The sequence below is a fragment of the Engystomops pustulosus genome, chromosome 1, assembly GCF_040894005.1.
Source record: "Engystomops pustulosus chromosome 1, aEngPut4.maternal, whole genome shotgun sequence".
Classification (NCBI taxonomy): Eukaryota; Metazoa; Chordata; class Amphibia; order Anura; family Leptodactylidae; genus Engystomops; species Engystomops pustulosus.
Genome location: NC_092411.1, coordinates 52836329 through 53124686, shown reverse-complemented (window position 1 = coordinate 53124686; position 288358 = coordinate 52836329). Strand labels below are relative to the sequence as shown.

Below are 288358 nucleotides of genomic sequence, written 5' to 3'. Positions count from 1 at the left end.
AGACTGTGCCTAATTGAAATCCAACCCCGGGCCCTAATAAATTTTCCCACTTCGGTCTTTGCGATGGATATGTGCGTCACTAAGCGCAAAACACAGTGGTCGCAAGTCTCACTCCAAATTGCTCACAATTTGCTAGTAGATGCACTGCAGCAACTACAGCCACCAGCATATCAACCAGAAATCAAATATATATAACGCTACTGTAGGCGTAAGTAAGCCGTTTGGATTCTCCTATGGCTATTTTCTAGCCAAGTATTAAAGCACACTACTATGCCAGATGAGATGACGCTGAGTTATGAAAAAAATAAACGTAAAATAAAAAAGGAAATGGCAGACTGTGCCTAATTGAAATCCAACCCCGGGCCCTAATAAATTTTCCCACTTCGGTCTTTGCGATGGATATGTGCGTCACTAAGCGCAAAACACAGTGGTCGCAAGTCTCACTCCAAATTGCTCACAATTTGCTAGTAGATGCACTGCAGCAACTACAGCCACCAGCATATCAACCAGAAATCAAATATATATAACGCTACTGTAGGCGTAAGTAAGCCGTTTGGATTCTCCTATGGCTATTTTCTAGCCAAGTATTAAAGCACACTACTATGCCAGATGAGATGACGCTGAGTTATGAAAAAAATAAACGTAAAATAAAAAAGGAAATGGCAGACTGTGCCTAATTGAAATCCAACCCCGGGCCCTAATAAATTTTCCCACTTCGGTCTTTGCGATGGATATGTGCGTCACTAAGCGCAAAACACAGTGGTCGCAAGTCTCACTCCAAATTGCTCACAATTTGCTAGTAGATGCACTGCAGCAACTACAGCCACCAGCAGATCAACCAGAAATCAAATATATATAACGCTACTGTAGGCGTAAGTAAGCCGTTTGGATTCTCCTATGGCTATTTTCTAGCCAAGTATTAAAGCACACTACTATGCCAGATGAGATGACGCTGAGTTATGAAAAAAATAAACGTAAAATAAAAAAGGAAATGGCAGACTGTGCCTAATTGAAATACAACCCCGGGCCCTAATAAATTTTCCCACTTCGGTCTTTGCGATGGATATGTGCGTCACTAAGCGCAAAACACAGTGGTCGCAAGTCTCACTCCAAATTGCTCACAATTTGCTAGTAGATGCACTGCAGCAACTACAGCCACCAGCAGATCAACCAGAAATCAAATATATATAACGCTACTGTAGGCGTAAGTAAGCCGTTTGGATTCTCCTATGGCTATTTTCTAGCCAAGTATTAAAGCACACTACTATGCCAGATGAGATGACGCTGAGTTATGAAAAAAATAAACGTAAAATAAAAAAGGAAATGGCAGACTGTGCCTAATTGAAATACAACCCCGGGCCCTAATAAATTTTCCCACTTCGGTCTTTGCGATGGATATGTGCGTCACTAAGCGCAAAACACAGTGGTCGCAAGTCTCACTCCAAATTGCTCACAATTTGCTAGTAGAAGCACTGCAGCAACTACAGCCACCAGCAGATCAACCAGAAATCAAATATATATAACGCTACTGTAGGCGTAAGTAAGCCGTTTGGATTCTCCTATGGCTATTTTCTAGCCAAGTATTAAAGCACACTACTATGCAAGATGAGATGACACTGAGTTATTAAAAAAATAAACGTAAAATAAAAAGAAACTGGCAGACTGTGCCTAATTGAAATCAAACCCCTAATAAATTTTCCCACTTTGGTGTTTGAGGTGGATATGTGTGTCACTAAGAGCTAAACACAACGGTAGCAAGTCCCCCTGCAAATTCCTCACAATATGGTACTAGCTGCACTACTAGTGCCAGCAAGCCCAGCCACAAGCAAATAAAAAAAAAAAGTATAACGTTATTGTAGCCCTAAGAAGGGCTGTTGGGTTGTTGTAGAATCACCTGATCTGGCCAGCCAACCACTGCTATCGACGTGTAAGGGTACCACGTCATGCTGGGTGGAGTGCAGAGTCTCCTGGCTTGTGATTGGCTCTGTTTCTGGCCGCCAAAAAGCAAAACGGTGGGAGCTGCCATTTTCTCGAGCGGGCGAAATAGTCGTCCGAGCAACGAGCAGTTACGAGTACGCTAATGCTCGATCGAGCATCAAGCTCGGACGAGTATGTTCGCTCATCTCTAGTCTCCACCCACCTACAAATTGGCCTTCATTGGCAAAGAACTCTTACTTCCAACCCTAGCACTTAAGCTATACTACTGTGCCAGATACACTTACCACTATTATATTTGTTTATATATAGATAGGTTACAGTGCAGATTAATATACTTTGAAGCAACAAATATGTGTACCACATATGTCCCATGTGCATACAGAATTTATACATACCCAGGAATAATTTAGAATAGGAATGAAATTCAAGCAAGATTTACTAGATGGTAGCATTTTAATTTAGTTTTATGTTATCTCCCTATTAGGTCTTTTTTAAAATTACTTATGTAATGTTTCGATATGTGTCCTGTTAGTCAATGTTGCTTTACCATTTGTAATACATGTAAGATTTTTCATTCTATGTAATATCCTCAGAAGAATCATGACTTATGTTATTATATATACAGTATATTAGTCATTGGCTCTAAATTTATGAAATAATTAATTTTCAATTATAGCATGGAATGCCTCTGGGGCATTTATGTGCTATGGGCATGTGTGGGCTGCCATCTTGGGATGGATCATTGCCACCCGTGACGTCATCAGGGGGTAACAATCTGTTTCTATGACAGCCATGAATCTCCCAGGCTTGCCATTCAGCACAATATGTAACCTTGTGCAGTTGCACATGGTTATAGATCAGTAGTTAAATCCCCATATGTTAATATAGATAAAAATACAGTAAAAAAATAAATAAAAAAAATAAAACATTTAAAAAAACCTAAAAGCTCAAATCACCCCCTTTTCTTAAAATTGATATAAAAAAATAAAATTATAAACATGTTAGGTATCCTCATGTCCCAAAATATTTGATCTATCAAAATCTAAAAACAGCTAATGACAGCCAAACCAGTATATATATTCCAGAAGGAATAGATTCCCAACTGTATACAATATAAGAACTGAATGTCAGGAATGGAACCGCGGTCACAATGGGAAATCTCAATCTCAGACACAGTGTTCTCGGAGGCACAAGGCACGAAGATCCGGCAAGGTGTGCAGGAAGAGGCAGTCTTATATGCGCTTTATGAAAATGGCCAGCGCCAAATAACGGCCCTCTGGCCTTTTAAATCTAGAGAAGCCGGTGTGCGCATTCCCTAGGAGTCGGGAACGCGCGCACGGTGGAGGAAGACGAGACAGGAGCCGGGAAGGTAAGGCGCGCAGGTGACGTGCCAGCAGGGGCAGAGGGGCACGGGACCACCCGTGACAGGAAGTAGCTGCACTCCAGTCTGTAATAGAAAAAATATATTCACCCAATTTATTCAATCAATGATAAAGACGCATGTAGAGTCAAAACATCGCTGCTATGCCATTGGGTGAATAAAGGAATATATTCTATTATATACTGGAGTGTTGCTACCACCTCTATGTATTTATTCCCAATTGTAGACAGTACTACAGCACTGATACTGGTAGAAAAAAGATTTATTGTTTTCCTTGTCCCATCTTGGAAAACATAATTTCCTAGACTCCCCTAGTGGAGCCAGTAGCTATAAGTCTCCATATGCTTGTAAGGCAGCCTTCATTGGCAAAGTCTCCCTAAGAAGAAGCCTTACTTCCCCACCCTAGCAAAAACCCTCCCACTCAGCTAAAGCAGTTCCCTACACTGTACTGAAGAGACACAATGATGTTGAAACAGTGCTGTTTACAGTAAAGCCTGGCTAACTTGCCAAGAGGTCTGTTCTCTAATTTAGGTTTTAGAAGTAACAATTCTGTAACGCATGTTCTGTAACAATTATGGGGACCAGTCAATAAAAATGACATAATCATTGGGGGTAATGAGGTGAGCAATCAATGTTATTAAGGAAATGGTTGGACTAGAATGCAATGGCAGATTACAAAATCTGGGGTTATGTAGTCTAGAAAAAAGACGGCAAACTCATTACTATTGAATTCATCATTGAAATAGATAAAGATTTATTTATAACAGTGGCCAAGACAAGGGGGCATCCTCTATGCCCAGAGGAAAGGCGGTTCTACCATTACCACATCATTGCAACTTTCAAATTCTCTGCAACAGGATTTTGTAATGGCTGATAATTTGAACATGTTCAAAAAGGGCCCTTGATGGCTTTCTTGGGAAAAAAAATTCTCATGTTATTGGAAATATAAAAATTTGTTAATATGATGTTGATTCAGGGAGTTATTCTGACTGCCATATTTGGCATATTTATCCCTAATTTGCGCCAGTCGGCATCAACCTCAAAGGGTTTTTTCTTGCCATCCTCTGGACACTGTATGATTTATTGGATTAAGATGCTTTGTTCATGGTATATAAAGCAGAGTATTGCATAAACCATAGGGGATGTGGTTTGAGCATGGCTGAGTGAGACTGTTTGAGTTGGCAGCATCATTTAACCGGCTTACCCTACTGTAATTGGACATCGGAGTGTTCCTTTCTGTCGACCCTTATTGGAAGGGTTGGGAAAGTGAAACTTGCTTTGACAAGAGCCTACACAAATGGGTTATCCTGTAGGTTCCAGACCCTGGAAAGCCTAAGATTGGCGTTCTAGAGTAAGGTCCCTGCAGAGACTCTGCAACTACCTCGCAAAGATTTGCTATGTTTGGGTAAGAACGGGAGTGGTCAGAAGTGAGGCACCATGCAGGAAAAAAGCTGTTTCTATGAATAGTACTCTCAAAATATTTTTCTATGACAAATGCCATAAGACAGGAGTACTCACTGTCACCCATTTGTATTCTCACTCTTTAGCCATTGCTATGAACACTTAGGATTTATCTGGATATGAAAGGTGTAAATAGTAGGTAAGGTTGGGAAAAGACACAGGTCCATCAAGTGCAACCTATAAGAATAAACAAATGTTTTTTCCACCCATAACATGGAATATTTTTGGTATCAAGAACGGCATCCAGACACCTCTTCAACATCTACAAAGTATCATCCATAACAACCTCCTGGAGCAGAGAGTTCCTTTTTACAGTCTCATAGCTTTTACAGTAAACAATCCCTGTCTATGGTAAATCCAACTCTCTTCTAGGCAAAGAGGTTGCCATTTTGTCTTTGCCACAGGCCTAAGTATAAAAGGATCTTTGGAGAGATCCCTGTACTGCCCAATCAAATATTTGTACTTTATAATAAAGTCTCCTCTTAGCTGTCTTTTTCAAGGCTGAATAACCCCAAGATTTGTAGTCATTATATTCTAGTCCCCCTATTCCCTTAACCCCTTAACAACGTGTGACAAAATATTACATCACACGTCGTCTGGCAATGTTTGGAGAGGGCTCATGGGCTGAGCCCAACCTATACTAGGAGGGTAACATCCGCAATAGGTGCTAGCACTGATCGTGGGTGTTTACATTAAGATTGCAGCTTTGCCGGCAATTTGCACATGGTAATGAATGATTAGGAAAATCCTCATATACTGCCATACTGTAGTATGGCAGTATATTGTAGGTTCAATCAGACAACCTTGGGTTAAAGTACCCTAGGGAGTCGGAGAAAATAGTAAAAAAAAAACCTATTTTTTAAAAAGTAAAAAATTCTAATCATCCCCTTTCCCTAGAAGTGATATAAATAAACAGTAAAAACCATAATAATCAGTAAAAATGTCCGATCTATCAAAATATAATAATGATTATTCCTGCCATTTTACACTGCAACAAAAAATAACGGCCAAAGTCCAAAATGCTACTTTTGTGCCATTTTGCAAAATGTAAAAAATAATATATAAATAATAAAAAGTGATCAAAAGTCTGTACAATCCTTAAAATTGAAGCATTGAAAATGTCATCTCATTTTGCAAAAAAATTACACCTTACACAGCTCTGTACACCGAAGTATGAAAAAATTAAAATGAAGAATTTTTTTTCGTACAGGAGGTTTTAATTTTTGTAAATCTATAAAAACATAATAAAACCTATTTACATTTTTTTCACAAATTTCACTGCATTTGGATTTTTTTTCCCACTTCCCAGTACATGATATGGAATATTAAATCAATATGTCACTATGGAGTGCAATATGTTACGCATAAACCTAGCCCTTACACAGCTCTTTACATGGTTTTTGAAAGTGGGGAGTGAAAAATGAAAATGCAAAATCAAAAAAAGGGCCTGGTCGTTAAGGTGTTAATAATCTTGGTTTCTCTCCTCTGCATCGGTTCCAGTTCTACTATGTGCTTTTTATACACTGATGTCCTTGGCATTAAATATTAACCTACCTGCTCCCCTAATATGTAGTTTGAGGGACACCTTCCCTCTCCAGTGGTCTATTCACTACTTGGTCACTTGTCTAACTTCTTTACCATTGCATCTCTACTTATCGCTAATTATCTTAACGATTACCGCTTCCACAAGCAATTAGAGAAAATATATCTTCTTGGTCTAGAACAGTGGTGGCGAACCTATGGCACGTGTGCCAAAGGTGCCACTCAGAGCCCTTTTTGTGGGCACACAGGCCATTACCAGAGAGGACTCCAGGTATCTTCCAGCAGTCCCAGATATCCCATGATTTGCTGTGCACAGAGCTATTTTAAAGTGACAGCTCTACCTGGGACTACTGGAGGAGTGGGAAGGTGTGGACAGATCTGGATTATCATTGTAGCTCCTGCCCTGACAATTCTTCCTGTTTATGGGACCCTAGAGGGAAGCTACAATGATCATCCAAATTTCTTCTATTTTCTGCTTTATTGGTGTCCTCAGAGTGCAGATATGAAAGTGAGCTGTGACAGAACAGGGAGTATAAATCATGAATTCTGTGCTGGCACTAAGCGATAAATAAGTGGGTCTTGGTTGTAGTTTGAGCACCCGGTCTCTAAAAGGTTCACCATCGCTGGTCTAGAATCATGCACACTTACTTTGGTGATGTGCTATTATCAAGATGAACCTACCTTCTAGAATTCTTTATATCTTCCAAACCATACTATTACAAGCGGGCAAGTCTTTTTTTTACTGTTAATTCATTGTTTAGATAATTTGGAAGTAAAAACCTAATTGGGTATATTACATAGTCATAAAAATAGCGGGGGCCTCCATCTCAGATATTTATTTTTACCCTATCACAACCTATTTGTAGAAAGTGCTAGTCATAGATACTCCGAAGTTTAATTGAATGGGGTATGGATGTCCCTTGCTGAGCTGGAAGGACAACAGGACCCTTGTCCTTTGGGTTTTTGCTGTTTTTGACAGTTATAACTTTTTTTAACTCATTCCCACATCCTTGACATTAAAGTCTCTCACTGCATTTGAAAAAATGTGTATAGGACAAGGTCATATCACTCACCCTATCCACTATATGAACACTATTACTTTCACCGTCTGACCAAAAAGTCCTTGGTTTGTGGAAATATGGAAATCAGAGCTTCACCTTCACCAAGCTTGGAATATCTTACATTCAATTCACACTTTATCTATATCTATCCATACGCAATAAACAGGTTATAAGGTATTATCAAGGTGGTACCTTGTAATGTTTCCAGAGATACCATCTACCTGTTGGAGATGCCGCTTAAATGATGGTACCTTTTGATTCAAACATGATTCCAACTGGAGAGTGGTATGTTACTGCAACTTTAATAAATGTCACTAATCTTTATAATCCAGCATTTTTGTTACTTCAAATATCTTCTATTCGATTAAAGAAGTACAGATCCTTCCTTCTTATTAAATTGACAAGGACAGCTTGTGTTCCATTATTTTGGAAGAAGCAGAATCCCCCATCGCTCAAAGAGTGGGTTTTTCTATACCATAGACAAATTAAATTGCCCCATACTTGGTATCCCTGGAAACAATTCCAACAATTCGGGGACATTATGTTGACATTTTGCACATTGATTGTAACCCCCTTGGGAATTTTTTTTTCCTCCGTACCCTCCTTTCGGGCTGAGCCTTCTCCATTCAAGGAAAATGACTGCTGGCATCATCATCTTTCTTTCTTTCATTCCATGAACAAATGTGTCCTGAATAGGTGGTGTGAGACACTGAAGGGGTTAACTGTGGATGGGCGGTATGTTTCCCCTAGGTTTTGCTATTATGCAAGGCCTTAGTGCTGAGGTTGGGTGTCCAGCACCTTGGACACAGGTGATGGGAGCAGCCCAATCAGTCTTTTTTTTAAACCGCTCAGCAGGGCTGGAAGTGTTGTCTCTCTCTGGAAGGAGGCTGTAGAGCACACAGCCCTGACCTTTGTGCCTGGAGCAGCCAAGTGATTTTGTATAGTGGTGAGTTAGTGAACACCTGTATAGTTAGCACCCTGACGGGTAGGATTTTTGTTTATTTAATGCCTGAGTGTAAAGGCTGTTTTATTTTGCTGCTACAATAAACGGAGGCGAGACCTGTTTTGGACTGTACCTTGGTGTCACTGTCTTGAACTGCATCACAGCACCCCGCTACCACGGTCTCTACTGGGCCAAATCTCCCACATATGGTGCTTCGGATTGCGGGCAGTTCAAAAAAGACATACACCTGAAAGGCTCGCTACATCCTGCAACATTGCATGGCCTGGGTGAAAGCAGCAGGCAAATTGCAGGATAAAGCCAAGATGGAGGACTTTATTAAATACCTGCAAGAGGAGGCCAGAGCTAATCGGCAGCAGCAGCAGGAAGAGTCCCAGGCTAATCGACAGCTGCAGCAAGCCATGCTCCAGCAACAGCAGGCAGAGTCCCGAGCCATGCTACAGCAACAGCAGGAAGAGTCCCGAGCCATGTTCCAGCTGATGATGGAAAAGTTTTCTGGCGTTATGGCAGCACCGCAAGCGACGACTACTGAGGGGTCCCATACTGGTTTGCAAGGGTACCCGGTTGTCCAGCATTCCGCACGGGCTGCAGTGCAGAAGGCTTTACAAAAGATGACGGCGACCGACGACGTGGAGGCGTATCTCACTGTGTTCGAGCGAGTAGCTGAGCGAGAGGAGTTACCAGCTGAGCAGTGGGCAGATGTCCTGGCGCCGTTCCTGACAGGCGAATCGCAGAAGGCCTACTACGACCTGAGTGAAACGGAGGCCCGTGAGTACCCCCAGCTAAAGGCGGAGATTCTGGCTCGTCTTGGGGTCACCGTTCAAGTTCGTTCCAGCCGGGTCCACCAGTGGGCATACTCTGAAAAACTACCCCCGCGCTCCCAAATGCATGACCTGATCCATCTTGTCCGGAAGTGGCTACAACCCGATGACTGCACCCCAGCACAGATGGTCGAGAGAGTGGTTCTTGACAAGTTCACCCGTTCTCTGCCCTCTCAGCTCCAGCGGTGGGTTGGACAGGCCGGTCCCACAAATGCTGAGGAACTTGTGTCCCTAGTAGAGAGATATCGGGCTACGGAGGATCTTCTACTTATCCCTCCCACACAAAGCAGTGCCAGTGACAAGGCCATTAAACCATCTGGTAGGACTGCTACTGCAGAAAAAGGGAAACAGGTCAGGTTGGGAGGGGGTACACTGGGGGGCTTGGATACACAGAAACCCAGTGAGGCTCGTGACAGAGGTCATAGCCGTATCCAGTGCTGGCGATGCCATGAAATGGGCCATATTGCTGCCAACTGTCCCCTGTCAGTGGAGCCAATGGACTGCAACCAGACCCGGCGAATGTCACTGTTTGCCCGGCCGGTTCTGGCTGCCAAGTCAGTCACGGATGCAGAACCCCAAGTGTGTATGGTCACAATCGGTGGTCACACGGTGGAAGCCTTGCTAGACTCAGGGAGTCTGGTTACCCTGGTGCGGGGAACTTTGGTTGATCCTGGACTGTACAGTGGGCGTAAAGTTGGAGTGTTGTGTATACATGGGGACACTCGCGAATATCCCACTGCTGTCATCAACCTACATACACCTTGTGGTACTATTACCCATGAAGTGGGGGTGGTGGGGACCCTGTTTCATGAGGCTATTATCGGCAGAGACTTACCGGTGTTTTGGGAGCTCTGGAGACGAAGACCCACCTCAGGTGCTGTTGCAGATAATGGACGTCAGGTATGTCCGGCCTTGGCCCCTGAACCCTTTGAGGCCGATGTACCCACGCCAGCAGTAGGGGTGACCCCATGTGATGAATTCGCTCCCCTAGAGGTCCTAGCTGGTGAGGTCGAGGGCCACAAGGAGGTGGCCGACATGCCGGACCTTGAGTTTTCCCGTGAGAATTTTGGGGCTGCACAGCTACAGGACCCTACCTTGTTTAAAGCACGGGAGAATGTTAAGGTGATAAATGGGGTACTCCAAATACCAGGGGCTGACAAAATATACCCCCGAATGGTGATTGTTGGGGAGCTGTTATACAGGGTCGACCAGATACGGGGTGAGGAGGTTGAGCAACTTGTAGTACCCCAATCTCACCGTAGGCTGGTGCTAGAGTTGGCACACAAACATGTGCTGGGAGGGCACTTAGGTGCTGAGAAGACCCGGGAGAGGATCCTGCAGAGATTTTTCTGGCCCGGGGTGTGGGAGGAGATAAACCGGTATTGTAGCTCCTGCCCTGAGTGTCAACTTACTGCCCCGGTGTCCCACTTCAGGAGTCCTTTGGTCCCGCTACCAATCATAGAGGTGCCATTTGAATGGATTGCAATGGATCTGGTTGGCCCCATAGTCAAATCCTCAAGGGGGCACTAATACATCCTGGTTATCCTGGACTACGCTACGCGGTATCCCGAGGCGATTCCATTAAGGAACACCTCCTCCAAAAATATTGCTAGGGAGCTGTTCCAGGTAGTCTCACGCACAGGCCTCCCCAAGGAAATCTTGACTGAGCAGGGTACCCCATTCATGTCTAGGGTAATGAAGGAGATGTGTAAGTTACTGCAGGTTAAACAGCTCCGCACCTCTGTGTATCATCCTCAGACAGATGGCCTAGTCGAGAGGTTTAACAAGACCTTGAAGGGGATGCTAAAGAGGGTGGTCAGCAAGGATGGGAAGGACTGGGATTGTTTGTTGCCCTATTTGATGTTTGCCATACGTGAAGTTCCCCAGTCCTCCACGGGTTTCTCACCCTTTGAGCTGTTATATGGCCGTTCCCCACGTGGGCTTTTGGATATAGCCAAGGAGACCTGGGAACAGGAGAGGACCCCCCACCGTAGTGTGATAGAACACGTCTCCCTTATGCAGGACCGCATAGCGGCGGTAATGCCCCTTGTAAAGGAGCACATGACAAGGGCACAAGAGGCCCAGTCTAGGGTCTACAATAGGTCAGCCAGACTCAGGACCTTTAACCCAGGCGACAGAGTGCTAGTTCTGGTGCCCACCGTTGAGAGCAAGTTCTTGGCAAAACGGCAAGGACCATATGAGGTCATGGAGAAAGTGGGGGAGGTTAACTACAAGGTATCTCAGCCGGGGAGGAGGAAACCCGAACAGATATACCACGTGAACCTCCTAAAGCCATGGAGGGAAAGGGAGTCCCTGATGGCCGTGGGAGTAGAAAAAGCGTCTGTCCCCAAGAAGGGGACACCGGAGGTAGGTGTACCCGATGCCAAGGTGCCTGAAGTACAGATCTCGGAGTCCCTCTCCAGGGCCCAGATTCAGGAAGCGAAGGAGTTTGTGCTCCGAAATGTGGATGTGTTCTCTAAGTTACCGGGACGTACTTCAGTCATCAAGCATGATATCATAACCGAACCCCACATCCGGGTACACCAAAAACCCTACCGGGTCCCCGAAGCACGCCGGCTTGCCATATCCAAAGAAGTCAGGCAGATGTTAGACCTGGGGGTTATCGAGGAGTCTAAAAGTGACTGGTCGAGTCCTATTGTGTTGATTCCCAAACCTGATGGTTCCCTACGGTTCTGCAATGATTTTAGGAAGTTGAACGAGGTGTCCAAATTTGATTCTTATCCCATGCCCAGGGTTGACGAGTTGATAGAACGACTTGGACAGGCTAGGTTCTTCTCCACCCTTGACCTGACGAAAGGGTATTGGCAGGTACCCCTTACTGACAGGGCCAAAGAGAAGACCGCTTTTGTTACCCCTGACGGGCTTTTTCAGTACGTGGTACTCCCCTTTGGGCTACATGGGGCTCCCGCCACATTCCAGAGGTTAATGGATCTCGTGCTAAAACCTCACCGGAGATATGCCTCGGCCTATCTGGATGACATCATAGTTTATAGTAACGATTGGGAGAGTCACCTGGCCAAGGTGCAAGCAGTGGTAGACTCCCTGAGGGCAGCAGGGTTGACAGCGAACCCCCAAAAATGTGCTCTGGGTCTGGAAGAGGCCTGTTACCTGGGGTACGGTATTGGGCGAGGTGTCATCAAACCCCAAGTAAATAAAGTGGAGGCGATCCAGCAGTGGCCACGACCTATGAGCAAGAAGCAAGTGAGGGCTTTCCTAGGCATAGTGGGCTATTATCGCCGATTTATCCCCGATTTTGCTACCATAGCGGCACCCCTGACTGACCTGACCAAGGGTAGCAGGGCGGTGATGGTAAAGTGGAGTGAAGAGGCTGAGGGGGCGTTTCAGCGACTTAAGACGGTTTTGTGCGAGGGACCGGTACTGGTCACCCCTGACTTCACCAAGACCTTTATTGTGCAGACTGACGCTTCTGACGTGGGCTTAGGGGCTGTCCTGTCCCAAGTAGTGGACGGTGAGGAACATCCCGTGACATTCCTGAGCCGCAAGCTCACACCCCCTGAGAAGAACTATAGTATAGTTGAGAGGGAGTGCTTGGCGATAAAATGGGCTCTGGAATCCCTGAGATACTACTTGATAGGGCGACAGTTTACACTGGTGACCGATCACTCTCCCCTCACCTGGATGAGTCAGGCCAAAGAGAGGAACGCCAGGGTCACAAGGTGGTTCCTAATGTTGCAGAATTTCAAATTCACAGTAGAACATCGAGCAGGAAAGCTGCATGGGAATGCCGATGCCCTGTCTCGTACCCACTGTCTGATGGCCAAAAGTGTTCGCCCCCACAGGGTCAAACAGAGGGGGAGGGTATGTGAGACACTGAAGGGGTTAACTGTGGATGGGCGGTATGTTTCCCCTAGGTTTTGCTATTATGCAAGGCCTTAGTGCTGAGGTTGGGTGTCCAGCACCTTGGACACAGGTGATGGGAGCAGCCCAATCAGTCTTTTTTTTAAACCGCTCAGCAGGGCTGGAAGTGTTGTCTCTCTCTGGAAGGAGGCTGTAGAGCACGAAAGCCCTGACCTCTGTGCCTGGAGCAGCCAAGTGATTTTGTATAGTGGTGAGTTAGTGAACACCTGTATAGTTAGCACCCTGACGGGTAGGATTTTTGTTTATTTAATGCCTGAATGTAAAGGCTGTTTTATTTTGCTGCTACAATAAACGCAGGCGAGACCTGTTTTGGACTGTACCTTGGTGTCACTGTCTTGAACTGCATCACAGCACCCCGCTACCACGGTCTCTACTGGGCCAAATCTCCCACAGTGGTCAACCTAGCATGACCTCATTGTGGGGTGGAAATCTGTTTCTATGAAGCTTCTTTGGGTGAGCACGAGGCAGGAGCTAATAAAGATGCACTTTATTGGCAATATACTGTAATACATTTGTATTAAAGTATTTTGTATGAGTGATCCACAGCTCAAGTACCCAAATGGACCGAAAAAAAATTGGAATAAACAATAAAAAGTTACAGAAAAAAAAAAACAAAAATGTGAAAATCTAATTAATAAACAAGCAGGGTATCCCCACATCCCAAAATGGCTATCTATTAAAATATAAAAATGTATCCTATTTGGTGAATACTACAAAAGATAAAATGCCCAAATTACCAAGACGCTGTTTTTTTGCACTTGCAAAAATTTGAATAAAAGAATTAGCAAAAGTTCATACAATTCCCAAAATAAAAAAAAATAAAAAGGTCTAGAAAAATAACAAACCATCTAGCAATTTGGCATTTCCCTGATTATATTGAAGCAAAAATAGGATGTGTGATTTATGTTTTTTTTTTTTTTGAAGATGTGTAGTTTAAAATTAATATTGCAGATACTTTACTGGTAGTTGACATATTTTGAAAAGTAAACTGGTTTTTAAAGTTATGATTATGCATCAATTTTTTTATTTTTATTATGTGGGAAGTGAAAGGAAATGGCTAATTTCTTGCCCCACGGGCATTTTTCTAAAAACAACAGAGGATTGTTTAACCAGACTTCCTCTCCTTTAGTAATGCACCTGAAGGAGCAAGAAATAACAGTGAAAAGAGGGTTTCAGGATGATGACAAGTGAACATCCTAAATTAATCATATGGCTGAGATAGTATTTTATCACATATGGTAGGAGTGCGATACAAATCATGATTTCTCTTATGGAATGGCTGGGAGTTACTGCATGCCTCACACCTGTCCTGTGATAATGAATGCTTAAAGGGGCTCAAAGTAAAGCTCGGCAATGTCTGTCAGCTCCTAGAGATGTATGGAGCAGAACGGTCATGTACGGCCGTCTGCTCCTTTACTCTCTGAGAGCAACGAGTGGTCCCACTGAGGTAACTTTGATCTGTGGGTATCTCATCACTCAGACCCCCACCAGTCAGCATGTTAGGCCCTATCCTGTGGACAGCGCCTAACTTTGATTCAAGGAAAAACATGTGTTGCCACTGCTGCTTTAGCTTGGGGGGAGGGGAGAGGGGGTAGTATCCAAGGGCAGCTATCTTGTTTCTAATAACATAGCACAGCGGAGCACATATTGGAGCACGGGTGTACCCACAATGCGCAACATGGATCGCGGGGTCACCCGTGACGAAGGACGGACAGGCCGGGGCCGCGCCACAGGGAGGAACACGGGTGCACCCATGATCCGATACATGGATCGAGGGGTCACCCATGACAGTACCCCCCCACCTTTAGGGCCCCTCTTCTCCTCTTCTTCAGCCCGCTCTTCTTCTTTCTCCGCCTCCTCCAATCTTTCTTGGTGATGAGACACCTGAGGAGGAGCAGACTGGACAAACCATGTGGCGCTCGGACCTGGTATGGAACAAGCCAAGGGCATCTTGAGGATGTCTTGAACGTCTTTTGGCCGCAGGCTGGGGCGACTTTTGGGAAGCCGCAGGCTGGAGCAAATCTTGGAAAGCTGCAGGCTGGAGCAACTCTTGGGAAGCCGCAGGCTGTAGCGACTCTTGGGGAGTCGCAGGCTGAAGCGACTCTTGGGAAGCCGCAGGCTGGAGTGACTCTTGGGAAGCTGCAGGCTGAAGCGACTCTTGGGGAGCCGCAGGCTGGAGCGACTCTTGGGAAGCCGCAGGCTGGAGCAACTCTTGGGAAGCCGCAGGCTGGAGCAACTCTTGGGTAGCTGCAGGCTGGAGTGACTCTTGGGGAGCTGCTGGAGCAGCACTGGGAAGATGCGAAGGCTGGGGCGCCGCTGGAGCAGCACTGGGTAGCTGCAGAGGCTGGGGCGCCACTGAAGCAGCACTGGGAAGCTATGGAGGTACTGGAGTGGCTTGTGGGAAAGCGGGAGCAGCTCTGGCAAGCTGCAGAGACACTGGAGCAGCTTGTGGGAAAGCCAGAGCAGCTCTGGGAAGCTGCTAAGACACTGAAGCGGTTTGAGGGAAAGTCGGAGCAATTCTGGGAAGCTGCGGAGACACTGGAGTGGCTTGTGGGAAAGCTGGAGCAGCTCTGGCAAGCTGCGGAGGCTGGGGTGCTGCTGGAGCAGCATTGGGAGGCTGAGGAGGCTGTGGCGTTGCTGGAGCAGCACTTGGAGGCTGCGGAGTCTGGGGCGCCGCTGGAGCAGCACTGGGAGGCTGCGGAGGCTGGGGCGCTGCTGGAGCAGCACTTGGAGCCTGCGGAGGCTGGGGCGCTGCTGGAACAGCACTAGGAAGCTGTGGAGGCTCAGACAGCTCTTAACACACTGGAAACTGGAGCGGCTCTTGGCACACCGGAGACTGGAGCGGCTCTTGGCACACCGGAGACTGGAGTGGCTCTTGGCACACCGGAGACTGGAGCTGCTTTTGGCACACCGGAGCGGCCTCTGGGAAGAGGAGTAGAGATTCTGGAGCAGCCTCAAGGAAGGCGGGTGGAGACTCTGGAGTGGCCACTGGGAGAGCCAGTGGAGCCTCTGGAGCGGCCTCTGGGAGAGCCGGTGGAGCCTCTGGAGCGGCCTCTGGGAGGGCCGGTGGAACCTCTGGGAAGGCCGGTGGAGACTCTGGAGCGGCCTCTGGGAAGGCCGGTGGAGACTCTGGAGCAGCCTCTGGGAAGGCCGGAGGAGACTCTGGAGCAGCCTCTGGGAAGGCCGGAGGAGACTCTGGAGAAGGCCTCTGGGAATGCCAGAGGAGACTCTGGAGCGGCCTCTGGGAAGGCCGGTGGAGACTCTGGAGTGGCCTCTGGGAAGGCCGGAGGAGCTCTGGGAGGCTGCGGAGACACTAGGGACACCGTGGAAAGCAGGACATGCGGGGAAGCCGGACTTGAGGTGGGTCAAACCTGGACCAGATTTTTGCATGGAACGTGGTATGAGTAGCCATGTCCAGATCACCACTATCCCACAAAGGGGTAGCCCAGGTCAGGGTTCCAGAGAGCAAAGAGAAAACAAATGCCAAGTTAGTGGGTTCGGTGGTGAACTGGGAGGACATCAGTTTGATGTCTAGCGAGCACTGGGCAACAAAGCTCCTGAAAAAATTGGGGTTGCCATCAAATGTATTAGGCATCAAAAATTGGGTCCAGAGTCTACTGCCGAAAAACAGGAGGAGGAGTCGCAGGAGGACAATCATCCTTTGAAGGGTAGCAGTGAGTTTGTCCAGGAGTTTTTTTTGGGCAGCAATCTCTTGAGACTGCTGGGCAATACGGCTGGGAAGGTCATCCAGTAGCTGGAGTGGTCTTTGGCACAGTCCAGGGCTTTAGAAGGATACAAGACCTTGGTGGAGTCCATGGCCGGATCTTACTGTCACGCACTGGGGCGCGGGAAGAGTCTCTGAGGCTAAAGTATGTGGACTACCTGGACCACCGCGGGGAATGATGGTACTAGCCGCAACCCAGGAGCAGAGTCTAAGTGGAGCCAGCCAGAGCCAGCCGCAAAGCGGCTCTATGGGTGCGACTGGGCCCGCGGTGGTAGAAAAGGTAGGGACCTTGGAAGGACGGCTGGCAGGACCTTGGAAGGACGGCTGGCAGGACCTCTGAAGGATAGTTGGCAGGACCTCAGGAAGGTCGGCTGGCAGGACCTCAGGAAGGACGTCTGGCAGGACCTCAGGAAGGACGGCTGGTGGAACCTCATGAAGGACGGCTAGCAGGACCTCAGGAAGACCACTGGGATACCGGACAGCTACAGGATGACAGGAACGCCACAGGATTACAGGACCACTACAGGATTATAGGACTGCCACGGGATTACAGTACCGCCCTAGGATTACAGGACCGCCACAGGATTATAGGACCGCCACACGGGAACACCACGGGAACATCACAGGAACACGGGGACACCACAGGAATCAAGGAGGCATCTGAAAACGACGCTTCTTGAAGAGTCGGCTCACACGAGCCCTAGCAATGGGAGCGTGCGGCCTAGCCAGGAAGCAGACCCACGGCCTGGAGGGGACCACAGCGGAGCCATCAGGAGCCGGGAGAGGTGAGTATGAATCCAGAGTGGGGCAGCAGCGGGCACACAGCGGAGCAAATATCGGAGCATGGGTGTACCCACGATCCGCAACATGGATCGCGGGGGCACCCATGACGAAGGACCGGGCCGGAGCAGCACCACAGGGAGAAACATGGATGCACCCGTGATCTGATACATGGAATGCGGGATCACCTGTAACAACAGGTATTTAGCAGGGCACAAAACCAAATTATCAACACAGAACGGAAACCTAGCAGTGATTCCGCATCTGTAGGCGGTTCCTACAGATCGAATCTCACAAGAAAATTTCTTAAAAGGTTCCATTTTTTATTGAAAATTAATATTTAAAAAGAACAAACAATTTACAACATTTGTGAATATCTACAAGTTATTAGTTTGGATCGTTCCTGAAAGTCCAAAAAAGTCCATCACTACAGTACCAAATTTCTTTTAAATAATTACATGAGGCACATACTTATATGTATAATGCAATAACTGCCAATATTGTAAAAAGTGCAAAAGTGCCAGCATAAATTATTGCTAAACCCAAGTCACGAAGTGCCAATGCATGAAGTAAAAAGATCTTTATATATCAATGGGTATGATAGAAGTGCAAAGTTACAGCAATTATACGTCAAAGAATGATCAGATATAGGTTCACTTACCCATGGTATATATGGTATGTAGAGTGGAAAACCCCGACGCGCGTTTTGCACTTTATACAATATTGGCAGTTATTGCATTATACATATAAGTATGTGCCTCATGTAATTATTTAAAAGAAATTTGGTGCTGCAGTGATGGACTTTTTTGGACCTTCAGGAACGATCCAAACTAATAACTTGTAGATATTCACAAATGTTGTAAATTGTTTGTTTTTTTTAAATATTAATTTTCAATAAAAAATGGAACTTTTTAAGAAATTTTCTTGTGAGATTCGATCTGTAGGAACCGCCTTTCACTCTTGTGTCTTTTTGGATTGAGGTATTTAGCAGGGGTCTGTGTCACATGCGATCGCTTTCTGTTGCAGCTATGCTGGCTTCCATGCGACGCAAATTAGGGTGCGTGCGGTCGGACGATCTGACAGGTTCGGACTGAGCGTGGGATTTAACTTTCAAATCGTGTCGCAAGACAATGCACTTGCATGCACCAGGAAGAAAATGGTGAACTGTCGGACCTGAGCGGGGAAGCGACAAATGCAGGATATCGGGCGCGCAATCTTAAGTAATCGCGTCAGAGTACAAGTTCGTCAGACAATTCACTTTCTGTGAACTCCGTGGACGGGTAAGTAAATGTGCCCCATTGAGTATTACCGTTTTTTTGGAACCTAACTCCTTGATTTTAATTCTGTACTACTGCCTTGAATAGAAGTAATATAATAAAGGCATTTTGTTGTGAATACATGTTGTGAATACATTATATAAACTCACTGGCCACTTTATTAGGTACACCTGTCTAACTGCTCGTTAACACTTAATTTCTAATCAGCCAATCACATGGCGGCAACTCAGTGCATTTAGGCATGTAGACATGGTCAAGACAATCTCCTGCAGTTCAAGCCGAGCATCAGTATGGGGAAGAAGGGTGATTTGAGTGCCTTTGAACGTGGCTTGGTTGTTGGTGCCAGAAGGGCTGGTCTGAGTATTTCAGAAACTGCTCATCTACTGGGATTTTCACGCACAACCATTTCTAGGGTTTACAGAAAATTGTCCGAAAAAGAAAAAACATCCAGTGAGCGGCAGTTCTGTGGGCGGTAATGCCTTGTTGATGCCAGAGGTCAGAGGAGAATGGGCAGACTAGTTCGAGCTGATAGAAAGGCAACAGTGACTCAAATCGCCACCCGTTACAACCAAGGTAGACAGAAGAGCATCTCTGAATGCACAGTACGTCGAACTTTGAGACAGATGGGCTACAGCAGCAGAAGACCAAACCGGGTGCCACTCCTTTCAGCTAAGAACAGGAAACAGGAAACTACAATTTGCGCAAGCTCATCGAAATTGGACAGTAGAAGATTGGAAAAACGTTGCCTGGTCTGATGAGTCTCGATTTCTGCTGCGACATTCGGATGGTAGAGTCAGAATTTGGCGTCAACAACATGAAAGCATGGATCCATCCTGCCTTGTATCAACGGTTCAGGCTGGTGATGGTGGTGTCATGGTGTGGGGAATATTTTCTTGGCACTCTTTGGGCCCCTTGGTACCAATTGAGCATCGTTGCAACGCCACAGCCTACCTGAGTATTGTTGCTGACCATGTCCATCCCTTTATGACCACAATGTACCCACCATCTGATGGCTACTTTCAGCAGGATAATGCGCCATGTCATAAAGCTGGAATCATCTCAGACTGGTTTCTTGAACATGACAATGAGTTCACTGTACTCAAATGGCCTCCACAGTCACCAGATCTCAATCCAATAGAGCATCTTTGGGATGTGGTGGAACGGGAGATTCGCATCATGGATGTGCAGCCGACAAATCTGCGGCAACTGTGTGATGCCATCGTGTCAATATGGACCAAAATCTCTGAGAAATGCTTCCAGCACCTTGTTGAATCTATGCCGCGAAGAATTGAGGCAGTTCTGAAGGCAAAAGGGGGTCCAACCCGTTACTAGCATGGTGTACCTAATAAAGTGGCCGGTGAGTGTATATAACTCCTTTGTATGTGAATACTCTTACATGTTTGTATTATCTTTTGTTTGTCTCCGTGTTTTGCACTTGGTTACAGGGAGGGATCGTTGACCAGTTGTGCTGGCAATCAATCAAATCAAAATCTTTCAAAATATAAAAATGGTTAATAATTTAATAAGAAGTGAATATTAGGTCAAACTGTTTACATTTTTTAAAAATGTATTAAATGTAATAAAACCTACATAATTGTGGTATCCCTGTGATCGTACTGACCCAAAGAATAAAGGGGACATTTGGAGCGCACAGTGAAAACTGTAAACACTGAACCCACAAGAAAATGGAGCAAATGCAGGGGTTTTTTTTCGCCATTTCCCAGTACACAGCATGGAATATCAACTACAATCACTACAAATTACAACTTGTCACTCAGAAAACAAGCCCTCGCACAGCATCTAAAATAAAGTTTTAGATCTTTGAAGGTGGGAAGTGAAAAATGGAAACACCCAAAAAAAAATGACCAAGTCGTTAAAGGGTTATTGGAGGTTTCGGAGGCTTCTTCAGAGTGTTAAATATGATGCAACAAACCATTGAGGATTTTCTTGAGATGGTTTTTGTGTGCTGTGCAGTAACAGGAAGGAGACAATGATAAATATCTGGAGTGGAGGGCTGTATAGCTGAGGAAAGGGTGAGTGTGTGCTGACTCATTGAAGAGCGGTCTGTCAAGGGAGTGATGGATATGTCTATGTTATCATTCCCTTATGTCATAGTTGCGCAGTTATATGCATATTATCATGATCATTAACTCTCTCCTGTCCCTGTCTCTCTGCAAATGCTACCTATAAATGTAATATTGTGTCCATCATCTAGTTTCTTCACTGGATATAATAATTCATACAGTAGACATAAATACAGTACACACTGTACTGACACACAGACATACTCACAGGGCTTATTTACTAATGGTCACGGATCAGACTTTTGTCGGACTGTTTGCCGTTTTCGGGATTTGCGTAGCTTTGACAGGTATTTAACAGGTGTCTGCGCTGGGATTGGATTGTATCGCGGCTGCGCTGGCTTTCACGCCACAGAAATGGGAGGCAGGCTGTCGGACGATCCAACTGATTCGCACTGAGTGCGGGATCTAAGATTCAAATTGTGTCGCAAGACAATGCACTTACATACACAAGGAAGATGGTGAACTCCACATGGCTGCTATGGGTCCCGTGAGTCCAAGGGACCCACGGGCCACATAATTGTCATCTGTATAAACTGTTATAGCATTAAAGATTGGGCACAAGCCAGGAAGTTCTTGCATTATATTTCTGTAAATATGCTTGGACTCCCATCCTGTGCATTCTGTGCAGTCCATGGGATGGGGCCAACATACAGGCCCATTTTCAATGGTGTGCAGATCTTTTACAAGGTTGATTAATACAAAAGAAATCTGGCAAGTGTATACTATTATGGAAAAATGTGCTATTATCAACTTCTGATTTGAATTGCTTTATATAATCTTTTTTTTTTTTTTAATTTGTGGCAGCTTTTGTCTATGATATATAGTTATTAACATGGTGTTCATATTTTTTAACATGCACAGATATCGTTTGCTTTAAAGACAATTTTTTTTATTTCTAAACACATATGTCTAGCAAAAGAGGCAGCGAATTGGCAGTGTATTTGCGTTCTGAACACAATTTGGCATACTTCTGCAAATGTTGCTTAAAGAGGACCTGTCACCCTGAAATACGGCACCAGGAGCTGCTTACTTCAGTAAGCAGCTCCTAGTGCTAAAACAAACGCAGCAGTGTTAGAATGATAGCGTTAACAAGCACTGCTGCACTGTACATTACAAACACTTACAATACGCAACGCGTATTCATGAGGGGGCGGTCCAGGGAAGAGGAAGCTCCCTTTCCATAGGCGGTGGTAACTGCCGTGCGTCCGCTCCAACCCCTCCCCCTCATGAATACGCCGGACCACTTTGAGAGCTTTATCGGTGGTTTCCGATAATGCTAACAGTGTAACACTGTTGCGTTTGTTTTAGTAAGTTTGTTTTAACTTTAGTAAGCAGCTCCTAGTGCCATTTTTCTGGGTGACAGGTCCTATTTAAAGGACATCTACCACCACATTTAGTGCAGGGGTTAATTGGGAGTGCTCCTGGAACTTTCTGGCACATCTGCTGCCCCAAAATATCCACTTTATAACTTTATGGAAATGAGCCGGCCCCTCATTGATATTCCCCTCAAGAAGGCCAGCCACAAGCGCTGCAGACAGCCGGTGATGTCACCTGGCCAGAAGGCTGCTCACGTGCAAGCGGGAGGTTAGTAGACAGGCAGGTGACTTCACCCGCTGTCTGCAGCGCTTGTGGCTGGCCTTCCTGAGAGGAATATCAATGATGGGGCGTGAATAGATCTCCCGATGGAGCCAGGAAGCGCTCGGCTAACGGAGGTGTGAGCACCTCTGGCTCATTTCCATAAAGTTATAAAGTGGATATTTTGAAGTTGAAATGTGGTGTCAGAATAGGCCATATAGTATAATACATTGACTGTAGACTGCATTAATGTTATGTAAGCTAGATAGTGGAGTTACCAGATATATGACTTGTAGTCACAGCAACTAGTGTACATATAGGAGTACTCTTGTTTATATGACCTTAATGAAAATGTATCCACAATGCTATTACGGCTTTTGAATTATAACACAAGATAAAAATGTATTGTACTAATCCTGGTATTTAATAATATGAAGAAAATACACAACACAATTAGACACTAGTGTTTTTAATACTTTTATTTCACAGAGGCTTATACATTTCTTAATACAAGTGACAGTATTCAAAGTTAAGTTTTATTGACAGTCCGGTTATGGGTTATACCCCATTAGCCTTTGGCAATTTCTGTAAATATTAAAGGAGATCTACCATCAAAATTAAAGCATGATAAACAAGCACTTACTCATGGATCCAGGCAGTGTGCCTGTGGTAATCTGCTTATATGTGTTATCCATGGCCTCCTTCCTTCTAAAATCTACTTTTAAAATTATGCTAATGACCCTGCAGAGCTTTCCTAACTCCTCTATGATCTGGCTTTACAGAATGTTACAGTCTCACCCTCCCCCCTGCTTCCTCAGCACTTGTGTAGTGAGCACTTCCTGATGTATTCTCAGTGCTGAGGGAGCAGGGGGGGAGGGCAGTGTAACAACCTGTAAAGTCAGATCACAAAAAGGGATAGGGTAGTTCCTTGGGATCATTAGTATAATTTTAAATGGTAGAATAATGTAAGATTACAATTTTGATGGTAGATTGTCTTTAACATGCATAACTTTGCTTTAATGTACAAAAGTTATGTATTCATAAATATTATCATAAAGCAATAAGCAAATGAGTATGCTAAATTATAATGTCTAAATTAAATGTAATTATATAATTAAATAAAAGAATGACATACGTTGGCAAACGTTAATACTAACTAAACATAGTCTAAAAATGTATAAAGTATATATATATAATATTTATACTTGTTGATTTATGTAAAAATGGATGACAACAATATTTACTTTTTGTTTTTGTCTTTTTATAGACTCAATGTTATGGTTCCTGGTGAGAAGCAAAAGTTCCAAAATTAATTAAATACAGTGGGACTTATGTACTATGGGTCGCGGATCTCACTTTTGTCGGACTTTGCACCATTTTTGGGTTTTTCATGGGTTTGACAGGTATTTAACAGGATTGTGGCGCACGCGATAGGATTTTGGCGCAGCTGCGCTGGCTTTCATGCAACAGAAATTGGGACAATCTGACGGATTCCGACTGAGCGCTGGATTTAACTTTCAAATTGTGTGGCAAGAACAAGCACTTACATGCACCAGGAAAAATAAGGTGAACTCTGTCGGACCTGAGTGGGGAAGCGACACATGCAGGATATTGGGCGTAAGATGTTAGTGAATTGCGGCAGAGTACATGATCATTGGACAATGCACTTTCGGTGAACTCCTCCGGATGGATAAGTAAATTACAGGAGGGCTGTGTATGGGGACATTACTATGGAACATTACAGGGGGGCTGTGTGGGGGACATTACTGGGGGACTGTGTGCGGGACATTACTGGAGGAATTTGTGGGGGACATTACTGGAGAATTGTGTGGGGGACATTACTGGAGAATTGTGTGGGTCATTACTGGGGGACAATACTGGCGGGGATGTGTGGGAGACATTACTGGGGGAATGTGTGGTGGACATTATTGGGGGCGGTGTGGGAGACATTACTGGGGGGCTGTGTGTGGGACATTACAGGGGGGCAGTGTGTGGGGGACATTGTTGGGGGACTGTGTGGGGGACATTACTGGAGAACTGTGTGGGACATTACTGGGGAACAATACTGGCGGGGATGTGTGGGTGACATTACTGGGGCTATGTGGGGGACATTACTAGGGCACTATGTTGGGGACATTACTGGGGGACTGTGTGGGGGGCATTACTGGGGGATTGTCTGGGGGACATTGCTGTTGGGATTTGTGGGGGACATTGCTGGGGGCTGTGTGAGGACATTACTTGGGTAGCTGTGGGGCATGTTCACACGTGGAAGTAGGAGGGACCTCGGTTTGATCTCACATGAGTTCCCAGTGAAATGCATGTGATCGATAATGAGCACCTGATGTCTTGTATTTGTTTAGATGCAAACGTGTGAGTGCAGCCTTATAGTATTTTTGAAGTGTTAGTGGCAGCAGCAGGATAACACTGTCAGGGTGCGGTCACACGTTGCAGTTACAACTGCATCACAATTAGATTTGAGGTGGTTTAAGGTGCAGTTTTGTTAATTTAACAAGTGAAAGACATGAACTGAAGGGGTGAATTAGAGTTTGAAGGGGAAACCTGTTCCACAAATGTTGTTTACAAAACTGCAACTAAAACCACCTCAAAACTAATTACAATGCTTATTCTTTTTTCCCATAAGAACTGGACTTTGCTCCTTACTCCCCTGCTATCTACTTAGCCATTTAAAGCTGCCTCTTTTGTTCGACTTCTACACCACCTACAAGAGGTCCTGCGTGACCTAACTATTACTTTATGTATTAATGTGCGGTATATGCTTATACCAATCTGGTAATACTATGTACTATTTCTTGAGCATAATTGTTTGTAACTCCTCTTTTGGAAAAATAAAAACGTAAGTTGGAAAAAAAAAAACTAATTACAATGCATTTGTAACTGCAACATGTGAGCGCACCTTCAGAGAACCAAGATTTCGGTACAATGAAGGACACAAGGGGGCAGATTTATCAAGCTGTCTGAAAGTCAGAATATTTCCAGTTGCCCATGGCAACCAATCACAGCTCAGCTTTCATTTTACCAGTGCTCATGAATATTTTAAAGCTGAGCTGTGATTGGTTGCCATGGGCAACTAGAAATATTCTGACTTTCAGACAGCTTGATAAATCTGCCCCAAGATGTCTGTGTGGTGCACTCCACAGGGAGGTAACGTGGCTTAAGAGGAGACGTGGGGATGCCTAATAGTGAAGTGGACACATCACCTACAGTCACTGTAATAAGTAGAGATTTCTCCAGTGGTTTCTGTAGATGTATAGACCCTCAGTAACGTTGTTATTGGCACAACCACTGGGGCAGCATAGAAAATAATTAATGGTGGGGGAAAGCATAAAAAATAATAAATAGTGGAGGGCAAGCATAGGAAAAAATTAATGGTGGGGGAAAGCATAGAAAATAATAAATAGTGGAGGGCCAACATAGGAAATAATTAATGGTGGGGTGCAGTATAGGAAATAATTAATGGTGGGGGGCAGTATAGGAAATAATTAATGGTGGAGTGGCAGCATATGTAATAATTATTGCTGGAAGAAAGCATAGAACATAATTAATGGTGGAGGGGCAGCATAGGAAATAATTAATGGTGGGGGCAGTATAGGAAATAATTAATGGTGGGGGGCAGCATAGGAAATAATTAATGGTGGAGTGGCAGCATATGAAATAATTATTGCTGGAAGAAAGCATAGAACATAATTAATGGTGGAGGGGCAGCATAGGAAATAATTAATGGTGGGGGAAGCATATAACATAATTAATGGTGGAGGGGCAGCATAGGAAATAATTAATGGTGGGAGGCAGCATATGAAATAATTAATGGTGGGGGCAGCATATTCAATGATTAATAGTGGAGGGGCAACATATGAAATAATCAATGGTGGGGGACGGCATATGAAATAATTAATTATGAGGGCCAGTCTAGTAATTAATGGGGAGGGGCAGAATATTCAATAATTAATGGAGGGGCCCCAGTATATTTAATAATTAATTGACCCAATTAATTAATTCATTGGGCATATATATATATAAAATAGTTCACAGGGGGGTGCAGTATATTAAATAATTAATTAAGGGGGGGACAAGTGTATTATGGATGCAGTCACATGTACCGATATTTATTTTTAAACTTTAATCCGGCCCTCCAACGGTCTGATAGGGGCAGTGACAGCCCCAATGTAAAAAGTTTGGGGACCCCTGGGCTACATAGTACCAGTAAACATCTAAACAACCCCTGTGGTATAATCCCTAAAACCTCCCTACACCATGGGTATCGCCAGCTGTCTGGCTTCCTCAGGGATCCTGTCAGACAGACATGCTGATCCAAAATTTTATTTGGTAAAGGCTTACAGATCCAGAACTAAGTTTCAGGACTGTAAGCTAATGATTTGGAGGAATGAAAATCAGACATGAATACAAGGATGGTAAATGCAAATACTCGGAAGCACTTGTGAAACATGGAAGTCTGAATGATTAAAGGGAAATTCCCTCAGATAACATTTATAGTCTAGCCATTGTTTGTGTTATCACTACTGCAAGGATGTCCTACAGAATATCAGGCTGGAGGCCCAGGTTACCACTAGTAGGACTGTGATGAGGAGTCAGTACAAAACAGATTTGTAATGCAGATTCATTTGACTCTATCAAAACAGCCGGGCACCCTGTTTGTGTTACTTTGCGGTTGTGGAAGCTCCTGTGTCGCTGGATGACGGAGCCGTCTGCATTCTAGACTAGTGTCCATACAAACTCATTCAATATCAAATATACAGTTATTAGATTATATATATATATATAATCCACAAAAATACTCCTTTAATACATTGTTTAGAAACACTGCCAGGTAGCATAGCAACCCCTAATGCAGATTTTATCATTTTAATGATTTTACGCTTTAGTCATCTGAGTTTTCTGTGGTAGTCAAATCAATGTTCTGTTTCTTTAGTTGTGTTATCATAGACCCACGCACTACTTTTTATAACATTTTTACTTACTCTTAGAAAATACAAAGCATTGTTATGGGATTCTACTAAGTTGCTATGTCATTCATCTATTGCAATAACCATGGGAATGTGTATAAACAACAGGCTTAGAGTTACTGTAGTTTACCTGACTTTTATGTATGGTAGATTTACTATATAAACAGTATGTAACATGTAAATCTGGTGCTGGAGTTGCCTCACTTTGCACTTCTTGTTCTGTTAATTTGTGGTGTGGGTAAACTACGGATTGCGGTGGCTTTGTATTATCCTCCTTATATTGTCCTAATTCAGGGGTCCCCAAACTTTTTACATAGAAGGCTGTTCACTATCCCTCTCAGACTGTTGGAGGGCCGGACTAAAGTTTAAAAATAAATAGCGTATCCGTAATACACTGGGCCCCCCCTCAATTAATTATTTAATATACTTGTGAACTATTTTATATATTTTATAATTATTAAATATACTGGAAACCCCTCTCCATTAATTATTGAATATGCTGCCCTCCCCCCATTAATTACTAGACTGCCCCTCATAATCAATTATTTCCTATGCTGCCCCACCATTAATTATTTCCTATGCTGCCCCCCACCATTTTTTCCTATGCTGCCCACCCCACCATTAATTATTTTCTATGTTGCTCCCATTATTAATTATTTCCTATGCTGCCCCTCCCCTCATGAATTATTTCCTATGCTGCCCCTTCACCATTAATTATTTCATATGCTGCCCCCCACCATTTATTATTTCCTATGCTGCCCCTCATAATTAATTATTTCCTATGCTGCCCCCCCACCATTTTTTCCTATGCTGCCCCCACCATTAATTATTTAATATGCTGCCCCTCCCCTCATTAATTATTTCCTATGTTGGCCCTCCACTATTAATTATTTCCTATGCTGCCACCCACCATTAATTATTTCCTATGCTGCCCCCTACCATTTATGATTTCCTATGCTGACCCCCACCATTTATGATTCCCTATGCTGCCCCTCATAATTAATTATTTTCTATGCTGCCCCTCATAATTAATTATTTTCTATGCTGCCCCCACCATTAATTATTTCTTATGCTGCCCCCATAATTAATTATGCCATATATTGGGCCCCATCATTATTTCCTATAATGCCCCAAAATTAATTATTTCATATATTGGGCCCCCAGCCACCACAATATTTTTACTGCGTTTAAAAAAAACCTTTGTACTCACCTCAGTCTCCCGTGCGTGATTACGTCATCACACAGCTGCGGAGCCTAGTTCATGGGCACATCGTTTCTGCCCACATCGACCACTATACAGTGACGAACACGAGCTTCCTGTCCGGACGGAGGCCCCTGCTGGCTGTCGTAGGCCGTGGGGGCCCGGTTCTGGCGTGCCAAGCAATAGGGTCCGGATGCGGGGCGCGGGCAATAGTTTGGGGAAACAATATGTGGCCGGTTCTTTCCTTCTTCCTCTACATACAATCCTGCTCCAACTATTCTCATGTGTCTCTCCTGGGAATACAATGCATGACTACTTCTTTTTCAGGTTTAAATGATTTTCCCATCTGTCTTCCAGACTTTCATTTACTGGACACAGCACATGCCACAACAAACATACCACAAAATGTGATTAGTGCAGCATCGCTAAATGTTAAATTTTTGTTACTTAGCGCTTACATCTTCGGAGCATCGAACGCTTAGTGGCAAGAACCCTCTGAGTAAACATTGATGGCAACTGCATCTGTGTTCTGAAGTCACAGTGTATACTTTTCATTAGGTTATATTTAGCATTTAAGTTAGGGATACTGACAAGGTATATTATAATTAGGATATAGTCAGTATATATATATATTAGGAATACTAACAGCATGTACTGTACTTTACTCCCTTTTACTTAGGACCACCTGAGCAGCCAATAATTGAGAACAGAGGTTCCTATTAAAGCCAAAAACAGTTTTTCTTAATTTTTCATAAATTTTTTTGATGTGCTCATCCTTCCCATGACCATTTGCCCATTGGATGGGTGATTGTTTTTAAATATCATAGCAACCCATGTTATTTAAATGGCTTTGATCATTGTACCCATGAGGTCATCCGGGAGGGGGGAGGTGATTGGGTGTTATGACAGACAGGAGTCTCTCAGAGTCATTTAGCCTGATCTGTAATGGAAGATGGTTACAAATCAGCAGTAAAATCCCCAAGGACTCTATAAAGCCCATAAAAATGTGCCCAACAGCTTCATTTTGTCAATTTTCACCATTTTTTCTAGCTTCCCAGTACAAGACATGGGATGTCAAATAGTGACATTAGGAAGTAAAGTTTGTCCCATGATAACAAGCCCTCATACACCTATGTAAACAGGAAAATAAAGATGTTTGGGGTTTTAAAAGGAGGGGAGCAAAAAACTAAAGTGCAAAATGGAAAAAGGACATTGATGGCAAGGAGTTAAAATGACACCAGAACTATGTTGGTTCACAATATATAACCGTTTGAAGTGGGCCATTGTCAGTATTGTTTATGTCAGTGAAGGCACTGTTACTATTAGCGACTGGGGGCCCTGTTTAAATGGGCTGCTTGGAAATGTTACCATGTTCTACTTGGGCAATGTTACTCTTAGTAACTGAGGGCCCTGTTAGTATGGGCTACTGCGGATGTTACAGCTAATGCTACGGGGTTATTGGGGGCTCTGTTGCTATGTTCTATTGGTTGATTTTATGCTTGATAATGCCTTGATTGAATTGGCGAAACGTCGCACTATTAGGGTGGAATAAATTTCTTCATCTGATCCATACGGAGTGCTGCTTCATCACTTGATTATTATCCGATTTTGGGGTCTGTGTCAGACCTCTTAAGAAGATCTGCACCTGAGTTTTTCTTATACGCGGTGCTGCTCCATATCTACTTTTTTGGATTTACTATTGGGGGAACTGTCACAATGGGCTACTAGGGGCCCTTTTACGAAGTTTTACTGCGGCAGGCACTACTATGTTTTATTGGGGTCACTATTACGATTAGCGACAGGGGAAGCTGCTACTATGTGCTACTGGGATCTCCGTTCCCATTAGTGACTTTGGGATCTGTTAATATGGGCTACTGCGGCCTCGGAGTTACTATGTATACTGGGGCAAAGCTATTATGTTCTACTGAGGGCACTGTTAATATTAATGACTGGGGGCTCTATTAGAATGGGCACTGTTAAATGTTTTACTTGGGGCAATTTTACTTTTCATGATTTATGATTTTTAATGAGAATCTCCTTTTCACATGGTAAAGAATCTCACTGTCTGCTTAATATGGCTTAGCTATTTATCTAATCTGGGACTTGGCATGTACACATTTCACTGGAGGATCGTATCTCCACTGGTGGTACCTTTGTTTAGTTGCAGTGTTGAATCTCTAGAACTGGTCATAGAGTTGGTCTACCATGGTTGTAAACATTTGGAAAAAGTTTGGTGTCATACAGAGAAAGGAGAAAAAATTGTTAAAAAAATGAATTATGCACTGATGGGACAGTGCCAAGTGATAGTATTATTGATTGAAAAGATAGAATACATCTCCAACCCCAAATGAGATATCCATTCCAATTCCATTGGCTGGAGGGGTGTGTGGATGTTCTTGGCATCGCTCTTCAATTACCATGCAGCAAGGAGGACCTTCAAGCACCAAAAGCCAACTAGGCAGAGGACATAACAGGAAGTTCTGAGTCCTGTTCCTTCTAGTCTGATTAACCCCCTGGGTTTAGGCACCTAAACAAATTTACCAGGTAAACTTTTTCTATAAGTGGCCAACCCCTTTAATACATATCCAATTGTACCTAACAGTGTAGGATGTCAGAAGCCTGCCATAACCATAAGCAACAATAATTTCTATACTTTGGATAAAGTTAGCAATTCTCAACTCCTTAACTTTGACAACCAAAATGAGAGTAAAACAAAGTAATACAGGAGAGGAGGAAAATAGGAACTGTGACGTAGTTAAAAACCTATTTGACTATGTTGGGGCACATTTACTAGGGGTCCGAACATCGCATTTTCGTCGGGTTTCCTGACTTTTTACTGTTTTGCCCTGAATTGCCCCTGGTTTTTGGCGCACGCAATCGGATTGTGGCACATCAGTGACGGCATGTATGCAACACAAATCGGGGGGGCGTGGACGGCGGACAACCCGACTGATTCAGACAAACCGCAGAATTTAAAAACGAAATTGTGTCGAAAGATCAGCACTCACATGCACCGGGAAGAAGAAGGTGAACTCCGGCGGGGGAAGCAACACATGCAGGAAATTGGATGCAGGATCTTAGTGAATCGCGGCAGACCCGAATCCTCGTCGGACAACGCACCTCGGGGATCGCGACGGGACGGGTAAGTAAATGTGCCCCATTGTGTTATTCTATAAGATAAATATTGCATTTCAGCTTTCTTTTCACTTTAGTATTAATTAAATATAAATTGTGAGGCTGATTAAAACACATATAACAAGTACAATTTAGTGTCATCTGTTATTATTTTGTGTCATCTGTTATTATTGGCCATGTTAAAACATTAAAACTTTAAAAGCAATTTGTTTCTGATAATCTGAAATGTCAACCCATTTCTCCTGACTGTATTTAATGATTAAATATTTCAATATCTGGCAGGGAAACAAAACCTTTGTTTATTTGAATAGGGAAAGAAGAGCTTCCCTCTCAGGGATGTATTTCCCTATCTGGTGGGAGGTATTACACATAGGGTTTCCTCAGATGTTCATTCATCTGTTATGACTCACTAGTCTTGATCCCTGGGTTTCCCTATGACTTACACTAATACTATAATACATTGCAAATTCCTTAGGATCCGTGCACAGTAACCTTCCATTATGCTTTTCCATTATGGAGCATTTTTTCCTTTTAATAAAGTAAGAATGATAAAAGGCACCATGCTGGCAAGGCTATGGGAGCTGATAGTGCCAACCTATCCTCATAGGTTTATGCTTTCCCCAAATGACAGTCGTAGATGACCTGATGGAAGTTGAGGCACTGTCTGACATGCATTTAACCAATGTCTCCACTTTGTGTGCATTAATGGAGCCTACAAGTATACGCTGCACACCCTGGCACCTGACTCAACACGTCCTCTCCCGACACCTTTAGCTCTATCACCACCGCCAGCAGCAACACAAAGCCATGTCCCTGTCTCTCAATTCCTGCTTTCTTCATTTTGAAAGACCTGCAGTTATTTACATTAAACTTAAGAAGTGACAAATGGAGTTATGATGCAAATAGAACTAACACTGATACTGTAGCGGCATATGGTATGCAGATATTAAGGGTATTAACATTTTTACTACAAAGCTACTACTTTTTCCTACTAGAATGTATATACGACACAAACAGTACAACCATTAGTACTGGAAGTAGTGCTGAATGATCCTTGTATTGCTAACACTGCAATTTAAGTTAGTACCATGGGATGCAAGTTTTTCTAACACTGGAACCCTCAGCTAGTATTGTGGGATGCAAGTAATACTGGCAATGAACTATAGCAGACAATGAGCATCAAGATCCAGTTCTTCACACTGCCCTGAAAAGGACAATTTATTATCTTTTGTCCATCAGAGCCTTTTCTCCGCATCTGCCCTGAAAAGGGAAATTGTTATAATATTACAGCTCTAATCTTTACCTCACTGTTCTTGCAGTAGCAAGCTATTCTTAGTTTTCCAGTGGCTGCGATGCCACCCGGAAATGTTGCCCTGCCTTTTATACAGCGAGGTTACATGACCTGCTGGGCCAACCGCAGCCAGGCTCTGAATGCTTCGGTTGTTAAGCGCCTGAAAGCTGCTTGATTAGACAGACAGCAATCAATCAGCCAGAGTGATTTTTGACATTTGCCTTTGGGTCCTTAGGTGCTAAACTTGCCAAATACTGTTTGGATACAAATTTGTCAGTTCAAGCAAATTTTTCACTACTTGTAGATTTAATAGTACAATATATTATTATTTTAATAAATGTAGCAAAATGGCTGTTGGATTTATCCCAGCAATAAAACTTCAGTCCTCCTAGGTGCTACACTTGGTAGTAATTGGCTAATCTAAATTTGGTTATACTTTCACATCTGCGCAGTAGCACATAGGCATAAAATAACACATCACATGAAATATACAGGTCTACTTTATATTGTGGTAGACAAAGAAAGTTTAAGTGCTTGTCCTCGAAGACATGCTGTCTCTCTACGGTCAATACTAACTTCTTAAATAACTTAACAGGAAAATAAAATCAAATCCATAACTCCAGCACAAAACATTTGCTCTGCCTGCAGACTGGTCTCCACTATGCTGCCTCCAAATGCAGAATATGTCACAGTTTTGTTTTGTAGCTCAAATTATGTGTAAATGATTGTTACATTAATGCCCTGAGTTTGATAGAAGATTACACTTAATTGCTGAGTGTTACCTTCTATTTTGTGGAAAGCCATTTATAGTAACGTGACAGGTAACCAAAATAATCCGATCCTTATCAGTAAACTCGTCCCAATCTTGTCGAGCAGTAGTAGAGCAGTAGTAGTACAAATGAGATGTCAGTTTCTTATGTTTACATACAAATCACTCATAATATTGCCATTTTGATCATTTTTCTAAAAGACATATGTTATGTGTGTTCTTTATATGCATATCATTAATATACATATATACATCAATCAGGTAATGAAACACTGACATAAGCTGGGATCACATGTAGCAAACATTCCAGAGCAATCCGATTGTTTTCTGCCTTGACTTTTAACCATGATTTTCCTATGATGGTACATGGATCCTGCAATTAGCTGAAAGCAGTAACTCACAGCATGTGTTGCTAATGTAACTAACTGCAGTTTTCCTCAATCCATTTAAACAAAAAAATATGACTTAACACATGACATCATGCGCCACATTACAGGCATTTTACTTCATCAGCATTGGGCTTGCAGAACTCCATTTACGTGCTGTAGAATTCTGATGAACAGATTTTTAGTCATAAGAATTAAGGCTTCTCTTAAGATAAGGTCATATGACTTGATCATCAGTATCAAAAATAATGCAAAATAATGCAAGAAAATTATACATTATATTTAAAGAGGACCTGTCACCCTTATAAACGGCACTAGGAGCTGCTTACTAATCAGCTCCTAGTGCTTAAACACATCGGAAACCTGCAATAACGCTAACAAACACTGCTGCGCTGTACACTAGAAACGCCTGTGCAGACAATAGGCCCCTAATCCCGCCCCCTAAAGCATATGCTTTGAGAGCGGTCTGGCATTTCTAATGTACAGCACAGCAGTGTTAGATAGCGTTAACAGAGGTTTCCGATAACACTAGCAGTGTAACACAGCTGGGACTCTTGTAGCACTAGGAGCTGCTTATTTAGTGCAGTTTTTGAGGGCGACCGGTCCTCTTTAACAAAACATTCTCATGTAGAAAAAACAAGTGTGCGGAGAATTGCAGGCTTGTTGTGGATGGTGAAATCTGAAGCAAGCCTCATATATCCCATTATTGCTGTAGATTTGTCTGCTGACTTAGACTACGTGTTGCAGATTACGTGCATATTTGTTGCAGAAAGTCCGTAGAAAAATACAGTAGTATTAAAAGAAATTTACCATTTGTCTTTATGCATTGTGAACTAAACATACCTTGAGAATGCTGTAGCTACACTGATGCAGAAACATATGTGTGGTTTTGCTCAAAAAACAATTATAAAATTCAAGCTGGGTGCAGGCTGGCTGCCGTATATAAACACATTACTTCCACATACACGGAAGCTGCCTGAACTGTCCAGACAGGACTAATCAACCTGAGCTGGATGATTCGTACGCAGCAGCTGGGGGGACGGTGCAGCAATTGATTACTTCTGCCTGTCAGGGACAACACAGTGATGACATATTCTCTGCTCAAGCTGGGTAGGATAAGGCTGGGGCATTGCATAATTAGGGTGAGGTGAGCTCCAGGGCATCCACAGGAATGTCAGGGCCTCATTATCATAATTTTATTATTTTTAGCAAAACTACTCAGTTCAGGGATTAAATAAGATATGTTTCTGCATCAATGTCGCTACAATATTCTCAAGGTATGTTTGGTTCATAATGCATAAAAGCATATGGTAGATTTCCTTTAAAGTGAATGTGATTTAGAAAAAGTAATGTAGACAATACATTTTTTTCCCACAGGAATTGTTGCCCAATGCAAAAAATAAAATAATGATCATGTAACTTTTCTTGTTTTTACAAGTAATTTTTTTAATTAAAGTCAATGGGCAGAAGGTAAAGCTAGTTGTACATTGGCGAGCTTGTTCCTGATTGAGAAACAACTTTGTGTAACTTTATATTTTTGCTTCTACTTTGGATCCTCTTCTGGCATTAAAGGGGATGGAAAGGGGATGCCCAAAAATTTAAAGGGGTTGGACACTTTACCTCATGCTTTTTTGTAATGTGTAAGTGTGGAGGCAGAATATTAAGTAATTTACCAATGTACATGTATTGAAAATTAGAGCATTGCTGTATCGATATGTAAATTGTGCCTCATGTCTTTTACATATTGGTAAATTACCTAATATCCTGCCCCCCACACATACACACATTACAAAAAACATGAGGTAAAATAGCCAACACCTTTAATGTTTTGCCTTGTTCCTCTGTCTGAAGAGTAGGGGCACTGAAGAGAAGGAAGGGCCTCCCCCTACAAACCCACTTTACTTAACCAATTAGGTGCATAATATAGTATTTGTAGGCCTATGTAAAATATAAGATATGCACAAATATAAATGTAGGCATTTATAACTACGGTAATTATCTTACTTTTTATGTATGCCAGGTTACCTCTTGCATAATTACTTCCAGGTCAATAGCCCACATTATCTTCATAGCTCAGAGATTGCATAAATGCCAAAAATGCCTCATGTCATGAGAGAGATTGAATTATTACACCCATGTAAAGGTATGTGTGGTATGTGTGAAATTATACTTAGTGAGTTGCCACAGTGACTAAGAGATAAGATCTAAGGGTTTCTCAACAAACCATGACTCCAGTGTTTTCATTCTACAGTTTGTACAGTATCGCTATGAAATGCAATGACAGCATTAAAACAATGTTTGAAATGTCTTACAGCTGTGGTATAGTTTGTGAAACTTTAGTCAAATTTTCTTTGGTAAAATGTAGTCTTCCCTTGTATTAAGCAGACGGAGGGATTCCAGTGAGGCCAATTATTCTCCAAGTCCACTAAAGCTTCTTGTAAGCAGCTCGTAAAGGGCTCATTGATTTAAAACTGTCCCATTTTCATCAACCTGATAACCTTGTGAATGCAAGATAGCAGCCAGGCCCCACTGGGCTTTCCTCCAATAAGACTTTCCTTTGTCCCACATTTACAGGGCGTAACATCTTGCAAAATACAAAACAATGCAAAAATCAAATCAAAATCTAAAAATATGTGTTTTCAAAAATCTGTCCAATAATATCAAACTCAGGGTGAGGGCAACTTAAAAATCATTGACTTGAGCTAGGCCTTTTTCAATTTTAGTGACAGTTGGTGCACAAATACGTTAAAAAAGGGGGATATTTTGATAAATACACATCAGATCCAAAATCTGAAAATAGACTTATGCAATATTTTTCTCAAAGCTATCCAATGTTAACAAATTCAAGCATTTAATGTAAAGCATTAGATATTTTAAAACAAGACAAGAAAAATCCCTATATTCAGAGGGGAGGAGACTTAAAGGGGTATTCCCATTACAGAAATGTAATGTTATTGTTTGTATGAAACAAGTTTATACAATTCTCCAATATACTTTCCATATACTTTCTGTATCAATTCCTTGCAGTTTTCTAGATCCCTGTATATACAGAAAGTATATTGGAACATTGTATAACTTTTTATCATACAAACAATAACATTAATTTGCTGTAACGGGAATACCCTCTTTAAGTTAATCAAGCTCTCAGATGTGTGAGAGGCAACCAGCCCTTGAAGAGAACAGAAAACTACTAGCCCACGTTGTTGTTCCTGGGTTACGCTGAATGTAGTTTCTACATAAAAAATTAGATTCCCCCATCTCACCTCCTGGTGTGAACATACAGGTAAAGTATCATTGGATAGATTTTTAAGAAATATTTGTAACACATTATTTTGTTTTATCGATTCGATGTATATTTTGCAAGATATTCTACCGTCCACCCTGTATGACATTTTCACATTTTTTAAATTATTTTTTACCCATTTTTATTTCTAGCGAATACAGTGCCATTTGTCATTGACTTGAATCGTGGTTTGAACAGATGTAATTTTTCCTGGGGAATCTGCAACATAAAATGGGAGTTCCCATTTTAGATTTTAAAATTGCACCCCGTCCTACCCCAACAGTGTGGGAGTAGGAAGCCGAGTTTGGTATCATTGTATACATTTTTTTAAAATATTTAACACATACATTTTTATTTTTTGATTCGATGTGTATTCCGCAAGATATTCTATTATCCCAACCTTTCTGTTACACCATGTAAGTGCTCTTACCAATTTCCTGCTGCAAACGATGGACCATGGCTCCCGTGTGTCATTGGCAGGTGAGGACCGCAAACTTAGTAAGAATAAGGACCTCTTGCAGCTAATACACGTGGGAGTACGACACTGGGAGCCCATAGAAAAGCATTTGTCTGTGTACTATTCATTGAATTAACAGAGACCAAATGGACAAGTTCTTCATTTGCATATTTGTAGCTTACTCATTTTTGTCCAAAGCAACCTGATTGAACTCATTACTACTCAAAAAATCATGTACTTTAGAGCAAAGAGGACAGTAGTGGTTAATATTTGTGGGGTTCCTGCTATTGTGACTGGAAGTGGCTGGTACTTAAAGCATATACTGGCTATGGAGGTTGGCGAGGTAAGGTAGTATATGGGTTATGCTTTGTAGGTTTTATTTTAGTTTTTTTTTTCAAAAACACTAAACAAAAGGGTTAGGAAAATGATCTAGTTAGGCAACAAAAAAGTCACATTACAGTGCTAAATTATCCCTAGGCTATCTGGCTACTAGATAACTAGTGTTCACCACCCTTGAACACAGGGCCATTGCTTTTATGCAGTTGTTTGATCTTGGGTATCCTCTAAAAAAAATGTATGTAAAAAAAAGTTTAACCCGAAGAAAGGCAAATTATGTTTTTTTTCAGTTTATGTTATATAGTTTGGTTGCATCAGCTAAGAGTGATGTGTGAGAGACACAGGACCTGAAGGAATGGACCATATTACATAGCTACTAAGCTATGCGATTCTTTTACATTTATTATTTTATTGAGTTGTAAACCATTTATGACATAAAAGGCACAACCAATGTTTAAGTTTCATTCAAGAAAATTTGTAAATTTGGATTGTTTTGTATGTTTTTACAATGTGTCCTTGGATAGCACATTCATTGTATAATGACTATTCATATTTGACACAGATGACAGATGATATTCCTAGTTCGGAGGCAGAACCAGATGATATTTGACAAAAAAGCTCTTAGTAGAGTTGTGCGCCTATTTAAGAGCGGAACCACAAACAGTGAGCAATTCTCAACCTGTCACACATATTCTGACCCATATGTTATCACACCAGTAGCACATTTTTCTGTTTCCTCTTTCGCCTATCTGTACACTTCTATCGGACTTTGCATGATAAATGTGGCGCACGGTCTGACTAAGCACCCAACCCCCCCCCCCCCCCCTTCAGTGCGGAAATTTGTGTCGGGTGAGAAATAGCACAGACACTTCTTAAATACATGTGCAAGCAATATGCACCTAAAAGAATGTGCAAAGTCCAACAGAAAACTGGCACAAGGCTTTAGTAAAACTGGCCCAATGGGGCACATTTACTTACCCGGCCCATTCGCGATCCAGCGGCGCATTCTCTGCACAGGATTCGGGTCCGGCCGGGATTTGTGAAGGTAGTTCCTCCGCCGTCCACCAGGTGGCGCTGCTGCGCTGAAAATCATCTCAACGCGCCGGAATGCACCACCTCGGACCAGGTGAAGGTAAGCGCTTCCCGAGCGACACTTTTTCGGTATTTAAATGCGGCGGTTTTTCCGAATACGTCGGGTTTTCGTTCGGCCACGCCCCCCCGATTTCCGTCGCGCGCATAGTGGCTACCTACTTGCTCTCAGCCAGTTTTTGAGACCTCGTTGAATGGTAAGCATTCTAGATCTGTTCACATGCTGCAGTACTCCATGACGTCTGCTGTTTCTGTGGTGCAATGCTGGAGCAAAGAGCCGTGGGGGTTTAGTCTGCCAGTTGCTGGTGAACAGCATGTGGACGACATATGATGCAGTACCCAAAAGCGTAAGGAACCCTCTAAATGAGGTCACCATCACGTGATTAGAGGACTTTTGCAATTTGATGAAAATGTAACTATGAACTTGTATTATATAATGTGACCTAGCTGCAATAGATCGTTGTATAATGTGTGAATGTGCGATCCAGTTTTTACTCTCTCCAACTGTTGCTATATTCTATTGAAGATCCTACTGACGTTGTTCCTAACATTTTGTATCTTACCTCATTGCAAAGCAATTTACCGGTATTATACGTATTGCACAAATTGCAGCTGAATCTTTTTCCAGTTGTAATTTTTTTTAGATTTTTACGCTGTCACTTTAGGCTCATAACAAAGAAGACCTATATTTCCATTTAGTACATTCTTTTGGTACTTCCTTGAGGGCGGAATTTATAATTTCTCAATTTAGCAACAAAGACAAAAATCTAAAAATAGCAGCCTGTGACCATGACATTATAAGTTATAATCCTAGGAATGTTTATGTGCACAATTCAAAAATGTAGAATGTCTCCTCATTCTGGTATTTCTACATATATAAACCAACATTTCCTAGAAGGAGCTTCCCAGTGTACTTGTTTTTCATGCTGCCAGGATCTTATGTGTACAAGTTTATAGGGCACATTTACTTACCCGTCCACTGAGTTCACCGAAAGTGCATTGTCCGACCATAATGCACTGTGCCGCGATTCACTAAGATTGTGCGCCCATTATACTGCATGTGTTGCTTCCCCGCTCAGGTCCGACGGAGTTCACAATCTTTTTAGTGGTGCATGTAAGTGCTTGGGCTTGCAACACAATTTTAAAGTTATATCCCGCGCTTAGTCAGAATCACTCGGATCATCTGCCGATTTTATGGCACTGATTAAAAATTAACATAGTATGTTGTTTCTTTAAATTTTCATTAAGACGCAACTGTAAAGTTTAAATACTTTTGCCTAGCTCTGCACTAAGCCGAAATAACCAATTCTCTAATTTACACTCATTAGCTATCTGCAACCATTGTTAACTAACAGGCTGGAAATTTCCATTCAGTAGGGTAATAGTAGACAAGCGGTCAACGCCGGCCACATCGTGTACTATTACTAGAACTGGCAGGGGCCTCCTATGGGGCCGTTCTATCAAAATATAATAACAGTTTTTCTCTGCATTTAAGCCCGTAAGGGAAAATAGCACCCAAAGTCGAAAATGGCACTTTTTTGCCATTTTGGAAAATATAAAAAATTCAATTAAAAGTGATCAAAAGGTTGTACAGTCCTAAAATGGTAGCATTGAAAATTTGTGGCGCACAGTGAAAGCCGTAAATTCCAATCCCACAAGAAAATGCAAAAAGTGCGTTTTTTCATCAAATACACTGCATTTTGACTTTATCTTCCCGCTTCCCGGTACACAACATGGAAGAATAAATGCCATCACTATGAAGTGCAATTTGTTACGCCGAAAACAAGTGGTCACAGAGCTCTTTACGTGTAAAAGAAAGTTAGAGATTTTTGTTTTACACACCTCACAGGTTTTTAGTGCCGTGAATTTTCTGTTTCATGCATAACATTATGTCTGATGAAGAGAACTAGTATTCTCGAAGCTCACCATCAAATATACTCAGTTAGCCTCAAGAAAGTATTGCCTTATTTCTTTGCTCTTCTTCTATTAATGGGAAGGCAGAGTAGATAACATAATTCATTTGGAGGGGGTGGGGGCTGTTAAGTTACAATTAATTTGCTGGGGACATTCTATATAGCTGAATAATATTTAGTGGATACAAACCGTATTTTCCGGACTATAAGGCGCACATAAAAGCCTTGGATTTCCTTAGAAATCCAAAGTGCGCCTTATAGTCCGGTGCGCCCTATATATGGCGCAGGGCAGCGGACCCTACTTACATAGGTCCCTGCTACCGGAGACAGCAGATCTCCAGTGGGAACTGCAGACCACGCGGCACGAACAACTTCTGCCGCGTCGGTCTGCAGTTCCCGCTGGAGATCTGCTGTCTCCGGTAGCGGGGACCTATGTAAGTAGGGTCCGCTGCCATCCTCCACCTCCCCCTCACCTTCCCCGCTCACCTTCGGCGTCGCGTCTCGTCCCATCGGGTCTCCGCTCCGCCCCCGGACCTCCGCCACGCCCCCGACCCTGCGCCTTATAGTCCGATGCGCCTTATATATGGAATTATTACATATATAAGGCGCATCGGACTAATGCGCCTTATATTCCGGTGCGCCTAATGGCCCGGAAAATACGGTAAATAGTAAACCAGAGTATTTCCTCCGTATAGTCACTGGCCACAATGTATAATAATCAGATCCTATCATGCATAATGGTAGAAAGATGACCCCATTGCTGCAAGTTGTTTTATTCTTCTCTAAAGAGGCCTGCAGTATTGTTAGTTGTTCCTGCCATAAATATGTTTAAGGCAAGAGTCTACCTTTCTTGCACATAGTCACAGGGCATTATTTACCACTTTCAGGGGATGCAAACTCTCTAACAGTGATTCTAAATTATAGTTATGTTTAGAGATGAGCGAACATACTCGTCCGAGCTTGCTGCTCGTTCGACCATTAGTATATTCGCAACTGCTTGGTGCTCGGACGAGTATTTCACCCGCTCAAGAAAATGGCATCTTACGGCGTTTAGATTTTTTGCGGCCAGAAACAGAGCCAATCACAAGCCAGGAGACTCTGCACTACACCCAGCATCACGTGGTACACTTACATGTCGATAGCAGTGGTTGGCTGGCCTGATCAGGTGACCCTGGAATATACTAGCCCCTGCCCGCACTGCTCGGATCATTCTCTGTCTGGATGCCGCTAGGGAGAGAGCTGCTGTTGCTCGGAGAAAGCGTTCTATTAGAATAGTGTTAGGCAGGAGTGATTCTACAAGAACCCAACATCCCTTCTTAGGGCTACAAAAGCGTTATATTTTATTTTTTTTTATTTGCTTGTGGTTGGGCTTGCTGGCACTAGTAGTGCAGCTAGTACCATATTGTGACGAATTTGTAGGGAGACTTGCGAACGTTCTATTTAGCTCTTAGTGACACACATATCCATCTCAAACACCTAAGTGGGACAATTTATTAGGGGTTTGATTGAATAAGCCACAGTCTGTCGATTTTTTTTTTTTTTTTTTCAAAACTGAAAGTCACAGGCACAGCACAAAATCCTGTTGTGTGCTGTCAGTGTAGGTTAGAAACTAGCCATAGCAATCATCATCTTCTGTGGTTGCTGTGTGATTTCTTCTGCACGTTTTGTTCTATAAAAAAATAAAAATAAAAAAAAAACCACACAAAAAAATTACAGTTTATATTTCTGTTTTGTCTATATAATAGACTTTAATTTTGAAAATGTTGAACCCGAGGGCTAGGGGTAGAGGACGAGGGCGTAGGCATCCAACTACTGCAGGGGTCAGAGGTCGTGGTCCTGGGCGGGGTGAGACACCACCTGCTGATGAGGGAGCAGGGGAACACCGCAGAGCTACACTCCCTAGCTTCATGTCTCAAGTTACTGGGACTCGTGGTAGAGCACTGTTGAGGCCAGAACAGTGCGAACAGGTGATGTCGTGGATTGCGGACAATGCTTCTAGTCATTTGTCCACCAGTCAGTCTTCCATGCAGTCCATCCATGCCCAGGTTTTCCACCGGTCCCAGTCTGTGGGTCATGATGACCTTCTTGACGTAGTGGAAGAAGTGTGTAAAGAGGTGTCGGGCGATGAGGAGACACGGTTGTCAGACAGTGGTGAAGTTGTTGTCAGGGCAGGAAGTCCGAGGGGGGAGCAGACTAAGGGATCGGAGGATGATGAGGTGACAGACCCAAGCTGGGTTGATAGGCTGGGTGAACACAGTGCTTCTGAGACGGAGGTGAGTCCTATAACAGAACAGGTTGGAGGCAGTGGTGGGGCCAGATGGAGAGGCAGGGCCAGAGCTGGTGCATCAGCGCCAAATGTTTCACGTAGTGAAGCTTCCGTGGCGAAGGCTAGATTTTCTGAAGTCTGGAGATTCTTTAAAGAAACACCGGATGACCGACGGACTGTGGTGTGCAACCTGTGCCACACCAGGATCAGCAGGGGTTCCACCACTACTAGCTTAACCACCACCAGTATGCGCAGGCATATGAATGCTAAACACCCCACTCAATGGAGCACAAACACCTCCCAGGCGAAAAGCACACCTTCGCCTCCACGATCCTCCACAGCGTCTACCAATGTCTCCATGCGCAGCGTCCAGCTCTCTATATCCCAGACGCTGGAGCACAAGAGGAAATACAGTGCAACCCACCCACACGCCCAAGCCCTCAACGTCCACATCTCCAAATTACTCAGCCTTACTATGCTGCCCTATAGGCTGTTAGAGACCGAGGCCTTCCGCAACCTCATGGCGGCGGCCGCCCCTTGGTATTCGGTCCCCATCCGCCACTACTTTTCCCGATGTGCCGTCCCAGCCCTGCACCAGCACGTGTCAGACAACATCACCCGTGCCCTGACCAATGCCGTTTATGACAAGGTCTACGTGGACGAGTGCTGCCGGGCAGGGCCACTATATATCGCTGACGGCACATTGGGTTAACTTGGTGGAGGCTGGGACCGAGTCTGACCCTGGGGCTGCTCATTTACTGCCGACGCCGAGGATTGCGGGGCCTACCTCGGTCCATGTCTCTTAGGCCTACTATGCCTCCTCCTCCTCCCTCCCCTCCTCCACATGCTCCTCCAAATTACCATCCCTGGGCATGGCGCCATCAGTCGGTAGCTCTAGGCACAGCAGCAGTGCCGTCGCTAAGTGACAGCAGGAGGTGCTCTGTCTGATTTGCTCACGAAGCTGCACATTTCAGTAAGTCCAGCACAGATGCTGCCACTCTCAGGGCAGCGCAGCGTTGCCTCCAACTGCCTGCTCACCGACTGTTGTGCGACGTGCCCACGAGGTGGAATTCAACATTAACCATGTTATCCAGGGTTTACCAGCAGCACAGAGCGATTGTAGACTGCCAGATGTCAACTTCCACCAGAACTGGTAGTCAGGTCAGTCAGCTTCCTCAAGAGTAACTGAGGAGTCAACACAGATGGTCAGTGGCGTTGCCGCCATCATCAGCCTCACCATCCCGCTGCTTGACCTGTTGAAAAACTCTCTGGTCAGCATGAAGTCGTAAGCTTTGCACTCGTCACAAGAGACAGGGGAAGAAGATTCCCTTGTTGATAGCCAACACACCCTCAGGTCTGTTTCTCAGCACGTATCGGAGGAGGAGGATGAGGAGGAAGAGGAGGAGAATGTTGACGAGTCCTTCACTGTTCAGCGTGTATGGGCAGAAGAAGAGGAGTTGGAGGAGGAAATGAAGAGTCAGGCCAGTGAGGGAAGTGAATTCTTGCGCGTTGGGACTCTGGCGCATATGGCAGATTTCATGCTAGGCTGCCTATCCCGTGACCCTCGCGTTCCAAGAATTTATTCCAGCACCGATTACTGGGTATTCACTCTCCGGGACCCACGATACAAGCAGAATCTTTCCACTCTCGTCCCTGTAGAGGAAAGTGGTGTGAGAATGCATGAATACCAGCAGGCCCTGGTGCACAAGCTGAAACAGTATTTCCCTTCTGACTAGCGGCAGAGGGCGTACTTCTGCGGGACAAGTAGCGAGGCAGAGTAGGCGAGCAGGCAGCTTGTCCAGCACTGGCAGGGGTACGCTTTACAAGGCCTTTGCCAGTTTTATGTCACCCCAGCAAGACACTGTTACCTGTCCCCAGTCTCATCAGAGTAGGGCTGATCTTTACAGAAAGATGGTGAGGGAGTACGTAGCTGACCATACCATCGTCCTAAATGATCACACAGCTCCCTACAACTATGGAGTTACGCCTACGCCTTGGAGATTCTTGCCTGCCCTGCCGCTAGCGTGTTGTCAGCGCGGGTTTTCAGTGCAGCTGGTGGCATCATCACCGATAAGCGTACACGCCTGTCGACTGATAGCGCTGACAGGCTGACGCTTATCAAAATGAATAAAGCCTGGATTTCTCAGGATTTCCATTCTCCACCAGGTAAAAACAGCTCAATCTGAATAATGTATGCACTCCTCCTCCTCATTTTCCTCCTTCTCCTCCTCTTTGTACACTAAAGCAGAGGAAACTGGCTATTTTTTGCCAGGGCCAACTGGCTCTAGCTATAGTACTCTATGTATTTACTTTTTCTGGAGGGGTTGTTTTCATGGCTTCCACATCAAACTTGTTAACTTTGTCGCCACCCTGCTGTGTTATCCACAAAATATACCTTTTATCATTTAAAAGGTATAATCTTTTATCATCCCCTCCCCCGCCATAACCAGGCCAATTACTTATAATAACAGTACTACACTTGATCTTATACAAAAGGTTCTTAGAAGTGCTGTTTTGTAGCCCCCGCCTGCTATGAAAATGATAGTTTTTTCAAAGTAAACGCTTCTGGCCCCCATTCCCATTTTGGGTGGGGAGGAGCCGAGAGACAGGGGCTTGGACAGGTGAAAGCTCGCCTGGCAGCGGACCACCAGCTCCATCCCAAGATCCAACTAACATAGTTTTAACTGCAGCACCTTTAATCTACTACTACCTTACTGCTTCCATACATCGTCCACTTATCCAACGAGCTGTGTCAGGCAGAATTTTCAGGTGTTTCACCAGATTCATAATGGAACTCGGCCCATCTGTCGTCGCCATGCTGGAGACCTGAAGTTGCAATCATAGCAGTGCAATATGGATGCCATTTCCGAAAAAAAAAAAAATAGAACCGCTATGCTATTCCATTATTCCTAGATGAAATATTCAAACGACCCCGCCTGCTTTGAAAATTATAATTTTTTCAAAGTAAAACCTTCTGGCCCCCAGGCCCATTTTGGGTGGGGAAGAGCTGAGAAACAGGGGCTTGGACAGGCAAAAGCTCGCCTGGCAGTGGACCGCCAGCTCCATCCCAAGATTAGGCAGCCTCAGAGGCATCCATGCAGGCTGCCCCTGCTGTTTCCTGTCCATTTCGCCTCCACGATCCTTCACAGCGTCCGCCAATGTCTCCATGCGCAACGTTCAACTGTCTATAACCCAGACGCTGGAGCGCAAGAGGAAATACAGCACATCATCCCCTTATCAAACGAGCTGTGTCAGGCAGAATTTTCAGGTGTTTCACCAGATACATAATGGAACTCGGCCCATCTGTTGCCGCCATGCTGGAGACCTGAAGTTTCAATCATAGCAGCGCAATATGAATGCCCCATACTGTCGCTCTTAATCATGGAAGTCGTCTCCATGGCTGCCTCCACATGTCGTCCCCTTAGCAAACGAGCCGTGTCAGGCTCATTTTTCGGGTGTTTCACCAGATAAGTTATGGAACTTGGTCACTATGTCGCCACCATGCTGTGTTATCGACTAAATATACCGTCAACCTTTTGTTCACATAGGAAATCATTTAAGCGATTCTTGCTCACCTCCTTTGGTTTCTCTCTGCCGCCTTAACCAGGCAAAATACTGATACTTACAGTGCTACACGTTATCCTCGCCAAATGGAATTTTTTTAATTGGTTTGAAGCCTGAGTCCATTTAGGGTATGTCGCCATGCCACTCTCTAGCCTGCCGCTGCTGCCGCTGCCTCTGCATGCCGTCTTCTATAGTGTCAGGGTCAATTATTGGATGTTTTAGATGCTATCTAGCCTCATTCGGTCACTCTGTCATGGCCATGCTGTTGCCCATAATTTTGGCATAATGATGCGATTAAGCAGCCTCAGAGGCATCCATGCATGCTGCCCCTGTCTCCATTTCCGTGGTGTTTGGCCAAGCTTCCCTGTGCAGAGCCTTGGTCCTCTTGAAAAATGCTTGAGTCTCCCATTGACTTCAATGGGGTTCGTTATTCGAAACGAGCACTCGAGCATCGGAAAAAGTTTGACTCGAGTAACGAGCACTCGAGCATTTTAGTGCTCGCTCATCTCTAGTCCTGTTGTCTACTAGTGAGGCACATGGGGGTCTCTGGATCCCCCCAGGCACCACAGTATGGCTATGAGCGTTGTGTCTTTCAGAATCCATCTACATTACTCTTATTTATTGTTTATATTATCATGTCTTGCTTACAGTAGGAATGTAAGTGTGGTGTGCAGTGCCTGCAATCTTCTGGTTTATGGTGCACAAAACAAATAAGACTTACAGTTTATTACAGATCAGAGTTAGTCCCTGAAATGCTTCTTTTACACATTTGCTGTCCTTGACTTTTGTTGTCCAGATGATAACATGAATAAAAGTATTTCTGGTGTAATAAAGTACACTTTTCATGTCCCGGCCTTATCCTCATTCAGACTTCAGGAGGAGATAGGGACTGATTCCAACATTTCATATAAATGTCTGCCAGCCTGCCTAGAAGAATTTACTACATGAAACTATAATACCATGATGCAATGTATTATAGGTACTAAGAGTAGTAGAAAGGGTGGCTTTTATTGACTGACATCCTGTAATATTGCATAACTAAGGATTTCCAGCTAATAGAAGCTTTCATCTAACAGAACCACATGACATTCAGTTGCTAGTTTATAGCATAAAATTCTGTATGTTTTTATTTTACATAACCCCTATGGGACTCAGCCTATTTTGGCCTTTAGGACGCGGCCCCATTTTTCAAATCTGCCACGTGTCACTATAAGTGGTTATGGAACTAAATAAGATATCTAGGGGATTTTGAGATTGTTTTCTCGTGACACATTGTCCTTCAAATTAGTTTAAAAATTTGGATGATGTGGATCTTTTGTGTTCAGTTATGAAAAAAATCAAAATTTGGCAAAAATTTGGAAAAATTCTTTATTTTCAACGTTCTAAATTCTCTACTTTTGATGCAGATAGTCATAGAACCCAAATAAATTCATAACTTACTTTTCCCAAGTGTCTGCTTTATGTTGGAATGGTTTTTTAAGATTCCACATATTTTACTAGAATGTTATGAGGGTCAGAATTTAGGTGCCATTTTTCAAATTTTTTTGTAAAATCGCCAATACCTGTATTTAGATGGACCTGCTCAACTTCTAATTGACTGTGAGAGGCCTAAATAATAGCGAGACTCGTAACTAACGCCATTATGGAAACTACACCCCTCAACGTATGAAAAACGCCTTTTAAGAAGTTTGTTAACCCTTTAGGTATTTTATAGGGGTTAAAACAAAATGGAGGTGCAGTCTACAAATTGTAATGTTTTTTCACAATACACTCATTTTGGGTGGAAAAATTAAACATTTGCAATGGAATAAATGAAAAAAAGGCTCCACAAAGTTTGATACCCAATTTCTCCTGAGTACAGGCAGTCCCCTACTTAAGGACACCCGACTTACAGACAACCCATAGTTACAGACAGACCCCTCTGACCTCTGGTGAAGCTTTCTGAATGTTTTACTATAGTCCCAGGCTGCAATAATAAGCTGTAAGGTGTCTGTAATGCATATTTATTGATAATCCTTGGTCCCATTACAGCAAAACATGTTTAAACTCCAATTGTCACTGGGGCCAACATTTTTTTGTCTGGATCTACAATTATAAAATATACAGTTTCGACTTACATACAAATTCAACTTAAGAACAAACCTCCGGACCCTATCTTGTACGTAACCCGGGGACTGTCTGTACACAGATACCCCATATGTAGTGGTATCCTGCTGTATGGGCGCAGGGCCAGGAATAGAATGAAAGGAGCAGATTTACTATGTCACATTGTCTGGTACATAATTTTGGGGCTTCTATAGCTAATTGGTGAGATTTTATTAACCATACCATAAAAATAGTATATTATTTGTATTCTGCCACGATGACGAAAATACCTCATTTATATAGATTTCTTATTTTTTTCCCATTTTTACTGAATAAAAAGTAAAACAAAAATGTTGTTAATTTTAGCATCACAGTCTTTCATATGCATAAATTTTTTATTTTTCGTCTCACAAATCTGTTTAAGGGCTTATTTTTTGCGAGAAGGATTGTTCTTTTTAGTGTTCTTAGTTTAGAGTGGATAACATTTTTTAAATCCCTTTTTTTTTTATAAAAGCATTTTTTATAGGGTATTAATTAAAAATGATCTTTTTATGGGGTTCACTTTGTGGATCTTATTACGATTCTGTTTTATTATGCAGATTGTTACGGACGCAGGGATACCAAATATGTTGGGGTTTTGTGTATTTTATTCAATTGTACTGAATAAAAACTAATTTGGAGAAAATTCATTTTAGCATCACCATCTTTTCATATGCATAACTTTCTATTTTTCGGCTGACAAATCTGGTCAGGGGCTTCTTTTTTGCGAGAAGAGTTGTTCTTTTTAGTTAGCTTATTTTAGAGTGCGGAACATTTTGTTATCACTTTTTAGAGCATTTTTTTAAAGGTATTAATTAAAATGTTTTTTGCATTTTGTTTTCTCCGGCGTTTACCGCCTGGGTCCCGTAACAATTCCGTTTTATTATACAGATTGTTACGGAAGCAACAATACCAAATATGTGGCTTTTTTGTGTTTTTGTGGGGTTTTTTTATACTTTATTAAGTGTTTTTATGGGAAAGTGACATTTTTGGGGCTTATATTTTTATGTATTTTTTTATTTATTATAATGTGTGAACTTTAGTGTTTTTACATTTTTTTACTTTTCCATACTTGGACTTGATCGCAGTTTCAAGTTCAATACACTGCTCTACAATACTAATTTATTGTACAGCAGTGTAAACTGTCTGAGCATGCAGACACATGCGCAGTTTACAGTCAGACCCGGAAGGGGTCTCACTGTTCAGAAGATCGGGCAGCCCCGGGGCACTCGGCAGTCCTCGGTGCTGCCCAGAAGTGGATCGGATCACCGGTAAGCGGCACGGGGGATCCGATCCATAGCAGGAACACCCTTACACGCCACGGTCGTGCTTAACCACGGCGTGTAAGAGGTTAACACCCGCGATCGGAGTCGGCTCCGATCGTGGATGTAAGCGCGCAGTGTCAGCTGTGAGCCAGTGCCAGAAGCAGAAGGTTATAGCACATCCCTGTGCACTAAGCATCTAGCCGCAGAGAAGTACTATAACGTCCTGGTGCGCCTAGGGGGTTAAAGGGGTATTCCAGGCATAATTCATATACAAATGGGTCCTTAGAATTTAAGCTAATATGTAAATGTAGTTATTATTAAAAGTTTGTTCCCCTTAGCAGAAAATGCGGCTACATACACTGTAATGAAGAATTAAAATGGTACTGTCCCTTTTTAATCAGCCCATTGAATTACTCCATGCGGAGCAGACACAGATCAGAAGATGAGAATAAATACAGAAATGTCCACAGCACCAATTCTTAATATACCCTCATACTATTGCACAAAAACAAAAATATTATTCCAAAATTTTCATTTTGCTGGATATCCAATACAAAATTATAACAACAATAGTAAAAAGTAGGAAATAAAAATATATTCTTAAATGATATACTCAATAAAAAATCCAATATTACACATATTGAGAACAGAAATACTTGTAAAGTTCAATGTATACGAATAAATCTACAATCCTCTTAGAATAGAGTGTTGTCTTAACATGTACCATGATATAAAGTGCTTAGAAGGAGTAGTTGTAGCGTACATACAGTACTGGTCATAACCATTTTTACTTTTTTAAGGTAGTATTCAACAGGTAATGACTTTAGTATTGTGCACAATATAGATGTAACCAGTGGTATATATATCCTTCAGTTAGTGCTAGCTCACATACACCACCCTTAGTAAGTAGTAAGGTATTGCTGTGTTCCCTAAATGTCTCAGGACAAAATGGTATGTTAGAGTGATCACACGTATATTCAATCTGATTTGGAGTTTTACTCACATATCTGCTCTCCATTCTGGTTTTTCAGCGTTATGTAAATCCCACTGTCCATGCGTTAGGCCATTAAGCACTTACTGTGTAATACGGAACTCCGTTGTTCACTGTAATGTTATGCCTTTCTATGGCATCGTGGTCCAAGTTGTTCTCCATTTACAGAAGGAGTGGTACCATCAATCCAGGCATCCTGATGGGGACACTTTAGAGTGGGAGAAAATGGAGTACTGTCCACATCTGTTTTCTGCAAATAAAGGTTAGTTCTGCAATGGGCTTGTTGCTAGAGGCGTTTTGGAGGTTCTCCCTTCTTTCTCAATAGCTGAAATCTAATGCCCATTTTTCTCTTTCTGTGTCATTTCCTGGAGAAAAGTAAATATCAGATTTTTTGGGAGATTGGGAGAAAACCCGTACTGGATTCATAGTTGTTCATATTTCTCAAATATGTCATATCTTTTTATTTTTGTATTTTTTTTTTATCGGTCTTCCTTTATTTATATGTGCCTAAATGGAAAAAGAAGATCAATTTCCCTACAAGAGGTTAAATATTGATAAATATTGATAATATTACCAATATGGAATGGTGGAGACTAGTTATGGTCCAAGATAGGCACATTAAACATGTATAAATAGGCAGCCCCCGGGTTACATACAAGATAGGGTCTGTAGGTTCGTTCTCAAGTTAAATTTGTATGTAAATCGGAACTGTATATTTTATAATTGTAGCTCCAGCCAAACTTTTTTTGGTCTCTCTGACAACTGCATTTTTAAAATGTTCGATTGTCATAATACACACCAGTTATACTGATGGTAGTATGATACATGCAGCAATATTACTTTTGTGTATTTAATTGTATAATTTAATTGTTTAATTCCATAATTCCCATGTCTTGTAATTTAATATTGTATATTCTATTCTATATGCATAACTTTATTTAGAGAAGTTAGAAAAATGGAGCGGCACTGTGAACCGGCGAATTAAAATCCAAATGTGGGTGCAAGCTTGCTGTGGTCCGACACTGGGATCCCAAAACTTCAATTCAAGACAGGGAAGCAGCTCTCCGTGAAGAACAAGTGTTTTACTTTACAAGTTGGAAATTTTTAAGTTTTCAAGAAAACAGTAGTACAAGGCGGGTTTATAATCCCCCTCACAAATGTTGCCACTAGACATTCGATTCCCCCTCCCCCCTTACTTAATTCCGAGTTCATCAGCCCCCAAATTAGTGCAAAGTTCATCCCCCCTTAAATAAAGCAGACTACAGCAGCAGCCCCTTCCCCCCTTATTATTTATAGCAGAGGTTAAGCAACAACCCCACTCCATTACTTACACAGGTTCTCTAACCATAGCAATTATCCACAGAATAGGCCCCAACGCATACACCGACTGTTGCTCTCTCTATCCTATGGATAGGGCCTAACTTTCTATGGCTGCAGTGCCCATTTAATGCTGAAGCAGGGTTTGACTGCAGATCCCTCTCCCCCAATAACATTAAGGGCAGAGTTCAACAGCCCCCTGCCTCCCCCTTGTATATTCAATGCAGTGTTCTGCAGCAGGCCTCCATTATCTTAACTAATAAATACAAAGTTTAGGAGGGCCTGTCAAACTAAATAAACTCTTTACTTACCTCCTTACCTCCCATCTCTCCCGTCTCCAGCCCCTGGCGGCTTCTTCCTAATGCAGTCAGAGACACATCAGAGCGCTATACCTGCACATGGTATATGATGCAGGGGTTGCGTACCATGACACCTGCGTCCTATACAATGTAGGTTGCAGCCATGCAGGTGACGTGGTATGCGCCCCCTGCATCATACAGTGTGTGCAGGCAGAGAAATGCACTGCCTGTAAACACTGCATAACACACTCCCATAATCAATTACAGGGATGTCAGACACAGCTACAATTGATTATCTGTTCCTCCTTATGGATTCAATTTGCCGCCGGGCAGATACGGCCCTTGCCAGCCCTGGGGCCCAGTCAGGGTTGCACACGCTGCAACCACAATCATTACACCCCTGCTTTTCTTCATTTTAGCGGACTGTTTCATTTAAGATTAGTATAACAGACCTTGGTTTACAAAAAATAAGTCACAGGATGTTATAATTACTTTTCTTTATTAAACTGTCGTGGTCACTGTAAATATTTCCAACAACTGAGGTAATCGGACCAATAAATGAACTAGAAAGGAATAAAACTTTCTTTGAACGGTTAATATTTTGTAAAAAATTGTGATATATCACTCCTTTACCTTACAGACGTGTATCTGTGTCTCTCTCAGCAGGAATCTCTTTGTGAAGGAAATTATCTACCTTATTTCTACAGGAATGTTGGCTAAAATCTTTGTATCTTGCTCCTCATTGTGAATAAGTTATCTTTTATTCAGTTTTGTCTGGTTTTTACCTCAAGAATTTCCTGTTCCTATTTTCATACAAGTCCCTCGGCTCCACATCGCTGACTCTTTTGCTCATCGTCTTGTTCCGATGATGTCACTAAGCCCCGCCCCTTTCACCCCTGTAGCCCTGCATTTATAACAGTAATGGGAGAATAATCTAATGGCACCTAATTACATCCTGCATTTTTATTTTTAGATGCATACCTGTATATAATATATACACATATTAACTGAATATATACAAACAAACAAAGAAATCCAAGCATAGGAAAATGCAGCAACCACAACAAACTACTTGCGGGAAGTAGCTCATGATGTTGTGACATATTTCACATTTTACTACGTTTCTGTAACCTTTACGTATTGTAAAAATAATCTGTAATTGTTATTAGTGATACTTGATACTGCTAAAGGTATTTTTCCTTGGTACATCAAATTCCTTGAGAATGAGAAAGTTAGAACCCATCCCAGCACATATTCTGAAGCCATTGGGCAGGGTCCAGAGCAGGGCTTTCACGGCACAACACCTCCACGCAGGCACAGTCTTTTCAGGGTTAACACTTCAGGTGCCCGAGCAGCGCTCACACAGCAGGGAGATCAGTGTGACACAATTAACATACAGTTGAATCACGGTGGGGGCCTCAACCCAATGTGGCAGAAGGTTTAGGCAACACATTTCATGGTTCAGCCAGTATAAGATCCAGGGATCAAAATCCAACTCTTGGGGTTTCTCCGCACTAAATGGCACCCATTATCTTTGTGATGCCAAAAACTAGATGTAGCGCCCCGTCCCCATAGGCCAAGGGTACTGACAGGGGACCAGGGGCTACCACTGTGCTCACTGAAAGGGGGAAGGAAAGGCCTTGTAGGGAAATGTATGTGACGCCAGTCGGGATAATATTCACTGACTTTGGCCCTGGGAGATAGGTGTTGTGGGTCAGCGAGATGTTATAAAGCCTTCCCGACTAGGGCTGGCTCCCAGGTGGTGAATGGAGGAGGTTTATATCACTTGCCTTGTGGTAATGGGGGCACTCAAATAGAAAAATTGCACACTTGCATTTGAACTTGAACTTTATGAATGCTGGCCACCTTGGTGAGATATCCTCCTTAATATGATTCTCAATTGCTTCTCATTGTGCTTCTCAGCTGCACTGCACTTTACTTCTCATAAGCACAACCTCTGCTTGCTGTGCTGAATTCACTCTGCTTCCTCTTTGCTCAGCTCCTCTGAGCCCCCAGGCTCTACTGTCTGTCTCCTCTAGGGTATGCGGCTTTTACTGCAGACTACTTCTGTCTAAACCTTTCTTTATTAAACATATAACAATTAAAGGTATATACTGTAGGACAGCGGCTGGAAAGGTAATAGATGGCGTATATATTCCTTTCAGGTTACTTCTTTACCTGTGGTAAAGGGTTAATGCACTGACCAGAAACTGCACAGCCCTAATTACCAAGTGCAGGTGGGAGAAGGGGTTTTATCCCAGAGCTGCATACTGGGCTGGAGCTCTGTGTGAGAGACATTGCTCTGGAAGGCTAGCCAGCCGTGTGTCACTAGCCGCTGTGAGTACGCTGCTTTGCTAGAGAGGGACCTGCTGATGTACAAGTAGTGCTCAGACGAGCCTTTGTTTTATTTTACTTGCCTGTAAAGCTGCATTGTTTTGGCTGCCAATAAAAGCCGCAAGGAAATCGCATTTCTGCCGTCAAGCTTGTCTGTGTCTCTGGACTTTGTCACATTAAAACTGAGTCCGCTACATCTTGGTGGAGGATGCGGGCAGTTTCTTAAAGAGACAGTACTCTCAAAGGGATGGTTGCAACAGACAAAGGCCTGACTAAACATGGAGGAGCTTATAAAGCAGCTGGTGCAGTCCAACATCAACCTCCAACAAGCAAACGCTCTGCAGCGACAAGTGCATAAGGAAGCGGTAAAGATGCACCAGACATCGGTGAGAGAGCAACAGCAGCTGAACCAGTCCCTCCAGCAGCAGTTACAAGTCTTGGCTGAGAGACAAGTGACAGCTCCAGCATTGCAGTTTATGCCACGCCATTTGGTGCAAAAGACGCTAAGAAAGATGACTCCGGAAGATGACATTGAGGCGTATCTGGGTACCTTTGAAAGGATTGCCGAGAGAGAGAGTCTACCCCAGGACCAGTGGGCGGATGTGTTGGCCCCATTTTTGTCAGGAGAACCCCAAAAAGCCTACTTTGACCTGTGAGTGCAGGATGCAAAAGTTTATGCAAAGCTGAAAGGGGAAATCCTGGCTAGGCTAGGGGTTACCTTGGCTGTCCGAGCCCAGCGTGTCTACAACTGGGAATATGATCCTGACAAGCCTGTACGGTCTCAGATGTATGACCTCTACAATCTCACCAACAAGTGGTTGCAGCTGGAAGCCCTCTCCACAGACCAGATTGTGGACCGTGTGGTCTCTGATCGCTTCATCCGCGCCCTACCAGTGAGGATGCAGCGCGGCCTTGGATATACGAATCCTAAAAGCATTGATGATTTGGTTTCTGCAGTTGAGAGGTTCACTGCTACAGAAGAGTACCTGCAGGATGTGCGTAACCCTGGGAACAAAAGAAAACCATGCAGTGGTAAGACTGTTCCTATTGTTAAAGGAATGAGACTGTCTGTTAAAGAGGGTGGTGACCCCTCAGAGGGCCAAGCCAAAAGACTATCAAATCCCCGAAGGGACATGGTGCCTGGTGCTCTGGCACAGATAGTTTGCTTGCGTTGCGGTGGTTTAGGACATGTTGCTGCAAGTTGTCCAGAACTAACTGAACCCATGGACTGCGATTTGGGCAGGCGCAGGTCTTATTTTGCAAGGCCCTCATATGCTGCCCAGAAAGACATTGTAAGTGAGCAGCAAGTGTGCCCAGTCAAGATTGGAGGGCATCATGTGATGGCCCTGCTGGACTCGGGAAGTCTAGTGACTTTGTTGCATGCCAGCCTGGTCGACCCTGACCAAGTCCAGACCCGCTGGATGGGGGTGGTGTGTATACATGGTGATTCAAAAGACTATCCCACAGCCTTGGTGAAACTGGAGACTCCATGTGGGTCAGTGAGGCATGAAGTGGGCGTGGTTAAAGACTTGATGCACCAAGTCATACTGGGGTGTGATTCTCCTCTGTTTTGGAACCTGTGGGAAAATAAGCAAGCTAAGGTGTGTAGGTCAAATCAAAATGTGAAAAATCTATGTAAACTTTCAAACACGGTGACAGAAGCACCAAGGGAAATGGAGAACTTTCCTTTAGAGGTCCTCGCTGGAGACTCAGAAGAAACTTCGCCTGAGACTGAGTTCTCTGCCGTACAAATTGCAAAGGGAAACTTTGGTACAGAACAGTTGAGGGACCCCAACCTAGCTAATGCCTGGAAGAATGTAAAGGTGATCAATGGAGTTTCCCAAGAACCAGGTAGAGAGTTGATGTATACACATTTTATGGTAAATAATGATTTGCTGTATAGAGTTAAGAAAACCGACTCTGAGGTTGTGGAGCAACTTGTGGTACCACAGTCACACATACGCTTGGTATTGGAGCTGGGCCATTCACATGTACTGGGTGGGCACCTGGGGGCAGAAAAGACCAGGGAACGTATGGAGAGGAGGTTCTTTTGGCCCGGTATCTATAAGGCAATAGAGGACTTCTGCCAGTCTTGCCCAGAGTGTCAAATACACACCCCTAGACCACACTTCCGTAGTCCGCTGATCCCACTACCCATAATTGAAATACCCTTTGAGCGCATAGCTATGGATTTGGTTGGACCCCTTCCTAAGTCTGCCAGGGGGCAGCAGCATATTTTGGTCGTACTTGACTATGCCACACGTTATCCCGAGGCCATCCCTCTCAGAAACACCTCTTCAAAAGCAATAGCAAGGGAACTATTCCAAATGTTCACTCGAACGGGGATCCCTAAAGAGATACTAACTGACCAAGGGACACAGTTTATGTCAAAGGTCACCAAAGAGCTGTGTCATCTCCTAAACATTGCCCAATTACGTACATCTGTATATCACCCACAGACGGACGGTCTGGTTGAAAGGTTTAATAGAACCTTAAAGGGGATGCTCCGTAAGGTAATTGACAAAGATGGAAAAAACTGGGACCGCCTCTTGCCCTACTTGATGTTCTCTATAAGGGAGGTGCCACAGGCATCCACAGGGTTTTCCCCTTTGAATTGTTATACGGTAGACACCCCAGGGGGCTATTGGATATACCCAAGGATACCTGGGAACAGGAACGCACACCACACCGTAGCCTTATTGAACATGTGAGTGAAATGCAGGAAAGGATGGCCGCCATAATGCCCATTGTGAAAGAGCACATGTTACAGGCTAAGGAAGCTCAAGCTAGGGTGTACAATAGGTCTGCAAAAGTCAGGTCCTTTCAACCCGGTGACCGTGTGTTAGTGCTTGTGCCGACAGTTGAAAGCAAATTTTGGCAAGGCCCCTATGAGATTCGGGAAAAACTAAGTGAGGTAAACTATAGGGTGTATCAACCAGGGAAAAGAAAGCCACTCCAAATTTACCATGTGAACTTGCTTAAGCCTTGGAAAGACAGAGAGGTGCTGACTGCTGGAAGTTGGCCTAGAGATTCACCTAGTCATGAACTACCAGCAGTCCGCATATCAGAATCCTTGTCTGCAGTACAGGTACAGGAGGTCAAGGAGTTCCTACAGAGAAATAGAGAGACTTTTTCTGACCCGCCAGGGCGGACCAATGTCATACAGCACGACATAGTGACAGAGCCAGGCCAAAAGGTACGGTTGAGACCTTATAGGGTACCAGAGGCTCAAAGACAGACTATTTCAGAGGAAGTGGGAAAAATGTTGTCTCTGGGGGTTATAGAGAAGTCTAACAGTGGTTGGTCAAGCCCCATAGTTCTGATTCCCAAACCTGATGGCAGTCTTAGGTTCTGCAATGACTTTAGAAAGTTAAATGAAGTTTCAAAATTAAGACACCTACCCTATGCCACGAGTAGACGAATTGATTGAAAGATTAGGCCCGGCAAGATACATTACTACTTTGGATCTGACCAAAGGCTATTGGCAAGTACCACTTACTGAAGCGGTGAAGGAGAAAACAGCATTTTCCACGCCTGATGGTCATTTCCAATATGTAGTTCTCCCGTTTGGCCTGCATGGTGCGCCGGCTACATTTCAAAGATTGATGGACCTTATTTTACAGCCGCACAAGGAGTATGCGTCTGCATATTTGGACGATGTGGTTATTTTTAGCCCAGACTGGGAGTCGCATTTAAAAAAGATCCAAAGGGTGTTAAACTCAATTCGAGAGGCGGGCTTGACAGCCAACCCCAAAAAATGTGCCATAGCCCTGGAGGAAGCCAGATATTTGGGATATACCATTGGGCGAGGTGTCATTAAGCCCCAAATGGATAAGGTTGAGGCTATAAGAAATTGGTCTAAACCTGTTTCAAAAAAGCAGGTAAAGGCTTTTTTAGGACTAGCCGGGTATTATAGAAGGTTTGTGCCAAACTTTGCCACAATTGCAGCACCCCTCACAGACCTTACCAAAGGGTCAAAATCTGCTATGGTCAAGTGGGATGAGAAGGCAGACAAAGCGTTCCAACAGTTAAAGGAGGTGTTGTGCAAAAGGCCAGTGTTGATAGCCCCAAATTTCAGAGAAGAATTTGTGGTCCAGGCAGATGCCTCTAATGTCGGCTTGGGAGCTGTCCTCTCACAGATAGTCAATGGAGAAGAACATCCTGTTGTTTATCTGAGTAGGAAATTGTCTTCTGCAGAAAAGAATTATGCCATCATTGAGAGGGAATGTCTTGCACTTAAGTGGGCCATTGAGTCCCTAAGAGTCCCTAGGGAGACAGTTCAGGTTGGTGACGGATCATTCTCCCTTAAAATGGATGGCTCAGAATAAAGGGAAAAATGCCAGGGTAACCAGATGGTTTTAGCCTTGCAGGACTATAAGTTCTATGTGGAACACCGCCCAGGGTCTAAGCAAGGTAATGCTGATGCGTTGTCCCGTGTCCACTCTCTAGGGGCACAAAGTGCTCCTCCCCACAGGTCTGAGCAGAGGGGGAGGGTATGTAGGACAGCGGCTGGAAAGGTAATAGATGGCGTATATATTCCTTTCAGGTTACTTCCTTACCTGTGGTAAATGGTTAATGCACTGACCAGAAACTGCACAGCCCTAATTACCAAGTGCAGCTGGGAGAAGGGGTTTTATCCCAGAGCTGCATACTGGGCTGGAGCTCTGTGTGAGAGACATTGCTCTGGAAGGCTTGCCAGCCATGTGTCACTAGCCGCTGTGAGTACCCTGTTTTTCTAGAGAGGGACCTGCTGATGTACAGGTAGCGCTCAGACGAGCCCGTTTTTGTTTCCCCGCTTTGTTTTATTTTACTTGCCTGTAAAGCTGCATTTTTTTGGCTGCCAATAAAAGCCGCAAGGAAACCGCATTTCTGCCATCAAGCCTGTCTGTGTCTCTGGACTTTGTCACATTAAAACTGAGTCTGCTACAATACACAGTACATTGCCATTGCTGTAGGACCCGACATTTTACACAAAGTATAAATATCAAGATCACTGCTGACTTTGACCAGGATCGGTCTCTTCTTTATAAAAAGACCAATAAATAGCATTTTATTGTGTCGACTATCTCCCCCACTAAACTCAACAATAAATTAATTCTTCAATAGATCCTGATAGGAATGTATAAATCATTGAAGCTTCAAAGACTCAACTTGAACATCTGTCACCTGGACTTTGTCGTAGTTCTGCAGGACCATGATTATTGAGAACAATAAGGCCGCATTCACATGTTCAGTTTTTGAAGCCATATGCAGTTGTGGTCCTCCTCTTTCTCACTCCAATCCTTATAATAGGCTCAAATAGGTTTTCTCGTCAGACCAAAGTTCATAACAAGTTTATTGTTGTGAAAATTATTGTTTAAATAGCTAATTGTCAGTACCTGTCCAGCAACCGCACAACCAGGCTTGGCGCAAGCTGTCAGACTAGGTAAGTGGTGGCGAACTCACTCTGCAACATAATTGTGGCTAAGGCCCTGTCTACAGCAGATAAACTGCCCTGACAAGGGCGAACCCACTATCAGGAACCTAAATGATGGTCCTTCAGTGACCCTACAAGATGACAGGGAAGACTTACATTGTCTGGCAGTTGCCGGATGGGGAAGCCCACGGGTAACAGGAATACTGAGATAGACCAGTGTTCACACTGGTACACAGAAATGTAACAAGTCTGAGACAGGGAGAGTGGGATAGCACCGGGAGAGACACAACACTGAGGAACAAACAACAGAAACAGACAGACAAGCAGAGTCAGACGGAACGGGGTCAAAACCAAGATGGCTGCAAAGGTACAGAATCGTAAAGCAAAAAGAATGGTCAGTAGGCAAAGCAGAACTCAAAACACAGAATAGCAAACAGCAAACACTAGATACAGAGACTGAATAAGCAGCACCATATGAAGGGCTGGGCAGAATATAAGGCAGTAATGGACTCTACCTCCAGCACTGACTGACTCAGCCGTCCATCACTCAAACCGCAGCAGCAGACAAAACGAGTTCAAAGACACACCCAGCTTTCTCAAAGATCAGAAAGGGAGCTGTCAACCACAGACCGCTCTGGGTGTGGTTTTCCAGCAAGATACCTGAAACCAAATCCCACCAGAACAATTTGTGAGTTCACAAGAAGAAGGAAGCTATTGATTGATTTATTATTCTTAATGGGATTAGGTGTCTGTTTACATTTTTTTATCGATTATGTCCTGTGCTGCTATTTATGTGTGGTTTGGGTGTCTGTGCATGGGCCCATGCGTGCATGTGCTGGGTGTGAATGGGGATGCGTGTCTTATTGCAGTACATATATATTATCCATATGTTGATATGAAATCATGCATACATGTAACTCTCATGCTGGGTTCTAAACCAACAACCTTTAACCGGGCCGAGCCCTCTCCATAGCCGGTAAGTCTCTGCTGCATATTGCAGCAAAGGCTTACTGGTAACACCCACGATTGGTGCCGGCACCGATTGCGGGTGTTTTCTTGCTAATCGTCGCCGGCAAAGCTGCTGGCGGCTTCAAACAGATGGCGCCGCCATCTTTCCGAGGATCGGCGCTCCCCGTGTCGGCATCGGGGAGCGGCGATCCATCGCCATGGTAGCTTCGGGTCTCACGAAGACCCGAAGCTACTTCGGGTTAACCCATTCATTACAATGTGCTATCAGCACATTGTAATGTATGAGGAGTAAAATCCCCATATACTGCCATACTGTAGTATGGCAGTATATGGTAGGATCGATCAGACAACCTAGGGTTAAAGTACCCTAGGGAGTCTGAAAAATTGTAAAAATAAAAAAAAAGTTAAAAAAAAAAAATTATAATAAAAAAACCTAAAAATTCAAATCACCCCCCTTTCCCTAGAACTGATATAAATATAAATAAACAGTAAAAATCATAAACACATTAGGTATCGCCGCGTCCGAAAATGCCAGATCTATCAAAATATGATAACGGTTTTTCACTGCGTTTAACCCCGTTACGGAAAATAGCGTCCAAAGTCTAAACTGGCACTTTTTTGCCATTTAAAAAAAAATTTAAAATTCTATAAAAAGTGATCAAAAGGTCGTACAGTCCTAAAATAATATAACTGAAAACATCATCAAAAGTCGCAAAAGATGACACCACCCTCAACTCCATACAACAAAGTATGAAAAAGTTATAAGCACAAGAAGACTGCAAAATAAAAAAAAAATTTTTGTACATGAGGTTTTAATTTTTGTAAATGTATGAAAACATTATAAAACCTATACAAATTTGGTATCCCTGTAATCGTATTGAACCAAAGATTAAATTAAATGCGTCATTTGTGGCGTGAAGGGAAAGCCGTAATATCCAAGCCCACAAGAATACGACACAAATGCGTTTTTTCACCATTTTCACTGCATTTGGAATTTTTTGCCCGCTTCCCAGTACATGGCATGGAATATTCAATGCGATCACTATGAAGTGCAATTTGTTATGCAAAAAACAAGCCATCACATAGCTTTTTACGTGTAAAAATAAAAAAGGTATAGATTTTTGAAGGTGGGGAGTGAAAAATGGAAATGAAAAAACGGGAAAGGGCCCGGTCCTTAACCGGTTAATCCATTTTTTCTATCTTTAGCCATGCTGCTGCACTTTATTCATGCACTATATCTTATAGTTTTAATTTTTTTTACCCTCATACGTTTTTCACTATAGTTGCAGACGTTTTTCTCAGCTACTCCAACTTTATTTAAATTCCGCATTTTCATGAGTTAAGGAGACTTATCTAGTTCTCCTTATACTTGTTTTATTCCTAGGCACTTACACTGTCCAAATCGGCAGCTTGGCAGAAATACAGGAGTCTGTATCTCCTTTGGCTCCTCTGCCCGGCCGCATAATACATGTGCGCATGTGCGGTCACTGATACCCACGGCACCGGATGTGACATCATTAGGTCACGTGAGCCCTCCCATGGCATGTTCCGGCATGGGGTCGCCATGACACCCGGGCCGCACACCGGCAGCGCAGGACACATTCATTACACCAGGTATTTATACACAGACACCGCATCATTTGGGCACCCCTGAGGAAGCCACGATTTGCGGCGATACGCGTGGGGAATTGCCTGGGCTCCCTCCGCACCTCCACAATACATTTGGTAACATTCTGTCTTTAGCTCTGCATGTAGTTATCTGGGTCATTTGTTTTATTTGGGTACTTAGTGTGGCACACACACTCCCTATTGTTTGTTTGTTTGTACCGTGAGGACTGACAAATTCTTTATTTGCCCTGGTGGCGTTTTGTGGAGTTAGTGCATACTTGGTCCTTTTTTCTTAGACCCCTACACTGTGTAGTTCATCCTTGTTGCAGCTAGAGTACAATGTGTGGTATTGACTTTGTAATTGTTTCTGTGGTGTGTTCTGGGGGGCCCTGCAGCAGGTTGTTTGTCACTATCATATGACATTACCTGCTATGTCTGGTCACGAAGGCAGTTGATCTGCTTTTTCGTGTTTTAATTGTTTTTATACATTTTTGTCCATTTGAGTTTCCTGTTTTGTATAAATTTCAATAAAGTATTGTTAATAATTATGGCTACTTGACATGTGTCTTTCTTGCTTTTTTCATGTACTTTTCATGTGTGTAGCACCAAAAATTCTTTGATTTTCCTTTAAGGATTAGATTCCGTTTTCTTGTACCAATTTGTGAGTTCTGACACTAATATTTTTAATACTGTATATTTAAAATAAATGTATCAAGATCGCAAGAGCATCTGAAAGTGGATTTTTTTCCTATTTTTTCGACTCTATTCATTTCAAGCTATCACGTACCTTACAGTAGGGCTGTTGTCATGAACTGGCATGAACTGCCATATCTGTTTCTTTGTGCCGGTCACTAACAGGTTATCTTATGGAACAGATATATCCGCCCTATCTATTGAATTCTCTGTTGCAATATGTATGCTTGTGACTTCCGTTTGCAAATGTTTCTAATATGATATTTTATGACAAATAAGAAAATACACAGAAGTGATGTATTTGTATAGAGAGATTGATCTGAGTAGGAGTTGTAGTTCTATTGTAGTTTTATTGCCACGCCAAGGATATGCCTTCTCTCATGATTAAATAGTTCATGGATTGTAAGCTCCTGTGAGCAGGACCCTCACTCCTATTGTTTCACATGACAATGTTATAACTCTGTAATGTCTTATTTTACCCCCTGATCTGCAAAGCCCTGCAGAATATTATGGTGCTATTTATGAAGATTTATTATAATTACTAGGTGGATCATTTAGACTACAGTTATTTCTACTTTTTTTTTCAAAATGTTATATTGGGATTCTGCTAACATAAAGTAAATTTTATGGTCTGAAATTTAGTGCTGTTAGAAGTTCTTCTGATGCATAGCTAATATTTCCCTTCAAATAATGAAGTGATCTTCACATAGCCACTACTAGAGGGCGCTAGGGAGCTAATTGAATACAGTCTTTATACTCAATCTATTATACACTGTACATTTCAGGTGCTAGCAGAAGAAAGTACATGCTCGGCACCAATGTGCAGTGCACAGAGGTTCAGTGCACACACAGGTTCAGAAGCACACCCTAAGTCATCAGGAGTGGGTGGATGTTGCAACCTAGAGCAGTTTTTCCTACTTTATAGCCTACTACTTTTAGATTACATATAAACTATTCAACCTTTCAGAGCTTGAGTCACAACAGTGAGTATCTGTTCATTTGTATTCATGTATTTCACAAATGTCATTATAGTATTTCTTATGAAGTATTGGCATTTTTATAGCTTGTGTCATTTTGTTTGCATTCTTAATATTTTCTTTTAATATTTATACAACTATAATGATATTATTATGGCATTGTCAGGGATTTCTATTTTGACTGTTTGCACATTTGGTTTCTCTTGCATATTGCACATGTAGCATTACTAGTTTTACCATTTATCTTTTTGTTTATAATTTAATTTTGGTCAGTAATTAACTGTTTTGTAAAGATATACAATAGTGACATACTCAATGTGTGGTTTTATTCATTACTTTTTCAATCAAATTATTAGAGTGAAAGTTTGATATTCAACCTTTTTAGATATAATATTTGTGTACTCTTTTTACATTTATTTATGAACAGCATATCACGTGTATAATTTAAAGCCAATGGGCATTTTTCTCCCTTCTCTGGCATGGCTTTTTAAATTGTTTGACAGGTTTCTGATGATGTGTGTAACGGGTGCTCTTGCGACCCATCTCCCGAGTCGCAAGAAAGCTCCCTAACGATTATCCTGTGTTCCTGTATCTCCTGCGGTCCTTTGTCTCCAGCGTTCCTGTGTGTTCCTGTGTATCCTGCTCCCGTGTTCCTGCTCCTGAGTTCCCGTGTCCTGCGTTCCTGTGGGCCTGTGTTTCTGTTCCCATCTGCCTGGACCTCCTGTTGCTGACCCCGTAATGGACTTGATGTTGCATCTCTGCTGCCTGCCCTGACCTTGTGCCTGGACCTGACCACAAGACTGTCTCCCTCTAAGGTACCTCGACCTCGGCTGCCACCGCGGGCTAGTCGCACCTGTGGAACGACCTAGTGGTACCCTGCCGCCTCAAGTCCAACCCACTTTGCGGCGGGCTCTGGTGAAGACCAGGTGTCTAGAATGGTTATTCTAGAATAACTAGCATGGTTATTTTTTTGGTCAGCTTACCAACAAAGATTAAAGGGGTTGACCACTTAAATTCATGTTTTTGTAATGTGTGTGGGGTAGTGGATCCATTGGACCAAAGCAGACAATGACGTAAGCCGACACCTGCGACCGGAGTCTAAGTGGCACCCGGTCTTCACCAGAGCCCGATACAAAGCAGGGTGTGGTACCACCAGGCCGTTCCACTGGTGCAACTTTGTCTGTGGTGGCAGCCAAGATGAGGTACAGGAACGGAAGGCAGGTTCGTGGTCGAGCAGAAGGTCAAGGCTGGCAGCGGAGGAGCGTAAATGGGAACAGGTCCGGAGTCACAACGGGAAGTCAATACACAAGCACAGGGCAACAATTAAGGTTTTCTCCAAGGCATATAGCACAAAGATCCAGCAGGGTGTGCAGGGAGAGGCAGGCTTAAATGGTAAATGGCCGCGTCAATTAACGGCGCGCTGGCCCTTTAAATCTTCCGAAGGTGGCGCGTGCCCTAGGAGTTGGGGATGCGAACGCACGGCCGAGGAAGCGGAGACAGGAGCCGGAACTGGTAAGGAACGTGGATGCCGTGCTAGCGGGGGAAAAGAGATACGGGTGAGCCCGTGACCCATGATATGAGTAAAGTGAAGCCTCCTGTGCCATGAAAGAGGTGTAGAATATATGTATATTGGTAAATTACCTAATATCCTGCGTCCAAACGTACACACACGTTACAAAAAAAATGTGAAAAGCAACACAAAAAAGTTATTTTTTTAGGTGTTTTTTGTGCAAGAGTATTAAAACTCGGAATGATTGATTTGGGAAAAATTGTACTAGTGTATATTTAAAGACCAGTGAAACAATGCAAGATTTTTTCTAATACACCCCACCCTTAAATGTGCTACAAAAATCTCCTCCATAAAACTGGATACACTGTGGTTTTTAAGAGGGGAATAAAAAAAAATGTTAAACAAACTGTGTCCTTGGTGACTAAACAAAAAAGATTTTGGAGAGGAAAGCTCCATAGCATTGTATGCTGCAGCAAAAATCTGCTACAAAATTTTTAGCATGTTGCAGATTTAATGATTTATCACATCTTATGTGTTGTAGAATTTTGCAGGAGATCTAAGATTTTGCAGATTATTGTTGTGTGAAGGCTGCTTTCTCAGCTTATTTTTAACAAAACCACTCCTATATACCTGAACTACACCCAGATTAGTGATAACATGAAAACCAATATTTGAAGGATGATTGTTATGTTTTTTTTTAAAAAAGATGTGATTGAAGCCTCTATTTAATCTGTGCCTACATGTTTATCAATGATTTCTTATTTCTTAGGAAGGTGCTGACTACAGATACATAAACCAATAGTAAATGATCCGTGCATAATCCGATTGTAAATAATTATGCAATGTCTCACAGGTCACTTTCGATACACAAAATTACATCATATACATATTTCTCACCAGGAACACTCTGCTTGTGTAACTGCCTGATGATGCAGTCTAACTTACCAATTGTTCCACATTTTACCATGCAACTATTGATATTTGGGTGCCAACATGATTTAGATCAGTGATTCATTCCTGGAGAATGTACAGGCGATTGAGATGATTGATACTGTATTTACCTTCTACCAAACTGGAATATAAATTCATTTCTATGCCAAGATAGAGGAATTCTGAGGAATATTTTTTATATATCATCCATGAGTAAGGGCGGCTTGTACGCCCGAAACGCGTAGGCCATTTGTCAGCATATTCACTCTTTGTCAATCAGGATGCTTCGCGATGGCTCATTTATATCCTCCATGTGATTTTAAGAAGTTTTGGAATTAAAGTTTCATGTTTTTATCCACACCTGGTGCGGCATGCGATTCTTCTCTGCAAATCTCTGACTTAATCCTCGTGGTCCAAGAGCAGCACCCTGCACAGCGGATGGACAGAAGACGGTGAGCTGAAAATTTAATCTTCAGATGGAGCTGCTCAACTTTTAAGTAACTGTGAGAGACCTAAATAGTAGCTAGACTCTTACATTACCCCATAATGGAAACTACACCCCTCAACATATAAAAAAAGCACTTTTGTTAACCCTTTAGATGTTTTAGAGGGGTTAAAACAAAATGCGGTCTACAAAGTATAATATTTGTTGACAATGAATTAATTTTGGGTGGAAAGATTCACAATGGATTAAATGAAAAGAAGTCTCCACAATGTTTGATACCCAATTTTTCCCGCGCATACCAATACCCCATACGTGGTGGTATCCTGCTGTATGGGCGCACAAACGGGCATAGAATGAGAGGAGACGCCATCCAGAGCAGATTTACATTGTCAAATTGTATATAATTTTTTTTATTTATTTTTTTTTATAAATATGGACATATAGGGGCTTGTTTGATTTTATCCACATGAGATGAACTTTTCTGGTCTATAATTTTGGGGCATCCATAGCTAACTGGTGAGATTTTATTAACTCTTTATTGCTGGAGGAAATGAACATCATCAATTTTTTGTTAATTTTATCGGCTGACAAATCTGGTTAAGGGCTTATTTTTTGCGAGAATTGTTCCTTTTAGTGGTCTTATTTTGGAGCACTTAACCCCTTAACGATTTGGCCCTTTTTATTTTTTTCACTTCCATTTTTCACTCACCACCTTCAAAAATCTATAACTTTTTTATTTTTCCACATAAAGAGCTCTGTGATGGCTTATTTTTTGCATAACAAATTGAACTTCATATTGCCGGTATTCAATGTACTGGGAAGCGGGAAAAAAATTCCAAATGCAGTGAAAATGATGAAAAAAAGCATTTGCAACATTTTCTTGTGGGCTTGGATTTTACAGCTTTCACTGTGCGCCACAGATGACATGTCTACTTTATTTTTTGGACCGGTGTAATCATGGGGATAACAAAATTGTATAGGTTTTATAATGTTTTCATACATTTACAAAAATTAAAACCTCCTGTCCAAAATATTTTTAAAAAAGTTTTGCCATCTTCTGGCGCCAATAACTTTTTCATACTTTGGTGTATGGAGCTGTGGGTGGTGTCATTTTTTGTGACTTTTGATGGCGTTTTCATTGCTATAATATTTGGGACTGCAATCTTTTGATCACTTTTTATAGATTTTTAAAATCTATTGGCAAAAAAGTGGCATTTTCGACTTTGGGCGCTATTTTCTGCCATGGGGTAAAACGCAGTGAAAAACATTATTATATTTTGATAGATCAGGCATTTTCGGACACAGCGATACCTAATGTGGTTAAGATTTTTACTGTTTATTAATATTTATCTCAGTTCTAGGGAAAGGGGGTGATTAGAATTTTTGTTTTTTTTATTATAATTTTTTTGTAAAACTTTTTTTTATTCTTACTTTTACTATTTTTCAGACTACCTAGGGTACATTAACCCTAGGTTGTTTGATCGATCCTATCATATACTGCCATACTACAGTATATGGGGATTTGCCTCCTGTTTCATTACAATGTGCTGATAGCACATTGTGTTAAATGTGTTAAAACGAAGTAGCCTCGGGTCTTCGGAAGACCCAAATCTGTCATGGCGATGGATTTAAAAAAAAAAACAGTTATTAATTAAAAATTATCTTTTTTTTTTTTAGTTGTCCACTTTAGTTCGCTGGGCGGGTCAAGTAATGAATCCGTTTTATTATGCAGATTGTCACAGCTTTACAAAATATGAGGGTCTTGTGTATTTTATTCAATTTTGCTGAATAAAAACTAATTTGGAGAAAATCTTGTTCATTAGCATCTTTTCAAAAGCAGAACAGTTTTATTTTTTCTGCTGACGAACGTGGTTAAGGGGTTAATTTTTCCAAAAAGAGCTGTTCTTTTTAGTGGTCTTATTTTAGAGTGCATAACTTTTTTTTAATCACTTTTAAGAGCTTTTTTTTTAAAGGTATTACCTTATATACTCGAGTATAAGCCTAGTTTTTCAGCACAAAAAAATGTGCTGAAAAACCCAAACTCGGCTTATACTAGAGTCAAAAAAATAAATAAATCAAAGCTCGCCTTTCTGGCGGCACCCATAGATCTTCTGTGCGATCCATCCGGTATTGTTGTGCTGCACGACGGGGAAGGGGGGGGCTATATACACTGGGGCAGGGGCTGGCAAGCTATATACACTGGGGCAGGGGCTGGCTATATACACTGGGGCAGGGGCTGGCTGGCTACATACTGGAGAGGCTGTGACCAATGCATTTCCCACCCTCGGCTTATACTCCAGTCAATAGGTTTTCCCAGTTTTGTGGTAAAATTAGGGGCCTCGGCTTATACTCGGGTCGGCTAATACTCGAGTATATAGGGTAATTAAAAATTATCTTTTTTTTCGGAACATTGTTTGCTTTTTCCCCCCAGCATTTACCTTGTGGGTCCAGTAACATTTCTGTTTTATTATGCAGATTGTTACGGAGTTGCAATAGCAAATATGTGTTTTTTTTGTGTATTTGTGGTTTTTATACTTTATAAGTGTTTGTATGGGAAAGTGAATTTTAAGGGCTTTTATTTATTTTGTTTAAATTTAACTTTTTTTTACTTATGCAAACTTGAACTTGAGTCAAGTCCAATACACTGCTCTACAAAACTAATTCCTTGTAGAGCAGTGTAAACTGTCTGGCATGCAGATGCATGTGCAGACAGTTTACAGTCAGACCCAGAAGTGGTCTGACTGCCGGAGACATCGGGCAGCCCCAGGGCACTCGGCGGACCTCAGGGCTGCCCAGAAGAAGATCAGATTCCCCTGTTAGCAGCACGGGAAGACCCTTACACGGCGCGGTCATGTAGGGCGGAGTTTGTGTGTAGGGATGAGTTCCTTCCATTTGCTTAGTGTCCGTAAGGGGGAACTCTCTTTGAAAGAAGGTGTGTATCGAGACCAATCCTCTCGGGCCTTGTATTTTATGAATGCCTATAAGTGGGTACTTGGATATGGGAAGATCTTCATTAGGAAATTGTATTGATAGTACATGTGCACTTGTAGGTACAAGTAACACCAGCGTCTGTCTAGGGCAGTGATGGTCAACTTTTTATGTTGAATCAAGTTTATTGAACAATGAAAGTTACAAGTCCAAAAACACAAACTTGCAATAAGGAACATACATACATATATCCATATCATATATTTCTTGTTCAGCAAAGCCCTGTGGGAGTATAGAGGCCTCCAAGGTGATGAGGAGGTCAGACTCAGAGGTAAAACCATTAAAGATATACGTGTCACCCCCTTTCCTCTTCCCCACGAGGCCTGGTGTCTCTTGACATACATATTAGGGCATAGTATGAAACCATATGTCTGCTGGGAATAAAGTGCCAGTAAATGGCCCAAGAAAGACAAACTCCAGGAACACAAGACAAAAACACATAACATTAGATAGACAACATTCAGGGAAGAACACAGTGGAAGGAGGGTTCTAGTGGATGTTACCCCTTGTATCATGAAAAGGGATGAGTGAGGAAATGGTCAGATATTTTCAACCTCTATAATAGAGTTATAAGTGCCCCTTGAAAAGAAAGCCGAAGGAGCCCATCATGTGGCCTGGGCTTCGAAAAGAGCTTTGAAATACTCGGAGTCCCTAAAGTTCATCCATGGGGACCACACACGCAGAAACCTTTCATGAGCCTCCGGGGTTACAATAGCCAGTTCCTCCATGCGGAAGAGGTGAGACATTTCGTTGGCCCATTCGGCCATAGACGGGCAAGTGGGGGAGCGCCAGTGGCGCGGGATTACCGCCCTGGCCGCGATTAAGCAAAAGCGCAAAATATCTCTTTTTTGGGCCCCGATCTGGCCGGGGAGGATTGAGAGGAGAGCCACATCTGGGCTAGCAGTCACCTGTTTGCCTGAAATTCTGCGATATGTTTCGAACACCTGGTTCCAAAAGGGCTTGAGAGCCTCGCAACTCCACCACACATGCAGCATGTCTCCCTTGTTAGTTCCACAGCGCCAGCAAGAGTCCGAGACCGTAGGGAAGGCTAGATGTAACACTGTCGGCACCCGGTACCATCTTGACATAATCTTATATCCCTTCTCCTGGGCTGAGCAGGCAGAGGACATCTTGTGTGTGAAAAGGAAGGATTTGTCCCAGTCTTCCTGCGTCAGAGGGGCCCCTAACTCTCTTTCCCAGCTTTTTACAAATGGAAGTCCTGATGTCTCAGAGTCACCCATCAGAATAGAATAGATTTGAGAGATGGCATGTGGAGGGGCAGAATCTAGTCGGAATAACCCTTCAAATGCTGTAAGGGAACCGGCAAATGCTGCTACGTCCCCTGCCCTGACTATGAAGGATCTCAGTTGTGAATACTCAAACCACGAACTACCAGTGCGTCCCTGACGTTGATTAAAATCCCCATACAAAGGTAGAGGGGATCCCTGTAGAATATCATACATCCGTGGGTCTTCCAGAACCCCCCAGCCCAGAAAAGACAACCTGGCCATTCCCGGCGGGAAGCACGGATTGCGAAATATCGGGGTGAGTGGACTGAGTTCCCGGGATAGGGACTTCTTAGCAATCAGGGATCTCCATAAGCGTAAGGCGTCCCTGAGGAGTATCGCTTGGGGCGCAGGTGCAGGAAAAGTCCCCGATGGAACCCACGGCAACAGTTTGAGAAGTGATGAGGCGTACGTCTGTTCCAGCGCGACCCACTGTTTGGAAACCGAATTATATGTCCAGTCAAGCAATCTAAGAAGTATAGACGCCTGATGATACAATCTAAGATCGGGGAGGCCCGCCCCCCCCATCAATTTTGGTCTGATTAGGGTCTTCCAAGCTATCCTAGGTTGCTTGGAACCCCAGACGAACCGCAGCATAGCGGATCGCAAGGTGCGGAAAAAGCCCGTAGGGGGCAGGATCGGCACACCCTGAAATATGTACAAAAAGCGAGGAAGCACGTCCATTTTCAAGACGTTGATTCTACCGAACCACGAGAGACGCTTACGATCATACGTTTGCAAGTCTTTTAACGTACGCTCCAAAAGGGGTGTATAATTAAGAGCGTATAATTTTGATAGATCAGTCGGGATTGTGACCCCCAAGTATCTGAGAGAAGCCTGCTGCCACTGAAAGGGAAAGTTTTCCTTGATGTGATCCACCTCCGAGGATGGTAGGGATATATTGAGGGCTTCAGATTTAGAGAAATTGATTTTAAAGCCGCTGACCGCACTATATTTCTCAAATTCTTGGATAAGTGACGGGAAAGAAATCCTAGGCTGGGAAACATATAAAAGTAGATCGTCTGCGTATAAAGCAGCTTTACAGTGCCTGAAGCCCATTGAGATCCCATGAATATTGGGATTTTTCTGTATGGCATTAGCCAAGTGTTCCATCACTATTACATATAGTAAGGGTGAGAGCGGACACCCCTGTCTGGTGCCATTCTTGATAGGGAAGGGCGAGGAGAGATTCCCGTTAATCCTCACCCGGGCAGTGGGACCGGAATACAAAGCCATGATCCTTCCCAAAAACCTGGGTCCCAATCCAATCTGTCTAAGAGCTGCCTCCATGAAACCCCAGTGGACCCGATCGAAGGCCTTCTCCGCATCTATAGAAAGTAGGCAGGAGGGGATGGGCCTAGCCTGTGCGTGAGACATCAAGAGAATGGTTTTATTTAAGTTGTCTCGGGCCTCACGGCCAGGAATAAAACCGACCTGATCAGTGTGCACCACTGTTGAGACATGGGGAGCCAGCCTCTCTGCCAGTATCTTAGAGAACAATTTTATATCAATGTTGATGAGAGAGATGGGCCTATAACTGGCCGGCATTGATGGGTCCTTACCCTGTTTGGGTAGTACACTAATGTGAGCCTCCAGGCTGTCTGGAGGGAAACCAGATGTTGGGGATATAGTACCGTATACCTTTGCTAATATTGGGGACAGAAGTTCTCTGAACTGTTTAAAGAAGACCGGGGTAAATCCATCAGGTCCAGGGCTTTTGCCCGCTGGTGTGTCCTTGATCACAGCAGAAACCTCTGTTGCATCAATTTCCCATTCCAGAGATTCAATGACCTCTGTGGGTAGGGCTGGCAGGCCTGTCTCCGACACGTAGGGGTCAATTTGAGTATCTCGGGAAGGTAGCAAAGCCGGCTCCTCCGTGCCCCTGATATCATACAGAGAGGTATAAAAGGATGAAAAGCCGTTGCATATCTCATCTGGATAGAATACATCCGTGCCCTTAGGGCCTTTGATTTTTGGAATGTAGGAAGATTGAGCGCGGGGATGCAACAGCCGGGATAATGGTTTGCCGCATTTATCCGCATGGTCATACAGGTAACTCTGAAACCGCGACCTATGTTGTAGGTATTTTTGGTCCAGCAGAGACCTCAGGGATTCTCTGGCCCCAGACAACTCGGCTAAGTCCGCTGCCGTTAAAGAAGATTTGTGACGCAGTTCCAGAGTCTGAATCTGTGCAGTTAGGGCCACAATTCAGGCACTGTTCGCAGACTTAATGCGAGTGCCATGGCGGACAAAGATATCCCGCAACCTCCCCTTAAGTTGCTCCCATTGTAGCGGAGAATGTGTCGGCTCATCCTACCCCGGACTGCCTGTGATAGAGGCTATACATTCTCTAATTTCCGCCGTGCAGATAGAGTCCCTGAGCAAGTTATCGTTCAGTTTCCACCTCCAAGGGCGGTGACAGTGGCGCTGGGGAGATAGAGTCAAAAAGACTGGAGCATGGTCGGAGAAAAGAATATTCCCGATTGATGCCGTGGGTTCCCACTTAAGGGCATTGTGGCTTAAGAGAAAGAAGTCTATCCTGCTATAAGATCCGTGCGCCGGGGAAAAATAGGAAAAGTCCCGGTCCTGGGGATGTAGGATCTGCCAGATGTCAACCAGTTGCAGAGAATGTAGGTCCCTCCGAAGACCACGAATTTGATTAAGCGGGATACTACTCTGTCCCCCAGAAGTATCGGCTGATGGGTCTAAGGGGAAGTTGAAGTCGCCCCCCACTATTAAATATCCCTCCATAAAGTCACTGAGCGTACCCAGAAATGCCCTGCAGGCAGGAATCGGGCTGTTGTTAGGGAGGTACCAGGTCGCGAGAGTGAACACCTGCCCGAAGGCCCTTACCTTGGCGAAGACATACCTGCCTTCCTCGTCCACCCTGGTCGCTAAGACCTCCAATGGCAATGATTTGTGGAAGGCAATCGACACACCCTTTGATTTGGACTCGGGATTGGCGCTGTGGATCCAGCGGGAATAATAACGGTCTTGAATGCTCGGGACATTGGAGGATTTAAAATGCGTCTCCTGCAAGAAAAGAATATTAATCCTCCGTTTGTGCATATCATACAGGATTTGACTCCTCTTCTGTGGGACGTTCAACCCTCTAACATTAAGGGACGCAAGTCGTAGGGCATCCATGATGATTATGCAGCCCCTCTGGCGTCTCACTGCCTGGTGGGGGATAGGCGAATAAGATCAGTCCCTCCAAGTACAACACTGAGGGAGTCAGGTAGACGGCAAGAGAGGGATGGACAATACACAAGGACAAAGGTTAACTGGACAATACTAAAACAGCCACAAACAAGTAGAAAACTAACAATCCACAAACACACACAAAAAAGTGGGGAGTCAACAGTTACAATACCGTAGGCAGACCAGCTGGCCACGGATTCCCCGGTGGATAGTGTACTAACTGCGGAAGGCTCCCCCACCCCCCACCCAGCAACCGCCTATTACACAATAAATCTGAAACTTAACGATATATCAAATCCAGCATTTAAGAGAAGAATGGGAGAAAAGGGAAAAAAAAGGGGAAAGGAAAAAAGGGGGAAAAAGGGGGAAAAAGAGGAAAAAGAGGAAAAAAGAGGGGAAGAATGTAACACAGCCAAGATAAACAATGGAGAACCAGGAACTGCAGCCACAGGGCTCCGCCTAATCTGCCAGTAGGGACGTGAACTGATGTCCGCAATATCTATCTCTGGGCTGATCCCTTCAGGGGTCTCTTTGGCATCTCAAGCAAAGTCCCATGGCTGCATCCGGGTGATTATAACTTATTCCGGTGGCCGAGGCCCTGGATCACGGCCCGCTCGAGCTCCTCTCCGGCCCAGGCCTTGCCGAGCTCGGCGTCTAGGAGGCCTCCCAGGCGGGGGGGCATTCCCATGTGGTGGCTGAGTCGGGAGACCTGGCCACTCCAGGATGTCAGGAACTGGAATATTCAGTGCTGCCGCCACCGGGGGGACCTCTCCCGGGTGTCTGATAATGAATCTGTGCTCGGCATGCCGAATCTGGAGACGAAACGGGAATCCCCAAGAGTAGAGAATATTTCGCTGTCTTAACTCCTCTAGGAAGGGCTTCAGAGCCCTACGTTTTAGCAAAGTCAATCTCGATAAGTCAGGCAAAAGCTGTATACGGGATTCTTGAAACATGATATCCCCTGCCGATCTTGCCTTGGACATTATCTCCTCCTTCAGTTGATAACGGTGCACCCTACATATAACATCTCTCGGCTGTTCAGATGGAGCGGGTTTGGGTTGTAGTGAGCGGTGGGCCCTGTCCAGTTCCACTGGTGTATCAGCCGGTACTTCCAACACAGAGTTGAACAGCTGACGGAGGGTGTTATGGAGCGATGGGGTCTCGATCGATTCAGGTAGGCCCCGGACTCTGATATTATTGCGCCTCCCCTGTTCTCGGCATCATCTAATTGGTCAGCTAAGAGTTGAATCTGGAAGGAGTGAGAAGCGAGCGATGCGGCTTGTGCCCCCAGACGAGCACTAAGATCATTCTGGATAACTTCAGTGGATGTTACACGTGTCTCGAGCTGCTGAACTTCTTCCCTTACTGCGTGTAATTCAGCGGTGTAAGACTGTTCCAACCTAGCTATATAGCTTTCCATATCATCCCTAGTGGGAATGGTGCGAAGGTGGGAGCTCAGGGCCCGTAATTCAGCCAAAGCGCCAAATTCCTGCGACAGCATGACTCGTTGAGACTCAGAAGCTCCTTCTTGTGAAAAGGCTATATTAGATGCAGTACAGCCAGTAGGAGTGTTGGCATAATATGACCTGTCTGGAGAGAGGCGTAGAGCAGACGGCATGGGGGAAGGGCTCGGTGTATGAGCCACAGGGGTTGACGGCCATTCTTCCCCTGTATTCGGCCACAAAGTTGGTGAGTGGAGTGCAGTTGGCATCCTTTCTCCTTCTCTCTCTTGCTGCATCTCCACCTCCTCAGCCCATGAGGAACTGATGTTGCAAGGGTCGTGGTGGTGGGGGGTGAGGGGAACCACATGTGGTGACATAGTGGGGTCAGGGACCTCCAGTTGAGCCCCCGCTTGCCCTGTGGCCTGTCTGGGGGGGCTTATAGTTGCCCCAGGCCTGAGTAACTGATGCTGGGGATCCCCAGACTGTGGACCCCTAGGTGAGTCATGGGAGGCTATGTGCACCTGGGCCTGCACTTGCATAATGTGTACTGCTCTACCGGTACCTTGTGGGGTTTGACCGTCCTCCATCTTGGCCGCATGGTGCTGGGTTAGCTCGCCTGAGCCGGCGGGCCTCTCCTCTGCCACGCTTCTCACAGCCGCCCGCTGCTGTTGAGGGGTGACCGGTCTGACCGCCCTTCCATCACTGCCGGCAGCCGGTGTCTGCGAGAGCTCGCTCAGAGTCATCCCGCGGCCGCACGCCATCTTGGCCACGTGGTCCGAGGGAGCCTGTTCGCTTCCTCCGAGCTCCGGCTCTCCAGCTCCGGGAGGCTTCAACGGCGGATCCGCCGCGGGGAAGGAGCAGATCCCTCCACCTGACTCAGGAGTTTCTCGTGGCTCCGGCCGCCCGATGACATTATGGGCCGCCGCGGGTCGGAGGGCGGCAGCCGCTGCCATATCGGTGAGATACCGGCTGATTACGCGGGCTGAGGCACGACTGGCAGGTATCGCAGGGGTTCTTGTGCCCCCCTTTCTTTTGGCTCCCATCTGGAAGGGGTCTGGGACTGGATTTGAGGGGGATTCGCGGTGCTTTGGTGGGGTTCAGGCGGGAGAGAAACTAATGCGTGTCCATCTCCGTCCGCAGCCAAGCCAACTTTTTAAAGTCCAAGTGCCCAAACTACAACCAAAACCCACTTATTTATTGCAAAGTGCCAACCTACTGGTCCCTGCTTTGTTACAACTTTTACAGCTTCAACCCAGGGTCCCCTGAAAAGGAAGAAATGTGGGGTCTGGAACCAAAGCTCAAATGATCATCTGGCTCTGTCCACACCTTCTTGCTCCTCCTAAAGTCCCAGGCAACAAAGGAAGTGTCACTTTAAAAAAAAGCACTGAATGCAGCATTTCCTTGACTGCCTGGGAATGCAGGATGAAGCCTTGTATCCTGTTGGTGAACTCTGTACTCGGGTGCCCACTGAGGGGACTCTGAGTGCTACCTCTGGCACCAGTGCATGCAGATTTCCAACCATTTACTCTCCATTTGGCGGCAGTACCATAGCCATTGCCATAGGGGCATATCAGCCATAGTGTCATTGAAGTATGTAGTTTGTTTAACTGCTTTCCAGACCTGTAAGTGCCACTCTATGCAACAGTAGTGTAGGGCACAGGAGGTGGGGGGGAGCCCTCTAGACCACAAGGTTTGGAGTTGCAGGTAATAGCATAAGTGGTGCTCCGAGATGGGGGGGGGGGGCTCCCTGTCCAGCACCCATTGGAATATATATACCGTATTGCAGTGGTCCTGCTAAGTAATACAAGTAAAAGTTTGGGAGAGTCATACCAGCTTGTGTTTTTGGGTCGTTAGGCTGATTTTGGATCTGGAGTTCTGCCATAGAAATCTCCCTGTGCTGGAATGCAGTTTTTAAAAGAATTTTTTAGGGACCAGAACCGCCGAGTATTATCATTTTGACTTAGATTAATGTGACCCGCAACAGAGTGTGAGGAATCTCCAGGCCTTAAATTTACTTCTGACAAATGTTAATATTGGTTCAGTAATTTGTTGCAGTGATTGCCGAGAGGAACAAAATCATATCATCCGCATTAGCCGTACTCCTGGTTTCTAAGAAGTGTAATTATTGAGTAAGCATGTAATAAATGCAGCAGCTCAGTCACAAGGCGAAGGGCAGGGTGGTGAGCATCCAGTACAGGTCTAAACTGCCTCTCTCTAGGGACAGCCTGGTTTCAACCATGGTTTTACACTGCAATTTCGTTGGGGACTAGGTATGGGAAGAGTTCAACATTTGTATTGAAAAGGTTATACCCTGAAACCAGAGGAAGAATTAACACGTTGTGGATCCACAGCACAAAGTAATTTTTTTGGCTGCAGGATTACCACAATATATAGATGTAATTTATGGAAACTCCATCCACTATGCAGGTAGTGGAAAACTCAAACATTTTTAAACCATAATATGGGGGAGAGGGAGTGCTGGTTGGGGAGACAGCAACAGCCTGTGAAGCTGCAGCACGAAGGGGCTCTGGTAACACCGCCAGAGCCCTTCAGACTCATTAGCATAATTGATTTTAGAAGGAAAGAAGCCATGAATAACACATATAAGATTATTACAGTCACGGCCCCTTTCACACTTGGTTTTTCACATACATGTTCTGTGCATGGTTTTGACGTGCAGAACTTGCATTGCACTGTGACCCATTGTAAATCAAAGGTTTTTTTCAGACTTCTTTTCATGCACTTTTTTTTAACATGTGTTGAGATTTTAGTACGCTCTACTTTTGCAAATCACGCACATGAAAAACGCACCATACAAGTCTATGGAGATGCATCAAAAACGCATTGCACTCTGAGACACATGCAATTCCAATGCAAGTGCAATGCGTTTTTCACTGATTGATTGCCATAGAAAAGATAGAGCTCAGTCCTGAGTCCTTTCACACGCGTTTGCTGCAGTTGGAAAAACCAAAATAATGTGGGTAAAAAAAGGGATACTGAACAAACTCTGACTGAAAACTGATTTAACTCTAATGCAAAATGTCAGTTTTTCACTGACCAAACCCTGATCGCACCCTGATCAAACTCTGACGTGATCTGCAACGTAAGTGTGGGAGGGGCCTAAGTGCCTCCAGTTTATCATGCTTAATTTTGATGGTAGATTTCCTTTAAACAGCTCTGAAAAGGGAGGAGTACGGCCTTTAGCTCAGTTGCTTCCCACTAGGTACAAAGATGTGTGTGATGGATACAGTCATCAGATCATCACAAATATTTTAAACTGCTGATACTTTGCGGTGAGCAAGAAAAGAAAAATGAGCATGATTATATATAAGTTACATGTTGCATTCCTTCTACAAGATAAAAACAGAAACATGGCTTATGGTCCAAAGGAACCGAAAATAGTGCCATGACGACAAACATAGTTATGCCAGGAGAGTGCATCCGGAGGCAGGCAGGTGGATTATCCATTCTAATGGAACACGGATGTAAATCTAGATGTAGTGACAGAAAGGACCATACAGATGGCAGACTGGTGTTGCATCAGATTTTGAGGTAACTTGCACGTAACTTCAGCCTTCTTCTCTTTCAGTGGTGCGCTGCCATCCAACATGTGTCAGTGGTGCTTCTGTTGCTGAAACGGTAGCGTGACCCACCCCCATATTAATAAGTAAAAGCTGCGTTCACCTTTACATCCCCTTGAAAACTATAGAAGGCTAATTATGGCTGGAAAGTGGGGTGTAGCATTTGAGGCAGAAGACCATCTCCATTTCAATATCCGAGCGTTTCAATATTTATTTGCATGACATAGGCCTGGAAAATGACAAGCTAAAACAATCAATTTTTGTTGAGATAAAGGTTCTGGCAGTAACAACATTACATAATATGACATGAATCAGCAAGATGATTCCCTTCTGCTATGTGACCGTACACAACATTACAAGTATCAGGCTATAAATTATTATTTTTTTTTTTTTCAGTTTGAACCAAAATCTTGTAAATCCCAGTTACCTTAGAATGACATTACATGGGACCCCTCAGACACAGTCACAACTTTAATGCTTCACTTTAAGAAACAAAACGTACATGTAAACCATCTCCAAAGATCCAACCACAAAAATTTTGAGGATTGCAAAATCACTGATGACTTTTTCACTGTGCCACATCCATCCTGCAGATTTGTTATTAGTCATGGGCACACGCTATGGAGTCCAAGGCTAAACCACCCACAGGATTAAAAGTGCTTCTCTGTTAAAAACCAATTATATGTACAGAGGGACACTGTAAAGGGGTTGTCCAATGCTTTAAAAAAACTAGCAGGCATGCTGGGGAGGCAAGTATGAAAGAAAAAAAAAAAAAGCTGTACTCGCCTCCTCCGTCCGTTTGTTTACAAGGGCACAGAAGTTCCGCTGAGTTCGGCCCACCTATCCCTATTCCCAGCGCTGTATCCTGCAATGAGATATGGGGACGGGTTGGACCTGAAGCCAAACTCAGCGGAGCTTCCGTGCCCCTGTAGACAAACATGGAGATGGACCAGCGAGACAGCGGTGCGGGACCCCGGGAGCGACTTACCTCAAACTTACCTTCCCAGCCCACTTGCTATTTTTTTTTTAAAGAGTCGGACAACCTATTTTAAATAGTACATTTTTCACTTACAGCTTCCCACCACTACCAGTCCCTGCTTCATTGAATACCTCGAGTGTCTCCAGAGTAGGAGAGACCGATAAGCCAATTACTCAATGGAATGAGGAGTACCTTGATTGGCTGTGCTCTCCTCTCCTACTGCTTCCTGTTATATACGGACACGCCCAGGAAGCTGAAGAGGACAGGGAGTCAATAGTGGGGAGCAGAGAGTAATAATTTATGCCTTCACTAGTCCATGTAGCTTGCTTACAAATGTAGAGAAATCTATAAATATATTTTCTTTTAGAACGCAAATCTTTCATCAAGAAGGTAATTTTTACATGATGACAGGTTCCAATCACCTCTGGCATGTTAAATTCAAAATGCCTTTGTAGTGCATATGAACCATTCCACTGCTTTTTAATAGTTTCTCTAACATGGTCTTCTCCTCAATGCCTCATCCCTTTCTCATCACAGATTGTTTACCCCCTTCCTGAGTCTCTCCCCTGCTCCCTCCTCCTCAAACAATTCTCATTTGAACTTCTCCCCATTTGTAGTCGATGTTATAGCAGTGGAATTATTCAGTTGCACAACAAAGGCATTCTTATCATCATGTAAAATGACCTTTCTGATGACAGGTTCCCTTTAACTATAAAACCCCTTCATGACTTCCATACACCATGCAGTATCGAGGGACAAGTGCCAGGTATAAGATGGCGGTGAATAGCAAAGCAAATTTAATGTTCATCAGAGGCTATATTCCTCTTCTAACACCAGTTTACATCACTTAAAATGTGCATAAGCGGCAAATATACTGTATAGGTCAGATTCACCTCACAGATATTTTATCAGTTATTATGAGCCCAAACCAGGTACAGAGACCATGTGTTCCATGGTTTTGGCTTACAGTAACTCATTTATGAATGAACAGAATGTTGGAGGTGTGAATGGACCTCTATTTTGTCTTGCACTGATCCAGGGTTACAGCCTGTAGTAAAGCCCACAACTTCATTCACACTTCTGCTGGTTGTTTTGGGACAAGTTTAAACCATGAAGGGCTGTCACAACTTTAGGAAGTTCGCACAGGGTATAACTTTCTAATCAGCCGGGACCCCCACCAATCATGAGAATAGGATCCCCGGCAATTAGGTGAATGGGGATGCCATTCTCAATAATGGGTGGAGCCGCAGGCCAAGCATGCGCCATGCCGTTCCACTCAATTCTATGAGAGCAGCTGTTGATTTCTGAGCACAGCGCTCAGCCATCTCTGTCCAATCTCATAGAACTGAATGGAGTATTGGACAGAGATAGCCGAGCGCAGGGCATGTGCTTAGCATGGGACAACTCCTTTAAAACTGTAAACAGAGTGTATGGACTGCTTTCTATCACCTATGCATCAGTCATCTAAATTGTATGAAAGTGTGAAGTGTCCAGGGTTGCAGAAAGCCAAATGTGCAGACACTAGCGGGGGACCCAGGGGCCTTGTCCTTCAGAATAATGACTGCAGTCCTGGGCTATGATATAGGTGTAACTGTTACTTTCTTCTAATGTTTCTCAACTTTCCATGTAGATTAAATGAACATATAAACTGTTAGGTTGAATTATGAGCGTTTCAGCTCTTCAGGCACTAAAGTCACAACCTGTAGATAAACCTGCCCACACATAGAAGTACTGAAAGAAGATCAGCACTGCGCACAACATCAAAACTATCAACAGCATATGGAAGTTTTCCAGATGAACAGGTAGATCTGGCACAATGGCCTCTGTCTTCGGATGTCATCACTATAAGGTGTAACTTGGAAATGAAACATACTAATATGCCAAAATAAGTGAATCATGCCGATTGTGCTGTATTTGGCAAAAGAGATGAATAAATGAATTTTGTAATTTGCAGAACAGTAGCATGAAGAGTATATTGTACCACCACAGCTCCAAAGCCCTTGTAGAAGCCCAGAATGCCCTCCTCTCGCTTTATCGTATTGATGCAGTCTCTCATTCCCTCATACTGAGTGTTGATGGGCAACACTTCATACCCAAGGTCTGTGTTATCTATTATGGTGCGTGTCCCTTGAATGTGAAGGCGGTGCATGACTGTCTCAAGAGGGTAGAGAAGGACGTCGGCACATAGGCTTGCTGCAAAATTAGCTATGAGTTCTGGGAAATAATCTTCCAAAATGCTTTGGGCCGTATTGGCTCCTTCACCTGGAATTTGGGTTGGATTTTTCTTCTTCTTGATGAAGAATAAAACACACTTCTGAACTACAGAGCTGACTATGTAATGCAGCACACCATGGAGAACAGTGGGAAATGTCAGAACCAGAAGCGGCAACAGACGTTTGCTGTGAGGCACTCCGAGTCCCATAACTCGCCCAACTCCTTCCTTCAGACAATCCAAAATTCCAGGATTGTCACGGATGATCTCACTCTGTAGGACATGTAGAAGAAAGTTGCTTTAGTACTTCGTACATTTATTTGACACATGCATGCAGTCGGCTATAATGTGTCCAACCAAAAATATTGTATAATAAAGATTTAATAAATTACAGCCACCTCCGTTATTAGCACCTGGTATAGTGTCTTCCTGCTTTAGTTAAAATATTAGTTAAAAGTTCTGCATCAAATATTCTATGTCGCACCGCACCCAAGGCATGCTCACACAGTGTTAAAATGGATGGGAACACATACAGTGCAGTCTCCCTAGTTTGCGCGTGGCATTTTAAGATCTTTACACTCTAATAAAACACATTATAGGTATACCATAAAATACCATAATAGGTATATGGTCTGGTCTCGACTGTACTGAACTTCTGTGTCTGCCTACACCAGGGCCGCATCTGCCATTTGGCGAGATAAAAATCTTGCTTCAGGCAGCAGAATGCAGAACCCTGGGGGGGGGGGGGGCCTCAAAATGTCCTACTCTAATCTGGACAATTCAGCCGTCCGAATCGCCCAGCAGGTAAATCAATCACACCGTTCTCTTTAAGACACAGGTGCAATTCCTAATCGGAGCGACACAGCGCTTATGGGGCCATCTTTGTCTCTCCGTATGATGTGGGGACACAGGGGGCGGCTGATGAGGTCACGCAGCCTGTGTCTCTGCATGGAGCGCAGCCGACAGAAGAGCCGGGGAAACAGAAGTCGCAAGGTGTTGGGAGCAAATGGACTGCATATAAGTAGGAGGCTACATTCATATGATGTGCGCCCGCCGTACTGTAGCACACGTTGGCCCCGGGGAGAAGAGGAGGAGCGCTGCATAGTGATATATGATACACAGCGCTGTATTCTGGGGAAGGATAGGACAAGTCCTATCTTTTACCAGATACAGAACGGTGCGGTGCCGCCGTATGCCCATTTCCGTCTATGGGGAATCTATATACGTCCCATATACGGCCGTGTGAATGTAGCCAAAGTTTTATTATTTTTGCTGGCTAAATATTGAGGAAACTGGGAAAATCTATATATAAATATGGGGGTTGGATGCTGTTTATACTGGGGAGCATCTGTATAAAAACAAACTTGATGGGGAAATATATATGGATTGGAATCTATATTTGAGGGCAAGATAGTAATTATACTGGGGAAAGAGGCTACATAGGAGGGTGTATATTGTCAAACCTTGGGGAGATCTTAATATGGGGCAAGATAGTAATTAAACTGGGGGGGGGGGACTATATGGGAGGCTGCATATAATTAAAATGAGGGGGTGGGCTATATATTGGTGCCAGATAGTAATTTAACTAGGCTAGTGGACTATATGGGAGACGTTATAATTAAACTAGTGAGTTCTATATTCAGGAGCTGGATTTTAATTAAATTAGTGGGCGGCTGCATATGGGGTACAATATATAACTAAACTGGGATGGCCGTACATGTGGGGACGGATTTATTTTATTTAAGCTGGAGGAGATCTGTATTTAGGAGCTGTATATAATTTAATTGGGATGGGGGGGGGGTGTATATTTAGGCCTTTAAATAAAAGGGGAACTGCATATATTCATTGGTCAGGGTAGCACTGTATATAAAATCATTAGGGGCTATATGTAACAATAACAAGGTGGGATATATTAGTTTGAAACACATTAGGGGATGATATATATTGTTATTAGGGTGCTATTTCCAGTAGGATATATATAATGATGAAGGAATGTTTTATAGGGACTTTGGTTGGAATATGCTGCATGGAGCTGAAGATATCTGTCCGTGAATTCAGCACTGATATGTTATGGATGGAAGAACCCAAAATAAAGTCCTTTACATATGGAAGAGATTGTCATATATAAGATACTAGATGCAGTCGATGACTCTCAGAATCTGTAGTCAGTCACAGAACCTGCCTGTTAGAATGTTAACAATTGTATGTAAAGTTTTCAGCATTTACTATGTGGATGTGGACACCTTTAAAAGATTTGTATCCGTTTCCCTGCCAAATATAGTATGGGAACAGAGGTAGGCTACTAAAGGAGGAAGAGGGGGGGGGCAGCATTTTAAATTTTCGCTCTAAGCAGCAAATGTGCTAGAATCGGCCCTGGCTCACACCATAGGAGATGTTCAACCAATGATTAACTGAGGTGGGTCACCATTACAACCAGTGATTGGGTGAGAAGGGACTGGGAGTATTAGTAACCAATTATTATTTTAGTGGAGAATTCATTATTGTTCAATACTACAGGGTTTTTATAAAAGAGATTTTACATTTATAGTTGTGTGTGGAGATCACTTACCTGTACAGTTTCAATCAAGCTTGCTGAATAGAAGGGAGTAGCAATTGCATAGACCAAGCTGTAAAATACAAGCATCAGGTATTTTAAAGAAATGGCTACTTTAAATGCAGAAGATAGCAAATAGAAACCTGCTCAAAAACCTGCAAAGACTTACCCTTTCAGTAGAATATGCTCCCCTATTTGTTTGGGACTCCACTTATGAGTAAGTTCCCTGAAACAATAAATGAGGTTTTCAGAAACGTTTGCATAATCAAAAAACTTGCATAAACTGAACAGCTGCCATTTCCAACTACAGAGGAATCGGTGGAGTCACATGGGGCGGTTACAATGCAATGAAACAGTCGTGGAGACGGATTTGCCTAATTACATTGCATTTATGTTAACACAATGTAAATGCATTGTGTTAACCCCTTCACACACCTAGATGTATCTGTGCGGGTACTTAACGCACCATGTTGTACAGTTACACCATGGTGCAGGGCACAAAGGGTTCCGATCGTTTCTATGGCTGCCTTCAGTAGATTCAGTGCTCCTGTAAGCCTATGCACAATGCTTGGCTGACTGTGTAATATGCACAAGGGCTAATCCTCACGTCTGCGCACTTTTTTGTTAACTTTTATTAAACTCGTATGCAAATTTACTTATGCGGCTACTGGGGCGTGGAGTAGCCGCATCTGAGGTTACACGAGGCGGCTACTCCACTCCCCGGTAGCCTCTTTTCCCCTCCTACTCACCATCTTCGCCCTCGTCCGGCGATCCTGCCGTCTGCGCATGCGCAGAAGAGCAGGCCCGCCCCTGCGCGGTCACTGCTCCGAAACAGGCGCGGGCGTGCTATTCTGCGCATGCGCAGATGGCAGGATTGCCGGACGAGGGTGTGCAGCTACGCGGAGCTGCGCGCCGAAGATGGTGAGTAGGAGGGGAAAAGAGGCTACCGGGGCGTGGAGTAGCTGCCACGTGTAATCTCAGATGCGGCTACTCCACGCCCCAGTAGCCGCATAAGCAAATTTGCATACAAGTTTAATAAAAGTTAACAAAAAAGTGCGAGGATGTGAGGATTAGCCCTTAAAAGGGATATCCTCACGTCCCATTGATCCACCTACCACCCTATCTACCTTTATAGGTAGATTTGTGGTGGTAGGTTCCCTTTAAGTATGCTGAGCATATGTTACACCTTACCGAAGTTCTTCTTCATACAATATAATTCAGGAGAGTGTTTTTCATTATACCAGCTGGTAAAATATTGCTAGAAACATAGAGCAAATAAGTTATGCTGTACCTGGGCAGAGGCGTGAATTCACTGATGATACCTTCTGCTCCAAGTGTGATACCCTGAACAATAAAAGTGCTTCCCATTCCTTTCCAAAGTGCCCTTGGACCCTGTGAATAAACAAACAAAAAAAATGTTTTTTAAACTGAATGGGCCCCAAATCTGGCAATCTCCTTCCAATCCCATATAAGGGCTAAAGATCTGGACTCCTTTATAGCAAATCCTGAGGTAATTTCCTCTACATTACAGCAATCTGAAGTGTAAAACACCAGGACTCGCCTACATGTGAATTGAAAACATATTAAATACATAAGGAAGTGATCGAGATTACCAGGATATGCTGCTGGTTTTGAGGCCACAATCCTGATCAAGTTAGTGCTATTACCAAAAATACAGCATTTCCTGCCATAAATCTTCTGACTATTCTGATTCTTCTCATGAATATCTTTTCTTGTCTGCACACTACAAAGCTCTGTCTCCTGCCCCTCCCCTCTGCATTACAAGACCAGCTCAGACAAAGGCACTTCCATCCAGCAAGTAGCGTGCAGGGACTTACTCTGCAAGCCACAGACTGATAAGGTCTTGAGAGCAGGGCTGACAGTGTGCGTGTTATAGGCAAGTTAGCAGAGCTGAGAGTGTCATTGTGTTTTATATCTCATGGATCTCATCATCTCTTATCTCTGATCTGTCTCATCTCTTTTTCTATTTGTCAGATACTAGTAGAATGTTGGGAATCATGAAGTGTCTGCTTAGAGAGTCCCCACCCACACCCTGGAATATTACACTGACCATCACTGAGTGATAGGAGCTAAAAGAGCAATAATACTGTGTAAAATTGTAATGTTAAGGGGTTTTTGTAATGTAAAGGGTTTTTTTTGTATAAGTGTTTGTGTATAAGCTTTCTGTCCTGTATCTACTGACAGCTGAAAGGTAAAGGAACCTTATAAAAGTCACTAATGACTTAACTCTTTACAGACAGTCCATGGATAGTCTAATCACCTCAGAGGAGTTAATCTTATCTGCCTTAGGTGTAGAAACCTCAGAAGGCTTTCAGATACACTGCTCACTGCTGGAAAAAGAGCAGCAAAAAAAGCACAGAGAATCACTTTGACTTCATTTTTTATTATAATCACCTGCAATATTCATCTCTTAAAAATAAAAAAGCTCTAAAGGTTTAGTTACTCTAAGTTTTACACATGCACACAACAAAAAACCCTTTAAGAATGACTTTCCAAATGAAGGAAATAGTATCGGCTTCATAAATGTATTTGCTGTCTGAGAGACTGTAAAGTCATAACCTCACTTAAGTTTCATAAATAAATAGTAATTTGTTGGTTATCAGAAATATTTTATTAAAAAAATACACATAAAATGGATGACTAAGTTTGGGACAGGACCTAAAATAACCAAAGCAGAATCCTATATACAGCTCTGCACAGTCAGACTATGGAGACAAGCTGGAACACAAGATGAGGATAAGATAAGTACAGCACGCTATTCAAGAGTTCATGAACTACAGACATAACAACTGAAAAACAGAATTATCGGAAAAGATCATCTAAACCTAAGCCAATTACTGGAAGAAGAGGCAAAGAAGCTGCTACACTTACCTGTGTCTTGGTAAAACTATACATAATGTTCACAATGCTAAATGGTGATAAGTGGTAGTTTCTTGCATGGTAGTTCACCTGAGAGGAAACATAGAACACAAACATCACCATAAAAATACTACACTGATAATAATGCAATTCAACAAAAAATATGTCCTGACCATACCACATTATTATACACACATCGATGGACAAAATTGTTGGTACCCTTCCTTTCCAGAAAATTAAATTAAAATATATCGAAGAATAGTACAGGCAGTCCTCGAGTTATGCAAGATAGGTTCCATAGGTTTGTTCCTAAGTTGAATTTGTATGTAAGTCGAAACTGTATATTTTATAATTGTAGATCCAGACAAATTTTTTTTTGCCCCAGTGACAAATTGGAGTTTCAAAATTTTTTGCTGTAATGGGACCAAGGATTATCCATAAAGCTTCATTACAGCTGATTATTGCAGTCTGGGACTATAGTAAAGCATCTAGAGAGCTTCACCAGAGGTGGGGTCCGTCTTTAACTAGGGTCGTCTGTAAGTCGGGTGTCCTTAAGTAGTGGATCGACTGTAATAACATAAATCATTGCTTCTAAATTTTGAACCCCTAGGGACATGTTATACTCAGTTTATACCTGTGTTTGGACCTCCGTTATTGTCTTTAGCCACTAAAAACGATAAAAACGGAAATCTAACTGATCCGTTTAAGTGTGCATTAATTTCAATGGACTTTTTATAGCGGTTATTGTTCATTTGTACCACTTTTCTTAGTGCTTCTGTTATTTGAGCAGAGCTGCAGTGCTATTTATTCGGTCTCAAGTAAGGGTTTATAAAACTTAACCTTTAATATTGATAGTTAAGAAAATTTACTGAAAGGCCTCAAATTCATAAAAGCACAGAGCACTGTAGTAGAAAAAAAGATATGTTATATTGTACCTTGCTGTGTGACTAGGCACTCGTCCACTGGGAGTGGACCTTTTCAAATACAGGCGGTCCCCTACTTAAGGACACCCGACTTACAGACAACCCATAGTTACAGACGGACCCCTCTGCCCACTGTGACCTCTGGTGAAGCTCTCTGGATGCTTTACTATAGTCCCAGACTGCAATGATCAGCTGTAAGGTGTCTGTAATGAAGCTTTATTGATAATTCTTGGTCCAATTACACCAAAAATTTTGAAACTCCAATTGTCACTGGGGCAAAAGAAAAAAAATTGTCTAGAACTTCCATTATAAAATATACAGTTTCGACTTACATACAAATTCAACTTAAGAACAAACCTCCAGACCCTATCTTGTATGTAACCCGGGGACTGCCTGTATATGAATAACTCCCCTCACTCGAGATTGGCTGTAGAGGAGCAGGGGGCATTGCTAAGAAAGTGATGGGTGTTTTCATATATTTGAAAAGGACACGTGGAGTAGCTGTTTCCCAAGGGTGGGGGGGAAACTGCTCCTTTCCAGCCACTCCCGGTGGACGAGTGCCCAGTAACACAGCAAGGTACAATATAACATATCTTTTTTTCTCTAAAACCTATTTTTTATACAAAAACACTTTGACAGTGTATATACTATGCTCTGTGGTGACTGGGAGAGTGCTAAAAATGGGTCTCCTGATGACAGGTTCCCTTTAAATTGATAGACAGCAGATCAATGATAAAGGAAAGCTGGCCCTGGTAGTGCCCTATATTTCCAGCTGGCTCCTAGTAGTAGCTCCGATACGATATATGATATGATACAGCGGTAATTTATTGATCTCCTGGGGGGAAATTCTTTTGTACATAATGTCCTGGAAATTGTTACACACAGTAAGAGATAGGCATAACGTTACAGTTACATACATACACTACATGTTGCTAGTTCCTTGGTTGCATTCCAACAGTTACAGGACATACTGAAACACAGCACAATACAGGTTAACACAAGCACATTACACTACATAAGGGAATACAGCAGGAATAACAGAAATACACCAGTCACAATAACAAATAGACACTGGGCAGACCGACATGACATGTATCCTGCCATCATATGCCTGGCTCCTGGGTATCCCAAATAACACCCTACAGTGTATCACAATGCATTTTTGGGACGGACAACCACCTCCTACATCAGGGGTTATAGTAGGTATCACATGGTCTGCCGCACAGACAGTGGTTCTAGAACCTCAAGATGCCGGACACAGAGATGCCCCAAACAATTAATAAGCAGCAGTATATCCCCATGAAGGAGGTGGTCGCTGTCAATCTCAGAAACGCATCTGAACACACTTTAGGGTGTTATTAGGGCTACCCAGGATTCAGAGTTATATCTGGGACTGCCCTTGACAGGACAGGAGTTATTGGAGCTACTACAAGGAGCCAACTGAGAATATAGGGCATTACCAGAATAAGTTTTCCTTATCATTGATCCACTGCTTATTAATCAATGACTCCACTCGCTTCCACTTCTCAACATCAGAGCGAGTGAGACCCAACTATTTCTATACCTTTTTGCAAGGTAGGATCTACCAGAGTGCTCGCTGCATTTTGGAATTTGTGGCCTTTCACTAAATTTTTTTACATTTAAGATGATCCTTGTCAAGGAAATAATAATCTTGAATGGGTAAGATTTGTTTAACTATAGGGCAGTTACTAACTTTGTCGAAATATATGACGATTGGCATCTTTTGAAATGTCCAGGCAGTATTTTATGACATCAGAGTTTTTACAGCGTGATAAACCTGAAGATTGTAATGTTCAGTCCCCAAAGTACATGTGGTTACCTCCCCCCCATGCATCAGGACTGAGAAACAAAGGACTGTTTGAATATTCCTGGACTCTCCCCCTCATTAACACTTTGTCCAAACCTGAATGACCCTGTGAACTAATCAATGGGAGGTTCTAAAACCTGAACTAAAGAGAGATCTTATAAAACAATATAAAATACAGTAAATAGTGTTCACTCTATGGGGTCTGCTTGACAAGCTGAGTGTTCCATATTTCTCCCTCCAGGGAATCGGGATTTACTTTAATTTGTAAGTTTCAGTGATTTTTCTCCCTTTTTACACACTGATCACCTTTTTGTAATTAAAGCATTTACTTTAATTTTGGTCCATGTATGCTCTGCAAACTCATAGACTTGTAAAGTGTGATTAGCTGTGTGACTGCTAGAGAGCTGAGTGTGCATGTCTAGTGGTGTGACAAGGTGACTGCCTGAGAAGCAAGAGTGGATGTAGAGTAGGATACTTATTGGTCCTAGTATAAATGCAATAAGTGGTGGAAGCGGATTAATAATTGGGGTGCTGGAACTGTAGGCGGTGTGATTTATGCTCCATTTGTGTCCTGAGTAAAAGGCGAGCGCAAGTTTGAGTAGGCGAAATTAACCCGTACAGTTGCACCCCACGTCACGTGACGAGGCAGCGGCGTCCTCGCCCTGACAACCCTAAAGATAAAAGTCTAAGGTGGTCAGATCGGGAGACCTTGGTGGCCATTCAACTGGCCCACAATAACCAATCCACTTTCCAGGGAGCTGATCATGTGTTGCCATCAGTGTGTCAGGAGTGGGAGAAGAGGGTGGCATTGACAATCCACCACAATGGGCAGCACTTTGAACACATTTTATAAGTGGTAATAAACTTGCAAATATCTCATGTTTATTTGTGAATTCTCAATAAGTCTCATGTGTTACTTGACCCTCTTCCCATTTAAAAAAAAAAAAAGTTGGATCCAAAATGGCCACCATGGTCAACACCCATCATGGTCAACACCCATCATGGTCAACACCCATCTTGAAACAAGTCAATATTGCCAACCATTCCCAATTTATTTTGTTGCATCCATATATATGGCCCACCCTGTAGCGACAAGAGTGTTGCCCTGAACGCATGGCTCAGTCCAGGGTCATCCTACAAACATGCCAGAATGGCAAGATCATAGTATTGGGGGATTGTTAAAGGGACGTCCATGAGCCCTGATCTAAAGCCTATTGAAAAGACGTGGAAGGCACCTATTACACCTAAGAAAGCAGGGCTATTAACTCGTCTGGGATGGCCTGCTGACTTTAGATGTCAGTGGGCGCAGGTGTCAGTAGCTGCGGGAGCAGGACCCGGTCTCCGGGTGTCAGAGACACTAGGGAGAAGGGTGATGCGGTTTGTTACCACTTCTCCCTTCTCTGCTCCACACCGCATCACGCTCGAGACTATACATATTATATATAAAAACGACCAAAACAAAATAGGGAATTCATAATAATGTTAATTTTGAGTAAATTTGAAAATTTTACTAAAGTACTATAATAGTCCAAAAAAAGCCTTTTTCCCCACTTTTAACCCAAAATAAAAATGAAAAAAAGTTTAAACTTTTATTACCTTTTAACTAGCTCTATGTGTCCCGAAAAAAAACACAGCAAAAACTTTTAAAGTTACTAGATCCTTTTCAGGCCGCATCACTAAGGGGTTAGAGCAGGGGTCCCCAAACTTTTTACCTAGGGGGCCGTTCACTGTCCCCCTCAAACCGTTGGAGGGCCGGACTAAAGTTTAAAAATAAATAGCGGTCCATGTGACCGCATCCGCAATACACTGGTGCCCCCTCAATTAATTATTTAACATACTGCACCACCTTGTGAACTATTTTATATATTGCCCCAATTAATTAATTAATTGGGCCAATTATTAAATATACTGGGACCCCTCTCCATTAATTATTGAATATGCCTCCCCCCATTAATTACTAGACTGCCCCTCATAATTAATTATTTCCTATACCCCCACCATTAATTAGTTCCTATGCTGCCCCTCCCCCATTAATTAGTTCCTATGCTGCCCCCACCATTAATTATTTCCTAAGCTGCCCCCACCATTAATTATTTCCTATGCTTCCCCTCATAATTATTTCCTATGTCGGCCCCAACATTAATTATTTCCTATACTGCCCCTCATAATTAATTATTCCCTATACTGCCCCTCATAATTAATTATTTCCTATGCTGCACCTCATAATTAATTATTACCTAAGCTGCCCCTCATAATTAATTATTCCCTAAGCTGCCCCTCATAATTAATTATTTCCTATACTGCCCCTCATAATTAATTATTTCCTATGCTGCCCCTCATAATTCATTAATTTCCTATGCTGCCCCTCATAATTAATTAATTCCTATTCTACCCCTCATAATTAATTATTTCCTATACTGCCCCTCATAATTAATTATTTCCTATGCTGCCCCTCATAATTAATTATTTCCTGTGCTGCCCCTCATAATTAATTATTTCCTATACTGCCCCTCATAATTAATTATTTCCTATTCTACCCCTCATAATTAATTATTTCCTATACTGCCCCTCATAATTAATTATTTCCTAAGCTGCCCCTCATAACTAACTATTGGCCCCCAGTCGCCACAATCTTTTTTGATAAAAAATAAAAACTGTCCTCTACTTACCTAAGTCTTCTATCTTGTTGCCGCGTCCAGGCAGGAAGGGGTGCGCGGCCGCGTGATGACGTCATCACGCGGCCGCGCAGCCTAGTTCATGGAGCGATGTGCGCCGGGGTTGTCTTCCGGCCACATCGCTCCAGTAATAGTGCTCGAGCGGCCGTTTCCGGCCGCATCGAGCACTATACAGTGACGGGCAGGAGCTTCCTGTCCGGACGGACGGAGGCTCCTGCCCGACTGTCGAAGGGCGTGGGGGACCCGCGCCTGTGCGCCAAGCGTCGGGGCCGGATCAAAACGGTCCGCGGGCCGCATGTGGCCCGCGGGCCGTAGTTTGGGGACCCCTGGGTTAGAGAATGTATATAAATAACTTGAGAGATAAAATCTTATGGGGGGCTACAGAAATGGGGCTCAAACACTCTGCCACGGTCATTCTGTGAATCACTAACTGTGCAGTTTTCAGTTTCATGGATCAACCCCAGTGAAGAGGACGTTACACAGAGGATCATAGGGTTATAGAATACAAGGAGTTCCTACTATCCGGTAAAACAGCGGCATAAATCTAATGATGCAATTTTCAGGATTTATCATAACGATGCTATAACTGTTTGTCCTGGGTGATTCACACACTATAAATTCTTCCTGGTAAATTCTTCTTAAATCCAGATGATACCAAAACAGAGGATTATCAATGTCTAGAGAGAGTGACATTTAAGATCCCACTTTCATAAGTGCTGAATCACTGACAAGCAGCGACCCAAAAACTAAATTTGGACTGATAAACCACGGTCTGTTTTCGCAGTCACAATGAAAAACCGGAACCTAAAATTTTTGCACTTGTGCCGACAGTTAAAGTGTATTTGTAGAAGGTTTCACACTTTATTTTAAGAGGACTTCTCAACAGAAATTTCCTGCAAGGTCTCTGTAGTAACATGTGTCATCTTATCTGCAGACAACTGAATCAGCGAGTCGCTGGAATTCCTTTGAACCATTTCTGGCAGGTGAACGATAAATCTTTAAGTATCAGATTGTTTACTTTGGGTGAGACAGTCATAACAAATTTGGCAAGGTAAAAGTACAATTACCATAACTTTATATTATTGGGCCGCTTACACACTAGCGGGTATGATGCTTCCAACTTGCAGCGTCTGCTGACTGGAACGTCCGCCTCGAACACTGACAAGCAGAACTGGTGTTCCAGCCACACACGCTACAGATTTGAAGCATCACACCCGCTATTGTATAAGGGGCATTCTAGCCATCTTACCCACAACTACAGCACAGTACATAGCGACAACATTAAGACCACAAACTACAAATGTAGCAATGCCCCTCCAAAGAAAAGGTCTATTCTTTGCCCCCTACAGTGTAAATAATTAGGAAACAGATAGTGATGCGTCCTACAAATTTCCACGCTGTCTCTTCAATGTGGCCTCTAAGTCAGCGATGGTGAATATTTTAGAGGCCACTTTATCTTAGCGTGTCAACATGACAATATAAGCAGTAATAGATTTTTTTCTCCTGCTTGGCCACAGCTTTCATTGCTATCCGTGTCTGGAGGTCACCAATATCATTAAAAGAAGGTGGGAAAGTTGTAGCTTCTCCCCAGAGCCCCTTGATCTGGAAGAATCACGGGTCCTTGACCAGAAGCTGAAATGCAGCTCAAATGATGATCCAGCCTTGTCCGCACCTCTGCGCTCATCCTGCAGCCCCTATCGACTGAGGATATGTTGCTTTAAAAAAAAATTGTTTTTTAAAAAAAAAGAGCTAAGCATGTTACGTCCTAAGCTGTGTGGAACTGCAGGAGACCAGCCAATGTCTTTGCAGGGGTGACGGTCTGGGAGCCCACAAAGAGGGCTCAGAGTGCTGTCATAACTTACAGCAGTGGTGGGGAACTTATTTAAGGTTAAAAAAAAGGTTTTTACCTGACATTGCCGCCGCAGGACAATACAGGGGTGAGCCAAAACATTTTCTGTAAAGAGACTTGAAAGAAGAAATATATTTGTTATATAATAAACTAACACAGGAAATATGCACATCCCTTTAACGCCGATGCCCTTTTCCGTATGTGTTTTCCTTTTTTTTTGTCCCCTTCTTTATAAATCTTTACAGAGCTTTATAAGAGCTTGATTTCTGTGTAACCAATTGCATTTCCTATTGGTGGTATGTACGGTAATTATCATGCTGTGTACTAGGAAGAAGGGAAAACATTTCAAATGCAGGGAAATTTACAAAAATTGCACCATATTCTTGGAGGCTCCGTTTTTACGGCTCTCACTGTGTGCTCCAAATGATACCTTTATTTTTATAGTCGGTGCAATCATGGTGATGCTAAATTTATATAGGTTTAAAAAAAAAAACCTTTTGTACAAAAAAAATTAAGTAGTAACTTTAGTAGTCCTTATTAAGCAGTCCTAATTTTTATTATTTTTAAATCATCTAAATTTAGTATACTCATGATCGCACCAAACTGAAGAATACATTCGGAGTGTACAGTGAAAGCTGTACATAAGTCCATAAGTAAATGGAGCAAATGATTTTTTTTTTACAACTTCATTGCATTTGGAATTTGTTACCAGCTTCACTGGTCACTAGGAAGTACAATGTTATGCAGAAAACCCTCATAAAACCCCTTAAAAAAAGTGAAAGATTTTTTAAGACAGAGTGAAAAATGGAAAAGCAAAATACCAAAATGGCCTGGTAATTAAAGGGTTACTCTACCGCTAAAATAAGGAGTAGATTTTGTAATAGGAGACTGGGAGAAGGATCAGACTGTGTGAAAAGTGGGAAGGGCAGATAAGAGACAATTTCTATTGTGATAATGTACATTAGAGTACAGAATGTTTTTGTATAGTTAGTAATTTATTGTAATTAGCTGAATAGTATTTTTTTTCCAATTCAATTACTTTGGATCTGCTCATGTCCTGGAGTTATTGGACGTTAATACACTTGTATTACAATACTATAGAAAGAATTTTAGGACTCGGCGCCGGATCTAAAATGCTGATGGTCATTCGTTATCTTGCTGGTGAGCCTATGATTGACTGTTTGCGTAGCAGTTGGGGGGTCGAATGACCCTTTAATAAGGGTCACCTAAGAACATCAGCAAACACACATTTCTGAAAGTCTTAGTGGGCTTCACTGAGTGGTGTCTCATTTACTGACTGGAAACTTATGGGCACAGTGTCAGCCAGATCCACTTTGTAAAGTGTGCCTACCTTCTCCAAGTGAAGAATTTAGTTTAGGTAGGTTATTTATTTCAAAGTAATTCTGGGTATCTATATAGATAGATTTTTTTTGTATTATTACATGGGTGGGCAGTAGGGGGCTCACGGGCTGAGCCTTGTCCTTACAGCCTAAGTTTTTATTCCATATTACAGAAAACACCTGTGGCTAACAACTGCCATTGGTGACAGCTGCAATCTTCAGCTGTATAGACAAGAATCAAGCCATGAGCCATCTCCATACACTATTTGCCGACCCGCCTGAGTTATGGTGGTTTGTGGCAAAGGGTTAAGATTGACCACCAATCTTAAAAGGGGTTTTCCAAGAATCATAAAAAAAATAAAATAAGGTAATGCCGTGTTCACATGCACTTTTGAATTGCACTTTGAGACCCATGGCACCTCAGGGAACTTCCATAGACTGTAGCAGGTGCCACGACATTAGCTTAATCAGGTTGCACAGACCACCGTTCCAGGCAAGTATTAGCATGCCAGCTCCAAACAGCCGGGAGCAAGGTGGGCAGGGCGCCAACTCAGTGTGCCCACCTGTACGCACCTGTTGAGGGTCAAGAGAACATGCCGATGGTAGCAGCCAGAATTTATCCAGGTGGAGCATGGGGGAATGGGCTACAGGCACTGCTTCATGCCCCACCAGCTCTAATTGCAACATCCATAGTGAAAATAAAAGGTTATTGTTCCCTTGGCTCGTATGGGCTAATATACAATAAAAAGTAACGTGGGACATACTGTTAGTACAGGTGGATGAATTTAAAAAAAACACCCACTTGCGTTGATGCACCTTGGCTATGCATTGAACTACCTCATTCAGCATTTAGCTCATTTCTGATAAACTACTAACATTACACAATATAAATGGAAATAAAGCCATATTGAGTCCCAGTAGACATACCTCGCAAATCCGATGCCAAACCCAGCAAAACGATTGAGTTGTTCTGAAAAAAAAAAGAAAAAAGAAAGAAAAAGAAGGAGAGATAATGAGAAATACACTTTTTAATGAAGGTTAAAAAGGACAATACTTGTACGATACAAGTCCCATCTGTGAATAGAGCAGGTGACGTCAGGGACCAGACGGGACTTGTGTCCTAAGGGGGTGTGTATAAATTATAAGACAAGACGCTTTCATAAAATAGCTGGAGCTCCCCAGACTAATTACCATAATTATTATAACTCTACATTGTGGCGTATAGACTTATAAACGAGTCCTGATGAGCTTCTTATCATCAGGAGCCCTTTTTCTGGCTCCCACGTGTCCCCATAGAGAATAGTATGCACATTGCCAAAGTGTTTTATAATTTCCAATAAAAAGAAAAGTTAGATGAAAGTTTCTTTCTCTCTGCAGAGCAGTGTCTCATGTCCCATGGGAGTGGCCAGTGAGTAGTCCCCACCCCCAAACCTCGGGAAATCGCTCCGTCATGCATCTATTTCAAATTGGAGGGATATGGGCGGTTTTTCAAATTTGAAATAGATGCATGTTGGAGCGGTTTCCCATAGGTGGGGATGGGGGGGAGGGAGGGGGGAACCACTTCTCACTGGCCACTCCCATGGAGGAAAGGTAAACTTTAATATAACTTTTCTTTTTATCGGAAAAACAATGTTTTATTATAAAAACACTTTGACAATGAGCACACTATTCTCTATGGTGACATGGGGAAGCCAGAAAAAGGGCTCCTGATGACAGGTTCCCTTTAAGGTGAACTATGGAATGGCTGCAGAAATTACACACAGGTGCTAAACTCCACAAGTGAAAGCTACATGGTTGTCCAATCTGCTGGAATAATATTACTTATTATAATTTATGCACGCCTCCTGAGTGATGTCACCGGACTCTTCAGCAGGGAGAGGAGGCAAGTATGGCTGCTGGAGGAGCGCAAAATTATTAACAGAGTGCTTTGTGGCTTGATGGCTCCTACCTCTTGATGTATCCGGCTGCACAGTGTTTATTTCTACGCCAGGTCCTACCTGGCATAGAAATATCTTCAGCAGGTGAACTTTCACTTGTAAAAGTGTGCTTGCTGCAGCGAGTGTGCAAACATGGAGCAGAAATGAGCCACTCCCTCGCCAACAGCACCCACGCTCATGCCCCCTTGGCGTCGAGATGAAGTAAAGGGAGAAATAATCGCAATTGCTGGCGGTCTGCTACATTACTAATGTATTAAGCTGCAGATTTAACCTTAGAGAGCAAGTGATAAAGGGATTCATCTATATTTATGGTTGTACAGAGCCCCCAGCATTGTGCGCTCTTCCCACCAAAATCAGGTATAAATAGTAATAGGAAGAAAATACATATACAGGCGGTCCCCTACTTAAGAACACTCGACTTACATACAACCCCTAGTTACAAACGTACCACTGGATGTAACTGCTGTAACAGTTATCACATGTGTCTGTAATGAAGCTTAATTGTTAATCCTGGTTCTTATGACAACCCAACATTTTTAAAATCCAATTGTCACAGAGACCAAAAAAGTTCTGTCTGGAGCTACAATGATAAAATATACAGTTCCGACTTACATACAAATTCAACTTAAGACCCGGGGACTGCCTGTATATATAATACTGGCTTTGGAGAAATAAAAAAAAACATCAAGAAAATAGGTGAATGTGACTGAATGTGTGAATTCTAAAAAAGACCATTGTATTCCAAGATGCTTGCACTAGAAAATTCCACACAATGGATTTCTAGAGTAAAAGGAATGGGTGCCCCCACCCCAAATATCTATGGAAATGACTCAGAGACCCTTTGTCTTAACTTGGCATTTGTCTGCATCCACTATCGATCACTAACATCTTTATAGAAGCCCATCATATAGTTGGCAGTAAGTCCTTCCCTAGATGCCATAAAAGACAAGGCAGGAAACTACCCGAATGAATGACTCAGCCTGGAGAGCGAGCACTAGGAGGTCCCCGTGAGTCACCCGCGCTTCCTCACAACCAGGAGCACCTGCACATTTCTTTTTGGAAGAGTAGAAAAGGTTAAATTCAAGTTTGGAGGAGAATAAAGGATATGTGCCCACTATTTAACCCGTTCGGGGGCATTTAACTGCAGGTTTATAAATCTTTACAGCCAAGTTTTGCTACAGGATATACAAAAGGTCTTAAAAGACAATAAGTAACATTTTATTACGCCTGACACTCTCACTTGTAAATAAACGGATCGTTCTCCGCTGTGTGACCAGATCGGCAAGTTTATATGCCTGAACTCTGACCACGGAAGCAAAACCCTTGCTTCCTCTTACACAGTCAATTTAACCCCTTAACGATTTGACCCTTTTTTGGGGTTTCCATTTTTCACTCCGCACATTCAAAAAACCATAACCATTTTATTTTTCCATGTGGTGTAAAAGGAGAAATAATCGCAATTGCTGGTGGTTCGCAAACAACTGCTATTATTTCAGGTTTTCTACACCAGTTTTTTGGCCTAGAATCCCTGATAAATCTCACTACTTTAATGCACTAAGATGCAGATTTACTGCTCTGCAAATCTACATGTAATACATTACCTGTAGTGATAGGCTCACCACCACTTCTCTAAGGCTATGGCACGGGTGTCAGAGGTGGGCACTCAGACCATCGCCCCAGGACAGAGTTCACCAAATAGGACAAAATCTTCCTGCAGTCCAAGGCAACTTAAGCAACACTTCATTGGCTGTTTCGAGCTGCAGGAAAAGTGAGAAGGTGTTGACAGAACTGCATTATCTTTGAAGCTCATCCAGCTGGACCCACCATTCTTTTTCTACAAAGAGACCCTGGAGAGAAGCTGCAACGAGAGTCTGATTTGCCCCCCTTCTTTCACCAGAATTGGTGGCCTCAGGTGGCCAATATGATTAAAAAATGTGAAAGAACATGTAGCAATAAGTTACTGTTTAAAATGCCATGTTAGCACTTCACAGTACATAAGTGGATATTGGTTGTAGTTTGGGCACTCTGTCTCCAAAAGGTTCGCCATCACTGCCTTAGAGGGTAAGTGTTTAAAGGGATTCATCTATATTTATGGTTGTGCAAAGCCCCCAGCATTGTGCACTCTTCCCACCGAAGCAGTTTTTGGAGCCAAAATCAGTCATAAATAGTAACACGAAGAAAATACATCTATAATCCTGGATTTGGAGTAAAAAAAAAAAAAAAGAGAATCCAAAAGAAAATCTGAATGTGTGAAATCTAAAGAAGACCATTGTATTCCAAAATGGCTGCACATCCACAATCAAAATACCACCCCATGGATTTCCAGAGTAAAGGGAATGGGTGCCCCCACCCCAAATATCCATAGAAATGACTCAGGGACCCTTTGTTGTATTTGAACTTGGCATTTGTCTGCATCCAATATCGATCACTAACATCTTTATAGAAGCCCATCATATAGTTGGCAGTAAGTGTTTCCCTAGATGCCATAAAAGACAAGGCAGGGAAACTACCCGAATGAATGACTCAGCCTGGAGAGCGAGCACTAGGAGCTCCCTGTGAGTCACCCGCGATTCTTCACAACCAGGAGCACCTGCACATTTGCTTGAGGATATAGAAAAGGCTGTAAAAGACAATAAGTAACATTTTATTATGCCGGACACTCTCACTTCTAAATAAACGGATTGTTCTCCCCGTGTGACCAGATCGGCAAGTTTATACGCCTGAACTCTGACAAGAGTGACAATACACCTTATCACTACAAAGACTATGGCCCACATTGACTAAGGGCCTTGCTCACGTTTTCTGTTGGACTTTGCACTTTCTTTTAGGTGCAAACTCCTTGCACAGGTATTTAAGAAGTCCCTGCTTCACATTTGTGGCGCATGCAACCGTTTTGTGGCGTGGCTGCAATATTCTTCACGTGACACACATTTTTGCAATGAAAATCCTGAATATGGCGCCCCCTGCACACTACACAGGCAAACTGCACATAATACAGACTGCGCGGTTCTTAGTAAATGTGCCCCATGGTGTTCTCACTGCGCCGGGTGTAATAGACCCCTATGGGGCTGTAATCTGGACACTATTTGTGCAGTCACATCACAGCCCCAATACGGTTGTGTGTGGGGCCTTAGGGCAGAGCCATACAACTGAAAACTTTTTATTTTTCTTCTTCTTTTTTTTTTTAATGGATGGCAGCACACAGCTAAACTTAAAGCAATAACTTTTCATGGATCAATCCCTGCTGACTTATCTTAAACGAATGTGCAACTGATTCATTAAAGGACATCTACCGCCAGATCAAGGATTGTAAACCAAGCACACATACATGTAGGTGTGTGCCCCCTCTGTCAGGATCAGCTCTTCTTTAAGCTTCTTATGTCCTTGTTTTTATGGAAAAAAAAAAAGGCTTTAAATTATGCAGAAGAGCCTGTGGAGCTTCAGGCTCATTTGCATAGTTTTTTTGTAAAAACAAAAGACATAAGGAGCTAAATGAGGAGCGGATCCTGCCAGAGGGGGGCCCATACCAGTATGCACTTAGTTTACAATCCTTCACCCTGATGGTAGATATCCTTTAAAGAGAAAAGCATGTTCTAATCAGAACAGTTTTTCATGGATCACTTATACACCACAGTGCATAAGGATTTGTGTAAAAATGATGCTAGGCTGCAAAGCTTACGTGCAGGTAGCTTGAGGCAGCTCCTTTCTTTAATCATTTGCATTATTATATAATTGTGTGTTATAACTTACTTTCTTGCACCCTTACATAATCCTCTGTGTAGTCCAAAGGATTGGGCTTTGGTTTGGATGCATTTAAAAAAACAAACACATAACTTGTCTGTGCTGCAGAATGCTCAGCTCTCAGCCCCCACCTTTGTGCTCCTGTACAGCTCCTGAGGAGTTTTTAGCACACACACAAGTCACATGTTTTTGAAATGCATGTAAACCAAAGCCAACCCCAGAGACTCAGTAGATGATTCTGTGAGGGTGCAAGTAAGTAAGTTATAACATACAATTATAATATTGTAATGCAAATGCTTAGAAAATGCAGAAAGGAATATTTACACTGCAGCTTTAATGGGCACTTGCAACCTGTCTTTAGTGCAAATGAGGTCCCTGGTGACAGGTTCCCTTTAACACAAAGTGGAGGATATAGCTCGACCTTAGAAATGCAATACTGCAGCAAAAAATAAACATTGTGCATATTCTAAATCCACAAGGGAAATACAAGGCATTCTGGTATCCTGGATCTCCAACAAATGTGAAATTTTATTTAACATGCTCTGGCTCCAGTCACCCCCAGAGCCCTTCAGGCTCATTAGCATCATTTTAAAAGTTGATTTTAGAAAAGAGGAGGCAGTGGATAACAAATAAGATGATTATCACTGGATCAATGAGTAGGTGGCTTATCATGGTTAAATTTGATGGTAGATTTTCTTTAAAGGAGCATAATTGATATAGCTGTGGAAACCTCAAAAGGTTTTTTTTAAAGGTTTTAGCTTAAAAACATTGGGGGTCATTTACTAAGGGCCCGATTCGCGGTATCCTGACGTGTTACCTGAATATTTCCGATTTGCGCCGATTTTTCCTGAATTGCCCCGGGTTTTTGTCGCACGCGATCGGATTGTGGCGCATTGGTGCCGGCATGCACGCAACGGAGATTGTGGCCGAACGAAAACCCGACCAATTCAGAAAAACCAACGCATTTAAAAAAAAAAAAAAAAAAAGTGTCACTCGGCACGCACTTACCTTCAATCAGCCTGGCTCGGTGTACTCCAGTGCGTTCCGATGCTCTTCAGCGCAGCAGCGACATCTGGTGTATGTCGAATGAACTGCCTAATGAATCCCGTCCGGACCCGAATCCACCGCAGAGAACGCACCGCACAACACGATCTGATTATATGGGGACAGACTATGGGAACGGTCATTCTTCACAGCAATGGGATCTGGAAATACTCTTCCATATAAGTGTGAGACCACCAATCTGATAATGATCAACTATCCTAAGGGTGCTGACAGACGATAACATTTTGATACAGAACCAAAGTGCATGAGGGTCGTGGCCTGCACCTGTGCGTTTTGGTTCCGTATCAAAACGGAATCAAAACGCTATCATCTGACAGCAGCCTATGGATAAATAATTACTCAGAAAATACCCCCCGAATAACAATCAACTTAGGTCGCAGCAGTTTTTTGTTCACTTTTCGCTCTCCACCTCGCTCTCAAAGATCCATAACTTTTTAATTTTTCCGTGTACAGAGCTGGTGAGGGCTTAGTTTTTGCCTAACAAATTTTTCTTCTCAGTAACGTTATTTATTATTCTATGCCGTGTACTGGGAAGCTGGAAAAAAAATTCCAATTATTCTTTGGTTGGGTACGGTCACGGTGATACCAAATTTAGACAGGTTTTATTGTGTTTTAATACATCTTTTATTATTTTTTTTTAACTTTAGAATTTTTTTAGAATTTTTATAACCTCTTGGGTAGATGGTCTTATTGTTCCTACCATATAGTGCAATACTAACAGGTTCATACTCCGCACCTCAGCACCGTATATATATATATATGGCACAGAGCGTGCAGAGGTTAAACCTTACCACCTCCGTCTTGACCGCACTCAGGAGTGAGCAGTGTGTAAACGTCAATGGACCTGCGTTCAGATCTCTATTCTCTTCTATCACCAAAATGATAATAAAGAAATTCTAACACATCCATTAAAATGTCCCTTAATTCAAAGAACTTTTAATTTCTTCTATGGTTATTCTTTTGCAACAACTCCATTATTTGTGATGGAAAAAAAAAAAAAAAGCGCTGCAGCTTCTGTCCAATTTTTTGCTCAAATATTGAAAGCCTTATGGAAGTGGTGCAAAAGGAGACTAACAGAAGCCATTAAAAGTGGAGCCATTTTGTGGGAACTCCCCTTTTCCTTCAAATCCACACCCTTTTATTAAGCTGTTCCCCTTTGTTATACTAGTCAAAAAAAAGTGTCTAAAAAAACTTGATAAATGGTGTGTAGGCAATTTAAATTTTAGTGTGCAAATTAGGATACATCCACATAAAATTTTCTGCATTAACAAAGCGTAAAGGAAAGGAAAGTTCCCATAGCCCCGCAGACTAATTTGCATAATTTTTAAAACCTTTAAAATCAAAAAACAGGGCATAAGAAGCTAAAAGAGCAGATCCTGTCAGAGGGGGCACACGCCAGTACTGTATCTATATGTGCTTGGTTTACAATCCTTCATCCTGGTGGTAAATGTCCTTTAACATGTATTCTTGATAGAAAGATCCCAATTTGCACCACAAAATGATGGCATGGCCTCGAGTAAGCCAACTTACAGTAGGTGTGAAGTGAGACTAAATACTATACCAGATTTATCATCCAGCATCAGGAACTGTGATAAATCTGGTGCAGTGTCACGCGCTTTGGTGCAAGGCACAGCAGCCTGGAAAATTTCTAATCGCTTATGGCAGAAAACTGTCCCTTATTACAGCAGAGATGTGCAGGAGATTCTGGCACATGGGCATCCAGCCTTGTGCCAATGTTATTAAGAAGCTTAAGCTGCAACCACAGTGGTTTTGCTGCCAACGTTTTTTACTCCTTGCCAGCCAGACATGTCATAAGGCAAAAAGGGTGAGGATTTCTATCAATATCTCGTTAAGAGGAATGGGGATTTATTATTTATACTTGGTCATGACATGGGAAGTAAGGGGAGCTCACAGACAAACAATCTGTTGATGGTATGAGGTAATAGCCCTGGAGAGCAGTCTAACCATACCTTTGTGTGTGATGGTAGAAGCTGGGCAGTGAAAAATGCATTTGTATTCCACAGTTGCAGCTGGACTTGGAGCACTGGTGGAGTTTCCTCACACTGCTGTGCTCTTTGATCTCTGCATTAACTTCTCCACAGTCCCTCATATCTGCTGCGTATTTATCCAGAAGCCTTATACTGCTCTTCCTCAGAGATGTGTGCACACCAGTGCAGCAGAGCGCTCCACATACAGCTACAATCCTGGAATAGAAATGCATTTTTCACAGTCCTTCACAAAAGTATGGTTTACAAAGATCTCCGTGACCACTGTCTGCACCTGTGTATGGTCAAAACTGCTGGTAAACATCCTTTAACTAAAAATCCTGAGATAAAAATTTACCTAGAACTCTAAGGTCTCACGCACTTGTAACAGATGCTCGCTCAGGACAGCACCCAGGCAGGACAGAAGTTATAGGGCGGCATGGTGGCCTTGCAGCGCTGGGGTCCTGGGTTCAAGTTCCAAGGTCAACATCTGCAAAGAGTTTGTATGTTCTTTCTGTTTGCAAGGGTTTCCTCCTGGTCCTCCAGTTTCCTCTCACACTCCAAAACATACTGGTAGGTTGATTAGATTATGAGCCCCATTGGGGACTGGGACCGATATGGCAAGCTCTGTGCAGCGCTGCGGAATCTGTGTGTGCTATATAAATACAGGAAGTCCCCAGGTTACATACAAGATAGGGTCTGTAGGTTTGTTCTTAAGTTGAATTTGTATGTAAGTCGGAATTGTATATTTTATCATTGTAGCTCCAGCCAGAACTTTTTTGGTCTCTGTGACAATTGGATTTTAAAAATGTTGGGTTGTCATAAGAACCAGGATTAACAGTAAAGCTTCATTACAGACTCCTGTGATAACTGTTACAGCTGATCATTGTAACCTAGGACTAAAGCACAATAAATTACCAATATCCAGAGGTCCGTTTGTAACTAGGGGTTGTATGTAAGTCGAGTGTTCTGAAGTAGGGGGACCGCCTGTAAAGGAATTTCTATCTCCATAGAAAGAATAGCACCCGGCACCCTAATAAGGGAAAATATGGGACATGTCCTATATTTTTCCAACCACCGTCACCGCACAGTTACCGGGTGTCATAGGTATCTAAGGGGACCGCGATCTGATCACTGGTGATTCAATAACGTGGATCGGCACATTGCCAGGGACAGGACTCCGTACATCATAGTAATAGTCCCTGCAGAGGACTCCATGGGGCAAATTTATCAAGCTGTCTGAAAGTCAGAATATTTCTAGTTGCCCATGGCAACCAATCACAGCTCAGATTTTATTTTACCAGTGCTTATGAATATTTTAAAGGGGAGCTGTGATTGGTTGCCATGGGCAACTAGAAATGTTCTACCATGGGGAGAGAAAAAGAACTGGACCGCACATCCACACATCATACAATGATCTACTGCCGCTAGGCTACATTATATAAACAACTGCAGGTTCTAAGTTACATTTTGATCAAATTGTAAAAGCCCACCAACCACTTCAAGGTGACCTCTTTTTGGTGGGTCCCTACGCTATTATGTCTGGCATCACATGGCGTCCACCACCGCTGCAGCACAGCACCGGCAGGGACCAAGACCTAGTTGCCCCCCAGCACCCGTACTGGCAGGCCTAGCCCCCATGGCTCTGGGCTCCCACCAGCACCGCACCACAGAAGCGGCGGACGCCATGCAATACCATGTGAACAGGAAAAAAGGCTCACCATGTGTGAACAGGTGTTGAATACTCACTGTTCCATGTGGTCTCAGACACTAGCTAGTCTCCTAGCTGTTCACATGGTGCAGTATTGCATGGCGTCCGCCGCTTCTGTGGTGCGGTGCTGGTGGGAGCCCGGAGCCACGGGGGCTAGGCCTGCCAGTATGGGTGCTGGGGGGCAACTGGGTCTTGCTCCCTGCCGGTGCTGTGCTGCAGCGGTTGTGGACGCCATGTGATGCCGGACATAATAGCGTAGGGACCCACCATAAAGAGGTCACCGTGAAGTGGTTGGTGGGCTTATACAATTAGATAAAAATGTAACTAAGAACCTCGAGTTCGTTATATAATTAGCCTAGCGGCATTAGATCATTGTATGATGTGTGGATGTGCGGTCCAGTTCTTTTTCTCTCCCCATGTTGAACTAGAAATATTCTGACTTTCAGACAGCTTGATAAATCTGCCCCCCTGTGTCATATATATATATGTCCTCAGCACATGGTCAGTAAGTTATACCAGCCAGCGCAAGGGCCGTGATTCACATTGCTGATGTTGTGCGGTTCCTGTTGCTCCTCCTATAAATTTATGAATAATCTGACAACAGGGAGGGGCCAGTCACCTAGTCTCTGCATCAGCCCTGTGACAATGACAAGACCCATGTGTATATTACAACAAGGAGGAGATGCAGACAGACATTCATGGGGAATTTCCTATAATATATACTGATTCGCACATTGTGGGGTCAGTGTGACCGCCCCCTAGTGGTGTGTTGTGTATACAGTGATGGCAGCGCCTCTCACCCCCACCGCTGGCGGCGCTGCTCTCCTCCCCCAGGCCGGGGGGCGCCTGGTTCCCATCTCCTCCGTACTGCGGGGTCTTCTCCCCCCAGTGCAGGTTGCGGCTCCCCGGGATGTCGGGCGGGGTGGTCACCCAGTGTTGTGACAGATCCCCGGAAGAGCTGAATGACCTTGCGGGGAAGCTGTGCTGATAGGGCGGGGGAGCCTCCTCACCACGGGCCCAGGCGGACCCCCTATATCCCAGGCCATCAAAGCCCTCGGGCCGGCGGGGCTGCATGATCCCTCTAGTGCTACACAGGCGGCCCCGGGCACTGCGTGACGTCACTCAGCTCCGTGCAGGAAGAAGACGGCCGGGGTACACAGTGACGTCACGAGCAGCGAGGCATGGCGGGACTTGTAGTCCTCCCCTCCGCCAATAGGCTCTGCCGCCTGGAGGATGACTGCGGCGCTGTGACAGCCAGGGCGCGGCAGAGCCACACGTGGGGGTGTGTACCGCACCCCGGCCTGTCATTGGGAGGGAGGGAAAGGGGCGGGGTTGTTGCTAAACAGGAAGTAACTCTGCGCGTCCTTGGCAACCAAGGAAACGAAACCGAGCGGTGATGGTCTCCTCAGTATCTGGTTGCATCATGTTCCATGTAAGTGAGAGGCGAAATACTCATCTTCTCCGTCATCAGATGGAGAGCTGTCATCACTGGTGACGTCATATGTCAGGTGTGTGGTGACATTTCACAGCATGTAATACGTATCTGGTCATACAACACCCACCTGCTTCATCTCTGCTGTGCATTTCATTATAAACATTTCTATCAGGATTTATGCACAGCAATAATGTATATAAAGAACCCCTCCTAACTAACTTGTGTACCTCTCTAATTAATTTACATATACAGCCTAATTTGCATATTACAATCCTCATCCAGGATCGAACAGCAAACTGGGCGTTTGCCTATGGCCCCCTGGAGGTGGACTGTGGCAGAGGATGTATTGCTCCTTTAATACCCCTTGGTGTATGCCACGTGTGATTGCACCCTGAGACTTCCCAGCTTTCCCAGATCTTCACCAATGGGTCACATTTACTAAAGACCCTGCCCCAGTTTTCTGTCAGACTATGCATATTCTTTTGTTTGCAAATTGCTTGCACATGTATTTAAGAAGTGTGTGCGCCAAATTTGTATTGCGCAGGTCTCATTTGTGGCACAGCTGCACTATTCCCCATACAACACAAATTTCTGTAATGAAAGGGGCATTCCAGTGCACAGTCGGACCGTGTGCTACATTTATCATGCAAAGTCTGACAGAAGTGTGTCACACACCCTATGTTATAGATACACCAAAAAAAAGTTGGTGCACTCTGTAGGGGCAGTGCACGGAGTGGCAGATTAATGAGGAACGGGCACCAGAAATCCTGAATCTGGAGCCCTCTGCACACTACACAGGCAGTTCTTTGTAAATGTGGCCCAATATGTGGGAAATGACACATTGGGACACATTTACTAAAAACAGTGCAAACTGCAGTTTGCCTGTGTAGTGTGCAGAGGGCGCCAGATTAATGGATTGTGGTCCAGTTCTTTATAAATTTGGTGCTCCCTGCACTGCTGAAAAAGATTGGACCAACTTTTTACATGGGGCGTGCAACACATTCCTCTCGGGCTTTGCATGATAAATGTGGCGCAAGGTCCGCCCATTTCAGTGAAGAAATTTGTGTCGGGTGTAGAATAGTGCAGCCGTGACACATAGGGGGCGCTGACACTTCTTAAATACATGTGCAAGCAGTTTTCACCTAAAAGAATGTGCAAAGTCTAAACTGGATCAAGGTCCATAGGTGGCCCATTATGGGCTCCTAAGAGTTCTGGGCCCAGTTATAGCACATCGACCTGTGTAATCCGGGCATTTGCTCCCAATAGCAATACGGGATGATATAAACTATATAACTTCCTACATTGCAGGCTTGTGGGTAGATCATAGATCTGCAGCAAGATAAAATTTATTGTTCATAAAACTAAGTGCGTGCGGTAACATAATGATGTACAATAGGGTTGTGCGATAGTATTGCATAAATGAGAAAGTGTGAAAGGTATAGAGAGTGAAATTAAAATTAGATTACATCATTTCATCAAGAAAATCTGGCTTGATGATGCCACCCATGACCCAGGAGCAATGCTGCAGGATGGCTCAGATGCCAGGAGGACTGAAAGTAACAACGAGATACCAATGCAGACAATTCTCATCAATGGGCTGGGGGACTTGAGTGGGCTGACAAACTGGGCAAAATGAAAAAGATAAAATTGCTACATCTATATACTGTATCATTTCCGCAAAAACAAGGTTTCAACATCATAGAAATCTGTGTTTCTGTAGAGAAAGGCATCTTGCTCTAGAGTAGCACATAATAATTGTGTTGTTTCTCAAAAATGCTGATATCTTCTGAAAAATAAAGCAAATGCTAGTGGAATCCTCCTTGTACTTAGCATATACACACAGTAATATTACCTAATCGGACTTTGACATACAGGATAACTCCCTCCAGGTGGCGCTAGAGAGTCACATCTCATTACTTTGCAGAGTTTTGCTTCATAGAAAGTTCAGTGTTATAGTTGAGCGCCATCTTGTGGTCATTATTTAGAAAACTAGAAGAGCTGGATATAGTCTGGATTTTTCCGATATTATCTTGTTATGGCTACTTGATACTGTCTGGGTAAATGCCTAGACATATTTTTGTTTGATGCAACCTCATCTGTCTATGTACAGTCTGATAAATCTCAAGCATTGTAGTATCACGTGGATACTTAACATTGCCTTTCTTTATCACAAAGTTATTAATCAGCTTCCCCTGAAGTAGATGGACACTTCCTAGCCGGGACATCTGCTAAACTAAGACGAGACCAGCTTCCCTCACTTCCCATAAGGCTGAGCTCTCCTCTCTAGCACTAGCAGTCCTAGCACACAGCTTATTACACACACATATAGACCTATGCACTGTTACACTAATAGACCTATAAAATAGTACAGCCTTATGTCTGCTATCCAATACAATACAAAAGTATTGGTCCTCTGGGGGGAAATTGTTTTGTGCAAGTGTCCTGGCAATTGTTACACAATAAGAGAGAGGCTTAACATTACAGTTGCATACACACACTACGAGAGGCGGGTTCTTATATGTTGCTAGTTCCTTGGTTGCAGTTTCAAGGTTATTTAGCCAACAGGACAAACATCAAAACATCAAAACTCAGCTGCTGCAGAACATCATAATACACAACTCAGCTGCTGCAGAACATCATAACCAGGGCCACTGAACGACTGCCCTTTAAGCCCTTTACGCTCTGTGTTGTACATGTACAGTGCAGAGGTGCAAAGGTTGTATGAAGAAGGCTCACAGAGTGATATCACAGCAGGGTGAGCCCTCTTCATACAGAGGTGGGGTTGGCTGCATATTCCAATGCTGTCGGTGGAGCCATCATCAGCATTTAATAGACAGTGGTGCATGGGCGCCGATAAAAAAAAGGTTTAAAAGTTTTTTAAAAGTTTAGAAAATAATTAAACATAAAAACCCTAAAAATTAAAATCATCTCCCTTTCCCTAGAACTGATATATAATGCAATAAACAGTAAAAATCACAAACATGTTCGGTATCACCGCGTCTCAAAATGCCCAATATATCAAAATATGAAAACATTAAAACCTCATTACGGAAAATAGCTGAAACACTCCTTTTACACCACTTTACATCCCATAAAAAATGTAATAATAAGTGATTTAAATGTCGCACAGTCCTCAAGATGGTTTCACAATTAAATGACATCTCACACAGCTGTGTATACCGAAGTATGAAAAAGTTATTAGCGTTAGAAGATGGCAAAACTAATTGTTTTTTTCATACACATTTGTTTGATTTTTGAAAATGTATTAAAACACAATAAAACCTATGAAAATTTACATGTATCATTTGGAGCCCACAGTGAAGGTCTTAAAAACTGAGCCCACAAGACAGAGACACATGCACTTTTTTGCCAATTTCACCTGATTTGCAATTTTTTTCCAGTTTTCCAGTACATGGCATGGAAAAAGAAATAATGTCCCTGAGAAGTAACATTTGTTACGCAGAAAATAAGCCCTCAAACAGCTCAGTGCATGGAAAAATGAAAAAGTTATGGAACAGAACAACGCTGCGTGAAATACATGTAGGGCATTACTGAAACCTAACCTTAAATATATAAATAACACAGTTATATACTTCTGTAATAAATAATGTGCTTAAAATACTTTATGCAAATATATAATCTACTCAATACAAATAGAGGATAAAACATATACATATCACATATACAGACATAGGGGCTCATTTACTCGGGTTTCCCAACGATTTCCGCGTTGCGCTGCATTTGGGAGGGCAGGCCATCGGAATATCCGACCGATTCGGACAACGCGCGGGATTTAACATCGCAAATTGTATCGCAAGACATGCACTCACATACACCAGGAAGAAGAAGGTGAACCTCGGCGGACCTCAGCGGGGAAGATGCAGGATCTAGGGCGCACGATGTTGGTGAATCGCGTCGGACTTCATCTTCGATGGACTGTCCGGATTGGGGATCGCGACAGGACCAGGTAAGTAAATGTGCCCCATAGTGTACAGGCAGACAAGTACATGCAGACAGATGTTATAGATGTAATGTGACCCTGTCATTCCCCCTTTCTATGGGGGAATCATTTCTCCTTCTCACATACATTTGGAGTTGATTAATATTTTTAGTCTATAAGCCAGCATCCATCCACACATGCAGGCAGACATGTACAGGTAGACACAAAGTCAGGCAGCCACACACACATGCATGCAGGTAGACACAAATACATGCAGACAGCAACAGATACATGAAGGCAGCCACACATGAATGCAGGCAGCAACAGATACATATTGGCAGACGGACACACATGAATGCAAGCAGACACAGATACAGGCAGGCAGACACAGAAAAGTGTAGGCAGACACACATGCATACAGGTAGACGTAGATATATGCAGACGGGCACACATACAGGCAGACACACATGCATACAAGCAGACAGAGCAGGCAGACACACATGCAAGAGGACACACATACATGCAGACGCACATATAGGCAGAAACACAATACACTTATTATATGGATTGAATACACATCCATACATGCCATCACAAACCTTGTGGTTTCTGCAGCCTTAAACTGAAGCTTCAAGTGAAGAGGTGATTCAGGGAGGTGTTAACTTATAACATGCTGCATCACAAAGGGGCAGAGGCTAAGGGCACTTTGCCTGTACTAGCTGTGGATGCCTCTTTCCCTCCTTTGTCTGTGTTAAAGGGGTATTCCCACAAAGACGAGTTTCTTATATGTACTCAGGATAACAAAATCTCTAATTCACTGTTATTAACTAAAATGCAGCATTTCACAGATATAAGTCCAACCTGTGTCCACCAGTCCTGGTGTACACAATTTCAGTTGCCCTAAGACAGGGTCCAGTGAGTTCTGACTTAGGGTCGGGCTGCCATCTTGGATTTCTGTGTGAGTTTGTGCAGCTGAGAGTCCTGTCTCTCTCTGCTCCCTGCACTGTAGCCCCATCCCCCCCAGCTGCCCGGAATGGAGCTCACAGACACTAATCACTTCCTGCTAACAAACAACACATTGTCAGCTCTAGAGGGGTAATAATGTATCTGCTTAGAGAGTCCCCACTCACACCCTGGAATCTTACACTGACCATCATTAATAAGAGCTAAAACGGCAATAAAACTGAGTAAAATTGTAAAGTAAGGGGTTAAAATGATCTTTAATGTGTAAACATTACTAGGGGATCGAAATTTGAGAATTTTCTTTTGGGGGAAAACCCCTTTAAGAAGAGTGGCCCTGCATTGGGAATGAGGAAATGATTACGGTACGAAATACACCAATCACAATAATAAATAGACACAGTGTAGACAGACATGCATAGAGGTGATTACAGTAGGGGTGTCGCTGTGGCAGTACGGCCATTGTGGTGAAGCAGTGTTGTGCTGTTGCTGTTGGTTTGGCAGAATAGACACTGCCCATAGCTCCCCTTTTGCCTAGTACTAGTGCTTAAAGGGGTATTCCCACAAAGACAAGTTTCTTTTATGTACTCAGGATAACAAAATAACACATTCTCTAATTCACTGTTATTAACCAAAATTCAGCATTTCACAGATACAATTCCAACTCGTCTCTATCAGTCCTGCTGTACATAATTTCAGTTGCCCCTATAACTTCTGATTTAAGGCCGGGTGCCTGCCATTTTCCATTGCTGTGTGGAGTAGTAATGGGTCGCTCACGAACAGGCCGGCTCTAAAAGCCAGCTCTTGTTCGTGAACGATGTGAGCCGGCTCACTTAACCCCGCCCATAACTGTCTCACCACGCCCCCTCTAACCTGCCCCCTTTAACCCGCCTCCTTTAACTGGCCTGCGGCCCCCTATTATATATTTAATAGGGAACCGTTCAGGAGCCTAATGAGCTAGTTTACTAAGACGAGCCGGAATTCCCATCTCTAGTTTGGAGCTGAGATTTCTATCTCTTTCTGCTCTGTACCTGTAGCCACGCCCCCTGCAGTCCTAGCACAGAGCTCACACTGATCACTTCCTGCCAGCACAGGAGGAGGAGAGACCAGATACAAACTACAAGGAGATATGTGCCTGCATCCCCCTTCCCCTGGATAACCTATCTGTGAGAACAGAAATATAGCAGTGCTGACAGTGTAAAAGTCTGTAAGCCTCTGTCTGTCATGCCTAAGTGTAAAAGACATCTCATAATCTCTCATCTGTCTCATCTTTCCTTTTGTGTGTCAGTGTGTTAGTACAATGTCAGAAGCCAGATGAAAGTGTATATACACCTGTACCCTGATAATGTAACCACATTGTCACCCCACATAACTAGATGGATGATAATATGTCTGCTTAGAGAGGCCCCGTCCACACCCTGGAATATTACACTGACCAGTCTAAGGAGTGATAGGAGCTAAAACGGCAATAAAACTTAAAATTATCATTTTTGTGTAAACATCACTAGGAGATTGAGATTTGAGAATTTTCTTTCATGGGAAAACCCCTTTAAAGGGAACCTGTCACCACATTTTTTTTCCCTCAGATCCCCATATAATGAACTTTATAATTTTACCTGGTTTCCAGGAACTGTACCCCATGCATATACTGTATATCTGATCAATGAAATCACAGCAGCCTCCAGGGACTTCCACTCCTCTCCAAACCTCCATGTGATTTCATTGATTAGCTATATATACATAGGGTTAAAGCACTATAGAATTTGGTAGCGCTATTTAAATAAAAATGATTACTATTATTATTACAGTTTGTTAATATTAAGGGGGTAATGGACCTGTGATGATGTCAGCCCGATGAGACCACACCCCCCTCTACTCGCTATACACATCCGTGGATATTATTAAGTTGATTATTTGGGAATCTGAGGTCAACCATTTTTAGCTTAAAGTGTCAGTTAGCTACTAGGGTCCTATGGGAACCTGCCACTAGCTGTATTTGTGAAAAATGTGTTGACAGGTTCCCTTGAAGCTGACTGGTGCTGGCTACCACTGGACCCTTGGTGCAGCATTCCTCCTGACTTGCGGTAAGCTCCTTCTGATGATCTGCTTGGTAGTGAAGGGGGGGGGGGGGTGATAGGGTGAGAATGCCAAATTGGTGCCTACCAATGGTGCCATCTTGACAGTGCATTTCCCGTGTGACACTGAAAATCTACATTTGGAGTAGGTAGGTGAAGAAGGACAGAGGTAATGGTGTGACTTTGCTCTTCCAGTGGATTTTTATCCACTGGAAGTAAACATAGAAGGTTCACATTACAGCATGGAAATATATTTGAAAAAATTATGATTGCTTTCTTAATAAAAGTTATCATTAAATAATATCAGTCAAATAAACCAAGGACAATTCAATATAAATCCAGGTACTGTAACTGGGGTAATCTTATGTTTGTTATCCATCGTCTCCTTCTTTCTAAAATCAACTTTTAAAATTATGCAAATGAGCATGAAAGGCCCCTGTAAGTTCTGCAAAGGCTGTTATTGTGTCTCACCCTTCCCATGCACCTCCCTTTGTCTGCTGTAATCTCACACAGTAGGAAGGAGGAAGTGCTACTTGCACACTGTGAAGCAACAGCATGGAGGAGCTTTGGTAATATGGTGCCCTTTAGGCTTATTAGCATAATTTTAAAAGTTAAACTTGGAAGGAGGCAATGGATCAGATATAAGATGACACAGTCATGGCGCCTGGATCTATGGGTTTTGATGGTAGATTTCCTTTAAAATTTTTCCTTCACCAGGTGTGGAATAGAGTGGGTCTGCACCTAAATGTTTTTAAAAAGTTGCACATCTTACACTTGCCAACACAATAGTAACTTTGGTCTTGGAAGGGTCTATATTTATCTACAAGATACATACAATAAAGAGTCACCAAAAATTGAAAAACAACCCATGTCAACAGTTTTGAGACAATGTAACTCCAAAAATCTGGCACAGACACTAGGGTAACTACCCCCACTGACTTTCTAAAGTTGTGATTTGGCTGCAATTTTGATATGTTGTCATTTCATTCAACTTCTATTCAACTTCTATGGTTGTAACATCATGTGTGATTTGCTTGCTTGTGACCCAAAAAAATGTATAAAGTTTGGATTTTTGGCAACTATCATGTCTCTGCCACACGAAGACACAGATTAAGGTGTGCTCATAATACAGTGATTTCTTATTGTAAATCTGTACAGTATAAGGCATCGGTTCATGTTGCTCAGACCTCGGGTGATAGATTGTAGTATTTGAGCAGTGCTGCTTCTATGTCGATGCAGCGCTATTTGCTTTATGAAGCTTGATTTGTAAAGCGCTACAGAATTTGATGGCGCTATATAAATAAAGATTATTATTATTATTAGAAAAATGTGTAAATACAGAAAAGAAACCCCATCACCTGTATTATGACTTGTGTTAGACAACCCCTTTAATCAGGCTCCAGGTTTCAGTATGCCCCTGGGCGGCTGAGCCTCAGTGGGCCTCTTTGCAGTCAACTCACATGGCGGCATTAAAAATTCTAAATCTAAAATAGTCTCCTGTTTCCTAAAATATTCCATAGTTTTTCATAGAAGGACCCCCTCCCCCCCTCATGGTTATTTAATCTAAGCCCCCCTGGCACACTATGGATCCGTTAGATAAAGCCCCTTACCTCAATGGATTACTTATGTACAGCCTTATATGGGGGTCCTGGCACTTGCCCAGGTATGCCCAGTGCTGGCATCTGCCCTGCTTTTAATAAGGAATAAGGTCTTTGTTTTCCCTCTCTATTGTGTGTAATGTATGTAATATCTGTGTGCACTGATCTTCCACCACTAGATGGCAGTAGCTGATTTCAAACATTTTCCAGAAAATAAAACACTGAACCAGAGAAAAGCATATGAAGAAAATAAAGACATATTGTTTCATTTGTTATCTCTTTGTCAGCATTTGTGTCCTGAAATAAAGTTTATATTTATGTTATTAATATAACCTCTGGGAGCTTTGTCACCATGTGGTAAGACAGTATAATAAAAAATACTTTGCATTTACTTTACCCTTTTACTGTACTGTATTACAGCAGACACTACCAGCTTTAGCTGTTTTACATGTACAATAAGTTTAGACATTTGTAAGAACAGATTATGTCTCCTAGAATAAATGTTTAGATGCATTTATTCTACAGTCAATGTAATAGGAAATATCATATAAAATGTCATGGGTGATGGTCCTGATGCTAAATTCTTTTCAAATTTTATTTATAATTTATTTGTTATGTTACAACTTTATATTGATGTATGATATGGGAATAATACTGGCAATGCACATTGGAATAGGTTCAGAATAGGGAAAGGTGTCTGATTTGCAGTCTTACAGGCTATATAGACAGTCCCGACATCTCTGAAGGCAGCTCGTCATCCCTAAGAATATTAGACATGAACCTCCGCTTCTTTAGTGTTTAGGGATTTGCCCATGAAACAAAATTCTCAAATCCCCTAGTGATGTTTACACAATAAAGATAATTTTAACCCATATTACACATGACTCTACTATCACAGGCATAATAACAGCTATATCTCGCCTATAACACATACTGTCAGACTTTCTGTGCCTCCCTCTCCCCTGGATAAAATTCTTATCTGTCCGTAGCTTTACTCTCCTCACAAGCTGCTGGCAGGAAGTCATTGTGTGTGTGTGTGTGTGTGTGTGTGAGATCGTCCTGGAATGCAAGGGTGGGGGCTAGAGGCAGAGAGGAGCTCATCTCAGAGCCAGACAGAAGAACGTCTTCCCCGACCCTAAACTCAGAAGATACAGGGTCGGATCTAGGGGGAAACTCAAATTGTCTAGGACAGGTTGGAATTATATTTGCAAAATGCTGTATTTTTTGTTAATAACAGTGAATTAGAGAATTTGTTATTTTGTTATCCTGAGTACATTTAAGAAACTTGTCTTCGTGGGAATACCCCTTTAAACATCTGCAATGAGATGAGGCTGAGGACCCTCGCACACATTAGATGGATAGCCAGGTGGCTGTAATTCTCCACACATCTGCAAGGCGGCCTTAACTGGCAAAGTTATTTATACTTTTCTTATGTGAGCATTCTGGTAATACATGGTGGACAAGAAGTCTGTTCAGGATGCTACTTTATTCACTAGCTCTTATGTATCAGCACAGCTTCTTTCCAGCATTGATTTCTCCTTATACAGTGATTTCATGTACTGACTGATGCTGAAGAATTTGTGATTTCCCTCTTGCTCCCCCTGCATATTGATATGAGCCCTTTTTTTCTATCTGTGCACTGATACACAGCCAGAATAAATTCTGATCTGTATACACTGCTGTTTACTAGACTTTAAATCCTTTATTTGATCTCTGAATTATGGTAATTTCTGCAGATCTTTCTAGTACCTACACTTTTACTTTCTTTTATTTTACAGTAGCGCAATAGAAAATGCCAATAATCAAGATTCCGGTAACACAAAAGTTTGGGATAATCTCCACAAAATATTACAATGAACTCCAGAAAAAGATATTGGAAAAGGCAGAAGAAAGTACAGGAAAAAAGTGTAAAAGTCCAAGGTATTGTTTTAAGCTCTGCTTTTAAATGGGTTATTGGTTCATCCTCGGGATTGGTTATAAATATCTTCTTGGTGGGGACCGGAGAAGCTGCTTTAATTTCCAGCTCCATACTCTGTGTTTATGCCAGGCCAAATAGCTGTTCAGTGTGGGAGGCATAAATCAAGGAGTTCACGGACAATCCCTTTAACTAATATTGAGGCCGCATTTACACAAACGTTTGCCTGCCCGTCCGTAACCGGCCAGGGATACGTCCGGCGCGTGGAGAGGAGGAGGGATGACCCCTTTTGTCAATTCAGTGCATCGCCACACAGTCTAAAACAGAGGTGCACATTTACTTCCTGTGCGATCGCCGATCCGGAATGACCGCCGGAGTGCCCATCTGCCGCGATTTATGAAGATCGTGTGCCCGATTTCCTGCATGTGTCTCTTCCCCAATGAGGTCCGCTGGAGTTCACCTTCTTCCTCCCGGTGTATGTAAGTGCATGTCTTGCAACACAAATTGAATGGTTAAATCCCGCACGTGGTTCGAATCCGTCGGATTGTCCAAAGGCCTGCCTTGTGTCGCGTAAAAGCCGGCGAGATAGCATCACAATACGATCGCGTGTGACACAATACCCGGCGAGATCCCCGAAAATTCTGGAAACCTGACATAAATACGGCCGCGGAACCCTTAGTAAATAAGCCCCATTGTCTATGCAGATACACACCACCAACTAGTGGCACCAAGTTTTCACTATACAGTATTCATAATTTTTCTGGAGCAATGGTACAACACAAAATTTGGAGAGAAGATGCTAGAAATGTTTTATTCTAGGAAATAGTACACAGACGGTCCCCTACTTAAGAACACCCGACTTAGAGACAACCCCTAGTTACAAACGGCCCTCTGGATGTTGGTAATTTACCGTATTTTAGTCCTAGGCTACAATGAACAGCTATAACAGTTATCAAAAGTATCTGCATTGAAGCTTTATGGTTAATCCTGGTTCTGATGACAATACAACATTTTTAAGATCCAATTGTCACAGAGACCATAAAAAATTTGGCTGGGGTTATAATTATAATATATAGAGTTCCGACTTACATACAAATTCAACTTAAGAACAAACCTACAGAACCTATCTTGTATGTAACCCGGGGACTGCCTGTACATTTATTACCAAAAATAGACATGTCAGTAGAGATTATATTAAACGGCTCCATGGTAGAATTACCATTATTTTAGGTAGTATCTGTAGGCACTTTAAATATTCATAGTTTATAATGGTCAATACTATTACAATAATGCAAAGACATGAAATATCACAGGCATGATTTAAGACACATAAAAAGTAAATGAACATTCAGTTTCAATGAACCTTTGTTCAGTTAAGAGCACATTATTTTAGCGTTATATGTAATAGCTTGGGATAAAAATAACACAGCACTTTCCTTTGTCTTAGAACTTTCTCATATTGTTCTTGAAGTACTTTTGAAGATTCAATAGAGGATTATGTTGCTTGTCAGTAAATGACATTTGAAATCATTGCATTCCTTGTGATCTTTATATAGAAAGCCCCTGGAAGTCACAGAGGAATTCATCAAACACTTTAACGCTGCAGTAGACGTTGAGGATGGAGAGCGCATGCTTGACACTGCCAGGAAAATCCTACTTAGATGCAAGGTAACAGAGATATTATGCATCGGTATGTGCAGACACCAATGAAATGCTATGGACATTAGACTTGGTTCTCTAGCCTCTAATGTTGTAATATATTAATTTAAACAACAGAAAACAGATATCATTTTCCATATTTGCCACCATTACAATTGCCATGCTCTCATTTAATACATAAAATACTAGTAAAATCTACAAAATTCTTGGAATAAGTCCTATAAAGAGGCAGAGACAAAAGCATCCCAAAAAACTCTTTCTAAAATGGATTTCCTGGGAAATCTCTGAGGTCCCTGGCAGAGGTCACATGTAAAAAGAAAATTAAAAAAAGGGTACCCTGCTCTGGCTCCTGGTCTGCTCATCATGGGATTGCTTAGGAGGTCACAGTGATGTTACTATTGTGGGTCACCAAGGACTGTTCCCAGGACCATGAGGCCACAGGTGAAACTTCCAGTCCTGCTGGGAATGAAAATATACACTTCCTGGGATCCAGGAGAAGCGGAGAATTACCCTTTTTTGAATTCCTTTTTTTTAAGTCAATGCACCAGGGGTCTGTTTTTGAAAGCGGGAAACCCCCTTTAAAGGTTTGGTCTAAAGGTGAAAGAAATTTTTTCATTTTATAATTGATCACTAAAGCTCTGAAAGAATAAATCTAGGGTTGGACCTCCCAGACTTTGATTTGCTGTACATTGTACCCGCTACACCCAGGCAGCCTTTACACGTCCAATGCCTGGCACTGTAGCTCTGCCATGGGAGTTATGATGCTAGTAATATGGTACATGACTGGTGTGCCTACAGATGGCTCCAGCGTCGGACTGGCCCACCGGATTACCGGAGAAACCTCCGGTGGGCCCTGAGTACTGACGCTGACTTCAGAATTGGAGTCAGGCTGCCGGGGCCATCGGGCGCTGGGGACGCCGTTTTAGCCAGCACCCGATGTCAGCCGGGAGTCGGACACTCCCCAGCAGGGCCGCTGGCAGAGACGCGCTGCGCACAACAATGTTGTACGCAAGCGCCGCCCCTGCCAGCATCAGAGCGCGGGCGCCGCGGTTCTTGTGAGAAGGGCAGGAGTGTGCGGCGCCTGACAGAGGCGCGCGCGCATAACAGCTTCCACCCGGAGCCGGAGGTGAGTGGCAGCTCTCGGCCCTGAGATGGCATCATGACAGCTCTGGAAGAGCCAGGGGGAAGGGGGTCTTTAACTGCTGCTGTAGGGGATGGGAGGGGGGGCTTTGATGGCTGCTGTAGGGGATGGGAGGGGGGGCTTTGATGGCTGCTGTAGGGGATGGGAGGGGGGGCTTTGATGGCTGCTGTAGGGGATGGGAGGGGGGGCTTTGATGGCTGCTGTAGGGGATGGGAGGGGGGGCTTTGATGGCTGCTGTAGGGGATGGGAGTGGGGCATTGATGGCTGCTGTAGGGGATGGGAGGGGGGCTTTGATGGCTGCTGTAGGGGATGGGAGGGGGGCTTTGATGGCTGCTGTAGGGGATGGGAGGGGGGCTTTAATGGCTGCTGTAAGGGATGAGAGGGGGGCTTTAATGGCTGCTGTAGGGGATGGGAGGGGGGGCTTTAATGGCTGCTGTAGGGGATGGGAGGGGGGCTTTAATGGCTGCTGTAGGGGATGGGAGGGGGGGCTTTAATGGCTGCTGTAGGGGATGGGAGGGGGGGCTTTAATGGCTGCTGTAGGGGATGGGAGGGGGGGCTTTAATGGCTGCTGTAGGGGATGGGAGGGGGGGCTTTAATGGCTGCTGTAGGGGATGGGAGGGGGGCATTAATGGCTGCTGTAAGGGATGGGAGGGGGGCTTTAATGGCTGCTGTAGGGGATGGGAGGGGGGCTTTAATGGCTGCTGTAGGGGATGGGAGGGGGGGCTTTAATGGCTGCTGTAGGGGATGGGAGGGGGGGCTTTAATGGCTGCTGTAGGGGATGGGAGGGGGGGCTTTAATGGCTGCTGTAGGGGATGGGAGGGGGGCTTTAATGGCTGCTGTAGGGGATGGGAGGGGGGGCTTTAATGGCTGCTGTAGGGGATGGGAGGGGGGGCTTTAATGGCTGCTGTAGGGGATGGGAGGGGGGGCTTTAATGGCTGCTGTAGGGGATGGGAGGGGGGCATTAATGGCTGCTGTAAGGGATGGGAGGGGGGCTTTAATGGCTGCTGTAGGGGATGGGAGGGGGCTTTAATGGCTGCTGTAAGGGGTGGGAGAGGGGGCTTTAATGACTGCTCTGGGAGAGGGGGGCCTTTTGATGAAAGCTCTGGGGCAGGGGGGCATTTGATGGCAGCTCCTGGGCAGGGGGGGGCCGGGGCCCTGTGATTGCAGCGTCGGGGAGGGGGGCCCAGGCCCTTTGACGGCAGATCTGGGGAGGGGGGCCGGGGCCCTTTGTCTCACATGACTGTTGTTACTCTTTAATGTCTTATTTTATTAGTATTTTCCCCAGAATTTGTAGAACGCTACATAATTTGATGGCGCTATCTAAAGGTGTGACTATACTGGGGGGGGGTTTGACTTGGCCCAGTGACTATATTGGGGGGGAGGACATGTGACTGTACTGTGGGGCATGCCCTGTGACTGTACTGTGGGAGAGGCCCTTTGACTGTACTGTGGGAGAGGCCCTGTGACTGTACTGTGGGAGAGGCCCTGTGACTGTACTGTGGGAGAGGCCCTGTGACTGTACTGTGGGAGAGGCCCTGTGACTGTACTGTGGGAGAGGCCCTGTGACTGTACTGTGGGAGAGGCCCTGTGACTGTACTGTGGGAGAGGGGTCCTGTGACTATACTGGGGGGGAGTCCCTGTGACTGTACTGGGGGGAGGCCATTTGACTGTACTGGGGTGGGGGGGAGGCCCTGTGTCTGTACGGGCGTGAGGAGAGGGGTGAGGCCCTGTGACTGTACTGGGGGGGGGGGCTGTGTCTGTACAGGGGTAAGGAGAGGGGTGAGGACCTGTGACTGTACTGGGGGGGGGCTGTGACTGTACTGGGGGGAGGCCCTGTGACTGTACTGGGGTGGGGGGGGGGGCTGTGTCTGTACGGGGGTGAGGAGGGGGGTGAGGACCTGTGACTCTACTGGAGGGGGGAGGCCCTGTGACTATACTGGCCACGATAAGGATACTGGCTACAGAGGGGTCATCATTGGAAAATTGCCTACTTTGGGATACTGATTTACTGTTTATGAAGTGAGGAGCCTAAAATCGACAGAAAAAGGGCCTGGCGGCTTAGAAGCTGCCATGAAAGGCTAGGTCATAGAAGAAGATGAAAGTAAGATTTAGAGTAAGTCCTGGTATTACCCCTAAACTCACAATTCTGCTGCATCTCTCATGTGCTGTGACTGCTATGAGAAAATAAGACTTTTACTTAACCCCTAAAGGACTTGGCTCTTTTTGGTTTTTGTTTTCCTGTTTTTTGCTCCCCACCTTTAAAATTCTATAAATTCTTTAGTTTTCCATGTACAGAGCTCTGTGAGGGCTTGTGTTCACTTCATAGTGATGGTATATAATATTCCATGCTTTTTCTTTTAGGCTTGGATTTTACAGCTTTCACTGTGTTCCCCAAATGACATGTCTACTTTATTCTTTGGGTCGGTGCGATGACAGGGATAACATATTAGTATAGGTTTTATAATGTATTCATACATTTACAAAAATTAAAACCTCCTGTACAAAACAAAAATTCTTCATTTTGCCATCTTCTGGTGCTAATACCTTTTTCGGTGTATGTGTGTGGTGTCAGCCCTCTCTGTCCTCCCTCTCCCGATGTGCGCCATACTGTTAGGGCTCACGTCAGAAAGGGGTTAAAGAGCTACAGCCACTGTACACAGCAATACACGGACTGACCTACCCATACAGACATGTCAGGAGTGATGTCAGATCTGTATTGCCCACCAATATAGTTGTTAGTGTGATAATACTCTGCAGAGCCCCTTTGTAGAAATAGTATTTGACCGCTAAAAATTCACGGTTTAGATTTTGTTCTTATGTTTGTGTCTCATTTTAACAAGTTAGTAGATTTACAACCAACCGTATGTTGTTCTAACTAAGCTTTTTTCTGTTTGTATGGAGTATATTCTGGTGCTGTAATTCTGATGTGTATAGAGAACTTGGCTGAATGCTGCAGTTATGTACTGAGCTTGGTTCTGGCCCTGTATCTAATGTTAGATGATTCTAATAAATCCGCCAGAACGTGTTTTACACTTCAATTAGGAGTAGTCAGGTATTCTCTCATTACATAAAGGATGGGCCCCGCAAAAAAATTTCTCTGGTGGGCCCAAGGTACTCCAGTCCGACACTGGATGGCTCCCATGGTTTTATGCTGTGAGGATGAAAGCAGAGAATGGGAGGACTGTTGGAGCGCAAGTGCTAGATCCTCGATGGATAGACATGTATGTTAGTATTGTCTCTTTTTATTGGTCGTAGGCTCTATTATACATTTATTGTACATTTATTGTTAAAGGACATCTACCATCAGTTTTACTAAGTAGACCTATACTGCTAACCAGTTCTTGAGAAATTGTTCTTCAGCGATTTCTGAAAATTATTCTAATCAGTCTGGGGAGCTCTAGCTATGTCGCCTCATAGTGCCCCATCTTATAATTTATGCAATCCCCCTTTACTCTACAAGCAGTTGACATCAGGGACTGAGCGGGACCTGTACCATAATGGGGGAGTGAATACATTTTAAGACAAGGCACTCTGAGGCAACATAGCTGGAGCTCCCCAGACTGATTAGCATAATTTTATAACCGCATATTGCCGAGATCGCGGAGCATAGAGTTATAATAAAGGAAGTCCTGATAACAGCTCCTGGTTGGAACTGGTTAGTAGGAGTAGTCAAACTGATGGTAGATATCCTTTAAGAATTAGCATTAAGATATTCCAGTTCGGTGTGGGTAAAACCAAATCAGAAATTGCATATACATTTTTTTATTATGCATTTATTGATTGTACATGGTAACTTAGTATGGTTCACCTGTTAAATACATACATTTTGCAGTTTTAACTGCATTTAGGCTGCATTTACACAAACGTATACCCACCCTGGCCATAGCTGTGCTGGAGATGAGAAGAGGTCACCGCTCCCCTCTCCGTTGAAAATAATGCCAATGAGTCTTTCAAGGGGAATAGCAATGCCCAGTAGCTTGAATGCAGCAATTCGTTAATGTAGATACCATAAAACCCTTTGTTAGTGTAAATAAAAAACAAACAAACTGTGCCGTTCTAGCATTTCTAGCTTGGGACCCTGATTCACACTGTTGTTGATCCCATGATGCTCCCACATCCTGTGACGGGCTGTTTGAGGGAAGGTCACTGATATGAACTTCCACAAGTCTCAGAGGCAATCTCTACACAGACAGCACATCCCTACTTAGGCCGTAAAGCAGTCGATGTATCCAGATGTATAGTAGCTAGAAGTATATATGATGTATATTCTTTGATTTAGTTTGAGGCATTACTAAGTTCTGGTGGCTTTTTATGTGATTTTGACATTGTTATTAATCCCCTGCTCTAATTATTTCCATGTAGGAGTAATGCTCTGTAAGGTTGTATAACAGTAATGCCATATGATTATTTCTTGGCCATTTACGAAGCACATATCACGCAGGTCCCACAGTTATGGGTTTTTAAATCTCGGATTTCAACCTCATAAAGCAAATAAATATGGTGATTCATTTTAATAAGCCACTTCAATATAGTGGAAAGCGGTGGAAGCACAATATAAGAACACGTGTTGTGCAGAATAGATGCGGGGAGAAGGCTTTCTTAATGGAAATGGACATAAAGGGGAAGATTTAGAGCAGGGGTCAGGAACCTTTGTGGCTGAGAGAGCCATGAGTGCCACATATTTTAAAATGTTATTCCGTAAGAGCCGTACCATATGCATATGCCCCCAGTAGATAGGTAGTCCCAGTGTCACAGGTGCCCCTCCAATCTAGGTCTCGGATCCCCTCTCCGAGCTCACTCAACTCGCCGCGCGCGCCGGCATTTGAGGATTTAAAGGGCCAGTGCGCCGCTGATTGCCGCTGCCCACTTCCCGGGTTCCTATAAAGACCGGTGGCTCCCAGCATTCCCCATCGGATCTTAGTGCTTCATGCTTATAAGGAAGCTTTTCACAGTGTTTCCTTCCCATTGTGATCCCAGTTTTGCCCTAATATTGTGACCCCAGACCTCCTTCGCTGGCAGCCATGATCTCTTGCTCCGTCCCCGACCTCGCATCATTGCCGCCTGACTTGACGGTCTGCCTGTTCCTGACCACGAGACTGCCTAGTGATTCTGTACCTCGACCTTGGAAGCAATCACACATTCACACATTGTCCGCGGTGGTCCTGAGGGTTCACTAGTCCAAATCCTGACACCCACCACATGCCCCCAAGTATATAGGTAGCCACATCACATGCCCCCAAGTATATAGGTAGCCACAGCACATGCCTCCCAGTAGATAGGTAGCCACAGCACATGCCTCCCAGCAGATGGGTAGCCACAGCACATGCCTCCCAGCAGATGGGTAGCCACAGCACATGCCTCCCAGTAGATGGGTAGCCACAGCACATGCCTCCCAGCAGATGGGTAGCCACAGCACATGCCTCCCAGCAGATGGGTAGCCACAGCACATGCCTCCCAGCAGATGGGTAGCCACAGCACATGCCTCCCAGCAGATGGGTAGCCACAGCACATGCCTCCCAGCAGATGGGTAGCCACAGCACATGCCTCCCAGCAGATGGGTAGCCACAGCACATGCCTCCCAGTAGATGGGTAGCCACAGCACATGCCTCCCAGCAGATGAGTAGCCACAGCACATGCCTCCCAGCAGATGGGTAGCCACAGCACATGCCTCCCAGCAGATGGGTAGCCACAGCACATGCCTCCCAGCAGATGGGTAGCCACAGCACATGCCTCCCAGCAGATGGGTAGCCACAGCACATGCCTCCCAGCAGATGGGTAGCCACAGCACATGCCTCCCAGTAGATGGGTAGCCACAGCGCATGCCTCCCAGCAGATGGGTAGCCACAGCACATGCCTCCCAGCAGATGGGTAGCCACAGCACATGCCTCCCAGCAGATGGGTAGCCACAGCACATGCCTCCCAGCAGATGGGTAGCCACAGCACATGCCTCCCAGCAGATGGGTAGCCACAGCACATGCCTCCAAGCAGATGGGTAGCCACAGCACATGCCTCCCAGCAGATGGGTAGCCACAGCACATGCCTCCCAGCAGATGGGTAGCCACAGCACATGCCTCCCAGCAGATGGGTAGCCACAGCACATGCCTCCCAGCAGATGGGTAGCCACAGCACATGCCTCCCAGCAGATGGGTAGCCACAGCACATGCCTCCCAGCAGATGGGTAGCCACAGCACATGCCTCCCAGTAGATGGGTAGCCACAGCACATGCCTCCCAGCAGATGGGTAGCCACAGCACATGCCTCCCAGCAGATGGGTAGCCACAGCACATGCCTCCCAGCAGATGGGTAGCCACAGCACATGCCTCCCAGCAGATGGGTAGCCACAGCACATGCCTCCCAGCAGATGGGTAGCCACAGCACATGCCTCCCAGCAGATGGGTAGCCACAGCACATGCCTCCCAGCAGATGGGTAGCCACAGCACATGCCTCCCAGCAGATGGGTAGCCACAGCACATGCCTCCCAGCAGATGGGTAGCCACAGCCCATGCCTCCCAGCAGATGGGTAGCCACAGCACATGCCTCCCAGCAGATGGGTAGCCACAGCACATGCCTCCCAGCAGATGGGTAGCCACAGCACATGCCTCCCAGCAGATGGGTAGCCACAGCACATGCCTCCCAGCAGATGGGTAGCCACAGCACATGCCTCCCAGCAGATGGGTAGCCACAGCACATGCCTCCCAGCAGATGGGTAGCCACAGCACATGCCTCCCAGCAGATGGGTAGCCACAGCACATGCCTCCCAGCAGATGGGTAGCCACAGCACATGCCTCCCAGCAGATGGGTAGCCACAGCACATGCCTCCCAGCAGATGGGTAGCCACAGCCCATGCCTCCCAGCAGATGGGTAGCCACAGCACATGCCTCCCAGCAGATGGGTAGCCACAGCACGTGTCTCCCAGCAGATGGGTAGCCACAGCACGTGCCTCCCAGCAGATGGGTAGCCACAGCACGTGCCTCCCAGCAGATGGGTAGCCACAGCACGTGCCTCCCAGCAGATGGGTAGCCACAGCACGTGCCTCCCAGCAGATGGGTAGCCACAGCACGTGCCTCCCAGCAGATGGGTAGCCACAGCACGTGCCTCCCAGCAGATGGGTAGCCACAGCACGTGCCTCCCAGCAGATGGGTTGCCACAGCACGTGCCTCCCAGCAGATGGGTTGCCACAGCACGTGCCTCCCAGCAGATGGGTAGCCACAGCACGTGCCTCCCAGCAGATGGGTAGCCACAGCACGTGCCTCCCAGCAGATGGGTAGCCACAGCACGTGCCTCCCAGCAGATGGGTAGCCACAGCACGTGCCTCCCAGCAGATGGGTAGCCACAGCACGTGCCTCCCAGCAGATGGGTAGCCACAGCACGTGCCTCCCAGCAGATGGGTAGCCACAGCACGTGCCTCCCAGCAGATGGGTAGCCACAACACATGCCTCCCAGCAGATAGGTAGTCCTCATTTCTACCACGCTCTTCTCTTTGACCCAGGCTTAGACGATGGCTGCGATGGCGCCTGGGTCGTACAAAGGATGTAGGCAGCGGTAACATTGCTGCCTGTGTCCAGTGATCAGTCTAAGAGACACACAAAGCAGCCATCACTATTTATTAAAGATCAGTCTGAGAGCCAGATGCAGCCAACAAAAGAGCCATATCTGGCTCCCGAGCCATAGGTTCCCTACCCCTGATTTAGAGGCAGCTTACTGACGTGAAGTACAGCGCAAGTCAATTGTATGCAAGCAAATGGCCATTTAGCACCTTTGAAGAATAAGACCTTATGCAACATTTGCCACAAATGGCTTATTGCCTGTGCTCATTGCTGTAGTAATAATATCCCAGCCGGAAAAATGAAGGCATGTTTGTCCAGGTTTTATTTTAGTGTGTTCAACATTAGTATACTCATGGTACTTAATCTGAATCTTCAATGTGTCCTCTGTCTGCTGTGAAATCTGACTTTTTAATGTGTCAAGCCACATTAACTCCTCAATGTATCAAATGATATGAACACAATCTAGTTATGTTAATTGCACTACCTTAATGCTATATGCATGTTTTTATGGAAAAAGTTCACATTAGCCAACGCTATTGGAGTGAAATCTCTGTAATTGGGTCTGTTTTACAGCTAAATCTGCAATTGTAGATTAACGTTGGAGATTGTAATTAAGATTAACATAAATTAACATTCATTAGATTATGTTAGGTTCTTACAATGCGGGGCTAAATTCTACAGTAGTTCTAACAAAGGGGTTTTCCACTGTAACAATATTCTTGGCTTTTTTGTAAGAATGGGCAATCAATGTCAGGTTGGTGGGGGTCTAACTCACCGCACCCCCGTGATCAGCTATTTAATGGGGTTGAAGAGCTTGGCCAAATCTTGTAGCCTCTATATCATTTTCATCAATTTGTCTACCTGTATGCTGTGTATTTTGTAGCAGGACTAAATGAAACAAAAAGTCGCCACTCACCTTCTTTCCACCAACATCAAGGAAACTTCCTGTGATAAAACTTTCAGATACACTGCTCACTGCAGGAGAAACAGCAGCAAAAAGGCTCAAGAAGCTACTTTACTTGAATGAAGTATATAACAAAGTTTGCAGTTATCACCTTCTCTTTTCATTTCTGTGATAAAAAAGTTTCTTCAAAGGTTTAGTTACGCTTTATTATCTGCGCCTTCACAGCAGCCCTTTTATTTAAGCATCTTTTAAACTACAATATAAAGGTTGGACAACTGCAGCATGCCCTAATGGATAATTAGTATGGAAAACGACAATTTTTCCCACAATCTCCTTCTAAATCACAGACATTTCTACTGGTCTGACCCTAGTTCTAATATAAGCTAACAGCTCTGCATGCATAAAACTCGCTGTAACTGAATATTCCATGGTGTTCCTCCTATTATATCCATCCATTATTGAAATTGTACAGTGTAGCTGTTCAGAGTTCATGTAAAAGGTAGATTCAGATTCAGTTTTGCTTTAGGATTTATTCTGTACTTTATTTTACTATTATTTTATACATATTCTATTTCTACTATCAGTACTGAAATTTCTTCAGCATGTATTCACATATATGAGCAAACAAAGTCAACTGAAGCTAATAAAGTAATACGTGTAAAGAAATATTTAAATGAAATACATTACATTGTTTTTCCCCTGGTATTATTTTCAGAGAAAGTCTGGACTTTACTCGAAAGCTTCTGGTCATCGTGCAAACCTTCAGCTTGCGTGGACTGAATTAATTCTAATGGCTCAGTGCAAAGGAAAAATTCAAGAAGGTAAAATTTGTATTTTTATTTACTACTTGCAAAATCCAAAACAGAAGACGCGCTCGCTACTTCAAGTGTTGGTAACCCTTGCAGTGCTCAGACAGACCTGGAGCTGAAAGAGAAAGTCCAGCACATCACAGGTTGCAACAAGTCTTTAATCCCTTATTCTTTAAAATAGCAATCCAGTAGTAATCCAAGTACAGAACCAGAGGTGGTAACACAGCGATCTTGGCTAAGCTTAATTCAGCAGTGGCTCACTCATGATCTTCTGCTGTTCACAAACTGGAATTTAAAAGGCCCGGTGCATGTAAGTGCTTGGCTTGCCACAGAAATGTGAATGTTAAATCCTGTGCTTAGTCCAACTCCGTTGGATTCTCCCGATGGCCCGTCGCCGATTTCTGTCGCATGAAAGCCGGTGCCCTTCTAAACCCTTCTAAATGTGGCGCACATCGAAGATCGTTGTATAATCCGATGATAGATTGGTTTAGTAAATGAGCCCCATAATGCAGTAATTGGAATTAGTTTGATGAGAGAATAAACAAACAATGGTGTACACAACATAGGTTGTATCTAATAGGTGCATATTCTTATTTAGCTTACAACAAAGTAATAGAGAAAACCTAATAACAGGCAATCAGATCATGTCCTTCCGGACTTCTGGTTTTCAAAATGAACATCCAGAATTTCTCTCTTTTTAAGATTTTTTTTTCTTAAAGGGTTATTCCAGGAATATGAACGTCTTGTACAAAAACAAATAAATGAATATAACGAAACTCAATGTCATTAGTCACAAAATGGAACTTAGAGGGGTTTTCTCATTTTGGCAAATTAATGTAAGGTCAGGTCAGAGTTCATCTTCTTTTTAGTGATGCACCTAAGTGCATGGGCTTGTGACACAATTTGAAAGTTAAATCTCGTGCTCAGTCCGAATCAGTCGGACAGTCCGACAAATCGCCCCCTAAATTGTGTCGCAAGAAAGCCAGCGCAGCAGCATCTCAACGCAGACACTTCTTAAATACCTGTGCAAGCCGTGTAATCCCCAAAAAAGGTGAACAGTCTGACGAAAGTGAGCAGCGCGACCCTTAGTAAATGAGCCCCATAAGCTTTTTATAGATTGACAGCAAGCAGAGATCTAGAAAACAATAAGGGATTGATACAGAAAGTATATTGGAAAGCTGTATAACGTTTCAAAAAATAACTGTTTTCTGCTGAAATGGAAGTACCCCTTGAAGGTTCATGGCATTCGAATTATAGTATTCCATCACTACTTTGTTAATATTAATCGGTTAATATTGGAAAAGACTGGAAGTGTGATGCCCCACATTATATCTACTACCCCTCTCCTCAGAAAATGGAGGAGTAACTTATAGCCAGCAGGGAGCTCCCAGCAGTAACCCTATTATGTGCAGGAGGTGGGCAGAACAGAAAGATCAATATCATAATTATTAAAAATAATGTTTTTAGTTTGTTTACCATAGCTTCATAATGACTAGCGCAAACTGTGTTTCTTCCAGAGGCTTTGGATATACTGGTTCTGTCCATTGATCACGCTGAACTGGATGAAGACCATATTGCCGTGTTGTTTTTTATCGCGGAGTCAGTTCTTTATAGAATCTGTTGTGATGCAGCTCAGAAACCAGACCTTATTGCCAGTGAAGTCAAGATATCTAAGGTATTGTATAGCTTTATGTGTAAATATGCATTGTTCACTTGCAGGAACATAGATCATTGATGTCCATCAATCTCTTTGAGGAACGCTAAAACATGTCACATATAACCTGTGTGTATAAGAAGAGAATCATCTTATATTTATTATCCATTGCCCTTCATTCTAAAATCAACTTTTTATATTATGCTAATGTAAATCTACAATCTTTAAATCCCCCAGGAGCCCTTCAGGCTCATTAGCATCATTTTAAATTAGATTTTAGAAGGAAGGAGGCCATGGATAACCAATATAAGATAACCACAATCATAGTGCCTGGATCCCTGGTTTATCATGATTTAAAGCACGCAGCAATAATAGGTGCTGGCTTCTCTACCAGTCCCTGGCCCTCTTCAACTGTTCTGGCATAATCAGCTTTTGCATTTATTGTGCATGAGATTTTGAGTAAAAAAAAAATGTAAAACAGTCATGATTAAGAGCGGTTGTCCCACTTGAAACGTGTTGACATTGTGATGTACCTCACTGTCAAGTTCTGCTCTTGTTCACACAACCTCAGGTTCTCTAATAACTGATAAAAGTCAGAGGTGAGCACATAAGAAGAAATCAGACCAAGACAATCGTATGGTATAATATCTCAACCGCTGTGAACTGATGCCATGAAGGCTAGGCAGATGTGAGCTGCTTTATGTGTGTCAAAAAGTATTATACAGAAACCTTCAGTGGGGCTGGGCTTGGTTACTTAGGGATTAAGAAGTAATGTCCATAGTCCATTGGTTGGTAAATTATTACATGGGCATCGCAGACATTGTAAACACTGATGTACAGAGATGTAACCGTTGGCTGAGGGGGGGGGCGGTCTTGCATTCTTCAGTCAAAGAAGTGAACTTTGATCCATTTCATCCATAGCAAAATGTCCTCTTAGTTTCAACATTTAGAAAGCATATGAAAAATAAAAACATTTTCATTAAACATAAAACAATACTTCACATCACCATGGCATTTTTGGGGTAATGTTACCGAAATAAAGACAATTTGTGTTTGTAGTTTGGCTGGACCATTTTAAATTTGTTCGGAAGAACAAAAATCTACAATGTAATTTACATTTCTTGCTGAATGCCTCTTTAAATTCTTCAATATTGGATGGAGGGCAAAAGGACATTCATTTGACATACATGATTACCCTATGTTTGTCCCTAGTCAAGCAAGGTTTTACACTTTAGGGAAAAACAACTTTCTACAATGTGCACCGATTCTACATTTTCAGCTATGTCCACAAGCAAAAATCCAGTTGTAGAGGTGTAATAACTTCTACTCCAAAGTAATATCAATGTCTGTTTTGATTTTTTTACTGTTGGATTTGGTGGAAATAAAAAAGGCGTAAAATAGATCTGACACTAACAGTATGCCATTGTACTAATTTACTAATAGAAAATGGGTGAGCTGCAGTTAGGGGCAGAGGTACTAGTTTCTACTGGGCCATGGAGACTGAGAGGACCTATAGGTCACTGTACAAGAACAGATAAGACTAGGATTATAAATGGCACTTGGTAAGGACCCGAGTAAAGAGTTTACATTGGGGGCTTAAAGCTTCTAGCTATGCCTCTGGCTGCTTCCTTTATTGTCATTTTTGGCAGCGAAAACAGCATAACGCTCAGCTGTATTCATGTCAACAAGACAGACAATGCCCATGTAGACAGATAGGTACTAGCAACAAATATTCAATAAAAACAGGGCAATAAACCATTAAAAATGCTGTAATTTATCAAATTTCACCTCAGATTTCCCTTGCCTTACAAATGGTGTTATTAGTGCAATGTAATGCTTTATAATGTGGGCAGTGATTGTTTCCTCTTTTTTATATGGGATTTGTACTTGTTTGACTTATGGTCATTTTAACCAGCTGCTATAGGGGCCATAATCACACATCCAAAGTTGAAAATATAATATGGATTTATACCAGGACAGATACATTGTAGATAACAAATAACATATTCATCTTTATCTTTAACAGATTGGCTTTTTGACATTTATCAGACTTTATACCTTTTACCTTCTTGGGAAGCTACAAAATTATGATGAACAGAAAAGGAGACTTTCAGCATATTTGGAAGGTTGGTTAAAAAATAATAAAATCAGGTCATATTTCTGTTCATTTCTGTTATGGGTGTGTCCCACAGACACAAGTACTTTTTATGTTTTTGTGTGTAAGTGTGCAGGATATTAGGTAATTTACCAATATACATCTATATACATCAATATAAATCTATTAATTGTTCTGCTCTGCTTTCTTAATAAGTAAAGTGAAGTCTTTTACCTCATGAGCCAGACATTCCTGTCCATAAATTGGCCGCAGATGGAGTGTCATGTGATCCTAAGTGTCCAAGCATATTCACCCTGTCAGAACCTTAATCTTATATTCATGAATACTATCGTATGGTCCTGGAAGGGCGATTACTCATGGAGAGTTAAATATCACATGACCCTCCCTCTGCGGCCATTTTATGGACAGGAATGTCTGGCTGATGAGGTAAAAGAAAGTGGAACAGTGTCACAATCTCAGGGGAATAGTCGGTGGACTCCCTGGACCACTGCAGAGCATAACAATACTAGGCGCGCGCATCCCGGGAGCGCAGTCTAAGTGAACTCCTGGTCTTCGCCAGAGCCCGCCGCAAAGCGGGATGGTCTTGCTGCGTCGGTGAGTCACCAGGTCGCCCCACGGTGGCAGCCAAGGTAGGGACACGGGGACCACGGGAAGGCAGGACCACGGGAAGACAGGACCTCGGAGGGAAGGCAGGACCTCGGATGGCTGGCAGGACCTCGGATACCTGGCAGGACCTCGGATGGCTAGCAGGACCTCGGATGGCTGGCAGGACCTCGGAAGGCTGGCAGGATTACCGGACCGCCACAGGATACCAGGACCGCCACAGGATACCAGGACCACCACAGGATACCAGGATCGCCACAGCATACCAGGATCGCCACAGGATACCAGGATCGCCACAGAATACCAGGATCGCCACAGAACACCACGGAACACGGGAACACCACGGAACACGGGAATCACAGAATACGCAGAGGCGTCTGGAAACGCTCGGGAACACAGAGGACTTTTTCTTCAGTAACAGGACATGAAGATCCGGCAGGGGCTGGAAGTCCCCAGTCTATATAGCAGAGCCGGGAATGGCAGTGCCAATAAGGAGGACGCTGGCCCTTTAAATTCTTAGAGAGTAGGTGCGCGCGCCCTAGCAGCGAGAGCGCGTGGCCTACACAAGAAACAGACCTGCAGCCTGGACGGGACCACGATGGATCTATCAAGAGCTGGGACAGGTAAGTACTGACCTGAGGAGGATCGGGCAGAGGCAGCAACGGGCAGCGGAGCACGGATGAACCCACGATCCGCAACAGGGATCGCGGGGTCACCTGTGACAAACAGAACATGTAAATTGGTCAATTACTTAATCTCCTGCTCCCCTACACTTACACACACATTACAAAAAACATGTGGTAAAGTGGCCAATCCCTTTACCGATACCTCTGATATTATAAATAATTTTACTTCTCAAATATTATGTGAGAACAGTAGGTATACCAAATACATGCTTTTATTGCTGCTGTTACCTCTCCTAGGCCTCTGCTGGGATGATACTGTTGTGAGATGGTCACTTCTACTTTCCTACTGCATGAAAAACCTAATATGTTCAGTTGTAATAATCTGAGAACAGCGTTTTGACACTGGGCAGCCATACATTTCATCCATCAGGGACAGGGAGGACATTTTTATTAGTAGTTTCTTGCTATATTTCTGTCACCCTGTTCTGACAGGAAAGGGACATCAACAATATTCTACACACTGGAAGAGATAAGATCTATTTACATGTATTATACAAATTGATGTCCCTAATTAAAAAAAACACACACATAGATGTGTGTGTATGTGTGTGTGTGTGTGTGTGGGGGGGGGGGGGGTTCACTGTATATCGGGCTATTATGTAAATAGATTGGGGCACAGGTGTGTTGCATTGCTCTCTAATGGGGTTGAAGAGAGATGAGTGTTAGTAACCATAAAGATGAATAAAGGAGCAGTAGGACTCGGCTACCTGACATGTCTGTGGATAGGCCATAACTTAACTCGCTCCAAGCTCTATAAATGTTTGATGTTTAATGTTAACCATACACTTTCCAAAAAGACCCAAAAACAAAGGATTAAAAAAAGTCATCTTGACAAGTTTTCACTATTTTTCCCCCTTCACAGCCCTGTCCACATGTACAACAACGTATCAGGAATTTCCAAATGTTCTTTACTCTATTCATGTGATGTTGGAAATTGGAGAAATTATTTGTGATTTAGACACTTCTCAAGAAGATAAGGTATTTTTACAGGTAAGTGGTTTTTTTTTTACTTATTAGGAAAATCTTTTTTTTCACCAAAGTATAAATGGGCACACTTATTAAACGTGTCTTGACACTTGACAGTCTAATTCTGCCCTAGACTTGCTCATATTGGATAATAGATCTGATGTACTGTTTGCAATTTTAATTAGATGATTTTGTTGATTCAAATTTACATTTGCACAATTTTAGGTACATACCCATTTCCTTGCAAAGCCTGACTCCTTTTTCAATTGCCCAACACAGCCCCCCCAGAAGAAAAATAACACCCATCACAGCTCCCCCCACCAAGAAAAATAATGCCCAGCACATAGCAGGTAGTTTATATATATATATATATATATATATATATATATATATATATATATATATATAATACATTCTACTGAAAAAGTTGGCTTATACTGGAATATATACGGTAATAATGATCTTTATTATGTAGTGCCATCCAATTCCACAGTGCTTTAGAAATGATTGATAGGGGACATATAATATAATATATTTATGTATATATATATATATATATATATATATATATACAAACTCCCAGGAAGGAAGCAGCACTCCAAGATAAATAGTGAATATTTATTCCACCAGTGGTAAGTGCTACGTTTCGGCTGACTCTATGCAGCCATTCTCAAGCATAGTGAAAAATTGATACAGGGTGGGTTTAAATCCCCCGCAGAATGTGACATCATGATTACAAAAACAGGTGGTTTGATAATGAGTTGTTAAATCATGCTCAAAACACATATATAAAAGGTATATACAGCATATCAGTGTGCAATATTTTTACATCATATGATCATAACACAGTGTCGAGTGTACAAAAACAGTGTAGCCAATCGATAGTCCCTCGCACGCTGTCTAGCCACAGTGTGTAAACATCATGTTAACGCATGTGTAAATATCATTTTATAACATGTCCTGAACCCGTTGCTAAGCAATATGACACTGCACAGCGAATACAATCAAAAAAAGGAAATAAAGAGATGCACGCTCAGTGCGGAGTACGACTTACTGCACCAACAACAAACGGAGGCTCATCCTTACCAAGGTAGAGGAGATCTTGAGGTGACATGCCAAGGCGGTGTGATCGCTACGCAGGGTTGTGATCAGTTGTGATCAGCGGACCCGCTATCGCGAGAACTACCAGGTGGGACGGCAGACATCTTTGAAGTGGGCAAGCGCACATTTAACTAATGAGCAATAGAGCTGTCACACAAACTATGGTATTACTGCGACAGGTAAATAATAACTTTAGGTGTATTCCCTAGGGTATCATGAACAAAAAGTAGTGATGCATATGGGATCCTGAGTCCGTTCCTTGAAGCCTGCACCCACATTGGATTTAATCCGGTTATCCACAGTGCTGCTCCTTCTACCTATTTATCTATATATATTTATATTTATATATATTACATTACAGAATACAAACAGTCATATGGAAGAATAGGAGTGAGGGCCCTGCTCACAAGAGCTTTCAGACTATAAGGGTGAAGGGGGTGACACAAGAGGTATAAGAGCTTGTATGATGGTCTTACCATTCTTTATAAGAGAACAGCATAAAATTATTTAACAAATAAAAATTCTGCCGCCATCTTATATACATATCCAAGTTGAAAGTGACTGCAGAGAAGCCTGGAGCTTGGTATCTATCTGGTGTTTGCAGTTAGCAGGTGTAATAAGCTTGCCTAAAGAGATGGATTTATGTTTGAAATTTTGGAGGCTGGGTATTAGGCCCCTTCCACACTTGCGTTGCAGATCGCGTCAGAGTTTGATCAGGGTGCGATCAGGGTTTGGTCAGTGAAAAACGCACATTTTGCATCAGAGTGCAATCCGTTTTCAGTCAGAGTTTGTTCAGTGTCTCAGTTTTTCACACACGTTTTCAATGCTATTTCAATGCGTTTTTCATGAGCAGATAACGCGCGTGAAATGGACTCAGGACTGAGCCCTATCTTTTCTATGGCAATTGATGCGTGAAAAACGCGTTGCACTTGCATTGCACTTGCAAGTGTCTCAGAGTGCAATGCGTTTTTTGATGCATCTCCATAGACTTGTATGGTGCGTTTTTCACGGGCATGACTTGCAAAAGTATAGCATGTCTAGATTTAAACGAGCGTAAAAAAAACCGCGCGTGTGTGTAAAAGAAAATGCAAGTCTGAAAAGACCCATTGGTTACAATGGGTCAGAGTGCAATGCAAGTTCTGCCCGTCAAAAGCATGCGCAGAAAACGTGCGTGAAAAACGCAAGTGTGAAAGGGGCCTAAGTCTGATACTCCAGAGAATTGATGCAGCATGGGAGAAGTCCTGGAGGCGTGCATGAGAGGTTTGATTTAAGATAGAAATTAACCAAATATCACTGGCAGATTGAAGAACATGAGTTGGTCTATGCTTAGTCAAGCATAGACCAGGCGTTCCAAGAGTTTTGAGATGAAAGGAAGATTAGAAACTGGTCAGTAGTTAGTAGCACTGGATGGGTCCAGGGAAGGTTTCTTTAGTAATGGGGTAACTACCACATGCTCTGTAACTGCCTCTGTAACTGGCTCAAAGGAAGAGAGCAAACAGACTAAGGTACCATAGGGAAGGGGATTAGTGGAGAGAATGGATTGAGAAATTATTTCATGGCGAATGCAATACATACAATACAAGTAGGTGGCCAGATCTTAAGCCCCAAGGTCTGTGACAGGTGGCTGCACCTTTGGTGTTAGTAAGGAGTGAAGGGTATCAAAGAACCTTTTGGGGTTGTTAGAGAGAGAGTATATTAGATTAGTAAAATAGACCTGGGGGAGGTACCTTGCATGCCACGCTCAGCTTGACAGTGTAAGGGGTTCACGCCCCCACGGTGTTGGCTATATTATACAGCCGACACCTGCAGCTTCTGGCACGGCCCCTTTCGGCAGCTGGTGCCAGAAGCTGGACGTGGTACTATATCACGATGCGGCAAGTCCTTGCCGCCCGTGATGGAGTACTACGTCCAATGTCGGAAAGGGGTTAAAGTCTCCCATGATGATGGTTGGAACATCACAGGATAGAAAGTGAGGGAGCCAAGAGGCAAAGTGGTCAAGTGAATCGGGAGGTATAGGTATATTATTGCCACACGAAGAGAGAATGGGTGGACACATCATAAGATGGTGTGGACCTCATAAAATGAGAAAGTGAGAGAAGGAACAGGAAGGATAACCTGGAAGGTGTAACTTTGTGAGAGTATTATGCCCACTCCTCCTCCCTGCCTATTCTCAGGCAGTGAGATAAGTGTAAGCCCCCATAAAACAAATCTGTTCTCAGCAGATAAGTAATGGAACAGGACGCAGACAGCTCCATTCTCAATGAAGTGGCACAGCCAAGTCGCTGCCATTTAGTTATCTTTCAAGTTAATGGGAATTGATCTACAGAAGCTTGGTCTGACCATTACACAGAGAGTAGTATTGTCCCCTGTTCCATTCTTTTGATCAGTGGCAGTGTTGGTTGTTGGACCCTGATTAATCTGGTATTGATTCACATGCATGATGCCAAATTTAATAGGACTTTCCATGCTTTAGCTTTTAATGACCTAAAGTCTTATTGACAGCTGATCTTGATTGGTGTCTGGTGTCAGACATCCATTGATCATCAATTGGATATGGGTAGGTCATTAATAGTTTGTCTCCTTTTAACAATTTTTTTTGCATGACCCTGAGTATTTTACTGTATGGAGATGTGAGTCTGATATTGCAGCTCAGCCCCATTCGCTCTTCCCTCTTACATTGCTGCTAAGGTTGAAAAATGACACCTCAAAAAAGGCTAAACTTTCTTAGATCAATTATGCATCATTCAATGTTAAATTATTAACATTGTTAAAGTGTGAAATTAACACTTCGGTAAGGGGTCAATAGCTGAACCCTGGCAAGGTCGAAAGGCCAGTAACCCCCTTCATCTCAGCAGTGCTACCTTTATGCCATCTTTGTTTGCTCCTTGTAAGAAGCAAACTTGGAACAAAAAAAATCTTTATAGTTTTTTTCATAATTTCTTTCAGCCTATTGTAAATCATTCAACATAAAATATGTTCTTGCTGGAAAAGTATAGGAAAAGCAATGATTCATTCTTCAATAAGATATAGCACCATATTTCCTTGGCAGTATTTTTCAGGTATTTTTGCTTATGTCTTACAGAAACAACCAGATCTCGAAGACAAATTGAGTTTCGGTACAAGAGCAGCTGATACAGACACATTTCTTTGGCTTGCGCTTCGGGTTTGGCAGCACACTCAAAATAATAGTACAAATTTACATGACGTTAGCAAGCTTTCCCTCCTAAAGGAACATCTACATCAAGAGAACCGGTTTGTATCAAACAGACTTTATTTCACTGCCTGCATAACATTACCGGAAATTTACATAGTAATTTAATTTGGCAGTTTTAAAAATATTCTCCTTTATATTGTGAACCTTTCTTCACTTCCCTGTAATGCCTGTCTTTTATCATCATTTTAGCTGAGGTGTTGCAGCAAATTACAGAGTTCAGCTCTTTTAACCTAAACTCAAAATGTTTTAATTTAGTTAGCTTGTTTCGAAAGGTGTTGAAATATAAATGGGTGAAAAAAAATCTGAATTCTGGGATAATTTATCACCCGTTATCCCCATTGATTTGCTGGATATAGCTGCTTCCAGGTAGGAAGCAACATGCAGAAGGAAACTAGAAACACAGTCCTGTCCTCTATGTAGATGCAGGGTAACTGAAGTTGTTGGGACCATAACTTCTTCTTGTTGGTGGGGGTTGAGAATGTTGATACTCTATAACAGGGGTACCCAAACTTTTTACATAGGGGGCCGTTCATTGTCCCTCTCAGACCGTTGGAGGGCCGGATAAATAGCAGTACATGTGACCGCATCTGTAATACACTGCCCCCCTCCCCCCCAATTAATTATTTAATATACTGCACACCCTTGTGAACTATTTTATATACTGGCCCAATGAATTAATTAATTGGGTCAATTAATTATTAATATACTGGGACCCCTCTCCATTAATTGTTGAATATGCTGCCCCCCTATTAATTACTAGACTGTTCCTCATAATTAATTATTTCCTATGCTGCCCCTCCACCATTAGTTATTTTATATGCCCCCCCACCATTAGTTATTTTATATGTCCCCCCCACTGCACCATTAGTTATTTTATATACCCCCCCACCATTAGTTATTTTATATGCCCCCCCACCATTAGTTATTTTATATGCCCCCATATTCAGATGAATGTATGCCCACACGGCTACACCCGGGTGGGCATAGGTCAGCCGCGATGCCCCCCAATAAGTTTGTGTGAATGTAGCCTAAGGGTGCATCTTTTCACAGATTAGAAATATTGTTAAACTTTGTACTGCTATTTTTTTGGTCAATATCCTGGTTATTTGAAAGCTTTTAGTGACTCATTTTTTTCTCCTGGGACCATTTCTTAAAGCATGCCTATGATCCTGTACACGTTGGTTGCTATCTTGACATCTACGTATAAAACACTATGCTTTGTACTAAGACTATAATTGCATAATCATTTAACTGCATTTTCTGCTATGAACAAATGTTTTCCAGTCAGATGCCTTCATTATGTACATCTCATGTGATGAAGCCTACCACAGTAGTAACATTTCTGAGGCTTCCGGCGTATTTGTTTTTTCTTAACCTTATTATTAAGCTTAGTACACAGAGAAGCAACAGAAAAGTACACAATGATACACATTTATTGTGGACAAACACCAAATCCTAAATAAATTCTATATCAACACTACTAATCAATGTCCGGCACATAATGTGTTCTATGGTATTTCAGTTACCTGTGAATAATTCATGCAGAAATTGTCCATTGTATGAGTCAATTAATTCTCCCCAATTAGCTACCATTGTAAATTAAGTGGAAAATTTAACGACAGCACATTCTGTACTTTTATAAAGCGTATTCTGTTATATGGAACAGTAAAATGGTTATCAGTTATATTATAATTAGAATTAATTATATGCGCACCATAAACACTGCAAAAGCATAGGTAATGTCGTTCACCAATAATGTATCTAAGCATACTGGGTGTTGGTAGGGGTTTCACAGTTTTTTATTTATGTTTTTCTAATGTTGCTTAATCTTTGGCTCTAAGATGTAAGTTTATTGATACATTTGCACAAATTTCATAGAAATTTCATGCAATTCATTTTGTATGACTGGAGAGGAGGGCTATTGTAAGAAAAGTATTTTTTTTATTATTTTTTATCACATGATTCAGAGGTAATACTGTGACTCCAATTAAGTCTCACACCCTTTGATTGTCTAAAAAGTGAAGATACAAGTAGGTCATAAATTAGGCACATGCACAACAAAACCCACAAATGTTTCAAGAGGCCTATAATAAATTCCTACAAGAAAATCCACTGTATAGTCTACATACAGGATTTATATGGGTACTAGCACGGCAGCTTTCCTCACATGGAGGAGCATAGAGAATGTAAAAAGTATTAGAAACAAGCAATGAAACAGCTACATGACGTGTATAGTTTGTTCTGTGTGAGCACTAAGGATTATTAGCTTCTCTGATGTGCAGAAAGTGCTGGGAGAGCAGAATGTGGGGGAGGGAGCTGCTAAGGAGTGGTGAAACAGCTTGATGTGAAGAGCAAGGCAGAGAAAGTTCTGCAGAATCACAGACTGGGATGGAGGGGCTGATACATTCCACTGTTACATTCCCCTCCTCTCTACAGAGTGAGCAGGGAGCAGCATAATTTACAGAATCAGATAAGATGTCAGCACAGCCAGAAGACTCCAGCAGATCAGGCTAAACTGTGGAGGATAGCAAAGAAACTGCTGCACATAGGTACTTAAGAGACTAGACAAAATTGTTCTACATCACAAGAGATATCGATTTGACGTTGCGCTTTAATAGAACTGGGATTTGCCATGTAAACAAATTGGGTGTCAACAGTTGGGGTCCTTGTGATGTCTGTCTTTGTCTTATCAGTTCAAAGGTACATTTTAAAATTGTCATGTAATGTAGAATGGAAGAGGTCATAGGTCACCCTGTTTATAACAACAAGGTGTTCATTTAGGTATGGCAATTTACTAAACTATGCAACTGGGGCTTTATGACACTTGAGTTTGTCATTGTAGTTACTGTACATCAGTTTTCTACCATACAAATTAACTTTATGTAACATCTGCCAATTTACTTTTAACTTTAGCCTACTTAAATCAGATTTACCAAGTCAATCCAGACAGATTTATGAAGTCGTAAATTTAAACGCAAATTCACTTCAGTCCCCTCCGGGTGTATGAAATACTTAGGAATCACAAAATTTTGCAACTTTGCGGCCACTTTTCACCATTAATGGGGACATACCTCATGTACCACATTTATCAAGCAGTCTAAGCCAATCTGATAAATCTGATACTCAAATAAATGAATCACTCCCATCACTCAGGATTGGCTGTAGAGGACGGCTGTGGTGACAGGTTCCCTTTAAAACAGAATAAAAAGCTTCAGCAAGAAGCTTCTAAAAGATCAATCCCTCCTTCTAGTAGATTAAAAAAATCTAAAAAATATACAAAACAAACAACAAAGTGTGTTTTTTTTTGTCTTCCCTAAACTGGGAAATGTTCAGGAAATTATTTCCAGTAACTTCAGGGCAATTTCAGTGTTATTTATTTAAAATAATTGTAATTCTTATAACTATTATTGGAAATTTCAAGACAGTTGATTTCTAACATTAATGTGCTTTAAATGGGTATTCCCAAAATACTTTCTGTATCAATTCCTCACAGTTTTCTGTATCTCTGCTTGATGTCCCTCTATAAAGAGCTTCTGACCATAGTCACACAGGTGCACGGCTCATTATAACACACATGTCTGATTACTCTCAGTGATATAATGAGTAACCTGTGTGACCATGGTCAGATTTTTGTCCACTCAAAGTAAATACAGAAGCTTATTATAGAATGACAGCAAGCAGAGATCTAGAAAACCTTGAGGATTTGAGGCATACAGTATACTGGAAAATTGTATACCGTATTTTCTGGACTATAAGACGCACTTTTTTTCCCCAGAAAATGGGGAAAAAACAGTAGTGCGTCTTATAGTCCGGATGTAGCCGGACGGGAGCAGGAGGGGATGGAGCTGCGCTCTGCCAGCTAATGCTGGCAGTAAGCGCAGCCCTTCACAGTGGAGCGCAGCAGGCTGTACTGAGTGCTGCTACGCTCCTCTCCTCCTCTCAGCCCTCCACTGCTGGAGGGAATGGAGGGCAGCTAAAGCTGGCAGAGCGCAGCGCTTTGTAACTCATATATTATATATATATATATATATATATATATATATATATATATATATATATATATCGATGTCCTCCAGCTTTGTGGCAGAGCAGCAGCAGTGGATAGAGAGGGGGAGGAGAAAGGCACAGACTCTGGCCAATCCCCGCTGGGCTTGTAAGTAACTCAGAGTGAAGAAGAAGGTGAAGGCTGCCGGCAGAGTGTGTGCAGAGGAGCCTGTACTGCGCTGTGTCTGACCTGTAACTTCTCTCCGGAGCACAGGATCAGATAAGTGATAAGTGCTCCCTTCCCCCGGTCTCTGCTCTCACAGTCTTAACCCCTTGTTGCCTGGTATGTAGAGGCTGCTGTCTTTTGAAGGTACCTTACCCCACAGACCAAGCTCTTGTGACCATTGTACAAGGACTGTCACCTCCTGTGTCCTCTCCTCCTCATAGATTGTAAGCTCTTGTGACCATTGTACAAGCCCTGTCATCTCCTGTGTCCCCCTCCTCCTCATAGATTGTAAGCTCTTGTGGCCATTGTACAAGCACTGTCAACTCCTGTGTCCCCCTCCTCATAGATTGTAAGCTCTTGTGGCCATTGTACAAGGACTGTCACCTCCTCTGCCCCCTTATCCTACTCATAGATTGTAAGCTCTTGTGGCCATCATACAAGCACTCACATCTCCTGTATCCTCTTCCTCATAGATTGTAAGCTCTGGGGACCATTGTACAAGCGCTGTCACCTCCTGTGTCCCCCTCCTCCTCATAGATTGTAAGCTCTTGTGACCATTGTACAAGCACTGTCACCTCCTCTGCCCCTCTCCTCCTCATAGATTGTAAGCTCTTGTGACTATTGTACAAGCACTGTCATCTCATGTGTCCTCCTCCTTCTCATAGATTGTAAGCTCTTGTGACCATTGTCACATATGCGCATACCTATACAGCCCTGGTAACTCTTGAGACCCCCTGACTACATGCCAGCATGATAGACGGCGGTGTCCGGGAGAGGAGGAGGGGGTGAGCGCTGCTCGCCCCTGCCCCTCTCCAAAGAGGAACATGGCTGCACTGCACCACCCAGTTACTTTATTAAAAATTTTAGCATACTATTTGGGGGAAAAAACATTTTTTCTTATTTTTCCTCCTCTAAAACCTATGTGCGTCTTATGGTCCAGTGCGTCTTATAGTCCGAAAAATACGGTAACTTTTTATGATAAAAACATTAACATTAATTTGCTGAAATGGGAATACCCCTTTAAATCCTCAGTCTCCTTTTCTTGTACTCTTAGCGTCCATAATTTATCAAGCATGTAAGTAAAAGAAAATTAAGTTTGACATTCATTTGGGAAATAAATACATAGGGTTTTACTGCTTAATGTGCCATCTGTGTTATGTAGCTAGGATGAATCCTGAATAATTTAGATAACTTCATATTGAAAATGAAAATTGTGATTAATTAAACTGATGTAACAAGTGATACGTCTCATCTAGCTGCAGCGTGTAGGACTTATCTCGGGATGTAACGTATGCTCTAGTTCAGGGATCAGGAACCTTTTTGGCTGAGAGAGCCATGAACGCCACACATTTTAAAATGTTATTCCGTAAGAGCCGTACCATATGCACATGCCCCCAGTAGATAGGTAGTCCCAGTATCACAGGTGCCCCTGTGATCTAGGTCTCAGATCGCAGGTACACCCGTGCCCCTCTCCATGGCGGCGCCCATTTCCCAGCTCACTCAACCCACCACTTTCCGGCTCCCGCCCTGGCTGGCCAGCGCGCGTGAGCCGGCGCTCGCATATTTAAAGGGCCATTGTGCCGCTGCCCACTTCCTGGTTTCCTATAAAGACCGGCGGCTACCAGATAGGTAGCCATAGCACATGTCCCCCAGTATATAGGTAGCCACAGCACATGCCCCCAAGTAGATAGGTAGCCCCAGCACATACTCCCAGTACATACTCCCACAGCACATGCCCCCAAGTATATAGGTAGCCCCAGCACATACTCCCAGTACATACTCCCACAGCACATGCCCCCAAGTATATAGGTAGCCACAGCACATGCCCTTCCAGTAGATAGGTAGAACAGCAAAAAAAAAAAAAAGAATATTCACTTACCTGCAATCCCTGCAGCCAGCTCCTCATCATTCCCATGCTCTTCTCTTTGACCCAGGTTTAGACGATGGTTGCGATGGCACCTAGGTCATACAAATGACATAGGCAGCGTTAAATAGCTGCCTGTGTCCAGTGATCAGTCTAAGACACACACAGCAGCCATCGCTATTTATTAAAGATCTGTCTGAGAGCCAGATGCAGCCAACAAAAGAGCCACATCTGGCTCCCGAGCCATAGGTTCCCTACCCCTGCTCTAGTTGTATAGATATAGGCATTGGAGGAAGCTAAACACTTTTTAGTTTGAAAGATAAAGATTTTTTTATTTGCAACTTTACCTGATTTTCACTGTTGTTTTATTATTTTTTACAGTTTGAATTTACTTCTTGCCTTATTCATCTTGGGGGATGCTGCTAAAACAGATATTTTCTGTTTGAGAGCATTAGTAGAACTTGGATCTGACTTCCTCACTAGTCTTGCAGAATTTCAAAGACAGGTAACTACGGATGGCCCTGACTGTAATAAGATTTAATAGGCATCTCTTGTGGGGACCTGTTTGTGACTTGCTAATTCAGGTTAGGCTGTGGCAACTAACAGGTTAACTGCTGTGATCAATGTCAGCACTATGTACAGTAGCCATTGCAAATGTCACCTGATATGTTCTACTTGTACATGGTGATGGCACCAATCATGGAAGTGAAAGGGGTTTTCCCATTAACTAAAGTTAGGGATAGGACCCAACTTGCTCATCAGTGGGGGTCTCAGTGCTGACCCCTCGTTGATCCGTCAGACTAATGGAGCAGACGGCCGCACATGACCGTTCTGCTCCATTAATCTCTATAGAGCTCATTGAGATTGCCGAGCGTTGTCTCAGAACTGCCCCTCCACGGAACAGCAAGTACAGGATAGGGCCTAACTTTAGTTTGTAGGAAACCCCCTTTAACCAGTCAATGGAGGCTACTGTGATTGTTTTATGTGGTCAGATATGTACATGGGGTACAGTTTGCTAATGTTAAGTAGCTTAAGGACCTGTGATGATGTCACCCTGGTCACATGACATTAGGCCACATCTTCGACTCAATCCAAATATGCATAGATACCAGACAAGATTATAACTCTGATTTTATGGGGATCTGAGGGAAGCAATTTTTAGCTAAAAGCAGGGTGTTAGTTACTAGGGCTCTATAGGAACCCGCTACTAGTTATATTTGTGAAAAATGTGGTGACAGGTTCCCTTTAAGGGAAAAAATATGTCCAAATGATCAAATTAACACTTTTTACGGTATTTTGCCACTCATAAAAAGTTGTAATAAAAAGCTAGCAAAAGGTCCAAATGCTATCATCGAAACCAATGTATGTTAAAACTACGGTTCTCAGAATACAGCACAACAATTGTTCTTTTTTAATGCTAAAATATTCCTCAAAACTCCTCAAATATTTTTTAGAGGTATAAAGGCTAAAAAACTATATAAACTTGGTATCTTTGTGACCATACTGAGATTTTTTATTCTTTTTTTACTCACTTATTCTCATTTTACTTTTTAATTTTTTTTGATTCCACAATTTTTCACATAAATTTCTTGGTGCACGTTTTTCACAGCAGCAACACAATGGGGCAGATTTATCAAGTGTCTGAATATTTCTAGTTGCCCACAGCTCAGCTTTCATTTTACCAGTGCTCATGAATTTTTTAAAGGGGAGCTGTGATTGGTTGCCATGGGCAATTAGAAATATTCTGACTTTCAGACAGTTGATAAATCTGCCCCAATATATTTTTTTTCCATGTAACTTTTTTCACATTATTTTTCATTTTTTTAGATTTGGTCATGACCATTACCTAATATACATCACTGTGGCACAAGGGTTTTTTCATTACATATTTAACGTTTCACTCCTCTTGACAAAAAGTTATATCACTATCAGGCATTACCGTGATTACACACATTTATCATTTTTATTCACATCAACATCAATATCTGTCTTTCATTCATAGGTTTTTTGAAGCATGGGCTTTTTACATAATTAAAGAGGATGCCTGTGGTGTGAGCGCATGTGCACCACCACTGTGTCCTCCGGGAATGGATGGACGCCGCGCCAGTGCGTCAATGTGATTGGACTTTGTCCGCTCTTTGTGACATGGACCGGGGCATTCCCTCCTGTTCTGGATACATATGTGCTGTGCATGCGGTCTACATTTAATTACATCGCGATGCAAGTACCATATAGTCCATATTTGTTGGGTGCGGAGATTCCTCCGGTACCTTCCGGTTGGTACAGATCATTTTAGATTCGTTGTTATGTGTTAGACTGATCTACCACGTGTGTTTGTTTATTTTCCCTCCTTCATATTTTCTGATTGCTTTATATGACATCATGACAGTACCACCCATATCTTCTAAGGGGGTGAAGTACATGTCTATTAACAAAGGCATTATTATTCATATGTGTGTAGCCGATTTGCCATCGGTCCAACACCCACATAGCACCACCCGTTGTGTGTTTTTGGACATACTCTATTATTCCTTTTATCATACATTATCATACTTCTAGCAATACTTCAGCCCTTGTTCTAAACTAAGAACCTTACAGGATGCTAATTTGTTTATCCTATTGAATTTCTACGTTTTTCTAGTAAGATCTATAATAGTATTAATATCTATATTTGCAGTGTGTGCAGTGTGTGACTCCATCTCTTGTACTTCATTCACCAGTTGTGACTGATCCTGAGGGGTATTGCCAAATATATATTTTGATTGGATCACTATGTCACTGATCCTATACCAGTAGTACCCTCCCCTTGTATACAATGCCTGTGGATGTGTTATCACAAAATGTACCTCCTGTGACCCACATACCTCAGCCCATACCCTAAATTCTAATCCCTGAGTAGTAGTTTGTGCTGTTAGGAAGGCTATTAGGCTGCAATTTTATGGAGCAAGTAACTCCGACTTATAATTAACCAATGAAATCCTAAACAGGGAATTTGTAAGTAATGTTTTTTCCTATTTTTCAAAAACACATTTTTTTAATATAAAATCATTGTTCTAAATGTATATCCTTTCCATTATTTCCTTGTAGCCCCCTGTCACTACAAAAAGTGCCTGGTCATGGCCGCTGGAAGTGATCTATGTGTATACTATGGTGCTAGCAGGTATTTGCTTGCATGGAACCAAATCTGAAATCCAAAAACATGCGTTTGTTGGATTCCAGTCTGAAAACGCATGGACTGCGGGGAGCAGAGAAGCCAGTTTGAATGGTTTATTACATTTTAGTCCTCCAAGTACATCAGATTCCAGTAAGTACATTTTTCTTAAAAGTTTAAAACTTTTTGTTCCCAGTCACTCAATAATTGGATCAAGAGGGTAGCCGCTGTTTAGTGAGCGGGCATGTCCTGTATATGGAGTGGGATTAGCAGTAGAGATAAGGAACATATAAACAGATCAAACAAAAATAATGGGGAAATAATCAAGTAATTACTATATCTTTTTAGATATTTTGAGCCTTTGCCAAAAAGGTTTACCTACTTGACAACAATTTTATGGCAGCCCTGATCAATAAACATGTAAAATTGAGTCATGATTGACTGACTGCTTTACAGAGGCTTTACTTACATTTTAAAATATTTTTATTGAGCAGTAGACAGTGAGCCTTAACTCTTACAAAGAAAGAGATTATGTGAAAAATATACTCTAGGAACTGTTAGAGAAATACAGAGTTCAAAAATATGTAGCACTCCAACAGGCACTAAAAGGGATAGGTCCTATCCGTAAGCCTTAGGCTAATATGCCCACTTAAAAAATAGGGGGCAATTGATTCACCCCCCTTGGCTATATTACCTCTACTTCTCAAGGGATAGCATCCCTTACATCCCTGCATATGAACATATCCCTATGAGTTTGGACACTGTCTGCTAGTGTTTTTAACACACTAATTAGCACTGTTCTTAAGCAAAAACTAATAAAAGTTCTATTTTATTACCTGTTTTTCCTTGGTGGATATAAAAAGGCTTTTTGGTCACTAGCCGGGCGACTATTGGAAAATTAAGTTATTTTTTTCTGTCCACATCTTCTTCACCCTTCATCTACTCTCAGTTTATCTAATTATATAATAATAGAATCACATTATATCTAATTATAATAATTGTGATCTCAAGGCCTGAATAGTCTGTTAGGTTTTCATTGCTTTTCAGTCCTATTGGGGGTATTTATCATTCCTTGTATGTAATTTATTTGGCATATATGGCATGAAAAAGTTGCAATTCCTACCACAAGACCAGGAATTGTGACTTTTTTTCCTTTTCACTGCCATCACACTACTTTTTGAAAGTGTTGGGGCACAAGGCAAGCCATTGCAGGTACACCCCAGCCAACTTAATTTAATATAGCCTGAGCCAAAATACTGGTGTAAGTACTGGCTTAATCAGAGATCTAAGACCTGGTGCAGATTTCATTCAGACGAATGCTGGAGCCTCTTAGTAAACCTGGCATGCTATCGGCCATGGGGGAATTTTAAGGCTGTTGGAGATAGCTATGCCTCACTTTCTATTCAAGACTGGGTTGTACTAAAATCATAGAAATATCAGGAGCCATGTAGCCACGAAATTGTAGTTTTAAAGAGGTTTCTTAACGCACTACACTGCATCCCCTACCAACAAGAAGGGTTAAACGGTCTGATATCTGATGTGAAATGTAACACAGGGGTTACTAATTTTTCTGTTGTCTATTGTTGTTCTTTGATCACCTTCAATGAGAGCTATTCCTTACTATCTCCATCATTCCCATAGAGGTGAATGGACTGGTTCGTGTTCAGTATGTTCAGATGAGTTGAGTATTTCTGTTCTTTTCATCATTGGGGTCTCAGCAGGTGAAACCCCTGGAATCAACATTTATTAGGATTTGATTGCTGTTTCGAGGAAGCCGCTCTGAGAAATGACCCGTCACTTACTGAAACTGATTTGATATATTCATGAAAATGGCAAAATCAAAAACAACAGCACAAATTTCCCGTGAATATCATTGTAAGGAAGAATTCACCTGGATTTAGATCTCATACACACAAATATGCATTTAGTGATGTGTCACCCATATGTAACCTGTATGCCACTGTAAGTAAGCCATATAGGTGGGCTAGCATCCACGTGACCTGGTCTCCTGGGCAACCCACTGCAAAAACATATGTGCCTTGTTCTTTTGCATTTCCATAGACTTCTATGTAAAGACGTGACGCAAAACGCCCAAAGATAGGACATACCATAAAAATAGGATCTCATGTCCAGTTCACAGTGTGGTGAGAAATACGGCTATCATACGGATAGTCTATGGAGCCTTGTTTTAGATACTAAAAAACATTAGGCCTGGAAAATTTTATAAAATCTGTTCTAGTACCATACTATCATATATACTCGAGTATAAGCTGACCCAATTATAAGCTGAGACCCTTAATTTTACCACCAAAAACTGGGAAAACCTATTGACTTGGGTATAAGCTGAGGGTGGGAAATGCATTGGTCACAGACCCTACCCCAGTATATAGCCAGCCAGCCCCCTATAGTATACAGCCTGCCCCCAGTAGTACACAGCCAGCCCAACATTCCCCCAGTAGTATACAGCCTGCCCCCAGTAGTATACAGCCTGCCCAGCCTTCCCCCAGTAGTAAACAGCCTTCCCCCAGCAGTATACAGCCTGCCCCCAGTAGTATACAGCCTGCCCCCAGTAGTATACATCCTGCCCAGCCTGCCCCCAGTAGTAAACAGCCTTCCCCCAGCAGTATACAGCCTGCCCCCAGTAGTATACAGCCTGCCCCAAGTAGTATACAGCTTGCCCCAGTAGTATACAGCTTGCCCCCAGTAGTATACAGTTTGCCCCAGTAGTATACAGCTTTCCCCAGTAGTATACAGCTTGCCCCCAGTAGTATACAGCTTGCCCCAGTAGTATACAGCTTGCCCCCAGTAGTATACAGCTTGCCCCCAGTAGTATACAGCTTGCCCCCAGTAGTATACAGCTTGCCCCCAGTAGTATACAGCCTGCCCCCAGTAGTATACAGCTTGCACCCAGTAGTATACAGCTTGCCCTCAGTAGTATACAGCCTGCCCCTAGTAGTATACAGCCTGCCTGAATTAAAAAAAAACTTATATACTCACCCTCCGGTGGCCCCGATGTGCAGCGCTGTTCCCCCGATATTCCCGCGGCCATGTTCTGTCTTCTGTAACATCGTGCTCGGCTTATACACTAGTATATACGGTATTTCATTCTATTTAAAACAATACATAATCTCAACAGAAACAGAAATATTGCATAAACTAATAACTATTAAAACACCACAGCAATTAAATAGAACAAATGAACAGGTATCAAGACAATAAATCTCAGATTTTAGGCAATATTAACATAAACTGTGTTTTACTAAGAGATGAACAGAATATATTAAATTCTGTACATCATTTCAACCTACCTAGTGTTACCTAGGACATATTTGTATTATGGAGTAGCACCTCTATAGATCAAAAGTTCTTTACTTTAAATCGTTTTAATTAAAGCCATTTATCCTAACGATACTATCCCAGAATTCCCACACAATCCTCTTGAGTACTTTTAATGGTGTTTTATATACAATTTTTGTAAGATGTTCTGCTGGAGCAAAATTAATAATACGCCTTCACCTCTTTACAAATTTGGTGCATTTCATGGCCACCTTTGTGCCTCTTCTCCTGTGCATGGCATCCACAATTTTTTCTTAAGTAATGTAAGTGATAGAAAATATTACATTCGTTCAATCATTACACATTGGATGGGGTGTGTTCCTAAACATATAAGAAAATATGAGCCAAAATTGTTCTTTTACTGGAATACAAAAACTGCCAAATCAGCTGTGGTATTATTTTTCGGACTATAAGGTGCACCAGAGTATAAGGCGCACCAACTATAAATGCCTGCAAAAATGTCTAGGTTCATATACAAGGCGCACCTGATTATAAGGATGAATGACCAGCAGGTGGCATGTCTGTGCATAGTTCAAGGCAGCTGTGGTCTGTAAGTATGGTTCATATTTAAGGTGCACTGGACTATAAGGCGCATCTTTGATTTCTGAGAAAATCAAAGTATTTTTTGTGTGCCTTATATCCGAAATTTTTTTTTATTTTTCGGTTTACAGAGACGTATGAGGGTTTGTTACCTGCGGGACAAAGTGTACTTTTTAATTATGTCATTTAAAATTCCAAGCAATGTAATAGAAAGCTGGAAAAAATTCCAAGTATGGTGAAAATGACAAAAAACACATCTGCTTTGTTTTCTTGTGGGCTCTGTTTTTATTGCTTTCTTTGTGCACTCCAAATGTCACCTCCTCTTTATTCAATAGGTCAGTACAATCACTGGGAAACCAAAGTTATGTAGGTTTTATTAGGTTTAAGTGGATTTAAATGGATTTAAAAAAATGTAAAAAAAAAATTGACATTTTTCAAAATTCTGAGGCCATTAACTTTTTCATACTTGGGTGCACGGACCTGTGTTTGATATCAAATATTTATTGATATCAAATATTTATGGATGGAAAAATGGTGAAAAAGTGTTGTTTTGGACATTTGTGCACTATTTTCTGTTATAGTGTTTACTTCCAGGAATATTTTTATAATATTTTGTCAGGGCATTTTGGGACATGGCATTACTTAATATGTTTATGATTTTTACAGTTTTGTTTTATATGTTTCCTAGGGAAAGGTGGATTTAAAATTTAACTTTTTTATTTTTTATATATATATATTTTTCTACTATTGTTTCAGACCCCTAGGGTACTTTAACCGTGAAGGGTCTTCTCGTTCATACAATGAACAATCACACTTCCGTGACCTTATTATAGTATGCATTAATTATTACTAGAGCAAGGCCGATTGTTGATGGACAGATAGAGATCACATGACCCTCCATCTGCCGCCATTTTATGGACAGGAATCTCTGGCTGATGAGGTAAAAGACAGGAGGCTTCACTTTACATATCAAGAAAGTGGTGCAGAACATCCAATAATGTATATTAGTAAATTACCTAATATCCTTCCCCCACACTTCGAGACACATTACTAAAAACATGAGGTAAAGTGTCCAACCCCTTTAACATACCGGTTCCAACTTACAAACAAATTCTACTTGAGAACAACACTACAGAACCTATCTAGCATGTAATCCCAGGACTTCCTGTACCATATATTTTGGTCTTCACTCTCTCTCCACACTGTGATGTAACTCTTCTGGTGCAAAGGTTGGAATATATGGACTCTTAACAATGGGTGTGATAAAATGTTCTTCCTTTAAAGACCTGTGGAAATTCCTCTTGCACTTTGAAGTACAATAACAGAACACTATGGCAGGAATTGTATTTGGGTGGTAGGATAGACATTGTGGGGGTCTGTCTCTATGGCTGACATGTTGGTACTGTATATCTATTGTATTTCTGTATTGGCAGTTCACTATGTAAATAACAATTTTGGGCTATCTTATGGTCAGGTGTGTCCAATATTCTGAAAAATATAGTATAAAGTACTCAATAATCAAAGATAAAATGTTGTTGTCTGTACAGATTATGGGGGGTGCATGTTTTCACACAAAATGTCAGTTGAATGTTTAGACATAATGGGGCTTATTTACTAAGTGTCCGGACGCCGCACTTTCGCCGGGTTTTCCGAATATTTCTGATTTGCCCTGGGATTTTGGCGGATGCGATCAGATTGTGTCTTTCACACGACAGAAATCGGGGGGTTGCCGTTGGACAACCCGGCGGATTCGGAAAAACTGCAGAATTTAAAAAAGAATTTGTGTCGCAAGATCAGCACTTACATGCACCAGGAAGAAGCAGGTGAACTCCGGCGGACCTCGGCGCAGCAGCAACAGCTGCTGGATATCGGGCGCAAGATCTTAGTGAATCGCGGCAGACCCGAATCAGCGTCGGACGATGCGCTGCGGGAGCGCGACTGGACCGGGTAAGTAAATGTGCCCCATTGGGTATTGATCAAGTGATCCTGGACTGACCAGGATTGTCACCTATATGCAAGGACTAAGAGCCACTTCTCAGACCTGAACACCCTGTCAATGTTGTCCTGTGCTGCTGATGCTTGGCTGGTTCTTAATAAGAAGATTCAATACAGTAACTAGATTTGTTTTCCTGAATCCTGTATTTTCTATGTCTAATACCAGATATTATATGACACTTATTACCGCTTGCTGCAGACCTGAAGTATTACTTTTTTAATTTATTTAGTTTTGTGATATATTAACATCCACCCAGGTAAATTCTATATGTGTATATATTGCAAGCGTTGAAGTGGAAGCAGCAATAGGGAGACGCACACTTCCCATCTAATAGGAAGAAATGCTTAGTTTTATTTTTGATGTATAAATAATGGAGCATCTTTTTTATTAAAATATTCATATATATGTATATATAAGAACATATTCTGTTTCTGTAGCCTCCAGCATCCCGAGCATGTACAATGTGATCTGTAATATTCAATTTGAACTGAGATACCATAATTGCACAAAGCTGTGCTATAGAAAGTAAGAAAATATTAGATTTTTAAATTTAGTTCTCCATGATACAATTCACTACTTATTGTTCTTCACGTGTATAATAAGGTGTATCAATATGAAGGTGGTGAAATGAGGGATGCTGACATATATAGGATATAATTGCATTTTTCTCCCAAAATAAAAAAAAAAAACAACTGATTTGTAACATATTTATCATACTGTATATACAATAGAAAAGCTTTGAAATATCATCCTAAGTTTAAAGCTGCCTACGTGGTTACAGATAAAAACTATCACATGAACTAAGATTATACTTTTATGTATACAGGTGGCTCCCTACTTAAGAACACTTGACTTACAGACGACCTCTAGTTACAACTTGAGAACAAACCAACAGAACCTATCTTTTACGTAACCCGGGGACTGCCTATATATATAAATATATTAACAATGAACCATTGTGCACCCATTGCCGTCTATGGGGGATGTATATCGGCCGTATATACGTCGATATACGTTCCATACGTTCGCCTGAATGTAGCCTTACAATTTATATTATATCAGACCGCTGTATCATTTCTTTCATTACAAAGGCTGAGCTCTGCTGTGCTGCAACTAATGCAGATCCCCAGGATCTTACTGGGGACGAAATTACTTGCGACTAGGGGTGAACCAAGCCTATCTGCTGCCCGAGGCGAGCCACAGAAAGATGCCCCCCCCCCATTTATGTAATGTATCAGATACAGCGTAGAAAAAAGATACAGCGTATCTCCATGTAGTATAAAATGCATATAGCGTGCCACCATGTAGTATAAAATACATACAGCGTGCCGCCATGTAGTATAAAATAGATACAGCCTGCCGCCATGTAGTATAAAATGCATACAGCGTGCCGCCATGTAGTATAAAATGCATACAGCGTGCCGCCATGTAGTATAAAATGTATACAGCGTGCCGCCATGTAGTGTAAAATGCATACAGTGTGCGGCCATGTAGTATAAATTGCATACAGTGTGCCGCCATGTAGTATAAAATGCATACAGCGTGCCACCATGTAGTATAAAATAGATTCAGCCTGCCGCCATGTAGTATAAAATGCATACAGCGTGCCGCCATATAGTGTAAAATGCATACAGCGTGCCGCCATGTAGTATAAAATGCATACAGCGTGCCACCATGTAGTATAAAATAGATACAGCCTGCCGCCATGTAGTATAAAATGCATATAGCGTGCCGCCATGTAGTATAAAATGCATACAGCGTGCCGCCATGTACTATAAAATGTATACAGCGTGCCGCCATGTAGTGTAAAATGGATGCAGTGTGGGGCCATGTAGTATAAATTGCATACAGCGTGCCGCCATGTAGTATAAAATGCATGCAGGCTGCCTCCATGTAGTATAAAATTCATACAGCGTGCCGCCTTGTAGTATAAAATGCATACAGCATGCCGCCATGTAGTATAAAAAGCAATACAGCATGCCGCCATGTAGTATAAAATGCAGACACCGTGCCGCCATGTAGTATAAAATGCATACAGCATTCCACCATGTAGTATAAAATGCATACAGTGTGCCGCCATGTAGTATAAAACTAAAATTTGCGATTATTTCAGGGCTTCTACCCAACTGAAATGGTGCAGAAACCCTGATAAATATAACCAATACTGCATAAACATACAGCATATATACACACACATACAAAATCTACACACATACTGAGTATACAAATATACACATACACCATATACAGAATATACATTTATACAAATATATATATACACATCTATACATACATACACATAAATACATATATATACATACATACTCACTTATGCATATGTACATACACATCTATACATACATACTTATATATACATATACGGTACATAAAAGATACCTTATTTTTTATTTTTTTACGATCCTGGCTCTTCAGCCTTTATCTAAGGGAGGGGGGAGGGGGAGACCGGAGCCGGGTAGGGGGATCACATTCCCTGTCTTTCCATTAAAAGAAAGTTCACCATCAAACTCAAGCATGATAAACTCATAGATCCAGGGACCCTAACTATGGTAATCATCTTATATTTGTTATCTATTTTCTCCTTCCTTCTAAAATAAATGTTTACAATTATGCTAGTGAGTCTGAAGGGGGATGTTTCCCCCTGTAGCTTAACAGGCTGTTACAATGAGCTGAGCAGGTCTCTCCTGCACTTACTGCTACTTGCTAGATTACACAGGCATTAAAAAGAGATAGAGCAGGGGGTTGGGTGAGCCATGTTCTGGTCATTGTAACAACCTGTGAATCTGCAGCACTGAGGGGCTCTGGAAGCACCCACCAGAGCCCTACGGGTTCATTAGCATAATTTAAAAAGATGATTTTAGAGGGAAGGAGGCCATGGATAACAAATATAAGAATATTACAACAGTTAAGGTACTTGGATCTATGAGTAAGTGTCCCTGGTTTATCCATGCTTGATTTTGATGGTAGATTTCCCTTAATAATTGTTGCACAGACAGTACTGCCTTCCTGTATCTCACTACATGACAAGTTATACTCAGTTATTGAGTACAGCACTTAGTAGTAAATTAATTTGCTTTTATCTTGCATTCTTTTTTATGCGCAGGTCAAATAAAGTGGATGATCCATTACTGCACAGTTTACAACCTGGTTAAACTATACCATGAGCTTCAGTGGGATGATACTAGAGATGCCCTTAAAAATGTAGTATGTAATGCTCTGGACAAATGGAAAAGTGAACAAAATGATACTAAAGCCTTGGATGCAGAGAAGATAGCAGAGGTTTGTATGTAGCAGAAAGCTACCACTTCTACCACTTACATTGTAGATACTGTATGGACTATGATGAATGTTTGAGACCCATGAAATAAAGTAATCAATGTGTAATTCACATCTTCTAGTAGACATAGAAGTAGAAGACGATCTGGTACGAGTTCTTACTCCTTGGCACCAACTTCCAGTCCAATCATTTCCTTTCGCCACCCACTGATTAAGGATGATCTTACTCCCTTCAACTTTGTGTTGGGAATGCTCCCAGCAGACATGCCCTCTCCATGGTCTATGACATAGGTGTCAAACACATTTTCACCAGGGGGGACACATCAGCCTTGTGGTTGTCTTAAAAGGGATGGAGGTAATTTTATTACTGTCTAAATGTATCTACTCCATTACAGGTAAAGGGGTATTCCAGTAATAAGCATAATTCATATACAAATGGGTCCTTAAAATATAAGCTAATATGTAATTAGTTGCTATTTAAAATGTTGCTCCCCTTAGCAGAAAATGCTGCTGTCCTACACTGTAATGAATAATTAAAACGCTACTGGCCCTTTAATCAGTCCGTTAATTTCCTCTGCCCGGAGAAGAGGTCACATGTCACATGTCACTGGTCACATGTCCACATCACATGTCCTGCACCTGCCTGGGCAGGTCATGTGATCATCACTATGTTTGGCTGTAGTTGGTTGGTTGCAGTGCATCCAGTATGGCCAGTGTTGTGGTGAGACTTCATCTCAGTGAGGTAATGTGCAGTGATGACATTATTACTATGGTAACAGAGCAGGACAGTCTGTTACTTTATCACTGGTGGCAGAAAATAAGAGGTAGGAGGAGTTTCTGTGAACTAAAGGATCATGGAACTTGTAGTTTCCAGTGGCGGCCAACTTGGAGATAACTCCACCTACTTTAGAGAGGCCATAAAATTTTGAATCCTAAAATCAAACTATTTAAGCTCCGTTTTGTAACTAATGACATTGAATTTGGTTATATTCATTTATATATATCATCATGGGTTTTTGTATCAGATGTTCATATTCCCGGAATACCCCTTTAAGTACATTTGTGCAGTATTGTCATTACAGTTAGTCCTTGGAGGGTAACCACAAAGCTGAACATATTGTCAAATAATCTGAGACACAAGACAGTAGCCAAGAGTCACAGTACCAGCCCCACAGTGTCAAGTAGCCTCACAGTCTATTCTGAAGCCCACTTCTAATTGTGCCCTCTTTTCTGTAGTGCTATTTTTAGAAGGGCAGGGCTCAGAAAAAGGGGCTTTAAGGTAGGGGCATTGCTAGAGGTCCCCCTCATTTATAATGGCCCCTGTCAGTATCTCCACGATTCTCCTGCCTCCTTCTTTACGCAATGGGAAAAAAAACATTGCCTTTGCTATCTTCAGAGCCGTATACAAATGCTGCAAAAGGAAGGAGAAGAGCATTGCAGCCGAAACCTTAGGAAAGTGTAGAAAGGTGAGTATGAGAGTAGCAATATGGGCTGGATAACAAAAGGTCTAATTTGGCCCGCAAGTCTTGTGTTTCCCTTAACACCTGTAGCCTATGGCCTCCTCCTCAAAACACCTGACCAACCTCCACCACCCTCCATGCTCCAACTGGAGACAGAGCTGGGCTTGAGCATCACCCCTGTGTAGATGGAAGTTCTATTATCTCTCATTACCAAGAAGCTAGCTATAAGCCGGTGATAGACCATGGGTCTAGTCTTTGTGGACAGTGAAAAGCAATTGTTTGTGTGCAGACACTGGTCCAAGAAAAGCCAAGGGAAGGTGCTATGAAACAGATGTGTAAATTATAACCTTTGCTTGTATTTGGTAAAAGCTATTTAAATACAGTATCACAAAAATCCCTTGACAAACGTGCTAAAAATAGTTGCTTTTAATGTGAAAGAGATGTTGTCAATGTTCATTACATTCATACAATGCCTTGTGCTGTATGTAGAATTGATGTGACAAAATGGCAAAATTGTTAAATAATAGTCTAATCCTCCTGTATTACACTGAGCTGAAAATGACCCTAAAGCTTCCGACAGGTAAGAACAGAGAGACGCACAACATTATTCTGCGCAATAAAACTTTATGGAAAATAGTGGATGATACCGAAAATGATACACAATAATTTGAGCTAGACTCCTTTGTTTAATCAATTTAACAGCATATGTTGGCAAAACTCTGTTCTTCTACCGAACATTACCACCCTCAGCCATCTGCTGCCGTATCTAAATAATTTATATGTAGCATTAATCAGATTGTATTTTTAGACACCACAGATGCTATGAATGTAACTTTGTTAATTTAGAAAAATACTTGGCTTCTGAGAGACATTAACAAAATATTGAATTACTTAGCCTTTATGCCGCATAAATTTTCTCCTTTTAATGTATAAATAGTACAGATTGACAAGACAATCCAGATTAATAGCGGGATACATTAGTACGGGCAGACAATTAAGTTATTAGAAACGATGAATTGATTCGACAAATTTTCTTCTAATTATATAATAATGAAAAATTTATCTTTCTGGTTTTAGGCCTAGGGATGGCTGTATTAACACTTTCCTAGGTTTTTGTAGAAAATGGATTCTAAAATATGGCTTTGGGCTTAAGGGTTAAAAGAGTTTTCTGACAACAGAAAAAATTGTTCAATCCAGAAAATGGCATAAAACAACATAAGAACCGATTGCTCACTTTATAGATGCTCTCTACCCCCAGAGCTACTCTTTTGTCGATGCCAAATATCCTCTTGACCACTGCAGCCAATCCCTGACCTCTGTGGTCTTGTACTGTACTGTCAGGCACCATAGTAGCAGCAGTAATTTTATTAGGATTCAGAGTAATTTTATATAATTTCTTTAATGTGGCAAATTCTTCTCCGATCTCTGCATATTTCTTTTAAAGGGAATCTTAACACAGTTTTCATCAATCAAAGCTGTAGACCGTGTTAGGTAACCACCCTGGAGTGCTGTGTAACTATATTTGTGTATACTGTTAGTAACAGCAGGGTTGTGAAAAATGTATGTATATTCCAGGATTGTAGCTGATTTCAAAGCACTGTGGTGCACACCTGTGTGAGCTGAATACAGCCACTTCCTACCCTACCCTGAGTAACTGTCGTAGTATTCAAATAGATACTGATACAGTGTGGGGATATTGAATAGATATCACACTCTAGTGTCCAGTTACAACCCTGGAATAGAAATAGATTGTTCACCATCCTGCTACTACTTGGTCACATGTGAAAATTCGTCGGATGCAGCAAGTGCGCAGGCATGGGGAGAATAACGCGCCGGCCCACTTCTGGCTGGCTACGCCCTCAATCTGGCTGGCCGCACCCCCCCCCCTTTCACACCCCTTCACGCCCCATTGGCGTGAAGGTAGTGGATTGGGGAAAATAATCACAAGTGCTAGCAATAAGCATATAATTAACATCCCTCATAATTTATTTACAATTTTAATAGATCATGTTTAATAAAGTCATATATTTTATAAAAGACTAATTTGGGTGTGGACCGCGGTTTTTCATTTTTTGCTTTGGTTGGCTGTGTATATAGTATTGGTAATAAAACATCCCATTTATCTACATTTTATGTAACTTTCTTTTCATATTATTAAAGGTAGCTGTATATTTCTATTTTTATGTATACTGTATATACCTATGCAACTTTTAAGAAAAAGTTTTTTTGCCCTTTTCCTTTCCTAAGGCTGAAGTAAATGGTCCTGCAAACCCCTTTATTAGTGGAAGTGCTAAGAAAGCACCTGAGAGCCTGGGTTTTTTTCAGCATGTGGGACGCAGACTTGGAAGCGCACTTTCCCAACAGCTCCTACCTCCTGCAGTGCCCTACATCCCTGCACCACAGAAACCCCTTCACAGACAGGTGCCTAGAAAAGTTTATAATGTAACAGAACACAGCATGGAGAAGAAAACATCACGTCTCTCTTTAAGGTACAACAATGATTTTTTTTTTTTTCTTTAGAAATATCCATAGAGAAAATACTTTAGTACAGTATGTGCAATATGTGGGGAAAGTGGCTCCATAAATACATTTCTCACAATAGAACTGTGGTGTTCTCATTACTTGAGTATGTCCTTGACTCACAGTACGATATATGTTTCTTACAAATTGTGCATTTATTTGACACTAATGAAGTCTCAACAACAAGCTATACATAGATGAAGTGTTCTTCAGATGTTCTGCACTTGCAGAATGGATACACAGCTTCAAGCCAGTGTTTCCATACAAAACTTCTACTTTTTAATAAATGTCTACATGTGTCCTTGTATTACCCCTAGTGGGACTTTGTTCTGGTTCACAGTCTTTTACTTCCCAGGGGGTCTAGCTGGTTCAAGGAAATAGAAACTGCAAACTATTGCAAGTGTTTTTGCATCCAATCTCTACATAGGTCTGAATAAATATTTACTTCTGTTTCTAAGAAACCACTGGCATATTATGATGATTATTATTTATTATTATTATTATTACTTGATGGTTATTTTTTTGCATATGAGTGTATTTATTGGCGCATAGACGCCGTATGACAGGTTCTATTCCTGCCCAGATTTGTGGCGTGTAGCTTCTTCGGAGATGAGATGGGTGAAGAGTGCTCATCCCTTCTATCTCCAAAGGGCCACAAACTTCTCCCTGGATTGCAGCCTGTGTGAAGCACATGGTAATGTGCACTTTGGTTCGACTATATGTACCAAATGTGTATGGGCACTTTGAGACATGTTTTCTACTTGCTGTGTTTTTAGGGACTTTTAGGTTCAGGTTTTTACAGGAGGGATTTTATAGACAGCAAGGCAGATTTGTTAAAAACGTCTAAAAATTAAACAGTACAAAAGCAGACAGTCTTAAACTCTACCAGAATAATCGATAAGTTTTAGCCCTTATGTAAATGAACATAGGTTCTTGTGTGTTCTAGATGCTGTTTTTATGTGGTTAGCTGACAAGCCTAGGGCACCTGAGAAAAAAGTCAGAGCAGAGCATGCGTGTGCCACTCGTAACACAATCATGTGACACTCCAAGCAGTAGGTACTGATACCATTGTCATATAGCCAGCCCATGCGCCCCCATTATATATACAGTCAACCCCCTGTCCTCCAGTATATAGCCAGCTAGCCCTTGCTCCCATTATATAGTCAGCTTGCCCATGGCTCCCAGTATATATCTAGCCAGTTCATGCCCCCTAGTATATAGCCAGCCCCTTACCCTAGTATATAGTCAGCCAGCCCATGCACCCCCATTATATAGCCATCCCCCTGCCCCCTAGTATATAGCCAGCAGCCCATGCCTCCTAGTATAAAGCCAGCCCCCTGTCTGAGTATGCCTAGCCTATAAAAAACCCAACCTCTGTACTCCCCCCGTTGGTCCTCTTCTTTCTTCTGATGCTCCATCCCCAGGCCCCTGTGTGCTGCCATTTCACCCACCATGATGTCACCAGCTTGCTGAGACTATAGTGTGTGTGTGTGCGCCAGCTGACATTATGGTGTGTGTGACAGCAGTGCACAGCGACTCAGAGACAGAGCACGAAGCAAGATGAGGATCGGCCAGGGGTGGGGGGCATTGGACAGATGAGCACAGAGCTTGTTTATTTTTATAGGCTATTTTTATAGTTTAAGACAAATTAGATTTTTAAGCACATTTTATTGTTCTGAAAAACCCAGCTTATACTCGGGTATATATACGGTAAGTACCATAGAGGGGGCTGAAATAATAGTTAAACATTTTAAAAAATATGAAAAGTTATTTTGGGTCTTGTTTTGTGTTAATATTTAAAATATTTATATTGCTCACTCCATATTTACAGAATGGAGTAGTTTCTGGAATAATCACAATTTCTTGCATTGCACAAGAAATTGCAATTATATCAGTGCTTCTTCACCAAAAGCTGGCATAGAGATAAAACTCACACTTTGTGTGTTTGATGTCTATATACTGTATGGATGCGTGTATATGGTTTTCTTATATTATCTGTATGAGTATATATGATTAATATATAATGTATGTCTAAGTATATATAGTGTGGGGCACATTGATCATATGCTGCTGCTTGGGGCACCAACCTATGATTGTACCCCTGCCACTCACTGAATCTATCAGGAAGCTCCTGCCTCCTGATAAATATGGGTGGCCAGCATTGCAGCAATAGGCTGCGCCACCGGAGACGGGACGGGGCAGCAGCACCTGACACAGTCCAACATAACTGTTTCAATTCATGGCCTGTGCGCTGGGAATTGCGACTTAATCACTGCTTGTACGCCTGTTTTTAGGTGTACAACCTGTGGTAAATGTGGCCCTATATGTATGTATGTATGTAATGTATTTCTGTGTTTGTACTATGTGTGCATATGATGTCTGAAATATCTTTGACATTTATTTGGGAAACAGAAATTCAGGTCTGGAATGTTTTTAAAGTTTGCTACACAATTTTATATTTATTTGTGGGTGAGTTGTGGCCCACACAATGGGCAGACTTGATTTGTGTTGCAATTTAAGAGAAGACCTGCATGTATTTTAAACTGAAAGTTATGGAGTATCATTTGTTGACTGTTCTCATAATAGGATTAAAACCTAGAAACTTGATCTGTGCAGATAAGGGTGCATTCACATACACTTGTGCTATGGCATATGGTGTACGGCAGAGCACGGTTGTACGAACGGGGGAAGATAGAGCATGCAGTATTGTACCGCCATCGGATCACCATAGCCGTCTATGGGGACCTATATCCATCCAGATATACATTCCCATGACGCCCATGTGAATAGTGCCTAAGTTGACTGATTTTTTGGCTCATAGAAAATCATAAATGTAAAATAAACACCAAGTGAAATACCTGCACTGACTACCCTGGAAGAAACCGTTGCTCTCGAATTTCCTCAATCTGGGTCAAAATGCTGATGTATAGGTTGGAGGACCAGGTGTCATAATGGACATGGCAGATATAATGCTGTTGAAGATGGATGGACATCTATTTTTTCAACCTTTATTGAGAACTTAAAAGTGTGAAGATACAACAGAAAATATTATAAGCAAAAAAACATGATCATATGTGAATAAACGGAAGGATTTTACTCTTTTAACTAAGAGTAATATAAATGTTTCCAGAAACATTTTGAAATTTTAGAGGATTTGCCACTTATAGATACATTTGTATTTAGGTAATTACAGTCTCTATAACAAAATATCTTACAGCCACTGTGCAAAGGGTATCTCATTTCCTTTTTATTATATTCATCTTTCATTCTCTCCACTTCATTAGAGGAGGTAAAATGAAAGTCTTCAATTTCCAATCATGAATTATTTAGACCATTTTAAATATCAGTGTGCCTTGAAGTTGATGGCCTCTTCATAATGCCTGATAGAGGTCTACTAGGCAACAGAGGAACTAACTGTTGTAAAACCAAAAAGAAATGTTTTACTTTTGTTGTATACAGTGAATATAATGTTGTTGGACTATATATTTGCCATCTGTAGATATGTAAGCTTCAATTTATAATACAAGAGAGATAGACTATTCACAGGGGCAGGGGACTGGTTATTCACAGGGGCAGGGGGCTGGCTATTCACAGGGCTTGGCTATATACTGGGCAAGGGGGGCTGGCTATATACTGGGCCAGGGGGACTTCCTATATACTGGGTCAGGGGGACTGGCTATATACTGGGGCATAAGGCTGTCTATATGCTGAAGGCAGGGGCTGGATGGCTATATACTAGGGGGGAAGGGGACTGACTAGCTATATACTGGCTGTGACCAACGCATTTCCCACCCTAAATTTATACTCGAATCAATAGGTTTTTCAATTTTTGTGTCAAAATTAGGGGCCTTGGCTTATATGCGGGTTGGCTTACACTCGAGTATATATGGTAAAATAAATAAATATGTGGTAAAATAGGCGGAGCGGAGAGCTTCAAGAAGGGTCTAGATGCCTTTTTACACCTAAATAACATTGATGGTTATTTATATAGGATTGTTTCCCCTAAATCCCTTCCTCATCCAATCCCTTCCCTTCCTTGGTTGAACTTGATGGACAAGTGTCTTTTTTCAACCGTATAAACTTTGAAACTATGAAACTATGAAAAAGGGCTCTGGTGTGGACATTTCATAAAGGGACTTCTGCTGTGGACATTTCATTAATGGGAGGGGGAAGCATTGATGTGGACAATTCATTAATGGGGGTGCTCTGTTGTGGACATTTCAATAAATGGGGCTCTGCTGTGGAAATTTCTTTAAAGTGTAACCGTCATTCTGAACAAAAATAAAATGAAATACATAATTCTGCTCCAGGTGTCCCTGGGAATCATTCCTCAAAATATTTTGCCTCACGGTCCTCATTTAGAATCTTTTTTGGCCCATAGCTACCAGGGTTTCCAGCTCTCAAAAACCTACAATCAGCAAGATGGAGGGCGGGACCTTCCTCCTGTCACCTCATCACAAGCGCCTGCTGCTGACCAATCACACCAGAGCTATCTAATATCTATCTATCTCTCATATATCTATCTATCTACAAAAAAAGAAAAAATAGCAGCACAGTCCTTTAGAGCAAAGTATAATGGGTGCTATCCTCACTCTCACCAGTCAGAGTGTAGTAGATATCCAAAAAAAATTGAAGACAGGCAGCACTCCAAATTAGTGAAGAAACAAGGGTGTTTATTCCACCTCCCGCAATGTTTCGGCTGTAGTCTCTCTCAGCCTTTGTCTCAGCCTTAGATCTATCTATCTATCTATCTATCTATCTATCTATCTATCTATCTATCTATCTATCCTATATCTATCTATCCATCACCTGTCATCTATCTCATATCTATCTCTCTATCACATATCTATCTCTCTATCTATATCTTCTATCTATATCTTCTATCTATCTATATCGTCTATCTATCTACACTCACTGGCCACTTTATTAGGTACACCATTAGGTTGGACCCCCTTTTGCCTTCAGAACTGCCTCAATTCTTCGTGGCATAGATTCAACAAGGTGCTGGAAGCATTCCTCAGAGATTTTGGTCCATATTGACATGATGGCATCACACAGTTGCCACAGATTTGTCGGCTGCACATCCATGATGCGACTCTCCCGTTCCACCACATCCCAAAGATGCTCTATTGGATTGAGATCTGGTGACTGTGGAGGCCATTTGAGTACAGTTAACTCATTGTCATGTTCAAGAAACCAGTCTGAGATGATTCCAGCTTTATGACATGGCACATTATCCTGCTGAAAGTAGCCATCAGATGTTGGGTACATTGTGGTCATAAAGGGATGGACATGGTCAGCAACAATACTCACTTAGGCTGTGGCGTTGCAACGATGCTCAATTGGTACCAATGGGCCCAAAGAGTGCCAAGAAAATATTCCCCACAACATGACACCACCACCACCAGCCTGAACCGTTGATGCAAGGCAGGATGGATCCATGCTTTCATGTTGTTGACGCCAAATTCTGACCCTACAATCCGAATGTCGCAGCAGAAATCAAGACTCATCAGACCAGGCAACGTTTTTCCAATCTTCTACTGTCCAATTTCGATGAGCTTGTGCAAATTGTAGCCTCGGTTTCCTGTTCTTAGCTGAAAGGAGTGGCACCCGGTGTGGTCTTCTGCTGCTGTAGCCCATCTGCCTCAAAGTTCGACGTACTGTGCATTCAGAGATGCTCTTCTGCCTACCTTGGTTGTAACGGGTGGCGATTTGAGTCACTGTTGCCTTTCTATCAGCTCGAACCAGTCTGCCCATTCTCCTCTGACCTCTGGCATCAACAAGGCATTTCCGCCCACAGAACTGCCGCTCACTGTATGTTTTTTCTTTTTCGGACCATTCTCTGTAAACCCTAGAGATGGTTGTGCGTGAAAATCCCAGTAGATCAGCAGTTTCTGAAATACTAAGACCAGCCCTTCTGGCACCAACAACCATTCCACGTTCAAAGGCACTCAAATCACCTTTCTTCCCCATACTGATGCTCGGTTTGAACTGCAGGAGATTGTCTTGACCATGTCTACATGCCTTAATGCACTGAGTTGCCGCCATGTGATTGGCTGATTAGAAATTAAGTGTTAACGAGCAGTTGGACAGGTGTACCTAATAAAGTGGCCGGTGAGTGTATATCTTCAAACTATCTATATGTTCTATCTATCTCCTATATATTCATTTATTTCCTATCTGTCTATGTAACACTCCACAGCACAGCACAGCACAGCACATGAGGACATAGCCAGAAGACTTGGAGAGAGTCTCCTGCCACTTCCTTGTGTGAGGTGATGGGGGGGGGGGGGCTGCAGTTTCTGTCTGTGTAGATTATATGTGTAGATTATACACAAGTGTAGGGGAAGTGAGGGCTTCTCCCTGCACATGACTGCTTCAGCACTGAGCCATGAGGTAATCAGCTGTGTGCAGGGAGACATGAGGTAATCAGCTGTGTGCAGGGAGACATGAGGTAATCAGCTGTGAGCAGTGAGCCTTGAGGTAATCAGCTGTGAGCAGTGAGCCATGAGGTAATCAGCTTTGTGCAGGGAGACATGAGGTAATCAGCTGTGTGCAGGGAGACATGAGGTAATCAGCTGTGTGCAGGGAGCCATGAGGTAATCAGCAGTGAGCCATGAGGTAATCAGCTGTGAGCAGTGAGCCATGAGGTAATCAGCTGTGAGCAGTGAGCTATGAGGTAATCAGTTGTGAGCAGAGAGGGGCATGGGGGCATGTCTCTCCTTCCGTAGTCTTCTTTATGAAGAAAAAGGCTTAAAATTACCTGCCCTACAACATATCAAAAGTTTTTTGAAATGACAGTTACACTTTAAAGGGGGGTTCTGCGGTGGACATTTCATTAATAGGAGGGGAAGCACTGCTGTGGATATTTCAGTAATGATTGGAGGTTGCTGGACATTTTATTAGTGAGGAGAAACTGCTGCTATTTTTAAAGAGTAGCGGCTTTTCTTAAAAAAATATTATGAGTTTCTGCATTGCCATAACTTGTAACCTTTTAATTTGTCCATAGAGGGATCTACAAAAGGGCTTTTAGCTTGTACAGCTGTAATTTTCATAGCTACAATTTGTAAGGGATTATTTTTTACAGCACTCATTAAGTGGGTTTTTAATAAAGAAATGCTATTTTTTTTTATCTTATTAAATTGTTGTTATAGGATACGGGGGAGTTTTATTTCATTTTTATATTGTAGTATTACAATTTTGTTAACTGTTTCTTAACTCCATTTTGTCATAAAAAGGTGCCATAGCATGACTGCACCTTATAAGATTAATATAGGGTTCACATTGGCAGAGCTGTCATGGCAATATATTGGTGCCCCCCTATTGTGGTCCAGTTTCAAATGCTTTCAAATGAACTTTTTAGATGTTCAGGTCAGTCCTGATATACTGATGTGGTCAGGGCTGGGAAAAACTAAAAGTTTTAATGAACAGTCACATTCAGTAGGATGCTCCCTTTAGCCCTGCACAATAATAAGACTTTGTAGTTTACAAAGAGTAGTAGGTAAGTATCTGTAATATGGGACTGTAGGAGAACTTTATAGAAGATTGACAGATGATAGCTAGATTGATGATAGATTTGATAGATAATAGATAGGAGATAAATAGGTGGATAAAAGATATATAGATAGAATTTTTTTTTAAATAGAATAAAAAGCTAAATAGATAAGTGGTTAGATAGACAGATATCATAGATATATAGATATAAAAATAGACAAATTATAGGAAATAGATGACTAGACAGGTAGATAGAGAGAAGATAAATGAAAAGCATATTCACCTGGGCATTCAACTAAGGGGTATTAAAGGAGCAATTCATCCTCTGCCCACAAAAGTCCACATGCAGGGGGCCCTTTTAGGACAGGGGGCCCTTTTTGGGCAAATGCCAAGTTTATCACACCCTAACGATGGCCCTGGATGTGGTTCCTGTTATTAACAGAAGTCTTTCTAATGCAAAAGTTACAAAGTAAAATGGAATATGAGTAATTGCGATGTCATCTGCATTTGTCACTCTGGTTATTGTTTTCAAGAGACAACAGTTTCCCTGAGCTGTTCAGCATCTTTAAGTGCATTTCTTCCCTCTTATTCAGCGTAGCATTGTGCTGTGTTTTGAAGCGAGTCAGTGCTCTTTTCTTTCACTTCTGTCATTTTTTTTTCACTCCGCTCTATAAAAATAGCACCGTTTTCCTAAATGAGCCATTAGTTTAGCTTCCACTTTTGACTTTTACAATGCAGTTTACCTCGAGCAGCTTTGTATGTTCTGTTGTTTTAAAGGATTAATGCAAATAAAGTGGTACAGTAGCTTTGTGTGACATTTCCTACTATAATTAGTGATGAGAGAAAATAACGAAAAAAAAAAAATATCTACTACTACTTGGGATGCAAATCAGCAGGAAGATAGCTGGAATCAGAATCCAGATCACTTATTTAGAGGAACCCGCTTTACTGTATTGGAGACAAAGAGTTTATGGAGTTTTTGGTATGTGTTTTGCTGCAGAGAAAAGGAGTAGGAGGGATGTAATAAGAATCCATCCTTTATATTTCCCAATCCTGGCATTGGCTCAATTAAATAAACATTAGAAAAAAAGTAAAAGTTTATGGGCCGGATTTATCAGTGGGCCTATGCGAGGTGTTCCTGCCCGAGTACCTTCCACTATAGCCTGCACCCATTCAGGCATTGGCTACAGCACAATTCTGTGCAGGCCGGACCTGGCATAGAACTGTCCCACCAGTGGAACGTTTGTTCAAATTCATCAAATTTGTTTGGCTACTCTCATGGGGGATTCGTATCTCAATACGTTTATCGCATATACGCAACAGAATATGAAATAAACCTTTTATAGGTGTGGGTCTTGTCGTCTCTAAAACAGGAATTGTCTTTACCCAGCATCCATTATAGAGGCATTGGCCATTCACCTTTCTCCATTCATAAGGGTTCCATAGGGGTTCCAAATACAAACTAGTAAATCTATTTAGCTGTTTTTGGTCTTTCAATAGTATTGACTTTAGAGAGTTATTTCTGCATGGCCTCCTCTCCATAAACAGGGACCATGGCATCCGACAGGATTGGAAGTTCTTGGAGATAGGTAGAATAGCAAATATATTCATGGCCTATCCTGTGGATACCAAGACCACGGACAGGCACTGCCGATATAGAATCATATTTAAAGAGTGTCCACGCATCCCAAATACAACAAGTGTTGAACCAAAAAGAAAGATGGATGCGTACTTAGGACTGAGGTTATGCAAAATACTTTATTTAGTCAAAACAAGAAAGACAAGACATAAAGAAGTATAAAATCACTTAAAAAACACACAATGAATGTGTGTTGAACTCTCCTGGGTCAGAGTATGGCCCAGTCCTACCCGGCTAACAAAGTCCACGACAGTGTACACAATATGACAATCCAAAAAATGTAAAGAAGGGCAAAAGCACCAATGTAAATGTCAAGTAAATTGCTAATGAACTGCCCTACTCATACAATACCCTAGATGTTATCCTCAGAGGACCAGTGGAACCAGGTGATATGTCTGGACGAGAAGCCGGGGAGGGAGAGAACCCCACGCGTATCGTCACCTCGGGGTGACTTCCTCAGGGGTAAGTATCTAGGTAATGGAAAGTCCTGTCTATATAGGGGCCAAGCTCCCCACCCCAATCAGTGTTCACAAATCATATTGATCCCTGAATGCATAGAGTCCTACCTCCAAACAACTCGTGTATAGTTGGAGCCGGCGTGTATCTGGTCATGATGCGCATGCGCAAGTGATCCTGGTCACATGATCGATCACCTGGTTTCAGATTAAAGCCGCGCCTCCCGATCGGAGGTAGCGGAGATATTGCATCACATGGTGAGTCACAAAGTTATAAGACCGGAGCCGCGCCTCCTGATCGATTGCGGCGCAACAAATAAGGATCGCGACAGAGCACAGATGTGCTTTGTTCTTGCTGTCAGAGTATGGCCAGAGCCAACCCTGTTCAGCAAAGAGGAGGACAAGAATAGCATGCATGCTCGCCGGATGAGTAAAGAGTTATTTACATAAATATCACAAGTTATCCCTATTAAAGGGTACACGTAAGTACTGCGAGTCCCGCATAGGTATACAAAATATCACGGAGAACTTGTGTCTTCCTCTCCCTCCATGTAACTCTCTAGGTATATCTAAAGTGCCGAGTGCCAAAATTTGAAGGCAATATTAGAGGTAAATATATAACTGCAGAAGGTTACCATACCCAAATATGAAAAACAAACCATCTAATATATCCTGTGGATATTTACCACTTACAACTACTACAAAGTATTTGTACAGTACTTAGGTCAGTGGTGCCACTTAGAGCCATCTTTGTTAGCACACGGCTGTCACAGAGTTTGCCAGACAGGGTGAGTTCAATGGTATTGGTGTCCTCAAGACTCCAATACAGTTGAAAGCTGTGGCAGAGCAAGGAGCAATAAGTTGCTGATTAAACTGCTGTATTGGCACGTTGGCTCTGAAAAATAAGTTGGTTTTTGGCTGTAGCCATAGTATATAGCCAGCACCTGCCCCCCAGTATATAGCCTGCCAGCCCATATCCCCCAGTATATAGCCAGCCCCCTGCCCCAGTATATAGCCAGCAGCGGGTGAAGCCGGAAAGGTGAGTTTTGATATATTTTTATTTACTCAAGTATAAGCCGAGTTTGGGTTTTCAGCACATTTTTTTCGGCTGAAAAACTAGGTAATATATGTTAATTCCTTTATTTATATAGCACACACATATTACGCAGTGTTACACAGAGCTTGCCAGAAAAGGTTCACCATCACTGAACAAAGTCAAGGTCTTTGATAATGAAGGTCTTTGGGATCCTGGACTTTGGGAAATAGGCCTATAGATCTATAGCTTCATTACTTTATTTCAATTGTGTTTTTTCCTATATTTTATGCAACCAGATTCTTCTCATTTTCTGGTGCTAAATTCTATATTACATTATTTTCAGATGATCTTAAATGAATCTTAGTATTTACCAGACCAGTGTCTACTTTAAAAAAGTTGTCTGTAATGTAATTTGCAATCCAATAGAAAACCATCAATAATATATACAATTCCATCAAGTCCATTAGGCGACCTGCCAAGAGTATTTTGTCAGTCTGCTGTCACCTTTACCAGCAAATTGATTACACTCTAAACAAAGTGGGTGATTTAATTCTTTTTTAGGAAACAAGTCTGGCGCATTCAGACTGGCCTCCTCTATGTCTTACTGACTTTGGTTTGCCATTGAGAGAATTAGTGAAATAATTAGAAGCTATTGCTCAGTAATTGGCAACTATAATACATATGATTTCATCTGTTCAGATAATTCTTCATCTTTTTAAGGTCATATAACTCTTTAACCCATTGCTTACACTGCTATTTAAAGGGGACCTGTCACACTCGAACCCCCCCCCCCCCCACCAAATTAGCTCCCCCCTCAACCTGTCCCTAGCCCCTTTATATTTATAGAATTTTTATTAAAATTGTGTTTGCATACTTTGTTTTAAATGATCCGACCTCTTATCAAATAAGAGGTCGGATCGTCGTACAAGTCCCCCTAGCAGACGGCCGTATTCATTAGGGGGCCGGCTGACACACCCCCTCCTCGCCCCTGTCAGTCAGGGACCTGTAAGAATCGCCGGCAGCAGCGCATGTATTGCACAATTGACGCCGGCTCTATGTGATGCAGCGCTGTGCTGACAGCGGCCGCAGAGAGGCTTATTCACATTCAACCAGCGCTGTGAATAAGCCCCTCTGCAGCTGCTGTCAGCACAGGGCTGCATCACATAGAGCCGGCTGCAATTGCGCAATACATGCGCTGCTACCGGCGATTCTTACAGGTCTCTGGGGGACAGTACGATGATCCGACCTCTTATTTGATAAGAGGTCGGATTGTTTAAAACGAAGTATGCAAACACAATTTTAATAAAAAATTCAATAAATATAAAGGGGCTGGGGACAGGATAAAGGGGGGCTAATTTGGTGGGGGGTTTTCGGGTGTGACAGGTCCTCATTAAAGGGGTGTCTTGTATAAAGAAAATATTTTGGTGAATTCTATATTGAAGGGATTTGGCAGGGGTCATCTGTTCAGATCCCTCATCTATTTGTTGGAGAAGAGAATAACTACAAAGTGTATCTTGCTCTGAAGGATCTACGCAACAAAGCTACACTGCACAAAGATAGATAATATTAACAACACAAAGAAGACATCTTACATAGCAACAGCACATCTATCCCATGCCATCAACCTCTGCCCACCCAGCGTAGCTATATGCAGACTTGCTTTTTGCAGGAAAAGTTGGTGCACCTTTTGGATGTACATATATTATACTAACTTTTTTAACAGAATAGAAAAAAACTTTTTGAACTGATTACAGTAATACCAAATGCATATATTTAATTAACAATAAAGATCTATGACCCAGGGAACTTGTCTTTCTATTTTTTCTACCTTATTTATATTTAACTTTATTAGTTTCTTTTAAATTTACACTTTGTATTAGGTCAACAAAATAATTTTGACATACAACTATTTATGTAAACTGTACTAAGCCATTCATTTACTAGACCTACTGTAACAAATCTGTCCAGCAACAGCGCAACCAAAACCAGACTTGTTACAAGCCAAGCCAGATTGGCTAAGCGGTGGCGAGCTAGCCTCATTGCCCCTGCAGGTTATAGTCTTGCCATGATATAAAACCAGAAAGACACACATCAATTGAATAACAAACACTAGTCTGAGATGGGGAAAGTGGACCACGGGAAAGAGAAGACACAGAGGGACAAACAACAGGTAATAGCAAAGTCAGACAAGTGTCTGAAAGACAGAATATTTCTAGTTGCCCATGGCAACCAATCACAGCTCATCTTTCATTTTACCAGTGCTCTTGAATATTTTAAAGGGGAGCTGTGATTGGTTGCCATGGGCAACTAGTAATATTCTGTCTTTCAGATACTTGATAAATCTGGCCCATAGTGAGAGAATGATCGAATAAACGTAGCTGAAGTCAGTGTCAGGCTTCAGGGGTAGTAGACCCACTGAACCACTGCGGACAATGATGTAAGCCGACACCTGGGACCGGAATCTACGTGGCACCTGGTTTTCACCAGAGCCCGCCACATAGCGAGTTGGACTTGCAGCGTGGTACCACCAGGTCGTTCCACAGGGGCGACTTTGTCCGCAGTGGCAGCCAAGACGAGGTACACAGACATTAGGCAGAATAGTCAGGGACAGGCAGAAAGTCAGGACGGATTAGCACAGGATCGGAGTCAGGGACATAGCAATAGGTCAAGGCAGATGGGACAGGATCAAAGTCAATAGGAGAACAGAGGTCACAAAAATCCAGCAGGGTGTGCAGGGAGAGGGATTCTGGGAAATGGCCAGCGCCAATTAAAAGTGCGCTGACCCTTTAAATCTCCTGAAGCCAGTGTACGCGCCCTAGGAGACGTGGAAACATGTGCATGGGCAACAAACTGGAGTAATAAGTGGGGACGGGTAAGGTACAGCCACGGGGCGCCAGGGCACATAGAGGGGCATGGGTGAGCCTGTGACCCAAGACATGGGTCGCAGGAGCACCTGTGACCCCCGTGACGATACACAGAATAGCAAAGATATAACAAAAACACAAGCAAGACAAAAGGTTGAACCACAATAACCAGCACCCTCTAGAGGAACTAAGCAGAATATAGAGGGAGTAATGGACACTGCCCCCCAGCAACCAACTGTTTCCTCACTCAAGCCACAGCTGCAGACAAAATGAGCTCAAACTCACACCCAGCAATTAGCACCTCTAAAATCTCTCTAGGCTGTGGTTGATATTGATTCCAGCATCTTAGAGGTTAAATGATCTGCAATGGAGTTTTTTCCTATCCTGGGCATTATTGAAACTGCCCTGTTATATACCACAGCAAAACATCAACTCCAACTGGCAAGGACATTTGTACTGGTTTAAGACCTCTCATTAATCACAGTAATGGAAATGTATTAGCAGCCTCTCAAGGGTCTAGGAGAGTAAAACAGATACTTCAAGACCATTGCATCTTAAAACTGTAGACAATTAAGATGTATTCCCATTAGATGTGGTAGAATCTTAAAACTATGGTACAACTTTTCTCAAAGTATGGTCTCACCCAAGCTTCACTCTTACTCATTAGTCTTAAGATTCCCTTGCTGGGTCTTCCATCTCTTTGGATACCTGTGTAGGTGAATGGACTGTATCAGCTCTATGTCTGCTCTGGATTTCATTGCATTTCAATGGGAATTGTGTAATGCCTATCCTCCACTATTGTAGCACAACATAACAACTGAAAACACTTGTTCTAGGATTCCTCCAAAGACTTTCTGATTGACAGCCCCTTTAAGTTAGTTGACCATCAGAAGTGTAATGCTTGTATGTGAGCAACAGCCGACTATGAGTGTATGGTAATAAAACTTGTTGGCATCATAAATTGTAGAATTGCATAAATTTACTAGAATAGTGCTGTCCATTAAAACCAGCTGAGACATTTTGATGAATTACCTGTATAGAAAGGGCGCCACAATTTACAATGATCAGCAGTCTTCACATGTTACCAACAGGAGGCTTAGTAAAAATTCCAATCAATCATTATACGAGCTGGAATAATTTATAAGAATTAATCTGACATTTTACTGAAATATAATTTAAAGTCACATTGTGATATAATTCATTATGCAAATTGTAATGCATGCGTTAGATGATTATTATAGATGATTTCAATGTAGGGCAAAGAAATAAGTCATATGGTGCCTGTCATGTCACTGCCATAGTTACCAAAACCGCAGTCTGTTATTAGTTTAGTTAGCATGCACATTGACGGATTATTTTTCTTTGTTTTATGTCATGCTTAAACCATTCGGTATCCAGCAGTACAGTCCAAGATTTCAAATACAAACCCAGTACTAACATGATGGAAATTGCAGTGATGGCAATCTTCTTATCAGTGGGAGTTATCCATCCCCCTCTGGTCATCCGGAGATTCTCATTACCTGTAGACTCTTCAATTGACACAGTGGCTTATGCCTATACACTTTCTTATGTGCAGAAGTATCCCATTAAGGTTACATTCACACGAACGTATGCCTGCCGAGCCATAACACAGGGAAATATAGGACATTGCCGCCCATTGCCGACCTATGGGGAGCGTATGTACAGCCGCAAGCTTGCGGCCGCATATATGTCCCCCTATGGTCATGTGAATGCAGCTTAAAGGGGTTGTCCGAGAGTTCTGAAAAAAAAACTAAAGGTGGCCTGAGGGGGCTGCTTAAAAATATAAAAATCGACTTACCTTCCGGTGCCCTCCGGTGTCCCCCGCTGCTGTCGCTCCGGGCGCTATGTAAACAAACATGGCCGCCAGAGCAGCGCAGGATTCAGCTTGCGGCCAGCCGCGGCCGGCCACGCCTACCCGTCCTTATTCACAGCATTGTGAATGCGGGCCGGAAGGTTGTCGGTTCCGGCCGGAAGCTGAGTCCACCGCTGCTCGGGTGGTCATGTTTGTTAACATGGCGCTCGGACTGGAGCGACAGCAGCGCGGGACACCGGAGGGCACCGAAGGTAAGTAGATCTTTATTTTTTTAAGCAGCCCCCTCCAGCCACCTTTAGATTTTTTTCAGAACTCTCGGACAACCCCCTTAAGGATGGTTTCACATTGTTTTTTTTTTCACAACGGTGATTCTACACTGAACCCATTTTGACTTATGGACACATACAGATTGTTTTTCTCTTGCTGGCTTCAGTGATTTTTCACTGAAGCCTTACTGACCCATTCTTTTCAATGGGTTTTTTTTAACACTACAGTTTTTTCCACTGATCCACGGTTGTTAGTGAACTAAAAAAAAGCCAATTAAAAGGAAAAATCTATGAAGCCAGGAAGAGAAAATTAATCTCTTTGTGTCCATAAGCCAAAATGGGTTCAGTGAAAAATTACTGATGTGAAAAGAAACCCCAATTTGAAACCACCCTAGGTATAATAGATTCAAAGTACATTCAGGTGATCTTGATAAAACAGCCTGCTAGGTAGAATAAATAGGATAGTAAGGACCTTATTTAGTAGCTAAACCCTTGAATCAAACAGGACCGTATAAACAGACAAAATATAACATAGCAAACAAAGATAAACCTTGAATCAAGTTAGCTATATACATACACAAGGCAATTTCATTCTACTGATATTCTGTATAAACCTTGTTATGCCCATGTATTTTAGATTTTGCCTGCATATCCATGTGAGATTTCTGAATAATAGTGTAGCCAATGTTTTTGTATTTACTGAATATATTATTAATCCAATACCTTATTAGTGCATTTTTCATTAGGAGCAGAGTGGGTCATTATTTCAGAACATTATCCATCAGCATCTTTGAGCCACACCTCCCAACTCACAGCAGACAGCTCAGTCCGATACAACAGAGTTCCCTGCTTCCCTCCACCAGCCCCCTCTTTCTCCCCTTCCCATCTCACAGCAGACAGCTCAGTCTGATACAACAGAGTTTCCTGCTTCCCTCCACCAGCCCCCACTTTCTCCTCTTCCCATCTCACGGGGGACAGCTCAGTCTGATACAGCAAGTTCTTCCCTCAGCTATACCCCCTCTCCCTCTGCCTCCCATCCCATGGCAAACAGCTCTGTCTGATACCGCAAGTTCTCCTGCTTCCCTCCCTTAGCCCCACCCCATCTTCCAACTTCCTCTATCTCACAACAGACAGCTCAGATTAATGCAGCAAGTTCTACCTTTTTCCATCCATTCACCAGGTCCTTTCATTTTCCATTTCTAACTTGCACACCGCTCTATCTTTCTTCTACGACATCTGGTAGGGCTAATAGTTAAAAGACAAGATCTTGTGATAAATATCAGTATACTGAAGCAACTATTGATGCCCTGGAGTGCATAGTCAGAAATTGAAAGAGGGTCACTAGATGACCGTGCGAGGTAAGTAATGTATGTGTCCACCATTTTTACTTTCCCTGACCCTCTGGGCATTTACCATATTTTTGGAAATCCTTTAAAGTTAAAATATTTACAATGACTCATTATTTGTAATGTGTCCTGTAGCCAAAATTATAAGAGTCTGTGTATTAAACATCATAGTCTCGATGCCTGTTCTGGTTGATATACAAATATCTCCCAGGACACGGCTAGAACACAGCACAAGGTCCAGAGGTTTAGATCAGCAGCAAGTATTGACTATGACACATTATCTGTGTTTATTAGCCCTTCAGATACAGATGAAAGTCACGGCTAGGTGAAATTATATACTGTCTGTGTCTTAAAGGATTCAATTAGGAAAAAGCTCTTAAAGCTCATTACAAAGACCACAAATCCCTGGGTGATAGATATCTAGCAGTAACACATGGGTTATCATTAAGGGACCTGTTCATAATCTCTTAGCAATTATTTGTAAATGAATAACACTTCTCTCTGTCCTAGAGTGTTCATTCATGAGTATTAAGTCATAGATTAAAATACAATCTGCATCAATCCAGTCCGACTACCTCTATTGTATTTCCGAATCTACCTGTCATTTTCACCAGACCTAATGGAGTTTGCATTGGTGCTGATGCATTGCACAGGATTACAGCTTATTTAAAGGACTCCTATGGAGAGTGTAGTGGATTCGGTAACTTAGTTTTCAGACTGCTATACGCTCACAACTCAGCAGATGGCAGCCTGAATCTATTTGCAAAAGTCATCAAGCGGCATTTGAAAAATCCTAAAATACGGCAAATGTCATACTGTGATAGTGAATTAATCATGTTGTTTATGAAAGTAATTAGTTTAGTGTTGTTTGTTAATTGGGACGGATTAGCATTTACATTGCAAAGATGCTCACATAGTTTTCATTAATGTCGTATTTTTATTTCTAATTCACTATTTTAATTAGAAGAGTTACTGTATATTTCAGGGAATTTGACAGACTTCCCCTGTGCTCTATAACAGGCTCTGATTTATGTGACTTTAATCCTAATGAGCATTTCATTTAATAGAGATATGATGTTCAACACAGATTAATAATTGACCAGGACACTCTTCGATTCCCCAATATTATGTCGAATTGAAGGTATTTACGTTGACTGTTCACATCAGGATTAAACGGTAAAGTTAGGTGGCGTTATTGGATAGTCATAGAAAATGCCAAAATTCATTAGAGATATATTATATCATAAAGTCCTAAAAGGTAACTCCAATTACAGCTTCAACTTTATTCTTCAGAAACTTCTCCTGTGGCTTAGTTTAGATAGATATCACCATATTTAAAGTGTAATATTTACCATTACCATTATTTTAGTGCTATTACTGTTTATTAGAAGTGTTCCTAAAGTGTTCCTAAAGTAATATACTTATAAAGTTAAGTTTTTATTTAAATGAAGAACAAGTGCTTTGGGGGTGTCACCAGAGCCCCTTTGGCCCCCCAGAATTAGGGTCTTATTTGCCCCCTGAAGCACTTCTCCCCCACTTCCCTTGGCGCTTTTCCCCTCTCGCTCTGTGCTGGAAATTTTGCTGCAGCACAATGCTCACTTCTGCCGTGAGATTTCTGGTAGACAGTGGGAGGGGTAAACGCCAAGGGAGCAGGGAGATCAGAAATTCTACTCCTTTCTTCCTATAAAATCAAATTAATATCTTTAATGTATTGTACATATTAGATTATAAAAATGTGTATATAAAATCAATCATGTATGCAGCACACTTGCCATCAATGACTGATCCAGGGTCTCTACTCCACGACTTATGTATGGATCATGGCTATCATTATTTCCTTCTTACAAGTTATACAGTCTCATTTACAACAAACATAACAAACATAACACATAGCAATACATAAAATTAAGCATATAAGCATAAGCTAGGGAATTACGATCCGGTCGGTAACGTCAAAGCCGGGGCGTGGAGAGAGCAGGGTGTATGCTATCTCTTAGTTCCCCGGCCTGGAGCAGAAGGAGGATTACAGCGGGGGCATGCATACATTTTAAGCTGGGGAAGCTGAGAGGCGCTTGGTGCCGTCAGCCTGAGAGCATCCAGCTGTTTTACAAAGTTAATATATAGTTGTTAAAGATGCCAGAAAACTTGTTAAAAATGGTCCCCCTGTCCCATAGACTGAACGAGCAAACTTATTAGGACACTCTACCACCAGTAATCTGGTGATAGATGTCCTTTAATAAAAACCTTTTGATAAAACCTTTTTACACCCACAATGTGTTTGATGTTTTTTACTATGGGTTATATGTGCCACAATATTCAAATGGTTATCCGACTGCTCTAAAATAATCAAAGGGGCACATGCATAGTTTCATTTCTGCTGCCTCATTTCAAAGTTGTCTGCTGATTTTATGTATCTGACATACATAAGAACATGTGTTGGAACATTGGTGTATCTTTCTAAAAGGGGACTATGTTGAAAAATAAAAAAAAAATTTTGAAAAAAATGATGTCTTCATTTCTAATACGGGTACTTATTGAACCATATGCAGATTTTTGGAGGATTTGTACTAGAAAATGCCATTCTGGGTGTGAGGTCTCCTGAACTGAGCATAGGACATTCTGTTTAGGAAATCAATCTTTTCCTTGTGGAGTGTAATCAGCAAAGTGCCATTCATTCTACATTGTCAAGTGGGATTTCTACCTGTTTTATACATTATATTGCTCTTTATGAAATTAACTTTAGAATCCTATACTCCTATAATAATAATCCTAATATTTATAATTGCTAATTAAATTGACTCCTCTAAAGTATCTGAATTGTCAAGAACCTGGTCTCAAAATTGAAAATTTCTGCCCTTCCGAGAGACACCACCAAACCACATCCAATAGAGAAAGGGTATGGTGAAATTAGAGCTGAAGTGCTGAAGATTAGAGCTATTTCGTGTGTCTTCATGTGAACTTGCTCGACAAGGGGACCCAAAGTCTTTCACGTGTATTTGGTTCATTTAAGTAAAAAGGTTTTTCCTGTTCTTATCAGTTGTTAACACAATAAAACCATCAACTGCTCCTAATGGAAAGTAGTTTCAAACAATCGCTATTTCTCACAGAGCTTCTGTGCCCCCTTTATCTCAATACCACTCATGAATTCAACATTGTATTGGCCATCTCTAAACAAATCTCTCCTCATCTCCTTAAAAAGCTAATTAAGAAATTAGGAGGTTTTTGTACTAAAGATAATGCATAATTAACTTCAAGCAAAGCCTCTGCCCTCAGCCTGATGGGAATAAAATGGAATGATTTTCAGTTAATTCCTGCTAAGTTTTACATTCTTTTTGTATTTTTTATTAGTTCTTCTTAAAATATTTATCTTTTTCAGTATTTTTCACTGTACGCATATTTTTATTTGTATAGACTAAATTTATACTTAGTAATATGTTAGTATTATTTAATATGTTGGGACTGGAAACACTAGGGAAGAATATAGGTGTTGTCATGGTATAAAAAAAGTTATACATGGTAAGGGGCGCTGTAGAAACAATAACCCTCTTGTGCTCTTATGCTTTCAGCCGCCTGTAACTGTCAGGTCTAGGTTTGGCTGGATGTGTCAACTCCACCACCGTTGCGCCTGCCACAGCATTTATTTCAGGCTGTGGTCCAAAGAGCACTGCCAGGCTCTGTGTACAAACAGAGACTCGACAGTGACGGGCAGCACAGGGGAACGCAAGCCTGAGAGAGCTGTGTATTAGAGGTTTAATGGGGCACATTTACTTACCCATCCTGTTGCGATCCCTGCTGCGCATTGTCCGACAAGGATTCGGATCTGCCACGATTTACATAGCCTGTGCGCCCAATTTCCTGCATCCATCGCTTCCCCTGCTGAGGTCCCCCAGAGTTCACCTTCTTCCCGGTGCATGTGAGTGCTGATCTTGCGACACAATTCCGACGTCCACGTCCCCCCATTTGTGTCGAATGCACGCCGATGCGCCACAATCCATTCGTGTGAGCCAAAACCCTGGAGCAATTCAGGGCAAAACGGTAAAAAGTCAGGAAACTCGACGAAAATGTGGTGTTCAGATCCTTAATAAATGTGCCCATTATGTCTAAAGCCCACTGGCTGTATATAAAAACTTAATTAAATTAAGAATTAAAGTAAATTAAATTAAATTTGGTTAAGGACTCTCCTAAAACTAATTTAATAATGATGGTACCTTTGTCTCTTTTGGAACTACTGATGTGTGAAAACGTATTTAGCTGGCTATTCCATTTGGATTGATTAGTATAAGACCTGTGTCTTTCCTGTAGCTTTAGCTCCGGTTCATGGTTAGTTAACCTACTGTTGTTGACAGCTTCCCACACTAATCACCTGCCGCTCTGTTGTTTGTATCTCTGAGTTCTAGCTTAATCACTATTGTGATTGGGGTCTGAGATCACATAAGAGTCCTGCCCACTCTTCCTAGGGTGCTGGTTATAGCTTTTCTTAGTGACTTTCTTTGTTCATTGTGTTCCTGTTATCCTCACCTTAGCCCTTGTTCAGACTTCTCTTCTGTATTTGTGATTTTGTACTTTGTTTTGGGCAGTTTTGAAGAAGTAGAAGGGGAAATATTGGGCGTTCCATATTTATGGCTCCCTGTCTTGTCCATGTTTTAGTACCTGGGCCCCTCATTACACTTGGGCAAAATAAATTGCGCTTTTTTAAATGTTGCGTCTGACATATCTTTAGTTCAACTCAAACGTAAAGTAAACAAGCCCAAAACCTGAAAAAAAGACATGCACAAATTTCTGAACTAAAGATAAGTGACCCCCCCCCCAGAGTGTAGCTACATATTGTGCTATATTAAAGCATATGTTTTAAAAATTCATCAAAATAGCTTTTATGGCAGGGTATGAGAACAAGGTCTTAATATCTTCTATTAAATGTGTTGTCCAAGATGTGGATATTTACATATCACCACAAAATCTGCTTCATATGCAATTTTTTCAAGGACCAAAACAATCATAAAGCGTGTCATAAATAAAAATGACATAAACATATCCAGAGCATAGAATTTAATTAAAAAACAAGAAAATTACCATTTTGAAAATTTCCTGAACACGTTGAAAATAGGGAGACATCACATACAAAGCATCCATTGGATATTTGTCTGACTTCCGACATCCTGCAATCACATTTTAGTACCTGTCATTCCATTCTCCTGAATTACATTTCTGAAAAGTAACTTATGTCCGTCATGGACCCTACAGCATCACTGAACAGTCTGTCTGAACAGTAAATCAATACACATACTTTGTTTTGCAGGCGGTAGTAATAATCGACAGTAGACTACCACAGCTTCTGACTCATAAACATTAGATGCTCAGATAGAAACATAGAAAATTGTCTGTTCTTAGGCCAAATGCAAACAGCTGTCTGGTAAAATATTAACGAGGATTTCAATAGTAAGTGGTGAATGCAAGATGCTAACAGGTGCATATTAAGTGGATTTTAAGGATTTGATGGTGAATTCAATGGGTTGAAAGACTCTAAATTCAGTTTTTTAAATCAATATTCTGAAAGTTGTTATAAACAATATTTAATAATCATATGTTTCCCAATCAACTTACAATAATTGTTCAAATAAGAAATCAGAATGATAGGACATGGCATTTTTTGGTCAAAGACCTCACCCATAACATTATGAGAGTGATAGTTAATGAACACACAATTTTGCAGGTAAAACTAAAGCTTTATTCCCATTACATTGATAAATAACTGCGCTATTATACAGGTAAGACTACAGTGTTACCAGGAAAAGCAACTGATAACTGGCCATCTGAAAACATTGTCAATGGGATGAGTGAGCACAGCCTTTGTATTTACCCTCAATGTACATATTACATAATTGCTATAATCTATGACTTAGAGTTTCAAACACTTGGAGTTTAAAGAGTTGGCTACTTCGTGGTCATTTTTTATCATGTATTCAGGACATGATATTAAACAACTTACCAATATACTACAGGGGCTTGCAGGCTATAAACTACAGGGGGCTGGCAGGCTATAAACTACAGGGGGCTGGCAGGCTATAAACTACAGGGGGCTGGCAGGCTATATACTACAGGGGCTGGTAGGCTATATACTACGGGGGCTGCCAAGCTATATACTACAGGGGTGGGCAGGCTATATATTACAGGGGCTGGCAGGCTATATATTACAGGGGCTGGCAGGCTATATACTACAGGGGCTGGCAGGACATATACTACAGGGGCTGTGACCAATGCATTTCCCACCCTCGGCTTATACTCGAGTCAATAGATTTTTCCAGTTTTGTGTTAAAATTATGGGTCTCGGCTTGTACTCGGATCGGGTTATGCTCAGGTATATACGGTATATCTCTACATAATGAAAAATTAATAACCCCTTTAAAAGGAACCTTTCAATTGTCGTCTAAATAAATTGTCATTTTTATTTATATGCAAATAAGCAATTCAGTGCTCCATGGGCATGGTTATGTGGTACAGGGCACACTCTTGTCCAGTTTTACATTGGGTACACGAATAGTGAATCAGTGCTGAAAAAGTGCTGCTGGAAAAAGATAATAAACAATTTGCTTCAGCCTAAATTTTCCAGGTTTGCATGAAAAAAGGCTTTATTATGCTATATGTTTTATAATATTATTCTTCTCATCTAAGAGACTAAGGTAATTCAGAAATTTCCATTATAGTTTTCTTTTTAGTGTTCTCTTTGTTTTTTTTATCAAGGTCATACAAATGTTCCCATTGCATGCAGTGTATTGGAGTATGTATAGGAATTGGAGTATTGTCTGTAGAGTACCTTAGAAACTTATGGATTCAAGGGTACATTTTCTTTCTATGCATTTAACAGAAAAGAGCATTTACTAGTCTCCCTTATGCGTTTTCTAAAAGACTAAAACAAAACATTGGTAAGGGATTTCAATGCCCACAAAGGCCTTGAGTAGCCATTACCAGCCTACCCTTTACAATGTATGCTTTGTTTTATGGATTCATGTGAAATCTGAGATGTTAATGCTGTTTCCTTATATTCAGTATACAGATATAGTAAGCATTAACATGACTTTCAACATACTGCTATTTCAGGAGGTGTGTTTACAGGACCCTTAGCAGACCATAAGGTGCCTCTGTACCATATAAAGAAACCAGTGCTAAAAACAATACATTGTAGTTGTGGGAACAGGTACATATTTAACATAGGATCCATAAGCTTCAGTTTAAGGCTCATTCACATTCATTACATTAAGACATAAATCAAATGTTGCAGCGTAGGTGGACACGTGGTGAGGGAGCAGAGGGTGAGGGTTTTCAGGTTACATTTAAGGGTTTGGAAGGTCGGGGACAGTCTGACATATTTTGGTAGAGAGTTCCAGAGTACGGGAGAGGCATGGGAGAAGACCAGTATACGGTTGTAAGAAGAGCGGATGTTATTACAGTGAAGTTAAACTTCCTGTAGGGACCGAAGATTACGTGTGGGACGGTATTGGCTAATTAGTTAAGAGATATATGAAGGGGACAGTATGTGGACAGCTTTGTAAATTATTGTTAGTATTTTAAATTGAATTTGTTGTGCAATGGGTAACCAGTTGAGAGACTGGCAGAGAGGAGAGGCAGCGGAGAAGCAAGGAGACAGATGGGCAGCAGAGTTAAGGATTGGAAGGATGTTAGTTTTCTGGAAAACCACATATCACAGAGAAGAATGTTGAGTAGTCCAAGCAGGAGATGATGAGGGTATGGACTAGTCATTTTGTAGACTCTGGATTGAGGAAGGGTCAGATGCGAGAGATGTTCTTGAGATGGAGGCGGCAGGTTGTAGTAAGAGTCTGGATGTGAGGCTTATAGGATAAGGCAAAGTGAAAGATTCCAAGGAAGCAAACTTTAGGAACCTGGGAGAGTGTGGAACCATGAATTGTAAACATGAAAAACTTGGCTTTCTGCACCAAATGCAAGTTAAAAATAATTATTCATCTTTATTCATTCGTCATTATAAAATTACATGTAATACATACATTGCATGTATTGCATGTAGCTTTTATAATGACGAAGAATTATTTTGCATCTGGTGTAATGAATGAGGAGGAAAATCTGTAGTATGGCAGTATATAGTAGGATCAATTGGACATCCTAGGGTTAAAGTACCCTAGGGAGTCTGAAAAATAGTAAAAGTAAAAAAAAAATATATATAATAAAAAAACCCGAAAAATTCAAATCCCTTCCCTAGAACTGATATAAATAAACAGTGAAAATCTCAAACACATTAGGTATTGCCGCGTCCGAAAATGCCAGATCTATCAAACTATAATAAAGTTTTTTCATTGCATTTAACCCTGTAACGGAAAATAGTGCCCAAAGTCGAAAATGGCACTTTTTTGCCATTGAAAAATATAAAACATTTTTGTAAATGTATGAAAACATTATAAAACCTATACAAATTTGGTATCCCCGTGATCATACCGACCCAAAGAATAAAGTAGACATGTCATTTGGGGCTCGCAGTGAAAGCCGTAAATTCCAAGCCCACAAGAAAACACAGCAAATGCGTTTTTCACCAATTTCACTGCATTTTGAATTTTTTTCCCACTTCCCAGTACACGGCAGGGAATAATAAATACCATCACTATAAAGTGCAATTTGTTAAGCAGAAAACAAGCCATCACAGAGCTCTTTGCTTGTAAAAAAAAAGTTGTAGATTTTTGATTGTGGGGAGTGAAAAATGGAAATGAAAAAACAAAAAAGGGTGAGGTCCGTAAAGTGTTAAACCTCTTCCTGCCACGGCCCTTTTTTATTTTTGCATCCCCATTTTTCTCTCCCCACCTTCAAAAATTGGTGAAAGAAATGCATTTGCGCCGTTTTCTTGTGTGCTTAGTTTTTACGGCTTTCACCGTGCACCCCAAATGACTTGTCTACTTCATTCTTTGGGTCGGTGTGATAACTGGGATACCACATTTGTATAATTTTTATAATGTTTTTATGCATTTACCTCCTGCACAATTTTTTAAAAAAATTTTTGGCATCTTCTGACGCTAATAACTTTTTCATACTTCGGTGTACGGAACTATGGGTGGTGTCATTTTTTGTGACTTTGAATTACATTTTCAATGCTTCTATTTTTCAGACTGTACGGCCTTTTGATCACTTTTTTAAATGTCAAAAAAGTGCTATTTTCCTTTATGGGGTTAAACACAGTGAAACCGTTATTATATTTTGTTAGATTTTGAATTTTTGGAAGCTGCGATACCTAACTTGTTTATGATTTTTACTGTTTATTTTTTGTTTACTAAAGGGGGGGGTTAAATTTTCAGTTTTTAATATAATTTTTTAAAAACTTTTTAAAATAATTTTTTACTATTTTTCAGACCCCCTAGGGTACTTTAACCCCAGTTTGTCTGATTGATCCTACCATTTAGGGCCATACTACAGTATGGCAGTATATGGGGATTTTCCTCTGCATTCATTACAATGTGCGAATCAAAACTAGACAGCCTCGGGTCTTCGGAAGACACAAGGCTGTCATGGTAACCGATCGTGTTGTTAAGGGGTTAAAGAAGAGCATAACAGAACTGCAAAAATTGATCTGGACATTCAGGCATAAATGACCCTCAGTCCCGAAGGGGTAAAGGCTCAGCCTTATCTTTTGTAATGTAATATGTTTCGCTTTATATGGATGTGGCTTTTGAACACTTTAACTTACCAAAGTGACTTAGAAATAGTTTTCTCATGACACGTACTTCATATAAATTATTTATTCTATGAGGCAGTATGATTATGGTGATACAATACTTCTAAATTTATTCTTAGGTTGTACAAATTTTTCTGAATAAAACATCATGGGGAATATTTATCAAACTGGCTGCGCCAGTTTTCTGGCACAGTTTGTGTATAAATACATACGCAAACTACTTGCACATGTATTTATGTAGTGTTTGCATGAGTTGTATGTTGAGGCTGCACTGTGTCTGCCACAACACAAAACGTTTCACCTAAATGGAAGTCTGACATAATTGTGGCGCATCATTCTGTGGTAGATATTTTTTTAAACACTTTTATAGCATTTTTTGTGAGATGATATACGGTAAGTAAACTTGTGACGATTTTCACTTTTTTACCCATTATATGTAACTTTTATATGAAAGGGGGTTTTGGGCTATTTTTATTAGTTTAATGATTTATTTTTATACAGTTAGGGCCAGAAATATTTGGACAGTGACACAATTTTGGCGAGTTGGGCTCTGCATGCCACCACATTGGATTTGAAATGAAACCTCTACAACAGAATTCAAGTGCAGATTGTAACGTTTAATTTGAAGGGTTGAACAAAAATATCTGATAGAAAATGTAGGAATTGTACACATTTCTTTACAAACACTCCACATTTTATGAGCTCAAAAGTAATTGGACAAATAAACATAACCCAAACAAAATATTTTTATTTTCAATATTTTGTTGCAAATCCTTTGGAGGGAATCACTGCCTTAAGACTGGAACCCATGAACATCACCAAATGCTGGGTTTCCTCCTTCTTAATGCTTTGCCAGGCCTTTACAGCCGCAGCCTTCAGGTCTTGCTTGTTTGTGGGTCTTTCCGTCTTAAGTCTGGATTTGAGCAAGTGAAATGCATGCTCAATTGGGTTAAGATCTGGTGATTGACTTGGCCATTGCAGAATGTTCCACTTTTTTGCACTCATGAACTCCTGGGTAGCTTTGGCTGTATGCTTGGGGTCATTGGCCATCTGTACTATGAAGCGCCGTCCAATCAACTTTGCAGCATTTGGCTGAATCTGGGCTGAAAGTGTATGCTCCCGGTACACTTCAGAATTCATCCGTCTACTCTTGTTTGCTGTTATGTCATCAATAAACACAAGTGACCCAGTGCCATTGAAAGCCATGCATGCCCATGCCATCACGTTGCCTCCACCATGTTTTACAGAGGATGTGGTGTGCCTTGGATCATGTGCCGTTCCCTTTCTTCTCCAAACTTTTTTCTTCCCATCATTCTGGTACAGGTTGATCTTTGTCTCATATGTCCATAGAATTCTTTTCCAGAACTGAGCTGGCTTCTTGAGGTGTTTTTCGGCAAATTTAACTCTGGCCTGTCTATTTTTGGAATTGATGAATGGTTTGCATCTAGATGTGAACCCTTTGTATTTACTTTCATGGAGTCTTCTCTTTACTGTTGACTTAGAGACAGATACATCTACTTCACTGAGAGCGTTCTGGACTTCAGTTGATGTTGTGAATGGGTTCTTCTTCACCAAAGAAAGTACGCGGCGATCAACCACCACTGTTGTCATCCGTGGACGCGCAGGCCTTTTTAAGTTCCCAAGCTCACCAGTCAATTCCTTTTTTCTCAGAATGTACCCAACTGTTGATTTTGCTACTCCAAACATTTCTGCTATCTCTCTGATGGATTTTTTTTTTTTTCAGCCTCAGGATGTTCAGCTTCACCTCAATTGAGAGTTCCTTTGACCGCATGTTGTCTGGTCACAGCAACAGCTTCCAAATGCAAAACCACACACCTGGAATCAACCCCAGACCTTTTAACTACTTCATTGATTACAGGTTAACGAGGGAGACGCCTTCAGAGTTAATTGCAGCCCTTAGAGTCCATTGTCCAATTACTTTTGGTCCCTTGAAAAAGAGGAGGCTATGCATTACAGAGCTATGATTCCTAAACCCTCTCTCCGATTTGGATGTGGAAACTCTCATATTGCAGCTGGGAGTGTGCCCATATTATATATATAATTGTATTTCTGAACATGTTTTTGTAAACAGCTAAAATAACAAAACTTGTGTCACTGTCCAAATATTTCTGGCCCTAACTGTATTACTTTATTTTTTTTACAAGTCCTACTATGTGACACGAACAAGCAAGTGTCCGATTGCTTGTTCATTATAATACCCTTCAAAACTGATGTATTGCAGGGTATTATTACTGTCAACTTATGCAGGCACATAGCAACGGTAGGCACCTCCTAGCAGCACATGCTGGGGTAATCCAGGTCGTAAAATCTCCCTGGAGGCATTTAATAAGTTAAAAACACACGATTTTTGCTACAGCTGACACCCCATGCTTCCTGATGCCGGCTTCTAATGACAAGCTGAAGCGTAAGCAGCTGAGCATTAACTAGCAGTTCTCAGCGATGGATATATCTGTTGCTGAATGGCAGCAGGTTAAAGTTGTTTTAATTTAGGATTAAAGTAGTGTATCTCCATAAATGTTATTTTGCTGTCCAAACTCATTGAGGGAGATGTAACAATGTGGTGCACGCTCCAGCAGTGTAAAGACAGACTGCACTAGTTTTTTACTGCGCCACATATATAACTGTGATGTTAAATTCTGGTGCCGTTTAAAACAGTCTTGTTCTACTTTACACCTTCATGACATTATTCTAAACTGTGTATCACATAGTGGCACAAAGTCTAAAAATATTTGGCGCTCAGGCTAATTATGCCTCCTTTTCAAGAGACCACACCTCCTTTTCACAGACAACACCTCAAGTTAAATAGTGTTGCAAACTGGTCTTGATAATTGTGGCATTTTCGGGCGCAAATTACAGCTGGAAAAATTGGCTTAATATATCTTCTCCAACAAGTTTTCTGCAGTTGGTTTATAATTCATAGTATGATGAAGAAATGTAAAACTTACAGCTTTTAATCATGTAGCTTGGGGAAGTATATGTCAGATTTACTAGTGTTTTTGTCTATCAATAAGCTCTGCTATCTATGTGCTAATGAAACTATTGGGATAAGTTTCTTCCAGATAAAGTAAAATGCAGATCAATCATACGGATTATTATTACAGATACATAAGAAGTAAAATTGCAGAATTATTATGTTAAGCATTTAGTACAGTGTAAAGAAGACATTTGTTTCTGTATCAGATCAGATTTCAAAATTACCTGTCATGAACAATGCCTAAGGGAGGATGATTTACCATTACTTTATTAGTATCCATGCTATCTTATGTACTTCTATTCTACACTGTTGCCTTCACCATTTCTTAGCTCAGAGTTGCTGACTAAAGATACATTGTCTACTCCTCATTGAATGTCCAAAATGCATACCATACTCTTTTGTATCTGTTCTGCACAGGCATCTGTCCTAACTTGTCATTCATTTGTAAAACACCTACCCGGACTGCCTACAGCTGATACCAGAGTGTGGGTGGTGCCAGTGCTGGTCATGCATCCTGTAATATACTAGACTGGCTGAAAGTAGACATGATTCAGTCTAAGATCAATAAAAATGTATGTGTACAAGGCTCCTGGACCAGATGGGTTACACCCCAGAGTTCTTAAAGAACTCAGTTCTGTTATTGCTGTACCGCTGTCTAAAATCTTCAGGGATTCCGTAATGTCTGGTGTGGTGCCAAGTGACTGGCGCAAGGCAAATGTGGTGCCAATATATAAAAAAAGCTCTAGAACTTTGCCAGGCAATTACAGTATAATAAATGACAGCCAGCATAGGTTTACTAAGGATAGAAGTTGTCAGACTAACCTGATCTGCTTCTAAGAAGAGGTGAGCAGATGCCTGGATGTAGGAGCTGCTGTGGATATTGTGTTCTTGGACTTTGCAAAGGCATTTGACACTGTCCCACATAGACGCCTGATGGATAAAATAAGGTCTATTGGTTTGGCAGAAATTATTTGCAATTGGATTGAGAACTGACTGAAGGATCATATCCAGGGAGTTGTGGTCAATGATTCCTACTCGGAATTGTCACTAGTTATGAGTGGTGTACCTCAGGGTTCTGTGCTTGGCCCACTACTATTTAATATATTTATTAATGGTATAGAGGTAGGAATTAATAGCACTGTGTCTATTTTTGCAGATGACACCAACTGTGTAATACAGTCTATGGAGGATGTTCATAGGCTGCAGGGTGACTTGGACAAACTGAATGTTTGGTCATCCACTTGGCTAATGAGGTTCAATGTGGATAAATGTAAGTTTATGCAACTGGGACCTAATAATCCAAAGGCAAAAAAATGTCCTTGGGGGAGTAAATCTGGGAGTGTCCTTTGTTGAGAAGAACCTAGGGGTACTAGTAGATCATAAATTGAATAACAGCATGCAATGTCAGTCAGCTGCCTCTAAAGCCATTAGGATCTTGTCATGTATCAAAAGTGGTATGGACTCTCGTGATAGGGATGTAATATTACCACTGTACAAGGCATTGGTTCAGCCTCACCTGGAATATGCTGTGCAGTTCTGGGCACCGGTCCATAAAAAGAATGGCCTGGAGCTGGAGAGGCTTCAATGTATTGCCTCAAAAATGATAAGGTCTTAATTATGAGGAAAGATTAAAACAACTAGATTTATTTAGTCTGGAAAAGAGACGACTATTAGGGAACATGATTAATTTATATAAATATATGAATGGTCCATACAAAAAATATGGTGGTAAGTTGTTTCAAATTAAATCAAATCAAAAGATGAGAGGGCACTGTCTATGTCTGTAGAAATCAAGCTTTAATCACCAGAGGCGACAGGGCTTTTTTACTATGAGAGCTGTCAATCTGTGGAATAGCCTGCCTCAAGCGCTAGTCACAGCAGGGACAGCAGAGAGCTTCAAGAAGGGTCTGGATGCCATTTTACACCTAAATAACATTGATGGTTATGTTATATAGAATTGTTTCCCCTAAATCAGTTCCTCATGCAATCCCTTCCCTTCCTTTGTTGAACTTGATGGACAAGTGTTTTTTTTCAACCGTATTAACTATGATGAAACTATGACTATATTGAAGAGCAGGGCATTTTGATGCCCTAGGCAGACAAGCAGCCCCCCCCCTCCCAACGCGGCCGAATTAGTGCTCATTCTAACGGGAAAAATTAAATACCGCCCATTAAAAATAATAAAGAAATCTTAGTGGCCAACTGCTATGGAAACATCTACAATAAGGCCTCCCAGCCTTGAATATAGCATAAAATAGAAAAATATGTCCCTCCAGTGAAAATATCATATTCCATCAATGAATATACCAAACACATAGATACCAATGACTGGGCCACACATATAAATATTTACAAGCAATGAATAAACAGCACATAATAATATCCTGCACTTATAAATATAGACCAAAATTTTATTTACTACACACTTCAATATATACCAGCATTACATGTACTACACACATAAATTTATACCAGCAATGCATGTGCTACATACATCAATATATACCAGCATTAAATATGCTACACAACTGGGCTGTACTCGGGCACAGACATCACTTACTGTTAGGCTGCTGCTATTTTCTTCTATGTCTGTGTTGGCCTGGTCCATCCTGCTCTACTTTCTGTAGTCTCCTCAATGTTGCCAATCCTTTTCCATCAGGTAGAGAACGTTATGGAAACTTCTCTAGGCCATGACTTATTGCTGCAGAATTTGCCACCTGGGATGCCTCCACACTGTGTCCATAAAAAAAGAATCACAGTCAATATAATGTCCCCCAGATAACACCTGCATCTTACATACACAGATAATACACTACCATATATTTCCCCCTCATTAATCCGAAACCATAGCACACTAGCCAGTCAATATATATCCAGCCAGCCCCATAGCATATATCCAGTCAGTCCCCTGACCCCCAGTATATAGCCAGCTTACCTTCTCTGTAGTATATAGCCTGCCAGCCCCCTGTAGTTTATAACCAGTATAGCCAGCCAGGCCATAGTATATAGACAGCTTGCCCCCGGTCAGAGGTCGCATTAACGCCTCACCACGCGTCATAGACGCGTGATGAGGCGCCATTACCCCCCAAAATAATTGCCATGCGTAAAGTTACGCTTGGCAATTATTCCTTGCAGCGCGCAGGCTGAGCGACCCGGCGCGCGCTGCAAAAGAGGTAAATGTCGCGCGATCACAGCGTGCGCCGGACCGCTCAGCGCGACACTTGACACAGTGATCTGTGTCAGCAGCGCTCCGGAGCGAGAGCGCAGGCCCCGCGATACCTGTGGACAGCGGGGCTGCTGCTCCCTGTCCTGCTCCATCTCTACGTGCCCGCAGATCCGGACGGGTGAGTGTGTGATTGTAGGTGTAGTGTTCTGTGTGTGCAGTGTAGTGTAGTGTTCTGTGTGTGCAGTGTAGTGTAGTGTTCTGTGTGTGCAGTGTAGTGTAGTGTTCTGTGTGTGCAGTGTAGTGTAGTGTTCTGTGTGTGCAGTGTAGTGTAGTGTTCTGTGTGTGCAGTGTAGTGTAGTTTTCTGTGTGTGCAGTGTGGTGTAATGTTCTGTGTGTGCAGTGTAGTGTAGTGTTCTGTGTGTGCAGTGTAGGGTAATGTTCTGTGTGTGCAGTGTAGTGTAGTGTAATGTTCTGTGTGTGTAGTGTAGTGTTCTGTGTGTGCAGTGTAGTGTTCTGTGTGTGCAGTGTAGTGTTCTGTGTGTGCAGTGTAGTGTTCTGTGTGTGCAGTGTAGTGTTCTGTGTGTGCAGTGTAATGTTCTGTGTGTGTAGTGTAATGTTCTGTGTGTGCAGTGTAGTGTAATGTTCTGTGTGTGCAGTGTAGTGTAATGTTCTGTGTGTGCAGTGTAGTGTAATGTTCTGTGTGTGCAGTGCAGTGTAGTGTTCTGTGTGTGCAGTGTAGTGTTCTGTGTGTGCAGTGTAGTGTTCTGTGTGTGCAGTGCAGTGTAGTGTTCTGTGTGTGCAGTGCAGTGTAGTGTTCTGTGTGTGCAGTGCAGTGTAGTGTTCTGTGTGAGTGTAGTGTTCGCTGTATGTGCTGTGTGCGCAGTGTGTGTGCTGTGTGCGCAGTGTGTGAGTGTAGTGTGTGCTGTGTGCGCAGTGTGTAGTGTGTGCTGTGTGCGCAGTGTGTGCTGTGTGCGCACAGTGTGAGTGTAGTGTGTGCTGTGTGCGCAGTGTGTGAGTGTAGTGTGTGCTGTGTGCGCAGTGTGTGAGTGTAGTGTGTGCTGTGTGCGCAGTGTGAGAGTAGTGTGTGCTGTGTGCGCAGTGTGTGAGAGTAGTGTGTGCTGTGTGCGCAGTGTGTGAGAGTAGTGTGTGCTGTGTGCGCAGTGTGTGAGTGTAGTGTGTGCTGTGTGCGCAGTGTGTGTGTAGTGTGTGCTGTGTGCGCAGTGTGTGTGTAGTGTGTGCTGTGTGTGCTGTGTGCGCAGTGTGTGAGTGTAGTGTGTTCTGTGTGCGCAGTGTGTGAGTGTAGTGTGTGAGTGTAGTGTGTAGTGTGTGCGCAGTGTGTGTGTAGTGTGTGCTGTGTGCGCAGTGTGTGTGTAGTGTGTGCTGTGTGCGCAGTGTGTGAGTGTAGTGTGTGCTGTGAGTGTAGTGTGTAGTGTGTGCTGTGTGCGCAGTGTGTGAGTGTAGTGTGTGCTGTGTGTGCAGTGTGTGCAGTGTGTGAGTGTAGTGTGTGCTGTGTGCGCAGTGTGTGTGTAGTGTGTGCTGTGAGTGTAGTGTGTAGTGTGTGCAGTGTGTGTGCGCAGTGTGTGAGTGTAGTGTGTGCAGTGTGTGAGTGTAGTGTGTGCTGTGTGCGCAGTGTGTGTGTAGTGTGTGCTGTGTGCGCAGTGTGTGAGTGTAGTGTGTGCTGTGTGCGCAGTGTGTGAGTGTAGTGTGTGCTGTGTGCGCAGTGTGTGAGTGTAGTGTGTGCTGTGTGCGCAGTGTGTGAGTGTAGTGTGTGCTGTGTGCGCAGTGTGTGAGTGTAGTGTGTGCTGTGTGCGCAGTGTGTGAGTGTAGTGTGTGCTGTGTGCGCAGTGTGTGAGTGTAGTGTAGTGTGTGCGCAGTGTGCTACCGAAATTTTCATACTCCTCCTCGGGTAAAAATACTCCTCAAAAATGGTGAGAGGAGTATTTTTACCCTTCTGGAAAAATGTTAGTGCGACCTCTGCCCCCGGTAGTATATAGCCAGCCTTCCCCCCTGTAGTATTAAGCCAGCCTGCCTCCCTCTAGTATATAGTCAGCCAGCCTGCCCCCTGTAGTTTATAGCCAGCCACCTCCCCCTGGAGTATGTAGTCACCCCCCCCCCTCCTGCAGAGTAAAGCCAGCCTGTTACCCCCCCTGGAGTATATAACCACAGGCGTCCTCTCACTCTATGAGCCAGGAGGCGTCGGCTACGCATAGCAACCAGCGATATGTATATCTTAAAAATACACATATTACTGATTGCTACTGGGGGCCAGGACGACGCACCAGGATGGGAAGCGAAGGGTAGCGCCCTAGGCAATCGCCTACCCCAGCCTGCCTCTCAACCTAGCCCTACTATATGCAGTATATCTTTGAATCATTGTCCCTTGGTTTTAATTTTCCCTTTTAGCTGATACAATTCGGTTCATCAGTAATTCAGAAAGCCCAATTCACCAGTAGTAACCCTTTTGCATATCGGTGCTCCCAGCTTATCCAATGTTTAATATCCTTAATAAGTTCTATCACAGGTGGAACCAGAATACAATCAAATGTTTTAGAGGCACTTATATCAAGAACCAAGAATTCAGATTTGTAATTTGAATAGGAGCCCTAGCAGTCATCTTGTTGTCACATTGCATTTTACATATTCAACTCAGAATTACACATTATTAGGGGAAATTAACATAATTTCTCACCAATGTCAAATTATAATTAACCTGAAAGTAAGCCCAGAAAATATATTTAAAAAAACACCAGCCTTGACAAATCTGCTTAGATGTAAACATGCCCTATCTAGCCAGGTAGCAAGACTATGATTGCATCTCTATACAATAGTGAAAATATGTCTGTCATTCAATTATGACCTTTATCTATATATCTATATATATGATACGGAAGACTCAATACTGAGCAAAAGGGCTGAATACTTATCAACATTTTTTCAGTTTTTTTCTTGTTTAATAAAGTAGCAACAATATTTTGGGGTTTTTTTGTTGTCAAGATGGGGAGCAGAGATCAATTAATGACCAAAAAAAAAACAACTTTTCTGATCTTACCAATTGGCTGCAATGAAACAAAGAATGAATATTTTAAAGGGATCTGAATAATTTCTGTACCCACTGTATACATGTATTATTGTGAGTATATCCTTGTAACTATATTGTTGAATATTAATGAGCACCTAATGATAACATTTTCTGTGGGATGTATATACCCACTATGAAACACAATTTATTCACCGGAAAATGGCTTCTTGGAGTGCTGCTTCTTTGGACTCTTCTTTTGTGATACCTATATTGAAATTCAATTCCGGCACAGCTCTCCCTCCCAATCAATACACAGCTGCTGCTGTGGATTGTAATGAATCCACTATGGCGTGGACTGCAGACAGGACAATTCACCTTTGAAAAAATTGTTTGGCTTAAAAAAATTCAAAAATCTTTAATAGAGCTCTTGAAATCTGCATATCCAACACAATTATGATTAAGCTGAAATGTTTCTGTTTAAGTACTGCGCACTAACCGATTGCGCCACTGGAGCTCTTAGCTGAAACGTTTCTGACAAGACCTGCAGGCGCCCTTAATTTTATCAAGTATCATACATTTTTTTTTAGATTTGTAGTTTACATGTACATTGAATTCAGGTTGGTTTGCGGCATGCACATACCTCTGGACAAAGATCCAATGTTGTCACAGTGTTGCTCCTTCCCCCTGGTTGGTGGCTGAGCTTCTTGTTTATAAACCCGCCATTTTTATATTCCGTGGCCATTAGTTTCAATACAGCAGCGGGAGCCAACACTGCTTGTTCAGATGACCCAATGTATCTTATCTGACCCCCTGATGAGAGGCACAATCTGAAACATGTAGGGTCTTTATATCTTTGTAGGTGTTAGAGTGTGGCAGGGTTTCTGGCAGATGATTAATCTACCAAGCTAGCTAATACGGTTCCATCTAGCAGTAGCAGGAAGGTCCTTATCGGTGTATTACCACACCATACACCATCAGCTCATCAGTCTTAGGATGAGTACCAATCGTGCATATTCCAGCTAGTCCTATATTTATTTTATTTATATGGCTTTTTTATCTAGTGGAAGAAAGACACTTTCCACATAAGGTGTTTTTGTCATTAATATTTTAATACAACATTGAAAAAAAGTGAAGCTTTAAAATACACAATTTCATATACAGTGACTCTTATGGCTGATTTAAGCCTGCTGCATAGTTAGGGTTTAAAAGGTTACTTCATATTATTTTAGGATCCAACAAAATATATTTTTTACTGTAATATTGACTGAATCAGACATTTGGGGAGCTGAGTTATACTTTACTAAACCTTTTGGTTTCCCTTTTTATCCTTGTTCACAAGAATCTTTGTAATATCAGCTGGAAAATGTGCAGTAAAGATTGTTTCCAGCGGCCAAAACCTTTATGCTGCCTGCATTAGGGCAATGGTACTTGGTAAACCTAATCGTTTTTCTCAAACTTATTTCCCATTTCCTTTATTACTATACATAAAATGGCTACTGTGTTTACATTAAATATGCATCAAATCATTACATTTCCATTATGAATGGAGCCGTGTGGAAACACTGCCTTGTATGCTGAACAAATAACAGTTTTGTTAGAAAGATCATTGGTTTGTAGTGTTTTTCTCTAGGGAAATTATATTTCAGTTGTAGATACTATGCATTAAGTATACAAGAATAAGACATCAAACTGACAGACATTGAAGAGAACTATTAGAAGTGGAGCTGCCCTGCAAGTATGTGACAACCAGAACACAAAAAAAGCAAACAAAAATCTTCCTAAAATTGATGATTTCCATTTCCTCCACCAACAAAGAGTTAATAAAATTTTGCCAATTAGCTATAGATGCCCAAAATTACGTACCAGAAAAGTGCATCTCATGTTGCAAAAAAATAAGCCCTTATAGGTCCACATTAAAAAATTAAAAAAATTATAGCCTGTACAATGTGACAATGCAGAACTGCTCTGCATGGCGCCTCCTTCCCTTCTATGCCCGGCCGTGCGCCCATACAGCAGATTACCACCACACATGGGGTATCAAAATTTGTGGACTGTTTTTGCATTTAATCTGTTACAAATGTTTAATTTTCCACCTCAAAATGAGTGTATTGTCCAAAAATATTACAATTTGTAGACTGCACCTCCATTTTGTTTAATTTAAGAGTCTAGCTATTATTTAGGCCTCTCACAGTAAATTGAAAGTTGAGGAGGTCCATCCAAATACGAGTTTTGGGGATTTTCCAAAAAATGTTAAAATGGCACCCAAATTCTAAGCCTCATAACATTCTAGTAAAATATGTGGAATGTTAAAAAACCATGCCAACATAAAGCAGACATTTGGGAAATGTAAGTTATCAATTAATTTGGGTGCTATGACTTTAAAAATAAAGAATTTTAATTTTTTTTTTTTACATTTAAATTTTTTTCTAAACACTAAAGATGTCATCCAAATTTAGTACAATGTATCACAAGAAAACAATCCCATAATACCCCAGATATCTTACAGAGTTCCAAAGCTATAACCACTTATAGCGACACAGGGTAAATTTGAAAAATGGGGCCGCATCCTAGAGGCTAAAATGTGTGTGTAAGTGGGGGGAGCAGGATATTAATTAATTTACCAATATACATCTATTAAAAGTTCTGTTTCGCTTTCTTGATGTGGAAAGTGAAGCCTCCTGTCTTTTATCTCATCAGCCAGAAATTTATAACCATAAAATGGCCGCAGATGGAGGTTCATGTGACTGGCGATTGTTCATGGTCAGATAGAGATCACATGACCATCCGTCTGCTGCCATTTTATGGAGAGGATTGACTGGCTCAAGAAATCGAAACAGAACTTTTAATCAATGTATATTGGTAAATTATCTAAAATTCTTCCCCCACACTTACACACACATTACAAAAACATGAGATAAGGTGACCAACCCCTTAAATAAGGTCTCCCTTTGCTTTGAAAAAAGACATCTGGGATCTTTGCAGGATTCGTAGGCTTCTCACCGAAATCAGTGGAAGAATTTTTGCTACAATTTTACCCAAATATTTCTTCTCCAAAATCCACTGCAAAAAAAGTGTAACTGCTTCTTAGTGGAAAAAGGTCCTTCTAGTCTATGAATGTATACATATATAAGCATCAAGAGTATGTTAATGATTGTAAAAATAAATTTTTTTCAATAGGCAAGAACTTCTCCATGATGGATCATCTCCAACTCCGCCACTAGATTTTCTCACACGGAGCAGCATGGATTTGCAAAAGGTTGTGGAAGATCAGGTAATATGATGGTGTATGATGTGATGACATTGTAAAATTAATATGTGGGGTATTGCATAAGTTCTATTTTTTTAGACTTAACAAGTCATTGTCATTTATACAGAATTAGCTCAGCTCTAAGTGGCAACAGACAAATGGTTTACATTAACCATTGAATGCATGACCAACAGGATGTCCAACTGCTCAGTTGGACGTCTACATTAAAAAAATAAAAATAATTTTAGTGGTGATACATTTCATCTCTTTGGCCATAATTTTATGCAAGAACATAATTACGACTATAAGTTTGACTCCATCCAAAGCATTTCATTAACTTCCTCAGTTTTCAAGGCTCCGTGAGAAGATATCCTTCAGACCCAAGTTCATCTACTCAGCGTATTTAATTTATTTGGAGCAAACAAGTTCCCTTTCATCAGAAGAATGTATGAGAATGTGTTACCTCTTGTTCTTTCTGTGACTGAAGAGAAGCTGAGATACACTGAGAAGTGCTGATTTCATCTGACAGCAACCTGATATCTCAATGTTCACAGACCATCTTTTGCATTGTGTATGCTGAGCATTGAAACACAATGACTACATTTATATGTACCAGAACTTGCACTTTACAAGACTGAAAGAGCTGTAATCACTTGAGGCTAGAGCCAATCTTAAAAACTGTATTATATACACTGAAAAAGTCACTTATACTCGGGCACATCTCTCCTATATATTACATTATTTGGATGTATCAGCAGAACTGCTTTTATAGATTCACCACCGTGCCACACCAGTTACTGGATCCAGCAGAAAGAAAGTAGTATTCCAAAATCTAAATCTAAATGCAGAGCTACAGTGTGAATGAAGCCTTCATTCTGCCTGTCCCCTTAATTGTAATTTCAAAACTTATCTCTTATGTCAAAAGTCTATCCAGTCTCAGAAGAGTGAGCTGGTACTACTGATCTGCCTACTTACCGTGCCCTTTAGATTATGATAACCCCTTAATCCAACAAGCCTTAAAGGGAATCTGTTACCACATTTTTCACAAATACATCTAGTGACAGGTTCACTAGAGCCCTTTTACTGTAACTAAATTACACTTTTCTTTCAGTTAGTTAAACATTCCAGCAAACATTCCAGCAAGGCACTGTGTAAAACATTTGACATAGTGGGGCACATTTACTTACCCGTCCCGTTGACACCGCCGATCCGGATTGTCTGATGAGGATTCAGAGCTGCCCTGATTCGCTAAGATCATGTGTCCAATTTCCTGCATGTGTCGCTTCCCTGCTGAGGTCTGCCGGAGCTTACCTACTTCTTCCCGGTGCATGTGAGTGCTGATCTAGCGACACAATTAGATTTTTACATTCTGCGGTTTGTCCGAATCAGTTGGGTTGTCCGACGGTCTCACCCCCGTTTTGTGTTGCATGAAAGCCAGCGCCGATGCGCCACAATCCGATCGTGTGTGCCAAAAACCCGGAGCAATTCAGCGCAAACCGGAAAAATTCGGGAAACCCGACAGAAATGTGCCCGACGAACCCTTAGTAAATGTGCCCCAGTATTTCCTACGGAGCTCTATGGGGCACATTTACTTACCTGTCCCATCACATTTATTTACCTTTTCTGCCAATTTCCTGCATGTGTCGCTTTCCCGCTGAGGTCCGCCGGAATTTACCTTCTTCCCGGTGCATGTGAGTTCTGACCTTGCGTCACAATTTGATTTTTAAATTCCGCAGTTTGTCTGAATCAGTTGGGTTGTCCGACGGCCACGCCCCCCGATTTGTGTCGCATCACGTGCCCCAAAAACTCGGGCAAATTAAGAGCAAAACTGAGAAAAAACTGAAAACCTGATGGAACTGCGTCCAACGGACCCTTAGTAAATGTGTATGTAGTTGAATATTGGCAGACAGTCCCTAAGTACTAAATAGCAGTGACACCTGTCAATCGGGACTAGTGAAGTAAGACATTGCAGTGAACACTGCATATACAGGACTCCATGAGTATCATTGGATGCACCTCAGATGATTTGCATATAAGTTTACAAACAGATTTTTAACATTGCAGCCATGGAAGGGAACCATTTAGCGTTACAGCAATGCTTTTTAACCATAGTTTTTTAAGTTAAATATTTATTTTGGGTGGGTTAATTTGAATATCAGGTTCCCCTTAAGGCCTCAGTATTTGCCATAACTCACATACACTGTATTCTTGTTGGTACATTATTATTCCAGTCAATATCAATTTATTATAACAAGGAGTTTTTAAAAGGCCATTAAATATGAATTCATTTTGACCTTTTCCACGGACACAGATGTAACCAAACAGAGCTTGACTCATAACTGTTCAATACCATATAATACCCATCAGCAAATAATAAATAACTTTGCCAAGCTGGGTCTGGATTAAACTAAACAATAACCTATACATAGTAACAACTTAAATTGACCCACCTGTCATCCAATGAGTATCCAATACAATGAGGCACATTTACTTACCTGTCCTGATGCGTTCCCCAAAATTGTCCTCCCAGAATGCACTGTGCCGCGATTCACTAAGATCGTGCGCCCGATATTATGGATGTGTCGCTTCCCCGCTCAGGTCTGCCGGAGTTCACCTTCTTCTTCCTGGTGCAAGTAAGTGCTTGATCTTGCAACAAAATTTGAAAGTTAAATCTCGCACTGAGTCCAAATCAGTCGGATCGTCCCACGGCACGCCCCGTGATTTCAGTCCCATGAAAGCCAGCGCAGCCGCGCCACAATCCCATCACGTGCACCACAATCCCCAATTAAATACCTGTCCCAGCGGCACAAATCCTGGAACCGTTGGAAAAAACTATTAAAGTGCGTCCTTGGACCCTTAAGTAAATAATTCCCAATGCCTTGAACATAAACTTACACGTAAAACCAGTGAAGACCTGTGCAATTGGAATCTTGTACTGGGGAATTGTACTATTGTTTTGTAGCATTCTTCTGTATATGAGCTGCACTTCAGCATCATACAAGGCTATCCATATCATGAACTATGTCATAATTTTCTAGCTATGAACTATATATGTTTTAATTAAAGCAGTTCGTAAACTATACATGATACTCCTGGAGCTTATGTGCACAGCCAGAAGAAGAACAAGCTGCAGCTGCTTTTGTACATGGTTTTGCACTAGGAAGCCAACTCCTGGTTTAATATTTGGAATTATACACAGTAATGACTGGAATGAGTACAGATTAATTTGCATGGTAAAATTAAATCAGAAAAATTCTTATGCGAGTTAAGGGCCTTTCTTATTATTTGCAATCTTAGTTTCATCAGTCTGTACAAGAACTTAGACATTGAACTTTGTCATTCCTGTTATAATTTCCTACCTTTATTGTTGTTGTTAGTATTAGTACATTCTATACAGGGCATTTCTCAATATTGTCTGCTTTTTGTATAGAAATGAATGGCATTGGAGTCCAACAGTTGTTGAGACAAATAAATGGTTTATCCATCAAGTCCCAGTCCAGAAAAAAGTCAAATTGATAGATTGATGGAGGTCTCCTCTACTGACCCTAATAGATCTGATAAAACCAGAGAAACAGACATTGGGGCACATTTATTAGGGGGTTTGCCCCGCACTTCTGTTGGATTTTGCATGTTCTTGTAGGGGAAAACGTCTTGCACAGGTATTTAAGAAGTGTCTGCACCGATATTGTGGCGCTGCCTCGCTAGCCTCCATGTGACACAAATTAAGGGGTGTTCCATCGGTTGGTCTGAATGAGTCGCACTGAGCACCATATTTAACATGCAAATTGTGTCGCAGACCCATGTTAAAGGTACATCACAAAAAAGTTGGTGAACTCTGTCGGGCCAGTGCGGGGAAGCCACAGATTCATGATTTCTGGTGCACATTCTTAATGAATCGGTAACACCCAGCATTATACACGGAAAGAGCACTTTTAGTGAAGTTTCAATCTTTCTTAGTAAATGTGGCCCATTGCTTTTTACTTTATCAAACTACATAAGACTATTTTTAAACTTAGAGACCCTCAATCCCTTCCTGTTTCTCCATTTGTCTCCCATTTTCTTATACATTCCGTCTGTTTTCCCCTCTGACAGAGTTGCTGATGATATGTCAACCCCATCCCCATCAGGATAACCAAGTTGACCATCCAATGAGTCTAAAGCATTGTAATATCATACAATTGACATATGGGAGAAGGCTATTCCCAGTGCAGCACCTAAAGTACAGTACAGTCAGATATATCGGTCTACTAAATTCAAGATAAAAAGGAAAAACCTACAGTTTCTTTTTTTTTTTAGTATTTCTAATGAACATCACCAGAGACATAAATTTGGTGCATTTCTCAATTTTTTTTAGCTAATACTGCAGAATAATAGACAGATTAAACAGAAATAAGATTCTGCGTCATCGTAAAAATTAATACTTTGAAACATCATAAATCTTCCAAGACTAATTATCCATTTTTACAGCTATGCTGATGTTGCTTCTACTAACAAGATACTTAATTGTATAGAATTATGTACAATTCACGGGACATATATTACGTTTTTTCATCTGTAACTACCTAACAAGTAAGGCTTATTAAGTGCCTCTACAACAAATGCTTTATCTGTTTCCAACTATATTAAAAATGAGTCTATATGCAATTATTGAATTATTAATGCATTCATAACCTTTATTAAATGTAACGGAAAATGTTAAAGTACATAATGTCAAAATGATCATGTTAATTAGGTATAATATATTTAATCCAGATTTAGTCCAGATCATGGACTCCCTGACTGCAATCAGAAGGTTTCATGTTTCTCTATTATGCAAGGACTCCTGTCCACTGCACTTTGTTTGGTTTGTTAAAAATCCATGACAGCACAAATTTTTTATGTCACTGAGACAAAAATTAAAAAGTATACCTGTTCTGACTTGCATATCTTGTACATAACGTTTAATAACATTTTAATGGCAGAAGTAGTAGTATGTCAGTTTATAGTTAAATAACTGAGACTATAGAGAAATATGCAGCTTTTGGGGTTACAGTCTTCTCTTTTTACTCAATTCTCAGAATATTTTGGAAATATTCAGGAAAGACTCAGTATGACTGGAGAGCAATCACAGTGCACAGTTGGTATCTACACAATATTGAGAAAGAGAAAAAGGGGATCTCTCGGCACTACCCTGTTATCGATATTGAAGTGGAAAAAACAGGAGGAAAGTGGGTGTGCTAAAGGTGGAATACAGGTGCTTGACTGTATTAATAAAAATTGAACAAATAAAGGGAGAACTTTGCACCAAGCACCAATGCACACTGTAGATCTAAACCATGACTATTAGATATTTATTAATTAGAATCAGTACCAAAATAACTGAGTGTTGAATATATTTAAATCCAATTCTAAATACAATCAAATAAAAGCTGAAACTCATAAATGACTATGTACATATAATAATAAATCACATAAAAACATATACATAATATTCTAAATCTCAGACTGGGCTAAAAAGCAAAATGGCACTGAAGGGCCCAAGTGCACATTTATGCTGGATATGAAAAAACTTTTTTTTAAAAATCTTATAAGAACCATGGATATTCGGTAAAAATATCATATGAAAGTCTGGAACCATAGAGTGTTATAAGTGAGTCTTTGATTGTTGATAGCCCCCAGTAGGCATTCCTCTTATTAACGACAGATACTATGTATCTAAATGCAATAATGTATCAATATGTCTAAAGTGCAACAATGTTATGATACACTAGTCCAGTGGTGGCGAACCTTTGGCACGGGTGCCAGAGGCGGCACTCCGAGCCCTTTCTGTGGGCACCCGGGCCATCACCCAAGCACACCAGACAGGACTCAAAGAATCTTCCTGCAGTTCCAAGCAACTTAAAAATTGCTGCTTTCAGTCATATATTTAAGTGATACTTCACTACTTGGGTTTGTAGGAAGAGGGAGAATGAGTAGACAGGGCTACTGTCTAAATTATGGAGAAAGTCCTATTCCTTCCCGCATTTGAGTCCAGGGTAGTCTTATAACTTCAATGTCATTGGTGGCCGTGATTGCGCCCTCGGATGACACATGGGCTGCAAACAATGGTCCACTGGACCATAGTTTGCTGCCCATGTACTACATATGATCTTGTGCAGGAAACCTTACTCTGCTTTCTCTACTTCAAGGGATATTGCAGAAATATAAATGTCTGATACAAAATCCCATAATGCTGTAAATAAATGAATGCACCAAAACTGAATTTGATTAATCACAAAACAGAGCTTAAAGTTTGCTTTTATGGTTAACACAATTTTATGGGCTTTCTTAAGTAGGCAGAGTTAACTCCAAGATGACTGCCATCTACAACTACAACTCCCACGATCCTTCAGTTCTCAGTATCAGCTCCTCCCTCTTATGCTCTGCTCCCAGTGATGATGTAACAGACTGTCCTGCTGTTATCATAGTAATGATGTGTAACTGCCATCACTGCACATTAGCTCACTGAGATGTGTCTCACCACAACACTGGCCATACTGGATGCACTGCAACCAAACTACTACAGCCAGACCTAGTGGTGATTACATGACCTTCCCAGGCAGGTGCAGGACATGTGATGTGGTCATGTGACCAGTGGCCATCTTCTGTCCTGTGTGTTCTCCATAGGGACAAAGTTACAGCACTGATTAAAGGGCCAGTAGTATTTTAATTCTTCATTATAGTGCATGTCCACAGCATTTTTCTGCTAAGGGGAAAACTATTTTAAACAACAACTAATTACATATTAGCTCATATTTTATAATAAATTATGATTAATCCTGGAATACCCCTTTAAGTATTTTGCTATAATCATATAAACCTATACATCATGGCTTAGGGAACCAGAGATCAGCATGTATGATGAAAGCTTTAACTTTATTACACAGTATTTGGTTTAAGAGCATGTATATATTAATTATGAATAATAATAATTTATATAATTTTATCTAAAGTGGGTAAAGGAGCTGCAAATTAGACTGAGGGAAGAAGAGGAAGAGATGAAAAAAGAAGAGCAAGAAAAACAAAGGAAAGAAGAAGAACAATTTAAAGAAATTATGAGGAAAAGAGAACAAAAACTAAAGAAAAATAGCAAACCTTATGAGCTCCCTTGGTCTGTGGAGACAATAAAACCTGATGAAAATGTATTACAATGAGCAAACGAGAAAAGCTTATTCATCTCAAGATTGCCAAAGTGCCTAACAACTTCCATCGAAACATAAAGCCGCGTTCACATGCTGTGGACAATGTCCATGGAGAAATGATGAATGTGCCGTAGATTTAAAATAACAGTAAAGATAAAAGATTATGTACGTCATTCTATCTACTGTAGCAATATTTTTATTTATCAGTCTATGCTTCTTACATTCCTGTGTAGTTTACACCAATAGTATGGGTAGAAGAAAAGGTTTGGCGCTACGGATGGGTGCGCTTGTAACCCAGAGAGTTTTTTTTACCACAACACAAATTGGTATCTTTGGGCTAGGTAAGTATTTATTGTAAATGGTTAAAATCTGGTTTCAAACATAGGTACAATGGCAACGCGTTTCGGGGGAACCCTTCATCAGGCCAATACTATAAAACATGATAACAAACACAACCTCAAATAAATATATGAAAATAGTTAAGTACAAATTGGTTCACATGTGATGTGTTTAAATATAAACATATATATGCGTAAAAATTTAGAATTATGAGAATATGAACATGAGTGATAGAGAGATAAGCCCGTGTCTAGAGTATCTTCAGGGGGCGTGATGGAGACAACTTAGGATAAAGTACAAATGCAGCGTAGAAAGTATTTAGAAGACTATAGATGATTAAGTTTCTATAAATAAATGGATGCCAATAAAATGCTGAAAAGATTGGAAGATTATAAGTAGTCTAAGGAATGGAAAAGTGGCAGGGGTACATCAACAAGGATTGTGAGGCTATAAGGGGTGAAAATAATACTTACAGAATACAGCATCCGGGGGGACCAGCAGGAGCTGTAGGTTGAGAGCGCGCTGCAGCGCCGACTGAATATAAGCAGTACGGACGCTGGTGTGCGCGCGAACGCCAGATCGTGAGTGCGCATGCGCACTGTGTGTTCAGCAGCCACAGCGAGGTGGCGCGTGCGCAGTGGTGATAGGGATGGTTAACGGGGTGAATGTGTATGTAGCGCTTAAGCAAGAACTACTGCGCCGTATAAGACTAACTATAGTTAACTACACTGTTAGACAAGGCTCAATGAATATTGTAGCAGCAAGACATACAAGATGAAATTATAAACAGTATGATAGGAAATCGATATTACTTAACGCAATTGGATAAACAGCAATGAATAAATACGATCAGTGCATGAATAAATGAATAAATATATAAATAAATATAGATAAAAGTGCCGAAGCACATTAAAACAAAAGGAAAAAGTGTGAATATATATGATCAATGCATAGATAAATAAATATAGATAAATGTGTAGATGCACATGAAGACGCACGGAAAGAGGCATATATAAATAAATAAATACTGCACGGGATGTATATATATAAATATTAAGTAAAAAGTAAGTTAATAAATAAATATATAAATAAATAGTAAGTTAATAAATAAATATATAAATAGTTATAGATAAATGTGCTGATGCACATGAAGACAACAGGAAAAAGGCATACATAAATACTGCACGGGATGTATATAAATAATTGATAAGTAAATAGAATATATACAAAAAAGATAAAAGAGGATAAAAACATCCCACAGAGCGGGAATTGTGCAAGAAATCAGTATGATATGATAAAATATAAGAACACAATGGTTATAAAATGGAAGAGCCTAAAAATATCGATTCGAGTAAGAGGATAATATTAATAACAGTAATCTGGGGGAAAAGGTTATTGGTATATATAGTGGAAGGTTAGAAAATGTTTTCAAGTGATTCATTCAAACCCGCTGGCGTCAGAGTTTGGAGTTTAAAAATCCAATACATCTCACGTTTAATAAGATGGTTGTATCTCTGTGGAGTGGACTGTGGGATATGTTCAATTGGGGTAATTTTGAATTCTTTGTAGTTACTTTTATGGAATTGTGCTGCATGTCTAGAAAGGCTATGTAAAGGGAAGGCGTTGTTGATGTTGCTTCTGTGCTTGTTCAACCGTTCCCTCAGGGGTTGAATGGTACGTCCCACGTATTGTAGTCTACAGCTACATTCAATCAAATAGATAACATAATTAGAACTGCAGTTGAGAAAGTGTCTGATCTGGAAACATTCACCCGAATTGTTGGATGTAAAAGACGATTTTCTATGACAAATGGTTTCACAACATTTGCACATGTTATGGCCACACTTGAAACTCCCTACAATTTTGGGAAAGAATGAGGTGGTTTTGTTTTGGGGCATGCGTAAACGACTTGGGGCAAGGAGGTTTTTGAGAGTCCGGGATCTCCTGAAGGTGATTCTAGGGTTATTAGGCAGGATATTTTTAAGGTGCGGGTCATGGAGTAAGAGGTTCCAATGTTTATTGAGAACTCTCCTAATTTCCCCACCATTGTCTGAAAAGGTAGTGATGAAATTTATCTCGTTTTGCATTTCTGAGTCATTTTTTGCCATTGGTTGGAGGCAGTCTGATTGGCTGAGAGTGCTTGCCTTGGAGCATGCGGAAGCGAGTAGGGGAGCAGGATAGCCTTTTGCTCTAAAACGTTTACACAGAATATTACTTTGTCTTTTGTAATCCTCATCGGTTGTACAGTTGCGTCTAATTCTTTTGAATTGGCCGTATGGGATGTTAGTTTTCCATTTCTTAAAATGGTTGCTAGAAAATGCCAAGAAACTGTTGCTATCAACTGCTTTAAAGAAAGTTCTGGTGTTTATTTTTTGGTTGTTATGGTAGACAATAACGTCTAAAAATTCGATTTCTTTTGATGTTATGTTTGACGTGAATTCTAAACCCCAATTGTTATCGTTAATACTGTTAATAAAGCTGAGAGCCTCTTCCTTGTTGCCCCTCCAGATAATAAAAATATCGTCTATATACCGTTTGTATACTATACATCTCTCAAATAGAGGATGGGTGAAGATGTTGAGCTCCTCAAATAGGCCTACAAAGAGGTTTGCGATTTCCTATCATACTGTTTATAATTTCATCTTGTATGTCTTGCTGCTACAATATTCATTGAGCCTTGTCTAACAGTGTAGTTAACTATAGTTAGTCTTATACGGCGCAGTAGTTCTTGCTTAAGCGCTACATACACATTCACCCCGTTAACCATCCCTATCACCACTGCGCACGCGCCACCTCGCTGTGGCTGCTGAACACACAGTGCGCATGCGCACTCACGATCTGGCGTTCGCGCGCACACCAGCGTCCGTACTGCTTATATTCAGTCGGCGCTGCAGCGCGCTCTCAACCTACAGCTCCTGCTGGTCCCCCCGGATGCTGTATTCTGTAAGTATTATTTTCACCCCTTATAGCCTCACAATCCTTGTTGATGTACCCCTGCCACTTTTCCATTCCTTAGACTACTTATAATCTTCCAATCTTTTCAGCATTTTATTGGCATCCATTTATTTATAGAAACTTAATCATCTATAGTCTTCTAAATACTTTCTACGCTGCATTTGTACTTTATCCTAAGTTGTCTCCATCACGCCCCCTGAAGATACTCTAGACACGGGCTTATCTCTCTATCACTCATGTTCATATTCTCATAATTCTAAATTTTTACGCATATATATGTTTATATTTAAACACATCACATGTGAACCAATTTGTACTTAACTATTTTCATATATTTATTTGAGGTTGTGTTTGTTATCATGTTTTATAGTATTGGCCTGATGAAGGGTTCCCCCGAAACGCGTTGCCATTGTACCTATGTTTGAAACCAGATTTTAACCATTTACAATAAATACTTACCTAGCCCAAAGATACCAATTTGTGTTGTGGTAAAAAAAACTCTCTGGGTTACAAGCGCACCCATCCGTAGCGCCAAACCTTTTCTTCTACCCATACTCTTGTACTTACGGTTCCAACGGATACCGGTCTTGGAGCGTTTGGGAAGCTGCTGAGGTAACCTGGGAAGGATCCACCAACAAGGGTAACTCAGTTCCCTATACTTATATATGCTACTAGCCAAGTGGCTACCAGGTGAGCACCCTCTATCACTCACCTAAAAGAAACCGTTCAAAAACGTTATCACACGAGGCGCCGTCCTCTTCGGTTGTTTTCTTTGTTTTTCTCCTTTTCATTTAGTTTACACCAATATCCTGTTCATTAAAATAATTAATATTCATTTTATATTATTTGGCAGAATTTGTGTAAACTATCTCCAGAAACAACATTTATTCTTGCACTTTTATGCTATTGTTCTAAAAATACAGTCTGTATCTGTAGGATCGTGAATGCATAGACATTTGTCACTGAGTAGGACCGCCCACTGGACTCATAAGCTGGAAAAAGCTGATATTACAGTCACTAAGGTACAAGTTCCCTTGAGAGTGCTATACACTTCAGGTAACTGTTAACCAAAGATTTAAAAAAATCTACAATCAAAATCCATCATGATAAACCAGAGACACATATAGATCCAGGTACTGTGACTGTAGTAATCTTATGTTTGTTATACATGGCCTCCTTCCTTCTAAAAATCAACTTATAAAATGCTAATGAGCTAGAAAGCTCCTGGGGATGTTAGCAGAGCCCCTCTTTGCTGAAGATTCGCAGGCTATGTGCTGAAACTTTATTTTCTGCAGTGAAATTACTTCAGAGGGAGGGAAAGTGCTGAGAAATCAGGGGGGAGACAGTGTAACAGGCTGTGAAGTTGCAATACAGTGGGGCTCTGGTAACACCCACATTAATCCTTAAGGCTCATTAACATAATTTTAAAAGATAATTTTAGAAGTAAGGAAGCCATAGATAAGAGATAAAAGAAGATTACCACAGTCACGGTGCCTGGATCTATGAGTAAGTTTCTCTGGTTTATCATGATGGATTCTAATGGTAGATTTATTTTAAGAGAACAGTTAGTTTGATGAGTTCTAGAAGTGTAAAATCTTCATTGTGAACAACATGGCCAACCCTTCCTCCTCTTGAAATCTACAGTTGATGTATAGTCAAGAGATTGAGGAGAATTTGGCTTAACTGACGGATGTAAATGCGGCCAATCTGGACCTTCCTTATTATGTGCACTACAGTACACCAAATATACCATGTCTTTGCATTACTTTAATCTATTACAGTGTAGAGGCTAACAATTAGTCAGAAATATCATAGCCATAAATCCCTCTCATAGTCATGAACATTAGATAGTTGACCAGATCTTGCAGTATCGAAAGGTGTAGCTGACATCATCTGATATGTATGGCCACCTTTCATCTTTTGATGCCCCTATGAAATATGTGGTTCCGGACTAAAGGTTACATGAGTGTCACACAATGTTCATAGGAAATTACAACAAGGAAAACATCATAACAATCATATACAAGTCTGTGCAAATGGATACAATAGGTTAGTGAAGCATAGAGGAGAAAGATCAGGGGCCACCGGCCAGTTGACTTGTTATTGACCCACCCAGATATTTTACACTTATATATTTCCATTATTAAATTACATGTGTATGTCAATGGTGATAACTAAACAAGTGCATTTATTCCGAAGAATGTCCTCAATTATATAGAGGAAGAAAGACCAATAGAAAGAATGAAATATTGTGGGATTTTGTGTAAGTTTGGAGCTTTTAATCTTACATCATACATAATACAACATGCCATTTTCCAAGTATTAAAAAGGACCAGGTTTACAGCTCAGATAAAGGAGAAATGAGAAGATTTGTTCACAGACCAGAGTCAGAAATCCTTATTTAATTAAAGAAAATCCAAGTTGAAACATAACAAGATTTATGAGGGATAAAGGACGTTAATGTTTATTACATTTATTTTCTGTTACTTTCACAAGCTGCTGAAGCCTGATCTTAGCTGTAATCTTTGCCATGTCTGACCCGTCCTTCTCACAATGAGACAGTCTTATTCCAAATGTTAATACCCACTTACTGTCCATTACTTGTATGTTTTGCCATCAATTGTATGTCTAAACCATTTTCAGGTTTCTTTGACATTTTATATCAGAACAACCCAAATGCTTCTTGATGTTTTCATTCAATAATAAAACGTTGGTAAAATCTCAATCTTTTTTGGAGCCCAAAAATTAGGTTGAGATTTTTAGGAAGTACGTGTTCTGCTTACAAAGACCAATTAAGGACACCTTGCAGGTATGTAGAGACTTACAGTCATTGATGCTCCACTAGGGGATTCTGGGAAATATGCTTGTCCAACGATGCACTGTGCCACCATTCAATAAGATCCTGCGCCCGATTTCCTGAATGTGTCGCTTCCCCAATCAGGTCTGCCGGACTTCACCATCTTCTTCCCGGTCTACGTGAGTGCATGTCTTGCGACACAATTTTAAAGTTAATTCCCGTGGTTTGTCTGAATCAGTCGCATTGTCCGACGGCCTGCCCCTGATTTGTGTCGCATAAAAGCCGGCACCGCTGCGATAAAATGTGATCACGTGCGACACAATACCATTTAAATGCCTGTCACAGCGCCGATTAAAGCCAAACCAGTATATCTATTCCAAAAGGAACAGATTCCCACATTGTGGACAGCGCTGTTTCGATGTGGCTGTGTCTCTTCAGTACAATGCAGGAAACTGGTTTGCTGCACTCACTGGAGTGAGTGAGAGGCTATTGACTAGGGTCAGAATAAATTCCCACATCTGGTTACACATATATAAGGATATGTAAAGCCAAGAGAAACTGTAAGGAAGAAGACATCTTAATATATATTAATTCAGGAATAGCCTGATAAGTAGGACTTGTTTAATTATAGGGATTGTCTAGGATTTTATACTAATGATGTGTTTTGAGAATGGTCTCCAAATACCTTATTGTAGAGGGGGAGGCACCGACCCAACACTGTTCTGTATTTTGTGTTTCTGTTGTCCTTTTTGAAATTCCGTTGATATTGCTAGAAAAGTTAAAGGGGTATTCTCGTCTCGGCATTCACATTCAGTTTCATTAATCTTCCATATATAAACATTTCTTCAATTGGATGTTATTAAAAAAAATGTTCCTGTGTGAAGATAATTTCTCATAAACATAGCCATGTTGTCCCTTAGAAATGAGATAGCTTCCTCGGTTACGACCACGTCACATTTTGGCAGCAGCGGCCAGACATGTACTATTGAGCCCTGCCTGACCACCTGGATTCGGCGTTTATTACCACAGGACGGCTGTGGGACATGTAGTAATTCTCAGATATTTCATATACAAAACCTTTTTGTTTATTTGTGCAATCGCTTCAGCAGAGGTGGCCGTATCCGAGAAAGCTATCTCGTTTCTAAGGGACCAAAGCCCTACATCTATGGAAAATGATCTTCACACAGGAATATTTTTTTTTAATAACATCTAATTGAAGAAATGTTTATTAATGGCAGATTAATCAAACTGAATGTGAATGCCCTGACGAGAATACCCCTTTAAGAAAGAAAAAGTAGTCATATACCACAGCTATTCTAATGAATGGAGACAAGAAAAACATATTTTTTAGCGAGTCACTACTCTACCCAATAGAAGCGAGGGTTGAAGATAGACAAGTGGTACAGAAAGTATTCAGACCACTTTACATTTTTCACTCTTTGTTTCATAGCAGCCAATCGGTAAGATCAGAAAAGTTATTTTTGTGACAGCAAAAGTTCACCAAGAGTGGATGGCAGTGCTGGTGGAGGCCGCAATGGGGTTCTTCTTTACTTCTCTCACCAAGGCTCTTCTCCCACAATTGTTCAGGTTGGCTGGACAACCAGGTCGGGGAAGAGTTGTGGTCATCCCAAACGTCTTCCATTTAATGATTATGGAGGCCACTGTGCTCTTAGGAACCCTGAGCACTGTAGTAATTATTTTGTATCCTTGGACAGATCTATACTTTACCATAATTCTGTCTCTGTCTCCTTGGGCAGTTCCTTAGACCTCATGATTCTCTTGTACTATGACATTCACTGTGAACTGTGAGGTCTAATATAGATAGGTGGGTGCATTTCCTAATCAATCCCAATCAGTTTAATTAAACACAGCTGGACTCCAATGTAGGAGTAGAACCATCTGAAGGAGGAGCAGAAGGAAATGGACAGCATGTGTCACAGCAGAGGGTCTAAAAACTTATGACCAAGTGATATTTCAATTTCCCCTGACTATATACCACAACAGGAAAATAAAGATAATGCACAAAATAAATAACACAACTATAAATACACAGGTGGGAATTTATCACTGCTTCTATGCCAGTTTTCTTGCATTGAAGCAGTGAAATAATCACAAATTCTTGCACATGGCAAAGATTTGTGATTATCATGCTATACCACCTCCACGCCCTGTGGGAGTGTAGGGGGCATAGAGACCACCTGCGAGTTGTATCATAGACCACTATGCCACTACTAGGCTACAATTAACAGCGGTAACAGTTATTAAAGGTTTCTGCAATTAAGCTTTTTTGTTAATCCTGGTTCTTAAGACAACACAACATTTTTAAAATCCGATTGTCACAGAGACCAAAAAAATTTGTCTGGGGTTACAATTTTAAAATATATAGTTCCGACTTACATACAAATTCAACTTAAGAACAAACCTACAGAGCCTATCCTGTACGTACTGCCTGTATTTATAATACTAATACTAATGGGTTTTATTTGGCAGAAATGCTTTCCCCATATGTGTTGACTACGGCTGAACATGCTAACATTCATATTTCATACTTTAAAGACTTCTACAGCTGAGAGAATAGTAACGAGGTGCAGCTTGTTATCTTGTTCTTCTTATAGTTATTTTTTACTGTATACAGATTGCTTCAGGCCATTGTGAAATAAAGATAACATTAGAAATAAACATAAGGATGACTTGTTGCAAATAGATAACCATGTAATTATTGCTACACGCTGATAATAGCTGTGTTCATAAGAAACCAGGAGCCATTTACCCATTTAGTGGTATATAGCTCTTCCGATCACGCCTTGACATTGGATGGATCCTTTCTCCACGGCTGTGATATAAATTAATATGAATCATGATACATGTGCTCGAACATATTGTCCCATTGCTTTACTGTGCCGTTCTTTATGGGCTTCTCTCCCTAGTGAAGGTGCTGCGAATAAATAAGAGATGACATTCAATATCATTTCTCATGGTGAAGTGACAGACACACATGAGTGATGATTCTGAAATAAGGAACAACATGTTATGTGCACTAAAAGACATTCGGTAATTTCTCAATCCATCAAAATAATGATTTTGGCGATGAATGAGACAACTTTGCTCCGTGAGTTTTCCGGAAAGGAGCTTTGATAATAAAGGAGTAACCACAGTGTACTTTAACCCTTTGAAAGCATTTTGTGTAATTAAGCAAATAATTGTTGTTTGTCCCCGTTACAGAAGGGGAAATCTGATGCATCTGATATGATAAAGCTGATAACAGTTAGAACTTATGTTAATAGGTGTAATATGGCTTCATTTTGTACTTAAAGTGTAACCGTCATTCTGAACAAAAAAAACCCTAAAATACAGAATTCTGCTCCAGGTGTCCCTGGGAATCATTCCTCAAAATATTTTGCCTCGCGGTCCTCATTTAGTACCTTTTTTGGCCCATAGCAACCATGGTTTCCAGCTCTCAAAAGACTACAATCAGCAAGATGGAGGGGCGGGGCCTGCCTCCTGTCACTTCATCACAAGCCCCTGCTGCTGACCAATGACACCAGAGCTATCTTACATCTATCTATCTATCTATCTAACACAATCCAGAGAAGTAAGCAGCACTCCGAGACAGGTGATGAAAAAAAGTGTTCCTTTTATTCCATGCTTCAAAAGTACAGTGAGGTACAGCAACGTTTTGGCTCCAGGGAGCCTTTTTCAAGCCAAGTGATAGCAGTGAACAGCACATATATATACTCCTACAAACAGTCACATGATCAAGTGGTGTCCACCCTCTAATTAGCATATCCCGTCATGATAATAGTGTACAAAAACGACTTTCATTATACAAAAATACAGAATCAACAGTATTAAGAGGAATATGACATGCCATCATAAAGTGCCAGTGCAAAGAAACATTGTTATTTGCAGATTTTTAAACATCAAGTGTGATACATATAAGTAAAGTGACAAGTGCATTGTGTGCTTGTTGGAAACAAGGTTAAAACAATGTAACGGGTGTCTCACCATCCTTTACACAAGTTTCTGTAGCAAGGACAATACATCAGAGCGCGCGCCGACCACCGATTAGTGTGAACTGCAAAGCTGGAACGCAAACATGCCAGAGAGCGGTGCGCATGTCAGGTTGTTAAGGGAACCGCCTACGTCACGTGTAAACAAGACACGGACATCCAGAGCGTTTCCTAACCCACTATGACTATCTGGTAGATATTCAAAGAAGAAAAAGTAAGCGGCACTCACCATTACTGTGCAAACGGTATCTTTATTTCGGGTGCAAGTACAGGGAGGAGCGGGACCTGGCGACGAGTCGTTTCGCGCCTACTGGCGCATCATCAAGCCAATGAAGGTCAAGCCAAGCCAAGGTCATTGGCTTGATGATGCGCCAGTAGGCGCGAAACGACTCGTCGCCAGGCCCCGCTCCTCCCTGTACTTGCACCCGAAATAAAGATACCGTTTGCACAGTAATGGTGAGTGCCGCTTACTTTTTCTTCTTTGAATATCTATTGGACTGTTTACCACACTAGCCGAGCACCACCTATAGTGCTATTTGAAGAGGATAATACCACCGGAGTCTATCTGCAGCAAACACTATTGCCCCGCGATTGGCCTGTGCTTGCCATCGCTACAACCTGGATTGTGCCGAGCGCTATTTTTCTTCTTATGTTGAATTCACTATGACTATCTGTACACTGCTTTATAGCAGTAAACTTTTATGGTCGCATCAAAAAAGGTAATGCTGGTGGTCAATGGCACAATGGAGGGCTTAAATAACACGTAGCAGTATGCTCTCAGCAAATATAGAGAAGTGGGTGAGGAGATGCATATACAGAATTACTGCGGTTGTACAACCACTAAAGCACCTATAATATCCCTGAAACCACCTTAGGGTCCAAACGGGATTCTCGTCATGGTGCTAAACAACCTCATATAGAACCCACAAATACATATAAAGTCGCCACTCCCTTGGCACACGGTATGGCCACCTAGTAACAAAGAAATACACATACGATATGATGACCTAATGAGGAAAAAGGTATGGTGGTGGTACGCATGGATGGAGGCAATGCCACAGGTGGTGAAGAGATGGTGAGAGGTGTCCCGAACTGGCTTCAATATATTCCTGAAATCTGTAAGGCAAAGAGAAACCGAATTAAGATATATGTAAATAGGGGTATATCACTATATGCCTATATATCAGATAAAACAGAGGAGGATCCCAAAGAGGAGGATATTAGGGAAACAAAAACCACAATATACCAAACATTATCAGTTTAAAATCCACATTAAGGCCATTTGGTCTGAGAGTACCAAGGCTGTATATCCACTTTAATTTCATTTTTTTGAGGATGCGTTCCCTGTCACCCCCCCTGCGAAGGGGAGGAACATGGTCGATTAATTGGAACCTAAGGTCCCTTTCTGTGTGTCCTGCTTCCAGGAAGTGTTTGGACACGGGTAGGTCTCTTCTGCCACTGCGAATTGTGTACCGGTGCTGATTAAACCGCACTTTAAATTCGAGGGTGGTCTCTCCGATGTATAAAAGTCCACAGGGACAATTAAGTTTATAAATGACATAACAACTGTCACAATTCAAGTAGTGCTTCAATTTGTATTCTACATCATTATGAATGAAGGACGATCCCCTATTCATTTGTCTGCAGTTAATACAGTTTCGGCAAGGGAATGACCCTTTATTCAACTGCCCAAAAATACCCGTTGGTCTATTTGGTCGCATAGGACCCACATCCGACCTAACGATACGGTCTTTAATGGCTTGTGGTTTACACTAATCGGTGGTCGGCGCGCGCTCGGATGTATTGTCCTTGCTACAGAAACTTGTGTAAAGGATGGTGAGACACCCGTTACATTGTTTTAACCTTGTTTCCAACAAGCACACAATGCACTTGTCACTTTACTTATATGTATCACACTTGATGTTTAAAAATCTGTAAATAACAATGTTTCTTTGCACTGGCACTTTATGATGGCATGTCATATTCCTCTTAATACTGTTGATTCTGTATTTTTGTATAATGAAAGTCTTTTGTACACTATTATCATGACGGGATATGCTAATTAGAGGGTGGACACCACTTGATCATGTGACTGTTTGTAGGAGTATATATATGTGCTGTTCACTGCTATCACTTGGCTTGAAAAAGGCTCCCTGGAGCCGAAACGTTGCTGTACCTCACTGTACTTTTGAAGCATGGAATAAAAGGAACACTTTTTTTCATCACCTGACCATTGCTGTCTCGGAGTGCTGCTTACTTCTCTGGATTGTATTGTTGGAGGACCTGGGGCCCGGTCCCAGTGAGCGTGCACCCACCGCCATACTTGGATCTTTTTTAAGTGTCCTGCTTTTGCATTTCCTTGAGTATCTATCTATCTATCTATCTATCTAATATCTATCTAATATCTATCTCTCATATCTATCTATCTATCTATCTATCTATCTATCTATCAACTATCTATCTGTCTATGTAACACTCCAGCACAGCACATGAGGGCACAGCACATGAGGGCACAGCTTGGAGATTGTCTCCTGCCATTTCCTGACAAGGGGCCCCTTGCTGCTGCTCCTCTCCCTCATCCATGCCCCTTCCTCCATGTAGCACCCACAGCACAGACAAGTCTGAGGAAGCTAGTCCTGCTGTCCATTAACCTCATCCATTCCCCTTCCTCCATGTAGCACGCACAGCACATACAAGTATAAAAAAGCTAGTTCTGCTGCCCATCACCCTCATGCATTTATTTCAGATATATATAACTGTACTACCATACCCAGATGTTATATCTCCATTCATCTATATCTTGTCCACTCAGCCCCAAATAGCAATCAACCCTTCTTGGCTTCAATGTAGCATCCTGTCAAGGGTTCTGCGACTCACGTCCCCCACACATGCCCCTCTCTGTTGCCCAGGACCCTCTCCATCTTCTCTACCTTGCCACTTTCCAGCGCTGGCTCCAGGGGCTCTAGGAGGCGGGGACCACTTGTGGCGGCTTCCGGAGTTTTAAAGGTCCAGCACACCGGTAATTAGAGCTGGCCAGCTGCCTTTTCTGTTAAATGTCCGGCCCCTTCGTGTGTCCCCTGTCGGATCTTTGTGCTTCTATGCCTGAGAGAAAACTGTGTTCAATGCCATTTGCGATTATCCTGATTTCCTCTTGTGACCTTGATTCTGTTCCGACTTCACTACCCAGCAAGGCCAGCACCTTGGACAACTCACTGCAGCAATTGTTGGCTACCCAGCACCAGTGTCCAGTCCCTGCAGTACCTCCCATTAGTATGACTACTCTTACCATGTTCTTCCAGGGGACTCATCTGTTGGTGACTATGCAGTTCAGTTCCGTACCGTGGCTTCTGAGCTAACCTGGAATAAGGCCGCCCTGGTCGCAACCTTTAAAAAGGGACTGTCAGGACAAATTGCACCTTCTGCATGTGAATTGCCGTCTAAGCTGAGTGGTCTCATCTCTCTGGCCACTCAGATAGACGTCCGATTTGCTGAGCACTCTGAGGAGCAGTGTGTGGAACTACTGCAAGTCAGTATCCGATGACTGCCCACCTGGATTCTGTCTTCCAAAGACCTTGTCAGCCCTCTTCCATGTCAGCTGCACAGGAGCCAATGCAGGTGCATAGTGCTCGGTCTCTCTAGGAGCGTTCCAGGTGATAACAGGAGAACCCCTGTCTCTATTGTGCCAGCCCGGAACATTTCCATGAGCATCCAGGAAACGCACACACCAAGGGTTCTTGGGAGAAGCGTCCCTAGGTGAGAACAAAGCTTCTCCACATCTGAACATACCTAACTTACACAGCTCTGGGGCAGGTAATCAGGTTCAAATCTCTGCTTTCCTGGATTCCAGTTCTTCAGGAAACTTTGTGGATGCTGCTCTGGTTTCTCAGTATTATCTTTCTGTGGTCCATCCCAAGAAGCCACCAATCATCTCCTCCATCAGTGCGCAGATTCTCTATGACCCGGTCTGGTATTGCACTGAGCCGTTATGTCTGCAAGTGGGGGCCTTGCACAAGGACAGACTTTCTTTTTACATGATACCCCTGTCCACTTCATCTGTTCTTCTGGGCCTTCTATGGTTACAGCGCCATGCCAGAATGCCAGTCATGCCGTTTGGAATTACCTTGCCCTGTCTCCACAATGTCTTCTCCGTTGTCCTCCAAGCTACTGGTGGGTCTCCCCGTCCCATATAGGGACTTTGCCGATGTCTTCTCGGAAAAGCAAGTAAAGACATTGACTCCACATGCCCCTATGACTTTCAACCTTTTGCCGGGCACATGTCCTTCACAGGGTCGCATGTATCCTCTTTCAGTGCCTGAAACTGTGGTGATGTCTGCCTACGTGAAGGAGAACCTGCAGAAGGGGGTTCATATGCAAGTCCTCTTCGTTCCTTGGGTCACTCCATCCATGCATTGACAATAGCGGTCTTAACAAAATCATTGTGATGAACGGCCACCCATTGCCATTGATTACAGAACTGTTCAACCCCTTACGTGGAGAGAAGGTCTTTACCAAACTAGAGCGTATAACCTCATCCATATCCGCAAAGGCAATGAGGGGTAGACATCCTTCAATACTCGTGATGGGCACTTCAAGTATCTGGTCATGCCGTTTGGACTCTTTAACGCTCCAGCTATTTTTCAGGACTTGCTATCTCGATTATATCCTGGTGTTCTCTATGAACCTTGAGTCCCACTAGTCCCACATATGGCAAGTCCTCAGACATCTAATGTCTAATGGCCAATCGCCTTTACATCAAACTCGAGAAGTTCCGGTTTCACCAAAAGAGCTTTCCTTTCTTGGGTACATCATCTCTGACAAGGGACTTCAGATGGACCCTGCCATGTTAAATGCGGTACTTCAGTCGCCTTGCCCAGTAGGATTACCGACAATTTATAACCCATTTCTCCACTCTCATGTCTCCCATTGTGTCGCTAATCCAAAACTCTGGCCTCTGACAGCTGAAGTAGCTTTCTCCAAGCTGAAGTCTGCCTTTTCTTCTGCATCCATTCTCACTTGGCCTGATACAGAGGTTGACGGCTCATTGGTTGGTGCTGGAGCCATTCGCACCCTGAGGGGGAACAAAGGTCGAAACCTCACTTGCGGCTTCTTCTCCAAGACCTCTGCAGCTGAAAGGAATTATTCCATAGGTGATTGGGAGCATCTGGCCATCTGGCCTTTGAAAGAATGTTGTTATCGTCTTTAGGGAGCTCGTCATCCAGTCTGTATCTACACAGACCACAAGAATCTCCTTTATTTCTAGACCACTCAGTGCCTCAATCCTCGACAGTTTTGTTGGTCCCTTTTCTTCTCCCACTTCAACTTTATGATACATTTTTGTCCTGCAGAGAAGAATATTTAGACCAATTCCCTCTCTTGTGCCTTGGATGTAATTGGGGAAGAACCAGTGCCTAGACACATTGTTCCTCCTGCATGTCTGGTTCTTGCTGTTCCAGTGGACCTTCGGCAACTTCCTCCTGGCAAGACTTACATCCGAGCTGCCCTTCGGAAGAGGATACTGACTTGGGGACACTGCTCAAGTGTGGCTGGGCACTCTGGGGTGCAACGCTCTATGGCCCTCATTTCCTGTTTCTACTGGTGGCCAGATCTTGTCAAGGATGTACTGGATTTATTGTGCCCGAAACAAGCCATCTAGTTTTAAAACAGCTGGTCTTGTTCTGCCATTGCTGATACCCAGGTGCCCATGGACTTTATCACTGATCTTCCTTCTTCCTCGGGTAATGTCCCTCTTTGTTCCTCTGCCAGGTCTGCCGTCTGCCCAAGCGCCGGTCTCCTCCAGTCTTATCCCCATGTGAAAAAGTACGGCTGTCTTCAAGGTACATCTGTTTGAAGATTCCCAGCTATAAACTTGGTCCTCGATTCCTGGGCACAATTGAAGTAGTGAAGTGCATCAATCCTTAAGCTACTCCTGCCTCCCTCCATGTGCTTCCCAAACTCCTTCCACGTCTCTCTCTTGAAGCCAGTCATCCTGAACCACTTCTCTTGGCAAGTGCTACCTCCTGCTCCTGAGGCTGATTCTTTGTCTTCGAGGTAAAGGAGGTCCTGGATATGAAAACGGTTAGAAGAAAGTGTTTCTTCCTTGTCAACTGGAAGGGGTTCATGCCAGAGGAAAGATCCTGGAAGCCCAAGGAAACATCTTGGACCATGTCCTTCTGCAAAACTTCTTCCAGTCCAAAAAGAGGGAGAGGCCGAAGGAGTGGGGTACTGTCACCAGTGCTCCTGCGACCCATATCCCCTCTTCCTTACATTGCCACATTTCAGTGCTGGCTCCGGCACTAGGAGGTGGGCCACACATGCTGGCTGCCGGAGATTTAAGGGGCCAGCGCCGATAATTGGCCATGGCCGGCTGCCACTTCCTGAGTCCTGCTGGATCTTTGTGCTTTTATGCCTAAGAGGAAGCTGTGTTCCATGCCTTTTGCGATTTTCCTGATTTCCCATTGTGACCTCGCTTCCATTGCTGACTTTGCTCCTGTGCTGCCTGTCCTGACCTACTGCTACGCCCCCAACTGTGATCCTGTGCTGCGTGTCTTGAACCCCTGCCTGTCTTACACCACCGTGGACAGAGTCGTGCCTGTGGAGCCACCTGGTGTTACCACACCACAGCAAGTTCAACCTGCTTTGCGGTGGGCTCTGGTGAAAACCAGGTACAACTTAGACTCCGCTCCCAGGTGTTGGCTCATGTCATCGTCCACAGTGCTCCAGTGGGTCCACTACCCCTAGTGCCTGATACATGAAATCCATTCCTCTGTATCCTTCTCCCTCCGCTCCTTCCACCTTCCCAACCTTTTAACTATACAGCCTTCTCTTCTAATACCATATTCTTTACATTGACTAACATGTGAAGAGTATCTTATTGGCTGAAACAGAGATACCTGAAGTTCCCACAGCTGTAGTTGGCTAACTATTATAGTCACAATTGAACAAACTTCTTCTATTTGAAATGCAGAGGGATAGTTGTGTTGCAGGACATCCCTATTTAGACATTCGTCTCTATGCAGGCAATCCGGGAGGTAGCAATAAACTAGATAGGATGGTTTCCTTTGTAGAAGTCACCTTATTCTTCCTGTCTACTGATATTAGGTCTAGAGATAACATTTGCACATGTAACCCAAATTCTAGAGCATTTTTTAATAGATACTTGCAATATCTGATCTTTCCTGCTCTCATCTTTACATCGAATAGAACATTGAAGTTAGCATAAATAACCACCCATTGTTAAATCAATGCATAAAGAGCACGTAGACAGGAATTAAAACAATATAAAACATATTCCTACACTTTGTACCTTATGTGTTTATTGATTTATTATGCACAAAGGTTCCCATAGCTATTAGCTGTTATCTTTTAGAGAAAGTTTCAACTAAAAGTTGGAATATATTAAAGGTTCTGCATGTTGTAAGTATGCAAGAGAATTCTGTTTCTTTAGCTTCAACAGCTGATTTGTAATTATAAAAGGAACATCCAAGAAATACAGTTAAAAGGATCGAGGTCAATTTTATTTTCATTGACTTGATGTACATTCCCAGGAGAAAAATAATGTTCTTGTTCTTTTCTGAAATGTTGTAGGTTTTTTAAAACCAATCTCGGAGCCATATTGAAGAGGTATACACTCACCGGCCACTTTATTAGGTACACCATGCTAGTAACGGGTTGGACCCCTTTTGCCTTCAATTCTTCGTGGCATAGATTCAACAAGGTGCTGGAAGCATTCCGCAGAGATTTTGGCCCATATTGACATGATGGCCTCACACAGTTGCCGCAGATTTGTCGGCTGCACATCCATGATGCGAATCTCCCGTTCCACCACATCCCAAAGATGCTCTATTGGATTGAGATCTGGTGACCGTGGAGGCCATTTGAGTACAGTGAACTCATTGTCATGTTCAAGAAACCAGTCTGAGATGATTCCAGCTTTATGACATGGCTCATTATCCTGCTGAAAGTATCCATCAGATGTTGGGTACATTGTGGTCATAAAGGGATGGACATGGTCAGCAACAACACTCAGGTAGGCTGTGGTGTTGCAATGATGCTCAATTGGTACCAAGGGGCCCAAAGAGTGCCAAGAAAATATTCCCCACACCATGACACCACCACCACCAGCCTTAACCGTTGATACAAGGCAGGATGGATCCATGCTTTCATGTTGTTGACGCCAAATTCTGACCCTACCATCCGAATGTCGCAGCAGAAATCGAGACTCATCAGACCAGGCAACGTTTTTCCAATCTTCTACTGTCCAATTTCGATGAGCTTGTGCAAATTGTAGCCTCAGTTTCCTGTTCTTAGCTGAAAGGAGAGGCACCCGGTGTGGTCTTCTGCTGCTGTAGCCCATCTGCCTCAAATTTCGATGTACTGTGCATTCAGAGATGCTCTTCTGCCTACCTTGGTTGTAACGGGTGGCGATTTGAGTCACTGTTGCCTTTCTATCAGCTCGAACCAGTCTGCCCATTCTCCTCTGACCTCTGGCATCAACAAGGCATTTCCGCCCACGGAACTGCCGCTCACTGGATGTTTTTTCTTTTTCGGACCATTCTCTGTAAACCCTAGAGATGGTTGTGCGTGAAAATCCCAGTAGATCAGCAGTTTCTGAAATACTTAGACCAGCCCTTCTGGCACCAACAACCATGCCATGTTCAAAGGCACTCAAATCACCTTTCTTCCCCATACTGATGCTCGGTTTGAACTGCAGGAGATTGTCTTGACCATGTCTACATGCCTAAATGCACTGAGTTGCCGCCATGTGATTGGCTGATTAGAAATTAAGTGTTAACGAGCAGTTGGACAGGTGTACCTAACCCGGTGAGTGTATTTCTTTCCTGTATTGCCTGTGCAACATATTATGCCTTATGTCAGCGGATAAAGAAATGTCAAGGACCATTAAAGTGTATACAAGCAGATTCTTTTTCTCTAGAGATCTGAGAGGAACAGTAGAGCTGCAAATAGATCCCCATGTGTCAGTAACTAAATGATATGACTCTGTACACTGGCCGCTTTCCACACAGCAAAGCTGACAAGTCAGCTACAGAGATTAGAAAGTGTTCAATTGATGCTGTTCTAGTGGCCAAAGCAAAAACTGGTAAGTTCAGAAACTTATATGGAAAATGCATATACTAGAAGACATTAGTTAAACTAACCCTAAATTATAAAACAGGTAAATTAAATAAATTGCAGTAAGCTATGTTTATGGGTGCAAAAATTTGTCTTATGCAACCATTATTAACTTTGAATTGATGGTGTGGAGCTGGGAGTCAACCTCTCCCTGCCTCAGAATGCCCCCTCCTTCGTGATTGACATTTTTGTATCCAGGGATATCACTGGCTCTTCTATCCTGAAGCAAGGGTATACTCACAAAACATGGTCTGCAAGATTTTAATCCGTTTACAGCATAGCTCAGATATTACTATTATAATTTTACAAATCAGTAGCACTTGTGATATAGATAACATGCCTCTTTCTTTCATTATCTATGTCCAGCAGTTTATTTGCCTTCCTCCTCAGTCTAGCTAATCCCTGTTGTTCCTGTCAGCTCTGTCTATGCTGATCATCTCTATAGTTTGTATACACAAGAAATTGGACTGATTCTAATTGTGGCAGGAGAGGGGCTGCTTCTCTCTCTGTAAAGCAATGGGATGGTTATGTAACACTGCTCTGTGTAGCTAGCAGGAGAACCTTGTGTCTGCGCAGTTCCAGGGTGATATTTGTTTCCTGCAGGGAAGCCATTGACCCTTAATGCTCATACATAAGTAAATACACGTTATGTAACTGTTAAATGCTGGTTTCTACTACTTATTTCTTTCTCTGTGCTCCACCATGTCTTGAAAGATGCCGGCTTGTTTCTATATAGATCCTGTATATATATTCTATGCTGAACTCATATTTTTATTGTTGGAATTTTATTGGATTTGCTGTTTAGTTACTTCATAAGAAAACAGAAAGCATAATGGTAACTATAGTCAGGATGTAATTCTCAGCTGTAAACTCAGATGTAAACTCAGCTTTAGGAAAAAGACATGATGTTCATTCCCACCTACTACATGGCCGCTGAGGAAGATGTTTGCCATGTAGTTTCAGAACAGAAAAATGCAATACGTATGGCATGAAAAGGTGAGATTCACACTATGGGCATTATTCTTTTTGGTTTGGAAGGGCAAATGTGATATCACAGGATGGTAAAAATTATTATAGTGATGCACTTTCATAACACGGATAAATAGTGAGGTCCAGCAGTACTCAGAGGTAACAATTAAAATGAATCCTTTATTTAGGTATTCACATAAAACAATGGTACGACATAAGTACACTACAGGGAAACGTGTCAGGCCTTTGGCCTAGCACCGGAAGTTTCCGGTGCTCCTAGCGGTAGGACTCTCTGCTTCGGATGCGGTTTGCTCCGAAGCTTATCGAACAGGAAGTTTCTCATGTGGAAGTTTACACTTTATTAAGATTTAATTTCTTCTGACCTGTTCCCTTTTAGAAATTAGGAGCTTGAACAGGAGACTACTGTAGAGTAACAATGAAAATAACCAATAGACTGTCATATCAAAAATTACGCAACTCAACGGGGCACATGTACTTTCCCGGTCCTGCGCGTTCCTCGATCCGGAGTGTCCAGCAAGAATTCTCTGTGCCGCAATTTACTAACATTGTGCACCCGATATCCTGCATCTGTTGCTTCCCCGCTATGGTCCGCCGGAGTTCACCATCTTCTTCGCAGTGCATGTAAGTGCAAAGCTTGCGACACAATTTGAAAGTTAAATCCCACGCTCTGTCCGAATCAGTCGTATTGTCAGACGGCACGCCCCCTGATTTGTGTTGCATGAAAGCCAGTGCTGATGCGCCAAAATCCGATCCTCTGCAACACAATCCCCTTCTTTATCCCTGTCCCAGAGGCACGATTCCCCAAAAAATCGGAAAACCCGACGGAAATGCAGCTGCGGGACCCTTCGTAAATAAGCCCCAATGTCTAACAATGTGATTCATCAACTATTTATACAATTAAAAAGTTTATGGGGCAGATTTACTTACCCGGTCCTGTCGCGATCCCCGAGGTGCGTTCTCCGACGATTCTTCAAGATCGTGCATTTATCGCTTCCCTGCTGAGGTCCGCCGGAGTTCACCTTCTTCTTCCCGGTGTATGTGAGTGCATTGCCTTGCAATACAATTTGAATTGTAAATCCTGCGCTTAGTCCGAGTCAGTCGGGTTGTCGTGTGTGCCAAAAACCCCACTTAAATGCGGTGCAAATAGGAAATAGTCAGGAAACCCAACGAAAATGCGCCGTGTATACCCTTAGTAAATGTGCCCCTATGTCTTTTTGATAAGGAGGTTCGGCTTAAGGGAAGTGACATGCTGTAATGTAATGCAGAGTGACTATACTGCAAGTGTTTAGATTAGTACTTGATATGTGTCTCTTTAGGATATCTTTATATATGATTTATAGATGTTAGATAATGATTTTTTGAACTAGAATGGACAAGTATTCATTTTTGGGATAGAGCTTGTTATACTATACACTGTACAGCACGTTTCCTAAGCATTTATTGATTTTAGTGAAAGGCACTTTCAATATCTTGTCTCTCACAGTTTTGTCTCTACAGTAACTTTTAATTATTCTCAGTTGGGTTGTAAAAGACATTTTTATGTTGCTTAATGATATCATTAAATGTACATTGCTAGAAAATGTTTGCATTTCTTCTTTAAAAACTGTGTAGGAGCAAAAAGCATCCACAAGTAATTTATCTCAATAAATATCAAGATTACTTTCATGAATGTTGATGAATGGCTGTCTCAAGTGTACTTCTTGTACGGAGCACTTAGCTTGGTATATTGTACTGTAAATCACTATGTTATGCAAATATTGACTTCAATGTGGAATGTTAATAAAGTATCAGGTTGGAGAAGTTACAAATGGCTTCAAAGAATAATGTGAGAATCTTTTCACACTTTTTTTTATTTTGAGTCATAAGAACAAAAAAAAACAAGTACAGATCAGACCATATGTTGGTGTACAATGATGCCCGATGGACCCAAATTGTTTTTCTCAGGAGTCTTACAGGTTTTGCCCAAAGTCCATCCATATGATGGAAAAAATAGATTGGTGTGTCCAAATATGCCAAAATTCGGAACCACCATTTTGGAGTATATCATGTCTTTTTAAAGCCTTAAAAAAGAAAATATTGGTTTTTCTTCCATCTTGGAAAAACACTGGGGGTCTGGCAGTTGAAGAAAAATAGAACCCCCCCCCCCCAAAAAAAACCCAAGTAGTTCCTCCTTGATTCCATTTGCAGCTTTCCTAATTCTGTTGCGTTAGTAAGCACCTATCAAATGCACAAGCCATCCTATGTACATTGTAACTGTATTTTTTTTATTTGTGTAGAATAAAAATTGTTATCTCTCCAGAGATTGTGCTGCTAGACAAACTCTTCTAGAATAAATGGGTGTTACAGGGAGTAAGTGTTCTCCTTACGAAGAGTTTGCCATGGCTGCCTTGCAGGTGTGTGGATACTTATAGCCATTGATGCTCCACAAGGGAATTCAGGGAAATATGCAGATACATTTTCCTACATGGGACAAGCAAAAACACAGCTCTTTTCCTACCTTAGCTTGGCTTCTCCCTTACCATTAAGCATGACTTTTAGGAAGTCTAAAGACATGATGTTGATTTAAAGCCAAACTATTATATCTATACCAGAAGGAACAGATTTGTGGTTATGTCTCTTCAGTCCAGTGAAGGGCAGCGTTCCCCAGCTGCCTGTCTGTGGCCAAAGACCGGGTCATGGAACACCTAGTACCGGGCCGCGGCTGACCTCTGTAAAAACAAAAAAATACTCACCTAATAATGCTCTGTTCTATTGACAGTGAGTGTCATGATGTCATCACATCGTGTCTGTCGACAATAGAACCATGCATTAATGCAGAGGAGAAGTGAAGGAAGAGAAGACTTCTGCAAGGGAATGAAGAAGGTGAGTATTTTTTTATACAGAATTTGGATGGTAAAGGGGACATTGGAAGCAGAGAGTGGGGGCAACTAAAGGAAATGGGACATGGGAGACGGCATGCTGCAGGAAAGTGAACTTTGGAGGGGGACATGCTACAGGAAAGGGGACAATATAAGCTAGGCACACAGGGAGTTATGGTGGGGCATGCAAAAATAAATTCTTTGCTATGAAACAATGACACCAGACCGCATCTCCCCACCCACCGGTCCCTGGGCAAAAAAAGGTTGGGCACCCCTGGGTTAGGGAACTGGTTTGGCTGAGTGAGAGGCTTTTAACTAGGGTCAGGGAGTAAACATTCTCCTTACGGAGAGCTTGCCAATCAAGGCCACCTTATAGGCATGTGACGACTTATAGTCAATGATACTCCACTAGGGATACTCCACTAGGAGATGCTCCACTTCTGGGAAATATGCAAATAAGTTGGGTGTTACAGAGATAGTTTCCGTAACATACCAACTTGTACAATACAATATAACTTTATTGATCCTGAGTCCGAGTCTAGACTAGGCATAAATATACAACAAATAAATTCATGACTCCCTAAAATTGAAACATCAATTTTTACTAATTTGAAATTGGTACACTAATAATGGGACATCTGATGGAACATGCTACAATTTTCTTAGATGTTCTTTATGAACACACAAGAAAAAATTCCCTAAAAATGATTGCATGGTATTGGTCCATAAAGCATAGATCCATTGTACACATATATTATACACATATTATACAGATATTATACACATGTTGCCAAGGTCTGTAGCTAAAAGACATTTTGGCACTGAGAAAAGAGGACATGCGACAATGCCAGCAATATCCAAAGCTCCACTTTATAAAAGATAAGCATTACACAGCCCCCTCCATAGCAAAATTAAAGTGTATAGATGCATTTTGGCTCAATGCAAATAAACATTAAAAGATGCAATGTGTATTTTGGATGTTCCTTTATTTATGCTAATTCCTCTTTTGAAGGTCGATGCCTTGGGTTAATAAGATGACAACTAGATGCAGTAAGGGGCACAGCAATTGTTGGAAGAAAGGGCTGCTGCGCTGCGGCTGATTCTGGATTGTGTCAGCTGCAGGCCCACCTGACATGTCTAAACTTTCTTATATTGTACTTAGGGGTGCAATTTTCTCCCTTTGGAACTTGTACTCCTCCTAGTTGTCCAAGGCTAATTTTTATACAAATCAAAAGTATACCATAGACGTTTGCAGCCTGCAGAATGCAATTTATACTCCTGGACCTAAAAGAAATATATTTATAGGGTGGTGCATTGTCATGGCCCCCACATCAAATAGTATGAGAAAAACCATATTTACATTCATAAATATGCAGTAGAATATTTATAGGCTGGGGTATGATGAGTCCCATTTAGGATGTAACAATGATAAGATTTAATATTATTGTATTTGCTCTTTTTACTTCCAAATTGGCCTGTCTTCTGCTAAATCTTTGGTGTCCATTATAAATTGTTAGAGTTTGGGCCCACTGGAGGATTCCCTGGTACCCTGGTGGGCCAGTCCAACCCTGCTTCAGAGACTGTTACTATATTGATTTTACTGTGACTAGAGTAATAGTGCACTTCAAAATATATTTTTTAGCTTCCTTTGTCACTGTTTGCTCTTGTATTTTGTCTATTTCCTGGCATTTTTTATTCACGGTCTTTGAGCATATATACTAATTTATCTTCCTCTTTGATAAAAAGGAATGACATATGGAAAGAATGAGTTAAAAGTACCCCAGGATCAATGCTGCCAGGGAATTATGAAGCTATTAACATGAACTATTTTGATGGACGTTTACAACTTTCATTTTATAATGCAGTTTAGGAAATTCAGCATAACAATTACCATAGAAAACTGATTGATGCATGATAATAGAAGGGCATCGCACGCTATTAAAAGTCCCAAGGAAGGCTTCTGCGTGCAAAGTTCATACATAATCCAGGAGTTGGAAATGTTAATGAGTCGTATAAATGTGGGGAGCATTAAATAAATATAGGCAGATTGTCATGAGAGCACATGTCTTCCTGTTAATGCACCGGTGTCATCTTCTTGGACTATGAAATAGTGATAATTAACATGAGAATAATTCCATTGCCTCAATGTAGTATTGCTATGGGCAAAGCTGAACCTGATAAAGCCGCTTTTTACCAGCGGCGCTTAACATGCATCTATCAGATAAGTGTTGAATCGTGTTATCCCAATTACCATTACATTACAATGAAAAGTAGACAAAATCTGAATGGTCACAACTAATATGTCAGGCTCTTAGTTTGAGATTTTTAGCCACATTTAATGCGGTATTGTCTCTCCCCTTATAAAACCACATTAGAGCAACATATAAATATGTCTAACAAGCATAAAGAGCATTTTAATGTGCAGAGAGGGGAATGGATGGCAATGTATTATTATAATGGTGGAGGGAACAGGCAGAGTTCTAAATTCAGAGGACAAATTAGCAGTAGAGATACGGAGAGACACTAAAGTACATGATCGGCCATTGTTGTGCAGAAGTTTAAAGTGAATATTTCAATATGTGCTTTACTAAAAGATCAACAGGAATGGGTAGGATCCCCGCAACACGAGAAAAGGTAATAAGGGACAATTAAAAAGGGTTTTACAGAGTGTTGTTAAAGGGAAATCCAGATTCTGTGCTCACTTGCACCGAAATACTGCACAGGTCAGCAATTTTAAGAAAGTCTACCATCAGTTTTGAGCATACAAATCTGTAGACAGTGTTACGTAGCGGCCCTGGAGATCTGTCTAACCATACATTTGTGTGTGTTGTTAGTAGCAGCAGGTCTGTGAAAAAATGCAGCCATGTTCCAGGATTGTAGCTTAATTCAAAGCTTAATTCTTATGCACTGTTGTGTCAGATTTCTTCACTGAACTTCCCTTTTGCTATGAGTCAATGCTTCAGCTTGTTTCTGTTTGAATACTACAGCAGTTACTTAGAGGGGAGGTTTTAGGTTTGTTTGTAAAGAAATCTCACAACATGGAGTGCTCAAGCTACAACATCTGTAACAAAAATGTATTTTTCCACAGTCCTTCTGGTACTATCAAAATAAAGGTATCATTACACAGCATTCTCGGGTCACTGTCTGCAGATTTCTAAGGTCAAAACTGCTGGTAGATTTCTTTTAAAGGTCTTGATTATCACAAATTGCCAAACTTCCCTTTTCTAAAAAAAACAAAACCTCTTTATTAAATTTAAAAAAAAAGGATGCAAAAATATTGCATATAAAATTTCACATCATATTTTGTCACATCATATTACCATTTTTCTTACAAATATCTACTATTATTCCGCTATCCCCCTACTACGCTGGGACTGAGAGAGAAATAAATGAATGAAAAAAAAGAAAAAGAAAAATTACAAAACATATTGTTCTCTAAAACCTTAAAGTGCTTCCAATTTCTGCAGGATATTATTCACCATATACCAGAATTTTTTTGTAAGTTTTTATTCTGACAAGCAAAGTTTTCCATTCCATAATTGTTGGTAAGTTGGAGTCTTTCCATTTCCGAACCAAAATGTATCTGGTCAAAAACAATGCAGCCTATTCTGGCTATAGGTTCCTTTACATGTGATTTTTTTTATATTGGGAGCTCAATGTATCCTTGCAGCATAGCCAGAATAAGCTGCATTTTGGTACGAATGGTCTTAGGGTGGGCTCCTTTATAAGCAACAGGGAAGGAAGTGGTTATGAATGTAAGAAACATACTGCCATTAATCGTCCGTCCTCTTGTCATACACTGTTAATTCAATCTAGTCTGATCTGAAAAGAATTTTTAGATAATAAAGAAACTGTGAGTGAAATTGAGACCCCTGAGTAGGTGACACTCACTGAAATGCGTAGGGTTGTTATCAGGGTCTATAGACTAGAAGAGTCTTCATTAATACTATTGGCCTATATTGTCAGTTGTTAATACTAGTTAGCCCACCTTATGGGCGTACTGGATATTATAAATACAACTTAAAAGGAGAGGCCATTAGAAAGTAAGTGTATGGGTCTCATTTAGGGCCAATTGTTCTATTGATCCTTTTACAAGGTTCTTTTGACATTTTTAAAACAATACTAATAAAAGTTATTTTTTATCGTCTTTAAATTATTTAGTGAAAATAATTAACTTCTGGAGGGACGTAAACTTGATTGGCTTAGCATAATCAGTGCTATAAATCCAATAAGTGTGGGGTGCGATCGCATTGTCTGCTAGTGATTCCAGATGAAAGACGATGATCACGGCACATCCATAAAAAGTAACAAAATCTTTATTTAGGTCACTTTAAAAACATCATGGTTTAGTGGACATCAGTCCTATGCGTTTCAAGCATCTTGTGCTCTTAGTCCTAGCATGAGTACTAAATGGCAACATAAATATTTTTAAAAAACACCTATCCCATAGAAGGGGAGTGTGTCTGTTTATATGTGATGCGGCGCGTCACAAGTGGAAGAAAAAAAAAAAACTCACCAAGGTACGTTACTCCACGCTGAAACATCCCTATACAAATATATTTTTTTGACAATAACATTATTTGATTTAATTCTTGATAAATTTATCTATCTTCAAGCTTGGACTGATGATGGTTGATGAAATGGGTACTCAATGAACAAAATGCCCCATTTGTCGTAAAACCATGGATAAGCATGGAACAAGATTGAATTGAATGGCTATAATTCATAGGCATAACACATATAGCTGAATTAAACACTAATAGAAGATAACGTAGATAACCACATAATTGTGTCTTCACCAAATGTTCCAAAAGACCTGATAAAGAAAATATAAAGAACATATTATTTATATCCTGTTTAAAAACATTAACCATCAAAATGCCGGCTGTTAATATCTACAGCTATCTAATAAAAAAATGCAATATCTGATCTCAGATTAAGAAATAGTAGTGACCTAGTGCCCAAACGAAAAATCAAATATGCTTCTCTTTGTAGCAAGATCCCACATCTATCGCCTCCTCTTCTGGGGTATATACTTTCTCAATGCCATAAAAATGCAAACATGAAACATCCCCTGAATGTATATTGGTAATATAGTGCGGCAGACCATTTTTAGTACAAAGAACAACTTTATTTTTGTTAACAGCCCCCCATACCACCTCAAGAGCTTTTATCAAAGTCGAACAACCCCTTTAACCAATCACAGACTTCAACTGTGACCTCAACACAAACAGAGCAACTGAGGGCAGATCACTACTCAACCAAAAGCTGTATTATTAGATGAACAAAAGGCTGCAATTTTTACCAAAACACAAATGACACAACTGATTGAAGTGTCATTTGTGTCATTGAGTCCAGTTTTTGGTCAAGTGGTGGCCTGTACTTAGAAATTGCATGACTAAGAAAAAAATGTAATTGCAGAGGGATTACCAGGAGACCAACTTCTTATGTAGTGAATCTGTGTTCACTATTGTCTTGGAATTGACCCATGTGAAAAGACCTTAGGTCAATTATTTAGGAAGCCATTAGACCTATCCTTAGACCCGCAGCAATATAGAGAGCAGAGACCTTACATGTCCAGATGTTTGATGGTCCCACCATGTTTGGATGTTGTAGAGCAGGTATATCTCTTATGTGTCTTCAATAAACTGGAATGGGTAAAGCATTCGAAAATGAGTTAAAAAAGTGCAGCACCCTGAATAGCTGTTGAAACAGTAAGTGAGACTACTTCAGGCTCAGTAAGAAACTTGGCCATTCACACAGCCTAGAAGTCGCCAATGGTCATAGTTGTGTCCTGATACAAAATATGCAAAAAAGCCAAGTGACTGAAAGCAAAGAAAAATACTATAAGCAATAATAGGACATTTAGGTAGTAGATTAATACCTTTTTGTGAAATAAGAGAAGCTATGTATGGCAAGGTACCACTAAGTACTGTATACCACTTTCTTAAACAGGAGTGGTACACTCGGTTTACACCACTGAATTAGAAGTATAGGGTAAGGTAAGGTAAGCCACATATACTAATCCTCCCCAGCTCTTCCAAATGGACATTGATTCCCTACACTAAATAAGGTGAAGGATACAGAAGAGGGGAGACAAAACTGTAGCTAGCAAGACAAGTCAAAACAAGGAGGGTGCGTGAAGACAAAATACCAAACCAGACAATAGACAAAGTTGAAGCTACAATAATATACAAGTGGTACAAAATCAGACAAATGGGGATAGTCTGGAAGCAGAACAGATATCAGGTAACTCGAGTCCAGATCTGGAAATATCTATGAACAGAAAAATTTATGCAATAATTAGTGGAGAATGAAAGACTGAGGGAAGTTTTATACCTGGCTTATGAGCTGGCTAGGAGGCAGCCAAGCAAAACTCAAGATTTTGACCCTTGACAACGTCTCCACCAGTACTGCCAACAAAAACATGATAGATACATTGTTACAACTAGGGACTATGGTTCTGATATACAATCCAGAATTACTATTAGATGTGAAATACTGTTCTTACTAAGAGAATATGAATATTCACAAGCACTTATATATTCTGTTATTTCGAGAGGAAATGTGGTTTGACTGATTGTTTCCATGCACTGCATTGACTCTTCCCTAGCTCTGATTAAAATTCTTGAGAATTATTATAGGGAAAAACATTGCATCACAGTTCGATTATGATTCAGGCTATGAGGCTGCTTAGGGGCTCGGCATTTGTTTCCATAATCACACACATTTATTTTAAATAGAAACAAGAAAACAATGGATTCAATAATAAAAAAAGGAAAGTAAAAAAGTAAATTTCAATTTAAGATTGTAGTAATACTTGGTTTTGCGGTGAGTGAAAATGAAACCAAATTGCATCAAACTTATAAGCATTGGGGAGATGATATGGTAGATTGGCTTATCCAAGTAAACATAATGGGGCAGATTTACTTACCCGGACCATTCGCGATCCAGCGACGCGTTCTCTGCGGTTGATTTGGGTCTTCCAGCGATTCACTAAGGCAGTTCCTCCGACGTCCACCAGGTGTCGCAGCTGCGCTGAAGTCCGCCGAGGTCCAACGGAGTTCACGATCCTATACTTTGTGAAGGTAAGCGCGTGTCCAGCGGCGCGTTCTATGCGGTGGATTCAGGTCCGGCCAGGATTCACTAAGGCAGTTCCTCCGACATCCACCAGGTGTCACTGCTGCGTGGCATCGAAACGCACTCAAGTTCACCGGCCTATTCCTAGTAAAGGTAAATGCAAGCTCCGCGACACATTTCCGTCGCGTGCATGCCAGCGCCGATGTGCCACAATCCGATCGCGTGCACCAAAATCAGGGGGCAATTCAGGGGAAATCGGCGCAAATCGGAAATATTCGGGTAACACGTCAGGAAAACAGTAAATGACCCCCAGTGTGTGTAGGTGGGCATCAGCATTAGCAGCAGCATGAGGCCAGAGAGAGGCACAATGACAAATTCTGGTGTTGGCAGCAACATGGTAGGCCATGATATCTACTTTGGCAGCAAAAAGGAATTGAAATTTGGGGAATACAGAACCCCAAAAACTGACACCCAGGACTTTGAGCAAAAATCACTATATCAACTATGTGGATTTGACACGGATTTCTTGATATCAACTTTAGCAACAAAAAAAGAATTGAAATTTGGGGATATACAGATCCCCCAAAACGGACACCCTGAACGAAATCACTCCATCAGCTACTGAATACAAGAAGCTAGATGCTAGAGACAGCACATGCAGTGTGAAATGACAGGATTGCACATGGCCGTCTATTTTTATAGGGCTGTGACATCTGTAAGGGATTAGCTCCGGGGATCGTCGTCTCCTAAGCAGACGACCAGCACACACAGGGAATTCACACAATGTGAGTAAGGTTAAAACTGGCCTCAGCCAGCTTTATTTGGCAGTACACAAACTCAAAACATAAAAATAATACCTAAGCCTCTCCGGCACTTACTATACATCGAGGTTCCCTACCTCACCAGGTGCTGGCCTACTGCCAGCCACCCCAAAAACACAGTAACAGTTCACTGCCACCGCTCCACAGGCCTTTGCCGTAGCCTGTCTCTTCCCCAGGGTGGAGCCCAGTGTGAAGTCTGTCCTATGTATTAGTGCAGCCCCTCCAGCTGAAAACTAATCAACTTAATTAGACAGACCCAACTTTTCCAGGTCTGTCTTCTACTCAGCTTTTCATATGGCAAAATGCACATTTTATGCCCAAAAGCTTCTCTAGTGGCAGCCACCCTGCCACATATCCTCCCCCTGTGATCAAGGCCGTAGGCCTGATCAATAAGCTTAATTCTCCCTCCGGGGTCAAAGCTCCTATATTGGGGTCTAATCCCTACGGTTCCTAGAAGCACTGTAGAGACCCTACTATCTACTACATCTTCTATACCTGGAAAATTACAGCTTTTTTCCTTAACTGCAGGAGACACAGACAGCTCAAAATTAGTCCCAGCATCTCTTCCTTCACACAACTGATCATCTTCAATCATGTCTCTATTAACAATGATAGATTTTCTTCTCCTCTTTCTCTTGCATTTTACTGGAGACTCCACATACCCCTCAGGGCTTGGCATGGTTAGGCCCCATCTCTTCATCACCTTGTGGATGCCGTCACACCGGTTACCATCCACTGAGGCATATGCACTGTGCTTTTTCCCCTTAGCATTGCACACGACACGCACGGGTTTGCCCGTTTTCCAGTCTTCAGCTTCGGCACCTTCTTTGTCATATAAGGGGGCATTACCGTTCAGAACCAGGGCACGATTCACATTGGTGAGCTTCTGGTCACATGTCTGCAAAGCTGTGCGCTTGCTACCTCTGGGGTCACAACCTCCGCTCTCGGTGTAGGTGAAACTCATCTCAACATCAGCATCATCCTCATCACCTCCAGCTAACACTTCGGACTTCGGACCCAAGTCCTGGCATGGACTTTCCACAATGGCAGCCTTAAGCTCTTCATGGCTTGCACTAGGTTCCTGGCTGACCTCTTCCTCGGTCAGTCCTTCATACGCCTTGCTGGCCAACACCTCAGTCTTCACCGAGTCTTTCCTGTGTAGGAATTTCGAGGGCTCTGTTGACATTATATCAGACACCGTCTCCTCACATCCACTGCAGTCATCACCCGGTATATCTTCAAGGCACTTCTCACCATCCAGACCATCTTCACTTTCGCTCTTCAGATGATCAGGCAGATCTACCGTTGGGTGCAGCTGTGCTGGAGTCTCTGTAGGGCCCATCTGGGTATTCCTCCACTTGCCCAGAGAATGCTGGCATGCACTATGACAGAGACGAGACGACAGAGCTTCCACACGTACACAGCAACTCGGCTGGTCCCTTTGTTGTAGACTTGGCGCCACTTCAACCTTCTCCACAGGTTCAGCAGGCTGAGACAGCTCTTCACCTGTCTTCGGGGGGTAACCATTAACCCATTCTTCGGATTTTCCCAAGACTGTATTCAGACTACTGGTTATAAGCGATCCCACTTGGGTGGCCATCATGGTTGAGACTACAGACTTAGTCACACCCACACCGCCTTGTACTGCACCAGCTTCCCAGCCCAATATATCGGACGTCGCACCTGTAACAGTGTCTCGGGCACCAGTCACTGTATTTGTCTTCAATACGGCTTTTCCAGTTGGCTGCTGAAGAAAAACCAGGTTGGACTCCTGTTTCCCCAAACCTTTGCAAGCAAAGTCATTACTTGTGGCAACCGGTGGCTCCAGAATGCCTATGAGAGGCCTTGATCCAGTCACTGTAACGTCAGTCAAGGGCTTCTCCTCCTTCTCAGCAACATCACGATCACTGCGGATGCATGGGCGACCTTCCCTCACAGAGTTGTAGACTGCACTCACCACACTGCAAGCAGAACTACCAAAGGGCTGGTGCTTCACATGTTCCACCACCTTCTGGGGATCTGGGGTCCCCTCATCCGTAGGTGTATGATTAAGAGTGGCGCTTCCACCCTGTTCACACACAATTTCAGTCAGCACGCCATCATGCGTATTCTGCGGTTCATCAGCAGGTGTACAGGGGTCTGGTTTACGCCTGGTCTCCTTCCTAGGACACTTCTGGTGCCACATCACGACAGAACACACCTGGAGGTCGGCATCACCATTTTTGCACTTTCTTTTGTTCCCCGAACACGTACACATGTGAACCTCCCATTCACTTTTCTTTGCAAACACTGTATCACAGAAAGGACAGTACGAGATATCAATCTTCAACTCATGTTTCTGTAATATATGTCTCTTTAGGTCATCTTTTCTTCTATAAGACACGTGACAATTGTAGCATTTATACCAGTTATTCCGCAAACCAGTATTCACATGACGCTTCAGTTTATTGATGCTTCTTCTGGCCTTGTTCACACACGAACTCAGTAAATTGTTCACACACGAACTCAGTACATCAATCTCCTCAGAAGCCTCAGGTGTATCAGATGTCTGGTTTCCCCCTGACATTTCCTGAACACTGATGTGAGACTCCTCCACAGGTGACTGACACAGGCTATCCCCACCTCCTGCAGGTTCTGAGCGAGTAGCTGCTTCTCTAGGGCTCTGTTCACACTCACTGTTTGTGTAACTCTGGGCTGAAGGGAAACCACTAACAATCAGGATCTCATTATCTTCACCTGCCCTTGCTATGGCGGTATCCCTATCTGAACTGCCATTAGCTACATTACACATCTCAGGCTCGCTACCTGTGTCATTACAACTCACAACCTCTAGGGGCACCTCTGAGCTAACTCTCTCAGTATCTAGGGCTGCACCTAGTTCACACTCTGCATAATTCTGAACAGACATTGTATCGCTATCAGATGTTATCGGCATTGCAGAATTGTCACATGTTACAGGTAGTGTCATATAATCACAGTTAACACTATAATCACAGGTTAGAGGCAGATTATGCACAACATTACACTTTTCTGGTTTAACTTCAGAAATTAAGGCATCACAAATATTATCATCATCACATAGTCCATCAGACTTTATCAGTCTCAGTGGCAGAGTCTCCTTCTGTGGGATCAAGACCCCTTGGTCACAGTTCAGACTGCAACCTGTTGAGACTCCACCCACCATCACCTCAGGTCGCTGAGACTTCTCCAGATCGTCCTTTGGGGAGATTGGGACTGTACCCGATCTCAGAGGGGTCTCCCAGGAAAAGCAGCTATTCCCACTACTTGGAATACTTTCCCACAAGTCCCAGAAAAAAGGGAGGTTTTTCCCCAGGATGAACTCCACCTCCAGATCTGCACAAATCTCCAGCTTATGTGTCACAATCGCAATATCACTTTCAAAGTCAATCCAGACAGTCTTACCCTTCCCTGGCTGGTACTTCAGGAACAATAAGATGTCCGGTTTAACTCTGGAGACATCCTGAGAACAGTCCAGTTCCACCATCAGCGGGATTCCACCCACTATCATCTCACAGGTCTTGACTGGCAACTTCTCTGGTCTCCTGACCAGAGGACAATGAGGTGCACTGACCTCACATGGCACAGCCGCATGCTGTCGCCGTTGGTTGCCCCTAGCAACCACATCTTTGCGCTGCTGCATACACGCTGCAACACGTGGCCACTTGGCCGCAGGACATTCCGCCACACACCGGTTCATCCGTAGACATCTGCAAAGCTGCTCCCGTCGGTTGCCCCCGGCAACGGCACATAGCAACCTCTCCTCAGGAACTGCAGACCGATCACAGACATCTTGAACCATCGGCTGAGATCCGCTCGCCTTGGCAGTTGGGGTCTCCATAACCCGAATGGCTTCTGGCATTCCAAGGTCCTCCCACATCATCTGCCGCCAGCGTCTCTGGAACTCATCCATCGTACCCATGGTGATTACTCCCACAGCAAACAAGCAGTCTCTGTATATCTCTCACACCAAGACAAATCTTCCCGTGACCACAGCGCCTCCAGCAGCAGGAACAACAGTCTCTCACATGAGGGTTACTGGCCCTCTAAATCTCGCTGTGTGTGCTGATTTCCATGCCACAGCATACCGCCACCATATGTAAGGGATTAGCTCCGGGGATCGTCGTCTCCTAAGCAGACGACCAGCACACACAGGGAATTCACACAATGTGAGTAAGGTTAAAACTGGCCTCAGCCAGCTTTATTTGGCAGTACACAAACTCAAAACATAAAAATAATACCTAAGCCTCTCCGGCACTTACTATACATCGAGGTTCCCTACCTCACCAGGTGCTGGCCTACTGCCAGCCACCCCAAAAACACAGTAACAGTTCACTGCCACCGCTCCACAGGCCTTTGCCGTAGCCTGTCTCTTCCCCAGGGTGGAGCCCAGTGTGAAGTCTGTCCTATGTATTAGTGCAGCCCCTCCAGCTGAAAACTAATCAACTTAATTAGACAGACCCAACTTTTCCAGGTCTGTCTTCTACTCAGCTTTTCATATGGCAAAATGCACATTTTATGCCCAAAAGCTTCTCTAGTGGCAGCCACCCTGCCACACATCACATAAGACTGCCAGTCGCTGATGGGCTTACATGTTTGCACATGTGATTAGGGTGTTCCTTTCTTCTTCCGAACTGAAGTTTTCCTGAAATTCGAAACAAATTCCACTTTAGAGATTAGCCCATCTCTCATTGCTACCATTTTGGGGACTGTGCGACCTTTTGATCACTTTCTTTCTGTTTTTTATGTGTTTTGAAACTGCAAAAAAGTGTTGATTCAGACATTTGAGTGCATTTTTTTGTTACGTGGTTCACTGCCAGGAATAACTGTTTTATATCTTTATAGATTGGACATTTTGGGGAGTGGTGATATCTGACATGTTGTGTTTTTTTTTCACTTTTTTCCACTTTTTTTTTTATTATTAATTGTTTTATATGTCTTAGGGGCTTTTGGGACAATGGTCACAGCATTGACCACGGGATCAAACGGGTTAACAGCCAGATAGGAACTACTGTTAGAGTAGTGTCCCAGCTGTCATATGACTGCCGGGGCTCTGTTCTTCCCTGCACGGGGGCCCATGCAGACCATAGGTTAGGCCGATGGAGAAACCCGTCAGCCTAGCCTAAGGCCCCTTAGTGACCAACAGAGAAATCTGTATGGGTGGTCACTAATGGGATAATGTATACTGAACCGCAGACTGAGGATGGATGATTACCTCAGCATAATGATAACGGGCACGGGAAAGCTGTTCCTTATAGGATGTCGCCTAGAAATGTTGTGGTGAGTTAGCTGTGGCGTTACAGTGCAAAATATGTCAAAACATGAGGCTATGTTGCTTGATGCTGTTTAGTAAGAGTGTCACCCCCATGGGACCATTTGGTCTGTCCCTATTTGAGAAAAATGCCTACTGCATAAGCCTTGTCTTGGAGCCACATCCGTAGCTGGCTGCTTCCCTGACAAGAACCTGACCTTCCCCCTTTTAAACCGCCAACCTGGTCAGGATCCCATTTTGTTGATTATTTGTGGATGTAATCCCAGCAGGACATGTTTCACCCTGTGGGCTCATCAGGGAACACCACAAAAACCAAATCATGTTATTGTGCAATGAGGAAGATCTCGTGTCCAGGTCCAGATATGGACTGACCCAAATGTGGGGGTAGTCGAGTTGCTGTAATAAACGTGCAGAATTTTGTGTTACAATACTGGCACAGACAGAATTGTGTCGCATGCTGCATGTCAAAGCTGCACCTCAAAAAGATGGTAGTGACCACAGGATAGGTGGCTGGATACTGTGCCCAACCTATTACACCTTTACGCATGTGCAGCTTGTTTTCAGTGCAAAGTCAGACAGAAAACTGTTTAAAAATTTAAAAAAGTAAAAAAAAATTTAAAAAAATAGGGCCAATGACTATGGGGCTGAAGAAACAGCTCAGCTCTGTAATCTCCTTTATTCACATAGGGGGAGGGGGGGCACTCATGAGTCGGTGCATGATAAAGGCCACACCCCCCGTGTCCCGATGGGTAAATCAAGAGGCTTATGCCCACGTAGCGTGGAGGTGGTGTAGTCGCGATAACTCTCGCACATTCATGTAGTACGGGAAAATTTGCTATTACTTCAGTGCTTCCACATCAGAAACTGGCGCAGACGCACTGATAAATCTCCTCCATAGACTTCATATGGGGAAATAGAAACCCCCTTCAATGTGATTTAACCCCTTGTCATTATGACAATGCAAAAAACAGGGGCTTAGAATGCCAAGGCTAGTGGCAAATGAACATCAATTTTGGTATTTCCCTTTGCGTGTCGATTAGTTCATTAAAATGAAACCCTTTTATGAGTAGCTGGCAACGTATTTACTACATACAATAAATATGAACTCAGAATGGAAGGTGTAAACCCTACAGGTCACCTTATTTCCTTATGCATCTTTTTTTAAGAACATGAAATTATTTATTTAGCTCTCGCAGACATTACACATTGCAGTCCATCAATTTTAATTGTAGACTTAATCTGCGTTAATTACAAGATTTGATTAGAGCTCATTTCCTATAAAACGCGAACATTAATTAGAATCAATTTACTTATCAAAAATGAACATGTTTTACAGTACTCAAAACTTCTCAAACTGAAAACCCTCAACACCGACTGTCAAAGTACTTTGAGCTTCCCAGACGATTTTATTCATAGAAATGCTATTTCTGTCAGTGCATTCCCCAGAGAAGGTAAAGATTGGCAATCTTCTACAAAATACTTCTCCTGGACTGATGACCTTCCTTCAATTCAGCGTAACAGTGTGCTGCTGTATACGGCAATTACAAATGTACTCAGTCTATCGCTGTGCTTAACCCTATGGGAGGAGAAGCTTTGTGCTATGCATTTCAATGCACCTGTAGAACCTAAAAGGTAAATATATGACTTTACTCATCAAGTGAGAGGTTTCATTTGTCAGCAGATGAGTCTACACTTGCGATTGATTTAATAGAATGAAAAATTACATCATTTACTGTTGTAGCTGTGCTGAATTTGTCATTTACAAGGATTCTGTTTGCTTCCATATCACACATGAAATAACCATAAGGCTGTGTAGGGGAAGTTCCTTGCATCGTAAGCATTTCTTTCCAGAATACGAAAAAAATATTCAGTTTTGTTCATATATACATGAACATTCCTAATGCCTCCATCTCCCACTGCAGATATGAGAAGGAGTTGGAGCACTGGACCGGCAGGCCACACCCACGATGCACCAAAATGCTTATTTGAATATAAATAAAACTTAAGATTTCTTTGCATTGAGGTCACACAAACTATGGGAAGAAAGTCATGTTTACCTTGGAAGCTGACAGGTTTCATTTAAAGGGGTACTCCAAAATGTTGATAGTCACTCAATTGCAAAATCGTTAATAAAAAATATAACGCTATCTCCTGCAGGTTCCATTTGCAGGCCACTTTTTATCCTTCTTATAAAAGACTATTATCTAAGACATCATCTGTTTATAAGACATGAAATATTAAAACCTTAAAAAGGGGATAATGGGGATTATGGATTTCACATTTATTGCTGAGCACTTCCTTAGGTCTGTCTGTTACACATATACAGGAGATATGAACACCTCTTTCACCTCTGGGGCTTACGAGACAGAGCAGATCCATTTGAATAGGTGAATCAAACATAAAAATTATAAATAACAAACGCGATAAAAGACATTATCAAACAAGAGAGAGACGTCAGAGTAACATAAATTGGGTAAATTAAAGGGGTTGTCTGAATCTATTAAAAATCTAGAGCTGGCCTTAGGAAGGCTGTAAAAAAATAAGTTTGTAGTTACCTTCTCAGCTGCTCCTGTTCTCTCACACCGCCATCCGTCGGTGCCCTACCCCTGTTTGTTTACAGGGGTAGGCACACATAGCTCCGTCAACTTCTAGTCACCCGGCATGCCCACACGTCACCTGTCACAATGTCTGATACAGTACTGGGACAGGCAACGGGTAATGTGCCTGCTCCTATAAACAAACAGCGGTAGGGCACCGACGGACCACTGGGTGCGCCTGAGAAAGTAAGTACAGGTTTATTTTATTTTACACCACTTTACCACCTCTAGATTTTTAATAATCTTGGACAACCCCTTCAAAGATTGATAAACAAGGTATTTTCGGAACCTCCTATTCTACAGAAGCCTACATGGGTCATGATCTTTATTGTATTGCACTGTGGAGTCTTTTAAGCAGCAAAACAGGGTGATGCAATCAACATTTTACTAATAGCTACAATTCCTATCAGATATTGTAAGTAATATTGTAAGCAATAGCTTTTTTTAAAGCAATCTGCGGTGACGATGTCTATACTCACTGATCTGCATTAAATAATATGCCGACCTTTTAGCTGGACATATCCATAGTTATGTGTCTTAAGATCATTGACTTTTTGAAACATTTGGTGTTGTATGTTTTTTTTTATGTCTGTAGTTGCTGTGTGGATTTGTCAAAAAAACTACAGTAATAGGCTGTAAGCTGTGCTTGTAAAAAGTGTGATTGGGAGTTAATTTGATCCATGCTTTTAGCTGGAATGTATCTGAATATATATACTGCAAAATTATTTAAAGGAAATCTACCATCAAAATCAAGCATGATAAACCAGAGACACTTACTCATAGATCCAGGCACCGTCACTATGGTAATTTTCTTATACTTGTTATCCATGGCTTCCTTCCTTTTAAAATCAACTTTGAAAATTATGGTAAGGACTCTGGGGGGCTACCCTAGCCCCTCTGTGATTTGACTTTACAGGTTGTTACACTGTATCACAGTGAGAAAAAGTAAAGCCTGATCACAGAGGGGCTAGGGTAGTCCTGCAGGATCATTAGGATAATTTTAACACTTTCAGTACTCAGCTCTTTTTCATTTTTTCGCAGTTTAGTTTTTTACTTCCCTCATTCCAAAAGCCATAACATTTTTATCCGCCAGCACAATTTAATATTCCATACAATGTATAGGAAAGATGACAAAATAACGCATTTGTTTATTTTGTGTATTCTGTTTTTACAGCTTTCATTGTGTGCTTCATTTGATACCTCCCTTTCATTCTTTGGGTTTGTGCGATCACTGTGATACCACATTTATATAGATTTATTATGATTTATTAGATTTAAAAGGCCAATAACTTTTCATACTTATGGCACTATGTAAGGTGTAATTTTTTTGCAGGATGTGCTGACCTTTTTATTTATATCAATTTGGGTTCCACGTGACTGTTTGACAATTTTTCATTCAAATATTTATTTGAATCACTGTTTTTATATTTTGATAGAATGGACATACCTACCATGTTTATGATCTTTACTGTTTATTTATTTTTATTTTTCTAGTGAAAGCGTGGTATTCAAACTTTTACATTTTTAAATGTTTTATATGTTTTTTCAATTTTTTGTGAATATTTTTTCTATTATTTCAGCTCCCCTAGGGTATTTGAATCCTAGGGGGTCTGATCACTTATACACTGTACTGCAATACAACTGCATTGCAGTATATTGTAATTTTACTGCTGATCTCTAATAGTCTGCCATCGGCAAGATTCATTGCAGGTCTCTAAGACTACAGTCTCTGGCAACTGATCAGCGCTCTCTGATGATGTCACGTGAGCGCCGATTAGTCATCCAAGATGGCGGCTGCCATTGGCAACTCTGTTAGGTGTTGAAATCAGTTTCGACCGTGGCACTTAACAGGTTAACTGCTGCGATCAGTGCTAGCACCGACTGCGGCAGCTAGGGGTGGGAGTCAGCTTTGTAATACTGTACCAGTGTCAATCATCTAGTATTTTTAAAACTTATTTGAGAAATATTTTGAAAACATGTTGCTAAGCAGCAACGAAGTAAGACGGCTCTGGGCTCCATACGTCTTAAAAGAGATTTCTAGCTGCTGCTTCATGCAGTGACTGCAGGGGAGGTGGATAATAGGAGTCTTGGGTTGACAACACCAATTCGTGCTGGTCCATATCATATGCATATCTGTCAACTTAATGATCTTCTACAATGAGCTTTTCTATGATAAGCTTTACAGCTTGTAAAGTGCCACCAGGTACGCATTAGCATGTCACAACAAAAAGCTTCTGCCGTGTCTCAGCTTATTGCAAATGTGATTTTAATAGCAGGGGAGCCGCAAAATGAACATGGCACTGGGGGAAAGTTTCTATTATACTGGGAAATATCACCCGGTTGATGTGCACCGCTAACAACATGTTATATTTATACCGTCAGTATACATGTTCAGCTTTGTGGCTGCAGGATTGTGTGTTCTTACCTCAAAACATGTCATTTATAGCCAACACAGATTAACTAGTTCAACTAGACAACATTTGTTCGTTTTTTGGACGTACTAAATTGCACCAACTTTTTGGGCTAGTGACCTGATTGTTGTGACTTTTTGGTGTAATGGTAATGGTTCAGTCTGAATTTTTACTTTTAAACAAGTGAAGAAACTTAAAAGAATTTGTAAAATATTCTACACACAACCAAGTGCCTCTTACTACCAGCATCCGTGATAATCATTCTCTGCACATCACTCAATCGAGTATTTTGTATGAGAAACAGATCCTGTCTTCTCTCCAGGGTCCCCTGCAGCTGCTACAAGTCAGGCACCTGACACTCGGCTGCTCGAACACTTGGGTATCCTCCTAATGTCCGAGCTGTAATTACACAAAGTCGTGGCCTTTAGAGACCCAGACCGCCCGCTTTAAAGGAAACCTACCACTTGAAGTGGCAGGTATAAGGGGGAACTACCGAGCACCCGCTCAGGGAGAGCTGGTGCCGGAGCTTAGTTTTGTTAGTGTTTTAAACCGCAGTATCGCGGTTTAAAACACTTTTTAAACTTTATGGCCGAAGCTGCTTCGGCGCAGGGAGGTACACGCTCGGCGCACCATGCGCGCGACTGTGCACGTGGCTACATAGGAAGTGAATGAGAGCCGCGGGCACAACAATGCAACAAAACAATGCCAAAATATAAAAATATCTTCATCAATATTTGTGCCACATAAGAAAACAGCAGTATTATATGTGGCATAAAGTAGTGTCCGAAGCTTCAGGTTATGCCTTTGCTGAGGCCCTACCTAATGACACACAATGGCGCAGATGCATCAAGACTGGCTAATTTGAGCACCAGTCTTAATAATTAGCACATCTGGATCTGGCTGTTTCAGCTAAAATCAGTTATTTGCTATGTCAAATATTAAGACAAATTAACATGTTGTTAATCGGCAGGCAGACAAGGGGGGATTGGTGGTAGTACTGGAGGTCTCTATATTCAGAGAGTTTATAACAACCTAGACAATTTTCACACCTATTGCAAAACAAGAAAAGAGTTTGTATGTTCTCTCCGTGTTTTCATGGGTTTCCTCTGGGTCCTCCGGTTTCCTCCAACACTCCAAAAAACATACTGGTAGGTTGATAAAATTGTGAGCCCCATTGGGGATAGGGATTGATTTGGCAAGCTCTGTGCAGTGCTGCGTAATCTGTAGGCGCTGTATAAATAAAGAATTATTATTATAATTAATAACAATCAACTTCATATTTTATAATAAGCTTAATCTTTAGAATGTATTAGTTCACATCAGGTATCTAAGACAGGGTGCTTAAGGATTAGGGGTACAACTCCAACACCATGTGCAAATATGGATACACGGCAAATTTTCATGTAAACGTTTTCGGCTGACGTAGCAGCCTTTATCAAACACGCAGGCCAACAGGGATTAAAAGATAATCTCAGTGGCACCTAGGAATGGTACATCAGTACTCCACGGGTAATGGCGTGCCATAATGGGGTCAAGTTTTCCCTGTCTTTAGCTAAACTTTTTGTCTTTTAGTGGTAAGAGAAGTAGATTTTTTTCTACTCTTAATCCCTTTTCTGAAGCCTTGGTGTGGTATGGAAGGTATGTGGGTCTCTGTATGTATCTTCATTGACTATATAATAATAATAATCTTTATATAGCGCCATCACATTCTGTAGCTCCTTACATATCTATATAAATAATAAAGAGGTCAATTTATGTTTCACTGATTTACCTTTAACCCCTTAAGGACGCAGGGTATTTTCGCTTATTTCTTGCTCTCCATCTTCAAAAATCCATAACTTTTTCATTTTTCCGTGTATAGAGCTGTATGAGGGCTTATTTTGTGCGTAACAAATTTTACTTTCCTATGATGTTAGTTATTATTCCCTGCCATGTAGTGGGAAGCCGGAAAAAAAATCCAAATGTGGAAAAAACGTGTGTGCGTCAAGTTCTTGTGGGCTCAGTTTTTACGACTTTCACTCTGCGCTCCAAATAACACCTCTACTTTATTCTTTGGTTTGGTATGATCGCGCCGATATAAATTTATATAGGTTTTATGAAGACTGAGGCTGTCATGGCAACTGATTGTCGCCCCCCCGATGACGTTCGGGGGAGCGACGATTGGGGGACCGACATGCGCCGCCACATATTAAGTGACGCCGGCGACTTTGCCAGCGGCAAACAACAGGTTAGCACCCGCGATTGGTGCAACCACCGACCGCGGGAGTTAGTGATGGGTCTTTGCTGCAATATGCACCAAGCCCATCTCTGAATGAAGAGGTCTCAGCCCGTGAGCCCTCTTCATACAACCTTCATAGCTCCATGGCGGATATATCCGTCACAGAGCGTGAAGGGGTTAAACTTACAGGGAATGATAATATGTCCCAGGTGAAGATTAGCATGTACAGGAAACTGCTTGCAGGCAATACTATTTTATCGGCTGCGAGTTTTCATTCTGTACATTCTTTTTTAAAAAAATCTTTTTATCCCTTTTTGTCTTTTTGTTCATGAATCCCTAATACTATTGTTCTGACATTGTTTGTACTGTACTCTCTGTGCTGCTGTAGGACTAATAAAGGATTATCTTATCTTAACTTAAATACTTTTAAATGTATCCCTTATGGGGAATTACTTAGATTCAAAGGTACTTGTTTAGAAAAAGATAGTTGTAAAAAAACAATGTAGTGAAATGTTTACAAGATTAATGGATAGAGGATATAATGGTGCTGAAATGATGAGAACAAAAAACAACCAGGTAGATGCAATGGAGAAAGATGACATGCTGTTTGGGAAAACAGCTAAAAAGACAAAATCTATAAAAGAAAAAGATTCCTGTAGAGAAATTCACAGGAAATCTTTGCTTGTTTTCAGCTCACCTTATAGTCCCCATTATAAAAATTATAAAGAGTTGTCTCCCTATACTTAAAGGAAATCTACCACCAGGATGAAGGATTGTAAACCAAGCACACTGACATACTGGTTTGTGCCCCCTTAGGTTGTATCTGCTATTCTTTTAGTTTATTATGTCCTTATTTTTACCTAAAAAGGCCTTTGAAATTATACAAGGAGCCCAAGGAGCTCTAGGCTTCATAGATGTTAGGGCAGCTTGGAGCCCCTCAGGCTCATTTGCATAATTGTTTTCTTATAAACAAGGACATAGGAGGCTAAATTAAATTTGGATCCTGCCAGAGGGGGCACACATTAGCATGTAAGTGTTCTTGGTTTACAATCCCTGATCCTGGTGGTAGATGTCCTTTAATCAAGATCTAGGTCTAAAAAACATTTTGAAGGGTGGTTGTACATACTGTATGTGGCAATGAGAGGTATCGTTACTCCCCACAATAAAAAAATTTCCAAATGTGTGGGTTCCCGATGTGCGGTCTATTCAGTTACTAGAAAAACAGACAGGATACAAATAGAACAAAATAAGCTCTATATGTTCAAAACACTTATGAACTGTGAGATGGTTATGTTGTATACTGCATGACTTGTGACAAATGCAACCTTCGATATATAGGATGCACAATCTGAAAATTAAAGGTTTGCATTAGTGAACACCTTACAGCTATTAAGAATTGAAAGAAAAATTAATCTGTAGTGATAATTAAAAAACTCTTAAAAGGGGTATTCCCATCTGGGCATTTAAATTTAATTTAATTAATTTTCCATATGTAAACATTTCTTCAATTGGATGTTATTAAAAAAAATGTTCCTGTGTGAAGATAATTTCTCATAAATGTAGTCATGTTAGAAACGAGATAGCTTCCTCGGTTACGACCACGTCACACTCTGGCAGAAGTGGCCAGACATGTGCTATTGGGTCCAGCCTGACCCCATGGATTCAGCAATCATTACCACAGGACGGCTGTGGGACATGCAGATACTCCCGGACATTTCATATACAAATTCAGCAGAAGTGGCCGTATCCAGGGACACCGTCTTGTTTCTAAGGGACCATATTACTACATTTATGAAAAATTATCTACACACAGGAACATTTTTTTTTAAATGACATCTAATTGAAGTAATGTTTATATATGGCATATTAATGAATCTGGATTTGAATGCCCAGACGAGAATACCCTTTAAGCACAATTGATTTTTAAATTAGGCACCCGATACCCTAATGGGTTAAATCTCAAAAATGATCTGGCTTATATCTACTGAATGTTTGCAAACATATTATATGTACAAATGATTGTTTATAATTAATGTATTAATGTATGTCCCCTTTACAGAAATGTCCACAAGAGATGCATCACTTAAAGAAATGTCCACATCAGATGCCTATTTTATTGAAATGTCCATAGCAGATGCCCTCCTTCACAGAAATGTCCACAACAGAATCCTCCTTTACAGAAATGTCCACAGCAGGGCCCCCTCAAATGAATTGTCCACTGCAGAGCTCCCTTTAATGAAATGTTCCCCTCAGAGCCCCTTTTAATAAAATGTCCACTTCAGATGTCTTCAGCAGAGCCCCCCTTTACACAAATGTCAACAGCAGAGCCCCCTTTAAGGAATGTCCACATCAGATGCCCACCTTTAAAGAAATGTCCATATCAGATGTCCCCTTTATTAAAAATTTCGCATCCGATGCCCCTTTTTAATGAAATGTCCACCGCAGAGCCCCTGCTATGGGCTCATTGGTTTTATAAAAGTTTGCCGTTTGTCACGGGTGCCCTTGCAACCCATGTCCTGGGTCAGAGGTGCACCCGTGCTCCTCTCTGGTCCCGGCTTCCAAGTGAGAACGCTGAGATTTAAAGGGCCAGCACATCGCTGATTGCCGCTGTCCATTTCCTGGATATGTATAAAAGCTGGCCTTTCCCAGCATTCCCCGTTGGACCTTTGTGCTATATGCCTAAGAGAAAGCTTGTTTTGTTGCCTAGTGCCTGTCTGCTGATTTCCCGTTGTGACCCTGGTTCCGTTCCTGACTCCGTGCTGCCTGTCCTGACCTCCTGCTTTGTTACTGACGTTGATCCCGTGCTGCCCACGATTCTGTTTCATGACTTTGTACCACACCTTGTCCACCACCGCAGGCAAAGTTGTGCCTGTGGAGTGACCTGGTGGTACCCTGCCGCAGCAAGAGCATCCCGCTTTAAAAACCAGGCTCTAGTGAAAACCAGGTGCCAATTAGACTCCGCTGCCCTAATTTGCAGCGTGTGTACTATCCTAGACGAGGTGTGGAAGCTTGAAAGTTCTTTTGCAAAATATTTCAAATACTGTCGCAGGTTACAATTAGTTCTTTCTATTGTAACATTTCACAGATGTAGATTTTACAACCCCATAGCCTCTCCAACACATTTCGCCATAACAGGCAGTAGGTTTGTTCTTAAGTTTAATTTGTTTGTAAGTCGGAACTGTGTTTTATCATTGTAACACCAGGGAATTTTTTTGGTCTCTATGACAATTGGATTTTAAAAATATTGGATTGTCATAAGAACCAGGATTAAAAACGTAATATTTTATGGAACATATTCTTTCATATAATTTAAATAAAATTCTACAGTTTCAAATTTTTTCTTGCCAGAAGCTAACTATTAGGAATCTGTACAAATTCCCAAAAATAACTTGGTTATTGTAACTTGCTGTTCTATTTCGCAGCTATTCTGGATTGGATTTTTTTGCTGCATCTCAAGTAATAGGAAACACCAACAATCATGCAGCTCAGAGAGGGTGCTTCAAGGGGCACAGGACAAACCTGAACCAGCATAGAGAAAGAAGATTAAAGATAAGGTAGTAAAGTAAAGGAAAACTCAGGAACTGGAAAGTGTGGGAAGAATGGCCGGGTTCTAATTAGAAAGAAACTGAGTAATAAGTCGGGAGACAGCACAGAGCGAGTGCAGACAACGACACCAACTGAATCAATAAATCTTTCCTTCATCATTCTGGATGAGACCTGGATAAAAGAAGAAAACATCACATTTCTGCATCTTTTGAATGAGTTTCATTTTAAATCAACAAATGTAAGAGGAAAAAAACTCACAGTATCCCAGAGAATGTATTCGACTTACCGAAATGGTGCACAGAAGCAGATCATTAATCTTCCCCCGAATGTCAGGTTGCATTCTAGTAGTACCTGTCTGCTTCTAGTTATCAACAGGAGAAATCTGCTCAACAGCAGCTCAGTTCCCAAATCATACATATACAAGGAATTACACCACTATAGTATAAGTTTTAAAGGGGTTGTGCTATAAATGCAAGTTCGGATTTAAACATTTCTATGAAAACATTTTATATTTTATTAATTGGAAATTATGAAAAAAAAATTACAATTAAAAGAAGATATAGTATGTATAAGCTCAGAATAGCGTCCTCTGCTGTACCTCATATTGAATCCATGCATTTCACTTCGGTAGGGCTGTTGGTGTAAAGCTCACCGAATTTGTATTGGTGTAAGCTGGCCTCTGCAACTAGGCTTTCTGCCATTCCTGTAAGCACAATTGTGCTTGGTTATAAGAAGCAATAATGTGAGGACACCACGGACACAAAAGACATTTGTATTATAAATAAGCCCCTATGTAGCATTTAGATAGAGCTAACACATATTAGCAACATTTCTGCCACATTGCCAATAAAGGGAAGCACACTATTCACTGACATGGGGTGAGATCTAGTTACATGCTGTGTACTAATGAATGTTGAAACTGGGGTGCTGCTGACCTCGGGCTCACTGTGTGTAGGGTTATGTATACAGTAGGCAGAATGCGCTGCAGACAGTGTTGACATAGTTCTTGTCAAACCAACCAGAAAGAGGTACACACAAGACATTATGGGGCTTGTAGGTAATTGCCATCAAAACTAATTTATCTGGACCCCTTTCTCCTCAATCTTCATTTGGGTTCTAGACAATAAAGATAAAGATAGCAAAAATATGTTTTGAAAAAGCTACATCTTCACAATAATATCCACTGCCAACCCTTCCTATGGACAGAATTTTGGAATAAGGAATTTTGAGAGAATTTAGCAGTAAATATAAAGTAACATACACTTTACTTCCTCGTTAGTGAAATAGGGATAACTCAACTGTGCCAACAATGGTTCAGCCCTTAAAATTGCTTTTTTTCAGATAATTCTGCAACAATTTAGGACAGAAATTTCACAACAAATGTCATATGTAGTATGCCACCCAGTAAGTGGAACAGATTTTAAAGTCCAGAAATTATTAAAGAAATTCCGTATGATTTACCTTCCCAAGCTAACTTGTATATAGTGCCACGCCTACCTATGCCACCAATAACTTTTTTTTTTAATTTCTACTTCCAGACTATTGAATGGATAAGACTGTCTAAGAGCGGGCAATTGGCAGAAATGTATATAATGGAAGGAGACATAGTGGATTTACCATATTGACTGTGTTGCCAAGACGGGTTTGAACAAATAACTATGCTATACAACATTAATTTAATTTCCCTACGATGACTGTGGACTTGTGAGGTCCATATAATTTCACATTTGTTGAGTCTTTTAGAAAAGGGACAATCTCCTTTGCCAAGACACTGTGTCCTCTACTCCTACCCATAATTTTCTCCTGATCATGGCAGTTTGTGACAACAGGAGGGGCAAGCTTTGGATCAAAAGAGGGTCAATGCCTTCACACCCTTGCCATTCCGTCAGTGGCATTGTGTGTTTGCGCTGAGCCCCAAAAAGCTGGTGTGCATATTACCTTTGCCATCTAACATGCTCCCTGGCATTTAGAAGTACAGCTTATGTGGCTGCTTAGTGCTTAATGTTCTATAAGTTCTGATCCTATTGGGTCAACACTCCAGAAGGGCAGGGTACTGAATGGGGGGGAATACTTTAAGGTCTCTATGTTCTTGCCGGCCGGCACCGCTGATATAAATGGGGCAGATTTACTTACCCGGTCCCGTCGCGATCCCGTGGTGCGTTGTCCAACAAGGATTCGGGTCTGGCGCGATTCACTAACATCATGCGTCCGAGTTCCTGCATCTGTCGCTGCTGCGCCAAGGTCCGCCAGAGTTCACCTGCTTCTTCCTGGTTCGTGTGAGTGCTTGATCTTGTGTCACAAATCTTTTTTTAAATTGCGCGGTTTGTCCGAATCCGTCGGGTTGTCCGACCGCCAAGCCCCCCGATTTCTGTTGTGTGCAATCCGGCGCCGAAATGTGTGCCAAAATACCGTGGCAATTCGGCGCAAAACGGATATATTCGGAAAACCCGACAAAAGTGCGGCGTTTGGACCCTTAGTAAATAAGGGGGTCAGTTCAATTGAGGGATAGCGAGGAAGATTGTAGTGATTATTATCAGTTATGATTTGAGAGTTCACGCTTTGGTACATTACAAAATCTCAGTTACCATTTCTACTAACCACTATGCCTTATTTGTTCAAAGATGGGTGTACTCTGACTCAGAATTCAGTACTTACCTTTAAATGGATTGTTTCATGAAGACAGCAACTGTTCAGGTAAAAGGTATAACTTCTAGACCCTGATTGAAAATCTATACCAGGTCCCAGGGGCGGACTGGGAATATAAAATGGCCCTGGAAAAAAACTATAAAAGTGGCCCCCATTTTATGGGCGGAGTCAAAACAAGTGGGTGTGGTCAGATAATGTGGGTGGGGTTACTACAGACAAATTGTTGGTAGATGGCCTTAATGCAAAACAAGAACATCTTTTGCTAGTAAGTGAATCTAATGCGCAAAGAATGTGACCTGTGGATCAGTAAGTGATGCAAAAACACAACCCGATAAGCCTTAAATACCTTTCCCCTGTGCCATACATGTACAATTCAAAGAAAGAATATATTGATACTGCCTCCTATGTTCAGGAATAATGCTACAAAAACACATTCAATCCTGTCTTCTATATACAAAATAAAACTACTACAATACCTTCTCCCATATACAAGCCAACTACTATAATACTGCCCCCTATGTACAAGAATATAACTACTATAATACTGCTCCCTATGTACAAGGATATAACTACTATAATACTGCCCCCTATGTACAAGAATATAACTACTATAATACTGCCCCCTGTGTACAAGGATATAACTACTATAATACTGCCCCCTATGTACAAGAATATAACTACTATAATACTGCCCCCTATGTACAAGAATATAACTACTATAATACTAACCCCTATGTACAGGAATATAACTACTATAATACTGCCCCCTATGTACAAGAATATAACTACTATAATACTGCCCCCTATGTACAAGAATATAACTACTATAATACTGCCCCCTATGTACAGGAATATAACTACTATAATACTGCCCCTATGTACAAGAATATAACTACTATAATACTGCCCCCTATGTACAAGAATATAACTACTATAATACTGCCCCCTATGTACAAGAATATAACTACTATAATACTGCCCCCTATGTACAGGAATATAACTACTATAATACTGCCCCCTATGTACAGGAATATAACTACTATAATACTGCCCCCTATGTACAGGAATATAACTCCTATAATACTGCCCCTATGTACATGAATATAACTACTATAATACTGCCCCCTATGTACAAGAATATAACTACTATAATACTGCCTCCTATATACAGGAATAGAACTACTGTAATACTGCCCCCTATGTACAAGAATATAACTACTATAATACTGTCCCCTATGTACAAGAATATAACTACTATAATACTGCCCCCTATGTACAAGAATATAACTGCTATAATACTGCCCCCTATGTACAAGAATATAACTACTATAATACTGCCCCCTATGTACAGGAATATAACTACTATAATACTGCCCCCTATGTACAGGAATATAACTCCTATAATACTGCCCCTATGTACATGAATATAACTACTATAATACTGCCCCCTATGTACAAGAATATAACTACTATAATACTGCCTCCTATGTACAGGAATAGAACTACTGTAATACTGCCCCCTATGTACAAGAATATAACTACCATAATACTGCCTCCTATGTACAGGAATAGAACTACTGTAATACTGCCCCCTATGTACAAGAATATAACTACTATAATACTGTCCCCTATGTACAAGAATATAACTACTATAATACTGCCCCCTATGTACAAGAATATAACTACTATAATACTGCCCCCTATGTACAGGAATATAACTACTATAATACTGCCCCCTATGTACAAGAATATTACTACTATAATACTGCCCCCTATGTACAGGAATATAACTACTATAATACTGCCCCCTATGTACAAGAATATTACTACTATAATACTGCCCCTATGTACAGGAATATAACTACTATAATACTGCCCCCTATGTACAGGAATATAACTACTATAATACTGCCCCCCTATGTACAAGAATATAACTACTATAATACTGCCCCCTATGTACAAGAATATAACTGCTATAATACTGCCCCCTATGTACAAGAATATAACTAATATAATACTGCCCCCTATGTACAAGAATATAACTACTATAATACTGCCCCCTATGTACAAGAATATAACTACTATAATGCTGCCCCATATGTACAAGAATATAACTACTATAATACTGCCCCCTATGTACAAGAATATAACTACTATAATACTGCCCCCTATGTACAGGAATATAACTACTATAATACTGCCCCCTATGTACAAGAATATTACTACTATAATACTGCCCCTATGTACAGGAATATAACTACTATAATACTGCCCCCTATGTACAGGAATATAACTACTATAATACTGCCCCCCTATGTACAAGAATATAACTACTATAATACTGCCCCCTATGTACAAGAATATAACTACTATAATACTGCCCCCTATGTACAAGAATATAACTACTATAATACTGCCCCCTATGTACAGGAATATAACTACTATAATACTACATATATATATATACACAGAAGCGAACATGAAAAATCAGTATTTATCATATACAGCTACAGAAAACACATGAGATCCTCACCTTTTGCATCCAGTGACATCAGGTGACGTATCCCCGGATTGTTCTCGTTCCTCATCTTCTCCATTAGTTCCACTATCACCTTGTCTCTTCCTCCAGGTACACAGCTTTCCTGCAGAGTTTACCACACAGACGTCTTATGTTCTGCACTTTCCCATTGTCCCTTCTTCTGCTACCACCAATACTGTGCCCCAAATACTGTAATAGAGCCCCCTGAAATATTAGTACCACACAAATAGTGCCCCATAATGTAACATACTGTAATGGTAAGGATATTTTATTTCTTCTTTCTCTCCTTTAACCCCCTTAACCCCCCACCCCACCCCAGTATGGATAGAGCTCCTACTATGACCCTGATGTAATAATAATGGCCCCAGCCTACCCAAGACATAGAATTTATGCCCCCAGCCTACCCCAGACATAGAATTTATGCCCCCAGCCTACCCCAGACATTGAATTTAATGGCCCCAGCCTATCCCAGACATCAAATTAATTGCCCCAGCCTACCGCAAATAGAATTAATGCCCCCTGCCTGTCCCAGACATAGAATGCCCCCCCAAGACATATAATAATGCCCCTTGCCAGCCCCAGATAAAGAATAATCCCCCACCCCACCCCAGACATATAATAATGCCCCCTGCCAGCCCCAGATATAGAATAATCCCCCCGCCATATAATAATGCCCCTTGCCAGCCCCAGATATAGAATAATGCCCCCCCCCGCCCCAGACATATAATAATGCCCCCTGCCAGACCCAAATATAGAATAATCCCCCCGCCATATAATAATGCCCCTTGCCAGCCCCAGATATAGAATAATGCCCCCCCCCGCCCCAGACATATAATAATGCCCCCTGCCAGACCCAATTATAGAATAATCCCCCCGCCATATAATAATGCCCCTTGCCAGCCCCAGATATACAATAATGCCCCCTGCCTGCCCCGGATATAGAATAATGCCGCCCCCGCCCCAGACATATAATAATGCCCCCTGCCAGCCCCAGATATAGAATAACCCCCCCCCCAACCATATAATAATGCCCCTTGCCAGCCCCAGATATACAATAATCCCCCCCCCCGCCCGAGACATATAATAATGCCCCCTGCCTGCCCCAGATATAGAATAATCCCCCCCTTCCCCAGACATATAATAATAATAATAATTTTCCCCTTGCCAGCCCCAGATATAGAATAATCCCCCCCCCCCGCCCCAGACATATAATAATGCCCCCTGTCTGCCCCAGATATAGAATAATCCCCCCCCTGCCCCAGACATATAATAATCCCCCCCTTCCCCAGACATATAATAATAATAATCCCCCCCCCCCCCGCCCCAGACATATAATAATGCCCCCTTCCCCAGATAGATGCAATCCCCCGCCCCAGGCATAATTAATGTTACCCATTCTATAATTTAAAAAAAAAAACAAAACAAACATAATACTCACCTCTGGCGCAGGTTTCTTCCGGTCTCCGGTCTTCTGTAGCTTGGTGTAGAGGCGCGGGATAGTGACGTCACTGCTCCGCGCCTCTTACACCAAGCCGCGGAGCTACGGAGGGCCGGACAGCTGACGTCTGGTAAGTCAGCGCTCCTCCACGCTACACAGGTCGCGCAATGACGTCAGTTGCGCGACCTGTGTAGCTGCCTGTATACACAGACGCAGAAGCAGCAGTGCTGCGCTGCGTCTGTGTACTAATCAATAGTACCTGCATCGTACGATCGTACGATGCAGGTACTATACATTAGATCAAAAATTGTAAGGAGGGAGTGCGGGCGGCCCGGTCAGCACCGGACCGGCCCCAGACCGGCCCAGGACCGACCGGCCCACCGGGAAAATTCCCGGTGGGTACAATGGCCAGTCCGCCCCTGCCAGGTCCCCAACTAAAATATAAAGTTTATATCACTGGTCTAATCAGAGAAAAATACCTGACGGGCCCACAAAAATCCTAGGCCCAGGTAGGGGTGTACTGTCTGCAGCCCTCAAGATATACATCCGTCAATTGATATGTTAATGGTATTTTAGAAGTTTAGTTTGATAATAAATACACAGTAAGTGTTACAATAATCCATATTAAATCTCTACAGCCTCTTCATTGATTTTGCTAAAATATCCCAAAATAGAAATACAAATATTTTGTCCGTGCATTCTACTATTTTCTTAAAATGGAATCTGACCAGAATGTATGATTCTTATAGAAAACAACATGCATTTATGTGGCAGCTGGAAAACAGAAGGAAGCTCACATCCTTTGGCTGGGATCCAGCGGCACATCTGTGAAAGTGACAGAACCGGTTAGTGCATCTCTCTACCAAGATCCATACTGCTAATAGCTCTCTAGTGCTGCGGCTTCTATCAAAAACCTGTAGAACAAATGCTGTTATAGAGACAGAGGTCTGAAAATGTGTCCTCATCCTCAGCGGGGGCTCCATTCACATCATAATGACAAAGAGGCGGGACTATGTTTTTATATTAATAACACGCTTACAATAGCAAAGGTATAGACACCATGTTCGATAACTAAGTTCCACATTGGGACACAGGCGGCCTGCTGTCTCTTTTACATACTTATATACATTATTATTTTGAGATGTGCTTCCTTAGCTTTCTAGAACATCCTAATTATAACTTTTGTGAATGCAGAAATTCTCATTGACAAGCTACAGGGGTTTGACATCCTCTGCAGCCCTGTGTGTAATTATCAGACACCCCTCACACTTCCAGTGATACAGGACGTGGTGATTAGGGATATTTTTTATTAAAATTTTACTCTAGTTGCAGCAGACTGTCCAATGTTAATTGGCCGTTTTACTGAAAGTGTCAATTATAGCTTTATCCAATCACTAGGATGCATAACATTAGAGGTGTCAGCCACCATCTGGAGCCATATGGGAAGTGAAGACAGTTTTACTCAAATGTATAGATTTACTTATGTAAGGTATGTTATTTTTTGGATTTTTGGATTACTTCTGGCCATTTACTGCAGAGGAAGCAGAATGTCTATCTCATTGACTGTTATAAATGAAAACTGTTTTGAGTTTTTTAACATTCACGTTACTAATAACGGAAGTTTGGGGAGGATATACAATTTGTAGGTTGTCTGTGGTAAGTAGGAAGGTGGCTCCAGTTTGAAAGGATTTGCCCATGAAAAAAAGTTCTCAAATTTTACCCCACAGTGAAGTTTAAACTATAAACATAATTTTTAACCCCCTTACTTTACAATTTTACTCAGTTTTATTGCTGTTATACTCTCCTCATGCTACTGTTTGCCTGAAGGAAGTGTGAGAGTCTGTATGTGTGAGCTCATCTTGGAATTCAGAGGGGAGGGGTGATGCTGAGACACTGCAGTGGGAGACAGGAGAATCTATTCATAAGAAGATTCTGTCCTGCCCGACCCTAAATTGAAAGATTAACAGTCGGATCCCATGGTAATAAAATTGTGACTTATAGAGACAGGTTGGAATTATATCTGTGAAATGCTGTATTTTTTTTAAAGGGGTATTCCCACAAAGACAAGTTTCTTATATGTACTCAGGATAGCAAAATAACACTTTCTCTAATTCCCTGTTATTAACAAAAATGCAGCATTTCACAGGTATAAGTCCAGCCTTTCTCTATCAGTCCTGCTGTACACAATTTCAGTTTCCCCTAGACACGACCCTTTAATTTCTGATTTGGGGTCGAGCAGCCATCTTGGATTTTTTGTGTGAGATCGTGGAGCTGAGATTCAGTCTCTCTCTGCTGTGTGGCTGTAGCGATGCCTCCTGCACGGAGCTCAGAGACAATCACTGATCACTTCCTGCCAGGAGATCGTGAGCAGAGAGAGAGGCTACAAACTACAACGAGATAAGTGATCTGGGGTAGGGGGAGGCAGGCGCAAAGCTGTGAGATGTAGCAGATCTCACAGTGTAACAGTGTAAAAGTCTGTCAACCTCTGTATGTCAGCCTATGTGTAATCTCTTGCATCTCATCATCTCTGATCTGTATCATCTCTCTCTATGTGTCAGTGTGTCAGTACAATGTCAGAAGCCAGCTAAAAAGTGTATATACACCTGTACCCTGATAATCTAACCACATTGTCACCCCACATATCTAGATGGATCATAATGGGGCAGATTTTCTTACCCGGTCCATTCACGATCCAGCGGCGCATTCTCTGCAGTGGATTCGGGTCTGGCCGGGTTTCACTAAGGCAGTTCCTCCGACGTCCACCAGGTGTTGCTGCTGCGCTGAAGACCATTGGAATGCACTGAAGTTCACTGTCCTATTGTGGGTGAAGGTAAGCGCGTATCGAGCGACACTTTTTTTTTTTTTTAAATGCAGCGGTTTTTCCGAATCAGTTGGGTTTCTTTACGGCCACGCCGCCTGATTTCTGTCGCAAGCATGCCGGCGTCGATGCGCCACAATCCGGTCTCGTGCGCCGAAATCCCGGGGCACTACAGGGAAAATCAACGCAAAACGGAAAAATTTGGGTAACCCGTCCAAAAACGCAAATCGGGCTCTTAGTAAATGACCCCCAATGTGTCTGCTTAGAGAAGCCCCACTCTCACGCTGGAATCTTACACTGAGCAGCCTAGAGAATAATAGGAGCTAAAACAGCAATAAAACTAAGTAAAATTGTAAAGTAAGGGGTTAATATAACATCACTAGGGGATTGAGATGTGGGAAACCCCCTATAACAGTGGTGGCGAACCTATGGCACTGGTGCCAGAGGCGGCACTCAGAGGCCTTTCTGTGGGCACCCGGGCCATCGCCCCAGCACACCAGGCAGGACTCAAAGAATTTTCCTCCAGTTCCAAGCAACTTAAAAGATGCTGCTTTCAGTCATATTTTGATACTTACTTTGCTACTTGGAACTGTAGGAATAGGGAGAATGTGTAGACAGGGCCAAATTATCTTTGGAGGACCTCCTGCTGGCCCCACAATTCTCTGTGTACAGAGGGACACTGGAAAGAAGCTAAAATTATGAAAATTTTCCATCTTTCAACTGTGTTGCTGTCCTGAGGAGGCCAATATGAAGTTGTTAAATAGGGAGCAATAAGTTACAGCTTTAATTTTTGGTTGGCACTTAAAAATAAAGGGGGTTTTGGGTTCAGTTTGGCCACTAAAAGGTTCGCCATCACTGCCCTATAATAACAGTGAATTAGAGTATGTGTTATTTTGTTAATCTGAGTATATTTGAGAATCTTGTCTTCTGGGGAATAACCCTTTAATAACCTGTGATAAACCCAATTGATTAAACAAGCCTGCAGTTTAAAAGACATTTAGGGTTTTATATAGCAAGAAGAGATAGGAAGATTTATAGGAAGTTTTCTGAGAAAATTTCTGGTATAGCTAGTAATTTTTCATTGATATTTCTTCTCTTTCTATGCTATGGTGCATCTACACCTTGTCATGGGCTGGCCATATCAGTGATTGACAATTACTGGGAAGGCCCACCATAAAGAATCCAGGAGACGCAACAAATTATACTGGAATTTTGTAACATCATTGTATCAGTCAACTTAGCTCCTCCAGAAAATGATAGAGTGTCCAACCAGGGGCATAACCAGGAGAAGCTTCTGCATAGGGCCTCCCCATAAAAAATAAACATATTTGTGCACACACATGTATATTTAACACATATATATACTATGGTGAACAAATGTTTAAAAAAACATGTATATGATCATGACATGCTTAATTCTTTAGTGTGGCGGTTGTATAGCAGGGCCCCCAGAAACTGTGGGCCCTGTAGAAGCTGCTATGGCTGCTAACCCTGTAGTTACACCCCTATGTCTGGCGCTCGGATAAGAAAAAGTTAAGGAGGCTTACATTAGGATCAGGTAACTGCTTCATTTAGGCGACATGTTTCTTCAAGCCAAAGCAGATATATCTAGCTGTCTGTACCACCCAATACACTTTGTAGTGTAGGCTGGATTGTAAGGAGGATACCAGTTGCCATAATACTCCCTGATTAACAACCTGGGCAACTAATCTTCTCATTCAGAGAGCAATACCTACCTTGCTTTTCACCATTTTTGAGTCTTAAATATACCACACTAGGGTCTGCGATCTTGGTTTTTCTCCCCTGTCCCAGTTCTGTGTCCCAAAGGGCTATATCTACTCAGAACCAGCACAGACACTATTCCCCATGTGTATCTCTCAAGCTCAAAATATAGGGAATGGGGACAGGTGCTAAGAGCCACCAAGTTTGTACAAACACCACACACTGCAGTCCAGACCCACCCCTGTACTAGCCAGGGCAACCTGGGTAAAGAGGTTCAATATCTGTAAGTTTTCTTTTTATACAGGCTTGACCTTCACAAGGAGATTCTGTGGATAAACTGTACTTTCCCTATTCCAAATTTGTAAAATTGTCTCATTAAATGTGCCATTTAGTTATTTAAAAGCAAAGTATTCAGCACCACATAATAGAAATCACTATGAGGGTTTAAAAATATCTGTCCTGATTTTAATATCTTCTTTTTAACCTATTTGTCAGGGGAAACAGTCTGAAGCTTATTGTAGATTAAAATGAGGCGGATGTGATTGCGTCTTCAGTGCATGTGTGAATCATAATTTCAAATGAAATCAAACTCTACTTTTCGAGGGTTTCATAACCGTATCGCAACACACGAACACATCCAGTGCCGAGACCTTTTATGCATCATAGAATAAAGGGTTAATTAGATTTTTTTTAACTTTATTTCAAAGAAAGGCAGGATAAAACGTTTGAGAAAAGTTCCATACATTCAAGTAGGCACATGCATTCCACCTCCTCTAATTACATGGTAATTCCGTCTCTTGTAATCAAATCCACTGATTTCCTTTATTCTGCAATAGTTTTTTTTTTTATAACAACCTTCAATGTTGTGAAGGTCCAAAACTATGAAAACCCTGCCTTGAATATGAAAAGCACAATACAGCCCAAAAATAAAAAGCATTCATTTGGAAAAGTGACAAAATCACATGGAAGAGTGAGCATTAGACTAAGACTTTCCCTTCTACTTAAGAAGGAGGTCATCAGTAATAGATGAGGTTAAATAAATACATTTTATAAAAGTACTGTAAAACAAATTTGCAATTGAAATGTCAGCTTTTTACCTAGTTTTACTGGCTGTTCTCTCATGTTTATCTATTAAAGGTAAAAGTAATTTGCTTCCATACCATTTGCTGAATTGCACACACTATTAAGCTAATAGTGTTCTATAAAAGAAGCTGAGAAAATACATCACAGCATTAAATTGTAGTATAGGAAGCATGCAAACCATTGTATAATGAGCTTATTTCACCAGCATGTAGACTTTGAACTTCAGTCATAGATTTTTTATGTAATTCTAAGATTATACAAAATAGATTACAAATTTGGATGTTTTATGGAGACTTTATCTGCTCTTTTGATGTTTTGGGTACATTGTACAGGTATATATAGTATTAAATTTACATCAATGCTTTTAGGAAACTTAGATTGCAAAGATAGATAATAAATAAAATATCCCCAAATACAAGGCAACGGGAGCCAAATCCAAGGTGCAGCCTTGTGTTATCCGGCCCGTCTCCCTGCCCCTATGCTGCACTAGTCTGGAGCAACATGGGTGCTTGGGTACCACAATACTTAGCTTTCCCGACCCTAAAGCAGGTCTGTGTGGCGGCTGTATGTGGCTCTGAATGTTGGGCAGATGTTAAGAAGTCTGCAGACATGATGAAGTACTCACCTTCCCCCACTCCCTGGAAGCAGCAGTCTTCTTCTCTTTTCTTCTGTGCGGAGACCATGTGCAGTTCTGAAGTTATCATGTCATGTCTGACAGTTTCAGACCACATGCAGTCTCTGCACAAAGGAAAATAGAAGTAGACTACTGCTTTCAGGGAAGCAGAAAAAGGTGAGTCAATGTATTTTTTCTACTGTTAGAGACACTGTGACTTTTGGTCATTGTGTCATTACAGGCTACTGTGAAGGCACTGTGACTATTGGCAACTGTAGGGGCACATATTGATCATGCTGGTGTCTGGTGTTATTTAACAATATGTTCAAGTTTGTGGTTGTCCTCCAATGGTTGATTGTAATGGTAGTGCTGTATAAATACATACATACATATTTAATAGTTCAAGTAGATATATTTTACTGTACATCACTGGTGAAAATAATTTTGACACCCCTGACATAACCTTAATCAATTAGAGGAAATCATCAACTGAACACTAAAAAATTCTGTATTTAGGGGGCACTCCAAAAAAAGTGTTCATATCTGGACATTGCATTACCAACATATGGATGGTTTACAATTTACTACTTATAAAGATATTCAATACAGGCAGTACTGGGTTACTTACAGGATCAGTTCTGTAGGTTTGTTCAAAACTGGTATACTTTGTAAGAGCTCAAGAAAAGTATTGTTTCATCCCTGTGACATTAAAATCTTAGACTGTCATGGGAATAAGCATTAAAAATAGAAAAATTAAAAATTCATTTCATCCATTGATAACACTAATGTTGACCATTGCAGCCTGGGTCTAAAGTTCACCAGCACAGAGGTCCTTTGAAACTAGGGGTTGTGTGTAAGTCGGGTGTTCCTAAATCATATCAAAACATTAAGATTTTATCCTGGTTTTCATTATACAGGCAGTCCCCAGGTTACGTACAAGATAAGATCTGTAGGTTTGTTTTTAAGTTGAATTTGTAAGTCGGAACTGTATATTTTATAATTGTAACCCCAGGCAGAAATTTTTTGGTCTGTGTGAGAATTGGACTTTAAAACTTTTGGGTTGTCGTAAGAACTGGAATTAACAATAAATCTTAATTGTAGACACCTTTGATAACTCTTACAGCTGATCGTTGTAGCTTGGGACTTAAGCACATCAAATTTCCAACATCCAGATGCCGTTTTTAAATAGGGGTTGTCTGTAAGTCAGGTGTTCTTCAGTCGGGACCGCCTGTAAATTGTGAAGATAAAGGTTTGTTTTTCATGGGATAAGTTGTACTTTAAAAGGGGCGTTTAATATTCCATACAATTTAATAGGAAAAAAAATAAAATTTTTACTCTAAAGCTGTAGGCATAACTAATGAATTACCATTGTTTTGCAAGTAAATATAAATATATACTACTGTATATGTATAATTTTAAATTTAAATAGTTCTATAAAAATAAAGCATTTCGAATAAAATTATTTTTGTTACCCTATTTTGTATATTTCCATCTGTTTGTTAAGTAAGTTCTCTATATTTCTAGGACAGTGTCTAAACACACTAGGGCTTGCCAGGGAAATCTGGGTGCTATCATTTAGAGCTCAGGTATGTTTCACCTGTGACATGAGTTATGTATGGCCTATCCAGTTCCATTACATCTTGCTGGTTTAACTACTCTCCTGACACATTTGTCCTATTTCTTCTTGCTATTGCTTTTGCTATAATGTGTACCTTCTGCTTCATCATTTCTTGGATTTGACGCATTTCTGTCTGATTTAGCTTGTCTGTCTGTTATCTGTGTTTTCCCCTGTATATTGTCCTTTATCTTGTGCACTCAGTCAGTGTAGGGAATGCTGACCAGATGTTCCTAACCAACTGGGTTTGCAAGGCATGTTAGTTAGGTGACAGGGGTTGGGGGTGAGTGTAGGGCCTGCACCACTGTTCTCTATCATGACAAGCAGGCTGCAGTTTGTAGTGTTTGCAATATGGGTTGTTCAATTTGCAGCATATTTTCCCTTAATCTCCTTCTTTCTTCGAATCTCTTGAATAACAAGACAACTGGCTGGAGAAGCAGCTTCCTCTGTGCCCCATCTCCCTTTTAGCACTGTTCTTTTTCTGAGCTCTGCCACCTAGTCTTCACCCAAAGATGGTTGTTTGTATACCATCTTTGTGTTCTACTTGTACAAAAATTGCTTCAGACTGACAAGCAATAATGGTAAATGTTTTTCTTGCTAAATTTATTAATTTATGGTGTTTTTGTTGCATTAAAAGCACATAGACAATGCGGGACAGAACCCAAAATTGTTGCCATCTGGCAGATAGAAAAATATAGAGTTAAAATGCAGAAATATGCTAATGAGCATGGGAGTGTCACCAGGACCCCTCTGGGCTCTGTCCGGCTCACACTAATGCATATTCCCAGCAGCCCTTATTCCCCACCTCCTTCATCTTCTGGTTTAGCCAGAGAGCTGGTGATGTCTCCAGGCTCTCAACAATTCCTGCACGTGCAGTCGGCTCTTCATTGCCGGTGTATTAAAAAGAGGTACGGTTTATGGATAAGTGCTGCCCATTTACTGTAGGTCAGGTTTGCAAGGGACCAAATCTACCACTTTTTTGCACAAGAAATATTAATAAATAGGATGGCGCAACCAAACCTAATATAACTAAACTAGTGTAGCATGTGCCCTTCACAGTCATAGCCAACTAACTTCTTTTTATTGAAGATGATCCGTTTTCTGCACTTCTTTATACAATAATAATAATTCTTTATTTATATAGCGCACACAGATTACGCAGCGCTGCACAAAGCGCAAATTGTTCCCTGTCCCCATGGGGCTCACAATCTAAACAACCTACTAGTATGTTTTGGAGTGTGGGAGGAAACTGGAGTACCTGGAGGAAACTCAAGCAAACACGGAGAGAACATACAAACTCTTTGCAGATGTTGACCTGGGTGGGATTTGAACCCAGGACCCCCAACGCTGCAATGCAGATGTGCCGCCCACTTATTTAGCTAATACATCCATATATAACACCTCATACACGTGTCTAACTGGAGTGGGGAGTGTCTTGAAGACTTCTTGGATTTCTCATTTCACAACAAGCCAGTACAAAGTTACCGTAGGTAAAAACATAATCTAAACTCCTTATTCTGCTGCTTGTTTCAAAAGTGTCACAGTGTTTCTTAGCACTGCCTTAATCCAGTATGGTAGCAGTTTCTGTGTAACTAGTAACTCTGAGTAAAACTTTAGTAAAACTTTAAATGGTGCCCCCAATACAATATGACACTTTCAGGCACATGTTTCAAAATGATTTCATAATGCATATTGTGATGTCACAGTACAGGGATAATAAACACAGTGATGTCACAATACAGAGATAATACACACACTGTGATGTCACGGTGCAGGGACAACACATACAGTGATGTTATTGTGCAGAAATAAAACACACTTTGAGGTCAAAGTACAGATATACACACAGTGATGTCATAGTACAGAGATAATATATACAGTGATGCCGCAGTACAGAGATTATACACACAGTTAAGTCATAGTACAGAGATAATACACACAGTGATATCACAGTACAGAGATAATACATACAGTGATATCACAGTACAGAGATAATACATACAGTGATATCACAGTACAGATATAATGAATACAATGAAGTCAGGTTACAGAGAAAATACACCCAGTGATGTCACAGCAGAGAAATAATGCATACTGCAATGTCTTCCACATTGATACCACATTACCACAGATTATAGATATTGTTACCAGTGGATGTTTTATAAAGGTGCACAGTGAAAAGCATGAGCAGTACAGAACAATAGTAACCATCTAAGAATCTGATTTACTTTAGATTACACTCGGACCATGTTTTCATTTCATTTTCTTATATATATTTTTTTATTTCTTGTTCTATGTGTAGTTTGCCTTTGTAGTGTGCAGAGGGTGCCAGCTTCATAATTTCTGGGGCACGTTCTGTATAAATCTGGCTTCCCCTGCACTGGCCCAGTAGAGTGCACCACTTTGTTTTTGGTGCTACTTTAACATGGGGCGCGCAGCACATTTCTGTGTTAAATCTGGCGCACGGACGACTCAGCACCAGAACATGCCCTAATTTATGTCGCATGATGACTAGTGCAGATACGCCACAAAATGGTTTCACAATTCGGTAAGTTCTTAGGCAGGTGGTACTTTAGCAGGTCATTGAATGTAATAATTACTATTTTACAGCTCACGGTAAATTATATATTATCAAATTATCTAAAGCCCAATATAAGCTACACTAATTCTATTACTGGGAGATTCATGGATGTGGGCATTCAGCTGGGAGCGAGTCAGTACATAGATATATATTTTAAGGTTACTATGAGGCACATAACTTGACTATGTGGTATAACTTTACTTGAAATTAAAAATATGGCTAACGGTGTTAATTACTGAGATGCTGCTGATATTAATGGAAAGTGGGTTTGCTTTTGTCAGTGGCCATTATTCTTCTCCTTATTACTGAAACAAGCACCATGCTTTATTCTCTGGAAAAGAAAATGAAGTGTCACTGAGGAGGTTTTAGAAAATACAATTAAAAAGAGTCAAGCGTTGAGCAAAAGCTAGCTGTGATCTTAGTATAACTGCACACGGAGACATGTTCATATTTGTACAGATAGGAATACTACTGAGATTTACTGAATGTTCTGCTCTTCTGGAAATGTGTTCTAAAAGGGAACCTGCCAGCTCCCAACTTTAAGCATTGCAATGCCAAAGACAAAAATGTAACTTCTAATATCAAATTATCATATGTGATTCCCATTTCAAAACAAATAGAACAATGTCCAAATTATGTTGATCACCTTTTTCTTTCCAAACTTATGGAAAGTAAATCCTCTGAGCTCTGTACGTACAGGACTGGTATAGTGACTATACTGGTAGTTTTATCACATGAAGGAGCATGGAATAAGTAGTAAAAACCAGCAGTGAAATAGTTACATGAATTGAACAGTCTGTGCTATGGGAGCACTTAGTAAATAGTTCCTTTAAGCATAGTGTGTGTAGAACAGGAGCTGAGGGAGGGGGAGGGAGGAGTGAAGACTCTATAATAAAGCTTGAGGTGCAGAGAGCGACAGAAAAATTATGCAGGACCACAGACTTGGATGGGGCACTGACAAATCTCTCATGCTAACTACAAAGAGCAGCATCAAATAACCTCACCTCCCTCCAGAGGGAGCAAGCAAGAAGCAAAGATAATCAGCACAGACAACAACTGTTGGGGCAGGCTAAAGTAAGGATAGCAAAGAAATTTCCAGAATAAAAGTAATGAAAGCAGTGAGTAAAGTTTTCCTACATGACAAGTGCTATTAATTTGTATATATATATACAGGCGGTCCCCTACTTAAGAACACTCGACCTACAGACGACCCCTAGTTAAAGACGGACCACTCTGCCCACTGTGACCTTTGTCTGTGACCTTTGGCAGGCGCAGAGATGCAGGGTCAAGTCCAATCCGGGGTCAGCAATGGGAGGTCCAGGCAGATGGGAACGGGAACACAGGCACACGGGACACAGGAACACAGCCAGCAGGAACACAGCAACACGGAGGAACACTGGTAACGCAGGAACACAGAGGAATTCTGGTAACACAGGAACATGGCAACACAGGAGCAGGAACACACTATGACGCAGGAATACACAGAAACACACAGGAACGCTGGAGACACAGGAACACAGGATAATCACTAGGAAGCTTTCTCTAAGGTTGTGAGGCACAAAAATCCAGCAGGAAGTGTAGGAACAGGCAGGCTTAAGTACTTTTTCTAAAAATGGCCAGCGCTAATTAATGGTGCGGTGGCCCTTTATTTACTGAAGGTGGCGCGAGTGCATCCTAGGAGGGGAGGGTTCACTGCCGTAGTCGCCGCTGGATCGCGGCGAGGTAAGAGACTTGCCTGGGGACCGGGGCAGCTGAGAGAGGGGCACAGGTGCGCCTGCAACCAGGGCGATGGGTCACCCGTGACAATATGTATATATATATATATATATATATATATATATATATATTGAAATGAAAACAGGCAGCACTCCAAATAGTGAAAAAACAAGGGTGTTTATTCCACCTCCCGCAACATTTCGGCTGTAGTCTCAGCCTTTGTCAAGCAGTGAGGGTCAGGAAGTTCACAGATATATATAGTCACCGTGTGATGACATCATACAAAAAGGTAAACAGTGCATATACATAGAATATATACAATTGTGTGCATCAACAGTCAAATATACAATATACAATAGTGTGTAGATGATACATGAATACAGCATCACGTAAAGCATTTACAACTTAGTGTAAAAAAGTGCAAAAGTGTACAGATAAGCATATGAGTAAGATTCACCTGTAAAGGATCCACCTCCTGGCTCAGAACAAAACAAAACGGCGTCTCCCGGACGCTACTGCGCATGTCTGTAGGTTGTAATGGTAAGCAGATCCACATGTGTGCATATTGCGCGTGCGCCTAAATTGGCGCAACGCTGTGCGCATAAATTATGATCACGCGCCGATTATTTAGGCGCACGCGTGATGCGCCAAATAACTCAGGCGCATGCGCGAGTCGCACCGATAATTTATGCGCACGCGCGATGCGCCAATTTAGGCGCACGTGCAATATGCACACATGTGGATCTGCTTACCATTACAACCTACAGACATGCGCAGTAGCGTCCGGGAGACGCCGTTTTGTTTTGTTCTGAGCCAGGAGGTGGATCCTTTACAGGTGAATCTTACTCATATGCTTATCTGTACACTTTTGCACTTTTTTACACTAAGTTGTAAATGCTTTACGTGATGCTGTATTCATGTATCATCTACACACTATTGTATATTGTATATTTGACTGTTGATGCACACAATTGTATATATTCTATGTATATGCACTGTTTACCTTTTTGAATGATGTCATCACACGGTGACTATATATATCTGTGAACTTCCTGACTCTCACTGCTTGACAAAGGCTGAGACTACAGCCGAAACGTTGCGGGAGGTGGAATAAACACCCTTGTTTTTTCACTATTTTGGAGTGCTGCCTGTTTTCATTTCGTTGGATATCTACTACACTCCTACTGGTGAGAGTGAGGATAGCACCCATCAACTCTTTTTCTCTCAAGGACTGAGCTGCTTTTTTTCTTCTTTTTGTATATATATATATATATATATATATTGCTCAAAAAAATAAAGGAAACACTTAAACAACACCATGTTACTTAAAGTGAATCACACTTCTATGAAATCAACCTACCCAGTTATGAATCATCACCGATTGCTAATCAAATTCTCCGGCTGTTGTACAAATGAAACAAACAACAAGTACGAAAGATAAGCTATAACAAGGAAAACCCCTATAAAACAGTGGTTCTGTAGGTGGTGATCCCAGACCATTTCTCTGATTTCACAAGGAAGCCACATATGCTACTAAGCCTCACCACAAGCATGCCCAGGCATTGTAGGGAGGTCAATGCCTGGTACTTATTATATTGTTCTCCAAATTACTGTCTACTAATACAAATGTTAGTAAACTAATACTGTGAAATCACAAGACAATAAGACTATCTGGTCTATATTAGCATGAGTAATTTGTAGAATGCAGGTGTAATGATTATTTCACACCATTTAAATGATGTACAAGGGTGGTATAAACCCGCTGATAACCCTCAACATACCATGCAGGTGCAGATCAAATGAGCACAGGGTCCAGAAAGTAAGGCAGCCCACTATCAACTTAAAACAGTTTCCAACAGAGCGTAAAGGAGACTAATATAGCAAGGTTTTCTATACAGAAGAAGACCTCTTGCTGAGCTTGTTTTAAAAAATAGGTGTGGATCTTGAAAACAGAGGACATTCCTTAAATCTTCTTCACATGCAAACCATTTTAAAAAACCATCAGGGGGCATTTATCAGACACCAACGCATTGTGCGCTGTCATTATTTAACCCCCACCATGCACCATGCTGGATACAGGGCAGTGCCTCCTGATGTATCTGGTAGCCAGCTGTGTCAGTTCAGGTCTGAATGCATGCTATGCTGCCTTTCACGTCCCAAATACACCTCTCCATGCCCATTTGACATGGAAGTTGCATAAAGGGGGGAATATTTGCAATACTTGGCATTTTGTAAGGAGTTGCAATTATTTCAGGGCTTTTACATCATAGAACTGGTGTATAATCCCTGATAAATCTCCCCCATTGATTTCTATGGTAGTGGCGGAGAATGCTGTTACTTGAGTTGACCCCATCACCTATTTCCAAAGGTGTGATTCCATGTTATCTGCCACTAGCCATATAACAGGGGTTGTCATTGCATTCCTGTAATGATAATGAGATGACTTAGAGACCAGTGTGAAAACAGCAATTTTCTAATTAAATATAAATAGTGAAACAGGTTCATGTAAATACACACAGATCCCACTTGCATCCACAGACAACCTTGTCAAGATTGGACAAGATTTCTACACTGTTTTGACATCCATGTTATTTTCATTTACCCTTTAAGTACTGTGACTTCTTCACAAATAAAAGCTTTGCAGTGAAAGGTGGCAAACATCAGTTTTTCATGCAGCAAAAATAAAACTTCTCTTCAAACTTTTTCTTTTCTTCATCCCCTAACAAAGCATATCAATACAATCTGTAAAAGCGTTGAGAATTTTTCTGTGTCAGATAAGATCATTTCACAAACTAAAACTCAGCACCTCGCTGAGAAAATGTCAAGAAAATAACTAGAGTTGGTCTAAAACTCTTTCTGAAAAAAAAAAAACTCCATTCCAACTTCACAATGAAATCAGATATGAAAGCTGCACAGTGAAACTGTATGAAGGATATCAAAAGATAGTGAAACCCTTTCTTTAAAAAATAAGCGTCTAGAGTTGATAGAATTCCGGAAAGAAGGTTTTGGAAGTAAGTCATTTACCCTTAAAATAAGACAAACATAAAAAAGCCCATTTAAATAAAATATTCCAAATACACTGATAATATTCTGATAAATATTCAGTGAACTGAATAGAAAATTCTATAAATGTCATTAACAACTTATTTCTTTAACTACACTATTAAGAGAGAAAAACTAAAAGTATTTTTACAATTGGGAACTACTTATAAGACCCCCCCGCACATGAAAATGCTTAGTCTGCAGTTAGACTGATTAGATGTCCCATGTGCCCTGGGCTGTTCACACAACTAGGGCCCCCCACCAGCATCCAAAACAACATGTGTCCTGATGTTACGACTTAAGTGCTACTCTACTCGCCAACAATATGAATTTGAAATTTACCTCCCATTTTGGCGGCTATAAGATCGATTTCTTGGATGTCACACTAACTGGGCAGGGTGACAAAGTGTTGGCGTCGCCCTTTCGTAAAACAGTTGCAAGCAATACTATCTTATTGTCCACCTCGTGCCACCCCAGGCATGTGGTGGACAATATCCCTTATGGCGAGTTAATCCGACTTCGTAGGAACAGTTCCACAGATGCAGTTTTTGATGAACACGTTATAGAATGGGAAAATAGACTAGTGCATAGAAAATACAAACAGAGAGTTTTGTCTTCAGCCAAAAAAAGAATTAAAAATATCAACCGTAAAGATTTGCTAAAAAACAAACCTATGAGAGAGGGAAATTGTGAGGGCATATCTGGTAGTAAACCAATTGCATTTGTAACAACATATAGCAAACAGTTTAATCAGATCAGAAACATTGTTAATAAATTCATACCAATTTTGGAGCAGGATAACAATGCTAGAACATGTCTCTCCCATGGAGTTAGATATATTTCAAAAAAAGCACCCACAATTGGATCAATTGTATCACCGAGCCTGTTCAACAGTAAAAAGGACAAACAATGTAATTACAGTTGGTTGCATCATCCAGGCAACCATAAGTGCGGACATTCCAGATGTTTAGTGTGTGGATTTTTGACCACCACCAACTTCTTTCTTTCATATACAACTAAAAAGAAGTACAACATAACCACTTACTTTAACTGTAACACAACCTATACCATTTACTTAATATCCTGCATTTCTTGTGAGAAACAATACATAGGATGTACCACGAATTCCCTTAAGACCTGTATTAGAAAACATCTCTCAGATGTTAAAAACACTAATTTAACTAACATGTCAGCCGCCTCGAAACATTTCCGCAACCTACACGACGGAAATTGTGACACGTGGCAGGGAATCGAAAAAGTTACGAAACCTATAAGAGGTGGGGACCACAGGAAAAAACTTATTAATAGGGAGACATATTGGATGTTCATCCTGAAAACTGTCCAACCTTTGGGTTTGAACCTAAGACAGGATCTAATATTGTGTTATTAAATATAGTGTATTATCTCTCCATTTTTTGCAATTCCCTAATGCAGTACTGTGTCACTTCTCTCCACAGCTTCACAGTGTTATTCTCTGCAAATTTACTAAAAGAGACCATAAGGTACCATAAGAAATTTAACTAATTATCTTTCTTTTTTTGTTATCCGCAATGTTTTTCATTTAAGGTTAATACATAATTGCTGTATATGTATCCACAGATCTCTCCACTCACCTTTTCTAGTGGCACTCTCTTCTTTTAATACTTCATAAGTCCTTTTAAATTTTGTACATGATCGCGATCTTCCTGGAGGCGGAGCTTCTTTGGTCATGTGACGCGGGTCATGTGACCGTGACGTCACATGCTTGGTCAGGTGTCACGTGACTGTGACGTCACACCCGAGGAGGACCGCGATCTTTAAATAGCTGCATTACACACTATGTAAGTAGACCATGAGTAAGCTCACCTGAGCGAAACGCGTAGGTCATTTCCTGCAGACCATGACAATAGAGGCTGTGTACCTTGCCTAATGATTTTATGTTTTTTGGAACTCCAATAAAAGCAAAGTTTTATCATCATACTCCCCTGAGACGCTGGATTGTTCTTCTTCGTTTGATATCATATCATAGACCATAAGTCTGTGGGGTTCACCTCGCTGTCCATGCGAAAGGGGTTTTCTACACAAGGTGAGCTGAACTTCCCTGATCTTATATTAAGTGCTACTCTATTTCGTTAATCTTGTACTGTTTATAAAAGTAATTTAATGATGAACTACAATAGTGCTCTTATAACCGAAAAGCCGAACATTCCCGAACTGCATGAAGCCCTCCACCCCGACTGACGCCCAGACCAGATCTTCCAGACAGTGTCATAGATGTGGATGCTACCCCTGGCTCCCCGGCCTCTCAGCATCCTGGAGCTGAACTCCCCTCATACTCTAAATACTCACGTATAACCCGAGTCCCCTAAATTTACCCTCCGCCCCCCAAAAAACAGGGAAAAGTTATTGACTAACAACCCCTGGAGTAGGAAATGCAGCTACTATTCATCAATGAAATGTCCTTCAGAAGAGCACCCTTTACTGAAATGTCCACAACAGAGCCTGTCTTTACTGAAATGCCCAAAGTAGAGTCCCTCTTTACTGAAATGTCCACCGACAGGGTCCCCCTTTACTGAAATGTCCACTGGCAGGGTTCCCTTTTACTGAAATGTCCACTGGCAGGGTCCCTTTTAATGAAATGTCCACTCCTGATGCCTCATAGTGATGCACCCGGGCCGGAAGAGCAGAAGACGGAGCTGCGGGCCGAGGAAAAGTAGCCGGAAGTTGAGCATAGCTTTTTTTTTTTTTAAGACTGATAGCGGATCTTCATATAGGGCCCATACCGCTTATATGAAGATCTGCCATTGCCTTTAAAACAGAAGTATGCCTGGAAGAGAAATGAAGTACATCCTGAGAAGAACACTCTGTCTACACAGGACCATTGCATTTGATTTGGTCATCCTTTGGGGCTGATCTGCTTCACCAAGCACTGGAAACCTGCAACCTATTAAGTCCAAGATGAATTCTATCTAGTATGAAGAAATCCAAAGAGAAAATGTCATGTCTTTTGTCAATCAGCTAAATCTTGGATGTCATTGGACCTTCTAATAAGAAATCTGAAAAAAGCAAAGCATGACCTTTAAGACTCAATCTGAGTAAGAAGATTGGTTCCTGATCTGAATGTGACATTGATCCCAAGCAATCCTCAATGATGGTGGATTGTAGCATGCAAACCCAAGAACATCTGTCCTGTAGTAATAAACACTGAGTCCAGGTGGTTGAGCACCTTAATAACGCATCTCTGGTCACTGCTGAAAGAACGCAGTGGTGGTCGTATCTAAGGATGTCTATCTCGGGACAACATCATTACATTTATGGGCAATTATCTTCACACAGGTATGTTTTTTAATAAAATGCAACTGAAGAAATGTATATATGGCAGATGAACTAAATCAAATGTTAATGCCCAGGTGAAAATACCCCTTTAAGGTTCCACATTTTAAAATGGATTAGAGGGACAACACTAATAGAACAAATGCATTAGATTCTGCTTTACTCAGTGCAGATACAGCCAAATGTGTTGATGCCTTAATTACTTGTGTAACTTTCTTCTATTGATTTTAAAGCAAGGCACATGAATTAGTGTTTTGTACAGTATGTCTACTAGGCATTTTGCAATGTACTTATGAAGGCTCTATTTTAGGACTGAATTCTTGGTTTCTTGTCAAGGCTGCAATATGATAAATTAGAGATGAGGATATAATAGGCAGCTTATTGATTTTATGCCGTGCTAACGAATCCAAATGGAATGTAATTATTAAATATGATGAGTTTCGATTCTTTATTAGTTAACAATCAAAGTTCTTGTTGACAGGGTACAAGAAAAGTGTCAGCTCAGCACCTGAGCATGAGAACAAATTACATTTCATTCTTCAGTACTGGTAACTATGCGTTTGTAAGTGAAGTGGAAAAAAAACTATTCTGAACTTATATTTCAATTATGGAGGAACAACCTAGCCTGATGTAACCATATATTTGTGAGTGTGAAGGTTCAGCGATCTACCGCAAAAATCCTGATTGATGAAAGCGGCAACCAATGTCCCAAGCTTTTCCTGTAATAACATATTAGGAATTACTATTTATGATACTTTGAAAAGTGACATTTCTCTATGACTAGTTGTTTGTATTAAGGAATCAAAACACATTGAAAAAAATGTAGAATTACTGGTATTATATTTCCTATAACCCTTGTTCTGGTTGCTAGAGTTCTATGAAGGGGCATCTTTTAACAAATAAAGCCTATACACGCAGTCCCCGGGTTACATACAAGATAGGTTCCATAGGGTTGTTCTTAAGTTGAATTTGTTTGTAAGTCGAAAATTTTTTTGCCCCAGGGACAATTGGAGTTTCAACATTTTTTGCTGTAATTGGACCAAATATTATCAATAAAGCTTAATTTCAGACACGTGACAGCTGATCATTGCAGACTGGGACTATAACAATAAGCATTTAGAGAGCTTCACCAGTGGTCACAGTTGTCAGGGGGGTCGGGCTTTAACTAGGGGTCTTCTGTAAGTCAGGTGTCCTTAAGTAGGGGGACTCCTGTATTTCAGAGCTGCTTACAGTGATGTTGGTAGCTGCTTATCTGTTTATTCTATTATTACATGGCAACTATTAAATATTTGGATGGCTTGGTTTTGCAATTAAGGGTGCCCTATTTCTCCAGTGGCATGTACTAATTGGACAATCTTTTTAACCTTTTCACGCAAAGCCCAAGTTAATTAATGTGATGGGCGTTGTCAAAGGAGTATGGAGGGGTCTCACAGGCTGAGTGCTTACCATATGCATTAGGTGTTAGATTTATTTTATAGCTGACACATGCTGGTAACATGCTGGCACCGATTACAACAGTTGATTCAAACCCGAGTGTAGCAACTAACAGTGCTGCTGGTGGGCGCATCCATCTTTAAATGGCAATCGGTGCCCCATGTGACATCATCGGTAGATGCTGATCAGTTGCCATGATGGCTGGGGGTCTTAAAGGCTCCCATAGCTGTCATTCACCATTCTATATTACAGACTAATATTGAAGCAGTATGTTGACAATATACTGCAATATTGTTGTATAGCAGTATATATAAAAGTAATCAGACCCTCTAGGGTTCAAGATCCCTAGAAGGCATGAAAAAACGTTAACAAAATTAATTATTTAAAAAAAAAATTTTAAACAAATAAACAAAAAAATCATTAAGATGTTAAGTAGCTCTTCTCTCAAAATATCCAATCTATCAAAATATAAAAATGATTATTCACCTCTGTGAACGCCATTATTGAAAAAAAAACTCCAAATGTCTAAATAGATGCTTTTTAATCAACTTCTTGCCTCCCATAAATATTTTACATAAATAATAATTGTATAAATACTAATTCAAAAAGGTTTTACAGTTGTCCATATGGTATCTTTGAAAACATGTCATAGACTGTAAGCTCTTGCGTCACCCACTCATCATCCTAGACTGTAAGATCTTGCGAGCAGAGCCCTCACTCCTATTTGTTATCTGTAATGTAATACTATATTTGTATACGTCCCCTATGATTTGTAAAGCACTACGGAATATGATGCTGCTATATACCATAGATAAAGATTATTATTATTATCATTCCAATCAACAATGACACATTAACTAGCTCTGTACACCTTACCAAAGTTAAAAAAAATTGGAATAAGAAATTGGTATAAGAATATGGAAGAGATTTTTTTTAATGAAAAGAGGTTTTTTTTAATGAAAAGTTTTAACATTTTTCTAAAGGCCTTAAGACTTCAAAAACTATATAAGGTTGGTATCTCTGTGATCATACTAATCAAATGAATAAAGGGATGGTGTCATCTGGACCGAACAGGGAAAGCTATATCAACAAAGCCCTTCAGAAAATAGTGGATCTGCGTTTCCAGCTTTTCAGTACATGGCACAGAAAATTAAAAGACAATTTGTTCCACAGATAACAAGCTTTATACACCCCATGAGCTTCTAGGGGTCAACTTGTTCTTTTCTATATGTACATTTGAAGAATTAGAAATTAGCATCATATTTTGGAGTCTGCTTCTTCCAGGAGTTGTATATTAGAGTTGACACATGTAGCAAGGTCTGGAATCAAAGATAATAATGATACTTTCTGTTTAACCCCTTACATGTCAGTGTAAATTGCAACCAAGGCATCTAATACCAGGACCACAATCTAAGCCGAAGACAAAGCTCCAAAATATAATACTGACACCGTAATACTGTAGTAATGCAAGCAATTGTATGGTAAAAAAATGGACTGACGCCAAGAAAAAAAGTAGCAAAAAAATCCAAAAATTGCCCGCCCCTTTAAATCACACACATTTTGTGTCTTTGCAGCCATACCAACCCAAGCTAAAAAACTATAATTGTATTTATCCTCTACATCAAAAACTTTAAATAATAATAAATAAATTAAAAACGATGCAATTGCTATTACAAATAAATTCTACAGGTCTTTTTGCAGAAAAATAAGGCTTCATACATTCACCAGAACGACAAAAAATTTCAAAAGGTCAATTTAAAAAAAACTTGATGCACTTGCTGTGTTTGTATTGACAAAGAGAAAGAAGTTTTTAAGTTATTTAGGGTCAATGTTAAAGCAGAAACAATTCATTAGAAACACAGATTTGCATTCTTTTTTTTAAATATACTGCACAGAAAGGGTTAATAAAAGTTAACCAGAAGGATATATGAAACCCAAAATTAACCTACTTAAAACTACATTTTGTCCCAAAAAATAAAATCCTTATCAACTATAGTATACTACAGGGGGCTGGCTGTATACTACAGGGGGCTGGCTGGCTGTATACTACATGGGGCTGGCTGTATGCTACAGGGGGCTGGCTATATACTACAGGGGACTGGCTGGCTGTATACTACATCCTCGGCATATACTCGAGTCAATAGGTTTTCCCAGTTTTTGGTGGTACAATTAGGGGTCTCTGCTTAAACTCGGGTCGGCTTACACCCGAGTATTTCTTCTGACTTAGGGTCGGGTGCCATCTTGGATTAGATCGAGGAACTGAGTTTGTCTGTCTCTGTTGCAGCCATGACCCTGCACGGAGCTCAGAGACACTCACTGATTATCCTGTCAGCACATGGTGAGCAGAGAAAGAGGCTGCAAACTACAAGCTACAAGGAGATAAGTGATCCAGGGAAAGGTGGAGTGAGATGTAGCAGAGCTGTGTCTCATGATCTGTGAGATGTATCAGAGATGTGCGTGCAATAGGCATGTCATCATCTCTGATCTGTCTCATCTCTATGTGTCAGTGTGTTAGTACAATGTCAGTAGCCAGATGAAAGTGTATATACACCTGTAACTTGATAGCAAACAGTCCGATTGTGGAGCAACACAGCGAGTATAATGGATCAAGTCCAGTGGTGGGTGCGCGCCTCCAACAAACCCGATCCACCGGTTTGTAAGGTCAGATATAAAAAAAACTGCAATGAGGCAGCACTCCAGTAAGTATAAAGGTAATCTTTATTCACCCATGGCAAAATAAGGTGCAATGTTTCAGCTCATCCATAGAGCATTAGAGAGATGCTTGATAATGGCTCTATGGATGAACTGAAACGTTGCACCTTATTGGGTGAATAAAGATCACCTTTATACTTATCGGAGTGCTGCCTCATTGCATTATTTTGGACCCCTGTAACTTGATAATGTAACCACATTGTCACCCCACAGAACTAGATGGACAATACAGTAATGTGTCTGGTTATGGGGGGCCCGACCACACCCTGGGATTTTACACTGAGCAGATTAGAAAGTGATAGGAGCTAAAACAGCAATAACACTGAGTAAATTGTAAAGTAATGGGTTAAAATGATCTTTATTGTGTTAAAGAGATGTGAGAATTTTCTTTTGTGGAAAAAAAACCCTTTAATGTGTAGATGAAATAGATCTGATCAAAAAGTCACATGTGCCTCTAAATGACTGTTAATGACTTTCCAACCTATAAATATACTTTGTGTTACTCTCACAATTCTAATCGAAATATGATTTATGTTTCTTAAGTCAACTCAGGATCCCTGGAAACTGTCAGGTCCTTCTTTGCTTCAGCTGCTGTTTGTACAAGTCATCAATCCAGAAACTACAGCGGTAACACAAAACTCTCTTGTCTTTTGGTTAAGAGGAGTCACACAGGAGCCTATTATCTAAAAATTATTGAAATATTTTTCCTTATGATCTATATATTGTAGAGGTAATTTATCATTGGGCAGGCTCTGTACAACAGTTTTATATCTATCTTTGGAGCTTCACTGCCTTCAGATTCACTAAACTTGCTTTTGGTCCTTGATAAATCTGGTGCGGGTCATGTGCCACAGTCAAATAAAAAGTTGCAGCACATAGACCAGGGTGGGGATTGGTGTCAATTTGTGCCAA

The 288358-nt window shown here is 41.8% G+C and overlaps 2 protein-coding genes across 3 annotated transcripts; one reads left to right on the top strand and one right to left on the bottom strand.

Moving 5' to 3' along the window:
* Positions 1-83418: 83418 nt before the first annotated feature.
* Positions 83419-109559, bottom strand: SLC25A46 (solute carrier family 25 member 46). The gene is made up of 8 exons (XM_072140544.1): positions 109033-109559; positions 98721-98763; positions 96512-96569; positions 89191-89268; positions 87590-87690; positions 86468-86524; positions 86314-86371; positions 83419-84017 (listed from the first exon to the last, which is right to left on the bottom strand). The coding sequence occupies exons 1-8, from the start codon at positions 109304-109306 to the stop codon at positions 83427-83429; spliced, it is 1260 nt and encodes a 419-aa protein (XP_071996645.1). The 5' UTR covers positions 109307-109559; the 3' UTR covers positions 83419-83426.
* Positions 109560-109568: 9 nt separating this feature from the next.
* On the top strand, positions 109569-211373 carry TMEM232 (transmembrane protein 232). 2 transcript variants are annotated; one of them, XM_072140522.1, is made up of 14 exons: positions 109569-109664; positions 120019-120160; positions 121712-121823; positions 132121-132226; positions 133732-133889; positions 135895-135994; positions 138136-138263; positions 142423-142592; positions 149010-149133; positions 151716-151932; positions 160773-160948; positions 164653-164894; positions 203905-203998; positions 210946-211373. In XM_072140522.1, the coding sequence occupies exons 2-14, from the start codon at positions 120033-120035 to the stop codon at positions 211144-211146; spliced, it is 1956 nt and encodes a 651-aa protein (XP_071996623.1). In that variant the 5' UTR covers positions 109569-109664; positions 120019-120032; the 3' UTR covers positions 211147-211373. The 2 variants fall into 2 exon arrangements, with proteins under 2 accessions (XP_071996623.1, XP_071996631.1); XM_072140530.1 differs by having other exon boundaries at positions 109581-109740.
* Positions 211374-288358: the final 76985 nt, after the last annotated feature.

Bases quoted from the DNA above. Each gene is read 5' to 3' on its own strand.
- SLC25A46 (XM_072140544.1), bottom strand. From the start codon at position 109,306: ATGCAGCCCCGCCGGCCCGAGGGCTTTGATGGCCTGGGATATAGGGGG. The intron at 96,570-98,720 runs GTATGTCTACTG...TCTTCTTTCAAG, and splicing joins TTTGGCATCGGATTTGCGAG to TCTCTTTACAGAAAATGTTT. The intron at 86,525-87,589 runs GTACAGCATAAC...TTATTGTTTCAG, and splicing joins GAATTCACGCCTCTGCCCAG to GGAACTTACTCATAAGTGGA.
- TMEM232 (XM_072140522.1), top strand. From the start codon at position 120,033: ATGCCAATAATCAAGATTCCGGTAACACAAAAGTTTGGGATAATCTCC. The intron at 120,161-121,711 runs GTATTGTTTTAA...ATCTTTATATAG, and splicing joins AAAAAGTGTAAAAGTCCAAG to AAAGCCCCTGGAAGTCACAG. The intron at 135,995-138,135 runs GTTGGTTAAAAA...CCCCCTTCACAG, and splicing joins ACTTTCAGCATATTTGGAAG to CCCTGTCCACATGTACAACA.